This window comes from Trachypithecus francoisi, unplaced genomic scaffold, assembly GCF_009764315.1.
Source record: "Trachypithecus francoisi isolate TF-2019V2 unplaced genomic scaffold, Tfra_2.0 Lachesis_group3, whole genome shotgun sequence".
Classification (NCBI taxonomy): domain Eukaryota; kingdom Metazoa; phylum Chordata; class Mammalia; order Primates; family Cercopithecidae; genus Trachypithecus; species Trachypithecus francoisi.
This window is the reverse complement of record NW_022681468.1, coordinates 142,282,447-142,570,804: the sequence shown is the minus strand read 5'-3', so window position 1 is coordinate 142,570,804 and position 288,358 is coordinate 142,282,447. Positions and strand designations below refer to the sequence as shown.

At 40.2% G+C, this 288,358-nt stretch overlaps 1 protein-coding gene and 1 long non-coding RNA gene across 2 annotated transcripts; one reads left to right on the top strand and one right to left on the bottom strand.

The window, feature by feature from the left end:
- The first annotated feature begins 121,321 nt into the window (after positions 1-121,321).
- On the top strand, positions 121,322-178,083 carry SEMA6D (semaphorin 6D). Its single transcript, XM_033190220.1, is given in 20 exon segments — positions 121,322-121,819; positions 163,424-163,586; positions 163,986-164,097; positions 164,672-164,732; positions 164,855-164,917; positions 165,027-165,128; positions 165,358-165,448; positions 165,898-166,017; positions 166,717-166,805; positions 167,559-167,776; positions 167,883-168,014; positions 168,358-168,513; positions 168,603-168,634; positions 168,637-168,775; positions 169,580-169,720; positions 169,816-169,893; positions 170,442-170,542; positions 170,904-170,960; positions 172,448-172,615; positions 174,372-178,083. Coding segments are annotated over 19 exon segments (3,258 nt in total). The 5' UTR covers positions 121,322-121,819; positions 163,424-163,477; the 3' UTR covers positions 175,661-178,083.
- A 64-nt stretch (positions 178,084-178,147) lies between these two features.
- Positions 178,148-248,488, bottom strand: LOC117070703. The gene is made up of 4 exons (XR_004432010.1): positions 248,369-248,488; positions 195,645-195,827; positions 192,986-193,142; positions 178,148-178,248 (listed from the first exon to the last, which is right to left on the bottom strand). It is a non-coding gene; the product is annotated as an uncharacterized LOC117070703 (long non-coding RNA).
- Positions 248,489-288,358: the final 39,870 nt, after the last annotated feature.

The window sequence follows — 288,358 nt, the reverse complement described above, 5'->3', positions numbered from 1 at the left end:
TAATTAAGCAAGAGAAAGACATAAAAGGCATCTAAGTAAGAAAGAAAGTGATGAAATTGTTTCTGTTTGCTGACAACATGATCCTATGTATAGGAAACCCTAAACACCCTATCAAAAAAAAACTGTTGGAAATGAAAAACAAATACAGTAAAGTTGCAGGATACAAAATCAACAAACAAAAAGCAGTAGTATTTCTATACACTAACAACAAATTATCCACAACAGAATTTTAAAAATTTTATTCACAATAGCTGCAAAAACTAAAATACCTAGGAATACACTTAACCAAAGAGGTGAAAGATCTCTGCAATGAAAACTATAAAACATTGATAAAAGAAATTGGAGAAGACACAAATACATGGAAATATATTCTGTCTGCATGCCTTGGAAAAATTAATATTGCCAAAATGTGCATACTACTCAAAGCAGTATACAGATTTGAAACAATTCCTATAAATATTGCAGTGCCATTTTTTCACGGAAATAGAAAATAAAATCTTAACATTTATATGGTATTGCAAAGACACCAAATAACCAAAGCAATCTTGAGCAGGAAAAACAAAGCTGGAGGCATCACACTATTTGACTTTAAACTATATTACAAAGCTATAGTACACAGAATAACATCATACTGGCATAAAAATAGACACAACCAATAGAACAGAATAGTGAACCCAGAAATGAACTCACACATCAATGGTCTATTAATTTTTAACAAAAGTGCCAAGAACACAATCAGTAAGGGACAGTGGCTTTAACAAAGAGTGTTGGGAAAACTGGATATCCACATGCAGAATAATGAAATTAGACCCATATCTCTCTCCACATACAAAAATAAAATCAAAATGGGTTAAGGGCTCAAATGTAAGTTCTGAAACTGTAAAACTAACTAGAAGAAAACATCGGAGAAAAAAACTATGCAACAATGGTTTGGGCAAATATTTTTTTAATTTGACCCAAAAAGCTGAAGAAACAAAACAAAAAATAGACAAAAGGCATTACATCAGACTAAAAATCTTCTCCATAGCAAGCAAACAACAGAGTGAAGAGAAAACCGACAGGTTGAGAGAAAATATTTGCAAGCAATACCTCTGAGAAGGGGTTAATATCCAAACTATGTAAGAACTAAAAAACTCAATAGCAAAAAAATAAATAACTCAATTTAAAAATGGGCAACAGATATATGAAAATATGCTCAACATCAGTAATCATTAGGGAAATGATGAGATTATTACTTCCCACCTGTCAGAATGGCTGTTATTAAAAAAACGATGCAGGATAACAAATATTGGTAAGGATGGGAGAAAAGAAAATCTTTGTACACTGCTGGTGAAAATGTACATGAGTACAGCCATTATGGAAAACTGTGTGGAGATTCCTCAAAAAACTAAAAACAGAACAACAATATGGTCCAGCAATTCCACTACTGGGTAGGTAGTCTAGGACCTAAAATTAGTATTTTGAAGAGATAGCTACACTCTTGTGTTCATTACAGCATTATTTACAGTGTCCAAGATGTGAAAATTACTTAAGTATCAACCCAGGGATGAATGGATAAAGAAAAGGGGAAATATATACACGATGGAATTCTATACAGCCTTAATAATGAAGAAAATCTGTTTTGTGAGGCAACATGAGTGAACCTAGAGGATATTATGTTAAGTGAAATAGACCAAGGACGTAAGGAGAACAATTACATGTTCTCACTTATATATGGAGTCTAAAATAATAAAACACATAGAAGCAGAGAGTAGATTAGTGATTACTGGAGGCTGGGGGTGGGGAGTTTGGAGAACGAGAAAGATGTCCGTCGAAGGGCAGAAAGTTGCAGTTAGACAGCAGGAATAAATGATAACTATTTAAGTTGATGGATATGAAATTAGCTTGTTTCAATCATTCCACATCATTCGTGTGTGTGTGTGTGTGTGTGTGTGTGTGTGTGTATAATACATATAAACTAACATCACTGTGTACCCCCATAATTGTATGCAATTATAATGTGTCAAAAAATAAAATTTAATTTAAAAAACTAAGTTTAAAAAAATCACTCTGTTCAGTGTTTCCTAGGGTAAATAACTTTTTTAAATGATGGATGAAATAAAGGTAACATTTTTCTTTATTTCAGAAGAATTCTGAATTTATAATGTTGTGCACTAAGATTCTCTAAGAGGAGATTATACTGTAAAGCATCCAGCATCACCACCTCTTTGTTCCAAAACCAGGAAATCTCAAGGGGTGATAATATTGCGTTCACTTCCATTTATGCAAGCTGTGTGCCTATTGGAAAAGGCCATTCCACACTCAAGGACTTCATGTCACATATTTGGGCACTTCAGTGCCTTCAAAATATTAATATAATTGGAGGTTGAAAGGTTGATGCTGTCCCAAGCAAAGCATGAAGTGTTTCATGAATTGGTGGAAAATTAGGACCAGCAGGATGTCATGTGTCCATTTCAGTGTTTTGGTTCTAGGGAAATCCAAGACAGTACATAATTGATTAGGATTAATTGTATTTACTTACATAGTTCTCTTTGTGGATATTTTCATCTGAGCTGGGAAAGCACAAAAATTAAGCAGACACCTTTGAATTATTCAAACTGATGGTTAAAATAGCCCATTAATATTTCAGATCACCCCCCTGTACAAAATAATTCCTACATTAGTTCATCTCTCTGCATTAAAGTGTCTGCACCTGAAAAAATTAAAAAGCTTGGGCTACATTTTTAAAAAGTCTTTCCAGCTGTAAGTGGTAAGGATTCTATTACTTACTTAAACAATATATGAGGGCCACATTAATTAGAGTGTATATCACCTAAGCTTTCTCCCTTTTTCAGTAATTGACAGACCACCAAGGCAAATAATGCTTAAGGCAGATCAGATATCTGTTTGGAAATGATAAAGAAAAACAATAGCAAATAATAAACAGGTTTTACTTATATATTAAATACTGGTTTTCTCAAATTTAAATATTTATTGAGTATGTACTCTGAGATAAGGTAGCGACTTAAAACACCTTTCCACTCAAGGCTTGGCACTTAGCACACAGCCTAACGTCACTTTTCATGTCATCCTAAGTCCGTGTTTCCCAAAATGTGGTCGTGAGACCACCTATCAAATCATACTCGCTGGAAAAGCTTATTGATGAACATTCCTGGCAGATAATCCTCTAGGGACACAGATTTCATAGAGCAGGCTAGAGCTCAGGAATCTGCATTGTTAACAAACTCCCCAACAGAATCTCATGCACACACATTTAAATACCACTTCCTCCAAGATGTAAATCACTGTGCTGAGAGTATAGCCAAATAAATAGTAGACGAGGGTCTGAGGTAACATCAGAGTAACAGGAGATTAATACCTCTGCGTTCTGGTATCTCCGCTTACTTCATTCTAACCAATGGCAAGGAGGTCGCTGCTCCTCTGTTTCACCCCTTGTCTTGTCTGAAAGGTAAACAAACTTCGCCTAAGAAAAGCCTCTTCCAGAAAGTAGTTTCACCAACAAGTGGGCGAAGGGAGCAACAGAGAGGTTGGAGATCTAACGGGGAAATATCTGCCTTAAGTTTTTTTTTTCTCAAAAAGTAGATGGAGTTTGGAGAAACAAAGGTGATTCCAGGGTTCACTGTATAAACTATCCAAATGGATTTAGAGATGATAATACGAGTACATTTGGAACTAAGGCAAAGAACCAGTACACATATGATAATACAACTGAAAACACAGTCATTTGATTTTTAATGAATACAATAATTTTAATATGCTTCCAGACCTTGTTTTTCTTTTTTCTGTTTTCTTCTATTTTTGAAGTTCTCTGTATACTTGAATGTGGATTTTTTTCTTTTATAAATCGAGTCCACTAATGCATACAAAACTCTTTTTCTGCCCTAAGGCTAAGAACATTCCAGGTGAACTAATCAATCAATTTTTGCCCATTAAAAAAGAGCACTAAAATAAAAAGAATCGTAACCTTTTGATGGATCTGCTAGTTGTTTGCTAAATATTTTCATTTTTTAATGGCAACACACCAAGAGGAGAAGCAGACTTTCACCGTAAGGAGAGGAAAAGCTTCCAGTTCCCAGGGAATTTGTAGCATTTGGGGAATTTGTACCATTTGGGGAATTTTTTTTTCAAATCCAGGAGTATTGGTCAATGATAGCATCACTTGGTGATAGTGGTGTTATTTTTAGTTAAGTCTTTCTAGCCCAAGTTGGAACATGTGCATATTTAAAATGTAGAATAAATGCTTTTGCAAAACAAACTGAGAACCAGGCGTGGTGTTTGGCTTAACTGAATACCTAACTCAGCACTAGCTTTTGCACGGTGTTGTTCAAAGTATCTTCCTTAAATTTTCAGATTCTTTGCCTTATATTATAGAATTGATGGAGTAACTGATTTATTTTGTAGGATCTGAAACTCCCAACTTACTATTTCCAGGTTCTGAGTGTTATACGACTGAACCTATTGGTAATATGTGTTGTTCCAACCTAGTTGTTAAATGAGAGAAGTTCATGAAGAAAAATGAGATATGATGTTACATTTCATTAAACAGCTGTCTCAGCCCAAAGAAATGTTTCTCTTATCTGTAGAAGATAAAATAAGACATAGCTGACCAGAGATCTTCAAATTTTAAAAGTTTAACAACAACAACAGCAACAACAACAAAAAAAACCAGATGTTTCACAAGCACAGTGTCTAGCCTGCCATGGTGTTTTACTCTGGTCTTCTGGTGGATGCTTTTCCTCAGCTGAACGTATTCCTAACTAGTAGTGGAAATCAATAGAGAAAATTGGATTCAGGTTAGAATCCAACTTAGCTTAAGCCATTATTACTTCAAGCAAGAGCTACATAAAATTAGAGAATGACAATCTGATTTACTAAATTAATAAGCACACCACAACTATGTTTAACTCAGTATTGTGGTTTTAAAGGTCAGAAGTAATAGAAAATCAATCCATTTCTCTTTTCTTTTCTTTTTTCAGGTTTTTGACCAGACAAGCCAACCTTTTTCAAGGTAAACAACATTATACTATTCTCCAATTTGTTGGCAAAATCCAGCAAATTGTTATTGGTTTTAGATAAGTTTTTGCTGGATGTCATGAGTGAGACATTCAAATGGTGCTCAGAATTAGAGTTTACTGGTAATGTTAGTGATGCGAGCATGCTATGAATATTGCTTAAGTACTGGACTTAACAGAAATTGAGAGAGAGAATGAGAGAGAGAGAGACAGTGTGTGTATGTGTATCTTTTTCTTGCCCAATCAGCCCTTTTATGATACAGCAGACTCTTTGTCTCTGATGTTCAAAGACAGAAGAAGGTTTCTTTGTGAGCAGCTGTGGCAGGGCCTTGCACCTCTCCAAAGCCTATTTTGGAAGAATTAGAAAGCCAAGTGCCCCCAGCACAGCCCTAACCTTTCAGCTTTGGTGAGGCCTTCCTGTCCAACTCCAGCAGGAGAGTATTAGCCAAGTTGTTTAACTTTCCAGGAGTATCTGTAAAAATTAGCAATTGAAGATGTGCTAATCATATTAAATAACATAATAGGGATCCTTTTTTATTTCATTAGAAAATCAGAATGCATCTGATGTGCACCATCTGGTTTGTGAATACAGGAATAAGTTTTCAACAGGGCACATTTCCAAGTTCTATGTTTCGTATGCTTCAGAAGGAAAAACCTGTAAGCAGCTTTATTTTTAATGAGAGCAATGCTAAAGCAAATAAGGTTGGGGTGGATTTCTAGTATGTGCCTTTTCTCCTAAACTACATGTGTTTGCAATACGTTTGGCAGACATGTCCTGTTAAGGGGCTGGGCTTCCAATTGAAGATTTTAAAGTTCTCCATGTGTTAATTGGAAAATAGAGAAAGCTATTATTGTAGTAGAGCATCTGGCTTCCTAGATATTAATTATGGACCCATCTACTCATAAAGACTAGTATTTTAACGTTATCTCCTGTTATGTCCTATGTTAATTCCAGAGATTATAAGTTTTCAGGTCACGGAAAAAGTCAAGTTAAACTTCATTATGTATTGTATGCTTTTTAAAAATGTCTTTTAGATGCAGTCATCGTACATAATAAGCAGAAACAAAATAATAATAAAATGTCAGATTTACTATTGCTACCCCCATACTGAGTTCTTAAAATATATTTTTTATTTAAACAAAAATATAATTCTGGAATGTAGTCATCTTACTCTATGAAACAGAAACATATTTGGATCACAAACCTGCTTTAGACGAGTAATTCCTTCAGTTTCTTCCATAATTTTTACAAGTCTATACAGTAACAAACAGGATTTGTGAGACAATATAATGTTCTTCTTAACCTCTCAGTAATTGGAGGCATCATCTGTATGTATTCCACAAGTCCAGCTCATGCTGATGAAGGAAGTATAATTATATTACAGGCAATCTCATCTAAGGTAATTACAATTGTCACCGTCAATCCAATTAAACAGGATAACTAACTCTACTGAGTCAGAAGCACCATAAAGCTTTTTGAGTAAATCCAGGCTTTGGGATAAGGATGTGATTAGAATTTTGAGAATTTTCATTTGCTAAAATACTGTTGCGTATACAAATAGATAACAATGTTGGGAGAGGGGGTTGGTGGGGAGAGATTGGAAATAGATAGGCTTTGGTTTTTTTTTCATTGACTGGTCAATTGCTTATTTCTAAGCCAGAAATCACTGTAGATTCTCAGCATCAAACTTCAGGCCACATAACATCATTATGGAAAGGTTACCCCAGCATCACAACATCCTAATGCTCTGCTGTTCCCATCTGGCCTCTCGTCCTGAATCAAGCCTGTATCTCATTATTCCTTCAGAGACCTTTCATCTTGTTCCAGTTGTAATGATGCAAAACACCATCTCCTGAGCTCCAGCCCTGCCTTTGCAGGATGGAGGAAGTCGGCTCAAATAACAGTTCCCCACCCCTGAAACTCTTGCACTGGTTTGCACAGGGTCAGTGTGGGAGGTAACGTGCAACACCACTAAGAATTACAGCGGTATAATGACAAGTGGATAGGATGCACTTCTCAGAGATTTCACTTCTCTCTCTATAGTCCAGGCAAGAGGATAAGCTTTGGATAACAGAACTCAGAGAATGAGAAGTGGGAACGCTACTGGGCACTGTGACTAAGACTGATAAAGGGCCCAAGTGAGATGGCATATGCTTTCATTACATGATACACTATGTGAAGATACTGGTGTTTTCTTTATGGTTTTTCATATGTAAAGAGATATAGGAGATAAACTTCTTCCTCAGGGGGCAGGAGGGGAGAGTTTACAATCTGATGTCAATGGCTCCCTTAGTTACCACTCACCACTCAGCATCATCTCTCAGAAGCCCACACCCTGGCTTTTCTGTCCTGTAGCTGAGACCTTCTGCCTGTCTCCATTTCTTCTTATGTGTTTTTCATGCCTCTCACACTCCTTGCCACTAGTGGTTGCCTTTTGTATTTGTCCATATAGGAACTTCCGATCCTGCTTTAGAACTTACCTCCTTCAGGAAAGCAAATGTCACTGAAGTGTGGGAGTGGAGTGGAGAAAAGACTAGGTAGGAAGAGGGCCGAGCTCAATTTTATATTCCACGACTAACTGGTTCTGACTTTCTCAACAAGTCACCAAAGCTAGCTGAGTCCGAGTTCCTCATCTGTAATATGAAGATGTTACCATCTGTCCCGCCAATCCCATTTAATTTCATTGTGAATGTCTCAAGTGAAGTTATGAATGTGCAAAAAGTCCCTCGTAATTTATAAATTCCTTACAAATTTCAGGGAATATATATAATTGTTATTATTATGAAGTCCCCTCCCCCTCACCCCAATTACTTCCTTCTATTGACTCCTGCAGCCCTTACAATTTAAATGGTACTTCTTACAATGCCCTCTTTTATTTCCTGGTATATTGCTTCTGTTCTTTCTGTTTCCTTTTGAGCGTCTAAGAACCCAAAGGCTGGTACTATGTTGCTTACTTCTTTTCTGTTTTTCCTAACATTTAATTTATTTTCTGACCCCCTGAGATAGAGTGATTTGTCGAGGCATTGTATTGTGTTTATACCCTCTTTTGTTTTCCTCCCACGATTGCAAGCATACAGCCCAACTTAGTCTTGAAGAAGTCAGGCTGCAGCATCAGATAACGAGCATAGAAAGGCCCAGGTAGGAACCAGAGGCAGAGGCCCACTGTGATGCTCTTGGCAATGACTAAGACCATGGCCTGACCCTGGGAGATGGAGAGGAGGGAGTCTCATAGTGCCTGAGATTGAGTTTCTTATCTTTCTGATAGGATAGAGATCAAAACCACATTAATTTGACTTTAAAAAATAAAGAAAAGAGACATTCCTTGCACATTCAAGTTTGTGGACTAAAACTTTACTTAAAGAAAGTGCTTAACACATAATTGTTATTACAGGATGCAATTCCTAAAAAGATTGTAGAATCCACCGGGTCAGATAAACTTAAGAGAAAAATAGAGCCTAGAAAGTCTTGAACTATTTCTTTTCTTAGGGGTAGAAGTGGGTATCCTTCCACTACTTATTTAAAGATAACTAAACAGGGATATGCTAATAGCTTCAATTAAAATTATGGAAGAAATAGTCCAGGAGACATCTTGAAACTTGAAACCTAGTGAGATTGAATTAACTATTTTAAATATTCAGAATTTTCATTAACATACAATATATGTTACACTTACAATATTTGTTATGTTTGAAATTCAGAGAGTAATTTGTTAGATTCTTTGTCTTTTAAAACTCCAGGATCCATCCTTGGTGGATTTTATGACAAGGCCTGTAAAATGGAGTATAAAGAATTATTCACTGTAATAGTTTGCTGGAGTGCAGTGGCACGATCTCGGCTCACTGCAAGCTCCGCCACCCGGTTCATGCCATCCTCCTGCCTCAGCCTCCCGAGTAACTGGGACTGCAGGTGCCCACCACCACCATGCCTGGCTAATTTTTTGTTTGTTTGTTTGTTTGTATTTTTAGTAGAGACAAGGTTTCACTGTGTTAGCCAGGATGGTCTCGATCTCCTGACCTCGCGATCTGCCTGCTTCAGCCTCCCAAAGAGCTGGGATTACAGGCATGAGCCACTGGGCCTGGCCTCACTGTAATAGTTATCTACTGCTGTGTAACCAATATCGCTGAAATTTCACAGCTTAAAACAAACATATGCTGTCTCACATAATTTCTGAGGGTCAGGAATCTGAGAGCGGTTTTGTGCAAGGTCTCTCAGGAGGCAAATCTAAGATGTTGATACCTCAGCCATCTGAATGCTGGGCTGGGAGTGGAGGGTCCACTTCCCCAAGAGCTCATTAACATGGCTGTTAGCAGAGCCCTCTGCTTCTCATTAACTGTTACTAGGAGGTTCAATTCCTTACATGTTCACCTCTCCATAGGCCACTTGAGTGTCCTCAAGACATGGCATCAGATTTCTTCCACAGTGAGTGATCTGAGACAGAGAGAAAGGATCAGATAGGAAAAGAGAACAAGCAATAAATCCAAAAGGCTTTTACTCACACCAGCCAGCTCGGACACCAACTGGGTGTCCAATAATTCTGTTCAATTCTGATACCAATTCCCAGAGTTAGTGCAGACACCCCGGATCAAGGGCTTAATCCCATAAGACTGCTTCTACTTCAGATGCCAACTGCCAATGGAATGTCTAGGCTACGTTTCAGGGAACAACACCTCCCCGACTCAGACATTTCCCTGACCACATCCCCAATCCCCACCAGGCAGCCCAGGATCAGTGATTTGCTAGAATTACTCACAGAACTCAGGAAAGCACTCTACTTGCTATTACAGGTTTATTATAAAGGATACAATTCAGGAACACCCAAATGGAAGAGATTCATAGAAGGTATGGGAGTTGGGGGCTTCTATGCACTCTCCATGTACACCTCCACGTGTTTACCAACCCGGAAGCTCTTCCAACCCGCCATTGTTTAGGGGCTTTTATGGAGATTTTTTAAATAAGCACAATTAATTACATCACTGACCATTCATGATTAACTCAGTTTCTAACCCCTTTTCCCTCCCTGGAGGTTAGGGGTTGGGGCTGAAAGTTTCAAGCTTCTAATCAAGGCTTGGTCTTTCTGATGACCTGCCTCCATCCTGAAGCTATCCAGAGGCCTACTAAGAGTTACCTCATTAGAACACATATGCTCCTATCACCCTACTACTTTTTTTATAGAGAGAGGGATGGTGCAGGGTAGATTTAATTTATGTAGTAGCGACTCAGGGCCCAGTTAGAGCTGGCAGAGTTGGGGAATCTATAACCCTAAATGGCATCCCTCCTCCCCTTCCCCCTTGGAGACCAGTCCTCAAAACACTTGGACGGGGCTCTCTGGGTTGTACAGAAGATAGTCCAGTTTAAAACAGAGAGAGATCTGAGAATAAGGCTGTCCCCAAGTCAGGGGAAGTCCAGGCCTGGAGATAGTTCTCTGTGTGGTGGTCCAGGGGTTTGAGGGAACAGAGGTTCCCAGGGCTTTAGGAGTTCTGTGTCAGGCACTATGGACAAAGATAGAATGTCTTTCTTATTATATCACAAAGCCACAGTACCTTTTATGACCCAGCTTCAGAAGTGACATGCCATCACTTCTGCTGTATTCTCTTGGTCACAAAGACCAATTATGATACAGTGTAGGAGGGAACTGCACAAGGACTTGAATACCAAGAGACAGGAATCATTGGAGCCCATGTTGGAGGCTGGCTGCACATCCACCATGATTTTTCTTCCTTTATCTACAGATGTTTCAAGGAAATTTGGTGTCCCCTTGAATGTGGTTTGAATATGCTCATAATGTGATTCCTTGGCTAAATGATGATATGTTATCTATTTACATTACTAAACTCTTGGTGGCCCTTGCACATGTGAGCTGTTGAAAGAAAAACTTGCTTGAAATTCTCACAGGAATTCTCAAGGCCTGAAAATGGTATATGTGTCCCATTCAGACTGGCAATGGAGAGATGCCTGGCCCAAACCACAGAACCTGGGCTGCACTAATATTCCTGCTGCTGAATTGTGCCATGACCTCCGATTTCCCATCCTTAAAATCCAAGAATCAAGGGAGATGATCTACATTGAACCTTCTTGTGCCAAATTAGAAACTAGCCTAAGAAGGCTCAGATAAAATTGTTTGATAATTATGATAAGGACCTCATCAGATACCTTTTGGTGAAGGTGAGATCAAGGGTCTAGGAATATGTTTAGTTGATTTGTAGAACTTACATTTCTTTTTAAAAAGGAGTTTATTAAAATCATATATGACTTCCCCAGTCAGTCACCACATACTCTAATTGACCCATAAAATGTTATCTCCGGCATGACACTTTGTAATTGACCAATATGGTTAGATCACAGATCATATAACTAACAAGCAACCTTAGAAATTTCCTACTTTCTCAATTTATGGATAGACAAATGGAGGTTCATCAAGATTAATGACTGTCTGCAGGTAACAAAGCAAGCTAGTGGTGGCAGCAGTGTGTAACTCAGAACGTCTGGATCCTTGTCCCTTTCCACTTGCCTACTATACCAAGTAGTTGGTGTGTATTTCCTCTATCATGCTAGGTAAATATCTACTTATCTTTTATTTAAAACAAAGAAACACACAGTTTGAGAAGGAGAGCATTATTGGCTTGAAGGGAAAAGTGCCCGTGTGTCTAAGAAAATATTTTCATTTAACAGTGCAGGCCTAATTAAGATGCAGTCCTCTGTTTTATAAATCTTGCAAATGTGTAACCTTGTTCTTACGAGAAGAAGCTGCTTTGGAGAGCCATGAAATATGGGCTTGTAGCCCATTTACATTGTACTCTGTGACATGTGAGGTATTGATGAAGCATTGGAAGGAGTACACTGGCCTTTCTTTAAAGAGAGAGAAGCTGGTGGAAGATAAGTGATAATTCTGCAGACAGGCAAAAGGCCTAGGGAGAGGATGCCAGGAGTATGCTGGGCTTCTGCCAAACATTTATCTGGCCACTTTGTTTTCCTGTCATTTCTCTTTGTCTTATCTTATCCCTTTCAAAGGTTTTTGCACTGTCTGTTATAACTGTGGTCATAATTTGACCTAAGAGAGTACTGTATATTCTCCACCCTCAAGATTATTATTTAAAAGTTTTCCAGCTTACATGTAAACAAAGACCATTCTTTTTGCAGTCAAGATAATATTATTATGGAATGGTTCATTTGTGTGCCGAGTGGGAGTAGACTTGGATTTTCTGCCATTTCCTTAAAGGAACATGATGATAATTTACTTACTTAGATGATTTAAAAGATATAAAAATATTTAATCCATAGATTACTGATTCATAAACTTCTCTACCTCCTCCTCTGTCACTGGCAATTATATTTTCTAGATTAACCTCAATGAACTATTAATGACCAAAAACTAGACTAATTACATGTACTGGGGATGATTTTACTTTCAGAGGAATTGTCATCTGTGGACTTCAACAATAGAAAATGAGCTTCCTCCTTACCTCTTTTGGTGAGGAGAAAACAGTTATACAATACTTGATTTGCTAGATTTTCATTAAAATTGCAAAGTTACCAACTATTATCCAGTGGAGGAAAGCTACTTTTCTTGCTTTTCCTCATTATTCCCTTCATAGTTGATCTTCCCGGTTAAATAGCAGTTTCAAGAACTCATAAGCATCAAATCGCCTCCTATATTTGGGTATGAACATACATATGTCATTACTTACAAAAGTATATTATGTGTAAATCATATATTTATATATAATCCTTATATAATATTTTCTCTAGATCCAAATTCCATAATAATTCAATCTCCTTCTGCCCAAAATCCGTATTTTATTTATCTGAAGTATATATATTTAAATCATACTTTCAGCACCTTGTTTCTGGTACAATTAAATGAACATTTGTAATGCTGAATCCTTTTACCTTTGCGTGTCATTGTAACCTCCAATAATTTCCTACAGGACCAAACTATAAATTATATAAAAATAAGCATTAACACATTTTTCTCCTGGAATTATTACAGAACACTCTGCTTTTGTCTAGCCTGTATTCATATATTTGATTCTGGTTCATACATTTATAGAAAACATTATAAGTGAGAATTTGATGCGTTCTTCCTGTATTCATTGAACTTACATAAACACTCGATGCAATGGTTTAATGTTGTATCATGAATTTTCACTGACTCTCAGACTTGGGACGTTTAAGCGGCCACATTAGTTGTGCCATAACACAGATTGTGTCACAAATAGAAGAACGGAGTAGCCATAGGGTTTCTGGCTGTAACTTTTGCATGTATGGTTACCATTATAGCCCATTACGTAGATTTTAATAAATAAAACATTTGTAAATGAAATAAGAAGATATAGAGGGAAGGAGATGTGTATATACCATTCTACAGTGGAAAAACCATGTTGAGATATATATTTGGGGCAGTATTCACTAGTTTATTGTGACCAGCATGTTCCTACATGTTTGGAGCTTGATGTAATGTACAAATATGAGTCTACAAGTTTAAAAACAGAAAACAAAAGATGTTTCAGAGGCCGGTTTTTTCTTCCTATTTAGGTATGTATTTGCTTCACTTGCCCCTCAATTGAGGAGCAACTCCCTTAAACTTTTGAAGGTACATATATGCAGGTCTTAATTGACCCCAAAGGAGGCCTTTGAACTTCACTGCTTCTAAAACATATTTAAAATTTAAGTCTTTCTGCAGTAAAATAACATATATATGTGACATGTAAATCAAAAGGCTTACTAAATCTTTATCCCCGTAACCCAATTAACCTGGATTTATCCCCTACTTGCTCATGCAGGAAGTCCATGACTGTAAATGTGCCCCTCTCCAAGTCCTCCTAGGCGTTCCCAGGTGATATTGCATGTGTACTCAGAGGCAATTGTCTCAGCACGTGCATTTACTTTACTTGAGGCTCCACCAGGAAGGACACCCTCTCCCACTGCCTGCCACTGCCCCTGCAGTTTCAGCAGCCCTGCTGCCTTCTGCAGCATCCATTAGGCACTGCACGTGTGCTCTGTTCTGCCTAATGACCCTGTCTTTCTTCCTGCTCCATCCAGCCTGGTCATTATCTCCTGGTGGCTGCTTTGAGGATATCCAGACTGTCCAGCAGCCTGCAATAGAGTAAGGAGAATTGATTTCTTCTGTGTTTAAAGAGGGGTCCTAAGGAAGTATTTCTTGACTCTCAGTGAGTTAGACAGTTTAACACAAAAGTTCTGTTTTTGCTTCTAGCCCTTTCTTCCTCCAGGACCTAGCCACGTTTCACGATATAGGCCATAGGCTGACTTCCTACTCTTCACCAGTGCCTAGGAAACGTATGTAAGCAAGATTATCTCCCCTGGCTCTCTCTTCCATCAGGGTGGGTTCTTCCCAGAAAGATAATTAGTGCCACAGCCTAACCCTATTAGACTTCTACTGAGCCACCACATAAGATCAACACACATGCCCAGCTTTATTTGAATTCCAACAGTGGATTCACCTTTAACCACATGTCCTCATCCTCAAGAAAAACTCTGGGCTCTATTTGAATACATTGTGTGATGATACCTTAATACCTGTGTGATGAAAAGTTGCAGACGTGTCTAAACCTTAATGATGAAGAATAACAGGCTGAAGCTCAGGCAAACGCCCCCGCCACCATGTGTACATGTATCATTTTTCACTCTTTTGAAGAAATCACTTTCATCATCTGCTTCCTTCCTAGATATATCTCACTCATACAGAGTATAATAATTTATTCTTGGTACCATTTTTCTTCCAAACTCTTAATATAAGTAGCAATACTCTATGCTGGAATATTAAAAAAAGAAATTTTCCCGGCACTTACGTGTTTTTCCACTGCTGAAAATATAGTTAATAAGCTACAGAAATGCCCAACATGGTTGTTTCCAAAGTAGAGAGCAGAATGAAAGAAAGCAGGACAGGAAAGGAAACAGATACTCCTATAGCTCATTTCGAAGTGGATTAAGTTATTTAAGGAATGACTATATGTTATATGGCAGTTAAAAAGATTTTAAAATATCTAGATATGCTCAGAGCATATGTCTTTATATGGCAAATGGCACACAGATGACGGAGACTTTATCGTCATCCCTAATGTAGATAGTACCTAGTAGTGAGAACATATGAAATCCCAGCCTAAGGAGGCAACACAAAGGCACCTGAGTCAAGGTTGCACATAATTGATTAGCCTACCCACTGCCACCTTCCTACACACACACACTCTCTCACATACACGAACACACACACGCATGCACACAAGCACACACAAACATGTAGGAGTCTAGGACTTAGTTGCAGAATCTGTGCTACAGATACCAGTTTTTACATTTGTCTACATTTCAGCTGCAAGATGCCTTGCCTTTTTTATACCCTAGATGTCTAATAATGATTGAGTGATGACAACATGCTATCATATGTATTAAAAGATTTTCCAATACAATTTTTAAAAAATGGGAAAATAGTCAAAATTTTGTAAGATTTGGGAAAATACTCAAGCCAAAACATTAAGGGAAAAACCAGATTATAGCACTTTGCAAACAATATAATGAATGTATGTGTGTGTTTATAGGTACAAAGTACACAAAATATACTTATCAGTAGGCTGATGTAATTACAGGGAATGTTTTTTGTAGATTTTTCTAGAAGGTCCATATTTTCTATAATGAACATATATTAATTTGGTAAAGAAAAAATGGTGCTTTGTATAGAAACGTAAATCTTAGAACAATGTTTACAGATAGTTACGACATAAAGGATTAGTGCAAATGTCACAGTCCTGGAGCACTAGAAAAAGCATTAAATAGTTTCTAAGGAAGGAAAGCTCATCCCATAAGAGCCACTAAAGTGAAAGTGAATAAATCAACGTCAAAAGTTATGTTTTCAGAGAGACTGTGGTTTTGATTAAGCTGAAGCAAAGTGGCCACATTGAAGTGGAGCCAGTGCACGATGGAAAATACATGTAAGAACTGCTTAACAGTGGCATTGAGGAAAAGGTGCAGAAATAAAGATGCCAGGTGAAAATAGAGTGTGAGGGAATGAAGGGGAAATGAATAAGAACAGAAAGGAGAAATGTGAGTTTCTGCTCCTTGGCTTTATCCTGAGTTTAGATAATCATGTCTATGAAGTGGAATTAGTTGGCTAGGAGTCGTAGCTGATTGGTAGGCACTGGAATGGTGGTTCTGGAGAGAATGATATAGTCTCCAGAGTATAAATTTCATAACAAAAACAATGCCCTTTATGCTACCCCTGAGGCCATACTGTTGTCCGTTTGCATGTTTGGATTTGTAATTGGCTCCTTAAAAGAATTGAACCTGCAGTTTGGTGACCAACCTAGGGGCTTGTGGTGACTAAGAACTTTCTACTGAGAAGATAAGCAATTTTGAGAACGAAATGCAAATACAATGCAGTCACCAGTCCCTTGCCTACCTAAACAAGAAGTTCAATGTATTTCTTCCTTTGGGACAAAGTTAATACAGTAAATTATTACATTAGAGAGTAATGCCGTTAAAAATTGGTGAGGTATAAGAAGCTCTTATCCAAAATGATGCCATGAGGGTAAGCTTGTAGATCCCGCATGCTCCTTTTCATAGTTATTACTTGTTTTCTCTAATCTCCTGGATTTCTACTGTGGTTTCTCACTGTTTCTAGTGGTCTCCAAACCCTTCTCATTTGTCCCTTGCATTGTGTCTGGGCTTAGAAAATGTTTGTGTCAGAGAGCAAGGGCTCAAGGAACTTTCTTGTGAATGCAGGGTGTGGGCTTTAGCACTCAGACTTTTATGAAGATGATTTTGACAACTCAAAGGCTTTGTTTATTTTTTATTTTTATTTTTTTTTGGTGTCTGGAATGTTGAGATTGACAAATAGGTGAGTTCTTATAAATTAAGTGATATCAAACCATTGTTCTCTTGGCAACTTGCTATAAATCTGCAAATTTTACAACTTATTTTCTAGATCTTGTAGTTACAAACACATTAACAATGCTAATGTAGAATTTAAAGTGTAGAACACATTTCCGAATGTTGTCAGTGTTTTTATGAAAAATATAATGTCGGTGAATTTTAAACTCTATGGAGCCTACCACTACACTTTATTTTTCCTTTTTTTTTTTTGAGATAAAGAATACCTCTGATTATTCTAAAATCTAAGGAAGTTCAAATATGTACATCTCCATAATTTGGAGCTAAATAACTGTTTGCAATCACAGCATTGAAAAAGCCTCTAGCCCCACACATACACCCTCACACAATAATATGTTTCATCTGAACTCACTCTATCCTACATCTTCAGTTGGTGGGAGGGTAGGTTTGAGACTCATTTATTCATTCATTAGGTTACATTTTAAGTTTCCCCTGCATTTTCAGCACTGTATTAATGAATATTTCGTGCATTTCTCATCAAATATTTATTGAGGCCCTGTATGCATCAGTCTCCTCCCAGGTTTTAGGGATATAATAGTGAACAAGACAGACAAAGCCTCCTCAGTCAGAAAGCTTAAAATTCTCTTGGGGGAAGATAGCAAACAAATGCATTCATAATAAAAAATAAATAAATAAATACCAGGTAGCACTCACTTTTAGAGTAAGATACTAAGATGAGTAACATTTAACATTTTTCCTTTGCCATCATGGTGCTTACAGGACAAATTGTAAGTAAAGGAAATATTTATAAGTACAGTAGTATATCTGGACCATTAAGAGACCCCCAAAACTTTATTTTTAAATGAATCTTATTCTTTCAAGGAATGTTTAAATTTAGTACCATTTGTACAGCTTAATGCCATTAATACTAAGTGACAGTTAAGAAACACACACACAAACAACCTGCCTCAAAACATAGTTACAAAGCACGTGCCCAAACCACTTCCCTGGCATCTCTCTGGATGATCAAGAATCGCAGTGTCCATTGCAAACACCTCATGCAGCACACTTAGGAGTTTTGTCAGCTCCCTCCAGTCATGGCAGGCGATACATAACCATTCAGATGGTTCAAATGGGTCAGCATTGCTACTGTTTGTTGTATGCAGTGCCAAACTCCTTCTTTAAGTTGACAACCCTCATTTAATTCTTTGCAGTTCAAATCCCTCTTTCTCTCCAGCCTCTTGTTCCCCTCTGAAAGAGCTGAGCTTCCTGCCTAGAGTCATTTGGATCCTGGCTGGAGACATGAGACCTTATGCAGTCAGCCAGTCAGTCCCTCCTCCCAGCTGCAGTGTCTTTTACACATCTATCCTCATAGCCCTTCTGATCTCACTAAGTACTTTGGTGCACATATCAACTCCCCAGTATAATTTGCGTTCCCTAATAGTTCCCACCCTCCAATCTGTGTAGATCCAGGACCTAGCACGGTTTAGGATCCACAGTCATTGAAATACAAGGCTTAGGAGTCAGACCCTTCTGGGCTTGAATATAGACTCTGTCACTTAGCATGTGTGACATTGATGATTTACTTCTTCCTTGGAGCCTCAGTGTCCTCATCTGGAAAATGGGGTTAATAACAATATCCATCCTACAGGTTTAATCTAATGATTAGATGAGGTAACATTTCTCTTAATGTCTGGCCAATTTTTGTCAATATTTGGCCATTATTTTTATTATTATTTCCTCCATACATTCAACAGATACATTTTTCAAGGCCCTAGTATGTGCCAACCACAACCTATTAGGGAATGAGCCTGAAATGTTTGGAACTCAGGGTGAATCCCAGGGGCATTCTAAAAATGTTTTCTTCAACCAAGTAAAGTTGACCTTCCATATACATAAATTATGTATGATTCGTCCAACCACAGGTCAAAAATATTTGGAAAATAGCAATAAAAAATTATACAATAATAAAAAATACAAATAAAAAATGCAGTGTCACTATTTACGTAACATTTACATTGTGTTCGGTATTGTAAGTAGTCTACAGTGATTTAAAGTACATGGCAGGATGTATATCAGTTGTATGCAAATACTCTGCCATATTATACAAGCAACTTGCACATGTGGATTTTGGTATCCACAGGGGTCCTTTAACCAATGGCACAGATACCAAGGATGACTATACATGACAACTTCCATGACTCTAGTTTTCTCACAGTTACTTTCTCTTTTTGTAACTGTAAAAATTAAGTCTTCATTTATACACACAAAAATGAGTGTTTTTTAAAAAACTGTCTTCTTGTGTTTATTTTGCAAAGATGAGAAAGTTTTAGGGTTTTTTCATCTACTGAAAAAAAAAAAATCCTTGTCAAAGACAACAAATAAGGAGTATCCAAGGGTCGTGAATTCTAATGTATTTGAATACTTGGCTTTGGAACCTTTTATTACCACATCAGTCCAAATGAGTATAATAAAAGGAGAGAAAAGTGTGCCACACATAAGAAGGAAATTCTATTTTATTTGACAGTCATGGAAGCCCTGTACAGAAATTGTCTCTTTGTGAAAGCATTTACATTAATGAAGCAAAAATATGAAAACCATTTCAGATGGATTGTTAAAAATCTGAAGTGGACATGAACTTTGCATTTTAAATCAAAATGTATACAGTGTCGTGAATTATCCAGTTACTGAAGAGCACATTTTCCCTCTAAATGTCTGGGAAACTCCTAACACATGTTGAGGCCCAATTCAAATACTTAAATAATACCTCATCTGTGAAGTCTTCCTGTAAGTTAGCTACATCCTCTTTGGGTCACCTTTAATCCTTTGTGCATATTTGAGTATGATTACATCTTATTTGAATTAATATTTACTTATCTCTCGCCCTCTTTCAACTGTCATATACCCAAGTGTCTAGACCTTGACTTAAAAATCTTTTTTTTTTTACAGAGTCTCTCTTGCTCTGTCACCCAGGCTGGAGTGCAGTGGTGCAATCTCAGCTCAGTGCAAACCCAGCCTCCCAAGTTCAAGTGATTCTACCGCCTCAGCCTGCCGAGTAGCTGGGAATATAGGTGCACGCCACGACGCCTGGCTAATTTTTTTGTATTTTCAGTACAGATGGGGTTTCACCATGTTAGCCAGGGTGGTCTTGATCTCCTGATCTCATGATCCACCTGCCTCAGCCTCCCAAAGTGTTGGGATTACAAGTGTGAGCCATCATGCCCAGCCTAAAAATCTCCATTTTCAATGCTCTACTGGGCTATGACACAATGATAGGTGTTTAAAGAGAGAGAGAGAGTATAAGCATTATTGACTGTATGTGATTGCTCTCCAAAGAGGGGAAAAAAAAAAAAAGAAAACTAGATGATCCTAGACAAGGTATTGTTTAAGTATGTAGATAATTATATGGGTAAATGATACGTCTGTGAAAGGCTTGGCTAAGACAGAATTTGTGTGTACTTTCTGCCTACTGGGACTCCGAGTGTCTATGATGAAAAAGTAGATGTTGAAAATAAAAGACTGTACACCCAGTGTTGCATAGACTGTACACATTTCTTTCTTAACATCTCGCTCCCTTTCTCCTTTATGGAATTCAAACCCCAGCCCTCTTACCTTCTCCCAACAGCTCTATGACTTTTAGACAGCACTGCACATATGTTGAGAAGTATTTTAGATCTCCTTAACAGCTTCAGCTGAACTGCTAAGAAACAGCTGGTTTGGGTGTACATGCTTTTTTACACCAGAATTTCTAGTCACATATTAGCCCAGGGCCAAGACTTGCAGCAGCAAACTTAGCTCCCAGGCATGATCGTTAGCCAGAGTGAGCTGTTGCCTTCTATGAGCTCAATAGTGAGTTGCTTGCCAAAGTCATCACTCCACCTTGATCTCCTGGTTAGTCGAGTTCAGTCAAGATTTCCCTCAGAAGCTGGAGTTTGTTACTGTTTCTCCAAAGTCTCTTCCAAGGTTACCTACCTTCTCTGGCAGAGGATAAGGAATTCATCATCTTTCAGACTGCAGTCTGTTGCTTGGAGGATTGGAGGAAACTGGCTGAGAAAATCATAGTTAGTAGTTGATAACGGGCCAATGAAAATTAGCTAGACTAAGGGGACTATGAAAAGTAGCTGCTAATGGGACAAAGTTTTACTATGTATTGTGTGATGAAATTCAACCTCTTTGTGGCCTCTTTAGGAAGGGGTCAGTTAAAACTTCTACTATTTTTAAAAGTTGCCACGAACAAAGTTTGATTTGCTTTGAATGTGACACCATAATAGAAGTAGGCTTTCAGGAAAGAGGAAAATGGCCACTTTTGTATGTTTGGTTTGGTACTGTTTCTTTGTATTTTTTTCCCACTTTAGAACATACAGGAATATTGTAGAACATTCTTTCTTTCTTTGAGAAACATTTAGCACGGTTCCCAAATATACCCTGCAGAGTTAAATTTCTGTGTTTAGTTTAGACTGAGATCTGTTGACCTAAGGCAAGACTTCGACAGATTCAGTTTTTCACCTGCAAAATGGGATGGTACCTGCCTCTTAGGGCTGCGCTAGAGATTAATTGAGTTAATCTATATAAACACTTAGAACACTGCCTGGCACAAAGCAAGAGCTAGATGCTGTATAACTATTAGTTACTCTTAACATCTCCCTCTCATTTGAGTTCATTTCCTCCCACTGACATTTCACTGGGCATCCATTTGGTATGGTCCTGATAAGATGTATGTTCTAATTCCTTGTCTATTCTCCCTTAATTGAGTTGATTCTCCAGGTTAATGCATTTTTATTGATTTATTCTTGGGAACACAGAAGACAGTTCAGAGAATATTCAAACTGGGAGAAACAATTTTGGCCCCAGTGTAGCCTGCTGGGTGACCTAACCCTTGCTGGGCTTTAATCCCCTGTCTCTAAGATGGGGATAATACTTACTGGCACTCTTTCAGTGCTTAGATGGCTAACAACAACAATAACAAAAAGCTGAGTGATTTGTAAATATATAGAGTTAATAGGTACTTCATAACTGAAATAAGACTGTCCTAAAAGAGCAGCTCATTTATTTGAAAAACCATGCAATCCAAGGAGGGGTGCTCAGATCCTGACCTAGGCAAGCCACCCTCTGACCGAGGCTGTAAAAGGACTGCCCTGGAAAGCAAAGGAGGCTGGACCAGCAAAGCAATTGGCTGGTGCCATGGCAACACTTTCAGAAGAGACTTGCCTGTGGCTCTGTCTACACAAGCCTCTGAAAAGTAAAACATTCAATCAATGAGTTGCATTGTCCACTGAACACTTCAGCCGATCAATGCGGCTGATCTCGTCACTGAATTAATTGGGGCACTTTTCTGTGATGTAGCTTTAGGGATTTTTGTGTGTTTTTCCCATTATAGAAGTAGTAGAGTTAATCTCCAGTCTGTATTTAGCTTCACGTTTGACCTTTGCCACTTCTCTGTGTTGGAAAGGACAAAAAGAGGAACATAACTGAGCAAGAATAATCTCGGAAATAAGTGTATGGTGCAGCCAGAGTTGAATGACTGCTATAATACAGAATAACTTCCTAGGTAACATTGAACATGTTAACTGAGTGTAAATATCAGATTCTTCATCTATACAATAGGGCTATAATAGTAACTTCTTAGGGAGGTTTTGAAGATTCAGAGAGATGATATGTGTGATTAGGCTTTGTGAAATATATCGTAGTTCAGATACTATAGAAGGAGTCGCTCTGTCCATCTGGGTCACTTTCCAGAGGGAGGTAAAGCTGGCATTTCTGGAGTTGAACCTATGGGCCAGAAGGGCTGTGAACTGGTGCACTTTTGGGTAAAGGAAAATTGAGGGGGAACTCAGCCGACGTTGCAGGACTCAAGCACAGGCGTTTGTGCAGGCCAGGTAGTTTCCAAGGCAGTAGCACCTTGGCAGAAAGAGCCAAACCACTAAGGGAAGACATATGTTAGTCATCATTTAGACTAGACAAAAACGACTTCCTTGCCTCCTGGTTGTTTCCTTTTATCTCCTTTGGAGGGAATTAGGCTCCTCACTTGTGTGTGTTGGGTGAGTGGTGGAGGAGAGCATCATATCCATCTTCAAACCTTTAGTTAAAGCAACGCAAGAGGGTAGGGTGCTCCACACCCATAGCTGATATCTGCTTTGACAAGCAGTGGAATGGATGGTGGCATTAGATGACAAGTCACACTTGGCCAGTGGGCCTGCAGGCCAGAGCCCAGGTATGAGGACGTGTTCCTTGGTCCTAGATAAAATAAGTGGAGTAAGTACAAAGTAGTGAGCTTTAGCCAAGCTAATATTCTTTTCTTTTTAGTAGTGCTCCTTAAAGTGTGGCCTGCAGACCAGCAGCATCAGTATCACTAAGGAACTTGTTAGAAAGATGGAATTCAGGCCCACTAGACCATATGAATCAGCATCTTGGGGAGACGCCCAGAAATCTGTTTTTAACAAGCCATCCCGGTGATTTGGTTTGCTCACTAAAGTCTGAGAATCACTGACTTAATGGAGTACTCTTTAGTGTGAATTTGAGGCACCAAAATGACTTTTTGAAATGAAATGATGATGAAAATGAATGGAATTTTTGTCCACATTGTAACATCCTTACTTGGAAAAATGTAAGATTAGCAACCCTATGTCATGTTTATTGTCCTGGGAAATCCAAAAGAAAAATTTCCTTGAAAGACCTTCCAAAGCTTAGATTTTATTATTTTAATTGATTTTTGTCTCCCTATTCACATTACACCTGCTATTCACTACAGGATGTGACTGAGAGGATGTGTCTTAGAAAAGGGGTGGCAATGGAACCAGGGATTATAATATGACACCCCAGCCTGAACTCACTACTTGAGACATGGTTCTAGCAGGTCGTAGCACAGTGATCCTCACCTCCTTTACCCAGACAGCAAGCTTCTGTTAATGTCATCTAAGACTTTACTCCCTTCCTAAAGGGCAGTCACGCAAGATCAGTGCCTCCTGCATGCCCACCCTGTGCACATGCAGTGAATGTTTTTGAATTCTTTAAATGGGTATGTCCATTTGCAAATAATCTCACCCCTGGGAGCGCCAAGGAGGGAGGGTCCCTGAGGGGAGGGCATGTGCCTAGGCTACTCACATCCTCTGGAGGCAGGGGAATGAGAGTATCTGCTTCAGCATGTCTGCACTTGGTTCACTTTATTCTCAATATCAAGACAATGGGGACTTCTTGTAATTTCAGGGCACAGGGGAAAGTATAACTAATATTTAAAGTTTAAAAATTAAGATGAACATGCAGCCTCTGGTTACTTATTGATCTGGTCCTGGGTTATTTTTATAAAAGCAAATCAGCCAGCTGTGCTGACTCTCCATGTATTCATCTTCCTTACTTCATCATCCTGTCAGCGTGTCATGATCTAGTGGGTACTAAAGGCAGTAAATTAGGAAGTGGTGGTTGTGGCTGAGGGGTTTCACTTGCCTTTAAGAATATATATATGTGTGTGTGTGTGTGTATATATATATTCTTTATTTGTGCAAATATTATTTTATTGTGAGTGTGGGTTTTTTTAACCTTTGGATTAGTGGGGTTCAGAGGAATATGTCTTAGCTACTCATCTCTCCAGTGTGGCAGAGGCAAGCTGAGGCAGGTGAGACTCTAATCTGTCTCCAGGCTGGGGTCTAGTGACCCAGGTTAAGTGCCCTGGTGCATACCACCTGTGACCCGGCTCTTGACAGCATGGAATCCTGCCTTTGTATAATAGGAGATCCCCAACAGAAGAACACACAGGGTGATATGAAAAAACCCCTGTGTTGCATACGCAACGGACATATAAACTCATAGAGATGGGCTCTTACACCCTTGTTAGTTCACAGTCAGTGGTGAGAAAATAGCCTAGAATTAACCTAACGTGTTAAAGTTCTAGATGGTAACATTTTCTCAAACTTCCCCTAGGTGAACACATGTGCATGCATGCTTAAGCACCCACTACAACAGCAGGTGAGAACCCCACCAGCTAAAATCTGCAGTGCTCACTTGCATCATAGATGCTCGTCTCTGACTTTTTGCTAAGTAGAACAAAAGGATTGCCAAATGTCATAAACCGCAGTCATGATCAGAAATAGAAACGTAGGAGTTATAAGCACTGTATGTCCAAACTCTTCCCCCAGGACAGATTTTTTTTTTTTTTTAATTTTAGTTGAATTAGCTAAATACATAAGCCCGGTGAATCAACAGTGATGACTCACTTTAGATCTTCCTTGGCAAGGAAGTCTAAACCTGTGCGAAGAGAGCAGCTGTGTCTGGTAGAGCCAGTTTGGGGCTATGGGCAATGTCCGGGGTCCCCAGAGTGCCTGAGTTCACAGCCACACTTTACGTCACTTTCACCTACAAGTCTTGCAAGCTTCTGAATCCCTTTGTGCCCTAGAGCATGAAAAGTGGTAAAGGTCTTCCTCCACACCCACAACCCCACCCTCTCTGCACAGGAGATCCTGATTTGGCTCTCAGCTCTCCATCTTCGCTTGATGTGGCTCTAAGGGCTTCACTTAATCTTTTTGCCTCAGCTTTCTCACCTGTCAAATAGACATAATTTAATCAACTCCACCTTCTTCACAATGTTGTTATAAAGAGCTACCAAGGTAGTACATATAGAAGACATATAGAAGCACTTTGTAAGCATGAAGTGTCTTGTGAAAGCTAAGATATTATTAGCCTTCAAGCACAACACTTTAACCCCACCCCTAATTTTGAGAAACTATGAAAGCTGGTGGTTGCTGTCTCCTTAAAGTGTGGGGTAGTAACCTGGAGGGTTCCGTTTATGAGGAGGGAGTCCCTGGTGGCACTACTGAGAGAGGTGGTTGAACAGGACCAAAAACTCACCTAGGACTCATCAGGGTAGATTGCTGGTGGTTGAGGTTGTAAATAACTTCCTCACCAAAACTTTTTGAGGTAGCTTTAAATCAGTGAGTCTTTCAAATCTCTGCAGATGCAGGTCAAACCCAGCAAAAAAGAAAAAGAAAAAGAAATGAAAATATGGGAGGGATTGCTGACTCAGCTATCTTCATTCACAGAGTCTCAAAACATGGGAATAAGAGTAACCAAAGTTCAACTTCCTCAATTGCAAATAAAGCTGAAATTCTGCCTGATTTCCGTGAGGTTTCCTCTCATGTTACCTCTCTCCTCAGCATGGAACCGGAGTATGCTAAAGCCAGGAAATTCAGCCTATCCAAAGGAAGCAGCCCAGAAGCCACTGTAGAATCAGCCAAATCTGCAGGAGTTCAATTTGTCTTTAGCATCCTTGGCCTTTTAATGCATCTCTTCAACTTTGCTTCTCCTTGCTCCTGATATCCTCTTAGGAATTCTGCAGAAGCAGACCCCGAAACCACCATTTGGGTATGAATAAGTTACTAAGAAAATACTCCTAGGGCACACCAGTAAGGGAGAGGGGGTTGCAGGACAGGAAAGGAGAAGTCAATCAAGTGTGTGATTTCAGCCAAAGTCCTAGCTCAAGCATGATCCCCCAAGGGAGCTCTGGAGCATAAATTACACCTTAGCATTTGTTCCACTGAAGGCTTAGGAGCTCAGCTTTCAAAGGCATGCAGGGGTTAGTATTGATAAGTCCTCCTGGGGGGTTTGTAAGCTCTCAGAAACTTCTGGCGTTCTGCAAAAGCAGCTCCACAAGTCCTTGGAAAGTCCTCTGAAGAGAGTTGCGGGCATGACCCTTAGAAGTAAAAAAACACAAGCTGGGGAAAGAGTGCATGGAATCAGTAGAAAGGATCCCAGGGCATCTAGAGAGAGCTCAACCAGTCCACTACCCACTGTAGTGACAACCCTCTTTCTCCAAAACTGCCCTTCTCTTCCCTCCTCCGTCTCCGACAGCCCTGTCTTCAAAATTGTGATGTCAAGTCAAGTTTCTATCTGTGTGAAAGGCATAAGTAGCTTTATTTGCAGAGTTTCGTCCAAGCTTCATATCACGGTCCGTGAGCCCCCTCATCTTGCTGGGCCTGCCTTCCAGGGCCCATCTATTGCCCTGCCCAGTCTCAGCCTCATGTGTTAGTTGGGTCTTCTGTTATTTGTAGCTAAAATAACGATACTGATCACCACACAATAGCGAACATTCCTTGAGTGCTTATTTCCGTGCTAGTTTATGGACTTTACCTAAATTAACTCGTTTATTCCTCCCAGTAACCTCCTTTATATAGGTAAAATTATCATCCTTATTTTACAGATGAGGCAACTGATGTAAAATAATGTTTGTTGTCAGTAGTAAAATTTATCTTGATTTGTAAGTCAATAGAATAATTATTTTTAGAAACATACTAGGATGCATCATCAAGCAAATAATTAGCAACTGATTGGAAAATGAGAGTGGTGTTGATACTGCCAGCAGTAGTTTGTGAAGAGCAGGTACATCAGATCAGTTGCATTTCCTCCCATAATAGAATGGTAGTCATGACAGACATGGGAAAAGGTACGGGTGTGATGTATCTTCTTTCATGTACTCAATAAAATGTTTTCAAGGGCTTCTTGAGGTAATGGAAGGGAAACAAGAAACAGACGTAGTCCTGTTTCAGAGTATTTTGTAGCCCAGAAGGAAAAATAAGACATCCATATAGATCATTGTGATATACCTGTGCTTCAAATCTTGCCCTCTCTATAATCCATTCTTCACAATGAAGGGAAAATAGTTTTTAATTTTCCCATGAAGCAAACTGAGAATGTCAGAATCCTGCTTTAAAAATCCTTCAGTGTCTCCCCACTGGAATCAAAGTCTAGGCTCCTGACCCTGGCTGACAAAACTCCTCGTGAGCTGGCCCTGCCAGTCTCTCCAATCTCATGTCCCACCAGTTCTCCTGATCCCCCTCTGTCATTCAGAACTGCTGTCAGTACCCAGGAGAAATGATCTATCCTTCCCACCTTCAGACCTCTGCACCTATTGTCTGGAATGTTCTTCGTGCCCTTTTTGACCTGGTTCACTTGTACTTGTCCTTCATATCTCACTCAGCGTAGACGTTGCATGTTCTTGGAAGACTTCTTTATCCCCCAAGGCTGTGTTAGGAGCCGTACTTGCATGCTTCCCTAGCTTCAGGTATTTGCCCATATATTCACACTTATTCCACTGCCTTGCACATTTCTTTTAGCCTAGGGGAATAAGATAAAAAGGGTTATTAATGGTGTTGACCTGAGAAGCTCTCTCAAACCTTTTCTAATAGGGACTGTGTTGTTTTTTATCACCTCTGTGAAAAACTTACAAATACAGTCATCCAATTTGTACATAATATTAAATTAGATGGGGTTACCAGAATTCTAGATATGGGGAAAAATAGAAAGTGTTCTTGAAAGATTAGAAAATGATTTCATCAACAAAGCTGAAATGTAATATGGCAAATGCCAGGTCATCCTCCAAAGAACACAAATCTTGTAACACAAATATAGAATGGCTAAGCAGAAATGTAGTGGAAAAACACTTAGGACACATAACTAACCATGAGATAAATGTGAGTCAGCAATGAAGTGCCATTACAGGAAGAAAATGCAGGACAAATTCCTATTTCCCAGATGCATTAAATGAGGCTTGATATATTTGGCTGGGAAGGGAATTTTACCTCCACCGTGGCTTTAGCAGAGTAAGGCATCTACTTTCAGTCACCAAGTGATAAAGGAATGAAATATACTTTGGCAAAATAGTGAAGAAAATGAGATAATTTCATATAGACCGGAGAAGGGAATTATTGCTTCTGAGACTCAAACAATGCTGCTACATCACACTTTTGAACTGTTTTCCAATTAACAACATGCTGCATTAATGAGCATCCTCTCCTTCCATTTTTACAACACTTTACAGGTTAAACATGATTATCACTATTTTAGATATTTTTTAATGAAAAAGCTGAATTTTTTTTTATGTTCAGAAAAAACCAAATGAAGTTAAGATTCTGGTTGACAAATCACTTTTCTCCCAAAGATTTTTTTGGGGGGAGAAAATCTTGCTCATGGAGAGAAATAAAAATTCTGAGCCAAAACCCAGTACCTAGCTTATGGCCTAATTGTTGTATGCTATGATAATTTTTAAGTGGTTGAAGTGAATGAATGCATAAATACTGGAGTGATAAAATATTTAGACAAGTTATTACTGAATGTTGAAAAATATCTTAAGAAGAAAATAGGCAATCATCTGCCATGCATGGTTTAGATGGGTGGGCTTCACATTTTTTATTTTCCATCTTTATCAGTAAAATGCCTATTGAAAATATGCACAACAGGACCGGGTGTGATGGCTCACGCCTATAATCCCAGCACTTTTTAAGGCTGAGGCAGGCAAATTGCTTGAGCTCAGGAGCTGGGCAACGTGATGAAACCCCTCTCTACAAAAACAAAAATTAAAAAAAAAAATTAGCCAGACGTGGTGGCGTGTACCCATAGTCCCAGCTACTTGGGAGGCTGAGGTGAGGGGATCGCTATACCCCAGCCTGGGTGACAGAGCCAGACCTTGTCTCAAAAATATTAATAATAATAATAAATTATGAAAAAATATGTACAACAAATAGGAATGTTTATCTATTTATGAATTACATGCATGATTATGTACTGTTAAACTTTATACAACATTTACAAAAACTTAATTTAAAAGGGTGTGATGAAATATAGATAAATATGACTTCACTATTTTCTTCCTGTATTCCAATACAATCACTTTCATAGTCCTAAAGTAACCATATCTTATTTTGAAGGCCACTACTTAAAACATTTTCTAGCTGAAGATTTCTCAGGGCTTGAAGAGACTAGGGATTATGAAAAGCCAGGAAGGGGGCCTAGGGCAGGTGGGTAAGATTGAGCATTAATAGACTTCTAAAATATATAGCTTGTGCCCAATTTATAGGCTTTCTAGGCAGATAGAGTTGGAAGACTTCTTTGGTCAGGAATGACTGATAAGACTTGGGGTCCTAGGAAGGCATATGCATTGCTCACCTGGGAGCTGTGAGATGTGCACCACAACCGTGTGGGCTCTACATGAAATCAGGGTTCTGTCTAAGGAAATTTCCCCAAATATCCAAGGACAGAAGAGCAGACACAGAGTTCCCTGCATGTGCTTACAGACACTATGGCTTGTGGTTTATTCTTTTATGAGAATATGAGTTCCTTGAGTGTGTGGCTGCCCTTCCATGGGCATGTTACTGCTACTTCCACTCAGAAGTGCTCTTCTTAATCAAAGTGGCCAGTAACCTACAGTCTTAAATCCCTGTTGTCATCAGCTTCCCAAAGACTTGGAGAAACTGAGGACATTCCATGAAACCCTACATTTGTCATCCTAAAAAAACAAAAAGAGTTTTTAATGTCTTTATTTGACCAAGAAAACAAGAAAGATGGATTAAAGAAGGACTCTGAAAAACAGTGGGTTTGTTATTGTTGCTGCTGCTGTTCTTATTTTTATGTTTTTCTGTTGCCCTTCTACACAACACCTTTGTTTCTGAGCTTTTCCTTGTCCATTCTGTACTCTTTTAATTTTGAAAGTGAATAACAAGTCCCCGTGTTTGATAGAGTGTTAAGCAAGTAAAATGAAGTCAGCCTTGAATTATCTACCAAAAAAAAAAAAAAATCAATGCTTTGGCTAATGGGGATGTTCCAAAATGCATGCAATTTTGTGTGTAAGGAATGTTCTGAATTTAATTTAATTTCCTAATAGTTACAATCGTTTGACCGAGAACAGGAGGCACAAAAGAACACTAACAATAGGGATGTCATATGAAACAAGAAAGAGAGAGAGTATCATACCAAAGAAGTTTAATTTACAAAAGCAAGTTGGTGAGCGAGAGAGAATGTGACCCATCACCAGAGCCAAGCCTTCCTTGTTTGGTACAAGAATGGTAATTAGTGGGACAGCCTTCTCAGATGGCGGCCCTGACTGTCTGTAAAGAAACTAAACATACAACTCACATATAACCCTGTTTATTTACTACCCATCTTCTCCCAACCTGGAGATATGGTTGAAGTAGGAGGAGTGGGAGGAAGGGTAAGAAAACAAAAGCCAATTGATCTTTGCCTTTCACATGATTATTCCCAGATCCATTCCCAGTTCTCCATCTCAAATGCTGCTTTGAAATCAGTCTAGATCTTAAAGGAACACCAGAGAGAGTATTTAAATGTGCCAAATAAGCAAGAAGTATGGTGATGCGGCAGTAAGTAAACAAATCAATTAATTGATTTTTTAGTTTGGCCGAGGTTAAAATTCTAACCCTGCCTCTATCAATCAAGTTTCCTAAATCAATTCAATTCTCATCTCTGAGCCATCACTGTTTCTCATCTGTAAAATGGGATAATAGTCACAGAGATATGGTGAGAATTTATGCTATAATACATGAAAAGCATTTAGCTAAGTGTTAAATGTATAGTAAGTACTCAATAAATGCTCTCACTTGCCTTTGATTATTTTTAATTAAACTTTTCATTTCAAGACAATTGTAGATTCACATACTCTTGTAAGAAATAGTATAGAGAGATCCCCTGTACACTTTACCCAGTTTCCTTTAATAATATCTTACAAAAATATAATGCAGTATCTAAATCAGTGTCAACATTGGTGCTGTCAAGATAAGAGTATAGCTCTATCACTGCAGGGACTCCTCCTGTTACCCTTCTATAGACATATCCAACCCTCCCTCCCTGACCACTAACCCCTGACCCTCACTCACGTGTTACTTTTGTCATTTCAAGAATGTTGTATAAATAAAATCCTAAAGTAAGTGACTTTTTGAAACCAGCATTTTTCACCCACAAATATTGCCTGAAGATTCCTCGTTATCATTGCATGTAGCAATTATTTGTTTCTGTTTCACTGCTAGGTACTATTACATGCTATTAGTCTACCCCTCTGCTAATACCACACACTAGATCACATGCCATGGATATGATATACCATGGATTGTTTAACCATTCACCCACTGAAAGACATCTGGTTGTTTCCAATTTGGGGCTATATAAATAAAACTATTATAATACTATTATTATAAGATAATACTATTATGAGCATTCAAACATGGATTTTATATGAACATATTTTTTCATTACTCTGAGATTAAGGCACTTGCAGGGTTATATGTGAGTTGTATGTTTAGTTTTCTTTATAGAAACTGCCAAGTTGTTTTACAAAAAAATAGCTATACCATTTTGTGTTCCCACCAGCAAGGTATGTGATCCAGTTTCTCTGCATCCTCACTAGCATTTGGTGCTGTCACTACTTTTTATTTTAGTTATTCTGATGGGTGCGAAATGATAGCTCAGCGTAATTTTTATTAGTATTTCCCTAATGGTTAATGATGTTAACCATCTTTTCATGGGCTTTTTTTCTAGCTATATATCCTCTTCAGTAAATTTTTCGTTTTCTAATGAGGTTGTTTGCTTCTGACGGGTTTTAATTGTTTTGACATTTTTTAATATGTTCTAAATGCTAGTCCTTTGTCAGCTATATGTATTGTAAATATTTTCTCCCAGTCTATAACTTGTCTTTTCATCCTCTGTACAAGGTCTTTCGCAGAGCAAAGCCTTTTAATTTTGAAGAGATCTTTTCTTTTCTTTCATGGCTTGTACTGTTAGTGTCAAGTCCATGAATTCTTTGCAGAATTAATTCAAGATTTGGAAAACTTTTTCTTATTTTTTTATAAGGGTTCTAGTTTCACATTAAGTCTGAAATTCATTTTGAGATCTTTTTTTTTTTTTTTTTTGAGACGGAGTCTTGCTCTGTCGCCCAGGCTGGAGTGCAGTGGCCGGATCTCAGCTCACTGCAAGCTCCGCCTCCCGGGTTTACGCCATTCTCCTGCCTCAGCCTCCCGAGTAGCTGGGACTACAGGCGCCCGCCACCTCGCCCGGCTAGTTTTTTGTATTTTAGTAGAGACGGGGTTTCACCGTGTTCGCCAGGATGGTCTCGATCTCCTGACCTCGTAATCCGCCCGTCTCGGCCTCCCAAAGTGCTGGGATTACAGGCTTGAGCCACCGCGCCCGGCCCATTTTGAGATCATTTTTATAGAAGTTTGTGAGTTTTAGATCAAGATTCTATTTCTTTACTTAGCCTGTGGATGCCTGCTTGCTCCAGCACATTTGATGAAAAGCCTATCCTTCCTCCACTGAGAAAGACCTTTACCAAGAATCCACTGAGCATATTCATGTGGGTCTATTTTTGAGTTCTGTATTCATTGTCATTGATCTGTATGTCTGTCCCTCCTCTAATACCACACACTCTTGATTACTGCAGCTATGTAATAAGTCATAAAATTGAATAAATCGATTCCTCCCAATGTATAGTAGATCCTAATATTGGAGATAGTGACTCTTTCCACCTTATTATGCTTTTTCAATATTATTTTAGCTAGGCTAAGGCTTGTGTATTTTCATGCATGTTTTAGAATAAGTTTATCTATGACTATAGGAAAACATTGCTAGAGCTTGTGCATTTTCATGCATATTTTAGAATAAGCTTATCTATGACTATAGAAAAATATTGCTAGGAGCTAAATGGGAATTGCATGAAACCAATAGGTCAATTTAGAGAGAATTGATATTATTACTATGCTGAGTCTCCCAATTCATGAACATGGTATGTCTCTTAAGGTTTTTTCTCCTTTTACTGATATATAATAATTTACACATTTATCAGTACATGTGAGTGTTTGCTACAATGCATAGAATGAGTAATGATCAACTCAAGGCATTTGTAGTATCCAGCATCCTGAATGTTTATCATTTTTACATGTCAGTATAATTTCAAGTCCTCTCCTCAGGTTACTTTGAAATATACATAATATTGTCGCTAAGTATAGTCACTCTAGTCTGCTGTCAAACATTACAACTCACTTCTTTTATCTAACTGTGTGTTTGTACCCATAACCCACCCTTTCCAGTCTCTGGTATCTATTATTCTGTTCTTTATGTTCATGAGATCAAGTTTTTGGCTCCCGTTTATAAATGAAAACATGTAGTATTTTTCTTTCTGTGCCTGGCTTATTTTACTTAATATAGTGACCACCAATTCCATTCACATTTTGGCAAATGACATGATTTCATTTTTTTAATGGATGAATAGTATTTCTTTGTGTATGTATACCACATTTTCTTTATCCATTTATTCATTAATGGACACTTAGGTTAATTCCATATCTTTGCTATTGGAAATAGTGCTGTGATAAGCATGTGAGTACACCTATCATTTTGATATACTGATTTCTTTTCCTCTGGATAGATATTCAGCAGTGGGATTGTGGGACCATATGGCAATTCTATTTTCAGGTTTTTGAGAAAACTCCATACTGTTTTCCCTAGTGGCTGCACTAACTTACATTCCCACCAACAGTGGTATATAAGAGTTCCTTTTTCTCTGTATCCTTGCCAGCATCTGTTATCTTTTTGTCTTTTTAGCAATAGTCGTTCTAACTGTGGTGAAATGATATCTCATTGTTGTGATTTGTTTCCTTTAATGTTTTCTTTCTAATTTTTGGCATACATATTCTATACATATTTTGTTGAATGTACCTAAGTATTTTATTTTCTTAGGAGCGATTATAATATTGTGTTTTTATTTTTAGTATCTACATTGTTCATTGTTATATAGAAATGAGATTGATTTTTGTATCCTGTGACCTTGCCGAACTTCACTTATTAGTTCTAGGACTTTTTATAGATTTTTTGAGATTTTCTATGAAGACAGTTACATCATCTATAAATAGGGACAGTGTTATTTCTTCCTTTCCAGTTGGTATACCTTTTATTTCTTCTTCTTGCATTATTGAAGTGACTAAGACTCCCAATACTGTGTTGAATAAGAGTAGTAAGAGCAGATATCCTTGCTTTGTTCTGACCCCTAGAAGAATAGTGGTCAGTCTTTCATTATTATGTATGGTATTAGCTGTTGAGTTTTTGTGGATGCTTATTATCAAGCTAAGGAAATGTTCCTCTATTCCTACTTTGCTGAGATTTTAAAAATCATACATTGGTATTAGACTTATTAAATGTTTCTTCTCTATCAATTGATATGATCATATGATTTTTTTCTTTTTTAGTCTGTTGGTTTAGAGTATTACATTGATTTATTTCTGAATGTTTAACCAATCTTGTGTACCTAGAATAAATGCTACTTGCTCATGGTGCATAATTCTTTTTATGCATTGCTGGATTTGATTTGTTAAAATTTTTTGTAGATTTTTTATCAAAGTCCATGAGAGATACTTGTCTGTAGTTTGCTTTGTTTGTGGTGTCTTTGTCTGGTTTTGGTAGCGGGGCATTAATACTCTCATAAACAAGTAGTGATGTGTTCCTTCTTCATCTATACATAAAAGAGGTTGTATAAAATTAGTGTTAATTCTTCTGTAAATCTTTGGTATAATTCTTCAGTGATAACTTTGGGGCCTGAAAATTTCTTTAGGGAGCTTTTAAATTATTCCATTTCTGTAATGGTTTTAAGATTATTTAGGTTGTCTATGTTATTTTGGTTTGAGTTTTAGCAGTTTGTGGTTTTTGAAATCCTTTTATTCTAAATTGTAGAATTTATGAGTATAAAGGTATCTGCTGCACTCCGTGGTAAGCTGAATAATGGCCCCCAAAGATATCCCTGGAAGTCTGTATATGTTACCTTATACACACACACATAAAAAAAAAAGAAAAGAAAAGAAAAAGAAAACAAGGCTCTGCCTGTGCAATTAAGTTAAATATCTTGAAATAGGGAGATTTTCCTGGACTATAGAGGTGGGCCATAAATGCAAACACAAGCGTCATTATAATAGGAAGGAGGGGGGGAATTTGGCCAAATAAGGGGGAAAAAGGCAATGTGAAACTGAAGCAAGACACTAAACTGCTGAAGCTCTATAAGCTGGAATATCAAGGAAATAAGACTTTCCCTAGAACCTATTCTGTAGAACCAGAGAGAGGCCCAGTGAAACTCATTTCAGACTTTAGATCGCCAGAACTATAAGAGAATAAATGTGTGTTGTTTGAAACCACCAAGTTTCTGGTAATTTGTTACAGCACCCATAGGAAACCAATATATTCTTCTTTATTATAATGTGTCTTGGCATGGATTTCTTTTAATGGTAAGCATTTCTAATGTAAGCATTTAGTGCTATATAATTTCCTCTCACCACTGGCTTTAGCTGCATCCCACATAATTTAATATGTTGTATTCTCATTTTATTGAGCCCTGTATTTTTTAAAATTTCTTTTTGAGACCTTCTCTTTGACCATGGATTGTTTAGAAGTATGTTGTTTAATTTTCAAGTATTTGGAGATTTCCCTGTTGTATTTCTGTTTTGTTTTGTTTGTTTTTTTCATTCCTAGTTTGATTCCATTTTGGTCAGAGAACACACTCTGTATGATTTAATTTATTTTAAAATTGTTGAGGTTTATTTTATGGCACAGGTTATGGTCTATGTTGAAGAGTGTTTCATGGGTACTTTTATTAATAAAGTCTATTCTGCTGTTGTGGGATAGGGTGTTCTCTCTGTGTTGATTAAGTCCTAGTTGGTTGATTGTATTGTTCAGATCTTGTATAGCCTTGTTGATTTTCTGTCTATTAGTCCTGTCAGTTGCTGAGAAAGGAGTGTTGAAGTCTCCAGCTATAATTGTGCATTTGTTTATTTCTCCTTTTAGCTTTCAGTGGTTGGCTCATGTGGTGTTTTATAGGTACACATTTATAATCATTATGTCTTCCTGAAGAATTACTCTCTCCTTGTCTCTAATAACTTTTGTTGTGAATTCTACTTTACCTAATATTAATATAGCTATGCCTGATTTTTTATTTTTTGGTTACTATTTTCATAGAGTACCTTGTTTATATTTTTATTTTCAACCTTCCTATATTATTGAATTTGGAGTGAGTTTGTTATAAGCAGAATATAGTTAAGTCATTTTTTTCCTTTATCCACTGCCAGTCTTTATCTTCTGATTGGCATAGTTAGGCCATTTATATTTAAGGTAATTGTTGATATGTTAATGCGTAGCATTTTATTATTTCATTTTATTATTTGTTTTCTGCTTCCTTTGTTTCGTAGTCCTCTATTTTTTTTATCTTATTTTGCTGTTATTTGTTACCTGAATCTTTTCAGAATTCTATCTTGATATATTTATGGTGTGTGAGTATATCACTGTGGATAGTACTCTTAAAGGTGACCTTAAGTATTATATTACACATACATAACTTATCGTAGTCTACTGGTATCAATGTTTTACCACTTCAAGTGATAGGTAGAAATCTTATTTTCACTTAGATTCCTTTACCCTCTCCACTTCTAAAACATAATTACCTTAAATATGTTCTCTACATATATGGAGCACCACATCAGATGATGTTATAAGTTTTGCTTCAGCCACCCTGTAAGTTTTAAGAAGTTCATGAGAAGTAGATGTTTGATTATGTTTACTCTTATGCTGTATTTACTCCCATTACAGTATTCTATCATTTTTGAGTTTCCAAACTTCCTTCCATTATTATTTCCTTTCTTTAGTCATTATTTCCTATTTAGTCATTGCCATTTTTAAGGGTAGATTTTCTAGCAGCAAATTATCTCAGTTTTCCTTTGTCTGAGAATGTCTTTATTTTCTCTTCATTGATAAAGGATTGTTTCACTGGATATAGAAATCACAGCTGACAATTCTTTTAATATTTTTAAATAATGTGCAATTTCTCCTGGCTTCCGTGATTTCAGATAAGAAATCCTCTGTCATTCAAATTAGTATTCCCTGTGAGTTATGTATCATTTATCTGTGGTTACTTTCACAGTTTTTGTTTCTTTGTCTTCGGTTTTCAGAAGTCGAATTGTAATGTGTCTTGTCATGGATTCCATTAGGTTTATTCTCTCTGGGGTACACTCACCTTCTTGAATCTGTAAGTTCATGTTATCTGTAAACTTTGGGAAATGTTCTACTTCATTTAATTGAGCAGTTTTTCAGTACAATGCTCTCTTTCTTTTTCTTCTGACATCTGAAGATACAAACAATAGCTCTTTTGTTGTTGTACCATAGATTCTAAAGGTCCCCATTTATTTTTTCAGTGTATTTTCTCTCTGTTGTTCGAATTAGATAAACTCTATTGAGTTGTCCTCAAGTTTATTTGTTCTGTCCTCTGTCATCTCCACTCTACTGCTGAGCCAATCCAGGAAGTTTTTCTTTTGCTTATTACATTTTTCAGTTCTATAATTTCCATTCAGTCTTTTTAAAAGAACTTCTATTCCTTTGCTGAGATTTTTTCCTTTTTGTATCTATATCAAGAGAATTTTTAATTACTTGTTGAAGCATTTTCACTGCTGCTTTAACATCAGTGTCAGATAAACCCGACATATGATTTATCTTGACTGTGGTATCTTTTGAGTGTCAGTTTTTATGAAGGCCAGGCCGGTGTGCATGTTTAACTTTCTGTTGGGCACCACCAATAAAACACCAATAAAAATGGGTCACTCACTCATAGTGCCTCATTGCAAATAAGTAGGGTGAACATTCAGCTCTCCCCTTGGTGCTACTGACTCTTCCTCGCAAAAGCAGGGCACCAACTTACTTTCATTGTCTTGATTGTCTTGAGTTGAAGTAGAAGATCACCTTCCCTATGGTCTTCACTGCCATCTGGGAGAAGTAGGAGGAGGACTGACTCACACAACTTTGTTACTGCACGATGGTGGTAGAAGTTCAGCTCCCTTCTGGGCCCCGATGACACCATGACAGTGGAAAAGAAGAAGCTGAGTGTCACCAGCATGTTTTCAAAGCACCTCATTCCACCTCATTGATATTAAGTGGGAGTGGAGACTTAGCTTCCCACTGTAGTCTGTTGATGCAGCAGAGGCAGGGAGACAGGGGAACAGAAATATCAACTAGCCTTATTCAGTCTCATTGTTGCAGGGTCGTTAAGGAGATTCAGCCTACCACTAGACCTTGCTGACACTACCCTGGTGGGGGAAATTGTAGCACTGCCTCTGTCTGTCAGGCAGGGAACAGAAGATCAATTTCGTGTCCATGGACAGCACCATAGTGAAGAATGGGAGCACTGTCTGCTTCTTCGGGAGTAGGGCCAGGGTGGATTCTCGCTTGCCCCACTGAAACCTCCTAGGGGATGATGGTGCAGGTTTTTCCTGCATGTTTGACTGGAATATGGAAGGGATTGCCAAAAAAGGTTTTCTGCTTTTATGACAGCACTTTCCTGGTGTTTTGGCTAGAAGAACAGACCTTTTTTGGAGCTTTTCAGTCACTAACAGATAGTACATCCAAGATGGAGTCTTTTTCAGCTGCCTGTGAAGAATATGCGGGAAATAATCAGGAAACCAGAGAATTCCCCACCTTGTCACTCCTCAAGTCCTGACCTCCCTGTAAAGTCTGCCTTCTCCTTCCACATTTCAGGGACACGTGGGAAAGACACTATGATGATCAGAAGGCAGAAGACAGGAACTAGGGAAATGTTTAGGCCACTGACTTTACTGGGGTGTCTGAGAAAAAGGCAAGATAGGACAAGATAGACCATTTGAGATTGGCTATAGGGGTGATCTCCAGTTGCCTAGTACCTGACCTTGGGGTGATCAACACAGAAGAATGTTGTCTCTTAGAGTGTACTGACAGATAAGGGAGACATGACCCTAGAATGGTTAGTTTCATATTAAAACAGCTCCCAATAGGGTCCTTTATCATCTCTAAGTTTGGGCTAGGCCAAGAAGAGATGTCTTTCCCCAGCCAGACAGGTGTCTTAAGATGCCAAAACATTATAATACATAGAAAATTTTAAAATATTTACAATACATGGTCAGTCAGAAGTATGGGAGGCCCTGGACTTGCAACTGGCATCTAAAGGTGAGGGCAGTCTAATGGGATTGAGACTTTAACCTGTGTTGTCTGCAGTAAGTCCAGGTGTTTAGTAAGTATCAGAATTGAATAGACTCGTTGAACACACAGTTGGTATCTGGAGTATCAGTTGACTGTCAGTATTAGGAACCCCTCCCCCAGCCCATACCAAGGCACCCAAATGTGTGATCACAGTTGGGTACCTGAGCTTTGGCAGGCAGGCAGTCATGTCAGCAGGTGCACATGACAAATGTCATGCACGTTTTAACTAAATACAGGGTGAGAGTCAGAAATTGTCTTCTGGTGTTTATCAATGAAGACTGCACCTGACCAAAAAATAAAAATTCATGAAACTTAAATGCTAAAAAAAATAAGAAAATCTTTTAACCAAAAGAATCATTGCATTTAAGAGCCTCAAGCATACAACTGTTTTCACAGAAGCCATCTTGAATATTCAGCATACATAGATTGCTTTTGCTCTCAAAATTGACACAGATGGGGAGCAGGATTGACTAAAACGGTAACAAAAAATATTTTAGGGATGATAGAAATGTTCACACACTGGATTGTGGTGATGGTTGCACGACTTTATGCATACATTTACTAAAAATAATTGAACTATGAAAATACAAAATAAGAGTAATAAAATGAAGTTTAAAAGTACCACAAAGAGAATCTGCTCATTTCTGAATTGAGAGCAGGTTTTCAAACTTGAATTATGGTCTTGAGAAACAATATTCATCACGGCTGAACCAGCATACACTGCAGAGGACAATAATGCAACCCTTTGTCCCTAGTGAAACTCTTGTTAAAACCAAGCATGAGCTGAATTGTGGTAGAGGTGCAGTCTGTTTGCAGGGCTCTACTTTCCAACATGGATGATGGCTATCTCCTGAATTTCCTACCCCAAGCTTCTCATCAGGGTGAACCTGTTCTCTTTGGCTAAAATCCACTCTCAAGACGCCCCACCCCAGCAATTACCCACACCCTAGACATTATCTTCTAGCCAATCCTCTTCTATCATTTCCTCTTAAGATTCCACATCTCCCAACATCACAGCAAAGACAAGATATTCTCCTTTACCCCATGGCAGCTATACTGTCCCCTCGGTCAGCATTGTCCTAGCGTCCAAGGGAAGAAGGCAGTATATTGGCTTCTGTTCTGTGTGACATTACTGTAGAACCAGGGCCTGCAATACGGAACCAGGGCCTGCAATACTGTAGAACCAGGGCCTGCAATACGGAAGGGCCCTAGAACCCTACCCGATGCATGTAAATATTAATCTCATATCAGCATTTCTTGCTGTTCTCTCCTTGTTAGAGGATCCCTAAAGATTTTTTCTCCAGGCCAAAGTGTACTCATGGCTGCCCTAGGCTGGGCTATGTGAACACAGTTAGTAGGTTAATAATTTGATACCTGATGAAATTGGTGTTTTTGAAATAGTGCTTAAGTACTTTTGTAGACATAAGTGTGATGCTGGTGAAAGAAAGGCAGAGAAGGGGCCCAGGAGTGGCAGGCTCAGACCACATATTTGGCTCTGAACAACTCAGCTTTGGACACAATTTTTGCACATCTTCTCAGCAAAATAAAATGTCTGCTTTGATCTGAACACATTCTCTTCAAAGCCCGTGTAGCTATCACTTATTGTTACTGGAACACGTTCCAAGAGACCTCAACTTATACTCCAAGAAGCTAATAAAATATTTCTTTCCACCCCAAACAGTGCTGTCCCTGAGATAGCTTCTGGTAAATGTGGGTTTTGAATTGTATTACTTTTCTACCCATGTTTCATTCATCACCCGTTCTGGGTTGGAAGTCAGGGAAACTGCTTGACTGGTCCATCTACTAATCTGACTATGTCCTTAGAGCAAGATGAGGGCTCCAAGGTAAGGCACTTGGCTGATAGAGGATACGCTTTTTTTCTAGCATATCCATCAATGGCAGAGAGCCCATGGACTTTCCTCAATGCTCAGGAAATCGGGAAATATTTCACACTAACCTTCTGTTCTCAGCATCTTGTTAGTTTTTCAGTGGGAATGATTTTCATGCTGGGAATCACAGACCAGGTAGTAAATAGATGTGATGCTATATTAAGCTTTTGGAAGTAGTTATTTTCAGGAAGGCTTTTAGACTCTTTCAAATCATGTAAATAAAGTAGTGGCCCAATACAAGTACAAGTAGTAGCCTAATAAAAGTGTCCTCTCTGCTAAGGGTCTCCCACTCCATTACCAAGTCTTCATGGGGAATACCCAGTGCTTCCATGCCACCCTTGGCAGTCCTCATTGGTGCCACATGTTCCAACAAAGTTGAGGAGCCACTTGACTAAGGAAAGCCCCAACAACACATAAATCACAAGCCTTTTGTACCATCTGACGTAGTCAGCAAACCATAACTAGAATAATATCTGAGTAGAAAGGTTATGTTGCTGGCACAGATTATCTGCAGCATGTATATTGTATAAGCAGATTTGACCAAAAATATGAAGGGAAAAAAACTTATTTAAAATTTGATACAGTGACTAGCTATCTTTGCTGCTTGTTGTATAATTTTATTTTGTATGTCTTAGAGGAAAAAAAAAACCCAATTTCTTAGTTCCCTGGATTCCACAATAGCAATTTCATAACAATTTCTCTCTGGGATCTTCTTGCAAAATGGCTGTATGATGTGTAATGATGCTGTCCAATTTGTTCCACAATATTCCCTGAGAAACTGATCATCCTCTCTGTGGACCTTGGTAAAGAAGATGGGAGGGTGGGTAAGATGAGGCAGGATGTGAAAGTCATTGAGACCTCCCAATGACAAGCACAGTAAAACTCAGGAATATTGTAGCATTTTGTGTACGACTCAATAGTCTTCATTAAACTTGAGATTTTTAGAATGATATCAGACTACTCAAGTCACTGCATTAATAAAACAGATACTAGCACCCCTTAACAATATAACAAACGTGTATGAATCATTTATATGATTTTTTTCTCTTGAACGATGTTTGACAATAATCAGATGATAATGCAATGTATAATTAATAACAAAAATGCCAACATCTGTTCTTGTTATTACAGACTGATTTTTCAATGTACTATTTCAAATGTGTCAGCATTAACCTAATTTATATTAAAATCTGCTAAATACAATCTGCTTTCATTAGCTGTTAATTTGGGTTGGCACATGACACCAAGGAGACGCTTCCTCTCTGCTCTCCCTCCCCATTTCTCGCTTTTGTCTAAACCAAAGATTACCCCAAATGTCTTTTAAAAACCGGCTGCCTCAACTTGAATGTTCTGCCAGCAGATGGATCAGGTTGGCTGGCTGTTGGCTTTCAGCTGTGAATGATCAGTTCATTGATTCTTAAAAAGTGGCACTTGGTCTCAGGAAAAAGGCTGGTCCCCAGCTGCAAGCGCTTTTGATATTCTTCTGTCCAGTTGCCTGCTTGTCTGTGGCTTCCTCTCACATCCATGCACTTTGTCTGTCTCTTGGAGCCTAGGCCACTAGCGGGGAGGACACAGACTCTGCTCATTGTCTGTGAGGTACCCCTTCTGCCTGGGGTTTTAAACTACATGCCCTCTAAGTCTCATTCAGAGGTTGAGGGCAGATCTCTTTAAAGGGATGATCATCAGTGACTGGATGTTTTCTGCAAATGAAAAGCACGTGTACAGCATGAGCCTGGTGCATCTTGTAGTGTCAGAAAGTAAGGAAATGGTCTAAAGAAATACAGTGGTGGGATGTGCCAAAGGAGCACAGCATGTAACTGAAAAAGCTCTCAATGGACCAAGCTGGAACAATTTAAGGAATAAAATAAAGTAGTATTGAGTTAAAACCCAAAATATAAAATGAATATCCATGAATCCATTCACTTATATATAAAATGATTGAATACATTAATAAACTGGAAATAAAAGTCAAGTCTCCCATGCAGATTAATGGAGGTTCTCCACCCTCAAGGAGGGAAAGAATAACTCCCAGTCCTCAAGTGTGGGCTGCACATAGTGACTTCCTTTTGAGGAGTACAGTATGGAAAGGAGAAAAAAGAGAAGCATTACAGTGGAGAAACCTGACAAACACTACCTCAGGCACGTGATCTAGGCCAATGTCAACAGTCAGAAGTCATGCTGATGGCGTGTAACTTTGATATGATGTGATGAAAATGGCACTTTACTTCTCCAGTCTTCCTCTCAATAACCCATAACCCTAGTCTTATCATGAGAAAAACATCATACAAATTCCACTGGTAGAGCACTCTAAAAAATACCTAATGAGCGGCCAGGCGCAGTGGCTCACACCTGTAATCCCAGCACTTTAGGAGGCCGAGATGGGCGGATCACGAGTTCAGGAGATCGAGACCATCCTGGTTAACACGGTGAAACCCCGTCTCTACTAAAAATACAAAAAAATTAGCCAGGCGTGGTGGTGGGCACCTGTAGTCCCAGTTACTTGGGAGGCTGAGGCAGGAGAATGGTGTGACCCTGGGAGGCGGAGCTTGCAGTGAGCCGAGATCATGCCACTGCACTCCGGCCTGGGTGACAGAGCACCTAATGAGCACTCCTTAAAAACTGCCAAGGTCACCAAAAACAAAGAAAGTCTGAGAAACTGTCACAGCCAACAGGAGCCGAAAGAGGCATGATTTATACATTTAATATGATTTTCTGATGGGATCCTGGAACTGCAAAAAGACATTAGGTAAAAACTCTGGATCTCGAAATAAACTATGATGTTAGTTAACAATAATGGATCAATATCAGTTCATTAATAGTAACAAATGTATCATAGTAATGTAGGATGTTAATAATAGGAGACAGTGGATGCAGGGGTATTTGGGAAGGCTCTATAATGATCTAAGTTTTTTGCATATCTAAAACTGCTCTATAAAATAAAGTCTATATTTTTAAAAAGCACATATAATTTTTTGAAGAAATATTGGACACCAGGGATAATTCACAGTGTGGGGAACCAACAGGCTTGAGCGGAGGAAAGATTCCCATGTACGAGTCCTCACACCATCTGCAGGGAAAGCCCTGCAGATGGGACTAACCAAGGTGTCTCAGGAAGAAAATATATAAAGAATTGGCTTGTCTTTTAAGGCACAAATATATCGGTCTGTAATCTTCAAAAGCTTGCTTGCTGTGTTTCCTAGAGCAGCTCTTGAGATCCTGCTTATCTTCACCTTAGAGTGAACTTGTGAAATTATCTGAGCCTGAATGGAGCTCAAAGGAACGCCCCATGCGCTAGGGAAATTGGTGATTCTCTTACAAGTAGGAGGTCAGTACTCTTGAAAGAGCTTCCAGTGCACTTAAGGGGTCACCAAAAAGAAAGGTGCTTATTAATTGATTAGAATGAATTTTGTACATCTATGAGCCTTAGTTGATGTGTTGGAGGTATTTTTTTCTCTCTTACGAACTGAGGGTCGTCAGGGTGGCTGACTCCTCACTAGTGTTGAAAGGTAAGTATTGTTATATAACACGTTTCTTAAGTCAGCATTAACTAGTCACCAAAAAACATCCTAATCATGTGCACCCAAAGGAAATATGATATTAACGTTAAATATGGCCACAGGCCAGTCTGGAAGGAAAGCTAAAAATTGCATACCTTTTTTAATTTTAAATCGCTTCTGGAGCAGAAAGTGGTAATAATAATATTACACACCTACACAGCCTATTATATTCAAGAAACCTCAAAGTACTTCACCAATTATTCTTTATATCCACAGGGCTCACATTTTTTGGGAAAGGAAGTAACTAGTGATGAAAACCTGGTCCCCAATGGTCATCCTTTTCAAAGCCAAGTTAAATGGAGTGGAGTGGGAGGGGGAGGAGTTGCTCCACTTCCCCACTGCTGCTTCCGCCCGAGGTCTGCTGCAGCATCCATTTCTCTCGCATCCCCTTCCCACCTGCATGTGCAGCTTGGGGATCAGGGTGAACTAATGAGTGGCTATGGCCAACAGCAGGACAGCAGGAAACAAGAACCACTTCTAGAAATACCATGGCTTTAAGCAGAGTTTTAAAAACCAGCTACTATTCAAGATGCAGGGCTGAGAAAGTGCGAGAACTGGGTGTGTTGGCAAAGGATCTAACTGTGACTCGGGGTCTGTTATTTGCTGTTCTTGTCTGCATGGCCTTAGGAATTTCTGTCTCCCTCTTTCTCTCACTCTTACTCTCACTGTCTCTCTCCCTACAGTTTCTAAAATCCCTGATTTCTAATTCCTGCTTTGTGCTTAGGGAAGTACCTGGGATGAAGGTTAGAGGAATCTGCATTTTAGTGAGGCTTGGATCCAGGCTAACTGGGCTCTTCCAAAGTAGCCAGAAGTTTGGGGAAATGTGGCTCCTTTTATGACGAAGAAGGAATTTCCCTGGCTTGTACCAGCTTAATTCCTATTGTGTGTTGCAGGACATCACAGGCCCTTCCACATTGCTGCTTCTTCCTCTACAGCCGTATCTGCCTTTACACCTCTTGCCATTTCGCCTCATTGAACTGTTTTTAGTTCCTCCAAATCACAGGTCTTGAATCTACCACTCCCTCTGCCATAAAATGTCATGCTCCCCACACTGCCCACTGGTATTCCTCACTCTAAAACACTTACCCAAAATATCACTTTTTGATAATCCCCAACCTGGCATTGGGCACTCCTATGTGGAGAGCTCTCTGGATGTACCCTGTTGTAGCACAGTGTGTGTACTATGCTTCACTTGTTTGCCTTGTCGGCCTCCCCTACTAGCCTTGAAGTTTATATCTCTACTGGATCAGCACAGGGTCTGCCACAAGGTAGCGACTTAGTAAATGTTTGCTAAATGAATTATGATCTGTTTCCTCAGCCTTCTTAATGGAGGAAGCCCACCTAACTTAGTGATAATGACAAGATCAAATCTTTCTGTAATTTAGAGACAAATTGATGACCATTACTTTTTGGTACACAGATATGTCATATGCCTGTTAAAGTGGATTCTGAGTCAGCCAGTGCTGGTAGAGGTATTAACCATGGACAAGAACAGAAATAGAGCAAGTCTGGGCTGGAAAGAAACATAGAGATCATTAGTTCAACCCTTTGTTTTACAGATGAGTAAACTGGGGTGCAGAAATTAAACATCTTGGTGAAGATCATTCGGACTCTACCATGATTTTTTTTTACTCAAAACCCAGTACTTTTTCCACTCTTTTGTACCGTGTGACAGAAACAGATGCACACACACACACACACACACACACACACCCTAGCTGCTGAGCATACACTATGAGTACAGCAGAGGGTATGGCTACTTGGACACCTGAAGTCACATTCCTTGCCCTCAAAGGCTTCACTGTCTAGTTGGAGAGGCAAGGTTTGCACACGTCTAGATAGGAGCAATGCAGCAACCTGAGAGGAGACACAAGAGGTCAGAAGACCTGGAGTGGCCCAGACAGGAGTCTGTGAGAGAGAGCACAAAGGGAATGAGGTTGTGGAGAAGCAAGAGAGGGAACCATCACTTCTGGAGGTACAGGACTGAGTATATGATGGCTGAGAAAAGAAGGCCATTTCAGAAAGGGCAGGAAGGCAGGAGGAGTTGGGACGATGTGTGATTTTATCCTGTGATTTTACTGTGATCCACTTCAAATAATGTTTTGGAAAATGGTGGAGTAGCTAGATACATTGAGAGAGACAGAGTTAGTTAGAGATAAAAGTGGAGAAGCAAATGGAAGAAGGGATGGGGATTGCAATGGAGAGTGAGATAGAGACGAAGATGGAGATGGAGATAGATATACAGAGATGGAAATAGGGCGAGAGAGAGAGAGACAGAAATAGGAACCAAAGAGAGAGAAATAGGAACAAGGATAGGGATTATTTCACAATTCAGCTACAGCGAGGATTCTTCAAGTGCATGAGGAAAGGAGATGTAAGTCTCTACTATGTCTTATATGTGAGATGTCTTTTTCTGTAGTAGCCGCACTTGTACTGACAAGAAGACCTCCACATGTGGTAAGTGCAGAGGACTCTTTAAGACTAATTACTGTGAATGAACTTGTCTTTCTCCACTACATAAAGTATCCAGGGCCTGCATTTCCACTGGTTTGGAAGATCTGATGAATGGAAGAAAATGTATCTTGTTGCACAGTGTAGACTCTCGGTGTCTGCAGCATAGCTTCTGATGGCAGGTTTGAAAGAGGAAAGGGTGAGGCTTAGCTACAGGCTTCAAATATGTAACCTACCTGTAGCATGCAACATGATAGAGCAGGTCTTCCCAAACTTTTATGTACTTGCTAAGCACCTGGGGATTTTATTAAAATGCAAATTCTGATGATTCAGTTGGTCTAGCATAGGGCCTGAGATTCTGCATTTCTTACAAACTTCCAAGGGATGTTGACACTAGACATAAAAGGAAGATCCTAAAGCCTGTCTTTTTTATTGACAGGCCATAATTGTACATATCTTGGAGTACACAGTAGTATTTTGATACAAGTATACAATTTGTAATGATCAAACCAGGTAATTAGCATATCTGTCACCTCCAACATTTATCATTTCTGTGTGTTGGGAACGCTCAAAATCCTCTTCTCTAGCTATTTACAGATACACAATAAATTATTGTTAGTTATACTCACTGTACAATGCTATAGAATGCTAGAATGTATTCCTTCTATCTAGCTGTAATTTTGTATCCATTCACCAACCGCTTCTTATTCTCCTTTCCCACCTTTCTCAGGCTCTAGTAACCACAGTTCTACTCTCTACTTCTATGGGTTCCAAGTTTTTAGCTCCCACATATGAGTGAGAACAGCCAATTAATTCTGCATTGTCTAGACTAGTGAGCTGCATCCCTGGCTATACCTGGGGAGTTTTTTTAAAAATCTATGCCAGGTCTCATCTTAGTCTTTCTGTCTTATTTGCTGTGAAATGGTTAAAAAAAAATCACAGATCAAAGTGTGTGCACCATTCTTTATTCTCCCACTTAATATTTACTCCTTCAAATATCATATCATTAAAAAGAATCATCAGTGTCTTGCATATTGTGGACTTGCAATGCACAGTTGAAAAATGAGTGAAAATGGCATACAGATGTTAAGTGCATACACAATTGCACAGCTGGCATTCAAAGTCATTGTGTCATGGATAATGCCATATTCATTTAAGTAAAATTGTTTAATTATGATAAAATCCAATTGCCTCAGCTATGCATTTTGAAGCAATTAATTCTAGCTTTCTGCTCACTTACAAGAAGGTGGTTGCTATGGTTTGAATGTATCCCTTCAAAATGTAGGTGCTGCCAGTGTGATAGTATTAAGATGCAGGGCCTTCAAAGAGGTGATTAGACCATGAGGGCTCCTCCCTGGTAATTGGGGGTAGGTGCCCTTACAAAGGGGCTTGATGGAGGGAGTAGCTTGCTCTCTTGCCCTTCTGCCTTCTGCCCTTTGAGAGTGTAGCAAGAAGGCCCTCACCAGACACCAAATGCCAGCACCTTGATCTCAGACTTCCCCTCCAGAACTATGAACCATGCATGTCTATTCTTTATAAATTACCCAGTCTCAGATATTCCATTATAGCAGCAGCAAACAAACTAAGACAGGGGCTTTCCCACATCAAATAGTTTATACTGGCAGGTCTTAGAGATAACTGAAGTAGTTTGTTCCTGTTCCCACCAACTATCAGTGTTTCTTTTGGGGGCCTGATTTAGTCTCTGAGGACCAAGTGAAGCTTCATAACATTAGGACAGGGACTAAAATTAGCATAGTGGAGATTTTTCAGGGACACAGGATGCTGATCCCTGTGTCTAAAAGGGCACACACATCTATTTCCAAGACAACAAAAGAACATTCACTCTGGTAAAGACACTGACATCAGCCTGTCCAGGAAAGAGAGCATGTGCGTGTCGGGGCATCATCGGAGAGTTGATTGGGCTCCAAATCTGTTTCATTGCTGGCAGCCTTGATGATCCAAAGAGGCATAAAGGAAGTTTGGCCTAATTATGTGATGCTTTAGTCCCTTATTGGAAACATCTTTAAGAAACAGTCAAGTTGTGGAAAATGAGCATCACTTCTCCCTCTCTGAAGGCACCAGGGTGAGCACAGGCCACCATGAGTATTTTATAAAAGATTTAGGGAACAATAAAATGTTCCACAATTTCTCCTTGTCCAGCCCACTCCCTAGCCTTCTCTCCTACCTTCTCTTTATATAGACTAACTTACTTGGAGATTGGCACCAAGGTGCTGGCAGAATGGGTGTGGGATGTTCTTTTAGATAGGAAAAAATAAGCCCAAAAACAAAGTTGGAGGTGTTTTTTTTTACTTCTTCTTCTTCTTCTTCTTCTCACTTACACAACTCAACACACTTCTGACACCAAACGTGTGGGGGTTTTTCCCCACACACCAAGCAGTACCTCAGCAGACACCAGCTGGTTGTACAATAATTCATTCCAACTCTGACACTGTCTACCTGGAAATAGCAGCAGGTCACACAGGTTGAGGGCTCAGTCCCACAGGACTGCCCCACTTCACATGCCAGTCATAAGCCCCGGGTGGTGGCCTGTGCTTCTGACCAACCAGCTATACATTGGGATTCCCACAACCCCCTCGTCAGGTTCCATTAATTTGCTAGAGCAGTTCACAGAACCCCGGGGAAACATTCTACTTACTGTTTACCCACTCTACTGTTTACCCACGTATTGTAAAGGAGATTACAGAGGACACAGGTGAACAGCCAGATGAAGAGATGCATAGGCTGAGGTATGTGGGGTGAGGCCCCGAGCTTCCGTGTCCTCTCAGGGAGCCCCACTCCAGGAACCTCCGCATGCTCAGCTATCCAGAAGCTCTCCTCCCTGTCTTTCTGGGTTTTTATGGTGGCTTCATTATGTAAGCAGGATTGATTACATCATTGGCCATTGAGGATCAAGGCAAACTTCAGTCTTCTATTCTCCCCAGAGGTTGGGGGGTGGGGCCAAAAGTCCCAACCCGCTCATCTTGCCTCAGGCTTTCTGGTGACCAGCCCCCCCATCCTGAAGCTATCTAGGGACTCCCAGCCACCAGTCTTTCATTAGCATACAAAAGATATTCTTATTACTCTGCTGATTTCAACGGTTTTAAAAGCCGTATGCCAGGAAACTTACCAAATAAATATATAGATTTCGCTATATCACAAATATGTGCCAGGCAGCCTGAAGGATGTTTGAAATCATACTGCCTACCTAGACATGAGAACGGACTGAACACATTTAGAAATATCTCCATTTTTAAATAAGAAAAAGACACTTAAGAAGAAGGAAGCATTAGTGGAATCATTTTGGTGACAGAGAAAATCTCCTGATGGCATTTTCAGGATTTTTAGAGTGGAAAGAAGAAAATCAAATTGCTGCGGCTAGGCCGGAAATGTTCTGGGAACAGTGTGATTCGGAATCACTGTACTTCTCCCTAAGCCCCAAGGGCCGATTATAAACGAAGCCATATTCATACCTGAGACCAGGCCTCACTTTCTCAGGATATGATGTCAAAAGCAGCCAAGGAGTTCAACTTTAGGAAAAAAGTGGAAGGAAATGACTGCTTGTGTGCATAGGACTGGATTTATGTATTCACTAGGTAAATGTGTCCCCTTTAGCAAAATATGCCACCAGCTGAAAAATGTATCACTAGCCACCATCTTCTCTGAGAGAAAGCTGTGGTAAACAAATTTCATGAAAGAACAAGATTTTCAGAGACTAAAAAAGGTTGGCATTTAAGTTTCATCCAAACTGCAGCTGTGACCAAAAATAATCAAGCAGAACTGTGGTTAATTGTGCAGCAACCTACACCCTCCATACTCTGCTAAATCCCTGGGCAATCGTTTTAGGGTTTTTTTTCCTTCTTTCTTTCTCATCACTGCTGATTCAATGACAGGTAAAATTTTAGCTTAGTACGAGTTTTCCAAAGACAAGGCAAAGCAACATAGTTTGGCTGTGTCATCTAAGCGTTGTAATCACAATTTTCCTATGAGAGCAACATTTTGGATATAAAGTATACTTTACAATGTAATAGGCTTTAACTACCAAGATATACACCTTTCTAAGTAAGTCCTATTAAAACAATTTAATAGCGTGTCAACAATGACAAACAGAATTGTGCGGTTTGTTTTCATGCAGTGAGCTAGTTTTGCCGGGGTCTGTCAAGTGCTATTGAAGCTCACTTTGAACTAACAGGATTACATGATTGGAATTGTATTCATGGAAGGCCTTTATTCTTAGTGCTGACAGATGAAATGCATGATAAGTTATGGGGGTTACACTAACGAAGTATTGAGTATTTTTGTGCATGTGCAAAATGTGTAGGTTCACATACATTTCCATACTTAACAGACGTATTGATATTTTAGTGGCAAAGCACATACATTTTAAAAAGAGGAGAAAATAGAAACATGTTCTTTCTTAAATCAGCCTGGTTAATTGCAGATGAAACTAAATTCGCATATTTTGACTCTTTTAACGTTCTATTGAATGGAGTTTTGCTAAATCGGAATTTACAACAGGCATGCCCAATTCAATTGTGGGCAAAAAAAAATTTTTTTTTAATCAGCACTGACAGCCTTCTTGGAGGCAAATTATTCAATGAATCCAAATAGCGTGAAATCTTCTACAGATTGTAAGCTAGGGCTAGCTTCCTAGATGTATTTGCTCAGAAGCAGGGCTGTGGAATGCTCCCTCACAGTGGAGGGGAGACTTAACATTCCATCCCTAAGCAGGGACAGAGTGACAGTGGGGTGCTGAATCATCCTTTCCGCACATTCACATATTCTGGGTGATTTGGAGCATATGAAACCCAACAGAAACGAAAAAGAAAAATGTAAACTTACTTGAGGATACAAAACCCAATATTTATATGTAATATACACCCACCTGTGTATTTATGTGTAAGTAGATACTGTATGTCTTTTTATGGGCTTGTTTTAATATGTCAGTATAATATTGATGATACAAAATATATACAGCAGGTCCTCAGATAACATCATTTTGCTATGATGTTGAGAAAAAACATCTATGCCAGCCAGGGCCACTGTCTGTGTGGAGTTTGTGCATTCTCTCCTTGTCTGCATGGGCTTCCTCCTGGTGCTCCGATTTCCTCTCACACCCTAAAGATGTGCATGTTAGGTGAAATGGCATGTTTAAAGTGTCCCAGTCTGAATGAGCATGAGTGTGTGCGAGTGTGCCCTGAGTTGGGATGGCATCCTCTCCGGGGCTGGTTCCCACCTTGTACCCTGACCTGCCAGGGTAGACTCTGGCCACCTGCAACCCTGACCTGGAATAATTGGGTTGGAGAATGAATGAATGAATGGATGAAAATGTGTAAAGTCGACAGTAATCACACAAATGCACTTAGGGAGCCTGTCCTATTTGTAGTTGCTTCTTCTTGAACCGGTGGTGGTAGGAGGTGCTCCTAACAACTTTCGCTTCACAAACATTTATTCCTTAATGTAACCCAGCACCTCTACAGCAGCCGGCACTCACTGATTGACCAAAAACTGAGTAAATAATCTTTAACCCGATGTTTTTATGACTTGTTTTTATTAATCTTTCTTAAATGTGTATATAGCTCACATTTATTTCCGTACTTAATATTAGAAGGTTTTGAGTCTTTAATTAGAAGTTCGGTGATGTTTTTGTGACCAGAAATATCCCACAGGAACTTCACTCTTGTTTATATCAATTAGCTTATGGCAAAACTACTTTTTTAATATGTGGTTTTGCTTAAAGTTGCAGTTTCCAAGAATCTGTTGACAACAGCAAGTGAGGACCAACTGTATATGTAATACATCTATATTTGTATTTATATGTGAAAACATATGTATGTCTATGTGCATAGGGCTGGATTTACATATTAGGCCACTTTCAGTGGGCCTATTTTAATATGTAATATTGAAGTCATGACCATAAAGAATCCATTTAAGGTCATTCCTGCAGCTCTGTGTCTGTTTATAATGGCATAAGGAAGAGAACAGCTATGGGAGAGTTTAGGTATAAAGCAGTGCATACAGGGCTTTACGTGTCACTTAAACAGGAGCATTGAGCCAGATAGACAGATGGAAGTGACACATCTGAGATACGCATCTGTGGGAAAAACGTACTAAAAATAAATGCCTGACACAAATGTCACCGAGTCATTCAAAACTGAACTACACAAGCCACTGGGACATTATCAGCTAACAGAACAGACATCTAACACCAATCAAAGTGGCCTGCACAGGAAGGGGCTTCCCTCAGAGACCTTCACAAAAATAAAAGAAGGGAAAAAGAAGTACGAGCCACAAGTCATCAAAAGACAGTGCTACATAGCCAGGTGTTGTGGCGTGTGCCTGTAGTCACAGCTACTTGGCAGGCTGAATCCAGAGGATCGCTTGAGCCCAGGAGTTCAAGGCTGAAGTGCACTATGATCACACCTGGGATTAGTCACTGTACTCCATCCTGGACTACAGAGCAAGACCCTGTCTAGAAAGAGAGCGAGGGAGAGAGAGACAGAGAGGGAGAGAGAAAGAGAAAGAAAGAAAAGGATACAAGTTTTGTGCAAATGGTTGCGGGACCAACAGATGGCGGTTCACCTTCATAATAGAAGCCAGATGCCTACAACTTTTCAAAGATATTGCTATACAATAGTTCCAGAGGCAGTTTCCAAAATGAAGAGTGAGGGCTAATAGTGTACTCTTAAAACTTCTCAACCAGCTTAGAGTCTGCACTGAAGAAATGTTGTATCAAGAAGTATGAGCTACACTGAAAGTATTTCTTGTTAACATAGCTGCTTGCTATCCCAAGGGAATAAAACAGAATTTGGAAGCTGGGTCATTGGCCCCACATGCCCTCTTCTCAGCTACCACCACCTCAGCATAGACAACATTTACTGAGTGCCTGGATGTGCCAGTGATGTGCTGAGTGCTCACAGACATCATCAGATCTTATCCTCCCAGCAGTCCTGGGAAGAAGGTTCTACTATTGAGGTAACTGACTTGTTTTTTTTGTTTTGTTTTTTTAAAATACTTTAAGTTCTAGGGCACATGTGCACAACATGCAGGTTTGTTACATATGTATACATGTGCCATGTTGGTGTGTTGCGCCCATTAACTCGTCATTTACATTAGTATATCTCCTAATGCTATCCCTCCCCCCTTCCCCCACCCCACGACAGGCCCTGGTGTGTGATGTTCCCCTTCCTGTGTCCAAGTGATCTCATTGTTCAATTCCCACCTATGAGTGAGAACATGTGGTGTTTGGTTTTCTGTCCTTGCGATAGTTTGCTGAGAATGATGGTTTCCAGCTTCATTCATGTCCCTGAAGAGGACATGAACTCATCCTTTTTTACGGCTGCATAGTATTCCATGGTATATATATGCCACATTTCTTAATCCAGTCTGTCATTGATGGACATTTGGGTTGATTCCAAGTCTTTGCTATTGTGAATAGTGCCACAATAAACATACATGCGCATGTGTTTTTATAGCAGCATGATTTATAATCCTTTGAGTATATACCCAGTAATGGGATGGCTGGGTCAAATGGTATTTCTAGTTCTAGATCCTTGAGGAATCGCCACACTGTCTTCCGCAATGGTTGAACTAGTTTATAGTCTCACCAACAGTGTAAAAGTGTTCCTGTTTCTCCACATCCTCTCCAGCACCTGTTGTTTCCTGACTTTTTAATGATTGCCCTTCTAACTGGCGTGAGATGGTATCTCATTGTGGTGCAAGGTTACATTGCTAGTTCAGTGCAGGATTCAGTAGACCCATGTTTGATTCATTAGACCAGTCAGTGTTTGCACCTGTTCTCCCTTTACCGATTGCCAATGAGTGTGCTTGTGATTGTCTATGTGCTATTTCTTTTTTCTGGGCTTATTCCTAATTTTCAGACAGAGCTTTACCTTAATGACATGAGTGGCAAAGGTCTATTTTCCTTTTCTTTTACTAAATCCTATGAGCTACCAAAAAATTCCTAAATTTGGCCTGGGCATGATTCATACCTGTAATCCCAGCACTTTGGGAGGCTGAGGTATGGGGATCGCTTGAGGCCAGGAATTTGAGACCAGCCTGAGCAACAGAGCAAGACCCCACCTTTAAAAAATAAATTAACCAGGCATAGTGACATGTGTCTGTCATCCCTGCTACTTAAGAGGCTGAAGTGGGAGGATCACTTGAGCCCAGGAATTGGAGGCTGCAGTGAGCTATGATCATACTGCTGCACCCTCAGCCTGGGCAACAGAGCAAGACCCTGCCTCTAAAAAAAAAAAAAAAAGATTAGTAAACTTCTTTTAGTACAGGCAACATAAATCCTGTCCTCAAAGAACTCCTGTCAGTGGTTGCAGGAGCAACAGATGGCGGTTCACCTTCGTAATAGAAGCCAAATGCCTACAACTTTTCAAAGATCTTGCTATACAATAGTTCCTGGAGGCCTGATTCCTAATCCATTCATAGTTGATCTTATTGAGACCTTAAAACCAGAGTTAACCCATCCTTGCTTGTGAATCTTAATGCATAAGGAGTGTTCTAGAATGAGGCAACCACCAGGTTCTTCACATACCCTGCCCCTATTTTCAGTCCTGGTTTATTATCAGGGGATGTTCAAGGTCAGACCTGATTCAGCTGCATCTGATATTCGAGTCATGTCCCATTCTAGATTTGACAAACTTTGTGATGTTCATCTCAGCAATTTTGCACCTTTTGTGCCCTGCACATTTTCTGATATGCTGTTGAGAGTAACATTTCCAGTTGTTTCCGTTTAAGACCCTTTGCCTTGGTATGTGGTCTCCAGGACACCTGTGTGATCCTTCCTTCAGCCCACATGTACCAGTCACTCCCTTATGCTTTGCAACAACCACATCTTTCCCCTGCCTGGATATATCTTGGATGATCAGAAGTCTGTGTGTCCTTCAAAAATGGCCTACTTAAAAAAGGAATGTTTCTCTAATTTCCCAAGTCAGTGGTGATCTCATCCTACTCTTAATATTCATAAACTTATTTTCTGAATCATTTTTTGCCATATATAATATACTGTTCTACCTTCACTGGGAAATTATAACTCCTGGTGGTCAGGAAATATTTCTTACACTTGGAATTCCCTGCTCTCTTTGAAAAGTATTTTGCACGTAGAAGCTTTATTCAAGTAATGTGGAGTGAATGAGTGCTTCTGCTATATAGAAATATGAGAGAGAAAGAGGAGAAAAAACCCAAAATCTATTATTTTCAAGAGATATTCCCACCTGGTCTTTGTGTGGTTTTCTGTTTATAGGGAACTGTACCTTAAGGGTTAAGATCAGTTTTAGCAACAACAGCAGCTGTTCCTGGAGGAGCTCAAGGACATTATGAGATTAGCAGGAATAGGACTTTGAAGTCTGTGCTAGTCTCTGGAATTCCCCAGACCCCCTCCTCACCCCGCCTGCCTGCTCTGCTACCCTTCTTCAAAACCCCACCCGTCTCCAATTTCCCGAGAGTGTTAAAAATGTAACTGTGGAATGATGTAGCTAGATAATGTTGAGCGTTTTTGCATCATATATAAACAGAAATCCTTTGGGGGCATTCTTTGGTCCACTTCAAGTGTAGACTGCTTTCCCTTGGCACTCGCCATTGCCCAGTGGGATGTGCAGACTTTACATGTGGCTCATGCCCAGCCTGTCTCTAAAGAAAGCAAGGTCCAAAGGAAGATTCAAGGACTGGCCTGGTGCTATAATTGGCTCATTGGTGTTTCTCTTATTTAAGGAAATGATCCTTTTTGTCTCTGCTTTGCTTCAGAGTTAGATATACACTCATAAAGCTGTTCCCTTTATGGAAGTATATTTGAGGCACTCTCAATCCAGCTACAATAAAGCTAGGGTTAAATCAAATCATTTTTCAGTGACAGCAACCAAGATGATATAAATGTTGAAACATACAAGAGCCTAGCACTCTTCATACATGAGCTTATGGTGCCAAGAACTTAAGAACATTGATGGATTTACTCTCCATGTGTACTTATCACTCCCAGTTCTCCTTCTCTAGGAAAGGGTATGATAAAAATAGTTCTGTCTTCTTAGCAGATAAACATGCCCATACACCTGGCAAGGTATAATTGAGGGAAGATCAGTTTACAAGGAAAATGCAAGATAATGAGAAATTTTCTTAAGTCAAGGCTGAATCACTCTTTACATAGAAAAACTTCAAATAGAACTGTAACCTGAAGCTGTTCGCATGTAAGCATGCTTAATGTGTGATGGAATCTGCACATAAAAAGAAACTTGACTCTGCAGGAAATAATAGAGACTCTTCAAATATGCAATGAAAATAAAAATCACAAAAAGCAGAGAAAATCGACTGCTGGTGCTCGTTCCCTAATACCCACACATTCTTCTCAAACCCAGAGAAAATGCCAACTCTTTCATAGCAAGGCCTGTAGAGAACAGAGCTGATGCCACTAGTGTTTCCTTCGTCTGTTGAATGTTCTTTTGATTGACTTGCTCCTTTCTGCTTAGGCAGAGCTTAATGGTTCTCTAGGAGCCACTTAGAGACACAGAGCCATTGCAAAGCTTTGCCTAAACAATTGCCCAATACTTACTATCTTTGTGATTCAGTGAGGTGCTTTTAGAACAATTATTTAACATGGATTACTAATATTCCATATGCCTTGCCCATGCAACAATAATATACTTCTTAGTAGTAAAAACATATCTTATATTTCTCTTGTATGCTGCATAATAAACAGCTACCCAGAGGGCATATATGTACACAGAAGGCATGCTGTCATATCCATGAATAAACAAATGGAAAATTAATCAAGGATTAAAGGCCCTTGCCATCATTCATTTCAGAATCAATGCAATGCCTCATTAGTATATTCAGCACAAATCTAATGAGACTTACATTGTTCCTAGCACTGTACTGGGCTCTGGGAATTCAGTGGTAAGCAAAATAGCGATAATCCCTGGCCTTGGGGATTTATAGTGACATAAAATCTTATCTTCCATGTTGGTGTGATTATAAATCTTCTACCAGGGTCCCACAAAATTATTGTTGTCTTTACCTAAACTGAAGAAGAAAGAATGAGTGATTATCATTTTTCCACCCCGAACTGCAGGACTCTTCCTCTTTTAGTTTAATTCAATGCTGCTAGATCACCATTTATATCCCTTTTTAACCAGTTTTGTAATTATAGTTGATCCTTGGAAAATCAATATGGGGCTTAGGTCTGCCAACTCCCTGGTGCAGTCAAAAATCCATGTATAACTTGACTTTCCCAAAACTCAATTACCAAGATCCTATTGTGACCAGAAGCCTTAGTGATAACATAAATAGTTGATTAGCACATGTTTTGTATGTTATCTGTATTCTATAGTGTATTCTTATAATAAAGTAAGCTGGAGAAAAGAAAATGTTATTTGAAAAATTATAGGGAAGAGACTGTATACCAGTCAATAAGTGGAAGTGGATCTTCATTGATATAGTTTGGATATTTGTCCCCACCCAAATCTCATGTTGAATTGTAATTCCCAATGTTGGCAGTTGGGCCTGGTGGAATGCGATTGGATCATGAGGCCAGATTTCTCAGGAATGGCTTGGGGCATCTCATTGGTGATAAGTGAGCTCGCACTCTGAATTCCCAGGAGACCTGGTCATTTGAAAGTGTGTGGCTCCTCCCCCCACTGCCTTTCTCTCTTGTTCCTGCTTTTGTCACATGAACATGCCTGCTCCTGCTACATCTTCTGTCATAATGGTTAAGCATACTGAGGTTTCTTCAGAAGCTGAGCAGATGTTAGCACTATGCTTCCTGTAAAACCTGCAGAACCATATGCCAGTTATACCTGTTTTCTTTATCAATTACTCAGTCTCACATATTCCTTTATAGCAATGCAAGAATGGCCTAACACAATCATAAAAGTCTTCATCCTCATCATCTTCTCACTGGGTAGGCTGAGGAGGAGGAGGAAGAAGACGAGAGGCTTGTCTAACTGTCTCATGGTGGCAGGAGCAGAACAATAAGTGGACCCATTCAGTTCAAACCCATGTTGTTCAAAGGCCAACCATATATGATAGATCTTTACTCTTTCCCTCCATACCTTTCTTGATCTCTTATTGAAGAAGATAAAGTGAATTTTCTTGAATGATTTCTACATCCTGCGATTCAATGGATCCGAACCTAGCTGCACATCCAAATAAACTGGGATGCTTTTACCTACATTACAGATGTCTTGGTCTTCCCCACAGGGATTCTGATTAAGTGGCCAGGGCCAGCTTTGGACATGTATATGTAGTTTTTAACTTCCCAGGGATGTTGATGTGAAACCAGGTTGAGGACTATTGTCGTAATCTCTCTCCGTAATATATTCTTAAATCTCTCTGAAGAGCAAGTCAGTAACAATGAGAAAATAATATGAAAATGTGCATTCTTGCTATAAACACTTATAAATGTCTTAAATAAGACCACAAGAAGTCCAAGAAAATCAATATCTTGTTTTAAGTGAGCATTGCACCTTATTTTAAATATTGCAATTACATTCACTTCCTTCAAAGAAGATGAATTATAAGTTCATTATTAATATTTAGAAAACATGTGGGAAGAGCAAAGGTCTCAGAATTACACAAACAAAACCTTACAAATTATTAATGTGTTCTTGAAGCTCTCTATTAAAAAGCATCTCTACACCTTAGCTTTTTCATCTGTAAGCTGGGGATGCTAAAATGAAAACTCAAATACAGTTCATCCGCATTATTCACGGATTCAGTAGTTGCGAATTCACCTACTTGCCAAAATGTATTTATAATTTGAAAATCAATGTTTGTAGCACTTGTGCAGTCATTTCTGGATATGCACAAAGTGGTGAAAAATGTGAGTTGCCTCGTGCATTCATTACCAGCTGAGGTTGAGCAAGGTGATGCTCTGCCTTTTTATTTCAGCTCTAATACTGTAAACACATGTCCTTTTCACAGTCTATTTAGTGCCGCCTTTTCACTTTTTTTGCTCTTTTAAACGGCTCTCAATCATAGTGCTGACATACTGTCTAATGTTCCTAAACACAAGAAGGCTGTGATGTGCATTATGGAGAAAATATGTGTGTTAGATAAGCTTTGTTCAGGTTTGAGTTATAGTGCTGTTGGCTGTGTATTTAACACTAATGAACCAACCGTATATACTAAATAAGGTGCCTTTAAATAGAAACACATATCAAACAAGGTTATATATTGATCTGTTGACAAAAATGTGACCAGAGGCTCACAGGAATCTAACCCTGTAGTTCCCCTAGGAGCAATGGTTCAGTATTTGCTAATGCAGTGTTTGTGGTGACTTTATAGACCGTAGCTACCATGAAGAATGAATATTGACTGTGTAAAGTGTCCAGCATGGTACCTGGCATATAATTCTTGCTAGAAAATTTGGTTTCTGTGCCCTTCTAATACAATCTTAGGATTTTCACCTTAAAATTATTTCAAAAATAAGTTCAAATAACAATGAACACACTTATTCTATTTGTATTTAACAATGTATTGTTTCTTTGTCTGTAAAGATAACTCCATGATTGAGCTTTTGCTATCCAGAGTTGACCTTCTGGAATGGCCAGGCTTCCAGGAAGCCTTCAAACTCATAAATAGTTCTGTTAGGTTTTTGTTGTTGTTGTTGTTGTTGTTTGTTTGTTTTTAAAGCTAGAAACTCTTTAGTGGTAAAGCATTATCTCAGCATCAAATGCAGTTTGATATAAGCTGCATACACATGTGATTCCTTTGCCCTGTGGATGGGAAGAGCCCCTTGATGAGAAATACTAAGCTTGCCTTTTGCAAACAGCTACAAAACGTGCACAAGAGAGGACAGTGATCAGCATGGTGGCATCAGTTAGAAGCAGAGACAGGAGAGGGGAAAATAATGAGTGACAAAAGTGACAGAAAGATAACAGCTACATACTATTAAGAGGCAGAGAATGCCCTGTGTAAGGTCTATAATCCTAGAAAGCATCAGGCTGTGTTGTTGAAATTGTATTGAAATTGTATGGAATGCCAGATTCACCTGAAATACGCTACTCTGTATATTGGGATGTATGCAACCTCTGCAGTGGATCAGAGCATTGAAGAAATTGTACAATTTGATTTGTTTTCCTTTAGTGAAAAGCAAAAAGCAGAAATTAAAAAGTTATGCCGACATTTAAAGAAAAAAGTGATTGAGCACAGACAGATGATAATGAGTGAACTGAGTAGTACGTTTTTAAGCCCTACTATCAAAATTAAGAAAGGAAAACTGTTAAACATTTGTAGGTTCTGAGTGCCTTAATACTTAAGAGTTCTGTATAAAGAAACAATATGATTCTCCGTGTGTATATGCTTTATGTATTTTAGCAGAATTTCATGATTTTCTTCAATTCATTTCTACTCATTTTTAGCTTTTTCCTAGGATTTTAATATTATTAATTTTGTCATGAACAGATTTTTCTTCCATATTAACTTTGAAGTAGGGATTACAGGTATATAAGGAAGTTACTGATTTTTGCATTTCCTAGTTTTCTTATTAAATGTACTTCACAATTTAATTCAGAAAGAAAGAGAATATATCTAAAAATTATAATACATGTTCTCCTTCTCAGCATGTATACCTTTTTAAATTATAGGATCAAAACTTTTTTTATCTAAATGTAGGCTAGGATTCATAGAAAAATTTAATCCATTTAGTGACAAAGGGCTTCATTTCTTTACCCTTACTTTAATGTGATATTTGTAATATCTTGTGATAAGAATGATAGTGGCAGTAGGTTTGAGGTATTTTTATGATGCAAATGAAGTTTTATTCTTTATATAATATGTTATTGACTTATAAAATGTTATATTTTATCCAACATTTTCAATACCTCTTAATAATTTCTTACATTTTATCCTTTGAACAACAGATGTACTTGACCATATTAATAAATATACTAAACTATTCTTGCTTTCCTGGGATTAGAGACAGAAACCTATATGGTTATAGTATAACATTTTTCTCAATTCTTACTTGCCATTAAGTATTATGGTGAGGAATTTTTCAGCAGGAAAAAGAAACATTACTACAAAAGGTATATAGATGGACTATAAGATGCTTCTCAATTTCAAAAATATTAAAGTGTAAAAAAATATGTAGCTTAGACTTAAAGAAGTGATACTAGATGCCTGAATTTAAGTTTCAAGCATTTATTTTGAATTTTAGCAAAAATATTCATAAACAATACTGGACAAAGCTACTTGTGTCCAATTTTGGTGTTGGACTGTGCAATCGTTCCCCGCTCAACTAACATCTAAAGATTCAGTCTGTAATTTTTTTGATGCCTGTTTTGATATCTTACATAGCAATCGTTTATCACATTAGTTAGTCACAATAATCCACTTAAGAGTAGCAATTTGTATTAAAAGAAGAGCTTAAATTATATTAGGCAAATTGTATTTAAGAAGGCATAGGAGACTGTCATTTAACTTTCCTAGATCCACACACACACACATATATGCACACAAACACACATAACCACACACACAACAGTTTAGAAAATATAAAAGAAGAAAAGATATCCTTTTAAATAACAATAAAAATAGTAAAGAATATGCTTCACAAGGAAGCTTCATGATTTTTATGAAGAAAACTTTAATATGCTATTGAGAACTAAAAAGGGCATAGTTTATCAGTATTGTAAATAGGTCTGTTTTCAGATTAATGAAGTTATGGAATCCAAATTAAAATACCAATGTAATATCTTAAATTAGAGAAACAAATTCTAAAGTTGTCATAAAAAAATTAACACATATGAATAGTCAGAGCATTTCCAAAAAATACAAATAATTTGATATATCACTCAATTAGTATAAAAATATATTTCTACATTAAACAATTTGATTTTAGCACAATATATACAAATGGGTCAATAAAATAGGATAGAGTCTGGTAATAGATCCAAGTCTATTGATAATATTTAGTACATGATAAATATTATATTAAAATCAATGAAGAAACAGGAATTGATCAATACAATTGTATTAGGAAAACTAGGAAAAAAGTAAAAAATAAAAATAAAATACCTATGTCTGTGACTAAATACAGACAGATATATGAATCAAATGTTAAAAAAATTAAAGTATTACAAGAATAGATAGGATCATAATTTTTACAATGTTTTTATTTTTGTTATTTACAGACTTGGAGTGGAGGTCTTTGTAAACAAGAAAATGACGACTGATACATTTGTTTATAAAAATCAAAAGTTTTCATGTGTCAAAAATATTTCTAAAAGAACAAATGACAGATTTATGTTTGCAGCCCATGACAAAGGGCTGATTTTCCTTTACATATACGAAGTTCTTAAACTTCACGAAAGGAAACCACAAAGGTCATGAATACACAGGTTACTGAAAAAATAGGAATGGCTTCTAAATACATGAACGATGTCTAACCTCACAATTTAACATGTGCAAGTTAAAATAAATTTTATTACCCACAATTGAGAAAGGTTTGATTATACATATTGGTAAGAGTATTTGAAAACAGCTAACCTCATTGTAATTTGATGTCCCTTCTTGAAGAGCAACTTAAGTGATACGTATTAGGTTTGATCATTACCAAAAGGGATTGTCATTGTCAATCTTGCTATAACCAATCATTGTTTAATCTCATAGGACTCCATTTTTTAAAATATATTATAGATTCCACTTACCTGAGCATGTTGTGTGGCCACCAAGACAAAGTAAGAATATTAACACTTAAAAAGGAGGAAATAGTTGCTGGGTAGGCAATCAAAAGTGTCTGCCTTAGATATGTACTACTGTTATCCCCAGTCAACAAATTAAAAAAATAAAACCTGAGAAATCGGTAAAGTCACTTTGTATGTGGTCATACTTCTTAGAAGGAACCATGAGGTATTTCTTGAAAAGTTATAGTAAATGCCTGGGAATAATCTAAATGTGTTATGAATAGAGGAGGCCTAATTGAATAAATTACAGACATTGGCACAATGTGATACCTTGCAGTTACTTTTTTAAACATGGCAGATCTATATAGAACTATACACAAAAACCTATAGTATGTATCTAAGGTTAAAAAATAAGTAGCAAGGTACAGGAAAGCATATATGGTCGTGGACAAACAGACCTAGGCGGATGCAAAGGCTTGTATGGGATCTATTTCCCTATTTCTGGATAGATAAAGAAGTAACTATTAGCAGAATTTGCTCCAGGAAATGACTAGGGTCTTGGAAAATCTTACTTTCTGATGGACAGTCTTTTCTAATATTTGATTTTTTACTATATGCATTACTTTATCAATTAAAACATCTAGTTAATTCTAAAACTATTTTGATATTAGAAGTGATATTTTTCTGAATCTAGAGTGATTCATAAATTTGCTGAAGATCTTGAAAAGTTGATTTTTTCATTTTAATTCTTTTTTTTTTTTTTTTTTGAGGCGGGGTCTCGCTCTGCCGCCCAGGCTGGAGTGCAGTGGCCGGATCTCAGCTCACTGCAAGCTCCGCCTCCCGGGTTCACGCCATTCTCCTGCCTCAGCCTCCCAAGTAGCTGGGACTACAGGCGCCCGCCATCTCGCCCGGCTAGTTTTTTGTATATTTTAGTAGAGACGGGGTTTCACCATGTTAGCCAGGATGGTCTCGATCTGCTGACCTCGTGATCCACCCGCCTCGGCCTCCCAAAGTGCTGGGATTACAGGCTTGAGCCACCGCGCCCGGCCCATTTTAATTCTTTACACTTGTTTGGAAAGCATAAGGGAGCACATGTTTTCAAATGAAAATTTGAAATGAAATGAAAATCATTTGAAAAGTAAGCAAAGTCTGCTGCTTTCATTTCTTAATAAAGTTAGGTTTTGGATAAAGAAACACAGTAGCATTTGTCTAATGTCTTCTTGCAGCAAAATGGAGCAGGTCAGTTTTGAATTCTCAGTCACAGTTATCAGTTTGTTTCCGTATTCACTTAATTTTCTAAGAAAAGCAACTAAAGGAAAAGTGGACCTTCTTTCTCGGTCAACTTTAGATACCACTTTTTTTCTTGCATGTTTGTTTAAGGAAGATTTACCTGACAGGCCTCTTCTTCCCTTCCTGCTCAGTGACATCTCCAATATGCAATTCCCTGGGGAAACTGTTTCCTAAGAAATGTATACAAAGATTGCACTTGACTGTATTTAGTTCGGGGTAGCCTGTTGCAAATGCTTCCTTTTATATACTTTTACGTCCTTCTGTTGTACTACTTGAACAAAAACAAAACAAAATTTGATGATGATGCAAATAACTGATGATATAATCTCTGCCTACGTCAGAGTTAAGATTTCTAAAATATATTTTAGAATTAAGATTTCTAAAATACATTTTGGCTTTGACATCTTGGCACTGCCCTGCTAAATCTACAGTCCTTAAGATTTTCTGGGTGAGGGGTGAAGCTATGGAAACTGCATGAAGAGCTGGCTTCTCCCATTCTCTCCTGAAGGGAGGAACTTAGAGAGAAACACAGTATTAGTGAAAAGCTTGTTCCAGGAAGCGAACAGAGGAACTGAAGCTTTGGATCTGTGGGAAAATGGAGACTTTGAAGGTGAGAATGTTTGTGCGTCCAAGAAGAATAATGACCAGCTTGTGTCCTGAGAAGGTGATGCTAGAGTCCTTTTGTGCAAAGCAAAACCACGTTGCCTAGTTACAGAGAGATTTTTGCTCTAAATGTCAAAAGTGCAGGCAGAAGTAGAATTAGAACCCATGTCTCTAAAAGGAAGCAGATGTTTTAAAAAGCGATGCTAATACAGATCTTTGAGTTATTCAAACACTCTTACTGTCCCAATTGGAGAATCAGCCTAGATATCTTGCACAGATCACTGTTGAAACTGCTCAGTTGTTTCTTCATTTGTGGCATTCCTAACAGCAGCAATTAATGGAGGCTCCTTCCCAGCCAGTTGTCACAGTCTTCAGATGTGGTCTGCACATCCCAACTATACATCTGACTTGCCTCACTGGAAGCAAAAATGGGGTGAGTGGAGCTGTATGTTAGAGAGTATCAGTGGGTGTCTGCGGTGTCTGGGAAAGCAAACAAGGAAGGTAGTAGGTTGCAGTAGTTCTGCATACGGAGACGGAATGTCGGAGCAGGGTTACTGCTACCATCACTGCCCCATCCCCTCACCCTCCACCCCAACAAACACACACATGGGCAGTCAGAATACTGTGCATGTGGCTGTGTTGTTTCCTCATAGTCTTTGAGTGACATCTCCAAGGGCAGGACTAGAAGCAGCAGAATGACAATGGCAAATCCATTTCTGTGATTTCTGCCATCTTCTTTGAGTGCACCACTGAGACTTCAAAATAACCAAGTCTCTATGCTATGCCATACGCGTTCATCTCAGTTTTATCTTCTAGTGACAGTGTTGTACAATCAGGAAGGCCAGAAAATTCTGTTATTAGTTCACAAATTTTTGTGCATCTTTCTTAGAATTTATCTTCCTCTGTCTCTGAAGGGAGCCCTAAATGTGTCCAAATACACTCCAGCAATAACCTGCCCCATTAGGCATTCTCCACATATACATATTTACATCGTTTCTTAGGAGTTTCTTTCTTCTAAACTTACACTTTAAAGAATACATGACTTCAGTTCAGCTCAATGCATATATTTTGGATACCACTCTTTGCCAACTTTGAGTTGAGTAGAGCACAAAAGACTGTTTTAAGCAGATGGTATTTCACCTAGATCGAGGGGGTAGGATGTGGGAGAGAAAAAGGAGATAGAAGTAAGCAGTCATTATTCATGCATGTACGAGCGTGCGCACATACACACACACACCATGAATCATATGGAATAATAAAAGTTATAGAAATGGCAAATCAAGGATGTGTATTTTGGGCATAACAAGTAGTTTAGCCAGGATGAAATAGGCTATACTACATGCTGGCAAGAAGTAGGCTCAAAAGGTAAGTTGAAACCATACACCAGAAGGCATTGAAGATCAGAGTAAAGTACTCATAATTAAATTTCAAAGCAATTTTAATGATCCACATGAGATAATGTATTTTAAAACACTCATAAGGCATATAACAGTGTATGTTACGGTGCAGGTACCCAGTAAACATCAACTCCCTTAATTCAGTGGGAGTGGGAGTCCTTAAAGATTACACAGATGCTAACAAATTCCAGGAGGAATGTTCTGAGAACATTGCTCACTGTGAAAAAGGCTAAGTGTGTTCAGTAATGGAAAATTACTTTGTTCCAGCTAGTAAGATGCTTGAAATCTGTAATTCCTTTTGGCCAGTAAACTGTTTATCCTGACTCAATTCAGTGTCACTAGAACCAAATTACCTTATTTCCTGATCCTGAATTAATCTTGGATTGATCTCTGAAGTAACAAAATTAGGATTTTGCTTTGTTTTGTTTCTGCAGTAGTCATAGGGTTGGGAGCTTTGAAAAGAGGCATTTACTTGTAAACTATTGCTAGTCCTAATGGTGCCCAGAAATAAAAAAAATATACAACTTAGCATCATAGAATATTAGAACTAGAGGGGAGTGTAGGGAATACAGTGATCACAGTTCTTCACCAGAATTCTGGAAACAACACCCCTCGAAAGATCCCAGTGCTTTGTTGAATTTGAGGCAGCCTGCGAATGTAATTCAAAAACTGAGTTGCTAGAAATTCCAAGATACTCTAAAAGTTTGGATAGGAGAAGAGAAAAAAAGCTAGAAAGTGTCACTCTCTTTCAGAAAATACAGGCACATGGATGTGGTAATTAAATTCATCTAACCCAGCTCTTTTGTTTGGAGATGCGGAAGTGCAGTCCTAGAAATATAAAGTGGTTGCCTGTGGACACTCAGACTATTAGGAGTGCTTGTGGGGTCAGAACCTGAGTCTTCTGACTTTTGGATCTATTCTTGTTTTACTACCAGACTTCATCCAACTTTTTCATTTTGATGAAGTAGATATTCTTCTTATGAATAAAAAATCCAGAAATCAGTATTAGAACAAATCTGAAGATAAACGGCATTGAATATATTAACAGAGCCTCAAAGCAAAACAATTTTCATCCCATGGTATTATATCTACTGCAGATACCATTTTTTTTATAGCTATTTCTGCTCAACTATCATACATTTATATATACACATACACATCAAATGATGACACTTTTCTTACTGTTCTAAGGCGCCTATCTGATGCTTTACAAATACAGGCACAACAGAGGAATTTGCTTTGATTGGATTATTTTGGAAGATTCCTCACCTATATAATAACTGAGCTCCGTTTATAGAAAATGAGCTCCTACCACCTGTGCCAAATTCATTCTAGGTAATGATGATTCCACTTAAGAAATCTTCTTAACTTAAAAAGACAATAAAATAATTATTTAGACTGGAAACCACACTGCATGTGAAGTGAACAATTTGTCATGTATCACAGCTACACAGTATTCAAAAAGCATGCAAATGTCACTATAATGTGTATCACAGAACTGACCCTCCCTCCTCACTGGGGTGTGACGTAGGTGGATCACTGAGCATCCCTGTGAAGGGAACCTCTCCAGAAGGAATGAGACCCTCTCTTGGTCCTACTTTCTGCCTCCCCTTTCCTTTCTGCCCCATGTGTACCTCTCCTGTCCTCTTCACTTGAAACATGCCAATCTGTGGTGATTAGCCACTTCCCAGGATTAGGACTGACTGAGCATCTGATTGCAGAGCTTTCAGGCTTTCTCTTTGCAGTTGTTCAAAGCTCATCTTGAGAATTGAGTTCCCCCAATCAACTCTGCATGCAGTTCATAGTCTCTGCATTAACGAGGCAGGTAGGCAAATGCTGGGCAGGCCCAGCGAATAACCTCAGCAAGCATGGCTGCTACAAAACTCCCACTATGATTTCCGTAGGAGGACTGTATTTACCTGCCCCGCTTTAATGGAGTGTGGCGGGGGGGCATGGGTAACAATTCCAAGGCTGAGTATTACCGAGAAGGTCCTCTCTTATCTTTCAGAAGCTCGTTATTCTTCCTATTTTAATGTCTTCCTCTGTCAAACATACCTATAGTGGTAGCATGTACCTGTTGAGTTGGTGGGGTTTCTTATTTGACTTCTTTCTTTAAGTCATAGTAGGAATGATTCTTGCTTGATGTTATCAGCACTTGAGTAGGAAGAAAGCAGGGACAAAGAAAATCTATTCTCTTTTTTTTTTTCTTTGCAGCTTTAGATCATTTCCTCTACATTTAATTGTTCTAAACTATTGTTATCCATCTTCCTTTTCATTCTTCTTGCCTTTTCTTCCCTTTCCTATCTTTATTTATGCTTTTGTCTTTTGTTTTCTGCATTTCCCTTCCAGTCTTTCTTTATCCTGTAAGCTTTTCAGGAAGCCGGAACTTCAACTAATCAAATAATAAGGTAATGGTTAGAGACAGGGCATGGGCAGACTTGGGCTAGAGAAAATACATTCAGTCACTATTTAAGAAATGTTTGGCCAGGCACAGTGGCTCACACCTGTAATCCCAGCACTTTGGGAGGCTGAAGTGGGCAGATCACCTGAGGTCACGAGTGTGAGACCATCCTGGCCAAACACATAGTGAAATCCCGTCTCTACTAAAAATACGAAAACTAGCCGGGCGTGGTGACATGTGCCTGTAATCCTAGCTACTCAGGAGGCTGAGGCAGGAGAATCGCTTGAACCCGGGAGGTGAAGGTTGCAATGAACCAAGATCGTACCACTGCACTCCAGCCTGGGTGACAGAGCGAGACCCTGTTTCCAAAAAAAAAAAAAATAGTTTACTCATAGTGACTCGCCTAAAATAACTAGTCAGCATTAGATCACCAATAACACTCCCATTTTTGCAGATGAAGAAACAACCTCAGGAGGCTGCATTTGGCAATAATACAGAAAAGAGTATTGAGAATAAACTCAGAGTTCCAGGTTTTTTCTGTTGTTAAACATGTGTCCCAATTTTTCGACTGCAAAACATTGCTGTCCTAAAGTTAGATGCTTGCCAATAATATATGGATATCCCCAGCAGCATGAGAGTTCAGATTTCCCGAACGTTTCTGGTGAAATTTTTAGCCAGCTGTTAAAGGAAATTTTGTATGACATCTCAACCTACAAAACTGTTTTGCGTACAAACTTCTATTCAGATATCCTGCTCAGATAGTGTTTACATCTTCACTGTGCCGTAAGAGGCTGTGAAAAGAAACAAGAAATTAATCTCTTTCCTGTTTCAGGAAGCTGGGCCCAGACACGTCTCTATATGTAATGGCAAGGCTAGTGCCCTAAGAAAAATCCCTATTTTGCCCCTGTTGAGTCATTGTGCTAGGAATTATATATATGACCAGCCTGGCTAAGGGCAAAATTGTGACATTGAAGGGATAATCTCCTGCTTAGTCACCAACTCCTTGATTTTTATTTCGGAGGAGAATTGAGGAGACTGCAACTAACAGAATGCTTTCAAACAAAGCAAGCCTTACTGGTTTGCTGGCATCTTTCTGAAACCAGAGCCATGTAGGGGGAACAAGACAGACAATAACCACGAGTATATATACCACTAAGTGGGTACACTACAGTGCCGAATTTCTGTGTTCTTACAGAATTTTTTTCTTAGAGTTATCAAAATACAACTAAATTGCTCTCGCTGTGATCCACACATGAGAACTCCTTCCTTGTTTTGTTCTTTCTCCCTATTTTTTACATCTAGGGAATGTATGTTCCTCACATGAACAGCAAATGAAGCTACTCAAAATGCAATTAAAATGTATTTTAAGTGTTTGAAAGAAAAGTGCTTTCCAAATTATCATCCCATGGCCTTCACATGGCTCTTACACGACCCCAAATAAGTTACCATGTAGGATGTCCAACTACCCTGAGGCCACCATGCTGGGAGAGTGCCCAAGTCACATGGAGAGGCCACTCGTAGGTAATCCAATCAATAGTCCTGACTGGACTCAGTCTTGGAGTCACATGAGCCCACTCATCCAACATAAGAGTCCAGAAGCGTCCAGAAGATTCCAGCACTGAGCCATCCCATCACCTTCAGCCTCCACGTCTTCTCTACTGAAGCACCAGAAACCACAGAGCACAACCAAGCCCCTTCTGCCATGGCCTTTCCCAATTCCTGACCTACAGACTCCATGGGCATAAGAAAATGGTTATTTTACACCATTAAATTCTGGAATGGTTTATTATAAAGCAAGAATAACTGGAACCATCACCATCATCAACAGGTTTTGATTTTCTGAAACACTAAATAATTGTACATAACACTAGGGGTAAGTACAGACACCATTCAAACACAAAGTCACATAGATTTGTGTAGAGCTACACATATTCTCAAGCATGTCAGGTCTCAGGCTTCCTAGAGGGCTGCCTGAAGAGGGCAGCCGACTTGGGCTGGAGAAAATACACTCTGATAAGAGGTACTGAGAACACACTATCCCCTCTGCGGTATTCCCATCAAATAATCCTTCAGACAGTGTTTTAGTCTGATCGGGCTGCTCTAACAAAGTACCATGAACTGAGTAGCTTATAAACAATAGAAATTTATTTCTCATAGTTGCGGAGGCTGGGAAGTCCAGGACCAAGGAAGACTTGATGTCCAGTGAGAGCGCAATTCCTGACCATCTTCTTGCTGTGTCATTACGTGGCAGGAGGGGTGAGGGAGCTCGCCAGTGTCTCTTTTATAACAGCATTCACCTCCCAAAGCCCCACCTCCAAATGCCAACCCATTGAGGATCAGATTTTGACATATGAACTTGGGGGGATGTAAACATTCAGTCTATAACATTTAGGGTGAATCCTGTGAGAACCCAGAGAGCTTCGTAAACTGTAGCACTGACGCAGGTTCCCAGGATCCTAGAGCTGCACTTGGGCAGGCACTGAGAACAGGAACGTTTTTCCTTCTCTATTTATTCCTATATATTTATTCTCTGTTCATTCTCTGAATGAATATATACTATTTATACTATTATTACATGAAAATATTTGAATTCTTTAAAGTTTTCTGAAACAATTAAAATTTTCTTGAAAATTGCTTTGGAAAAATGAATGCCTTCAAGTACAGCTGTGGGGTATGTCTTCATCTCTAAGATTACTTAAAAGTATTACTTAGACTGAACTTCACTGGCTTTATTTCCCCTTTCATGTACCTGGTGGCCTGGAATTAACTCTGTTAAAATAATAATCTAAAATAATGCACACTATTAATGGCTTTCAAATAACTTGGATCAGCTTGTTCTTTCTTGTACTATAAACAGCCAGTAGATCTAACACTGGAAAACATTAAGACAAAAAACAGTCTGACCTATTCCAGCCTGGTCATGGTCATCTAATTTCCACTCCACTGTTTATAATGTATACACTATTCCAACATCTCGGGTATAAAGAGCTGCGTAATATATGGGCTCTATTCTGCTCCTAGCTGCTTACCCTGGTTTCATACATCTCAGAAATTACAAAATCAATGAGATAAATGCCACTCTAGCTTCCATTCCCCTTTCTCTGCCTTGTGCTTCACTTCAAGAAGCCGAAGGCATGCCTGAACCTGCAGAGTGAGACCTTCTGAAGACTGGAAAGGAAGAATCTCTTCCAACACCTTGATGTCATAATTCCCTGACCTAGCAAATGGTCCTCTTCCTACCCATGTCTGGACCCTCTCTGCCTCTTCGGTCTCCTCTCTCCCCATCCTCCCCCTTGTACCTGGGGTTCTAACCATTCGGAATGTGGGTTCCTGCAGTTCCCACCCAGGTTGAGTGTTGCCTCCAGGCTGTCGTCACTGCTCTTGCGGCAGTACCCATCTTCCAGCCCCGCCTCAACCCTCAGACCTTGTGTATGAGGAGGAAATAAATTACAGCAGTGCAGTTCTCACGTTAAGGTACAATCTTTTTGTTGCCTCCTTTTTTAGTTTAAAAAAAATCAAACTTATAGAAAAGTTGAAAAATATTATAATACACACCCATATAGATTCACTAATGGTTATTTTGCTACGTTTGGCCTTATCTCTATTTTTCTATCTCTCTTTTTTTTCCCTTTGGCTAATGATTTGAAGGGAAGTTGGGCAGAGCCATCAGGCCATTTCATCCCTATATGGGCAAGTAGGTCCTCAGAACAAGGGCGTTTTTATAGTACCACCTCTTGAAGACCTTCCTGGCATCCTTTTCCTCCACATGAATGAATTCCTTACCACTTATTTTGAAATTCCCGCTCCACATCTTTTGCATATACATCTTTATCTCGGCACCCGTAACCCTTGCACAGAGTTGTTGATAAGTCTGTAACTTCTTCATCAGCTGTAAACTCTTATGGGCAGGGCTTCTTTTATTTTTCTCTGGCTCATCAGTGTTTGGCATAGCACCTGGCATATGGTGTGTGTTTAACTGTTAGTTAAATTAATGGCTGAGTGATGATAGTCCTTCCTTGCTTTCCCATCCCAAAACTCCAAAGCCCCTGGTCCCCTTGACCATCTGCTATACCTGCCTTGACAATCCATAGAGGCTTCCTTTATTATTCTGCATGATTACTACTCAAAACTCTTATCCTTCTCTTACCCCAGCCTTTTCCATTTCACTTTCAACAGATGACCCCACCAATCTCCTTACGCATAAATATAAATTCCTCTGTCAACCTCCTTCTCCTCCATACCTGCATCTGCCCTTTCCTTCTCAACACTTTCAGAGAAAGAAATGTTCTTCTTCCTCTGATGAGCCATACTTCCATTTGTGCTCGATCACATCCCTTCTCATGTGGTCTACAACAAACCGCCTTGAAGTCTGACCTGAACTTGAAGCTGAAGTCTAACGCTTAGCAGCTGTTACCAACCCCTCTTCTTCCAGACGAAGGGAGTTGTATTGTTCTAGGAAATTGTGAGGTTTTGATCACTTTTGTAAAGCAACCCCTGACATCCAGTCCCTGTCCTTGTTCAGTTCCCCAGAGCACATCAAGTTCTTTCTGTCATTTCTCGCCTGTGGACACATTGTCCACTGCCTTTGTTCTTCTCCAACTGGAGAAATTCTGTGCATCCTTCAAGACCTTGTTCAAATGGCATACTGGCTGTGAAGCATTTCTGGAGCATCACTCCCTCCTCTTGGCCACCCTGGAGCAAAATAGAATTAGTCAATCCCTTCTCTGTGCTCCCTTAACTTCTCATAAATATTCTTAGGAGATATTCATTGTGTTCCATTGTGAACACCTGTTGAGGGTCTGTCCCACACACCAAACTATGAATAGTAATGTGTTCTTCATGAGTGTCTTACACACACAGATGCTAACTTCATCACAGAGAACATGACACCTTATCTGAGAAGTAATCAGTCCTTAAGAAATTTCTTAAGAGGGCATGATTTCATGATTTCAGTGTGTCCATCCTTGCCTTCTTAGTGCTTAGAACCGAGGTCAGGAGTCTTGGCTAATGCATAACAGGAAGCAAGCAAGACATGGGAGAGAATGCACATGGGGAAGGCATTGCCTTAATGATTTCTTCCTAGCAGTGTAGACTCTCAGTGAGGCTTAGTAGGTTTTCTGTTCCCGTGATGAGCACAAGAAAAATCTTCAAGGGATTAAAGTAGTTAAGGGATTGAGTTTGAGGAACAAAAGGAATTTCCAGTGCCTTTTTCCCATACAAACACTTCCACACTTTATAAACCCTCTCACCTTCCTCTTTCCTGACTCCTCATTTTTAAAGGGCTGCTATTAAATTCCCAAGTCCAGTGAGAATTTTACTGGTGGATATCTGGTCTTTTCTAGTACTCTGTCAGTTTCTAAGCATTAGGCAATCTTTTTGTTGCAAGAAATATTATGCAGTAATGTTTTGTAGGGATTTTGGTTTCCATTTAATTACTTTCTATAAGTACATTTCCTAAACCAAGTTTATGTTCTTAAGAAAAAAAATGTGATATTGTTGAGATGATAGCTTTGGATTTAGATATTTTGGTAATAGAATATAGAAAAAAATTGTTTTTATTCCATTTTCAAAGAAATTGGTGGTGGGTTTTTTCCTTCTAATTTAAACATTTCCCTGCAGTGTTGATAACTCAAAGCAAATCTCATTACACACAGCACATAAGAATGAGAAAATGATGCTGAATTGAGTTGGAAAAGGAAACTGAGTAGTTTCAGCTAGATATGATAGTTGTTCTAAGAATTTTTTTAAATACCTACCATTTTGTTTGTCACTATGCTGGGCAACATAGGGTTTCCAAGAGAGCTGTCAAAAGTGATCCAGATCCTTAAAGGCATATACAAAATGTGGACATAATGTAAATTATAAAGTGATGCAATATAGTGTTTGTTCCTATTGGCAAGTATATAAAAGGTGTGGGAAAGACCTACAGGAATCAACAAAATGAGAAAAGCCTAGGGGCTAGGAGGAGAAACTGAAGTAGGAAAGCAGGTAGGATTCAAATAGTTAGACAAACATCAGACAAAGGAAAAGTGATCATGATCACTGGGAATAAATTAGCCTGGCTGGAGCACTGGATAATGGAACATATTCAGGGACTACCAATGGAAAGCTTCAGTTGATAAGGAATCTGGACAATGGATTCAAGTAGTCAGTGAGCAGGAAAAAAAAATCATGTTTTTTTATACGACAAAGGATGGATTGAAATGGGAAAAGTTTGAAGGCAGGAATAGCAGTTTGAAGGCTATCATGATATTTTAAGTTTGAAAACCTGGTGGTGGTAGCAATAAAATGGAATCGAAGAGATGTGAAAGAAGCAGCAATAAGACTTGGAAACAAGATCAATATAAGGGCAAGCAAGAGAGAAATAACATGAATGGCAGAGAGTAGAATAGGAAGTAAGGGCATTCTGCTTTGTGGACGTGTGTGGGTGAGGATGTTTGTAAAAATAACAAATACTACTATTTATTGAGCATTTACAGCATGCCAAATAGTCTGCTAATAATATTATAAACATTTCATATTGTGAGCATTGTGTACCAAACATTGTTGTAAAACCATTACCTCTATGGAAGTATGGAAGTACCTCTATGGAAGAATTCATGGAAGACTTTCCACATCCCTCTATGATATTATTATCACATATAATTCTTAGAATATTCCTTTGTGATATATTTATCTCCATTTTACACATGGGGAATCCAAGACACAGAGATGTTAAGCGACTTGCCAAAGGTCTCATGCAGAGCTGGGATTCAAAACCAGGAAGCCTGGCGTCAGAGCCTCAACTCATACCACCATGCTTTCCTGCTAAGGATTTTGGGTCTGACATTGTCATACCACTGCAAAACCCAACCACAGTGAGAAATGGCTTTCCTGATCATCCCTATTTTACATATCAGAAACGGATTCATAGAAAGTGAGGTATTTGCCAGAATATCCAATATTCTTTTGACTATAGACCAGAAAAGCTTATAAGAGAAGAAAAAGCCAAAGTTATACGTAAAAGTTAATCACATGGTAATTTAAACTCTAAATAGTGTAAATAGGAAAGTAGGGTTACATCCTCAATTTTAAGAAAAATATATGCCAATAGTATTTTAATTAACTTGAAATAATTGTATTACTGGTATAATTTATTCTATCATCAGGTTGTATTAAAATTTTTATCAGCAATCTTGAGTACATGTATTAATGATATCAATAAAAACATTTGGACTAGGCTTTCTTTTCCTAATTGTGTTCGGCTTCTCTTTCTGGTTCAATAATGGTAATTATATAGCATCAATATGAAAATTTCACTCAACTTGAGGTGCTTTTTTTTATTTTCTAGCCCAGGCAGTGTATTAATAGTTAGCATAATAATTCAGTGTAACATAATAAACATAACCTAATAATATTTAATCATATTAATAATGTAAGTGGCAAAACTTAAATGATATTTGGAAATGTTCCTAAAATTTTAACAAATTGGTTTACCCAAAAGGCAAGGAATTTTTTCAAATGGGATTTTTATTGCAAGCCACCCCTTTAGCTTCTGGTGCCTACGGCAGAAAGATCCTTCATTTCCCTGGTTGCTGTCTAAAACACAGGAGGACCACTTTTGTGGTTTACTTCAGGTCACGAATGACATATGCCCCTAGCTTGGTGACTCTTTTCTCACCCCGAGAAAATCTCCCAAAGGCCAGCCATCCACTTGAGCCACGTCCCTACAATTACTCCTTGCAAAGGGGGAAAAAAAAAAAACTAAATTATTTGCAAGAGGAAAATCTGTACCCAATCATCAGAAGCCTGAGGCTAAAAATCTGTTGTATACTTTTCTTCTTTCTGAAATAATATTAAGCTCAGGCATATATAATTATACAGGAACCACCAGGCTGTGAAGGAGGAGAAAATATCACAATTATCTCTTCACAAACCTCAGCTGAAATCTGACAGAATCAACATGAGCTGAAATACTGCTCCCCCTCCCCCTTTCCCTCTCCAACTTAACCCCTGCCTTCAAATGGCTGTCTCCCAGAATCCACGTCTGGGAGTGCTGCCTACACGCCGCCTGTCACAGAATGACCAGGCAGGTCCAGAAAACATTCAGTGGAAGATGTCACGTTTCATCCAGGGATAAGGTTTGCAGGGGAAGCTTGTTGTTTTGATGCAGTGGGAACACTGTAAGCTTCATAATCAGCTGAAAAAACAACCCGGTCTATGGGGCAAGACCAGCCCTGCTCAGGAACTTGCAACAGGAAGGAAAAGGAGGGAGCTGTCACGGGTGGGGGGGGGGTGGGGAGCGGGGGTCGGGGGGGGGAAGAATTAGTACCAGACTAACTGGAAGAAAGATTATGGAGAGAGACCAGGGAATTAAGTTTGCAAACTAGCCTGATGCCTGCAGAAGTGCCCTCCTACCCCCAGGAAAGCTTGCAGGCCTATCACTTGTAGAAAGGCCTCTGCGGGAGGAGTAATGCTACGCTTCCATTCCTTAGGCTATGTCCTCAGGCTGTGCCCTCTGTGCAGTGCTTTCTCAAGCTAGTATTTCTGTCTTGACACCTCTGCTTCATATGTCATTGTCTCCTATCTGATTCAGTCTTTGCATCCAGTCCTTTTGGCGGGTTTGTCTCATGTTGTCCCCGGACACTCTCTGTCGATCTCTCTTCACACTCTGCAGCCCGTGGGACAGCCCTGTCCCAACACAAAACCAGCACTGGCTCCCGGGACCCCACCTCAGATCAACTGCCCCACTTAAAATGGAACAGGGAGAATACGGTGTTGACAACAGAATTATTTCCAAATAAGAACTGAGTATCCGCTTCAGAAATCAGTTTTAGGGTAATTTTCACATCTGAAATGTCAAGCCTGGCTTTCTTTCACAGAAAGGTGAGTGTCAAGGCAGGTTGGAAGGAAAGATGTAGCTTGTGGGACAAGTGACTGGACTCCTCAGACACCATTATTGTCATCAGAAGTCACTGGGCCATTTTAAACCCTTGTAATTCAACCTGACTAACGCATGGTCTTTGAGAAGGCTTGATCCACGTCAAAAACATTGTCAGAGGCCGGGCGCGGTGGCTCAAGCCTGTAATCCCAGCACTTTGGGAGGCCGAGACGGGCGGATCACGAGGTCAGGAGATCGAGACCATCCTGGCTAATACGGTGAAACCCCGTCTCTACTAAAAATACAAAAACTAGCCGGGCGAGGTGGCGGGCGCCTGTAGTCCCAGCTACTCGGGAGGCTGAGGCAGGAGAATGGCGGAAACCCGGGAGGCGGAGCTTGCAGTGAGCTGAGATCTGGCCACTGCACTCCAGTCTGGGCGGCAGAGCGAGACTCCGCCTCAAAAAAAAAAAAAAAAAAAAAAAACATCGTCAGTAAACTATTGCTTGATTAAGGAGATAACTTGAAATTTCCACGCACAGGGTCACGTTTGCCTCATTTAGTGACATTCTGACTGCCTCTGCTTTCTCTTATTCTATGTGCAGCCGTTGTGCTTGGAAGGGTGAGGGTTCTGCGTATCACCACTCGATCACTCATTAGACCTTGCCTTTTAAACTGAAAGGCTAAATTACATCTTCAGAAGCAGTGCTGTGTAGCCAAAAGCAAGCTTAGGGGAAAGGGCTGGCAGCTGGAGGAGGATGGCGCTTTTGTAGTCCCAGAAAGAATTGTGTACATGAGGATTAAGGTGCAGCTAATTATAGGAGCTGACTATGGAACCCACACCATTTTGCAGCTGCCCCTTTATTGAGGATTCACTGTGCATCCGAATCCCTTCCCCAGCAGAAGTGGGAATTCCTGTTAGTTGAGGGGTTAGCCAATAATTAGCACCTGCCAAATTCTCGGTCTCTTAGGAGACCTCCTGGCTCAGTGATCTAAGTGAAAACAAATGGTGAGCCTCCACATGCGCGAATAAAACAGGCTGACTTACGTAACAGCAGATCAGCAATGTAAGACACAGAGGTGTTTGATCCAGGAGTGACCGTGGTGTCATAAAGCCACATAAAAATGTTTCTGAGGTTATTGGCTGTTTGGCATTATCAATACTATTATTTTCTAGTTGGCATACATAATTTAGGATGATTTAACTCTCCAACTTTCTGATTCTTTTCCTTGGCCCTTGTGTTGGGTGAAATTGTGTCTCTGTTGAATTTGTTATGTTGAAGCCCTAATCCCTAGGACCTCAGAATGTGACCATATTTGGAGAAAGAGCCTTTAAAGAGATAATTAAGTTAAAATGAGGCAATTAGGGTGGGCCCTAATTCAATCAGACTGGAGTCCTTGCGAGAAGAGGAAACTTGAACACGCAGAGAGACCAGAAGGGCACACACAGAGAAAAGGCCATGTGAGAGGCACGGCAGGAAAGGAGTCATCTGCAAGACAAGGAGAAGGACCTCAGGGAAAACTAGCCTGCTGACACCTTGATCTGGGACTTCCAGCCTCCAGAACTGTGAGAAAATACATTTCTGTTGTTTAAACTGCCCAGTCTGTGGTATTTTGATATGGTGGACTTGGCACACTAATATACTCCCCTCCCTAAGAGGCATTGATATCAATTAGTATTGTATTTTTCTGTATATAAGAAAAAAATCAGAATAAATGACAGCTTGCAGAAAACCAGCATTTATTTTGTACGGCAATTCCATGATCATCAGCGCTCAGCTTCCTTCTGTCTTTCTGTTTCACCATCCCAGCTCTGGCTTCTGTGGTGGTTCTAGGCTTATTTGCCCTCAGAGGCATCACTACCCCTTTCCCTGATGTGCCCCGTACTGCAGGGAAGCTGGCCTCTGTAGCTTGTATTGCCCTGGTTCTTGAGATTATTGGCTGCCTGCTGAGTTTAGCCAGTGGGAGGCATTGGCCAGAGTTTGGCAGACGGGGAAAGGGAGAAGCCTTTCTACCTTGCGCTGCCCCTGGCAGTAGCTGTGTCTATTTAGGGCTCTGCCTCCTACAGACTAGGCCCACTGTGTTTCAGCTTCTGTTGGGTGACTCTGCAGTTGGCTCCAGCAACACTGTCTCTCTCCTTTGCCTCCCCCCTGGCATTGGTAGTGGCTAATCTCTTGCTAATCTCTAGGTTTTCTCACCATTTTGTTTGGCTTCTCAGCTCTTCCAGGATCTGTGTAACCAATTCCCCCCTTTAAATTCAATCAACGTTAAATGTGAAGTATGATTTTGCTTTCCTGGTTAGACCCTGCCTGATGCAGCTTCTATGCTGGAGATCACCTCATTATCCAAGCTAGCTGCTAAAACTGCACCCATCATGTCTAGTTCTAGGACAGAAGGAGAGAGAAAGTAAAGTAGAATGAAAAGGACTTGCTTCTCGGCTAACTCAGCTCCTTTAAGCAATCTTTTGGAAAAATCATACACATCTCTGCTTATACCTCATTGGTCAACAGTTAGTGCCATGACTATCCCTAGAAGCAAAGGAGGCAAGTTTTCCCTATAAGCAAAAGATGGGAAGTTAAAATTTCTGCAATTTTAGGAATTCTGACATTAAATTGTTCCTCCAGTCAGACTCAAATTAATGGCGCTCAGTTGCAACAATTGAGATACCTTGCTAATCCCAATTAGTTTACTCAGCAAGAAATGGTGTGAACCTGAAAGCCAATGCAGGCTAGGGTACTGTTCAAGTTACCTATTGCTGCAAAACAAACCACCCCAACACATAGATCTTGAAACAGATATTCATTATCTCTCATGGTTCTGTGGGTAGGCTGGACTCAGAGAGTTCTCTCCTGAATGTTTCATGGGGTCCTAGATGGTGGTTGGGGTTTTGGTCTCCTAAAGCAGCAGTCCCCAACCTTTTTGGCACCAGGAACCAGTTTTGAGGAAGACAGTTTTTTCATGTGGGTGAGGCGGGGGTGGTTCCAGGATGAAACTGTTCCACCTCAGATCAGCAGGCATTAGATTCTCATAAGGAGAGCACAGCCTAGATCCCTTGGAGGCACAGTTCACAATAGGGTTTGCACTCCTCTGAGAATCTAATGCTGCTGATCTGACAGGAGGCGGAGCTCAGGTGGTAATGCTCCCTCACCCACCGCTCACTTTCTGCTGTGTGGCCAGTTTCCTAACAGACCATAGACTGGTACCAGTCTGCGACCCAGGGGTTGGGGACCCCTGTTGTAAATGCTGAGCTGAGATGGATGTCCAAGAAAGCTTCACTTCTTGACTAAAAGCAGGTGCTGGTTATAGGCTGGGAGCTCAGCTGGGGCTGTTGATTGTATTGCCTGTATATGGCCTCTCCATGTGGCTAGAGTCTCCCACAGCATTGGGGCTGGGTTCCAAGAGACAGCATCCCAAGAGACCCAGGGAGAAGCTGCTAAGATCCCTCATGACCTAGCCTTTCAATTTTCCAATGTCACTTTTGCCACATTCTATTACTCAAGCAGATTCAAGGAAAGAAGAATTAGCCTCCATCTCTTAATGGAAGAGTGGCAAAAAGCACATTACAGAGAAGCATGTGGAATGGGAGACAGTGTTACAAATATCTTTGAAAAAGGCAATTTGCCATAGTTACTGCTTATCAAGAGATCTGAAGTCCATTCCTGTTTGATCTTGGTTTAGATGCTTTCCCTCTCTGAACCCCAGGATCTCCTGTTGTTAAATGATGGAATTGAATGAGATACTTTTTACAGTCATTCACATTTAAAAATTCGTGTTTGGCTCATTGTGAACACCAGTATCTGTATCTACCTAGCCATAGGTCTTGAAAACCAAAAAGTCATGTGAAAGGAAAAGCTTAAATTGCTAGCAATTCTCATGATGTCGCTTTTAGACAGAGAATGTAAGAAATTAGATGATTAAAGACTTTTCACAAAAGCACACCCATGTTTGAAAGCTGTAGAGCAGCAAAAAAGCATTATAATTCAACTAAATTAAAAACCTCAATAGAAAAAAAAGGAGTGTGAAAATGGGAAGTATCCTTTCTCAACAAGAACCACCCTGTGAACATTAATTTTCTCCTGCAAATCTCAGAGCATTTGACACATTCACTAGCCTAAGGTTTTACTATTTTCTTTTTATTGGAGAGGCACCACTGGCAGAGAGAACATAATTTTATCATAGAAAATTAGACTTGAAGGGGACCTCAAGGTCATCTCATCCAATGCGGTGACTCTGGGCAGAAGAGTACAAATTATATACACCCACTGAGATAGTCATCTAGAGATTAAATTATTTCCCCAGCATCAAACAATGAGTCAGCAGCTGAGCTGTAGCAAAAAGGTGAAGTTCTCGACTTCTCAGCCACAGACCAGCAGAAGTCCCCAGTCACTGACAATCAAAAAATGCTTTATGGTTTTCGAGTGTTTTCATAGCCTCCCTCCCGTGCTTCCTTTTTTCCTCAATATTTTAGTATGGATATATTATATATCAGAAAATGCTGTCCAGGTTATTTTGTTTGATCCTTACATCAACACTATACTTCTAAATACTATTGTTTGCATTTCACAGCTGAGGAAAATGGAGCGCATTCGAGTTGAGAGACTTCCCAAAGGGCACATAGCTAGTAAGCAGCAAAGTGCCATGGACGGGAGTGGCAAAGTACTGATTTCTTATCCTAACCTTTTTGGGTTTTTTAGCACACTTTCGATTTCTCTTTAGCCATAATATTTTTTCTAATGGTGAAGATTTATTTAGTCCTTTCTATGTGTTGGGCTCTGTGTGAGGTACTTTATTTATAATATTTTATATGTATGTATTTATGTTATTTAATATTTATGTATTTGTATCATATTTTATTTGATCTTCACACAGTGTTATTGTGGGGTGTTTGCTGTTGTTAGCCCCATTTCCAGATGGATAAACTGAGGTAGAGAGAGGCTAAATTAAGGTGTTAAAATGGGAATAAAAGCCAGGATGTCTGACTCCAAATGTCAGCTATTCATAAGATATTTTCTGTCCTTACGAATGCTGGTCATCTGAGAAGGTGACATTTCATACTAACATTTAGACTCTTCAAAATTATTAAAATATGTCCGATGTTATACACTGTGTATTCATGCACATAGAATTGACTAATACTTGCTTCTGCTGCAAATAAGTGCCTAGACTAACTTTTATACTACAGATACTTATTTTGTTTTACTATAAATTCAATTGACATGAGATTAAAACATTGGATTGAGAATCAGAAGACCCAGACCTGGGACTGAGCTCTGCCGCTTAGGGCTGTTTGACGGTGAAGGAGTTAATCACCCTCTTTAGTCAATTAGGCAATTGCCTTTATTTATAAAATAAAAGGATTGGACTAAGTAGTGATGATTACTTAAACTATACATATTTTCTGGCTGAGAAGTAAAAAAAGTACTTCTTTGGCCTTGCTTCTTTTATTCTTCCAAGTGGGTCTCCTCCATTTTCACCAGGAGAAAAGAAAATTTTGCCTGGTTTTCCAGGAGTTTCACTCTGGCCTCTCAGCAGCCCTGGGTCCCCTGTCCTGCTGATTTTTAGCCTTGCAGAGAGGCAACACTCGTTTGTTTGTTTGTTTGCTTTACAATTTCACTGTTCCCCAAAGTGCTTCACAGGGTATATTTTATTTTTTAACTTGATAAAAATTGAAAGAAATTTCTCCGTTGGAAATTTTGCAATGTTGAGACATCTGAAGGAAAAATAAGCACCATGCCCACCAGTCATGTGGCTGTAACATTCTGCAGATATGAAAGCATTTTTGCAATCTGTGGCTGTTTGGTGCCCATGCCAATCCTGGTTTCCAGGGAATACTGGAGCTCCAGTTGCTTTAGGTGATTGGCCTGAGTGGCCACCCAGATTGTCTCATGTCTCCGAGCTATTAAATGACAAAAGTGGGCCTCAAAGCATCACAGAATTTGGATTTCCATGCTAAGGGTTAAGGGTCTGAGAATCACCAAATATTCTCTGTCATAGAATTGCCCCACTTACCTGCATGAGGACCCTGAGAAGCCCCATCACAAAACGGCTCCCACATAAATCTGACTAGAGTATAAATAGGCCCCTGTGCTGTCTGGGGTAAGATTAGGGAAACCAGTTCACTCTTATCAGGACAAAATGACAAAAATTTGGATTTGTTGCCCTTTTCATCGCCTGCCCATAGCAGTTCCTAGCGTATCACATGTTCATAATCTTCATATTATTCTTCCTACTGTTTTTTATAATTCAGAGGCCCTCACTGAAATCCATCCCCATATCCCACAGCCTGTCTTCCTAGGTACACTTTATGCTCAACTGGCTTGATGCACTTCACTCAACAGATTTCTCATATTTGGGGTCACTTCGTCTGTGAATCCTGCTCTGAGCCAAATAACAGAATGGAAACTTGATTAATGAATTTATTATTATATAAGAACATAGGTACTAACTGGTTAGCATATTGCCCTTTCCTGGTAGCATACATGCATTGAAAAGACGTTTTGCCCTTACGCCTCAAAAAATGAGGTTGATGACACAAATGTGGAGACATGGACACATCAGAAAGTCAGATAGTTACTGACAACGTAGAACTTTGCTTACTGCTCATATGACTCAATCTAAGGAATTACTAGATGGTGTAATAAAAAAAATGTGTAAACCATATATCTGAAAAGGAGTTAGTATCCAAAATACATAAGGAACTTATACAACTCAATAGCAAAAAATAAATACCCTGTTTTTAAAATGGGCAAAGGACTTGAATAGACATTTCACCAAAGAAGACATACAAATGACCAGCAGGTCTATAGAAAGATTCTCAACATCACTAATAATTGGGGAAATCCTAACCAAAATCACAATGAGGTATCACTTCACATGTTAGGACAGCCATTATCAAAACAACAGAAAATAACAAGTATTTTAGAGGATTTAGGAAAATTGAAACTCTTCTGAACTGTTGGGAATGTAAAATGTTGTTGCCACTATGGAAAATAGTATAGAGATTCCTCAGCAAACTGAAAATAGAACTACTATATGATCCAACAATCCCACTTCTGGGTATTTATGCAAAGGAATTGAAATCGGTATGTCAAGGAGATATTTGCACTCCAATGTCCACTGCAGCATTAGTCACAATAGCCAAGACATAGAAACACTCTAAATGCCTATGAAAATATGAATAGATGGATTTATGAATGGGTAGAGAAAATAGTATATACATATATTGAGATATTATTCAGCCTACAAGGAAGGAAATCCTGTCATATCCTGCAATATGGATGAACCTTGAGGAGATTAAGCTACGTGAAAAAAGCGAGTCACAGAAGGACAAATACTCTATGATTCCATTTAGCTGAGGTATCTAAAGTAGCCAAACACATAGAAGCAGAAAGTAGAATGGTGGTTTCCGGGGACTGGGAGGAGGAGAAAATGGAGAGTTGCTGTTTAATGAGTAAAGAGTCTCAGTGATGCAAGATGAAAAATTTCTAGAGCTCTACTTTACAACATTGTATTTAGAGATAGCAATACTGTACTATACACTTTAACATGTTAAGAGGATAGATCTCATGGGCTAATTAGCACAATAAGAAAAAGAAAAAAATAGAATGTATGAATAAGTGGATAAGCAAATGTCTGCTTCAGACCAACCTTTAATAGTCAATCACTATATGACATTAGACGTAATAATTAACCTCTCCAGTCCTCAAATAGTCATATGTTCTTTACAGTGGTGATATGAGGTTGAATTGAAATGACTATTAATTGTAAAGCACTGTGAAATAAAAGGTGTATTGTTGTTATCATAAATTGTATAACCGTTTCTCCACCTGAAGAAGAAATCATCATGGGGATGTAGTCGATGTTGGCAAAATTTTCAAGTGTGATCAGTAGTAACAATATTTGATCATAAAAATTACTCTCTAAGAAAAAGCTTTTAGGTTCAATGGTCTAGTTGTTTCAAATAGTATTCAATTTTTATAAAAGCCAAGTTTTAGCTCCATAACAGTAATCTTACTAAATATCACTGAGTAAGGCATGATTTAGGGGATGTATGTAAACCCCTGAAGGGTGAATTTAGCTCTGAGATCTTTTCTCAACCAGTTACTATGTGAGGAGACAGTGGTGCACAGCCTGATCCAAACAGTGCCACTTTTGTGTCAGATATCTTTGCAATGCTCATATCATTCTGACGCATATCTTCAAATCACAAATGAAAATATGTAAAGAATTGGTAACCTCAGTGACCAGCTTCCCTCTTTATTGCCCCATTTACAGGGCTTGGTTTACCCACCCTGCATACCAAATCTTGGATGCTTCTTTACCAGGATGGCTTTGCCATCCTATCCCATATACGTAAAAGACCAATTAAACTACTGCAAATCATTCGGTACCATTGCTCTAAGAATAGCACAGCTCTGCCAAGTAGTAATATTCTAGTTAAACTGACTACTCATTTTTTTTTAAATGAGTTCATTTGCCCACAGTACATAAAACTCTCCTCACAAATGTCCACTGGTAGAGATGAAGATGGAAACCCTGGATACCACACAAACACCATTTGAGAGAAGAGGGACAGATTTCCCCAGCAAAAGTGCATGCTCGTCACTGATGCTAAGCATATAAGTGCTGTTGATTGGTTTCCTGAATACAGTGAGCACGTTCAGGTTTAATTGTCATGGCTACATTGAGACTCTAAAGAGCAGACCATGAGTAGAAATGATTAGTCTGTGCACATATTTTTTATATTTTTATAGAATTGGGGGGTACATTTGAAGGTTTGCTACATAGATAAATTGCATAATTGTGAGATTTGGGCTTAGAGTATACCCATCACCTGAAGAGTGAACATTATACCGAAATGGTAATTTTTGAGTCCTCGCCTCTCACCCACCCTTCCCCTCTTGGGGCCCCCAGTGTCCATTATTTCCCTTGGTATGTCCATGTGTACCCATTGCTTAGCTCCCACTTCCATTTGAGAACATGCAGTATTTGATTTTCTGTTTCTGAGTTATTTCACTTCGAATAATGGCCTCCAGCTCCATCAGTGTTGCTGCAAAGGACAGGATTTCATTCTTTTTTATGTCTGCACATATTTTTATGTCAGGATTTCCACTGAAAAGTGCTAATATCCAAGTTCTGGAGATGGAAAAGCTAGTCATTTATGAAAAATCTCAACATCCTTAAATTTGCATCATATTATAAACTCTGTACAGGGAAAACTCAGCACTTTTGTGTTTGTGTCTACTGTTTTAACTGTATGTGATATATATGGTTATATATCTTGTCTGCATTTTTTTTTTGGAAAAAAAATCAACCTTGCACATTTTACTTAATTTGTATTGATATGTACTCTGTTTTCACAAGCAGCGATCATATATAACACACACAAAAGAGTTATTTAAGTATTACTAGTATTGGTATGGCTTTACCAGCACACGAGCGATTCATATTCCCTGGGAGTCCAGGCATTGAGGCCATGGCTGAGTGAAATACTGACTGCACAATGGGAATGCATTGTGTCTTCATTGAGTTCCGACCTTATAATGTATAACTAGTGTTACTGTTTTTCTATGAACATGCATTTAGTGACCCTCCTCAAGTTTAATACCTAGTGATAGCAAAATCCAAGAGCTGCTGAAGATAGATAATAAAGAGGCAGGATTCTTTAAAGGGACGGATTATGTTGTGTAACAATTGATATGGAGTCATCTTCAGGATGGCCGACTCAATGGTCTTCACGTCTAAGCAGATTTGGCAGAAAGAAAAGCATTATAAGCCCCATTCACCTCTCCCTGAAAGATGCTGATGCCTTCCTAAGGCTACATCAAACACTGCCTACGCTAAAATGGGTGTTCATGCTCGTGTTAGCTTCATGTGGATTGTGCAGTTTTATGGAATATGCCCCAGTCTGCTTAATGATGACAATAATAAAAAAATAATAATAACACCTACGAACATTCATTAAGTATTCACTACATGCTTGATACTGTCTTTAAAACTGCAAAATTATACCTATATATTAATTATATATAATCAAGATATGTATATTCTTCAAGGTTATATTTAGTTATCGCTGTACCAGGTATCCTCATTTTATCTTTTAAAAAGGTTGAGATAGGAACTATACTCATCTTACAATTCATATTAAAGCACAGAGACATGATATAGAATGTAAGCTCCATGATAGCAGGAAGATTTGAGTATTTAGTTCACTGTTGTGTTTCCTGGAATTTATAATAATGCCCAGTACATACCAGGAGCTCAATGACATTTGCTGAATAAATGAATGAATGAACATAGCTTGTCTAAAGTTACTATGCCAGCAGTTGCCCAATAATTGAAAGTTAAATACTTAGCAAATTGTAAGAACTTTTAAAATGTAATTCCCTTTTCTAAAAATGTGTGTGAATTGGAAGATTTATCACAGCTAACATCAGTTTCAATTATACAATCTTTATTAATTTTGACAGAAAAAATGAAAGGTACTCCGTTCATTCATTCATGAATTGATTTGGAAATATTCTATACACCAAGCTCAATGCCAAATACCAGAGACATGGAGAAACTTACCATGGAAACCAGGGCGGGGAACATAAATGATAAAGTGAAGTAATGATTATATCACAAAAGAGGAAGGAAAAGAAGGAAGAGGAGGAAAGAGTGGACTAAAATTCAATGTTAAATATAGTATTGAAAAACCCAGAACATATTCTAGTCCTCTTCAAAGGTTTCCACTGAAGAATCCCTAAGAGCAGATGAGATCAAACCTGTCCTTCCAATGAGTCTGTTTCTCTTAAAGAGCCCATGGTAAGCATTAAGTATCTTTTTAAGAGTCATATTTTATCCTAAAATTCATGAAACTTTTGTGCAATACCATCCAATAGGTTTTCCCAGAATCCCTAGAAAACAGTGCCTGAGGCAAATACTTTCACACTGACACTTTGCTGGGTAGTGCAGTCCCAGAGAGGCAGGAGGGAGAGAGAAGGGGGATGAGGCAGATTAGGTGGAATGCAGATATGAGGGACATCACCAAGTTAGCCTTCCCTTTGTAGCAAGCAGAGTTGATTGCCTGGTCTGCTGGATGTCTTTTCAAAGGCCATATGGGGACTCTGTCATTGAAGGGGTGAGGAAGGAGATGGGAGGGAATTTGTGCACTGGGTCCATTTCATATTTATCAAAAGTTGCCCAGTGGGGAGTTAGCACTTCTGCATTCTGGATTAGGGTCTTATGACCCCTTCAAGACACCATAGAGCAAGCCACATCACCCATAGGGAAGGTACTTCTTTGAGTCCAGAGTGGTAAGAGCATGCTGAGACCGCTAGTGGGAGCCTCAAACCAACACAACTATGGTAGAACATGTGAACAAGGATCCTGGAGACAGGTTGAATCCCCGGGTATCTAGAGCTGACCATATGAGGAATCTAAAACAACTGAGCAAGACTGACCCCAGAAAGATGTGCCATGTTCCTGTTATGGTTTTGTATTGCCGCTAGACTCAATACCCCTGGGAGAACTCAAAACCAGAGGTTAACATTGCCTGATTAAAAGATGCATATCTGAGATTTAAAATAGGGAATGGATGTGATTTCTGACACAGAGAGCCCACTGGAGAGCAGGTGGGTGTGGATTTGCAGGGAGGAATAGAAATTAAAACATTGCAGACATTCAGGTACTATCAGGTGGGAAAAAAATGAGTAGTACTCTCAGCTGCTATTCAGGTGGAAAAAAAATGGATGATGCATTCCTGTGCAGTGGCAACCTATATTAAGAGGACTTCAAGTCATTTATTTACTTATGCTCTACCTGTTCCCAGTAAGATGTCATATTATAGAATCATTTGCAATGGTTCACAAGTAAAATTAAAACTAAGTCATGAATTAAGACAAAAAGAAAAACATCTTTAAATATTTAGATGTCTTAGAATAATTATTTAACTAACTTCCAACCCTCTGAAACTTTCTTAAAGTGCTTCAATGACAGTTTCAGTCCTACACGTGAAGAGTTACCTATCTAAGCAACTTCAGTTTTGACCAACTTCAAAAAATGTTCAGAGGAAAAATACATATGACTACATGGTATGAGATTCTGCAGGAAAAGCCATCTCAAAGAGATTTAGGAAATGCTCAGTAATTGTGCAAATACACGATACCTAAGTTGCTAACATTATGGATAAACAAAAGATAGCACATAATAAATTTACTCTTACCAAACCTGGAGAGACCCGCAGGAGAGTTCCAGTGTCATTTCCTCCTTCTTCGTGGTCACCCACCCTCCAAGGCCCTCCAACACTCCAATCACACATATGTCTCAGCACGTGATCTCTTCAGCACCTCAACGTGTGTGTCAGATTCCTTGAATGAACACACAAAAGATATAATTATCAAAATTGTAAATTACTTAACATTGTAGATAAGCTAAGCATGGTGGCTCGCACCTGTAATCCCAGCACTCTGGGGGACTGAGGAGGAAGGATCACTTGAGGATAGGAGTTCAAGACCAGTCTGGACAACATAGCAAGACCCCATCTCTACAAAAAATGAAAAAATTAGCTAAGAGTGGTGGTTTGTACCTGTAGTCCTAGCTACCCAGGAGACTGAGGCAGGAAGATCACTTGAGCCCAGGATTTTGAGGCTGTAGGGAGCTATGACTGTACCACTGTATTTCAGCCTGGGTGACAGAGCAAGACCCTGTATCCAAGAAATGTACTATTAATTATGACATACAGAATTCCCAAAAGAACTTGAAAAACTTCGACTAGATCTAGAAATATGAAGGTTTTGTAGAGATAAAATGAAAGCTTCTGGACTTTCTTCTTTCCATGAGTAATTTTGAGCCTCTATGATATGCCTGCCACTGTACCAGGCACTGTGGATACAGTGGTGGGCAAGACAGAGGCTTCCCTGCCCTTGAAGCACTTAGAGTGCGACAGGGAAGGTAGATTTTTAAGCCATCAAAATTAAAATGTGTGGCCAAGTGTTATGATAGTAGAAATAGTGTTGAGGTACCTAACTTATCTGGGTGATGTCTTCCATGCCCCAAGAAGCAACATTTAGGTTGGAATCTAAAAAAAGAAAGAGAAAAGATTTGGGATTAGCTAAGTGAAGCAGAGAAGATATTCAAGGAGTTGGAAAAAGTAGCAAAATCATGATCATGAAAGGCCCTTTAAGCCATATTAAACGATTAGATCTTATAAAAGCAACGGAAGCCCACTGAGCAGTTCAAGCGGGAAAGTAATATGATCAAATATGAGCTATAAAAGTATCAATCTGGAAGCATGTGGAGAATAAGCATGTTCAGGAGGGGTCCCGGCAACAGAGGCTGACAGCCAGTAACAGAGAGAAAAGTAGCAGAGAGAGATTTGTGGGTAGAAGCAACCAGATATGGTAAGTTTTTGGATTTGAGATGTGAAGGATGGGGAAGACATTGATGATACTGATACTGAGATTTCTGACTTGAGTATCTCATTATAGGATGGTACTGTTTAGTGAGATGAAAATATTGGAGAAACAGCAGTTTAAAAAGAGAAAATAATGGCTAAAATTTAAGACATGTAGCATTTAGATAGCTCATGTTCCTGTGAACTATCTAACTACAGATGACCAAGATACAGTTGAACATAAGAACCTGGAGCTCACAAATGAGGTCCAAACTAACTTTATGAGGTACATATTTGAGAATCAACATATATGTAATAACTAAAACCATGGAAATAAATGAGACAAGAGAATTGGAGATACAGTATTAGAAATGAGTTTGAATTTACACTAAGTTAATGGAGTCCACAGTGTGACAGTGTGATGATAGTATGTGTTAACCCAGAATGTATTTGGCTCTAAAATAAAGTAGGGACAGTCGTATTCTCCTTGAAGCTGATCAGGTCATGCTGAGCATCATACTGACTATCGGGTACCATACTAGAAGCAGCTTCAGAAGAGATTCCTGGTGATGGCGAAGCTGAAAAACCGAGATAAAACCTAAAAACTATTGAATCAAGCATGAATGTTCGGTCTAAATATAAGAAAATTCTTCAAATATTAAAAGGACAATCATAATAGAAGCTGGAATAAAATTATTATGTCTTCTTTCATTCAACAATTATTATTGAAGGCATTGTCATGGGAGTATTGAAGCATAGGCTAGGGGAGGAGCTATTAAGGGTTTTGTAGAGTATGAAAAGATCAGATAAATGGGTAGGTTAACAAACTTTTAAGGTACTTTCCAACCTTGAGACCCTGATTCGCATTGACTAGAGATGGGAGGGACATCGACGAGGCAACATAATTTCAGCAGAGTACTTGGAAGAGGACTTATTTTCAAGTTTTGAGTCTGCCATTTCATGGTGTAACCTGGCAGCTTCACCAAACTGTACTTCAGTTCCTTCACTGAAAGACGAGGGATTGACAAAATCTTTGGTCAGGTCCCTAATGAGAGTTTCTACACACATTACCAATATACCTCAATTATGTAAATTTTTCACATGCATATTTTGGTTGGATGCAAGGACTGTTTAAAAAATGAGGACTTCCAGGGAGGCAAAGGAAATGACTCATGGGCCATTGTGCAAGTTGGCAAAGACAGTGTAAACCAATTTTGAATCACAGATAAACCATTTTGAATCATTACAAATATAATGGATTTAATATTCCTCAAAGATACACCCAGGAAAAGGAGGGTCTGGGAGGCAGTGGCAGAAATATGGATCATACAGTAATGCCCTACCCGTATCTGAAAACAGATATGAGCTTAGACTTTACATGGCATAATTTATAAGTAATATCTGTTCACATTCACCATGCTCAACAATACACCCATATTCAGATTCTTAAAATATATCCTTCTTGTTTCAGTCACCCCTTTGAATTTCATTTTTATATGGATAACTGGAATAGCTCTAGGTTTGATAACCTGTTCAGAAAAGGCTGAAATCCTAGAAGATGCTATAAGAAGGCAGTCTTGAACAGCATGTAACTGAATTCAGTAGCAAAAGCTGATTGGCTCTTTCATAAATAAACACATATAAAATTACACCAATGAGATGGCAATATCCAGATAACTTTGTCATGCTTAGCCAATTGGCTATCTCTTAGAATAGGAATCCTGGGCTTATAAATCAGCTTCTAGCTCAGTGAGATGATAGGAAAAAAGAAAATAAGCAGACCTCTGCATTGCTTTCTTCAGGTCTTGCCCTAGACATTGGGTAAAATGAGGAACGGCCTCTACTCCCCTCAGAGCTTTTAACAAAGAGCCCCAGACAACCTAAAGGCTCTAGCAAGGAGAGAGACTGGTCTTTAAGAATCCTAATTTTCAAAAAAAGAAAAAAAAAAAAAAGAATCCTAATTTTCTCTGGCCTTGCCACTACCTTCAGATGCACTGCCAACACGGAGAGATGAGGACTTCCTGTTTCAGAGTAAAGTTCTTAACTCCATTCCTGCCCCTTCTCCTGAGCATGTCTCTCCGCAGAGCATTGACTTCCATGACAGTCTGATGAAATGAGCTTGCCGGGGCTCACAGCTTTTTGGTATGCATGAATTTGCTCATCATCATCTCTTTCCTATTCACAGCTCCTCAGGGGTTTCCTGGACAGCAAGAGATTTGCTACAGGTGGGGAAAGCAGGGATTCAGAGCAAAATGTTTCCCGGACAGGCCAGTTCTGCTGTTAAAAACCCCCTCCATGGCCATCCACCTCCCTTCCTCTATGCAGGGAAGTGTTCCTGTCACAGGGACAGAGGCTCTGGCTGCTCCAGCAATTACACCTTGTGCTGCCCATCTGCAGACGTGGTGTTTAGCCCATTGATGAAGTTATAGGCAATAGGAACAAGTTGCATCTACTGAAAAAGTCAAAAGCCTCAAAACATAAGTGATTCCCTCTTAAGGCCTTGAGAGGTCTTTGTACCCAGAGGCTAGCTCCTAATTAAATTATTCTGAAATTTTTCCTGCTCTATTTCAGGTAAAGGAATAAAGACAGGAAAGGAATAGTATTTGACTTAGTCTTTAATGATAGATGGGAAAAAAAGAAACCAGAAATATTAAGAGACATTATAGTTGTAAAATAGACGATTAGCATCCACTTCCTTTCTTCATTTCAGACTTTGTCCACTGTTCTCCACAAGGAACGCCTCATTTTCCTAAGAATGCAATTAGAAATGAGGGGTCCAAAAATTGTCTGTTTCCCTTCAAATGTGCACAGATGGCCTGTAGACTTCCACAATTTTTCTCCATTTTCTCTAAGAGACCAAATAATAACAAAGCATTACCACCTTGTGTCTTCAGAATCCTCTAAACAACTTCTGGCACTACAAGGTGGTTCCCAATGTCAAAAATTTATACAACGTTCCCAACTTACATACAGGCTTATGCTAAACTCCCTTTAGTAAGTTATTGTTTTAGTTTTTAGGTTTTAGAAATTGGAATAGTCTTTTGTGGAAACCATACTATTTTGTAACATTTCATTTGTAGTAATTTTAAACTTTAAAAAGTTATAAAAATATATACAGAGTCCCAAGATACCATTTGCCCAACTCCCCCTCATGTTAAGATTGTATATAACCACAGAATAATTTAGTTTCAGGTCACCTTAGTCTCCTCTCATCTGGGACGGTTCCTCATGACCATTATACTTTTGAAGAGTACTGGCTAGTTATTTTTTAGACTATGCCTCAGTTTGGGGTTGTCTTTGTTGTTTCATGATTAAAATGTGGTTATGCATTTTTGCCGAGGGTACCAAAGAAGCAATATTGAGCCCATCTCAGGGCATCCCATCAAGAGGTACTTGATATCAATATGTTTTAATATTGATGATGGTAGCTTTGATCACTTGGTTAAAGCAGAGTCTTCCACGTTGCTCCTGTGAAGTTACTATTTTTCCCTTTGAAACCATGATTTTTCAAAGCTAGAGTTTCAGGATGATACCTGAAGGCCTGTGTAACCCATCATAGTAATCACTTTGCCCCTCTGGACTTGAAAAGAAGGGAGGGCAGGAAGCCAAATGATGCTGTTTCTCCTTTGGAGCTACCATTAACTGGAGGTGGTAGGCAGTATAAATACTTTCTCCATCTTTGTCACTGTAGTCAAAGAGGAGTACAGAGATCCAAGGAACAATTTTTACTCTCATGATGAAATGAGAATAATATGGGTTAGATTGTCCAAGGTTTGAATCATAGATCTGCAGTGTTGGACAAGTCTTTAACCTTCTCTTTAACAAAATAGTGATAATAGTTTCTATCTCGCATGATTGATTTGAATATTAGAGATTATAAACATAAAGTTCCCATGTAGGGCCAGACCCATAGTAGGTACTTAATAAAAAGTATTAGCCATGTCTGTTGGGAGATGGGATAGATGTCTCTGTTCTGGTGTAACACAGGTCACATTCATGAACTCTTTGTTAGCCTAGTTCATTCTTTTATTCCAAAAAAAACCTATATTGAGTGCCCACTTATATGCCAGGTGCTGGTTTTATATTCCCAGCCCTCATGGAAAATACACCTTCATGGAAGAAAAGCCAGTAAAAAAAAAAAAAAGGAAAACGTATTGCTTTATAAAAGAAAAATGGGAGAGGGAACATACTTAGATGGAGTCGTAGAAGAAAACTTCATTCAAGAGGCAACATTTACAATGAAACACAAAGGATGGCAAAAACTACTCTATGCAAAGAGCAAGAGGAAAAGCATTTCTAGCAGGAAGAATAGTGAAAACAAAGACCCTGACATGGGAAAAGAGCCCGGGATGTTTGAGAAAATGGAAGAGAGCCAGAGTGGCCAGAGCACAATGAATAATTTAAGAGCTACGTGTACTTAATAGCCAAAACTATTTAAGAGGCTTATATGCATATTTTTTCCTTAGCTAATGACCATCTAGACTTCTGCCCAGTTTTAGACATTCCTGTAAGTCATTCGTGGTAGAAATGTACTTTTCTCCTGACTCCAGCCCATACCTTAATTCCGCTTGTAGTTGAAAGTGTTATTTATTCCACAGAGGTTTCCTTCCTCTACTGTGAACATATCAGAATATTAAATGTGCACCCACTTACTTCCTTTGCTTTCCCACATCTCCCATACCAGTTCTATTCTGCCAGCCTGGTAACAGTCTTGCTAAGGTCCACTTGCTGATTGCACAATTTGCTCTGCTTAAAAAATCCCTAAGCATGCTGCACACATAGCATGCCTTCAGCCCAGAGAGTGAAGCTGTAAAAACAAGGTTGTCTAGTACCTTAAATTTTGTCACGTTACATTAAAAACACATTATACCTGATTCTCCAATGCTCAAAGCAAAGCAGACTCATGTAAACCTGCTGGAGAATTCTTGGCTGGCTAAACTGGCTGAAGTTTTCTTGGGGTCTGTTTGCAGACATGACCGATGGTGTCTCCTGGATGGGCTTATCACAACAGGTGCCAGTGACCTTCTATTTTCTTGTTGTGTTGCAATGACCCTGGCGCCTCATTGTAGATCTAGTAGCTCTGCCTCAAAAGCATCATATGAAAAGTTCAGAATCTGTAATGATAGGCTGAAAAAACAATGTTTACAAAAGATTGACTTTCTGTTAATATGATTAGGAAAGGCTCTGGTTTGAATGGGAAATCTTGCAAAAAGGAGTAGAGAGTATCCCTCTCCCAGCCTCAGATATTTTCAGCTTTAGAGCAGAATTAGTGTTATGAGTTGCATTGTACCCCTATTCCTCCAACACTTATATGCCGTAGTTCTAACTCTTGGTACTTCAGAGTGTGACCCTACTTGGAGATAAGGTCCCTACAGAGGTAATCAAGTTAAAATGAGGTCGTTACAGTGGTCCCTAATCCAGTATGACTGTGGTCCATATAAAAGAAGGAAATGTATACACAGAGAGACACAGGGGAAAGCAATGGGAAGGGACATAGAGAGGCGACCACCATCTACAAGCCAAAGGAGAGCGCTGGGACAGACTCTTCCCTCAAAGCTCTCAGAAGGAACCAAGCTTGCCAACACCGTGATTTTGGACTTCTGGCCCCTAAAACTGTGAGACAATTAGTTTCTGTAGTTTAAACCACCCAGTCGGTGGCACTTTGTTACACCAGCCCTAGCAAACTAATATAATTGTTTATAACCAGAGGTGGAAGGAACAATTAGATGGCTAAATATGTGAAAGTGAAAGGGATTGCCTATCCCGCTCCATTCCCCTATCATACTATCACTGTGACAGCCCCCGAGCCCTAAGACAGTGATTCTCAGTCCTGCCTGCATGTTATTAGAATCACCTGGAAAGTTTTGAAAAATTTCAAATGCTTGGGGACCCCAGATCAATTAAACTAAAATTTCTGTGGGCCAGATGCCGTGGTTCACACCTGTAATCCCAACACTTTGGGAGGGCAAGATGGGAGAATCACTTGAGGTCAGGAGTTGGAGACCAACCTGGGCAACATAGTGAGAGCCTATCTACAAAATCATCAAAAATTTAGCTGGGTATGGTGGCTCATTCATACTTGTTGTCCCAGCTCCTTGGGAGGCTGAGTTAGGAGGATCAATCACTTGAGCCCAAGAGTTCGATGTTACAGTGAGCCGTGATCACACCACGACACTCCATCCTGGCAACAGAGCAAGACCCTTACTCTAGAAAAAAAAAATCTGAGAGCAGAGACTAGCATTTGATTTTTTCAGAGCTCTCCAAGAGATTCTGACGTACAGATAGGTTTGGAAACCCTTGCATTAGTTTAAAGGAGTGGTCCTCAAAGTGTGGCTCCCAAACTAGCTGCATTAGAGTCAACTGGGAACTTGTTAGAAATGCAAAATCTTGGGCCCCACAAACAGAGCTACTGAAACAGAAACTCTTGGGGCAGAGTCTAAGAATCGGTGTTTTAACAAAATCTCAAAAATGATGCTGAGACATGCTCACATTTGAAAAACATTAATGCATTGATGCTTTACATGTTAGAAGGTCAAGAGAATCTGAAAAATTATGGGACCTTCCCACACACATACACAAAGTATATGTGCAAAAATCTATATTTAATATAGAAATTCACTGGTCTACCTCATTCTGGTCCATGACATCTCAATGTCCTTTTAAGGACCCCAATTTGAGAACTTAAGACTCCTTGCCTTCACCTCCAACCCACCAAACCATACATTTAGAAAAAAAGCTCCTTCTTTCTTATTACAAAATAAGCCTCCAAAGGAAAAGTCTTTCTTCCTGTGCCCCTCATATGCCCCTCATCAACTAATTCAGGGCCTGCTAGGGTGAAACCTATGCCTCGTGCTTGTGGCCATCAATCTGCATGCTGAGGTTTACAGGCCTGTGGCTGAGCTGTGTATTCATTCACCTGATACAAATAGCAATATTTTTCCGAGGCTCACATGAATACAAACAACCCAGCTGTGAAAAGATCAAGGCATGTGTCTGTTGTGGCCAGTCAACTGCAAGTTATTTTTTGCAGCAGGGCACGGGAAGAATACAGCACCTTTTCTCAAATCAGATCATTTTTCTATGAAAGTGACAAAGATGAAAAGTCATGGCAGGGAAGGTTGGTAATTAAAATACATCTGTGTCCAATTAGAGTATGTGTTACAATTATTGAGATGGTAGTGATATATGCTGGTACCAGGGAGAGGATCCGAAGCCCTGAACACCATAGGCTGGTGAGCAGGGCATTGCCTTAGGCAAAAATTGAAGTCAATATGGATGGAGATTATTTCTTTATTGAATGGCAACACTGTGCCTGGCATATGCCCCCAGGGCTTAAGACCTAAGTTATATAGACAGGCAGATTGCCTGGCCACTAGGTGGTCCATGCTTGTTGGTGGGCACACTTAATGAAGTTCCTCATCTGTGCCCAAATGTAAATCAAACTTCTGTGGACTCCAGCTGATTTATAATATCAATGCCAGACCTGAATTCTCATTTTTCAAAGGCAGAAAAGAAAAAAGATAATATGTCCCTGTTCACCTTTAAGAATCTTGCTAGAATAGCCATGCAAATTAATATTCTTTTCAATTAAGCTCTGTATTGTTTCCTAATAGGTTACAGGGACAGTTTGAGCATCTTCCTTCCTTTGCAAGGTGCCAGTAATCATCTCAGCCAACACCAGCTGGAAGAGATTTGGTGCTTCTGGCTTAGTTTTGTTCATCTGAATTCTGGAAGCCCTGATAACTTCTACATAGGAAAGAGGGAGATGTTACACACACACACAGAGACACACACACGAACACATGCACACACACAGAAATTGATAGGCTAGGCCTTGTTAAGTGAAGTGTTAATTCATATTATCATCTGATGTCTGCCCTTCAACTATCAAAATTTCCAAAGAAACAGAAGCATAATATTTGTTATTTTTTATCTAACAAAATACAAAATGTATTTTAGTCCCCAAAACTAGTATAGGAAGGGAAAATGAAGAGTCACATGACTGAAAGTACAATTGGTGTGATATTTGAATGCCTGGATGTGACAGCAAGTTGATTTATATTGGATTTTATATATTCTGGAGCATGTAATGAGTTATTGATTTGTGATAAACCAAGCTGACGTTTTTGTAATCAGTAAACCATCAGTATATCCATTAAGCATGGGTTTCACTAATGTATCATTATAACCTGGTCATTGGTAGTTTTAGTACATATTTAAAACAGTTTTTGCATGAAGGAACATAAACACATTTACAGATATGCATGTATGTTTATGCTGTTTAATTCTCTCCTTTATCCACTAGGAAATCTGTTTTTTCGTTAGCATAAACAGAGGTCTTCTGTTCACTCACCCTTAATGCGCTTCCTTGACCTAACTTGATGATGGATTCCCAGGGTGATCTGAACTCCACTTTTCCAAGATTTTGTTAGGGACTGAAAAACTTGTTTTCAATTCAAAATTTCATTAGATGACTCAGTCTTCAAATCCACCCATTTATAGTATCTACTCCAAGTGTAGTTGGACATTCAGCACTCTACCTCTCCCCACAGCCAAAGCTGTCTCACACTGCAATTCTGTAAGTCTCCTGAGCAATGGGGTTTCTTGCTAAATTCAAGCAGCACAAGGGACTTCCAGGGGTTTCTTTCAGTCTGAACAACACACTTTAGACATTGTTCTCAGGGACTGCAAGTCTCAGCAATTATTTTTAGAAGTAAGGGCTGTGGGGAAGGGGAGAGAGGGTCTCTCCGTGGTGGTATCTCCACTAGGCAAAAGCCCCTAGTGACTTGTCTTGCTGCCAAAGATGAAAAGAAAAGATGCAGGGAGTGGGAAGGACCTGACATCTGCTGTGCAGCTTCTTGGCAGCCAAGTACTGTGACAGGCCCTTCACCCAAATCCTGCCATGGGGACGGGGGCATGGGGATTGTTACTTCCATTTTGTAGGTGAGAAACTGAGGCTCCAAGAATTCAGTCCTTTCCCCTTAAATCACACAGGCAGTGACAGAGCTGAGCATTTGGAATTCTGCTTTAGGGACTGGCTACACAGTTCATAGATGTAGGTATAATACTGGTGATAGTAATATCTGTCTCATAGATTTCAAGTTATGTCTCATAGTTATGAGGATTAACATTTATACATATCTCACTGAATACTTGACACAATAAGGACTCAATACATGGGAACTGCTATTATTATCATCATTCTTGAGGTTGTTGTCATCTTCATTATAATCATCATCGTCTTTTAAGTCCTACCTAAGTCTCCACTGCAATGTGATCAGATGGTTGGCATTTCATAGGTGTCCAATAAATTTTTATGAAATTGTTGAATAAGGGAAAGAATGTATTTACTGCTTTTCTCACCTTCCTTCTTGGCAGCAGATTTTAAAGAACTTACTAGAACAAGTCAGCTGCATTTCCCTTGAGTAGGAAGGGCAAGGGCAATGCACATCTGTCAACTTGCAGGAAACAAGGGTGCAGGATGGAGGGCCCTGAATATCTCTCCTCACTGCCAGAGCAGAGAACCGCAGGAAGGACATGTCTGTTCACAGGTGTTCATATCTTGATAAGAATTCTGGTGTTTAATAGTTATCCTCCTCTCCCAAACAGCAAACCCTGCCTTGATTTCCTCTCTGAACTCCCACAAGAACTTCTCAGGACACTGGAAGTATCCATAATAATGGTTTGTTGTCCTAATTTACCTCTTGCCTCCTCTCCTTTCCCACTAAGAAAGGCTGTAGCAATTTTGCCTATTGGTTGAATATTGACTAATACTTACTGAATTCGAAGGTTCATCCTATTTTTACATCTAAATTCTAATGATTTTTAGGTAATAATTTAATAAACTGGATTTGTTAGAAATCAAATGCCAAAACCCTTTTAGCCTATTGTTTGATATTTTTAATTGTCCTTTAGTCTCTTTCAAGATCTCTTTTTCTATATAGGGATGGTCTGATGAATTTGAAATTAATTCTAATTAATCTAATTCCATCACTGATTAAAGCTTTCTGATGCTTCCATCTCAACCTGTCCCCCTCCTTTGGAGAAAGCCTTATAGCATCCTCAGCACGTACACCACCATCTATCTCATGTCTGATACAGCTCTTTTGAAGATCAGTAACATTTGTTGGAAAATACTGAGAGCCGTGAAACTTAGATTCCATTCCAACCCAATGCTTCCCTAACTTGCTAAGGCCAAAAGATTGCCAACTGCTCTGGGTCGCAGTTTTCCCATTAGTAAAATAGAAGACTTGGCCATAAGTGATCTTTAGAATCCATTCAATTCTTTTATTCTATCAGAAGTCACGTAATCTTTAACATATGCTTGTAGGATAATTCACTTTTTCATTTCTCCTCAAAATGGTTATATCCCCTTATTAAAATATGAGTTTAGGGAGATCCCTTTGAGATTACATATTTTTTCATAATCCAAAAAAAATTTAAATATTTCTCATGGTGAAGTAGGGAATGGTCAATAAACAATGAAATGCAAGCTATTTTAGATGTTCTGCCACTCTATGGAAGTAAGCAACCAATAGAGGAAATGAGAAAAAAAGGCCAGTATAAGCTTACATATTATTTAACAGACAAAATGATCACATTTTCCAATGGCAAGAGCAAAATTTTATAAATGCTTTTTGCTGCTGCTGCAAAACCTCTGGCAATAAAAATAAAACTCTCTTAAGACTTCTTCAAGGCATGGCTTCCAGGCTACTAAAATCTTCCTACCAGGGAAAACTTCTCAAGAGGGAAATGAAAAATGTGTTGATATAGATGGGACCTAAAAATGTGAATCTACTAAATGAGACACATTTATAAACTTGACTATTCCCTTCCTGCCTGGAAATCACCTGTTACTTTTTCCCTTCTTCCATCTTTTCCTCTGTTGTAACTAATTCACATATATGAAGTAGAAATACATGGCAAGTACCTAGTCTGTCTTGCTAAACCCAAGGCAGGCATAACTAATTAATGATAATACTCTTTTCCCATGAGTTCTGCTGCAGCCACAGCATCTTTGTCAATGCAACATCCCATGCAGTCACTATCAGAGTTGCCACAGTATACTATACTTTCTATTTACTTGCCTCCCATGAACTGGAGACAAACTAGATCCCTAGACAGTATGATTTTCCAGGCACTGTCATAACCTACCACCACCACCCCAAGGAGTAGCTATAACATTCTCCATTGTATGATTCAATAAACTGAAATTTTCAATAGCTGTGAGAGCAGAGGCTGGCAAAGGGGAGTGACTGATTTTAAAAGAAGGGGGATATGAAAGAAGAATAATCCCTAAGTTGTGTTTTTATCTTAATTATCTATACAGTTTATTGAGCACCTACTCTATACCCAGTCTAGTAAAGACAAGAAGGGTGAGCCTATGCCAGCTTTTTAAAGGCCTTTATTTTACTTCTCCTTTTATTCAATACTATTCAATGGGAACCTATATTTTACCTCAAATTAACCTTCACACAATCATAGGATTTAGGTCAAAGAGCAAGACAACTAATTTATTACAAGCCTACTGTGTGCCAAGCACTGTGCAAAGTACTTTGCCCTTGCTATTTTGTTTGCCTTTTACAATCCTATGAAAATTGATATTAACCCTATTTTATACATTAGGAAATTAAAACTCATCAAATTAAAGTGACTTTTCTGTGGTCAAACAGCTATTAAGGAGTGAAGTTTGGCTTTATTTGTCTCTGTGCAGTGCGTTTTCACCACAGCAAATCACCTCTAAGAAAGACCTTAGACATCTGTTGTTCTGTTTAATTAACAGATCAGCAAAGCAAATCTTGAAAACATAAGCTACCAGCAACAGACAGAGGATAGTGGCTGTCCCTCCAAGTCATGCCTAGGCATATACCTAAACTGCCTTCCTGCATTTCACATCAATTACATTGCAAAGGAAGGGGAATATTTGTGGGAGAAAAGAAAACAAAAGAAGAGCAAGCAAATTCAAGACATTTCACTTTCCCCATGAAGACCAAGACAAGACAAGGATGTCGCTTCTCGCTATGCTTTTTGACACATACTGGAAATATTAGCTAATGCAATAAAAACAATAATATGAAATAAAACTGCCTTTGCAGATGACATGATCATTTATGCAGAAAATCTGAAAGAATTGATAAAAAAAAAAAAAACACCTCCTGGAACTAATAAGCAATTATAACAAGGTTGCAGGATGCAAGATTAATATGCAAAAGTCAATTGCCTTCCTATATATCAGCAATAAGCAAGTGGAATTTGAAATTTAAAACACAATACAATTTACATTAGCATCCCACAAAATGAAATACTTAGATATAAATACGTACAACATAGGTACAAGATTTATTTGAGGAAAACTACACAACTTTAATGAAATAAATCAAAAAGGAACTAAATAAATGAAAGGATATTCAATGTTCATGGATAGGAAGACAATATTGTTAGCATGTCAGTTCTTGCCAAATTGATCTATAGTTTCAATGCAATCTCAATCAAAATCCTACCAAGCTATTTTGTAAACATCAACAAACTGATTCTTAGGAGGCTAAGGTGGGAGGATCACTTGAGGCCAGGAGTTTGAGACCAGCCTAGACAATGCAGGGAGACCTTGTCTCTACAAAATATTTTTTAAAAAACAAAAATTAGCCAGGCATGATGGCACACACCTGTAGTCCTAGTTACTCAGGAGGTTGAAGTGGGAAGATTGCTTGAGCCTAGGAGTTCAAGCAATCAGTTACAGTGACCTATGATGAAACTACTGCACTCCAGCCTGGGTGACAAAGCAAGATCTTTTCTCTAGTAAGTAAATAAATAAGGAAATAAATAATTTTTAAAAATTGATTCCAAAGTTTATATTGAATGGCAAAAGACTCAGAATAGCCTATTGAAGGAGAAAGTATAGGCTAGGTGCAGTGGCATGCACCTGTATTCCCTGTTATTTGAGAGGCTGAGACAGGAGAATCACTTGAGCCTAGGGGTTCGAGGCCAGCCTGGGCAACATAGAAAGCTCATATATCATTTTTTAAAGTATAATTTTGGTAAAAGAACAGACAAATAGGTCAATGTAATGGAATGGAGACCCCAGATGTTTGACAAAGAAGCAAATGTAATACAATGGAGAAAAGACAACTATTTTAACAAATTTTACTGGAACAACTGGATACCCACATGGGAAAAACATTAATCTAGACAGAGACTTTATCCCCTTCACAAAAAGTCACAGACCTAATTGTAAAACTATAAAATTTCTGTAAGATAATACAGGAAAAATTCTAGATGACCTTGGGTGTGGCAGTGACATTTTAGATACAACACCAAAGGCAGAATTTATGAAAGAAGGAAGTGATAAGCTGGAATTCATTAAAATCAAAATTTTTTGCTCTGTGAACAGCACAGTCAAGGGAATGAAAAGATAAACAAAGGATTGGGAAAATGTATTTCCAAATGACATATCTGATGAAGTACTGTTGTCCAAAATATATAAAGAACTCTTAAAACTCAATAATAAGAAAACAAAAAACCCAATTAAAACATAGGCCAGGCCAGGCACGGTGGCTCATGCCTGTAATCCCAGCACTTTGGGAGGCCAAGGTGGGTGAATCACAAGGTCAGGAGATCAAGACCATCCTGGCTAACATGGTGAAACCCCGTCTCTACTAAAAATACAAAAATATTAGCTGGGCGTGGTGGCGGGTGCCTGTAGTCCCAGCTACTCGGGACGCTGAGGCAGGAGAATGGCGTGAACCCGGGAGACGGAGCTTGCAGTGAGCCGAGATCGCGCCACTGCGCTCCAGCCTGGGCAACAGAGCGAGACTCTGTCTCAAAAAAAAAAAAAAAAGACCAAATATTTCATCTGTATGTGAAATCTAAAAATGAGAAACTCATAGAAGTAGAAAGTAGAATGGTGGTTACCAGGGGCTGAGAGGAGAGGGGTTGGGGAGATGTTGACCAAAGGATACAAAATTTCAGTTAGATAGGAGGAATAAGTTCAAGATATTTATTGTAGAACATGGTGACTATAGTTAATAACAATGCATTCTATTCTTGCAAATTGCTAAATAAGTAGATTTTAAGTTTTCTCACCACCAAAAAACGGTAATTACATGAGATGACCCACATATTAATTAGCTGAATTTAGCCATCTGCAATGTATACAGACTTTAAAACATGTTGTACAGAATAAATATTCACGATTTGTATTCATCCACTTAAATAAATAAATAAAGTTAAAATTAAAAAGACTTTTGGTCCAGAAAGAAGGTGAAAGTAGAAATATGTAATGTAGCATAGCAAAAATTTCCTCCTATGGTATTAGAGAAGCTGCTTTAGTGATGACATATTCCCTTCCGTGGGTAATGGTATGAAATGCAGGAAGCCTTGTTCTGGCATCCACTCACCTGGTTCTTCAGGCACAGTACTGCTTTTAACAGTGAAGTTCAGACACACCTCCCTGAGGAATGAGGGAAACCAGGGAAAGCTGTACCCTTTCACCCATCCTTATTGTGAGTACATCTTCTGTGCTGCTAGTTTGCTGGTTTGACAGCAGACAGAAAAAGTGTCCCACTGGGGTCAAACCTAGTCAAAAGTATTTCCTATACTCAACATTTTTCTTCTTCTTTGTAGCCAAAGTTTTATTCATGGAGCAAGATGAACTTTCATGCATTGCTGATGGGAATGCAAAATGGTACAGTCACTTTGGAAAAGTTTGGTGTTTTCCTACAAAACTAAACATACACTTACCATACAATCCAACAATCGCACATCTTAGTATTTACGCAGAGAAGCAGAAAACTTACAGCCACGCAAAAACTTGCACATGGATATTTATACAGCTTTGTTCATAACGGCCAAAACCTGGAAGCAACCAGAATGTCCTTCAGTAGGTGAAGGGATAAACTATAATGCATTCAGACCATGGAATATTATTCAATATTAGACTGAAACGAGCTATCAGTCTATGAAAAGACATGGGGGGAATTTAAATGTATATTATTAAGTGAAAGAAGACAATATAAACAAGCTATGTACTGTATGATTCCAACTATGACATTCTGGAAAAGGCAAAACTAGGGACACAGTGAAAAGATCAGGGGTTGAGAGGGAAAAAAGGAGGGATGAGTAATCAGAACATAGAAGATATTTTTAGGGCAGTGAAACTGCTCTGTATAATACTGTAACAGTCGATACATATCATTATGCATTCATCCAAACTCCTAGAATGTACAGCACAAATAATGAACTGTAATGTAGATGCAGTGTGTAAGTGTTTATACAAAAAGATAGATGGAAAGATTTTGTATGTAGCTCTATGTGAAAATGAATTTATTTATTAAGAGCAAAAATATGCTTATTTCAAATTTCCATGTACACCTTTTTCAAAAAGACACGGTCCATTGAAATAACCCTCCAAAAGAATTTCTGTAATCTATAGCAGGTGCACATGTTGTTCATCAAGTGCTTAATGTTTACTCGAGCTAGCCCATTAATTTTAGACCACTGCAATATATGGCATGGGTGAAATTATGTTTTTATAGGCTATACATTCATTTTATTGTACTTTGGGGCCTTTTGTAAAATCAATAAAAACATTTTCATGCTTTTTTCTAAGACATGAATTACAAGTTTGCTATTTAAATATAAAGGTGCACATTTGCATAGTGAAATGTATGACATAGGCTGTAACTGTGATTTATGCCACAGTATCAATAACAATGTATTTTGGTCCAATATGCAAACTTTCATGTGCATCACTATTCCTGTGGAAAAAAAAAATGAAAGGAACACACTACACAGCAACCCAGTTTGTGACAATTTCCAGAAACTCCTGCAGAGAAAAATGATGACTGTGAAAAACAGTTCCGGTTCTTTGAATTTGCATTTACATAAAGGAAAGTAGAAAATTAATATGATTATATAGATAATTCTGGCAAAGGAAACCACAAAAAAACCCTGCAATATCCAAATCAATAATGGAGATAAAAAGTATGGTTAGGTCCAATACTAAACAATGGCCCAGTTCTCTCTCTTTTACAGGGCGAGGGGAGATGGGGAGGCTTAGCTGTGTGTGTATTTACCATCTGATGTTGAAATATTTTGAAAAGTTTTGCAAGGTTTCAGATTTTCTTAATAAAGATTAAATTGTCTGCTAATAAAATTAATTACTCTTAATGAAAGAAAAACCTTTTCACAGTACGTGGGGGGGTGTAAAAGAAAGAAAATTGCCTGTTGCAAAAACCCAGGGATTTTTAATGTTTTGATATATAGCTTTACATAGACATACATACCTATGCACTTGTATACACAGTCCTCATTTTGCTTTTGTTTTTCAAAAATGGAAGTACATGAAATAAGCCCTTCTGTAGCATATTTTTATCTCTCAGTATATAGTGGATGTCTTTCTTTCTTTCTTTTTTAAACTTTTTGTAGAGACAAGGCCTTAGTAAGTTGTCCAGGCTAGTCTCAAACTCTTGAACTCAAGCAATCCTCCTTCCTCAGCCTCCCAAAGTACTGAGATTACAGTCATGAGCCACCATGCCCAGCCTACAGTGGATGTCTTTCTATCCATTAAATGTTAATATATACCATCACTTTATATTTTTAAAATATTTTGTATAGTTTTAATGTATACCATCACTTTAAATAGTGCGTTTTTGCTGCCAATCTCAGAATATACATGATAATTCATATTTTGGGGCCAGGAACAGCAGCTCACACCTGTAATCCCAGCACTTTGGGAGACCCAAATGGGCAGATCACTTGAGCCCAGGAGTTTGAGACCAGCCTGGGCAACATGACCAAACCCCATCTCTACAAAAAATTAGCTGGATGTGGTGGCATGTGCCTGTTGTCCCAGCTATCCAGGAGGCTCATATGGGAGGACCGGTTGAGTCCAGGAGCTCAGTGCTGCATTAAGCCATGAAGCCATGATCATGCCACTGCACTCCAACCTGAGCAACAGAGCCAGACCCTGTCTCAAAAAAAAAAAAAAAAAAAAAAAAAAAAAATCTTGTCTTCCTGCATTGGTTAACACCTTCAAAATAATGGTAAATAACAGTAGCAATTGATGATTTATATCCATGGCTCTTATTTTATTTTATAAAAAAGGATTCTTGTATTTTACCAGTAAGAACTGTTGGATTTTGAAATGAGAGGTTTACATTTTGAACATGGCAAAAAATTATCCTATTCTAGTTTTGTATAAGAGCTATAATCAAGATGTACTTAAAGTTTTTTTAGAAAGGTTCTATAATAGTAAAAATATGTTCACTTTTCTGGTAAGCATCTTCATGTTACCACTCAAGCCATCCATTCAATAAATGCATATTTAGCTAAGCATTGTCCTAAGCACTCGGGATAAATATAAGGCACACGCTTTCTAGCACAGGTGAAGGCAATTACTTTTACTCTGAAGCACCTATGGGAGACAGCACAACAGTGGGTCAGGAGAGCAATGGTACCAAACGGAGAGAGGAGGACACTAGAGGGGCTTATTGTAATGGAGAAGGAAGGATGGCAGATATGGCAGACATCGTTTAACAAAGCACTCCCAAGTGATTCTGATAAGGCCACCAAATTGGACACTGGACTTTGGTAATATGTAACTTTAATTTAGGGTTTTACAGTTTTACTTTATAAAACTTACATGATGTTTTTACCAACATCATTTACTTTACCCTTAACAATAAACTTCACGTTAAACATTATCTCAACATTACTGAAGAGGAAACTGAAAGTTGGAATTGTTCAGAGCTCAAAGCTAAGCCAAAAATCAAAACTTGTGCTCTTTGTACTTACCCTTGTAAAATAATTAAATAAATGTAATACATGGTTTAATAATATTCATAATTTTTGGCAGTGGGATCTAGAATTCATTTTTCCCTGATTTTTCACCCATTCTCTCTCATTTCCTCCTTCAACCAGAGAATCACCTCTTAATCACAACAGGCCTTTCCAACCAGTGTTTTTCCCAATTCTTCTGAAGTACAGGGGTATCTAAGACCAGTCCTCCAGGAAATTCCCCGGGTTCTTGACGCACACTGACTTGTGCTATCAAGAGGTAAGAGAGGAAGTGCTCAAGTCAAGGCCAAACTCTGTGCTGCAGTATGAAGAATTTTGGCTTTCTATCAAGCCCTCAAGGCAGGCTTAAGGTCATTACCAAGAAGCCAACACCTCCAGTGGATAGCCACACTCCTATGGCTTCCAAACAAGGGCAGCCTGCTCCTTCTCCAGAATGAAGACTGCTTCAGTCCCAGAGCCCTTGTCCTAATCTGCCTCAGTTACAGAGCACACACGAGAGACTGTTTGGGTAAAGGATGTTATATTTTTCTGCCTCTTTGCAACCTAAGGAATATGAGAGGAAGAAAAGTGGTAGAGGGAACTCAGGAGGCCAGATCAGAAATTCAGCCTCTGCTGAAAACTGCCCCAGATCTCACTGCTAAAGTGGGATCTTGAGAGCTCGCTGGCATATTAAATATTCATCAAAAGCCAAACACTATTTTTTCAACATTTGACTGAATAAAAGTATAAATTTGTCCCATCTCTACTCTTGGATTGCTCAGTTATACATAGCACTAAATTGCAGTTTTAATGAAGTTAGTTTAAAAGATGAGGAAAAAACCCTTTGTAGTTTACTCCTGCCTTTCATTTTCTCTTAATTTAATCATAAACTAAAGAGATTCATAAAATGTTTATGGAGAGTAATAAAGTGATATTTTTAATACAAAGGTTGCTTATGTAATTAAGCATACATTCTATGACATTCTTTGTAAGTTGAAATGGTCTGCATGAAATTAACAAATACTTATATCTATTTTACTTCTCTCTACATTAATGACAAATCATAAAACAAAAAGAAAAGAAAAGTAAGTTCCTGGCAATGTAAGTACCTACAGTTCACAAATTGAAACTGCAGATGCTGCTAAAGACTTTATCTTTTTCTTGGAAATGTTCCATTACATTTAATTAGATTTCTCATTTGCTTTCCTTTTCACTCTGTCTCTCTCTCTCTCTCTCTCTCTTTCTCTATCTTTTCTCTCTCTCCACTAGATATTAGGAGAACACTATATAAGTTGTTTTAAAATGACCCACATAATATGAATGAAGAAACAAGTCACCATAAGAAAAAAAAGTGCCCATTTTGTAATCCTATAACTATTACATGATAAATTGGCTTGAACATTCTGCTACCTCAAAGCACCCTAACCATTAAATAATATCGTGATGCTTACGATATCCATAGTCACTTTTCATAAGTTTTCCTTTTCTAAATAAAATGGAAAACTCTGCTTAAATAATTAAATTATATCCTATATATTTCAGGTTTTTTTTTTTTGTGAAGAGAATTGAAAGTGATCTAATCTTTTATTGTTATAGTATTTTATCATCTGGCTGTCAAGATGTGATTCTTTTTCCTCTGAAATGGTCCACTCTCTTTTATGTTTCATGTTAGCATTTCAAATCAAGTAAAATGACATGTTCATGTTGTCCAAGAAAATTGAGAGAAATTACTGAATTGTATTTCCCCAAGTTCATTTACACTTTAGCAGCAAATCTTGATGATCAGAGCCTAAGGATGCCTAAGTTTACATGGAGTGGTAATGGTTAAGTAAATTGATTTGGGTAATTTTTCAACCTCATCTACACCACACTAAGACTAAAGTTCTCTTAAAATTTCTGAAATAATGATTTTTATATAGTTTCATTAAAAGTTTTAAAAGTATCAGCATTTTCTGTAAAAGTGTCAGGCTGAAAAGATATCACTAAACAGTCAGCTCAAAAAAGATAGTAGATAAAATATGATGAATTGCCACGTCTGCATTTCCTATGTTTGCAAGCCACCAGTAAGACTGCATGATTTCCAAGTTGGAGGACAGAGTCTAGGAATGTGAAGGATGAAGGGTTTCTTGCACAGTTTCTTCTGAGCACGTGCACCTTCAGAAGGTAGATAGGCTAACCCGCATCGCTGGATAAAAACTAGATTTCCTCTCACTTTTTCATATGTTTGTGGCTCAGGTAGATTTTGGTATTTTTCTGAAAAATATGTTCCCCTTGTCTACTGAAATAACTGTGTAATAATTTCCAGTTTTCTGCTGGGCATCACTTCATGGACACCATGCCAGCCCTTTAAACTCCATTTACCCAAAACCATACTCAATTACCCCCCATTAACATTTTCCCCCTCATGTTTCTTTTATCAAAATTCAACTGTTCTTAAATTTGGCCAGACTAAGAAACTTGGAAAAATCTCCCACATCCCCTTCCCTGACACTCAAACATCTACCAACTCTGTTGTGTCTTCTGGTGTATGTTCCCACTTTTCTATTGATTTTACTTCCATTAAAGTTATCTTCTCTCCTGACCCCTACACTAGCATTCTTACATCTGAAACCTCTTGCTTCTCCAAGCTGTACCTCCTCTGGCTTGAGACAGCTTGAGAGCTGTCTCTCACTCAACAGCATTACAATCATCTTTTCCTAAAAAATCTGTCTTCTAAACACATGAGGAAAACATTCAAACTCTAACACATGCCAATTAAGGAACTCGGTACAATGATCTCCTCCTGTCTTTTCCATCACATCTCCTGTTACTTGCCTCCAAGAACACCAATCATGGCCCCAGTATACCATGCCCTATCACCCTCCCCTGATTCTGTTGCCCTCTCTGCCCAAAGTACCTCTGTTAGAGTTTCTACCTGTAGACATTTATCTTCCCATGTGACTCAGCTTATAGGGCCCCAGGTCATGAAGCTTTTACAACTTGCAGTATTACGCATTTCCCCTTGTCCTATACATCCAAAGTACATTTTCTCTACCTCTGGGTTTGGTATTTACAATATTCTGCTACATGTGATGTTAACTCTTTGCACATCTGTCTCTTCAGTCAGGTTGCATGTTCTCTCACTTATTATTCCATCCATCAGAAGTCTCCTGGGTTACTATCTCAGCCTCTAATTCTAGACAGTAATGATACAAAGACCTAGTTCCCTCTCTTAGGGAGCTCTGTCTAGTAAGTAATAAAACATGTTAATAAAGTTACATGGTGAGATAAGTGTAATAAGGAAGTCCAAAGGGCAAAGAATAGGGAGACAGTGTGATAAGCACCAGACTTAGATTCAGAAGACCCAGGTTCAAGGTCTGGCTCTGCTATATAACTGGGTTATCTTTATAATAAGCACATTTCCAGTTTCAGCTTTCTCATTTGCAAAAGGAGCACTCCTACCACATAGTGCTCTATAAGGACCAAAATTAAATAGTAAATTTCCATTTGTGCCACCAGATCTACTCTTAATCCTTTTTTCCCTACTCCCTAGAGGTTGACCATTAAGGGCTACATCAATGGGCCTCCTTGCCCTTTGTCTTCAAGTGAGGTTGAACGAATGAAGAGCACCTGCAGGGGATCAGAAAGAGGGAAGAGAATGGGTGGTGATATTTATTTCCCCATCCCCTTCCTACATGTCACCCCAGGATGAGAGAGTCCCTTGACTGAAGGACACAGCTGCTGCAAGTGGGTCCTCTGTACAGTCTTCATATCTCCAGGTTCTGCTGGAGCAATTACCTCCCTCATCTGGCTCCTTAGGACCTAGAGGTAGTAAAGGCCCCAGAGTAACTGGCCCTTATGGTCTCCCTGTACTCTACCCACACCTTAATAAACAGTCCCTTTATTAAAGCCTTCTTAAATTACCAAAGTCAAGTGCCATCTGTTCCCTGCCACAACTCTAAATGATAAAACTGCTTTTGAAATTTTAAGTTGCTGTCTAAATGCAAGGTATTTCTCATTTATCTCTGTGTAGCACTTTACACAAAGCAGATTTGCTGCTATTAATAACAAATGGTGAAATGAATATATGCAAGAATGAATGAGTGAAGGATCCTGCCCCCTTCCACTTTAGTTACAGTCTTATGCTGGGGATATATCCTTGTCACCTTGATTAGATTTTGTAATGCCCTGATTTGATTTGGGAGGTCCCCTTTTCCCTTGGAACTCACTGTCTCTTAGATGATCTGCAGAAATGTCAGCCCTTGTATATTTCTACTGGTTTAACTTGAAAGGGCCAACTTTCTTCCCAATTTCTAGAAATATCCTCCTTCTATAAGCTGCACATTTACTTGATATCAAAAATAGGTTACTTATTTGTTTATTCATATTTTTTCTTCTTCAGCATAAAAACTGGCCAAAAAAAGTCAAAAGCAAGTAAATTGATTGTTCGTTTACTACATGGGAACCAAGATCATATTTAAGGAGTCAGTAGTCCAGACTTGGGTAGTTTTCTCAAAGCACAATAAATAAACATCAGGCAAATAACTTCCTCTACTGCCCCTTTTACAAGCAAAAGCCTAGCCAATGACTGGGCAATTGGATAGCCTAACGAAAAGATCTAAACAAAATAAATCACAGAATCCAGTAGCTTGATATTTATGAGGAACTGAAATAGTGACTAGTAGATTAGCTTTTTATATTAAATTAATTTATTTCCATCAACTATAAATTATCCTTGTCTCCTGAATGTTCACCTATGTCAATGATATAGGAGACAAGTGTTTCTTCTTATTTTAATATGACAGTTACTGAGGTTGATGGCTTACAAATGAGAAACCGACCCCTGGAAATTGTCTTCAGAAAACAAATTTTTGAGTAAACATATTTAATCGTATGCCTTGGAACTGAGTAGGTATTATTCATTAGCAAATAATTGCATAACTGGAATTCTTAATTAAAATTTGTGACAAGAAATGAATCTGTTTATTTTATAATTATGACCCAGAAATTCAGAACATATTGTGCTAGTTTATGAACATAATTCCAAAGATTTTATTATAGCAAAAGAATTCATAAAGCCTTAAACAGAAACTCTTGGAGGAAAAATACACGCACACACACACACACACACACACAATGTGTGCAATGATATAGTGGCAATAAGATTTGAAAAGCCAGCCATCCAATACAACTGTAACCAAAATATTCAAATTTAATGGATGCGTGATATTGTTAAAAACCTCTAACCAGTCCTTCTAGACCTTTTCGGATTTTCCAGAAAAGCTCTCAGCCAAACAGGTTTTCATTTTAGCTGTACTGCAAGTGAAACACAAAGGCAGACGATGGCAAATTCTGCGAGGCTCCTGTTTTAAGCTTTCCTTAAAAATATAAATTTGAAGTGATCTTTTCACCATATATCACAATTCAAACTTCTAGAAGACAGCCACCAAGGAACATACACCCTAGCAATTGTCAAATGAATCAGATAATGTTTAAATCTAACTTGGTTGCCGGGGCCAACCTACTAAGAAAGTTTGTTGTAAAAATGTATAGGCCTGAATTATTTTTACTCGCTGGCTGGCGATTGATTAGGTTCGAAGGCCAGAAGGGTTTAGGAACCAGAACTTGGGCAGTACACTTTGTGGAAACAAACAAAAGTTAAACACACTAAGTTTCTCTTAAGCCTCCTTCTAGGACATAAATGAACCACCCCCCCCCCCCCCCCGCCCACCCCGTAACTGGGACTGGTGGAGGGAGCACTTCTTGCCACTTCACCACAGCTTAAGAGGGCATTTTGGACTTTAGACAACCCCAATTATTAAAGCTGAACTCTAACAGTGTTTGCTTTGGTTTTTATCCCAGAACATCAGCTTCTTCCTGTCCCCAAATCACACACCACCCTTTACTCCCTTGCATATTAGCAGTGTAATTTTAATAACTTCAATATATTAAATGTTAATAAAATGTCCATAATGGTAAACGTCCTATCTGAGAAGGCAAACAGGAAAGAAAAGATTGTTTTCATTTAGTGCCTTTTACTTGGAAAGATGGAAATTACCCAGAATTCTGTTCTCTTTTCCTTAACCAGTAGGTGGCACTAGTGGTTTCTGGCAATGAATCAGCTCTCTGTACCTGTAATGTAGGGGTTTTTGTGTGTAAAACATTCAATGATTAAGATTTTGGGGGAAGATGAGGAGGGTGTGAACATATGGCCCTAAACATTAATTGAAACATTTATAGCTTAACCAAAGAGGTTTATTTTAATATAAATTTGCATGGTGTGAAATAGGTCTTATTATTATTTACAGGTGATTAAGGACAGTTATATGAATAATAGAATGTATATAATATACAGAGGATTAAACTATGCTATGAATCCTATCGCGGATATCCTTACACTGGATTTTATGTGACAAACAAAAATTATTTAAAATTTTGACATTGAAGCACACATTTACTTGTAGTCTAGCTTGGAATATCTGTAGGTTTTTACATTTATTTCCTGTGTTATCCAATATATAGTTTTTAAAACTTGTGCTTATACCATTTTTCATAGACTGGTATACTAGAAAAAAAATAAGGATTGAGGGGCAAAGAAACCTGGATTAGAATCTAGGTTACCACCTACTAGGGCAGAAAACCCTAATAAGATAGTTATTTTAACAAAGCCTAGGTTTCTTTGTTCATAAAATGATGTCTGGATCAAAGAGCTGTGGTGAGAATTAATACTATTGTATCTAGCCAGGATCTGGGATGAAACAGGTCAGTTCCTTCTCCCTTTGTCGGTTTGAATTTTAAGGTTGGCAGAATCAAATATAATAATAATAATAATAATAGGTGGGGAGGTTTGTTTTTAAAAACCAAGTTTTAAGTATATAATTTTAAAAGTAAATACACTATTTTAATTCTCTACCACTTTTAATTAGTTTCATTATCTTTCTCCTTGGTTAAGACATTCTAATATTTAACAGGTATTATTCAGCTCCAATCCTTCAAGGTCAGACGCTTGGTTACTGTAAATTTGTAGAGAGAAGTCTATCAGGAATTTGGAGTCTCAGTTCCTTTTTGTTGGGATGTAAGCTGGCATTCCAGTATCCTAAGTATTCCTTTTCAAAGTACAGATAAGCACAATGAAGTGACTGACTGACTTGCCAGATTTTTGTATGACCCACCCTTCAAAAAGTTGGTTTTGCTTCTGTTTGTTCAAAAGATCTTTGATAAAATGATGATAGTCTTCATATCACTTGTCTGTTTGCAAAAGAGCTAGTGTTATTAAAGGCTGTTTGCTGTTCATCTTTCTTATGGAAATAACAATACTTTTTTAAAGCCTGATTCTTATTTGACTTGGGCACTCAGTGTCCTTCCACACAGTGACACCTACAGAGCCATTAGCAAAATTAGGTAAGTAACTGATTTATTAGTTCCATAAATGCACAGTGTATTCCCTTTACTCAGAGTGTAGAGCAAAAATTATTCATGCTGAGGTAGAATAATCAAAATGACTTTAAAAAGCACATTTTTATCATTCTAAACATAAGCATTGCTATGGTGGTATACTATCGTAGTACATAATAATAGAAATGAATTATGTCAGTAAAATCTTGAGGCTTAAGATTTACTGTGATAAATATTTTTCATTAAAGTGAAATATCTTGGCAGAGTCACTTTCATATGCAGACTATTGACACAAGGAGGCCAGCTGTGCCTATGCAGATGCCGAGATTTGGGTCTATATTATTAATGATTTATCATGTCATGGAGAGCTTAGATTAGTTTTGAAAGCAATCCCTTGCCACAAAAGCACTTTCTATAATGTGCAAACACAAGGAAAACTATATGTGCATTCCAAATTAAAGTAATCACAGAAGCTGCAACAAGCTTTGAAATTTCAATACCTCTTTTTATTTTGAAACATGAAATTCTACATCCTAAATTTTATTATTCATTAAAATTCATACAAAATGTTATTTCATATCAACTGGATAGTGAGTGGTGTATCAGAATTAATAGACATATACACATAGATAAGAAAATGAAGGAGATGAAATGCAACAAAAATTTATTGCAAACCTATTGTGTAGCACAGACTTTTGCCCTTAATCTCACATTTAATGTGAGGTTGGATTAAGTTTCAAATTCAATTCTGCAGGATTCCAAGATGCTGCTGCCTTCAGAGAATCTATAAAAGCATTGTTTAATATTTATTCAGTGCTTGCTTTGTTCCATGTCAGATGCTAAACACTTTACATGCATTGCCACATTCCGTTTTTATAAAATCCATTTGAATATTATTATCATCATCCCTGTTTTCCAGATGAGAAGACCGAAGCATGCGTGGCTAAAGAAATTATCCTAAGTCACAAGTCTAGTGAGAGGAGGAGCCCGGATTTCAATCCAGACTAATAATATTCCAAAGACTTCATTATCATCTATTGTTATTAACTATGACTTCACTATTAACTACTATTACAACTAAGTAAGGGGTAGAATTCAACTCCTACTTGCTTACTACCTCTGTGATATTAGGCAATTCGTTTAAACTCTCTAAGCTTCAGTTTTCTCATCTGTAAAACTGATAATGATAATAATAATAATAGTACTTACCTTGTGGCATTGTTGCAAGTTAATATTTGTAAAATGCTTAGAACAGAGTTTGGGTGCATATTAAGTACTGATGTTTTGTTTAATAACTAACAGTTAAGAAGTTGTACTTTCTGATGACTGATGAACTTTTATTAACAATTACACACAGATTTTCTGTAATTTTGAGATGACTGTTATGCTTCAAACTAGACTGTAAACAAAATGACTACTTTCCACTGATGGGAAATGTATGTAGATAATGTTTAAGCATAATCACTAACCATGTAAAGTGTTGAGCCCTTTACAATTTCTTCTGGTGAAAACGGTCAATTATCTCCATTCATCCATACCTTCCTTCTTTTACTCATTTAACAAACCTTCTCATGCCAGTACTTTGCTGAGTCCTGGGGACACAAGGTGAATAAACGGAGAAGCATCCAATCTAGAGCTGACGATATTCTCTGGTTTAGCACATAAGGGAGTGTGAGAAAGTCATAGGTTCCATTATTAGATCTGTTTAACAAGTATTTATTGGGCGTCCATTAAATGCCAGGCACTGTGGTAGGCACTGGGACTGTCTAGGTAAATAAAGATTTCTGTTGTTAAGGAGCGCCGAGTGGGGAAGACATGCTAAATCGATAATTCCCCTTCAATTTACTTAATTACATAAGTGAACTGGTTAGGGGAACATGGAGGAGAAGCACTTATGCCCATTGCAGGGGCTAGTGGGATGAGGCAAGTTTTGACATTTAAACAAATTGTTCGCTAGAAGTCAAGAAAAGCAGAAATTAAACTACATACCAATATGGAGATGGAGTACCCAGAAAGCAGAGACACCATGAACCAGTGTGGCACAGTGGTCAACTGCAACTTTCTGGGTAATGCTAGCATCTAAAGCGTAAGGTAGGGAGAGGGGGGAGTCAGGCTGGAGAAGTAGGCAAAGCTAAATGGTTAAAAGTGTGTAAAATCAACTGATGAGCCCAAATGCTAATAAACCACAACAATGGTAGCTGCATAAAGAGACTTCTTAGACTTCTTTTCACTGAAATACAAATGAAAGGAGCGCTGTTTTCCTATCAAGATTCTTGGAACCAGGGAAATGATAAATGCTTAAAAGTAATATTTTGGTCTTGACCAAAAGGTAAAGGGTACCATTCTTACCATGCCACAGTGAAGAGCCTACTTCCCTACCTCTCATCCCCAGCAGGCCAAATATAGGGATTGACTCTGAGGTCTTCACTGATATGTAGACTGAAAACATGTCTAATCCATGGCTTGAAATGACCTACCAGCATATCCTTCTGCAATCTAACAGTTTCTTTTTCCTGGATTTAGGAACTCAGTCTAGGGCAAATTGCACTCTTCGGGTGGCACCCTGGAAAGCTGGTCATTGTGGAATTTTAGCAAGGAATTTAGGAATCTCCAGAATTGATTTTTTTTTTTTTTCATCTTTGCTGCTACTGCAGACGCAGGACAACTCAAGAGCTTTCTGTCTCCAGGTGGGTGGCGATTTGATTCCTCATCAAGCCAACAATGACCACCCCCTTGCAATCTTTATGCAATGCACAGTATCCTCTGCCTGCAGAGAGGCTTGCTCCCTTGATGGAGAAAATACAGAATAACTGGACGCCAGGAAACAGGCACAGCTTTCTGGGTCAGAAGTTGGCTGGGGAAGGGCCCTGACTGCCAAGTAACTTGCAATGATGTCAGAGCCCAGCACAACCAGAAAACACCAACTAGCCAGCCAACAAAAGACCTAATAACAGGAAAAAAAATCACAGAGCTGTGTTGCCAAAGCTGTTCTTTCCGCCCCCTACTCTTTTCTTCTAATTGGAAGAACAGCAGGAAAGAGTCTATATTTTAAAAGACTCCTCATCCTTCTCTCCCCTTCTTTCCTTGGGTTACACAGTGTTAACTAGGGAGGAAACAGTTCTCCGGATGAATCCCGCAGCAGTTGCTGGGGGTGTCTTTTTTGAGTTCCTTTTCAAGGCTGTCCTTGGAAGTTTCAGAAACAACGAGGACCAGGGTATTTTTCCTAAATGTAAACATGTAACTGTGTTTGGGAGAAAGCAGGAACCATTGAGGAAAGGAAGTCCTTTCTGGGCCCCTCTCTTCTCTGTTTCACGGTAATTAACCATACTCAAATGAAAATTAAAAGTTTGGCGGAAAAAGCTCTCTTTCTTTTTCTTTAAACGGGCATCATGGTTCATTCTAGCCATTTAGAGCCCTCAGTGATCCATAATTCAACTGGAAATTAATAAAACACAGCCCGTTCTTGGAAATGAAGTTTGAATTAAAATCCTCTTGTTTTGGAATATGTGACTTTTTTTCCCCTTTCATTTGTGACAGTCAATTTTAAATGATGCCACTTCAAGGACATTTTCATTTCTCCCACAACATATTACATGAAACACTTGCCTGTAAAACCGGCTCATTAGCCTGCAAAATTATACTGTACAGAATGGCTTTCATTCAAAGTAGAAATGGGATTTTTAGTAGGCAATTTCTGTATTTTATAAAGATAAAGCAATGTTTGATTGCTTCTTCCCAGCTGTTTTGCTTAGTGGTTATAAAGAGAAGTGGAGTGGGGGGAGGTAATGTGGGGGCGGGTTTGTAAAGATGGGCTTAAAAAATAAATCTTACACTAGAAAACTAAGGCAGAACTTCACGGAACAACTGCGTCCGCAGCTCTCCTGGGCTGCAGTGATTTGTCCTCTGGGTGTCTGGAGGCAAGCTCTGAAAGAAGTGAGCGAGAGGGAAAAAGAGGGAAAGAGGGAGGGAATCGAAAAGGTTGCTTTGCAGGCTGCAGCACCCACCGCGAGCTGGATGACTGAGACACTGGGAGTTGCTGGAAGGAGCAGCTCCTCCGAGGTCGGGAGAGGGAGGGTGCGCAGCAGAGCGCCGGAGAGGAGGGACGCGGAGGCCACCGAGGGGTCAGCAGAGCCGCGGCGCCAGGGTGGGGGCCTCCAGGCGGCGCTGGCCACGGCTCACCCGCGAGGGCGAGCGCACCCGGCCGGCCGCGCCTCCTGCCGTCCGTACCCGGGGGTGGGACCCGCGCCGGGAGCTGCCTAGTGCGTGGAGGGAGCCAGGCTCCGGCTCGCCCGATGGATTGACTTGGAGATGGATCGAATTACACCATTTGCCGTGCATCGGTTTGTTTTGCTACTGCTCTGTCCGGCGGCGGCGGCGGCGGCGGCGGCTGCTGCTGCTGCTGCTGCTGTAAGAGGTGGTGGAGAGTTTCAGGATTCTATCAAGAAAGAAAAGACCTAAGGAGACAGAGGGATATCTATTTTTACAATATTTTTCTTTATTTTCTTTCTTCCTTGCGCGTGGCAAGCTTTTTTTTTTTTTTTTTTTCCTTTCTTTTTTCTTACCAGCCTCCCCCCAATGAGGTAAGAAGGTTTTCAACAATTTGCTAATGCTCTTGTGGCGCCCGGTGGGGGTCGGAACCTGAGATCCCGTATCGGGTGGGTGGGGGTGGGTGGGTGGGTGTGTGTGTGTGTGTGTGTGTGTGTGTGTGTATGTGGCCAGTGGACGGTTGATTTCTTTTCCAAGCTGCTCTCTGCCTGCCGTGTAAGGGACGCGCGAAGGGCTACAGAGGTTTGGCGGACGCGTCAAAACTGGCAAAGCTGGCGGCTTAGGGGGAGGGGCAAGTGGACTTGGAGGCCCTCCTCCACTGTGCACCCCCTTGGAAAAAAACGCGGAGGGGGCACCAAGTAAAAGTTTCTTGCCAGGCAGAGCCAGCTCGGCGTCCCCCACACATAGTTGGGGGGAGCAGGGGTTGCTTCGGTGCCGGGCACGGCGTCTCGAGCCAGCCGGAGAGAGCTGAGCCAAGGCCGAAGGAGCCGCCTGCGGGCTTAGCCGCCCCCTCCCGCCGGTTGGCCCCGGAGCGGACGCTGGGACGGCCGGGGTCTGGCAGCTCCGGCCCCGGCTAGGAGCGGGCGGGCGGGCGAGCATTATTCGCCTGCGTCCTGGAGAAGGGGCGCAGCGCTGCAGCTGAGGCCGGAGCAGCCCCTCGCGGGCGCAGGATACCTGTCAGTGAGCCCCGGGATTGCACGGCCCCCGGGTAGTGCTTGCCGGCAAGGGGCAGGGACTCGGGTGACTTGGCCACCCCCGTCCCCGGCCCCCCAGGCACCGGCTCCGGCCCGGAGGGCGGCCACTTCCCACCGTCCCTCTCCCCCTGCTGGCAGAGCGCGCTGCGGGCGGACTCCCGGGCCCGGAGCTGCCCACCGCCCACCCCACCTCCCACCCGGCGCCCGGTGTCTCCTCCCGGCCGCTCTCCCCAGCAACTTTCCGTGCTTTGTTCCCCGGCTGGAAATGCTTTACGGAAGCGTCTTGGACAGGGTCTCCGCCAGGCGGCAAGAGCTCGGTTCTGAGATGTGTTACGTTCTCATCTCCCCATCAATTATGGATGGAAACAAATAAGGAAGAGTCAATTTTGCATGAGCCCCTTCTCCGGCTGCAAGAGGCGTCCTGCAGCCGGGAGGGAGCCGCCGCTCGCGCCGGCAGCCGCTGGCGGGGGCTTGGTGAGGAGGAAGGTAGGGAAACTTTTATTTCCCGTCTTGACAGCTGCGGTGTTTTTCCCTGGTCTGCAGAAACTGACACAGCAGCCGCCTTTCTTGGGTAATTTAGGAAGGCTTGAAGCTTCCTCTGTCATGTGTAGTTCTTGAATTCAAATGAAAGGTCATAAAGGACTTGAAAGTGTGGACGAGAATTGGGTTTGAAAAATTTGTGTTGCATCCACTCTTGGGACCACTGCTGTCAGATGATTGTTTAAATCCTGAACTTGTTAAAAGGCGAAATGTCAGGGAGCTGGCGGGTCTGGGGGTGTGGAGGGGGATTGAAGTCCCGGTATGAATCGCAGCGTTTGAGGAACTTAGGGCAGTACTCCCTGTTCTGGGGTGACCAGTCGGTAACTGATGTTCCAGCATCCTGAGCCCTCAGCGCCGTCAGCTGGGTGATCTTACACGGAAGGCACAGCACATCGTTACTATAGATATATAGACTTCGTCAACAGTCATTGGACCTTCTGTCTGCCACTACAGCGGAGGCTTTCCTTTAAAAATAACTGTGGTGTTTCCTGTTACTTGGGGTGAAAGGACAATGAGTAGGACGATTTTCCCCCAAAACTTCTGGCCATTAAGAATTTTAAGTCTGTAGTAAAAATTATGGGTGCCTTTTAAGGTTGCTCTTCCCCCTACTTGATATTTGGAACCATTAAGTGAATTCTTTTGTTTATTCCAAAGCTGAAGTCCCAGGGAAAGGTCTAACATTTTTCTAAGCTGGTTTGATCTCTGTCCCTTAGAATCGGAAAAATACTTGTTTGAAGAACATTTTCAAGGTTTCTTCCTTGTAGTATTAAGAAATCTCATCTCAGACCACTGGAGGGAAGGATTTTACTATCCTTTGGTGGCTTAAAACAATAGGTTTTGATACTGGTTTACTCATGCTGTTAAAAAAATAAATCCCCTTACTCTCTTAGGTGTCTAACTCAGGAAATTAAGTTGTGTGTAGTCATGTTTAATGTAGTGAGTGACAGGCATATTCTGTCAAGCTGGCAGATATTACACAAACATTTACTCTGGCTTAGATAAATAGAAATTGCCAGATAAGCCCTGAGATTTGGGTCTATATTACCATGAACCTAAACATCTAGAGATAAATAAACCATAGCTCAGTCATAGCTGAGTTTTTGTTTTTTATAGTTACTGTCTGTGCTTTGTTTGGTTTAGGTCTCTAGAATGTACTTCCAGAAAGACAGTTAAATAGGTAACCTTAAGGCTTCCAAAATGTGTTGTTGAGCAGACTATTTTCTTCCACTGGCACATTTTGTTAGATTAACAACCAGCAACTGTTTCTTACTGCATTCTACAGAATATTCCTACCTGGCCTTATTTCTAGTAGGGATGCTATATCGATAACCTTTTTTTTTTTTTTTTTTTTTTTTTGAACATTTCTGTGATTCAGGAGAGTATGCCAGAACTATTGTGACTTCTTCATCCCCGACAGCTGGTTAGCTTGAGTTTGATTAGATTTGTGGGCATTCTGCCCTCTTCCTCGTCTTTCTCCCTTTTTTCTTTTGGTGCCCTTTAATAGCACCATCTGGTCGTGTCTCCCCTGGTTTGATGGGTTGATGGATTTGAAAGATGGCTGTGATGTAAATCCGTTAGTCCTTAGAGTGAGGGCAACTTAGAAATCCAGAAGACTTCAGTTCTCTTGCTTGCTGCATGCACAGAAAGGCTCTGTCCAGTAACTGTGATTGGGGTAAGCAGGCCCCTACATCCACGTCGGGGTTTCTATTGCTTGAAAGGCCGCAAGCAAGTAAACAGGAATCAGAACCTTGATTCACAAAGATGGCCATAATTGCTAAAGACTTACCGAAACTGGAGAAGTTCTTCACTTCTTGCTGCTCCATCATAATAAACCTTGGTAATTAGCTTAGTCATTGTTCTTGCATGTGAGTTTCACTAAGATACAAAGAGTGAAAAATGCATCTGAAATAGGGTCATTTTTCACCCTTTTGATGCATTTTATGCAGAGTGAAGAGCCTGGCTGAATGCCGAACTATTCGTAGTGTAACCATAGGAGGTGAACTCTTTCCTTGGCATATTGCAAGATAAAATACTGTCTTTTATTTTAATTAATAGACTTCAAGCCTGCATATTCTAGATGCCTTTCTAGAGGAAGCAAGAAGTAGTTGGGGTGTGCCAGCCAGGCAGTATTTATTGAATATTTATCATTTGCAAGGAGCTGTACTAGCCAGTGTTCCAACACCAGGTGAGCTAGATATGTTTCTCTTGTATTTTCAATTGAGCAAAAATAAAAGGAAATAAAGGATGGGAAAACAGACCTTTTGAGAAGAAATGTAGATATGCTCCTTTCTTTAGAAGTGTAGTATTTTATCATAGAGATTTTAAAGCAAGATTACCCATATCAGATACTTGCAGTGGTGCAGCCTACCTGCCTTTAACACTAGTGAATGATTCAATGTACTGTTAGTGTAATTCATGCATTGAATCTGCCCTTAGAGTGAGAGATCTCACTTTCTGTGGCTCATGTGAGTGGAGACTTAGTGTTAATATCTGTCAAAGCTAGTGTCTTAGGTTGCCGCTGCTTCTGTGAACAGCTGCCAACTTCCAATTGGAAAAAAAAAAAAGTGTTCTGATTTATTCCCATGACACACGGAGAGAATAAAAATCACGTAACTATTTTAAACATACCATAACACTTTCTAGTTGAGGTGGCTATTGTCGGGCGGAGTTTTCCTCCTCACACCCTGACAACACTGGCAGTGCCACTGACAATTGAAGCTGCTTGCATTTCTCCCAACAGGAAAACTACTAGACGTTCTTACTTTGAAAAACAACCATTTATGTAACCAAGGGCGATCAAATCAGTGGTCCACACAGATACCACATGAAGTGTACTTATTTCTCAAACTTTCCTTTTCTATTAAGCTTTTGTTAACTCACCCAGATTAGCATTTTAACAACCCTGAAGTGAACTTCTGCCATTCTCTCTACTTGGACACAGTATGTAGATCATCCATCATCCTGTCCTTGGCTACAACAGGCTGCTGGCTCCATCACCATTTGGAGCTACATGGAATCCATCCGACTGTGAACAGCACAGCTGGCTACAGCAATTTTTTCTTCCACACCACTGGCAGTATTGTCTGGCTGTGGTAACTAAAGTTAACACCCAGAACGGGAAGTTTCCATTGTTTAGCAACCTGTCCCAGGCCCCTCATCCAGTTCTGGGGTCGCACCTGCTGAAAGGCCCTGCCACCTTGCAATCGCGTGTTCCATTTAAAAGGAGGCTTGCCCCAACCTTGTACCACCGCAGAAAGATTCTTGAGGCTTGTAAGATCAAACCACCAGAATCACAGAATTAGAAGGAGCCATTCAGCCACCACTCATCTTACACCTTCAGAACTTAAGTCTACTTGAAAAGGGGAAGAAAGGAATGAAGTAGTCTTCAGCCTGTGATCCCAAATGACTGAAGACAGAAAAAGACCTACCGAGTTTCTTGGTGAACTGAACATGTTATTGCTATATCCCTTTTCACAAAGAACATGCGATGTACCTAAATATGGGGCCCGTGTCTACTAGTGCCCAATACTTTCTGTCGCCTTTTTTTTGTTTTGTTTTCTTCTTTTTACTCAATAAGATATCTGTTATAGTGGCCATTGCTTGTTAAAGCAAGAATAACATGAATTAGCTGGCTACATCTGTAGGTTCTGTTGCCAAACTTTTTTGTTTGGATGTTTAAACTTTCATAATTAGGAATCTAGTTTTTGGAGACTGATGTGTCAAGGGGAGACTGCCTCATGTTGGGTGTGAGTTAGCATGTAGTCTTCTCTCCATAACATTTACTAGTGAAATCAGCCACAAAACATCTGAAGGATGATGGTGATGATGATGGAGGCTGAGGAAGAAGAGGAGAAAGCAGCAACAATACTAAACACTTGATGTTAGCTTACTAAATTCTAGGCACCATCCTAAGATCTTTATATTGATTATATCATATAACCCTCAGACAGCTCTGTGAGGTGAATTATGTTATTATCGCTGCTTTATTGGGAAACAAAGTGAGGTACTGAGAAGCTGTCATTTTCCTGAGGTTACACAATGGAAAGGTAGTAGGGCAGGATTTGAACTCAGGCTTCTCAACATCTCAGCCCCCTTTTTCACCACTGCGCCGGATTGCTTCCAAGAACACAGACCATCCTGCAATTTTCTGACTTCCTAATATTTCTGACATTTGTTTTTCAATGAAAAAGTCATGATTTGGGGGAAGATTGCATACTGAGTGAAATGATACGTACACTGTGGATATGCTCTTGAAGCACCATCTTTTTTCTAATCTAAATCATATTGTTATACTTTTAAATTTTTTATTCTGATTGGCGATATAATTATTACACACCCTTCTTTTCAAGCATCCTAGAATGGTATCTTCTCCCACCATTTTTCTCCATGTTAGGTTTTCCTGTCCAAGATTACAGTGGCATAGGACAAATGGCAATATTCATCACTCTCCACCAAAAAGTGCTTCTGCGTCCGGGTGCGATTGACATTCATTTCCCTGATCTTGGCAGGTGAAGATCCATGATGTATCTTTGTCCCATTTCCCGGGAGTATTTATGGGCCCCATCAGCAAAGACAGTGAGAGCTGCAGCTGTTCAAGCATTAGTGACACCAGTATGGAAAGTGTATTACTGAAGTTAAAGTCTCTATTAGATTGTACTATACATTTTTCTTAGTTATGATGGAGGGAAAATCTTTCAATCTATGTGAGTAATCACATACATTGTTGAGAAATTCTCTCTCATGCATCAGCATTATTTTTTGTTCTTTTTAATTCAGGATCTCTATGAGAGGAAACAAAGGGAAATACGCATGACCACTACACATAATACTGAAATGTAAGGTTCTCAACATATATTTACAGGAAGGAATATGGGTTTTTAAAGCCCAATATGTTGGTACATATATAATAAGGCCTCAGGAAGATCTGCAATTACTTAGCCTATTATTGGAGTCTGTACTTAAAAATAACGTCAGGAGATTCTACTCAGCTGAGGAACTGGCACATAAGAACCAGAGCAGACGAAGCTCTTTGAGAAAATAACACTTCCACTCCCCAGGAGCAGGCTGTCAGGAAAGCAGGGACTGAGATTCCCTCTCCATTGGCCTACGCCTCACTTGTTATTATAAGGGTCTTTGCAAGCTTTGTTTTGGTCTACAGAGTTGTCTTTATTTATCAGTAAGTCCTCAAGCCTCCTCTGGGTAATTGGTGGATCAAATAAAGATGTTTTTAAAAGCTACAGAGGGAGAAGAGGAGGCAGAAGAAGGAATAAAGAATGTTGCAGTTGTTCTTGCCATTGCTGGCACTAGCATTTGTTCATTCGGCTAACTTTTACCCTGGGTCTACTCTGTACAAGTGGGTACAGAGCAGGAGAGGGCTCAAAGAGGAGCATCACACAATTCCCGAGGTCAGGGATCTCACTGAGTGCTGTAGGAGAAACAAGGTGTACAAATAGCTGAAATGCTGTGCGTTTTAAGTGCCAGAAAAGATATACACAGACTTAGGGAAATTGAGAAGAGTGAGAGGTTATTTCTGGTGAGGGTGGTCAGGGGAGGCTCTGTGGAGTCACTGATATTTGAGCTGGTTCTTGAACTAGGTAGGATTTGGACAGGTGGACAGTGAAGGGTGGTGGGGGAGGTGTTGAGAGGGAGGGAATTCCAGGCATACAGAACAGCTTAGGCAAAAGCTCAGGGGTGGGGGGGAGCGGTGAGGGTCTAGATCAGTTGTCCGTATTTACACCCTTACCTACGACAGACTTACAATTCAGGTGTGAAGAGGCAGTTTGCCATACAATCCACAAATATTTATTGAGCATCTCTGGTCTACTATACTTAGCCATTCAGCAGATGGCCCTAAGGCTTAAGCCATCAGAATGAATAGGATCAATTCACTAGATTGCTCCGTGATCAGGACTAAAACCCGCACATCAGCTGCCAACTGGTTCAGTGATACACATGAAAGTTGCAAGGAATAAGATGATTTGCCTCAAATTACCCAGCATCGAGTTCCTCTCATAGAGTTGTTTAGCAGAACCAAACTGGAAGGCTGTGGCTTCATTGGCTTCATCTTTTTTCTTAAACTTGAAAAGGTTCTAGACATAGATTCTATAATAAAGAATATGTTGCATATGTATATGAGGATTTTTGGAGGGGAGATAAGGGAATGTGAAGATAGGAAGTGGAAGAGAGGACAGACACATACTGAAACCATACTCATATGAGTTGGACTCTAGTTGCTGCTTAGACTGCAGGTTCTTTGAGGCTATATTGCGCGCTCATCACTGTAAGTTAGCAGAGGGAGTGACATGTAGTAGATATGCAGCAAGTATTTTAATAAATGCACTAATTGAGTTTAACTTTTCATTACATTGCAGATATAGCTTATCATGGCTGGTAAACTGAAAGGAATGAGGTTGGAGCTATGACAGCCTTTTCCTAATAGAGAAAGGGGAAATGACTTGAAACGTTTTTAATACTTTCTTTTGGAAAATTTCATTTTAGGGTTCCCAGGGGGAAATCATACCTCTTTCAGGGCCTGAGTCTTCCAGATAAACTCGTCTGCCACTAATGGTCCCCAATCCCCCACTTTCCCACCTCCCTCACCTCCCTTTGTCCTTCCATACTCAACCCCCTCACCCAAGGTAACCTGTTTGGACATTAGAGTTTCCAAGCCATCATTAACCCTTTGATTAACATAAAGTATAATCAATCCATGGTTAAGTTTAATAGTGGAGGTAATAAGCTTCATGAGAGGAAAAACCAGAAGTTCTGTGTAGTATAAGTATGCTTATTAAAACACATAATAAAGGAAAAATAGAATGAAAACAGTTACATTAGGGAATGATCAAGTCAATTGCTTTGCCAAGAATTGCTCCAGTGGTTCAGTTTTCCATGGTATATTTAAGTCTGTTACAAGTTAATCGTTATGTGACAGACAGTCTTAGAGACGAATCTTAAGTCTGAAGAATCACTGCCAATTAAAGATCAATCAGAAATTATAAAATAGGTCAGTAGGGAAAAAGGATTAAGCATATACAAATTCAGTATTGAGAACTTTTCAGGAATATTCAAGTGACATAAAGCAGAGAACCTGTTTAGTTTAGTAATTGGTCTGGCTCCTACCCAGTTGCTTGTCGAAGTGAAGGGCAGCCTGCCTCCCCCTGCGCAGAGCACACTTGCCTACAGACAGGATCTAAAATAAACTGGCCTGGTTCAACTAGACTAATAATAACAGCTAGCACTTACTGTGTGCTTACCATGTGCCGTGGCACAGTGCCTAGCACTTCAAATATGTTATCTAATTTAATCCTCTCTCTACCTCTGGGAGTATAGGACTAATGGCTAACCAAGAGCCAACATATATTGAGTGCTTGTTATGTGCCTGATACACTTTTAAGAACATGTAATAAATTGTTTGATCAGCATTCTTTGACATGAGTAATATTATTATGAATATTCTCATTTTGTAGAGGAGGAAACTGAGTCATGGGTGATGAAGTCATTTTCCTAGGGTCAAACAGCTAGTGACTAGTGGAACCAGGGAACTTGGACTCATGATAAGCAGTGTGAGTAAGAACATTAGAGTCTGCTTGTTGTGGGGTGTGAGTCTTGGAGTGTGACTCGTAAGCTGTGTGATCTTGAACAAATTACATCACCTCTCTGAGACTCATTTTCACCTTATAAAAGGTGGATGATGATGGTAGTACCCACCTCCTAGGGGTATTGTGAGACACAGATGAATTAATATTTGAACAGCACTTATAATAGTGCTTGGCATGTAGTGAGTGCTATAAATATATCAGTGTCTGTTAAATAAAAATAAATGCAGGCTGGCTTCAGAGCCTATGCTTTTAGCCCTTGTACTGTGCTATCTTTTCACATGTGATTTTATCCTGTCTCTTTAACTAATATATGTACCTTGAGGCCAGTTCCACAACAGCTACCCTGCACTCCCTACTCAGTATACTTGCCACATATTCAGCCAAACTGGAAAGGGGAATTTGGAAGGAGAGGTTCAGTGGACTGGCACCTTTTTGAAGATCCCTGACCCCGAGGTCAGCTGTTTCAGAATTGTGGTGACAAAAGCCTGGCTTCCGCTATCGGTTCTGTTGAAGGACAAAACATGGATAATTAGCACATGTTCTATGCTGGTGGCCCCAGGGCTGTTAAAAATGTGAATAATGTCATAAAAATTTAAGCACACTCCTGACCATCTCTGTCATCACCCACATCTTCGATCTCTACCAGTGGTCTTCAAACTTTAAATTTCATCACAATCATATAGGGTTAAAATGCAGATTCCCAGAGCCCCAACACCAGTGGGTCTGTTTTGCTGCATCTGGAATGAAGCCCAGTAGTCTGCATTTTTAAGGAACACTTCAGGTAACTTGTGCCCATTGTCTCTTCACCACATTTTGAGAAATGGTGCTTTAGTTTAGTCAGAGCTCCTCAAACATCAGTGTGTCTACAGATTGCCTGGCATCTTGCTAAAATGCAGATTCCCATCCAAGCAAAGTGCTAGACCTCAGGGTTACTGTTGGCAGGCCACTCAGTAGTAGATCTAAGACCTCTTGCCTACGGTGTGAGGAGAATAATTATGAGCCAAAGACATCCCAGCTAGCTCATGAAAGACTAAAGAAAGTAATAAAATCTACTCAGAGCTAAAGTGGCTTCCCCCCCTCCCACCCTCCCAGTTTGCAAAAGATCTTTATAGCGAACAGAAATTATGAAAGAAAAAGGGCACTCACTTATTTCTGCTGACTGGCCTATATCATTTCATAAATGAAGTCCTGGGCCAGTATTCATAGCAACAGTTTTTGATTTAATGATAAACTGAGATAAGGGTAATCAAACTTCATGCTTCAGGGCATAAGGTGATTGCCTGCTGCGGTCAGGATGGAATTTTTCCCCTTGTGCTTTGCACAATTGACTAGATGCATTAGAGAGAGTGCTCAAGCCGTGCTTGGAAGAGCTAGAGGCCCAGCAGAAAGCTCCGCTGGCTGAGATCATATGGGAAATAGTTTGGGTTGCGATGAACAACCCCCATCATCATTTGGCTTTAGCATTTTTGTGTCATATTAAGATTCTGTGTACTGTATGTGTGTATTTCTCTAAGCCACACAGTGAAGCTGGGAGCATACTGTATTTGGAAGCAGATGCCCTGTACTCCAGCCCTGGCCTACAGAATGAGCTTCTGAGTTACCTAGGGAAAGCACTCCCCACATGGAGACTCAGTTTCCTCACCTGCGGATGCCTTATTGACCCTGCAAAATTATAATGAGCATTAAATAAGACAATATGGATAAAAGTGCTTCATAAAAACCAGATAGTTGTTGCTCTAGTGAAAAGTATTATTATGATATAATGAAATATACTTTATGGAATCGCTTTATTATAATCAGCCATATATAAATTCATACTCTGTGTGGTGACATCATAAACATAATGACAGCAAACATTTATTGAGTTCTTAATCTGTGCCAAGCACTGAAGTTTTATTTACATTCTCTCATCTAATGCTCATGTCAGCCTTTTGGAGCACATACTTTTACCTCCCATATTATAGATGAGGACACAGATGCTCAAGGAGCATCTCTTAGCCTCCGATCGCTGTTGTAACGAATTTCCACAAACGCACTGGCCTAAAGCCACACAGATGTAGAATTTTAGTTCTGGAGGTCAGAAGTCTGAAACGGGTTTCTCTGAGCTAAAATCCAGATAGTGGCTCCAGGAGAGAATGTGTCCTTGCCTTTTCCAGCTTCTCAAGCTGTCTTCATTTCTTCACACGTGACCCCTTTCCTCCATCTTCAAAGCCAGCAATCCTATGACTGAGACTTCTTCCGTAGTCACTTTTCCCTCTCTGACCCTTCTGCCTCTGTCTTCCATCTTCAAAGGACTCTTGTGGTTAGCTTGGGACCTTTCAGATAATCCAGGAATCTCCCTATTTTAATATCCATTACTTAATTATAGATGCAGAGTCCCTCTGGCCATGTAAGGCAGCATATTCACCCATTCCAGGGATTAGGACATGGACATCTTTGAGGGATGTGGACGTTATTCTTCCTCCCACAGTGAAATACCTTGCTAGGAGCGTGCTGCCAGAGTCAGAATTCACACCCAAGGCTGTCAGTTCAAAGTCCACCATCTCAACTACTCACTATAAACCCTTCAATTTAATCAGTGAAGGAAAATATAAATTTTCCTGTTGCTTTGAGAATAATCCATTCGGGACTTTTAAATATAATCATCATAGTATTAACAACACAAACATTGACCTGATGTTCAAGTCCTGCTTTGTACTAAGCATACTACGTGGAGTCATTCATTTATTTCTTCTCAGCGTGTATATTGTTTATCCAGTTAACCAGATTTACACGGATCCCTGAATCCATTTGTCTTTCACTGGATAACTGAAGGAACAAGGAGCATTTGGGGGGCCAAGGGACCACTTTGGAGGTCTATAGGAATGTGTTTTGATGGAACTACTACTTCAGCAAAGGGTAGTTGAAGAAGGATGGCAGGGGCAGTTGGGCCATCATTTTCTGGCTCTGGCACTGCCCCTTGGCAGATTGGATGGGGTTTGTCAGGTAAGACCAGCCCACTCCATCCGCTGATAGCCAAGACCATTTCCATCCTGTGAGGACTGGTACCCACAGAGACCAATCAGACAATCAGGAGCCTGTATTCTGCTAGGTTTCCGAAGAACTGTAGAAAGTTATCAGAGATCCCTCCCTCACTCTCTTACCCATCTCTCCTGCTCTTCTCTTCACCACACACTTAGCTAATCTCTGAGGTTTAATGTAATTTTAAAGTTCAAAATGTGTGCTCATTACTGAAAAGGCTGTCAGAGCAATTTGAAAAAGGAGTAGGAACACAGAGCTGAGAGTCTGGAAAAACACAGCCTAGCTGAACTGTTAGACAACCAGATTACCTGTGGACAAGGACTGGCCTTGCTAGCCTTAGTTTTCTCCTTAGAACAAAGAGAGGTGGTGATGGGCAGGCGAGAGTCTATATGACCTCCAGAGTTCTTTCTAGTAGTAGGATCCCTTCATGCTATGTTAATCTTCCTATTTTAATCCCCTAGGCAGTACAATCAAATACCATGCTGATTTTAGAAAGTATGAATCTACTTCATGAACCTGCATGTAGCTACCTGCAAAAAGAGACAGACACACAGATAGTCCAACTTCTCAAATTTATTATTGCCATTTACATTTTATAACACTTTGCCCTTTTCTTTTGGGATCACTTAAACTTCATTGCTGCTAATATAGTTTTTAGACTCAATTTTCAGAAATACATAGATAATATTTTCAGTTAGCAGTAATTGCACCTCATTCAGCTCTCAGGGGTTGATGCGTTACCATTGCACAATTTCCCAGTAATTTTCAGTTATATCCCCAAAGAGCCACCCTGCCCCTCCCTGCCATTGAACACTTAGAACTGAGAGGGCAAATGAGTTTCAAAGTAGAGAGCCAAACCTGACTTACTGGTAGTGACTGTTGCAGCTTGTGCTACAGAAATTTGTAGGCCTGCATCCAAGGTCAAAGAGAAAGAGAATGCCTTCATAGATTGGCAAAGTGTTCTGTGAAAAAGGGAGAGTGTATGGTAGCCCTCAGTGAGCATGGTCTTTGTACAGGTTGATAAGTGTTTAATGCAGATGTCATCTGAAGTGATGTCCCAGCTAGCTGCAAGAACAGAGCTTCAATTATTTGATCCATGGGAAGGCAGATAAGTAGCTTCCAATGCATAAAAAAAATTGGCAATTATTACTTTACCCAGTTCTTGCCATTTGATTTATTTTGTTGCCTTTTTCCTGAATTATTCCTGCTATCTTTAACCATCAAAGATTCAAAATATATGGTAAATGATTGTGCTACCATAGATATCGCCTTCACTACACATATATGTATATGTAAGTATGTACATTTGTCCATGCTATACATAGGTGTATGTAAATATAGACATATATAAAAATATAATACACCACACATAGTGCCCCTGCAGAGATTTTAAATGATAGCCTTCAACGTCAGACAGACGTAGGTTGGAAACCCATCCTGTTTGCTTAACAGATTTGAGAAATTGGGTATATCACTAGACCTCTGAGTCTAGTTTCCTTTTCTGTAAAATGGAGAAAATATTCTTAAAGAGATGTGATGTCGGTTAAAGATAATGCATGGAAATTGACCATCACAGTTCCTAGAACACAATAAGGTGCTCAGTCGTGTAGGGTTTTCCATTGTTAGTATGCTTTGGACTACAAGTAAGAGGAAACCTAATTTAAAATCGCTTAAACAATTAGGATCTTATTAAGTCACATAATAAGAAGTCCTGAAATGTGGTTGCTCCAAAGTTGGTTAATTCTTTGGCTAAGCAAAGTCATCAAAGACTCAGGTGTTTTCCATGTTTCTTCTCTGCCATTCTCAGCCTGTTAATCTTCTCCTTTGCTAGCTCCTTTCATGTTCTAGTAAGACTGGTACACTCCAGGTGAGAATCCAACAGATCAAGAGACAAACTCTCCCAGGAAACCTTTCCTAGTAACAGATTTCCCCGAGCTCTCACTGGATAACGTCATGTCACTTGCTCATGTATGAAGCCTAAAGCAGTCTTGGGCAGGGGAATGGGACCACCTCAGTTGACCCAAACGGGAGAGATTGGCTTACCAGTGGATACATAAACAAAATCACCATTTTGTTATAGAGAATTATACATTGTTATTTATACCATTGTTATTTATACATATTACCTACACGCAGTGTACATTAAACACATTTGTGAATGTGCTCAAACTATTCAAAGTTTGGTGTTTGGCCAGCAATATTTTTTTGAAAATTTTGCATACTTGGAACAGAATTTGCATTTGATTAGGCAATTTAAAAAATAAAAAATACGACATTGTAAGAAAATGCTACAAAAATGTAGGCAGCATTCATAAAATGATTTTGCTTTCACTATACTTCCACTTTTTTTTGCTGTAGCTTCTTTTAAATGAGAAATAAGATACCCCTGCCAGATTAACACTTTGAAACATCATAGTAAACACGAGCCGTAATTATGAAGGCACTTTTATCTCTTGAGAGGTGGAGACATAAACGCTAACTCGATTCTCTTCAACTCTGTAAGACATTTCATGATTATAAATTCACATTTTCTCATGGTTCCTACTTCAAAAAGCTCATTAACCCTTAAAGCTCTAAAGTTAAAGTTTTGTAGTATTTCTGTTACATGTGATGAATTCTGTATCTACTGAGGACAGGTACCCACTCACTTTTTTTTAATCCTTCTTATCACTTAATGAAATGTACCGCAGACTACCTGAGTGGAACTCCTAGCCTGGCTCCGAGTCCTCCCTCACCCTGTCCTGTTTAACGTCTTTTCCTGGTACAATAATACAATAAATCAGTCCTAAGACATCATAAAATACGGGTGAGGAGGCTCCTCCTTTACCTCTCTTTGTACAGCTGATATTTCTTTGCAAGAAGCTGTAAAAATTAATCACCTAGATTTTCAATATTTGAAATTTCTACTTTCAGTGTTTTATAGTTGCATTTTTGTTCACCAAGGTAAAACTTCACTCAGGCTTTATTGAATACAAGTCTTGTTCCTTAAGGGAAAGCAATAACCCTTGCTTCGCTACTCTCTCTATATTCAGCCTGCACAATTTTCCTTCCCAACTGTGCATCCTTGTGAGTCCAGAGAGTCCGGAGTTCAAATTCTGAGTCTGCCACTTAACCTCACAGAGGTTAATTTTCCTCACTGGAAAATTAGGATAGTATTTCTACCAAATAGGGATGTTATTAGGTCTTCAGGAGGACATATATGCAAGGCACTTAGCATGGTATCTGACATAAACTCAGTAAGTTATAGTAGTTTTGGTTTTTATATTTACTATTTTCAAATCAAGGATGTTTGGCAATATATGAAATATTCTTTATGAAAGGCTTATGGATTTTATACATGGATTGGTTCCTCCCCCAGAAAATGTATTTGCATGGCTACTTCTAAAAGCATAAAGAGACAAAGAAAATGTAAGAAAAATTCTGCATGTGGCATTTCTTGAGCCCATCAGAGCACAGAAGCAGCACCACATGTACACACGGCCACTCATTATTGAAGATGATTCTGGAGACTTTTTTGTGGTGGGGTGGGAAGGTTTATCATGTTGTGAAGTGTTTTCAGATGATGAATTTTGGAACTTAAAGGATGGACTAAGTACTCATAGTAACTTTCTGGATTAGCTCAACCTGACCCTCAGTCTTAGTAGTAATTTTTAAGATGCTTCTAGGTATAGAATCATCTTACTCACTTATACATTCATTCATTTATCCATGCAACAGATAATTTTAGAGCATCTTCAGTGTTCACAGAGCTTTTCTTCCCCTTTGCCTTGAAAGCATCAAAGGCCAGTAAATCATGGAACAACTACATGCAGCATCAGTTTCCTGGGTATGTGACCTGCAGCTGCACTTGGTCCCATGCTTGGAATGTTCCGCTGTCGCCATCTTGAAATCCTTAATTTTTTTCAAACAAGGAGAATTCCATTTTTATTTACACCAGGCCCCGCGAATCACGTAGCTGGTCCTGACTTCTCCTTTTCACCAATGACATTTACTCTGTATTGAGCTGAGTAAGCAGACATGAGTTGAAAAGAACCACAGACTTTGGGTCTTGAGTTTCCACTGTGTCTCATACTCAGGAAGCTACCTAATTTCTGGCCCTTGGTTTTCTCAGCTGTAAACGAAGGCAGACTACACATGGTCTCCAAGAATGTGGTTGGTAATCTTGATACCTCAGGAGAATAAGACACAGGTAAAATAATCCCAGGCCTGGGTTTGAATTGTAAGTGTGGTGACTCTACTTTCAAAACTAGAAATTATGGGGATTATGGGAATTATGGGGCCAAGATAAAAATGGAAATTAGCACTCTTCTTGAGAAAATTGAGCTGTGTAGTTGAAATCTTTGACTTCTAGCCTAGGCCTACATGCAGTTTGGTGGCTTCTAAACTGTAAAATCAAATTGATTGGGCACTGGTATTATTCTGCTCATTTCATTTAGATCTGTCCTTTCTTTTCTATAGATTTTATGCTAATTTCCCAGGGGAGACTTAACTCACTCCTGTACTTTTGCCACACTTAAAAAAAATCTATAGCCAAGACCTTAAAACTCTAATATACAAATATTGACATCCCTGAGGATCTTCTGATTTTCAGCCCAAGAAGTTTTGTGTGTTGGGAGATTATAACAAAAAATATGTTGCCAGCCCTCTGGCATGGGTGCTAACCAATCAAAACAGACCCCACAATGTGGTACCAAGTGATTGGAAGCCCTACAGTCTTACATGTCAACGATAACTTTTAGAGAAGGCACTACAGTATAGTCATCATGGCCCAAATATCTGTTCTCCAGTGACCCAGACTCTCCAAGATACAAGGAAGAGGTACCACTAAACACAGTGAGTCTGTATTTATTCAGTGTGGGAACCAAGATCTCTCCTAGTTCAGTCAGCTTGCATCTCTGCAAGCATTGCTGCAAAGTGCGTGTTAAAAGTTATAGCTCTTCAGTGGCAGACACAGACTTCAGATACACTCGTTTTTCATCAACTTAAGGTCATTGACAAATGGAAATGATAAAAGACATTTCAAAGAAAACAAACAACTTCAAATTAACTGAGATTCCGCAATCATTTTTAGATATACCTTCAGTTCTGCTTGAAGCCATCATTTCCTTGAGCAAATTTGAGATCACAAGAGAATGCAATGTTCAGAGTGTCTCTAATCACCCGCCTAAACATTTGCATCATTAAGTTAGTCTCTCCACTTTATAAGCCTGCTGTCGGCCTGAAGAGATGGGGAGCTTTTCCATAATGGTAAAAGTCCACAAACAACTCCAGTGTAAGTCACAGTATCAAGCCAATTAAGATCAAACCTGTGACGCTTAGTTCTACACATTTCATCACTTAAGTATTAAGCAATTTTTACTTTGACACTAATCAAGAGGTGTTAATGCAAATTCTTTTAAACAACTCAAGTGATTTAGGGTATGTGTAAGAGACAGAAGGAGAGAGAGGGAATGATTGTCTTTTCTACTTTCCAGAGCTATCTTTGGGCCTCTTAAAATTCGTTATCCAGTTTGTGGGGTTTATTTATTGACTTAGTTTAATTTAATTGTATTTAATTTATTTTTATTTTATTTTGGTGGAGAACATTCTGACTTGAGTCTGTTGGTCTGTTTTATTGTGTAGCAGTAGGCTGTTTAGCTTAGAAGCCTGCTAAGAAAGGAGGGAGTTTACATTTTAGCTCCCAAGCCCCTAATGGTTGGCTAACTCATGTGTTTACGTTTGTATTAGCATTGAGTGGGCTGATGTGAAAAGAGCCACAGAGATAAAAGAAGTCTGACTCCTTGTTGCCCTAGCAGAGGCAGAATTGCAGAATCACCCTTATCTGCTATGATTATCTTATGACTGAGAAAAATGCTCAATGTGACCAAATTTTGAAATAGATTCAGTGTTCCAAGCAGCTATTTATCTTCAAAGTAAAATATAAACAAGTCATATGTAGAAATTTGTTTGTGAAAACACAGATTTACTGTTTTGCTACATATTCAGATAGGAATTTACTTAATGCTTAGTTTGTCGCTTATTTGGATGGTGGTAATGTAGGGTGATGACTCCAGCAAAGAGCAAGAAGGCTGGCACAGAAAATGTCCTTCCTTCCTGCTATCATACACACAGGACTTTAAGCGGGATTTTGGAATTTAAATAAGCCAGGTCTTCATTCTCCATTTCCCTGTGCATGTTTTAGAGTTGAGGAAGATCTTAAATGCCAGTATTTGAACAACTGGGATACAAATGTTTTTGGCTTTAAATATTCAAGTACACAATTGCAATCAGTTTTTTGTTTGCTTTTACTGGTGTAGACTTGACCACGGAGAAGTTTAAGCCAGGTTTTCTTTCTCCTGTGTGACTGTAATTTTAACTTTTAATGCAAAAGACAATCCCTGTAATACCAGCACCAAGAGAACAGCAGTGATTTTGAATTGGCATGGATCTTTGTGAAAATTAGATTAAAGTTCACTCTAAAAATAGCAATTGCTGTTGCTAATTTTACTTTAGCACTTTATATTTCGGAAGCTTAGGAAGGAAAAAGTAGGAGGTAGAAAGGAAAAAGTAGGAGGTCAGAAGGAAAGAGGGAGCAGAAATTATAATATGCTAATTTAGCTGAAATCTCTTAATTACCTTCGTGTTTTCTTAGCGTACACCCACAGTACAAATTAAACAAAACATAATCAAGGACTTGTTCTCTAGGAAGTTATCCTCTAGAATAAATTGCGTATTCCAAAAATCATATCCCATAGAACCCCAGTACTAGTTCTTGATTTTATTCAACAAACAGACAATAACTGTCTTCACCAAGAAAAGGAGCTGTTTATTTGGATGGAAGGTAACTTAATGTTTTTTACTGGAGCATCTTCCCATGCTCCCTTTTTTAAATGTTAAAAAAATTATAAAGTATTACTTTTGAAGGCGAAAAAATCTAAAATAACTTAAATTTTTAAAAATCTATTTCCTTCTAGTGTTTGTCTATATGCATCTCTGGTTTTATAAAGTTGTGACTAGTGAACATACAACCTTATATTTTGATTTTTTTTCGTTCCTAGTATTGCATCGTAAGCTGAAGATTACTGGTTTTCATTATTATTATCTGAATGATTGCATCATATTTCATGAGGCTAGTGTAATATACTTTTAACTACTGTGTGTTTACAATTTTAAGCTGTTTCCAGTTTGTTCACCATTATAAAATAAGTTTCATTTATTTCCTTCCTACTTTAGATTATTTGCTAAGGGTAAATAACCAGAAGTAAAATTACTAAGTCAAAGGTTAGTTTTGTAAGTGTGTGTTGTGTGTATGGGAGCATGTGTGTTACACGTTGCCAAATTATTTTCTAAAATGATTGTACTAATTTACCCTGCCATGTGCAATATATTGATTTCATCCCAACTTTACCTGTATTAAGTATTATCTTTAAAAAAACAGAAGCTAATTTCAACAGTGCAAAATTGTACCTCCTTTGTGACAATTTGAATTTCTGGTATTACTATCAAGAAGGCTGATTTTTTTTATTATTATTATTTCTTCAAAAAAAAGGGGGGATACATGTGCAGAACATGCAGGTTTGTTACATAGGTATTTGTGTGCCATGGTGGTTTGCTACACCTATTGACCCATCCTCTAAGTTCCCTCCCCTCAGCCCCCACCCCACAAGAGGCCCTGGTATGTGATGTTCCCCTGTCTGTGTCCATGTGTTCTCAGTGTTCAACTCCCACTAATGAGTGAGAACATGCAGTGTTTGGTTTTCTGTTCCTGTGTTAGTTTGCTGAGGATGATGGCTCCAGCTTCATCCATGTCCCTGCAAAGGACATGATCTCATTCCTTTTTATGGCTGCATAGTATTCCATGGTGTATATGTACCACATTTTCTTTATCCTCTCTATCATTGATGGGTATTTGGGTTCGTTCCATGTCTTTGCTATTGCAAATAGTGCTAAGAAGCCTGATTTTTTAAGACTGGGACAAGACATTTTAGGGACAAGTTTCTACTGTTTGACACATAGAAAAGCAATCTGAAGGCTATTACTAGGGAATTGTCATAACATCTGTATTCTGACCAAAGAATCTCTGTTTCCCTGCAATATTTCCAGCTCTGACAGCTAATTTCAATCTTCAGCTGGACTGAGAGGAAAGAGCAAAGGACGCAGGATTTCAGGATTAAGAGAGTGCTGAGGGGATCCAGGGAAGGATTCATTTACCCAGCCACCTAAGAAACCATCCCACAACCTAGTGCTTAAAACTACCACGATCATTTGTTTAGCCCTGAATCTACAATGTGGGCAGAGCTCAGCGAGACTCGTCACTACTCTGTGTAGTATCAACTGGGGTGGCTCCAGTAGGTGAGGGGGGGTTCAGTTCTAAGGTGGTCATTCTCATGGAAGGCCAGTGGGTGCTGCCTGTCAGCTCAGGGCTCAGCTAGGGCTGAGAGCTATAGCCTTAGTTCCTCTCCCTGTGGGCCACTTCATGAGGACATCTTCACAAGCACTTTGACTTTTTCATACTTCAGTAGCTGGGTTCCAACAAGTGTCCAAAGAAATAGAAAGTGGAAGCTGCCCATGTGTTAAGTCCTGGGCCCCAAACTGGCATAGCATCACACCACCACATTCTATTATTCAAACAGGTGTAGCCCAGAATCACAAGGAGGATATATACATCCACTTCGGAATGCAAACAATATAAAAAACACTTAGAGACTGTGTTGTGTTTATAAACTGCCATACAGAATTTTCAGCCCTTTGAGAAGCTGAAAAACTAGACAGTTGGAGCACAGTGGACTAGTAGATATTATAGCACCAACCTCCACCTCTGCTTTCCAGAGTCCAGGGATGGGCTCTCCATTAACCTAGTCTACCTTTTCCACAACAAAGAATTCCGCCAACTGTCTCTTGGACTGTCTCTTCCACTTTTGCACTATGGGGAATCTGCAGTATTCCACCACGCCGCCCACACAAGCAATCAGGTCCCAGGGCTTTTAATCATCTGTGTAGTTGCTCTTTCCTATTAAGATAGATTTTAGAGGGGGATCTGAGCGTGTGATACATCTCAAGAAGAATAATGACATTAGGCATATTTGGTCCATGTACACTGGCAAGATGCTTGACTTCTAATGTGTTGACAGCCATATGTATGAGAATCCCGCCTGATTGCTGAGTGGTTGATTTAGGTGTCTCTATGACTAGGAAAAGGGAAACTATTTGAACTGCAGTTTCTTGGTCCAGTCTTCCAAAGAATATTCCAAGAGACAATTTGGAACATAGAAGAAAATATTGAGGCTGGGCGCGGTGGCTCAAGCCTGTAGTCCCAGTACTTTGGGAGGCGAGACGGGCGGATCACGAGGTCAGGAGATGGAGACCATCCTGGCTAACACGGTGAAACCCCGTCTCTACTAAAAAATATAAAAAACTAGCCAGGCGAGGTGGCGGGCACCTGTAGTCCCAGCTACTCGGGAGGCTGAGGCAGGAGAACGGCGTGAACCCGGGAGGCGGAGCTTGCAGTGAGCCGAGATCGCGCCACTCCAGCCTGGGTGACAGAGCGAGAGTCGGTCTCAAAAAAAAAAAAAAGAAGAAAATATTGAAATCATCAGAGTGGTCTTCAGAAAGGGTTAGAATATGACAGGGCAGGGGACACAGCAGAGAGGAAGCATAATGAGGCTAATAATGATGTCAACACAATAACCATAATAATAGCAAATAATTGTACTTATTTGCATAAGTTTAAGTTTTCCATATATTAAGTCTGCAACCCTGGAAATAACCATTTTAGATAGGTTCAGTTACTATCTACTTTTAATAGATGTGAAGTGAAGTAGCTTTTCCAAGATCAAACAGCTAGCGGGTGGTGAAGCCAAAATATTCATAAAGTAGGGCCTGCTTTCCCATTGGTTTATATGAGGGTGCTTATCCTCCAGTGTGGTGAAAGGATGACCGTCATCCAGGAACTCCCAAGGGTTTCGTGCATTGCCACTCCTTTTTCAGCCATTTTGTGGGGTTGGGTTATAGTATTTTTGTTGATAGTCGAAAACAGAAAGTAAAAAACATGGCCAGGCATGGTGGCTCATGCCTGTAATCCCAGCACTTTGGGAAGCCGAGGCAGGCGAATCACCAGGTCAAGAGATCGAGACCATCCTGACCAACACGGTGAAACCCTGTCTCTACTAAAAATACAAAAAGTTTACTGGGCGTGGTGGCATGCACCTGTAGTCCCAGCTACTCGGGAGGCTGAGGCAGGAGGATCACTTGAACCCGGGAGGTGAAGGTTGCAGTGAGCCAAGATTGCACCACTGCACTCCAGCCTGGTGACACAGCAAGACTCTGTCTCAAAAAACAAAACAAACAAAGAAATGTAGACAAGCCTTCTAGAGATAGAGACTTGTCTTCTGATGTACTTCTCCCTCATATCCACTCTCCCTGGTCAGCCAGATACTTAAAAGAAGGGTTTCAAAGGGAGCCTCTCTTTAACTTGGAAGGGTCCAGGAGCCAGAGGAGCGAGCCGTCGGCCCTCGGTTTATTTCCAATCTAGAGCACCTGAGCAGGGAGGTACCCAATATACTCTTTTCCCTGACGTTGGGGTAGGTCCCTGCTGCACCACTGCCCTGTCATGCCTGGAAACAAAGGCTTGATGTTAGGTCTAGGATGATAAGGAAGAGGCCTCTGACCACTGAGGAACCTTAACTTCAGAGATAGAAAGGTAGGAGGAAGAGGTGGAAACCAATACCGAAGACGTAGGGAGACAGGATCCTCGCTAGCCCCCTGCATGAATCTTCTCTTGTATTTGACTTTTTCATAGAAACTTTTACTTATTTATTTTTCTGACACAGTTACCTGCTAGACTATTAGTCTAGAAGGGGGAAATAGTGCTGTTCATGTCTTAAAATAACAATCATAAAATCAAGCTAAAAAACTATGACAGTATTCTTATCTTAATAAATTCTTAAGTTCTCTTTCTCCTCTCTGTTCCTTTTAGTCTGTGTTACCTTTTTCTGCTGCAGGGATTAAGACTACAGACAGTGGAGTCAAACTGATTTAAGCCCCATTATTTAGTTTTGTGACCAAAGGCAAATTACTTCATTTCCTCATCTGCAAAATAGCACCAACCTCCTAGGGGGTGCTTAGCATAATGCCTGGTGCTTTGTTAGCATGCAGCCCTGGCTTGTTACAATCAGCTCTAATTTTCCAGTCTGTGACATCTAGGTATGACACCTAATTCCAGGTGTGTCCCATGAAAACAAAATAAGAAGGCCGGGCATGGTGGCTCATGCCTGTAATCCCAATACTTTGGGAGGCCGAGGCGGGTAGATCACCTGAGGTCGGCAGTTCGAGACCAGCCTGACCAACATGGAGAAACCCCATCTCTACTAAAAATACAAAATTAGCCAGGCGTGGTGGCACATGCCTGTAATCCCAGCTACTCAAGGCTGAGGCAGGAGAATTGCTTGAACCTGGGAAGTGAATGTTGCAGTGAGCCGAGATCGTGCCGTTGCACTCCAGCCTGGGCAACAAGAGCGAAACTCTGTCTAACAAACAAACAAACAAACAAAAACAAAATAAGAAGGTTAGCAAGCAAACTCTCTTCTCTTAGTAGAGCAAGCATGTGAAATATTTTCTGTTTGGGCCTGGGAAGTTATTCCTACTAACAAACCATAGATCCTGCCTTCTAGGAGCTCACAGTCTAAAGAGGAAGACAGGAGGTAGATGAGCAATTCTACCCACTGTGGCAAATCCACAGTAGAAATGGATAGAGGGTCCTGCGAGGAGAGCAGAGAGAGGGATGGAGACGGTCTCAGAGTGGCCCTGGGTCCTAAGGATGACTAGGATTTTGCCAGTCAGAGGAGCTGTTCCAGGCGCAGAGAACAACAGGAGCTAAGGGCAGGAGGCCTCAGCTGAGCTGGCCACTCACAGAGGAACTGCAGCAGTAGAAATAAGCTTGTGAATACTGATTTGAGCAAAAGTGTAAGCGATGTCAGTATAGCAGGGTGATGCAAACTGCGACTAAATAAAGCAGTGATAATAATACAACTTCTTCACACTTGTATAGCACCTTTACAATTTATAAAGTATTTTTACTCACATTTTCTCACTTATCCCTTTAAAAAAAAAACCATGGTGAAAGAGGGAGTCAGCAGATGCATCCTTACCTCATCTCAGAAGAGGTGAGGTAAGGAGGGAGGTGGGAGCAGCCAGCAGTGCCTTGCTGCACTGGAGGGATCCCTCCTGTCCTTCACACTGGCCTCCATTCCCTCTTCTCCCTTGGGCAGCTTGGATGCTGCTGAAAGACAGTAAGCAGAAGGTATAACCGACCCACTTGAGATAAAGCCTAGGGCCTGGGGATTGGTGATTAGAGCACCTCATAAACCAGGCCAGGCCTGTTGGCCTGGGGTTGTGTTTGTGTTAATGGCTGCTTCTACTTGTTGAATGTCCACTGATCTGAAGGCTGTCTGGGACTGTCAGCACACATGACATGAAAGAGGCGGTTCTGCCTCTCTACCCAGCTTGGAGTAGATGCAGCCCCTTGGGAAGAAACCCACAGGTCCCTCCAGTTCTTTCCCCCAGTCCTGCTAGAGCGCCTTTCTTACTCTGGTTGTAATCCTACCTTGTCCCTGTATCCTTCATACAAAGGACCCCACACCCTTTGTGTTTCCTGGTTTTATAATCCTTTCTTTTTTATCAAAGAGCTGCAAGTCTCTATAGTGAGAGTAGGTGGGGAAAAGGAAAACCAGTCACACTTTTCCCTCCAAAGATAATTAGGCTAATTTCTCTCAATCTTTTCACCAATGTTTAGTCTGTTTGCATGTCTAAAGAAAGCAACATTCTTTTTTCTCTATACCTCCCCAGGATGCCTCCTGTGATTAGAATAGAATTTGGGTCTCTAGGTCCAAGGCATTGGTCAATTTAGGAAATGGGCCAGACAATATCCCTGGCTCACTGCTAAGTCCTATATGTCCTTCCCAACAATTTCAAAATCAAGGGAAGCCCAAATCTCACTATAGTCACATCTGCAGCTGCAAGGGCAAATGCCTACCAGAAATACTGCTGCATAATTTAATGCTTAATTTAATAATTTAATGCATAATTTAATATGTTGGTGTGTGTGTCTGTTCATTACTGGTGATCGTGGATGACCTGTCATTAACAGTTCACCATCAGTGGGTAAAGGGCTCTGTGGAGATTTTTCAACTTTTTTTTTCCTTAAGAAGACACAGGGTCTCACATAGAAATTCATTCAACAAGAACTATTAAAACCCTGTGGACTAACCACTTTTTTGGGAGTTTATTTATGGACATAAAAGACAGTTCCTGAACTCAAAGAAACCTACAGTGTGGGGGAGTAAGTTATGAAAAGAAGGAAACATACTATCATGTGATATGTGCTCTGATGAAAGTGAGCCCAGATTTTCATGGCCAAAGAAGGAAAAGAAGGAAAATCCTGGTGGGAAGTGATTTCTCATGAGGAATCAGTCATGAAGAGGAAGGGACAAGAAGAGCACTCCAGGTAGTGATGGGGACAGCACATCCAAAGGCAGAAAGGTAGGAGAAGCTGAGTTTGCACTGGAATGAGGGGGTGCTTTACCATGCCCAAAATATAAGGGTGTTCAGAGAAGTGGCATCCAAACGCTGTCCTCTGGTCCCTCTTGGCCTCATAGTTGTAAGACCAATGCTGAATGTCACTGTGGAACCTAGTTTTGATTTTTGTCAATGCAAATCCATTTTGAGCCTCTCTGAGATTAGCCGTGGAGGTCATAGAGCAATGGACCTGGAGACACATAACCCAGAAGCCTCTTATCAGCAGTATGACCTCCAGGAGTTCTTTAACTCCTTGTCTGAAAAGCATCTATTTACCAATTCAGCAAATATTTGCCAAGTAGATAGTGAGTTCCAGATGCTATGGTGGGTAATAAAGATAAAGTATAGAACAGACAGACACGACTTCTGTTCTCCTGAAGCTGACACGAAGTTCAGTGGAGAAAATAACTTCTGCCCTAAGCCTCTTAAGGGCAGCTTTAAGGACTAGAATAGATCAAACATATTTGCTTTGAAGAGCATAAAACACTGTAAGTGAAAAGCTCTTCCTCCAAACCCTGGTCTAGGCTGAATATCGATGAGAGCTAGGCACCCCAGTCCCCACCCACACACAGAAGTTTATTAAATCTCAGCTGCAAAGTACTCTGGGAATGCAGAGAGGGGCTAAGAAACCATTCAGAGGTCCTGAGTGTATGTGAACTGAGCTTCCCACAGCACGTTGTACAATTTAAGAAAGAAACTGGACATGATCTGCTGACCTGTGGGAGCACCTCACCCCTCGGTCCAAGAAAGCTCGAGGAGACACTTAAAGGCCGTATTTCCCCAGGCCACATGGTTGTGGGGGAAAAGTGCACCCTCTGCCATTTCATCTGGGACGCCATCAGAATGCCAAGTCCACATTTGTAAGTGCCAGCGGAGGCTCGGTCGCTGTTCAAGGCATCAGTCAGTTTGTAGTACAAAGCCCATTTGTGGTTCGGCGTCACAGATCAGAGGCAGCGATCGCAGCGCTCTCCTGTCTCAGGGTACAGAGGGAGCACATGCACTTTGTATCCTAGGCAACGGCAATGCTACAGCAAAAAACTTAGACATGTGAATTGGGAGGAATTTTACTTTGAGTAAAGAACCGTTTCCAACCCAGGCACCAAACTCAGAATCATAAAATGTCACAACTTGGAAGGGGCCTTGGAGAGCACCTGTGTTCTCATTGTCTAGATTGGGAAACCGAGGCTGGAAGAGGCAAGTTGGATTTCTCATGGTCTGTCGGATCCTTAGAGGCTGAGTTAAGAGTAGAACCCAGATTTTTTACCTCCCTATTATCTCCAGGTGTGTTTAGTGTCTGGGCTAAGACTAACATCCTCCAAGGTGATTCATAAGGAAGGTGAGAATAAATGTAGATAAGGGTAATATAATAGTGTTTGAAGCGTAATTATCTCTGGCATTAGAACCACACACCCTTCCTCAAGGTTGTACCTTTTGCCTTGAACAGGCTTCCTGGTACTCACCTCATCTAATAGTGATTTTTATGGTGCTTACCATGTGCCAGGATCTCTAGTGAACTCTTTCAAGAACTCCTTCAGTCCTCAGCAACTCTATGAGGCAGCTGCTAGTATGATCCCGTCCCCAGTGTACAGGATAATAGAGATACCAAGTGGTGAACTCGCTCACCCAAGGTCAGATCACTGGTTGCGCAGCAAAACTGGGGCACCTACCTAGGTAGCCTGGCTCCAGAGCCACGTTCTCTGCCCCGTACTCCACTGCCCAGTGCTTGTCAGGCTCCATCCCTGGCAGCCGCAAGGGCTGAGTTTGCTTAATACCCTCTTGGTCTTGCATCAGTTTAGTAAAAATTAGGAACTGAGATTTTAAGAACTTGCATGGATTGACCTAAACTCCCATTTTGCCTCTGTGGACCCAGAGGTTTCAGAAGTTCGTAGTTCATCAGATACGGAGCCTAGACCAAAGGCTGCAGGTGGGCACAGGTGCACTGACTCAAGCTTAGCCTGGGCCTTTCCTGAGCTTCGCAGGACATAAAATTCACCTGGGCTGTTTATTATTCTTATTCTTGGTCACAGCTCCGTTTTTAGTCCAGAACTATCAAATGGAACCTAAATGATCATGGGCCACATTTCCATCAGTAGGACAAAATATATTAAAAAATAATTATTTTGTAATAATTATGAACTCACAGGAAGTTGTAATAATAGTACAGAGAGTTCCGTGTCCCCTTCACCCGAGAAGTACATTTTGAAAAACGAGTTAGGATTGACTTACAGAATCCTGATAAGGTTAATGCTCTAGATCCTTCTGAGCAATCAGTAATCTTTCTCTGCATTTGTTAGAGACGGGCAACTGTTACTGTACTTTCAAATACAGAAGGCAAATATTAATACAAAGGCCTTATTTTTGGTGACCGAAAACCAAAGGACTTGGGACTAAAAATTCTTGCCTTTTAAAATTTCACTTCTCTTCCTCTGGGTCGTTAGAGTTTTAACCTTTCTGAAAACTCATCACCAACTGTTTTAAAGCATGATATCACCTGAGAACCTCTGATGAGGTACTTTGCAGAATATCAAGCCTGAAGACATGAGCCTTTTAAAATAGAATGAAATCTCGTTGTTGGCAGTGAGGCTAACATAGATCATTGAACTCTGTTGTGACATCTGGGTTCTGCACTGGCTTCACCACTCCTGGATCATGAGTCCCTTAATTTACCTGCTTGTCCTTTGTCAGACAGGAATAGGAGCAGCAGCCCATCCTCAGTTCTTCTTTGCCAGGGTATTCATTTCTTTGAAAGCCTGAAAAGGCTCCATAGAGTACATTGAAAGTTATGGCTACACGGTAGTTGCATCAGACAAGTCACTAGCCTCAGAACAAATATATTCTACTTCTGTCATCCCAGCCCAAAGGGCAGAACCAGGCATAGACCCAGGCCCTGTTATCCTGAGCAGAATGTCACATTCAGGCCATATGGCAGCCTCAGCAGGTCATCTGGTAGAATAAGCCAATGTTCCACAGCCAGGCTGAGTCCTTTGGCATCTGGGTCATCCTTTGGAACCTTGAGCCCTTCCTTTGTCTAGAATGGCTCCTTTTCCTGGAGGCTGAAGGGGAGGAGCCTGGTCTGGCTGGGATGTGCGTATGGAGGAGATAACCAAAAAAGAAGGCTTTTAATTTCTCTTGTCATTAGTTAGCCTTGAAAACCCTGCGGTTCCCCTGAAAAAAGGAGACACCATTGTTCATTTCTGTCACAACAGTCTCCTGCTGCGTGTGTGTGTGTGTGTGTATACATATATACACACACACACACATTACAAATGGTGTAAACGACATACCATACACAAATACAAAATATTTTTGTATTTTTAGTAGAGATGTGGTTTCACCATGTTGGCTGGGCTGGTCTCGAACTCCTGACCTCAAGTGATCTGCCCACCTCAGCCTCCCAGATTGCTGGGATTACAGACGTGAGCCACCGCACCCGACCTAATTATTGGATTCTTATCAGGCACAAGGGGTTTGGCTACATGCTTTACATAGGTTATCACATTCACTATATATATATGTGTATATATATATATATTAGAAGGTTCCTTATGCATTATACTTTCACAAAACAAGTTATTATCTTGATGTCTTAAGAGGCTGATATATTTTGTCATCTTCCTGGATAGCAGATTTTCTGCTTATGTATCAGGCTCATTTTCTCATTAGTTTCTTGTATTATTTTCACTTTTAATGAGGATTGTTTCTAGGACAATTTTGCTTTAAAATGAATGTTATTCAATTTGGGTTAGGGCAGACAGGCAAAAACTTGTAGGCAAATTGTCGCTAGAATTGTGGTCCCCAGAGCAATGGTTCTGATCAGAGGTCAGATCTTGGGATTCTTGTCCATGCTTAGAATTGGCAAAGACAGGTTAGATCCTGTTTTCTGTCCCTTCCTGCCCAACTCTTTTTAAGTTCAGTTCCTTTTTGAATTATTAATATGTGACCAAAGTATTACTGATTCAGATATTCGTGTGCTTTGCTTTAAGAAAATCCAGACTTAAAGTGAAAACCTTGCATAAGAGGTTTTTAATTTTCAGAAAACTTAAGTCGACAGCTTTATCATGTACATAAAATATAAGTCAAATAAAATTGACCCAACTTTGAGTAAGACACTGATTTTAAGAGCAAGGCATTAATAAGGATCACCCAGACTTCCATAGCCTCAGCCTCCCCTTTCTTCTCTCCCATGGTATCTACTGCCACCTGCGCTTTTTTCTCTTCTGTCAGAATCCAGCATGTTCTGATTCACTGGGTAAGATCAGATCTTATAAACGTCTTCATACTGGTTTCTGGCTTGTGGTATGTTCTATCATTACTTAATTTATAACTGGAAAAAAAGGCCATCGGCCAAAGAAAAGAATTTCCCATTGCAGAATTTCAGGCATAATCCAGCCATTAGGCAAGCTGATTTTCATTTTATATTTGTTAGGTAGTGAAGAGTCACATAGGATTCTTCTCTGCCAGTCCCATATACCCACTCTCTAATCTCAGGAATAGCCCTGCTTTCCTTCCCTTTGCTCTGGGAAAGCTGCAAAGTAAGCAGGAATTCCAGTAGTGGAGGTGGGGAGGTTGACAGAAATCATTTAGTTATTTGGCCTGTGTTGCCCATTTCTGGTGGGCAATTTGTTCATGATGGGTAGGTGTGAAAAGAGGCATCTGTTGCCTTTTATAGAGAACCTCTTGGTTTTGCAGCACCTGAAGCTCATGGACTGGAGGCTAATGAGGATGCTGTGCCAGTGCTGCAGGAGAATGATGGTAGACTCAAGATTCGCTGTTGGGTTGATGGTGAAGAGCTGTTCATTTTGATGTGGCCTGTGTGCCACAGCGGAGTCCTGTCAGTGTTCTGCTTTCTTTCTTTATTCCTCCATTCATTATTTACTGAGGACCTGCCAGGTGCCAGGCCCTGTGCCTGATCCTGGCAGTAAAGAGGAAAATGATCCCTTGAGTAGCACAGCCCAATAGAGAAAATGTGAAAATCAGTAACATTGCTGTGGAGTGATAAGTTCTGCAGTAGAAGTATTTATGCAATATCATAGTATGACTAGCTGTCCTGAACGGAGCAGTGTGGCTGAAGAGGGAAGAATGAGAAAGGGGAGGGGGCCAGGTAAGTTTTGAGCTGGCGAATAGACAGTTTTCAAGAAGGACATTTTAGAAAGAATAGCGTGTGCAGAAGACACTGCTTTGGGATCCAGGTGGGGACGTATCAGTAGGTGAAATGGAGAAGCTGGCAAGAATAGAATTGTGATGGATCTTGTAAATCTTGGAAATGAATTTAGACTTTACACATAGGCCTTCGGGAACCATTAAAGTGCTTTTAGACAGGGATGTAACATGGTAGCATTTGTGTTTTAGAAAGATCATTCTGGTGGCATTGTGGAGAGTGCACTAGAAGTCTAGGAGAACAGAAACCAATGAAGAGTCAATTCTAGACCAATGAAGAGATAGAAGCAATGGGACATACTGACAGGTTCAAAGGAGAGGATGATGGAGAGGGGGCCGTCTAGGAAGACTGCCAGGCTTAAAACACAAGTGCCTGAGAAGGATATGAAAAATAGCAATAACAATAATAATAGTTGTAAATCTTTTTTCTTTTCTTTTTCTTTTTTTGGAGATAGAGTTTCATTCTTGTTGCCTAGTCTGGAGTGCAGTGGCACAATCTCAGCTCACTGCAACCTCCGCCTCCCGGGTTCAAGCAATTCTCCTGCCTCAGCCTCCCGAGTAGCCGGGATTACAGGCACACACCACCATGCCTGGATAATTTTTGTATTTTTAGTAGAGATGTGGTTTCACCATGTTGGCTGGGCTAGTCTCGAACTCCTGACCTCAAGTGATCTGCCCACCTCGGCCTTCCAGATTGCTGGGATTACAGAGGTGCGCCACCATGCCCAACCTAATTATTGGATTCTTATCAGGCACAAGGAGTTTGACTACATGCTTTATACAGATTATCTCACTCAATCATCGTAATGATATTAGTGCTATTATCCTCATTGCAGGCAGGAAAACAAGAAAGTTTGAAAGTGAAGTAACAGGCCCCAAGTCACATGGCTGGTAAATAGTAGTGCTTACATTTGAAGCCAGGTACTCCGAGCTCTAAACCTATGCTCTACAGGAAATTCAGCAGGAGGAGACATCAAGGCAAAGTATCTTAAGTTCAGTTTTAGACTACTGAATTTAAATTGCCTATGTTTTACCAAGGTCAAAATATCTAGTGGGGAGTTGGACAGCTGGATTGGAAGTGAGGAGTGTGGTGTGTGCTGGACGTGTGATCTGAGATTAGGTAGTGAAGAAGGTAGGTGTCATGTGAGCACATCTCTAGAGACCCGGGATGGAACTGGGAAGAACGACCTCCAGCGGGCAAGCATGTTAAGACAAATTTGGGAAGATGATGAAAAGGAGCAGCTAGAGAGATGGGGACAACTAGGGGAGTCAGAGGCGGAGTTTGAAGATCAGATGGAATGACCAGTGAGATTAAATGCCTCAAGGAGATGAAGGAAGATTTAAAATGAGGATCGCCTTGGATTTGGCAATTAGGTGGTTGATGCATAGGCATTAAAGTTAGGCTAGAGTAGGCTACAAATATAATGAAAAGTGAGAAAATGGAGAATATGGACTCAGGCTTCTCTTCAAAGAAGCCTGGCTGAGAAAGGAAGTGGGAGAGAGAGAAAGCAGAGGCAGCCTCAAGGTCAGGGGAATGGCTGTTTGTTTATGATGATAGTGACTCGAAATGCTTGGATGTTGAGGAGAAAGAACCCTGGAGCAGTGCGAATTACACCAGGATGTGTATCCCACTAGATAGGGGAAGTAGGAATCCCTCTAGCTGTCAGGAGAACATGGATTCTTAGAGAAAAAACAGGTTTCTACAGTTGTAATTTAGCAGCCCCCTTGTATTGCATAAAATCAGTCCAGATTGGTGAAGTGACTTGTCTCTGGCCACCTAGCCAGTCTGTGACCCCAGATCTCCTAGTTCCTGGCCTCTTTCCTCTCTCGCTGCCAGTGTCGGTGGGAGAAGAATCATCCCTGATTTGTTCCTCATGGTGTGAGTCTCCACTGCTCCCATCAGAATGCACATCTTCACAGACTCTGATGTGTCAGCAGGGCTTCAGCTGTGTGGAAGGTGAGTCACAGAGCTGCTTCGTCATTTCCTCCACATGCCACGGGGCAGGTGGTTAATTATAAAGTGTCAGTAACATAACAGTGCTAGAAGCCTCTTCCTCTAACCTGGGAACTCACATTCCTAGAAGGAGGAAGGGTCTCAGAGTCACGGGCCTTTCAGCAATCTCCTTATGGCCCACAGTGAGAGAGGATGTATGTATTTGTTCAGACGTGGCACCGGCACACACAACCTGTGTGCATGAGGTAGGGGTGGGAGTGGGGGAGTAGCAGTAGTGATTCCTTAAATGGAAAAGCCTCTGCTCCTTTAAGACACCACATCAGCCAAGAGTTACTTGGTGAGCCTGGAGGCAAGGAGCACCCATGCTTTTCAGAAGGGCCCAGGGTAGCCTGCCCCAGCTCTACTTAGGGGTCTCCTGGAATCTGTTTATATATAGTGATGATTAATAACCTAGTCTTCTTACCACGCATGGAAGGTGAAAGAAGGCCTGCAATTCAGTGGATATTGCCTTCTTATATTCCAAAGCTTGTGGTGTCAGCCAAGCTGTTGTACCATTCTGATTAAATACTGACAGTGATCATTAAGATCTAAAGCTCTGCCCAGAACACACTGCTTAGAATCTAGGCAGACAAATGCTATATAAACCTAAACCTCCCTTTTATAGTTGATCTTCAGTTACAACCCTCCTTGTCTTGGTAGGCTCCAAGGTATAGCAATCAACTTGCTTCTCTTTGCTCTCTCTCAACTTACGTAAACCCACTGCTCCTTTTTTGTTTAGTCTCAGGAGGCTCTCATGATCCATAGTTGGTAAATGGATAATTCCTGTAATGCCAGGTGCCATCATTCTCATTGACTACAGTGTGAGCAGTGCCCCTTGAAATGTCCTAGACTACAGAGTGAATGGTGCTCTTTGTGCCACAGATCTAGTTCCACCCCCTCTTCTTCCTTTAGTTACAGCATTCTCAGCTAAAAGAGTCCACGCTCTTGGGAAGTGGAAGCGCCAGGGGCCCATCCCCCCCTGGGTCTACTGCCCTCTGTTGTTTGTTTAGTGGTATTAAATCAATCTAAATTAGACTGGAGTCCAAAATGCTAACCTTGCGCTAAGAGATTCAGGGGGAATGTGGTGATTCAGGACATGTGGTTCATTCTTCTGTTTATTCCTTTATTCACAGTTGATTCACAGTTGTCTTGGGAATTGACAACTGTGAGATATACTTGACCCAAGGGACTGAAAAAAATCTTCCCTAGTTTCCGAAAAGTTAGAGGGACTTAACTAGGCCAAGGACGGGAGGCAGTAAGGGCCATCTAGAGGGAAAGCGGGAGCAAGGCTTGGTAGATGGCATGACATATTCCAGGGCTCAGAACAGAGGCAGGGTGGTAGAAGCACAGGAAAAAGAGGGATAGAGGCCCAAGGTGAGACAGGACTCCTTGTGAGAGGGGGCAGGACTCAGAACCTGAAAAGCCTTGAAGACCACATTTAAAAGATTTGGGCTCCATCCTAGGAGTAATAGAAGGTTACTAGAGGATTATGAGATGCCGTGATTAGGTTTATATTCTGAAAAGATCATTCTTGTTGTATCTAGAAAATGAATGGAAGATAAACAGGCAGACAGAGAGGTGGGTAAACCATCAGAAGAATGTGGTATGAGGAAAAGCAAGGAAAGGCGGTGTCTGGAAAAGCTGTGAACTGTCAACTGCATCTAAAGCTACTGAGCAGTCAAATGAAATAGGACTGGAAAATGTCCATTGCCTTTAGGTACCTGTAGATCATCAGTCTCCACTGAGAGAGGAGCTAGAACACAGAAAGTAGAAGAATGAGCCGGAGGTGAGGAAATTATAGCAGAAGAGCAAAATTTGTTTCAGTGCCAATAAAGAGCAGTGAAGACCCCGGTGATAGCTTGAGTGGGCTCAGGGCTACAGAAGGTATTTTCCTTTTGTGTGTGTGTGATGAGGGAGACATGGACAAATTTCAGTGCTGATGGACAGTATTTAATTGGTTAAGAGTTACAGAAAATACCAAAAAGAGAGAAATATAATCAGCATCTTTTTATTCCAGAAAAGAGTGAAGGGATTAGATTTAAAGTGTATGGGGAGCTGGGCATGGTGGCTCATGCCTGTAATCCCAGCATTTAGGGAGGCCGAGGTGGGCAGATCACTTGAGATCAGGAGTTTGAGACCAGCCTGGCCAACATGATGAAACCACACCTCTACTAAAAATATAAAAATTAGCTGAACGTGGTGGTGCACACCTGTAATCCCAGCTACTTGGGAGGCTGAGGCAGGAAAATTGCTTGAACCCAGGAGGTGGAGGTTGCTGTGATCCAAGGTTGCACCACTGCACTCTAGCCCTGGACGACAGAGCAAGACACTGTCAAAAAAAAAAAAAAAAAAAAGCACATGAAAAAGAGTTGATGTATTTGGCAATGGGAAAGGAGAAAACGGAGGAAGCTCCCATGTTACGGCTTTCATATTCTATGTGAAGTAAGCTGTGGGTCAGGAGGAAGGAATGTAAGTAGCAGAGTATGGAGACAGCAGATCAGGGCCTTAAAGAAAGTGGGAAGTTTACATTTATGGATTTGGGGAGTGGCCTAATATAATTGAGAAACATAGGATCTCCATGGAGTTTTTGATGCTATTTGTAGTTGATGACAAAGAATTCTGTTACATTACTAGCGAGTTGTCCCAGAGTGTGGTTGTCTCAACTAGTGCTCAGCTGCTCTGTGGAAGATGCAGAAGGTGAGTGGCAGAGTTCATTCGAGGTTAAGACATTGCAAGAAAAGCTGACAAGAACACAGAGGATGGAGAAGTCAGCAGCACAGGCAGAATAAGGGACATGATCGACTATTGACTATTATACCTAAGATGGATAAAGAGGTATGTCAAGATCAGAGAAGACTAATGATCACTAGAGAAGCAGTTAGTGGGCTGAAGGATCTGATGAGAAGAAAGTAGAGCAGTATGAGCAAGCTGGAAGAACAAGAGGTTAGCATCAGAGCACACAATGCTTTACTTTATGATTCTGAGGCGGAAATCCCCATATGGAACCATGGGCTGAGGCTAGTAAAGTCTTTGTAAAGCTAGAGAACATGACTGGGAAACTATCAGGTAAAAGAGAGGAGGAGGGGCAGGACTTATACCAAAGACTTTTTGTAAGATCATGAAGGCCCAAGGTCTGGAAGACTCATCAGGAAACTAAAAGGAAGCAACTCCACATTCAGATCCTGAGGCAGGAGGAGTAGGAGAGTCTAAGCAGATACTCTTTGCATAGTGACATCTTGGGACGAGAGCTAGGGGATAGCTTTCAAATCAACATGGTTTCTCTCTGGGTTCTTTGGGCTAGTGATAAAGTAGGTCTACCCCATTTCTACATTCTCATTTCCTTTGAGCTATCTAGTTTTCAGGGAGACAAAGACTGTATACCACTTTCTCTGTGTGGGATTTGTCAATTTCAAATTTGGCTACTATGCTGTAAACATAAAAAGAACTTGTGGACAGATATGGTGGCTCACGCCTGTAATCCCAGCATTTTGGGAGGCCCAGGTGGGAGAAGCACTTGAGGCCAGAAGTTCAAGACCAGCCTAGGCAACGTAGTGAGACCTCATCTCTACAAAAATACAAAATAACTTTTTTTTAAGTTTAAAAATTTGCATTAACCTTCCCTATAAATTCCCCTGCCCAAATAACTCACCTTCAATATTTCTTTTAGTTTGTATCTGGTAACAACAAATCTTTGAGTTTTTATTTGTATAAAACATCTTTATTTTGCTTTCATTTTAGAAGACTATTTTTACAGGTTGTAGAATTCTAGGCTGGAAATTTATTTTCTTTCAACAACTTAAAAATGTCATTCTATGGCCTGCTGGCTTCCATTGTTTCTACTGATAAGTCAGCTGTCTGTATTATTCTTGCTTTTTGGAAGGTAATATATCTTGGTGTTTAATATTTTAAAATTTTTTCCTTGTTTCAACATTTTGACTATGATGTGTCTTAACTGTTATTTCCTTATATTTAGAACTTCTTAGAATTTCTTGAATGTGTGGCTTATAATCTTATATCAGTTTTGAAAATGTGCACAACCATTATCTTGTCAAATATTGCTTCTGTCCATTTCTCTCTCTGCAGTCTCAGGGACTCCCGTATATTAATTCTTTCACAAAATCCTATGTCTTTTACTCTCTTGTCTGTTTTTTTCAAACTTTTTTCTCTCCATATTTCTGTCTGATAATATCTATTTGTTTGTCTTCTTACTCACTAATCTTCTCTTCACCTCTGGCAAATATGTTGCTAAACACATCTATTAAGAAGATGTGTTATTTATTGTGCCTTTCTTTTTTTTTTTTTTTTTTTTGAGACAGAGTCTCTCTTTGTCACCTAGGCTGGAGTTCAGTGGTGCAATCTCGGCTCACTGCAACCTCTGCCTCCCCGGTTCAAGTGATTCTCCTGCCTCAGCCTCCTGAGTAGCTAGGATTACAGGCGTGTACCACCATGCCTGGCTAATTTTTGTATTTTTAGTAGAGACAGGGTTTCACCATGTTGGTCAGGCTGGTCTCGAACTCCTGACCTCGTGATCCACCCACCTCGGCCTCCCAAAGTGCTGGGATTATAGGCATGAGCCACCGCGCCCAGCCTTGTTGTTGAATTTTTATTTAATTCTTTTTTATAGATTCCAGTTCTCTGGTGAAATTCTCCATCTTGTCATCTTTTTTTCTTGGACAATAAAAGCACAGTTATTTTCAAAACATACATTTGGTAACTCTAATATCGGGGTTACTTGTGGGCCTGTTTCTATTGTGTTTTTTTTCTCTCTCTCTTAGTTGCAGTTTTTGGAATTTCTGATAATTTCTACTTGAATGTTGAGCAATGTATATAAATAATTGTAGTCTCTGGATGATGTTATCTTTTTCTATAGAAGTGTCATCTTACCTTTTCTGGCAGGCAGCTAGAGTGGGAGATTATATCCATTCAGTCTGGGACTTAGCTTATTGGATTGGATTGGAATTTTTGTAAATCATGGTTTACCTCACATTTTTCTCCTCTTCTAGAGTGTAGCTTGTCAGGGGGCAAGATGATAGCCTTTGGTTATTTACTGGTACTCCCTTCTTGGTGGGTCCAAAACTTGTGACTGCCAGAAATTTGACTTTTCTTTATAGCTATACTCTCATTTTTATAGAGTCTTAAGCTCTATGAAATTAGCAAATATAAAATTATAAAAATATAACAATATAATATAAATGTAACAATATATTATGTATAATAATATAAACAAATATTATACAAAATCATCAAATCTCCATAAGGTAAAATCAAATGCTGAGTTTGGGGCTAAGCTCCATGTACCTCCTTTTCCCAAGTATCCTGTCACTCACGCCCTGGTTGTTCTGGCAGCTCTGAACTCCCATTAAGAGCTTTCCTCATCATATTTAGTATTTAACATTAACAATGTATGGGAGAAGTTCATATAAAATACCAAAAACTGAATAAACATACCTAGTCAGGCATCCTCGCTCTCTGACTGTGTCACAAACAGGAATGACTTCATGTAGGAATGTTCTTTACCCTAAGCTTGCATGTGAGGAAGATGGTTTCCTCTTTTTAGGAGGCCTGTCCATCTGTGAAGCTGTGCCTTATCCTCTAAGAATGCGCCTGTCATTGTTAGGACGGTATACATAAACAGTTTGGCAAATATTTGTACAAGATGAAGGAATGAACGTTGCTTTTGTTTTCCACCTTTTTGTGAGACAGGACGTAACCAGAATAGACATGATGATATTCACTAAAATTTACTAAAGCCTTACTGTGGAACAGGCTCTGTGTTAGATGCTTCATACTGATTATCTCATTTAATCCTAAACAGAGCCTATGAGGTAATAAAGATAGTTATTCCCATTTCACATTTGATGAAACTGAGGCTTAAAGAGATGAAGTTAATTTAAACAGGGCCCAAGAGCCAGAAGTAAATGGCACAAGCAAGTTTGAACTCAGATTTTTCTAATCCTCAAGATCTATGTTTTTTTCCAACATTTCATTCTGCTACTTGGCCTGCCCTTTTCAGCATGACTAGTATCATGATTTCACTGACCCCTGGACTCCTGATATGTCTTCATATATAAAGTCAGAGCTAAGTAGTCTGAGGGATTTACATGCAAAGACATCCCCTTTCTGGTACATTGCTTTCAGGTATTTCCAGATTCTTCCCTCCCTGACCCAGCTTTTGAAATATGTATCACATTAAATGCCTCCACTTATAACTACTATGGCAAGTCTGAATGTTTTTTTTTTTTTTTTTTTTTCAAAAATACAGCTTTATGCAGAGACAGGAAGCAGTTAGTGGTAGGGCTTTATTTTGGGAGGATTAGAGTGGTAGGGGGTGGGGCATGGGGAGAAATTGCTTTCTGCAGTGTCAGATGAATGAGTTATAGGAAATGATAGCTCAGCCAGCAGCTTGGTGCTTGCTAGTGAGTCAGCAGTGATTCCATCCTCAGCCCCAGTGCTGGGATCACAGCTGAGAGACACTCTTCCTGTTGAGGGCTCCTCCCCGCCCACTGTCTGGGACATGGAGGCTCTGCTTACCTGATGTGAGCCATTCAGTTACCTGTCACGGAGGAGAAGGAGACACAGAACAGTCTTTTTGTTTCAATGCAGATGTTTCTACACGTCTTTGGGATTAATTGGTATTTCTAATTATTTTTCCTGATATCCAGCAGAAAGATTCGGTGACTTTCTATCTAGAGGATGATGATGTTTAGGACTGGTGTCAAAGCAGAAGCTAGTTCTTAGGGCAACATTTTATACTTTTATACTACTACAACCTTAGAAGGGATTTATAAATGATCAAAACAGTATGGAAAAGCAAGACAGGAAGACACTGCTTCAGAAAAAGGGGTAAACAAGGAAAAACCATCTTGTCAGGACAATGGAAACCATGTAGAGGTAGTAAAAAACTAGAACCAAATCATTGTGGTTATTGGGGTAGGATAGTAGGATTATCTATCGGTGATTGCTTTTTTGTTTTGTTTCATTACTTTATTTTCCAGGTCCAATACATAGGCAAATGTTATAAAATTTATTCTATAAGTAGTCCTTTAGTGTTTTAAAGTAACTAGTTGTGAAAAATAACTGGCCAAATAACCTTAATATTTTAGGATATCTTTTCCCCAGGCCCTGATGAGACTCTTAAAGTCAATCTAGTCATACCCAGGATTTTCTAGTAGGAAATGGGTAGAGAGGTCTAACTTTTCTCAGAATTTCCTATGTGCTAGGCATTAGCTTTCTTTTCACTCTAAGAAGGTGCTATTATCCATATTTTACAGATCAGGAAACTAATGCTCAAAGAGATTGAAGGAACGTTCCCAGGCCAATTTTTAGTATGTGGTATAATTTCATCCATGCCCAAGTCATACTGACTCCAAAGTCCACACTCTTTTAACTTCAGTACAAAATGATGCACCACAGTTTCCATTCCACCTGCTTTTTGTAAGGCAGTTTAAATGTGTTAACTTACTGCTGGATTGATCATCCACGGAAAAAACTGTTGCAATATGTTATTCTCTTTTTGAAAAACTGGGACTCTAAAACTCACATATACTTGACTTGTACTTTAGTTAGAGAAATATTTAGAGCATTGGATAGCATGCATATCTGTGTGCTTCACTTGAAGTCCATAAAAAAGGCACAGTAAGTACCTGGTTTAGTGGTTGGACTCCCCTGGAATTTGCAGTGACTCTCATGATCTCTCCTAAAGTTCTTAGATACGTAAGACTGATGATAAAGTAAATGTTTTGTTGTTCAGAACAGTAGCTGGAAGTGACAGTTTTGGTTGAGGGAGGGGTGTTATTGTTGCAAAGTAAAACACTTACAGCTTCACAAAAATATCCATCTCATTGGCCCAACAGGGCCCTAATTTATCCTTTTAATAAGCTAATAACATTTAAAGATCTTTTAAATTTTTTACTGTTAGTATAATGCAATTAATGCTGTGTTTTGATGGCTTTATTGAGGTATTGATATATAACAAACTGCACGTATTTAATGTACAATTTGATTAAATTTAACACCTATGAAACATCACTTCAATAAAAATGATGAATATATCCATTTTCCCAAAAAGGTTTTTGTAATGCTGTATTTTTGAAGGAAAAAAAAATTCAGTCATTTATGTTCTGCTTTCCATTTGGTGAAAAGGAGCCTGGACAGGGACCCAGATTATGTAAGTCTGGACTCCAATCTTGCCTTAACTAGCTCCACACAATTCAGTGAGCCCTTTAATTTTTTTTGGCCCTTGGATTTTCATCTGAAAAATGAGGGGGTTGGACTAGATGGTCCCTACGGACCCCTACAGCTCTGAAGTTCAATGAAGCTAAAAGGACTGGTGTACTTAGGGTATTGGTTTGTGTCCAAATGGTTTTATGTAAAAACGTGGACTTCCCTAGTGGCCCGGTGTCAGCTGTGCCACTTCATCCCTGCCTTGCTTTGCTTGATTGATTATCATGGAATCATTGTATTTCTTTTAATTCCTTTTCACCCTGATTCAGGGTCATTCATGTCATTGTCTCCATGTTGGTCTTACTAAGCATAGGGAAATACTCGACTTAAGAATTTAGGGCTAATGCTTGGGTAATGCTGGGAATTTGGCAACACCATAAGCAAAGAGCTGAGGAGAGATTATGACGGGGTCATCAGCCCTCTGGCTATTTTTGAGGCAGCTTGAGCATGTTATGGGGGGCAGAGACAAGCTGTATTAGATAGATTTCAGGACTGGGGGAAGGGAAGAGGATTGGAATTTAATTAAAATTCTGATCCCAACTTTGCCCATCTTCTTGCCAAGTCAGCAACTAGCATTTCTGTTCATGGTTCTGGTGACTCTGCTGTGATGACATAGGATTACCTCCAAAATTCTTGTGAATTTGCTGAAAACTTCAATATGCTCAACCAGATGCTTTAATCAGGAGTGGCATGCTGCCATCTTTTGCCTGTGTTTTTGGCGATACCTGATCTACCACTGCCAGCATTCCTGGTGGGAGAGGGGATTTGGAGGGAGCTGATGGTGAAAACTGAGCTGATTACAAACAAGAAACCCATTTCATTGCAGCATAGGGATCTTTCCAAATTGCTTCTGTTTTCCAGGTAGCTCAGTGGCATTTCTGAGCAGGGGCTACCCTGGCTTCACCTTGGCCCACCATGAGGGTCTTCCTGCTTTGTGCCTACATACTGCTGCTGATGGTTTCCCAGTTGAGGGCAGTCAGCTTTCCTGAAGATGATGAACCCCTTAACACTGTCGATTATCACTGTAAGTCATCTCAAGAACAGTCTTCTATTCTGAGAAGGAAGCTTTTCTGTTTTTCATTTTCTAAGCATGTTCATTTTCAGAAAGAGGCAGAGATTTTTTGTCTTAAACATGAATTTGCATCTGAATTTATCAGTACTCATGTCCTAGTGTTTGGGGAAAACGGGACAGTTTTGTTGGGTGCTTTTCTACAGCAACCCGTATATGGGTTATATATGTTGAGTTAAAAGAAAAAGACCATTTGCTGACATTCACTGCCTTTTATTCATTTATATTCAAGACCTTAAGAGAGGAATTTAGTTAAAACCCTTCTACAACAAGTATATACGGCTAATCAATGCTGTTTATTGATCCCTCAGCTCCATAATCCTGAATGATGGTTTAGCCCATTTTTACTTGCAGATTCAAGGCAATATCCGGTTTTTAGAGGACGCCCTTCAGGCAATGAATCGCAGCACAGGCTGGACTTTCAGCTGATGTTGAAAATTCGAGACACACTTTACATTGCTGGCAGGTAATTTTCCTCTCATTGGTTTATTAGATTAAAATTCTTTTCTCTAGTGGTGCTTGCATTAATGTGTCTACTTCATGAAAAACTAATATGTGATTGTGATCAAAAATTGCAAGTAGCCAGAAATACTCACTGAGAAGAGTCAGTGTTGTGTACCAGGAACAAAATACAAAGCTCAAGCCTTCAGCGGTGCTATTTTATTACTGCCATCAAGAAATCATACACCATTCTTTTTTCCTAAAGCAGCAGGGGAAAAAAAAAAACAAACAAACAAACCTTTCTTCATGCGTTTTTAACTTAGAATTATTCAAGCAAATATCAGAAATATGTCTGTGCTAATACCAAGTAGCAGTTTGACCCATGCCTGGAGAGAAGAGCTTTCTTTGCTCTCTGACCACAGTGATGTATAAAAGCATCTCACTAATGAAAAAGTACTCTTTGTTGACTTTGTTTGAGACAGAGAAAATCCAGATGATCTCTAAAACACAATAAAGGCATATCTGTAAAAATAAAATAAGAAGCAGCTTAACATTTTTATGTATTCACATGATATGTTTTATTGCCTTATTTCCAATAGGGATCAAGTTTATACAGTAAACTTAAATGAAATGCCCAAAACAGAAGTAATACCAAGCAAGGTGAGCAACTGTAGTTGGCAAATTTATTTACATTCCCTCTGAACCTGATTAATTTTTCCACTCCCTCCCCCAAAAATGTTCCCATTTAAAAACTAAACTTTGGTTTTGCTTGATTAATACAGAAACTGACATGGCGATCAAGACAACAGGATCGAGAAAACTGTGCTATGAAAGGCAAGCATAAAGTGAGTTAAACAGACAAATGTTTGCTAGATTTAGTCTTTCTGTGGGCTTGATACCACAGTGCCAGCACGTTTGAATGTCAGATATTAATGTTACTACTACTTTCTTTAGGATGAATGCCACAACTTTATCAAAGTATTTGTTCCAAGAAACGATGAGATGGTTTTTGTTTGTGGTACCAATGCATTCAATCCCATGTGTAGATACTACAGGGTAAGTATACTTTATGCAGTGTGCTTCTTTTGATCAACTTTTCTCCCTTCACTGGTATGCTGTTAGAGTTGAAACCTTTCTGCTTTCCAGTAATTTGTTTTATCTCTAGTGCTATGAAAGAATAAAGACAGAATTCTTCAAATGGAATTTTAATACAAATAAAACAGTATTGCCTTCAGACAGGCACATTGAATAGATATGACACTGGCTATTTATTTTTCTTTTGTAGTTGAGTACCTTAGAATATGATGGGGAAGAAATTAGTGGCCTGGCAAGATGCCCATTTGATGCCAGACAAACCAATGTTGCCCTCTTTGCTGGTAAGATCCTCTAGCCTAATGAATATAAATGATTAATGACATTGAAGGCAAAAAAGGAATGTAATGGAAGAGTAAAAGTTAATAACTTGGATACCCACCTTGATCTAAGTGTTCGAAAGGCTAAAATCTATGCACAAATTTCCAAAAAAAAGAAGAAATTACGGACAAGGATATTTCAGTGCACACTATAAGTATTATGACACCCTGTTGTTAACTAGGCCAATGACTCCAGATAAGTTGCTTAACTTTTTGATGCCTAGATCCCGCATCTGTAAAATTAGATAATCCCATGGCTGACCTGTCACACGTTGATGTATCAGGTGCAGCCCTATTTGTATAGATAATGGTAATACTGGTGAGAGGACTGCAAAGGGCATAGCACACTACTGAAGCAAACACACTGCAGGATAATTATGGTTATCTTACCAAAATTATAACTTCGGTTTCAGATGGGAAGCTGTATTCTGCCACAGTGGCTGACTTCTTGGCCAGTGATGCCGTTATTTATCGAAGCATGGGTGATGGATCTGCCCTTCGCACAATAAAATATGATTCCAAATGGATAAAAGGTACCTTTGAAGAGCAGTGTCTTGGGGTCACCAGGATAGTGGATGGCCCAAGTGGGGACAGCAGCCACAGCCATCGAGAGGTTCAGCACATGACTTTATATTGTTTATTTAGAACAAGTAAACACTGCTTTGGTTGTGAACGGGAGCATTGACAGGGAATGAGGAGACTAGTAGCCACCTCAGGAGAGTAAGTTCATCCAGGTGTTTATCCCAGGTGACCTCAAAAAACAAGCGGGGGGAGATTTCATCTCTGTGTGTACCAATTTGTCTAACCTTCTAAATGCACATAATACTACTTGCCATTTACCCATCTTGGAAAGTTAACAGAGAGAATCGATTAGTCTGTATGAGAGCCATTTTGTTCTTCAGAGTCTAGAAATCAAGATTTTTTATTTTCAGTGTAAGAGGTTTTCTTCCCTAGTTAAATAGATTAATGAATAAATCTGTTGAAACAAAGACCTTTGCTGTAGTTCAGTTCCCTGTAGGTCTTTTTACAGTCCATTAGCTGACTTAAGAGACGACGGGTTCCCTGAAGCTTGAACACACCCATATTGGGACTCCTCAAAATCATTGGCAGATTGGAGTTCTTATTGGCTTGAATGTAACTGTGCAACATCTGTCAGTCATGCCTTGCAGTCGGGGTCTTATGCTAATTGAATTATTCTTTAGGAACCAGTTTGTTTTTAATTTTTCTTTCAGAGCCACACTTTCTTCATGCCATAGAATACGGAAACTATGTCTATTTCTTCTTTCGAGAAATTGCTGTCGAACATAATAATTTAGGCAAGGCAAGTGTATGCATTTGGCTTGAATCGTGGACTTGTACTGCATGAAATTGAGACCACTGTGACAGAGTTAAGGATGCTCCCTTGGCATGTTTTCCAGCTCTCAATTCAGTGTACATAGGGCCAACTGCAGAGAGGTGGGTTGCTTATCGTGAGAATAATTGCTGGAAAACATCTGAACAATAACCTGAGTGGGAACACCAGCCTTGAGTTTTGAGAAGATTTCCTTTTTTTTCCTGCAGCCACAGAGAGTGTTCTACAGGTACCCTTGAGCTACGGATGCTTTTTTTTACTCTTTAGAAAATCACTGATAGTCTATTCTTTCTCAGTGTCAAAAGGCAGGATAGAAAGTAGGGACCCCATTCAATTTTTAGTGTTTCAGTGAAGGCCCATGTGATTTTAAAGTATTGCAACCCCTATTCTATGCCAGGTTGAAAGACGACACGTTTCATTAACAATACAGGAAGCAGAGTTGGAGACCAAGTGCTGGAATGGTTTTCATTCAGCAAGGCAGATAGACAGCTCACTTCTTGGGGAGCACGTTTAGCAAAACAGTGGCTCTTTTTTTTTTTTTTTTTTCCATAGGTGAATCCAGTTTACCTTCTTACTGGACAGACCCCTAGAGAGAAGACTGCTAGATTCTTTTGAACCAGATGTATCTTTAGCATTTTTTGTCCCTCCCTTAAATAGTATCATTTTGTTTCCATTCCTGTCCATGCTCACAACCCCATTGCTTTGCTTCTGTCTGTTGGCCAGGCTGTATATTCCCGCGTGGCCCGCATCTGTAAAAACGACATGGGTGGCTCCCAGCGGGTCCTGGAGAAACACTGGACTTCATTTCTGAAGGCTCGGCTGAACTGTTCTGTCCCTGGAGATTCGTTTTTCTACTTTGATGTTCTGCAGTCTATTACAGACATAATACAAATCAATGGCCTCCCCACTGTGGTCGGGGTGTTTACCACACAGCTCAACAGGTGAGCGCAGGACCCCAGCACTGCAGAGATGTTCTGTACATGCCTGTCAGAACCAAGACAGGCTCCGTGCCGCCAGCCTCTTCCTGATGGTTTTCTTCCTTTTCAGCATCCCTGGTTCCGCTGTCTGTGCATTTAGCATGGATGACATTGAAAAGGTATTCAAAGGACGGTTTAAGGAACAGAAAACTCCAGATTCTGTTTGGACAGCAGTTCCCGAAGACAAAGTCCCAAAGCCAAGGTAAATAAAAAAGTCGAAAAGGGTTTTGTCTTGAACAAAACCCTCCGGTCACTGCAAGAAGCCCTCCTCAGGGAGCAGCTTGGCCAACCTCCCACACCAGGAAGGGGTCTGTCTCTCTGCAGCATCTCAGACGGAGCCAGCAGACATAGCCTTGTGACCTGCAAGCCCATGAGTGTGAATGGAGAGCCCACTGAGTTCAGGGGCATAGCATTGCTCCTTTAGTTTCACTCACTCTCCTTCCTCCCTTGACCTCTTCTCTGAGAATATGCACTTATTCCTTAGATACAGTACATGGTGTGGCAGGGGCAGCCAAGAGCATAAAAGAACGCTGTTTTCCTTTCAGGCCTGGCTGTTGTGCAAAACACGGTCTCGCGGAAGCTTATAAAACCTCCATCGATTTCCCGGATGAAACCCTGTCATTCATCAAATCTCATCCTCTGATGGACTCTGCTGTTCCACCCATTGCCGATGAGCCCTGGTTCACAAAGACTCGGGTCAGGTGAGATTGTATGGGAAACACTCCTTCCTATCCAACGTTTTCTCTGCCCATTGGCCTCCCCTTCTGATCTGTGCTCCCGCCTCTCGTAGGTACAGACTGACAGCCATCGCAGTGGACCATTCTGCGGACCCTACCAGAACTACACAGTCATCTTTGTTGGCTCTGAAGCTGGCGTGGTACTTAAAGTTCTGGCAAAGACCAGTCCTTTCTCTTTGAACGACAGCATATTACTGGAAGAGATTGAAGCCTACAACCATGCAAAGTAGGTGTATGTTACGAGAATACCCTTCAGTACTGCTCAAAAATTTCCAGCGTGTATTTCATCTAGTCGTGTCCTTTTGGCCCTCTAAATTAGCCGTGGTTTGGCAGAATAGTGTTTTGTGTTTTTTTCCTCATTAAAGTAAATCTTGGGTTTGTTTTTTACCCGAGCCTACTAGGGCAAGGAGGGTGAACAGTTGACGAGTTTAAAAATAATTCAGCGCTTGTTTTTCACCTGTAGACTATGAGAACATTTTAACAGCACCTCTCTTATCTTGCAGATATATTCCAAGATGCTACATGCAGCAGTTGTAAGCTTGTATACACACACACACACAATATACACGCACACACATACACAGAATGTAATACTAGTTAAGCATTTCCTTCAATCGTTAATATGTAAGAGAATATTTAGACCATTTTTTAAAAAAACAAGAAATAAAAGAGAGAAATGGAGCAAAGGGGACTAAGGAGAGAACCAGAACCATCTAATGCAGGAAAATTTAAATGCATTAAAACACGATCCTTTTTATTTCTATAGTCAAATGTAGCCTTCGCAAATGCAATTCATTTCTATCATCATAACAGGAAAGCAATCTTTAAAAACCCTTTGTCCAGCCTGAAATTTAACCAACCGTGCAGAGAAGTAGAAGATGAATCACGTAATTATTATTTCCCAAACTATGTACTTGCCTGGTTTGTTACCAAGAATATTCCTTATGATTTCCCAGCTCTCAGTAATTGCTAAACCAAACCACACTTGACTGACTAAACATATGGCTTCAAAATGTATCCCATCAAATAGGTGCAGTGCTGAGAATGAGGAAGACAAAAAGGTCATCTCATTACAGTTGGATAAAGATCACCACGCTTTATATGTGGCATTCTCTAGCTGCGTTATCCGCATCCCCCTCAGTCGCTGTGAGCGTTATGGATCATGTAAAAAGTAAGCTCGTGTTTCTTTACTTACCCCGGGTCTTGCAGCATCAAAACCTTTGATGATGAGAAAATCCAAGTTACATTCTGTTTGGTGTTATACAGGTCTTGTATTGCATCTCGTGACCCGTATTGTGGCTGGTTAAGCCAGGGATCCTGTGGTAGAGTGACCCCAGGAATGCTGTAAGTATACTTTCTCACATGAGCTAGGATGAACTATCCTTTCCAGGGTCTCTAAAGCTAGAAATTGTGGAAGACTTCCAATTACACTACTCTTTCTCTCTTTCTTTCTTTCTTGCTTTCTTTCTTTCTTTCTTTCTCTCTCTCTCTCTCTCTCTCTCCCCCCTTTCTTTCTTTCTTTCTCTCTCTCTCTCTCCCCCCTTTCTTTCTTTCTTTCTTTCTTTCCTTCTTTCTTTCTTTCTTTCTTTCTGTTTTTTGTTTTTTTGTTATGGAAGAAACAGGAAAATGAAAACCAGGAGATGTGAGAAGGAAGGGCATAATAATACTTAAGGGAAATGGTAGACCTAGTAATACTTAAGGGAAATGGATGGAGAGAAAAAACCACTTCTCTTCTGTTCTCTTAAACATTCTAGTTCACCAGTTTTTAACAGAAATAGCCATTTTAGCAAGTTATGTTAAAATGTTTAAATTTTTTTTTTCTCTCTGCGCATTCTTACTAATCAGTCTGTGTTCTTGGTTCTGCTCTGGTTGTCACTTGTGTTCCTATGAAGGCTGTTAACCGAAGACTTCTTTGCTTTCCATAACCACAGTGCTGAAGGATATGAGCAAGACACAGAATTCGGCAACACAGCTCATCTAGGGGACTGCCATGGTAAGACAGAATCTTCCATTCCCACCTGGAGCTTCTCTTGGACCACCTTTGCACGTGGACATGATTTTACAATCAGTCTTTTTAATGACTCAGGACACGTACCACCTAGCATTTTAACTTAAACTTCGCAAAAGCTGAGCTGTTTGATCATGGGGATCCATTAGAAAAGAGGCTTCCTTTTTTTCTTCACCATTTACAATTTTGTAGGAAATCTAGAGAGAGATAGTCTAACCAGTAGGTTAATCTTTTTAATTTATAGTCTTTTTTTTTTTTTTTTACTTTTTTAGTTAATTGGAATTCATAAATTTTTGCTTTCTTTTGGTTACTTTTCACTGATTACTTGTTCCTTTAATTCTTTTAGAAATTTTGCCTACTTCAACTACACCAGATTACAAAATATTTGGCGGTCCAACATCTGGTTAGTTTTTTTTAATTTTTTTGAATTAACAACCTTTTCTTTCCTTCAGTTCAGCATTTTCAGCCCCTTCTCCCCTCCTTTTGCGCAGTTTGGCAGCCCTTCATTTTTCCGCTTTGACTCATAATCTCACTGATGGTACCAAAAGACTTTTCTTACTGAGCACTTCACCCTTGTATAGCATGTTAACACTTCATCATTGACCAAGCCACATCCTTTAAGAAAATTCAAATGGGCTAACATAGACTGCATTCCAGCTGCACGCACGCCCACCCAAGCTTTCTTCTTTCTCACCTCTTTGCATTGTGAATGTTTCTTCTGGTCATCTGTATTTAATGGATGGCAGAATTTCATTATTTTTTCCCCATCTCTCCTCACCTTTCCTATGACCTAGTAAACAAATACACATTTCCCATAAATGTGTATTTAAAAGTTTTAGAGATCTTTGAATGGTTTGCGCTCATCTTGCGAATCTTTGAATGTTGTGGTCTCGGTCGTGTGAAAAAGGCTTCAGTGGAATGAAGCTGATTTTTGATGTATTAAGATGTTCAGTGGGCTCTCCAAGCCTCTCTGTACCTGTTTTGGAACCTTCTTCTGTAATCGTTGCACCAGTCAGAATTGCAGTCTCTGAGGTTTTAGCCTAAAAGCGTAGCCTTACATTTTGAGGGAAAATCTATTTGGAGGAAATCAGTACTGGACATGCTAAAAGGTTAAGTTACTCCCAGTCCTATTGCTGCTTCTAAAACTCACCAGCAATTCCTTTCCTCAGGGGGAGAAAAAGATGGCAGATCTTATGTATCAGAATATCCTCGTTCAGTTTGTAAATGCCATTGCCTTTGCATTAGGTTCTGCTAACTCTTTGGAAGAAACTCCCCAGCAGTTTTGGAGAGTACAGGCAAAGTCTGTCTCTCCTTCGGTGTTTTACTGTAGGGGGCAGAGCCTCAGTGTAGTGAACAATCTACATATGGACAGGAGGCCACTAGGAACAACCTCTTAGGCAGAGCTGGTTTATCACATCCAAAGTCAAGTCTTTTCATAGACTTAACCAGATATTTTCCGACAAAATTCCATCATAGCTTCTTCCCCAATAAAGACTATAGATTTTCTAACCATCTGTGAAAGTGCTTTTTAGAATGCATAAAAAGAAATGAAATGATGTCTCACAAGAGAAGGAAGAAACAGCAACTAATCTGCCCTGGGAATTATTTACCTTTTCCATGAGTGTCATTAGTAACCACAGGGGCTTTCCTAAGAGCCTTTCGAGTATCTTTAATTTTGAAATCTGCTCAATATGTCTTTACTGTTAATGTTCAGTTTTCATTCCTCCCTTGAAAGGAAAGAACTTGATGTAGCTTCCTCAGGCGTGTTTTTGCAAAATCTTAGAGCAAACGTTCTCATCAAATTTACTCAAACTTTATTTAAAAATGCAACAGACCAATCAAAAAAATCTTGACATTATCCATATTAATAAAATCTGTTTGCCACCACAGACATGGAGGTATCTTCATCTTCTGTTACCACAATGGCAAGTATCCCAGAAATCACACCTAAAGTGATTGATACCTGGAGACCTAAACTGACAAGCTCTCGGAAATTTGTAGTTCAAGATGATCCAAACACTTCTGATTTTACTGATCCTTTATCGGGTATCCCAAAGGGTAAGGCCTCAGCAGGGACCTCATCTCTAACTGCATGGAAACCTGATCCTTAATATCACTGAGGAGTATGTGGTTCTCCAGAGGTGAGCCTCACTGGAGCTTCTGCGGTTGTACCTCCACCGCCCCAGCCACAGTCTCTCTGGCGTTCTGTGGTTATATCTGAGTGCATTCCTTAAAAGATAAAAGAGGTGGAAAGCTGTTGGGGAAAAGGCTGGTGAAGCAGCCACTCAGACAATCTAATCTGTGTTGATTTCTGTCTGAAGAAGCAGAGAGCGTGCTGGATTTCAGGGAATTTCAAGGGTCACCGCAGCAAAAAACAAAACTCATTAATTGCAAATATCCTGATATCAGATGTTTTGTCTAGGAACCTTTCCCAGCCTCTTGTTTAGCTTCAATTCAAAATGCAATCTGAAAAGGATATGTGAGATGCTAAGTTGCTTGAATACCACAAGCAATAAAACATAACAGAGTGCTTGTCCATAACTATCATTTTCAGCCATAATAGGAGCAGTTATAAAATAGCTGCCTGTTGAGTTAGCTTATTAGATATATTACTCTAGGAAAAAAAATCTATTCTTTAGTGCTTACTAAACTATGGATGGTATCAGGTTTCCAATCAGTTTTTATGGCAGCACATTGTCATTTATGATTTATATCGGTTGATTTTCATTTTATATGTTTTCGTTGTAAACAATTTTATAATCATTCTTCATTCTTCTTTCTGCTTTGCTTTCTTTAGTAATACAATTTTTTTCTCCTTTTCTTTTCTTGGTCTTTCACAGTGCCACTGAATTCCATAACATTAATTAAACATTAATTAAAAACAACTAATGTTCAAAGGCCTTAGCACTAACTTAAAGCAACAGAATCTTCAAAATCACTCTGACTTACCTTACTCTGGGATAGCTGTGTTTATAGCATGTAACAGACTTGAATACCTCTTAAACTAACATTTTTTAATTAATTGTTAGATGTCTGTGGTTGCAGTAAAAGGTTAAGTTTAATTTCAATAATTATAAACTAATTTGCTCTTCTTTTTCTAGGTCTAATTTAAATATTTTCAAATATCTTCAGATAATTTGACAATTTACTTAACTAATACATAGTATGTTTCCTTAGACTGTCTGGATTTCTTACATAGTCGGTCATTCAAGAGTGCTTCACCCCAAGATGGAATGAAAAAAAAATTCAAGCAAACATGAAAGTCTCTTTTTATAGCTAACAGTGATCAAGCAGATATTTTTGGTTTGTGAACAAATTATGTGTTCTTATTTAAGTTAGTATAATTTTATTGGGATATTATTTTAGCATAATATATGTTTATGCTAATTATTATATTTTCCTATATCCTAACAGCTACCTTTTAATCCTGAATTCAGAGAAAATTATGCCACAAAACATATAATGAGTTTAAGGTTAGCTATTTAGAAACTATGCACTTCTAACTATTTTTTAGATCGAAACCCTTAAACTTTCTAACATATAACAACTATTTATGAGGGATTAGAGGAAAAGAACAGAAGAATATAGATCAGTGGGAGATTAGAGTTATCCTGGCATTTGCAGCAATCCTGTATGTCTCTGGGGATCCTAATTTGATTAAAGAAAAAATATACAAGGAATTTTGGAGTCTACTTGACCCTCCAAGCTAAGCATACGAACCATGTGAAGGTCGTGTTGGCTCACTGAAAGCCATTTGTTGTTTATTATTGTTTTTAAAAAGCACCTCATTCACACGTCCATGTGTCTATTGCAGGTGTGCGATGGGAAGTCCAGTCTGGAGAGTCCAACCAGATGGTCCACATGAATGTCCTCATCACCTGTGTCTTTGCTGCTTTTGTTTTGGGGGCATTCATTGCAGGTGTGGCAGTATACTGCTATCGAGACATGTTTGTTCGGAAAAACAGAAAGATCCATAAAGATGCAGAGTCCGCCCAGTCATGCACAGACTCCAGTGGAAGTTTTGCCAAACTGAATGGTCTCTTTGACAGCCCTGTCAAGGAATACCAACAGAATATTGATTCTCCTAAACTGTATAGTAACCTGCTGACCAGTCGGAAAGAGCTCCCACCCAATGGAGATACTAAATCCATGGTAATGGATCATCGAGGGCAACCTCCAGAGCTGGCTGCTCTTCCCACTCCTGAGTCTACACCCGTGCTTCACCAGAAGACCCTGCAGGCCATGAAGAGCCACTCAGAAAAGGCCCATGGCCATGGGGCTTCAAGGAAAGAAACCCCTCAGTTTTTTCCCTCTAGTCCGCCGCCTCATTCCCCACTAAGTCATGGACATATCCCCAGCGCCATTGTTCTTCCAAATGCTACCCATGACTACAACACGTCTTTCTCAAACTCCAACGCTCACAAAGCTGAAAAGAAGCTTCAAAACATTGATCACCCTCTTACAAAGTCATCCAGTAAGAGAGATCACCGGCGTTCTGTTGATTCCAGAAATACCCTCAATGACCTCCTGAAGCATCTGAATGACCCAACTAGTAACCCCAAAGCCATCATGGGAGACATCCAAATGGCACACCAGAACTTAATGCTGGATCCCGTGGGATCAATGTCTGAGGTCCCACCTAAAGTCCCTAACCGGGAGGCATCGCTATACTCCCCTCCTTCAACTCTCCCCAGAAATAGCCCAACCAAGCGAGTGGATGTCCCCACCACTCCTGGAGTCCCAATGACTTCTCTGGAAAGACAAAGGGGTTATCACAAAAATTCCTCCCAGAGGCACTCTATATCTGCTATGCCTAAAAACTTAAACTCACCAAATGGCGTTTTGTTATCCAGACAGCCTAGTATGAACCGTGGAGGATATATGCCCACCCCCACTGGGGCGAAGGTGGACTATATTCAGGGGACACCAGTGAGTGTTCATCTGCAGCCTTCCCTCTCCAGACAGAGCAGCTACACCAGTAATGGCACTCTTCCTAGGACGGGACTAAAGAGGACGCCGTCCTTAAAACCTGACGTGCCACCAAAGCCTTCCTTTGTTCCTCAAACCCCATCTGTCAGACCACTGAACAAATACACATACTAGGCCTCATGTGTGCTATTCCTATGTGGCTTTATCCTGTCCATGTTTTTGAGAGGATGATGTTGTAAGGGTACCTTAAAACAAGAGACTTGCTTGTATTTTAAGAGAACCAAGTGGCCAAAGAAACTCTAACTTTGGCAACATCAGAACTTGCCACATGTAGCTACTGCAGCAAGGCTTCTGTGTACTTGCCTGAAAACAAAGGAAGGTGCTGGTCATTCCATTTCTTTTGTTTGAAGCTAAAGAGATGTGTAGCTCCCAGGGGCTACCTTACCAGTATAAAGAGCTGATAACAGTACTCAGAAGAATCTGTGAACAAATACTTGAAAATGGGTTCAATGTAGACTGCCATTATGTGTGGTCTTCCCATTAAATGTGAACGTTTTAATATGTATGCATTCACCTTGCCTCTTGCACAAATGTCAAAAAAAGATGGTAATGTCTCAAAGAAATGAACTTGTAGATTACCAAGCAGTTTGCTAAAAATTCAATCTTTGACCCAAGCTGTAGCATTTTTTTTTTCATGTGTGGCATTTTTTTCATGCCACCAACAGACTTGTTGCGTGTGTGTGTGTGTGTTTGTGTGTGTGTGTGTGTGTTCTGTACCCACTAGGATTTGTTTAGGTGCCCATTGCATCTTTTTGTGCTATGGAGTTGTTTACATTGAGCATGACTGAACGAGAGACAATACTACTTCCCACAGGAGTCCATTGGGTTCAGCTTTGAAAGAGGAATAGAATCGAGGCTCCTTTGACCATCAAAATGATGAACTTTACTTACGTGGTACCCAATGCCAGAATGTAAGAGTTGCAAGTGATTTTGTGCTGCTATTCATTAAAACTTCTATTCCAGTCTTGCCAGCTTAAGGAGATCAAGATATTAAGAGGTATCCTTGATTTATTTTCCAGTATTCAGCAGTAAAATTTTCCTGTCCACTGTGAATCAAAGCCTGAGTCACTCTATTTAACCTTAGACACATTAATAAGGTCTTATTTTTGTTGTGTTTGGTTTATTCCCACACAGTAAAATTTCTCCTCCTTTAACTCCTCCTACCCCCCCAAGGTAAAAAACAACAAACAAACAAACAAAAAATAGAAGACAAAAGAAATACATATGAAAGGAATTGTAATTGGCTTAACAGAAACAGTCTGTGAAAACTTAACAGCGGTGCAATCATGTTGTCTGTGTTGTGTTATGTGAGAATTTTCTCCTAAGTCATGCAGGTAATGACAATATACTGTAAATACCACATGTGAGTTTACCTGAATCTGTGCATTTTGTGCCTTATTCATGAGAATGATAGAAGTACTAAAATCTGTCAAGTGTTTTCAGTATAGCACATTATTTACTGAGTGCCAGTTGTAAATGTTTTTCAACCAGCACCTGAAAAGACTCTTTGCAAAAAATCACAGAAACAACCTAGAACAATTAATTGTTAACATAATCCAACCTCATAGCAGCATTACATTCTTTGCCATGATAAACATTCCGCTCCTGCTTTCCTAAGGATGAAACAGTGATAATGTGAACTCAAATGAGGTTTCCTGGGTAATGTGACACCTGCAGAAACTGTAGAGCGTCATTTATACGTAGTTTGGCAGAAACCACTTACAGTTGATGATGCGCAACCCTGCTGACTGTTTCAGTTAATATGCTGCAGACCACACAGTTGTTTAGTGAACCAAATCTAGAAAGTACCAAGGCAGAGGAATGCTCCTGCTGTAGTCAGGCAAATGAGTTCAACTGGATTTCTTTTGACAATACTGTTGGTACCTATTACTTTGGGGAGGACAGGTTGCAGAAGACCAGATCATTTTTATACAGAATGTGAAATACTGATACAGCTATTCTTTTTTTTTTAAAGAACATTGTTTTATAAAGAACATGATTTCCGGTGATCTCTGGAGGCGCTAAAGCTAAAATTTCTGTTCTTGAAACACTTCAGCTTTGCAACTAAAATATTACAGATTAATAATAAATTAAACCAACCAATGATAAACACTACTCAGTCCACCAACAACAATCGTGTTTGAATTCACCTTACCAATATTAATCCCAGCGTGTGTAAAACGGAACAGTAACTCTATGTGACCCCAGATAACATTTTGTAACATTGTACTTGTAGTTTGTAATGTGAGTTCAATCAGTATTTATGTTGAAATTTCTAACATGAAATCTAGTCTCTATCCTGTTAATTTAATTTTTAAATGCTTTATCCATTTGTGCAAAGGTAAACGCAGATTGTATCTTTTTTAATGGTACGGCATAAAAAGTAACCCTCAAGTGAAGTGGCTCTATACTGTTTTATAGAGTACTTTAACATGTATAGATATCTTGTAAACTTGTATTGTGGATGTGTAAATAATACGTACTTTGGGTTTTTAACACCGCATGTAAAGTCAAAATAAAATATACAAATCATTATATCTTGCCTCTTGATATTGAAGAGGTTTACAGTGTATTATATTTTTTAAATATTTTCAAGTCAATCAACACCAGTAAGAGTTGCTTTTAAAATCTGCCAAAATATTCTTGGAACAGTTGCTCTCCAGTCTCCTTGGAAGGCTGGTACCTTCTGAAGGTCAGAGCCCCTGAGAAAAATGAGAAACTGTTCAGAAAACCAGTTGAACTGTACTGCATCAACAGTCAGATGCTTTAGGCAAACAGTAGTAGCTCACATTATCCATAGATCTATCTAGTTTGACAGACATTTTTAAATTTCATGATTTGTTTTCCTGCATGAAATATTTCACATAATTTCAGTTCAAAATTATAACTGGCAAACAGGGTTCCCGTGAACATTTCTTGCAATTTGGTATAAGGAGTTTCTCAGTTCCCTTGTTGTAAACAAACAGAATAAATTAGGAGCTATCTAAATATCTAAATATTGAAATGGAAGGTAACAACATGATTCTATGGCTCTTTCTTAGCACCTAGTGAGTTGGTGGCTGCTGTCATTGCTTCTCATGGATGTTGACAGTGGCAAGCCACTTCGGAGAAAGACAACAGGGGTGCTTGTAGGAATCCCTGCCCTTTTGGTTCTAGCTGCTACTCCTGGCCAAAGCCCATCTGCAGCTCCCGTGTGGTCATGTTTTCTCAAGGACCTTCAGCAGCATCTTTGCTGAACAGCACAATGGCCATATTCCTGTCTCGCGTCTTACTCTCCCTGATAGTGTCATCTAATTAGGGGTGCTGCATTTCAGTGTAATTTAGTGGTATCGGAAGTCCTTGTTTATTCCTATCATGGCATGCAGTACTCCAGAGACATAAGGAAAAATTTGCAGGAATCCTTTTGTGAGAGAGAAAGACCAGTGGATGACCTATTTGCCCCATTTCACAGCTCCCGGCACCACAGGTGGTGCCACCAGCCAGAGAGCCTGATCTTGGCCTTCCAAATGACCGCATCATTGGAAGGAAGTCTCTGTAAGTCTGCACACCATTATAGTGCTGGAGAAGAGGGTGGAAGGTGTCTCCCATCACACTGACTTGCAGAAGTCAATTTGTAACTCAGAATTTGAACAAATGGATGAAAGAAGACACAAGGGAAATGCATCTTCAACCTTGTCTTGCTCTGTCGCCCAGGCTGGAGTGCAGTGGCAGCATCTCGGCTCACTGCAACCTCCGCCTCCCAGGTTCGAGCGATTCTCCTGCCTCAGCCTCCTGAATAGCTGGGATTACAGGCACCCACCACCATGCCCAGTTAATTTTTGTATTTTTAGTAGAGAAGGGGTTTCACAATGTTGGCCAGGTTGGTCTCGAACTCCTAACCTCAGGTGATCCGCCCACTTCAGCCTTCCAAAGTGCTGGGATTACAGGCATGAGCCACCACATGCAGCCTCCTCCTAGGCTTCTTTAGCATTGCATTATCATTCATTTGCATTGCCTGTTTCCATTAACTTGGTGTTTATTATACCTACTGCCTGTTTACTAGTTTTTCTGAGTTCAGTGATTTTTTTCTCTTCTAAAAAATGCACCTTTCTTTTCTCCCTTATAGAAGTTCTTAGCCTTATTCCATAATAGACATTTTTGATAATTTAATGAATGTTATGGACTGAAAGGCACATTTCCCTTTCCTCTCCAGGACATTTACAGTCCCCTAAAATCACATCTGTGAATCCTCAAGATAAATGCTCAGATCCCATTTGAGAGACATAGGGTAAGGGAACTTGGGATTTTTTTCAAAGGGAACACATAAAACCAGAGAGTAATGGGACAAATACAATAAACTAACCAGGACAAGGCACTGTGTGCTCTGGTTCCAGAAATTCCATCAACTAACCAGTTGGTTACCCTGGGAAGGGGCAACTTTGAAGCCAGATGCAACACTTGAAATGCTGATACAGGCTAAGAAGAAAGGGCATCTCTTCTGCCAGGTAGTGGCATGATGGCCCAGGTGCTGGTCTGGCACCAGGAGGACTCACCGTCCTGCCATGAGAGAGATAACTTTCTCATTTCTCCCAGCTGGTCTCTCTCATCTGCTTGTCAGAGGAGGGAAAAGAACAAAGTGTCCAAAGCAGCCCTAGGTCCAGGTCCAGGGAACTGAGTTCTAATCCTCACTCCATCACTCATCTAGTGATTAAGGGCATTATCCACCTCTCCTGACTCTGGTAAAGAGATGATTTGACATCCATTTCTCTGACAATTCTATGGTCTCTGTCAACTCTGCAATTCTATTATTTTATGAATGCTATGCTTAACTATTACAAGTTCAATAGCTTAGTTGGTAGTATGTTTATGGATGCATGAGGCCTGCTTCCTGTTAGATATAAGATATATGTGAGATTAACAATAAGTTATGACAAACAGTGCACTTTAAGCCATTTACCTTGGATCTATTAATATATTTGATGTTTACACTTTTTGCATATATAACATGTGAAACACTTAAATCTCTGCCAGTGTTGCATTTTTTATCAAATAGATGTGATATCATAAGCAAAGAGGAATGGAAGTATAATAAAATCAATCTTTAATTCTTGAGGGGATGGAGGGTGCAAGGCTGGAGGGGGAGGTAATGTCTCGGTCATTCAAATGGTGAATCTAGTAGAATTCATATATAAAGAAAAATAGCATATTTTTAGCCCCTGTCTTATAATTCTTTTTTAAAATCAGGTACTGATTACTGGTTGATAAATCTCATTTTAACATGCACTTGAGTACACTTAGCGTCATATGCAGGGTTTGGGTAAAGTATGAAAATACAGCATTATATATGCGCTGTTACTTGTGAGCGTTCTTCATTAGTGTGAGATGGACCTACCCAATGCTACTGTAAAGATTGACTTCCGACCAGTTAGAGCAGTGGTAAGAAGGACAGTTTGTCAATGTCAAGCAGCCCTGTGCAGTGGAATGTTCCATGCTGATGGAGGTTCTAAATCTGTGCTGTCCAACCTAGTAGCTTAGCATATGTGTTTACTGAGTACTTGAAACGTGGCCAGTATTTGTGAGGACTTACTACACTGGGCAAAGCCATCTACAAGGCCACCCCTGCTGCTGGCACCACTGTAAGAGGTCAGGCTGTGGCTCTGAATACAGCAATTCCATGAGGTATTTAACTCTGATTAAAAGATAAGACATGCCTTGTACATTTTGTGTATCTACCCTGGGGCTTCACAGAGAGTTGAACTCACAATTGATCACCCAATCAATCACAGATCTAGTTTGAGGTCTGTTTTCTGATTTAGAAACTATAATAAGCACATCCATTGACTGCTAAAAAGCATCAGCGCTTGGCTTATGTGGACAGACTTGTCTTACATTTTCCTGGTGCTTTTGAGCCTTATTCAGTTAATCCCCAATATGCCTTTTTTTCTTTTTGAAAAGGATAAGATTGTCATTCTCATTTTCAAGGTACAGAAATTGAGATGAGTGTGAGTGTGACAACTGTGGACATATACATGACAGTCAGTTCAAAGATCAGGGCTAATTCACATTCTCACACTCATGCCTGATGCACAAGCTAACACCCTCTGCAAGAGGGTTGAAAAGGGAGTATCGGTGTTCAATCAGTGAGGATGGCCTCTCTCCAGCACTTCACGTATAATGAGGAGAAACAAAAAAGGTAGAATAATTACAGTGTCCAGGAATACGTGCCAAACTTCTAATGAAAAACAGAACATTCAGTGACATCAGTCGCATGCTGAGCCATCATAATGAACATGCCAAATCAATTATTTGAAAAAACAATCCATGGGCTGAATTGACAAGGTGTAGGCTGAAAGCAACCAAAAGGATGCATTCAGAGATGCTACAAGGAACTAACCTGATGTGTCCAAATGGTACCCATCTAGGTTTCTGGGCATCTTGCCAGATCTACACCTGCCGACTGGCAGAGAGTCTCTGGGGAGAATTTGTTTATTTCTTACTTTGGAATGTCTTCATATTGAGCTGTGGTTGTATATTGGGAGTTAAACACAGTTACAGTTTTTCCACGGCTCCCTATGGTTGGGAGATCTTTAGGAGTCGGACTATCTTAAAGAATGTTTTCTGATCATTTGAGCTGCCTAGCCTTCTGTGAGGCATTAGAGTAAGCACACAAAAAAAAATCTGTTGAAGAAGCAAATTTGGTGATCGCCCCAGTGTCTTATCCTCAGTCAGGTGGCAGGGCCTTGCCAGACATTTGCAACTGTTAATGCTAATAAGCGTAGTAAAAGCATATATACCTTCTTAGCATTTGCAAATCAGGTTTTCAAATAAGAAGATTATAGCATTCTTTAACCATTCTCAAAGGAGCATTCCATGGGTTTGGGAGACAGCTTTGGAAAGTGTAATAATAGAAATGGAACGCTTGGAGTACTTTTGCAAATGTGAAAGTTTAGAGAGTTTTAGAGAGCATTTGGGATATGAATTAGGCTCCAAAGTTCAATGACATCTCAGGTTCAGAGACAGAGTCAGGCAATTTGGAGTTTTGTTGGTCTGTATGTTACTGGAGTGACTCATAAAATTGAGATCAATTCTTAAGATTCAATCGGATCTGATGATAGCCTCTTCTGGCTGCCCAATTAAGGCTTCACCCTGAAAAATTCCATCAGTGTTTCAGGACTTACTAAACTATTATTTCCAACTACCTATGGAACTTACACTTCATAGAGATAGAAATGATTGACATCATGTGGTTTGCTTAATTTACATGAATATCATAAATGAGAGAAAAGAGCAAAACACTAAAATGGAAGAAAACAATAGAGTTCAAATTATTTTAAATATGTGTACATATATAGGAGTCTAAAAAAACATACAAAAATATTAAAAACTGCTTAGAATCATTAAAACTGACATATTTTGAAACATGCTTCATTCAAACACATTTATGAAAATTCCCTGTACATTTTTATTCTAACTTTGTTTTAAAAAGGAAAAAAAAAAAAATCCTGGAAACAGCCCCTGACTTTGTTCAGTTATCGAGTCTCAAGAAAAGATGAAGTCTTTATTTACCACTGAAAACAAACTCCCAGAAGTTTGATTTTGCTACAAGGAAGGTATCAATGATTATGATCGACCTTGACGTTCTTTGGTTCTTAGAGTGCCTAAATAAAATGTTTCTTTTTTTTTTTTTTTTTTTTTTTGCTGGAGATACTGGGAATAAACCGATAAAATGTGGAAATTATAAAAAACCAAAAGACAGAACTCGGGACAGAACTAGGACCCAGGCAGAACAGCCAGGCAATGGCAGAGCACGGTGTGGGTACATGGCTAGCGTCCAGAGCAGAAACTCAGAATGGAGATGCTATGGCAGCCTGGGCCTTCTCTGTGTCTCAAAGGGCAACCACACAAAAAACTGGAAAACCCCATTTTCTCCTTTGTCTTTTCTTTCCTAGGTTCAAGAATAACAGAAAGCAAGGAAGCAGATGAAAAGAGAGCAGGTAGCTTTGAGGACAATGAGATTATTATGGTAATGACAACTTGGGAAAATATGAAATAATTAGTAGAGCAAACTCCTCTCCTCTGTGACAGCATGCCAGTTAAGGATGTCAGGAAAACCACACCCCTTTGCAAAGTTCCCTGCAATTCCTCCCCTCCCCCTACTTTTTAAAAAGTAAATTTTCTCAATTTAACAAGTTCTCTTTTAGGAGAAGTAACTCTGCTCCTCCTTCTGTTGTAGCTATGGACTGCCTTAAGGAGAGAGATGTTTTGGGGTAATCTCAACCAGTCTAGCCAGCCAAAATGGAATTGGCATTTAATGGCCTGGTTGTATGTCATACCAGTTCATTAGGGTTTCCACAGTTCCAACTTACATCAAGAATGTCAATACCAAGACTACTCAATAGGAAGATCTTGTTTCCTGAAAATGAGCCTAGGAATCAAAAGGCATAAAGCCACCATAAAGAAAATTACCCCCATTGTTGAAAAAAATTAAGTTATTGCATAACTGGACATGTCAGAGGCATTCGAACCAGAGCAACTCCATTTTGAGTGAGGGCTAGGAAAATGAGGCTGGGACTTGCTGAGCTGCATTCCCAGAAAGTTAGGCATTCCTAGCCTCTAGATATTTACAGTTAAGGGAACAGATTGATAATGTTTACTAAACAGACCCAGACTTGGGTTGTCCTAATAGCCTGATATCTTGAGAGCAAAAGCATTCCTAATTTTGCTTGAAAGATAATACCGATTCTTATGAAAATTAAACCTTTATCAAAAACCTTTGTAGCAGAGCACATCTCCCCATAATCTTTTTTCATCATATACATATATGTGTGTAGATATATGTGTGTGTATATATGTGTGTGTATATATGTGTGTGTATATATATGTGTGTGTATATATGTGTGTATATATATACACACAAGCATTGGACCTGGGGTGGACGTGTTCCTCCTACTTTTGGAAGCACCCTACTCTGTCTATGGAGTAGCTGTCCTTTCACAACTTTACCTTCTTAATAAACTTTCCTTTGCTTTGCACTGTGGACTCGCCCTGAATTCTTTCTTGCAAGAGATCCAAGAACCCTCTCTTGGGGTCTGGATCGGGACCTTTTCCTGTAACAGATGTGTGTCTCTTGGTTTTAGATTAGTCACCCACTGCCAGGGAATTAGGAGGTAGCTCTGGAGTTAGAATACTTTTACTGTACATATGAAATCTCCCCAGCTGAACAATTTCTAAATCTCCAGTATCTAAAATGTGTACCCTGGGAACACTGAAAACACATTGGTTACATTTTGAGACCCCTGCTGCACTGGGCCTTATACTCATTTGGTGAGAATCAGGCCAGGCCCTAGCCTAACAAAGTTATTGCCCTGCGCCAGCATTGATGGTGGCCAAGAGCTACAATATTTTGCAGTTTTTCGCTTTGAATCTTTTATGCCTTTGCCAGTGATATTATCTTTTGCTTCTTTTCCTCTCATGTTTATTTGAACACCAGTATATTTAGGCAGTTATTTAGAAGACATACAAGAAAGATTCAGGTTAACTATGTTTGACAGAAATCTATAAGATAATCCCTGTATAAACGTGTCTAACAACTATTTGGTTTTGTTCACATCTGATTAAAACATAACAGGAAAAGTCACAGTTCATAAAAACAACACAACAAAAATTCTTGGCAGAATGGTTGAGTTTTAGAGCTTTGTGAAAAAACTCCCTTCAGTGTTGGAATAAACACTGAAAAAGGAAGGCAGGGAGTCTAGAAAGAATGAATTCCCCTTCAGCCCTATAATTAGGATCCTTCCACCATGTCAGTGGCAAAAAGCATGGGGAATGTGGCATGTTTGGAAATGTAAAATATCACTCTGAGGTCTTATATTTCCCTTAGGAGAGAAGGTAGCTTCCAGAAGCTTAGGAGGGACAGATTAATTACAGGCTTTCATTGGGAAAGCAGAAAGAGAATGAAGGATCTTAGAAACTAAACGGGAATGTCAGAAGACCCTGAAAACTTCTCTAAGAGTAAGCAACTAGTTAAAAGACAGAAGGGCACGTAGAGAACATTCTGCTTCATAACTACGTTACCCTGACATCCCAAACAACAAAGTATGAGGGAGGCTAGGAAGCTCTGTACTCATGCTTAGCTGGACTCTTTGATAAAAGTTGAAGGAGATAGAATGGAAAGTTGAATAGGAAGGAAAACTGGGAGGAGCTGGGGAGCAATGATAACATTTAAACACTAGTAAGCTAGGTACCTAAGTGTTTCTACATACTTAAAAGGATTGTCATAATATACAGCATAATATTATTTTGGTAAATAAATAATGATACACTTCCATTCTATAAGTATATGTATATTTTATGATTTATATAAGCACTGAGGAAATTATTGAAGGATAAATACCAAGTATTAACGTATGTTACTGAGTAAAGTGCGGGAAGTCAAAATGGTAATAACAATAGCAGAATGTGACAGGGAGGACGACCACAGTAAAGAGCGTGTATGATATCATCCCATTCCTGAGTACATATCCATATCTACATCTATATAGACACACAAATACTGTGTCTTTATATCAGGATAAAGAGATGTGTGGAGGATCAGCATATTTGGCTGTCTACCTACTAACCACCCACCCACCTATCCCTACTCTAATTTGCTGAGAGTGGTCAGCTCCACCTACAGAGCCTGAAAAGACAAAATACTTCCTTTTCCAGTCTCTCCTACAGTGAAAGCATAGACACGTGACTCAATTCTGGCCAGTAGAATCTGAGCAAAAGTATGGGAGGGCTTTAAGGAAGGTTGTCTTTTCTAAGAAAAAGGGAATACATGAAGAAAAGTCTGCTTTCTGGTAGTGGAAGCAACAGATGGTGCATGGATCAGCAGCTGCCATCTTGGTACCACGAAAGCAGGCTGGGGGAAAGGTTCACATGCTGAAGATGGCATAGTAAAGAGATTGAGAGCTCTCAAGTCCTTAATGAGTATGTAGAGCTGCTAAACTAACCAACTTTGAAGACTCTCAGGTTTGGATTTCCTGTTACAGAAGACATGAATGCTTTTGTTTTGTTTTGTTTTGTTTTGTTTTGTTTTGAGACGGAGTCTCGCTCTTTTGCCCAGGCTGGAGTGAAGTGGCACAATCTCGGCTCAGTGCAACCGCTGTCCCCCAAGTTCAAGCAATTCTCCTGCCCCAGCCTCCCAAGTAGCTGGGATTACAGGCACAAGCCACCATACTAATGTTTGTATTTTTAGTAGAGATGGGGTTTTGCCATGTTGGTCAGTCTGGTCTCGAATTCCTGACCTCAGGGGATCCATACCCCTCAGCCTCCCAAAGTGCTAGGATTACTGCAGGCGTGAGCCACCGCACCTGGCGAATGTTCTTCTTGTCCCATTGTTGGTCAGGTATTGCTTCTTCTAGTCAAAAGCACCCTAACAGATAGAGTAAACAACATGTTCAAGATGGTCATCTCATAGTGGATGAATCAGGAGGGAAGATGGGGTGAAAATCTCCACCTCTCTCTTATCTATTTATCCGTCCTATATAATATGTTTACATTGGTGCTTTTCAAGCCTGGTTGTACATTAGAATCATCTGGCGAGGTTTTTAAAACCACCAAAGCCTGGACTATATCCCAGAATAATTAATCAATCAAATTAGCATCTCTAGGGTGGGCTCAGGCATTGGTATTTTAAAAGTGGTCTCCAAAAGATTTTGATGTACAGAGTTGAAATCCCTTGTTCCGTGTTATGTCTTCTCTACGTATTATAAAAATGCTCATGCGTGTATTTGTCATCTACTGCTACGAAATAAACTCTTGTATTAGTTTCATATTGCTGCATAACACATTAGCACAAACTTGGAGACTTATAACACTCACTCATTAGTTCACAGTTCTGTAGGTCAGAAATGTGGGCCGACTGGACAGGGTTCCCCACTCAGGGTTGCACAAATCTATAATCAAGGTGTTAACTGAACTGTGCTCTTATCTGGAGGCCCTGGAGAAGAATCTGCTCACAACTGTCTCAGACTGTTGGTAGAATTCAGTTTCCTCTGATTGTAGGACTGAGGTCCCAGTTTTCTTGCTGGCAGTTGGCAAGGGCTGCTCTTACCATCTAGAGGCTGTTTTACTTCTTGTCATGTGGCCCTCTACATCTTTAAGACAGTAAGGCCATATCAAATCCTTCTTTTCTTTTCTTTCTTTCTTTTTTTCTTTTAAAGGAGTCTCGCTCTGTTGCCCAGAGTGTAGTGGCATGATCTCTGCTCACTACAACCTCCATCCCCCAGGTTCAAGCAGTTCTCATGCTTCAACCTTCTGAGTAGCCGGGATTACAGGCACGTGCTATCTCACCCAGCAAATTTTTTGTATTTTAGTAGAGACTGGGTTTCACCATGTTGGCCAGGCTGGTCTTGAACTCCTGACCTCAAGTGATCCACCCATCTTGGCCTCCCAAAGTGCTAGGATTACAGGCGTGAGCCACCATGCCTCAAATCCCTCTTATTCTTCATATCTCTATGAGTTTTTATTCTGCTACCAGCCAAAGAAAACTTGTTGCTCGTAAGTGCTCACTTAAATATTTTATAAGATCACATAAGGATCCTATTAGAAGGTCAATGGACTTGGGGCTTTAATTATATTTGAAAAATCCCTTCACAGCAGTACCTAGATTAGTATTTAATTGAATAACCGGGCAATGGGAATCTTAGAAGGGCAATATTTAGGATTCTGTCTACCACAATACCCTCAAATTTGATGGCTGACAATAATAACCATTTATTTCCTTACAGTTCTATAAGTTAACCATTTGGCAGGGCTCCTTTGGGAGAGCTTACCTCTCCTCCACAGAGTGTCGACTAGGCTTACTTATGCATTTGTAGTCAATCCGTTAGTAGATTTGTCTGTGAGATTAGCTGTCCCAGATGGCCTCATATACCTTGGGTCTTGGCTAGGATATGTGGGACAGACGGATCTCTATTGTCAAATGGTCTCTTTCACTGTCTCCCTGTGATCTCTTAACCTCAAACAGGCTGCCTAGACTTCTTTCAAAATGCAGTGTTCCAAGAGAATGAGAGAGGATGCTCCCAGGCCTCATTAACAAGAGGCTTGGAAATCGCACAAAATCACATCTGCCACCTCTTTTTGGTCAAAGCAAGTCACAAAGCCAGTCCAGATCAGAAAGTAGGGGAAATGGACTCCACTACTTGATAGAGGAGCTGTAAAAAGTGTTTAGCTGTATATATCACAGTGAGTAACCAATATTTATGATGATATATTAACAAAGAGGTGTCTGAATGGTTTCAGCGGTGCAAAAAATCATGGGTAGATGGATTTGAGTTATTCCCAGCGACAACCCAACATAGTTCAGTTGGCTCTGACTGAGAAAATCCCAAGTGGTTAACTAAAATGGCATGTTAAGTTGTGACCATTAGATGCCAGTCATTCAGATGGCCAAAAACAAACAAAACAATCTGCTTCTACAAGTTTAACTTTTCAAACCTTAGAGTGGCTGCAAAAAGCTTACAATTTTAGGTCCAGCACTTTAAAGAGCATTGTTTCTGTCTCAGAGGGATGTTTAATAAATGAGAATGGGAACATTTCTCTTTCCTAGTTTGAAGATAGTCTTGTTTGCAATTAAGAACATGGAAGATGTTTGAGACTTTGCACTTTACAGAAATGACAAATAATTGAGCACATTTAGCTTATACTAATCTCATGAGGACACATTGTCTTCTAAAACTATACAACACCTTTAGACCATGTAAGCTGGGTAAAGTATATTTGTTTCCATCAGTAAGCAATAGATTTAAGGCAACCATACCTATGTTTGAACTTAAAGCCCCTTGTTCATTGAAGTTTTCATTGTTACTTTTTGAAAACAACAAAAGCTTAGACATACATCAGATTTATCACCAGAGCAATCCATCTTCTATTTAACCATCAGAATAATCTTTCTAAAACAGCCTTGACCACTAAATCACTCACTACTTAAAATGCTTCAGTTATCCCCTACAGCAAAAAGAAAAAATAATAAAATGCAACATCCTTAGTCTCATATACAAGGCCCTTCCCAACATGGCTTCCATGTTGGGAAGGGGCTTACTATCTCCCATCCTTTCCCTAAATTGGCTTAGAACACAGGATTGTTTATTCGGTGATTTAGTTATTCATTCCTTCAAACAAATATGCATTGAGGGCCTGTTATGGACCATATATAGTATTCTAGTAGCTGGAAATTTAAAAAATGATCAAAGTATTATTTCTCTCCACAGTGGGGTCAAGGCTTATTGGAAAGACAAAGATAAAATAATGAATGGCAACTCGAGTACATTTTGTATGATGATTATTCTTTAACCCAGATACCCTTTTGCAACTATTCATTTATTTAAATGTACATTTATTGAGTGTGTACTGTTGAGCCTCATGAGAGTACCCAGAGAAATCAGTGGAAATGCCTTGAGCTTAAGTTTTCCACTTTAACTGGGCTTTGATGATGAATAAAGAAACAAAAATGGAAAACACAGAATAGGCCAGGACAGTTTATGTATCTTTTCTTAAGCAGGGCCAATCCATGCAGAGGAAGGGTCTCTTGTCTGGGTAATTACATAGCACGCTGGAAAGTACCGCTGCTCTGTCACCAATGAGAAAGCACCTGGCTCAAGAACAAGCCAGGTTGTATACATTGGTGGGGCTGTGAAATGAACCAGTTGTTCCCTGAAACCAGTGGTGGCAGACATGGCCTCTGGTCTTGGAAGGACAAAGGACAAACTCACATTCTCTAAAATCTGTCCCCCTTCTGCTTTCTCATGTTTGCTGCCCCTGGTTCTTGGGAAAGGGAGAGAGAAGCAGTAGAACTGGGTTAAAGGGATAAAGTAAATAAGCATTGCTCTGGGATCACATTGTTTATTTTTTTCCCATCATTTCCCATCACGTCAAGTGATCCCTGGGATAAGACTGAGTGAGAGCTTGGGAAATCTAGGTTGAGCATGCATTTCTGACATTCCACAGAACCCCACTCCACTCCCATTTGCCCTTGCACTGAAATGCTCCACTCATAAAAAAGGACAACGGAAAACAAAAAAGAGAAAGTCAACAAAACAAGGAGAGAGAAGATACAGGTTAAAAGAGGAAAGGAGAAGAGCATGAGGGTGAAGATGGACAGACTCCTAGAAACAGCAAACTCTAAATCCCCTTCATGTGCCAGAGGCTCCAGTGAAACTAAGATTTCTCTTTCCTGCACATGCAATCAGGGTTTTTCAATCACCAGCCATTTGCTTCTCCCGTTTCATTCTCTCCACTTAAAATGTGCTTCTGCCCATCACTGCTACATGTCTGAATATCCTCTCTCTCCTTTGAGGCCCAGGGCACACACAGCCACCTCCTCTATGGCAGTTCCTTTGATCTGTTGGCTGGAAGCAATCTGGCCCCTGAGAACTTTTTAGTCTTTATCTGAACTCCTCCTATGATCCTTAAGACTTCTTACATTTCAGTCAAAGTACGTGCATACGTGTTGTTTCCCATTCTTGACTGCAAGCCTATTGCTGGAAGACTCCCTAACTAACACACTTTTGTGATCCTCGATAGTGCCAAGCCTAATCCTGTACATAACAGACCCTCAAATAGCTCAAGGCCAGCGGACTGAAGGTTTTAGCTCAGTCCGGCCTCCCTGCCTCCCTCTCCACATGGCTTTCTCTGCCCCCAAGTGCCAGTAGCCTCACTCTCCTTTCTCTTTGGGGCCTGGAGTTGGTCATCACTCTCTGCTCTTACTGGATCCCAGAGAAAGCACTTCCCTTCTTGTTTCCCGACACCCCACTGACAGTTTTATAAATTCTCTATTAAACTCACTCAGGCTATCCTCATTTGCATGTGTTGTCAGTTTCTTGCTCAGATCCTAACTGACACAGAATTTCATCAATGGCAACAGTTACAGCTACTAGCTGTTGAACCACTTTATATACATTTTCCTCTTCTTTGTGTTTACAATAAACTAAGAGCTGGGTACTTTTAACCTAATTTTACTCTTGAGAGATTCAGTGAGGCTAAATAATTTATCCAAAATTGCACAGCTTATAAAGTCTCAATTTAAATAGTACCTTCTCACAAAAGACCTTCCCTACTTAAAATAATCACTTCCTCCCTAGCCCTGCAGTCACTCTTTATCCCCTTCATAAAACATTCATCATCATCAGATATTCTCTTATTTGTTGGTGTATTCGCTACTTGTCTTCTCCAACCAGAATGTGTGTTCTGCAGAAACAGGGCTCTGTTTCCTTCATAGCTTTATCCTCGTATTTGACGTTCAGGAAATATGTGGTGCATAAACAAGTGATTCTCCACCTTCAGTCCTGTGCTCTTCCCTCTACACCATGTCATCTGTCACAATAGCCTGGGATTATTTCCTTTCCATTTGCATCAACATCTTCAAACCCAGAGTAGAGATCAGTCAACTCTATCCATATCAAATTCATATCAACTCTTTGTACCAAATTGAGTCCCAAAATTGATTTTGATGCCTTCAAAGGAAAATTAAAGAGCCAAGGAGTAGAGTGTGTGTGTGTGCGCACGCACGTGTGTGTTTGTATGGAGTGGGGGAGAGGCAGGGAAGAGAAGTGGGAGGGGGAGGAGAGAGAGGGAACAGGAGGAGACAGGGAAATTCTCCAGGGCTGCAGCTGTACTGAGAGCTGTTTGTGGGCCTCTGATAAGGAGTAACAGGCCTGAGCACATGCAAAGCCTGGTGAATTGCTGTCTGAATTGCATTATCTTCCAAACAAATTCTAATCATGACCTTGAGATGAACACATTTTATGTCCCAGTTGTGGATCCAAAAAAAAGTTACCAAAGAATGGGGATGCAAAGAGTATTACATAGAACATCGAGCTCAATGAGTTTTTTGTTTGTGTGTTTGTTTGTTTATTGTTTTAATGCGGCATGGTGTAGGTTGATGTGCACAGGACTAGGGCTCAGGAGACTTGGAGCTACTTTCAAATTTGCCATGCAAGTTTACAGTTTCCGTTTCCCAAGAAACAAGAGGTTGCATCAACTAAGATAACATTTATTTCATGTCTTTGCTCTTGTGATAGTTTTTGCCGGCGGGTGAGAGGCTCCAAAGCCAGTGTGCCTGCAGTTGCATCATGAACTCTGCCACTTATTAACTGATATGCTGTATGAATTTGCCCTCTGCCAAAGACTAGACTATACTGTTTCCAAATCTGTTCAATGGAGTCAATAACCATATACATCTCTCTCAGGGAACTTGTGAAGATTAAACTGGTGTTTAGGCAGCATTGGCACTAGTAAGTACCCTACAGATATTAGCTATGATATTTTACTTATTGTTATTTTGTCTTCATTGAGGAAAGCTAAACCAAAGCTTCTCATGGTGAGGGGAAAATTCAGGCAGAATGATTGTAAAAGTGCGCACACAGGCATGGGCTTGACTAGTAAGGTTTTTGAGTAGGGGCTTCCGTTTTCTAATACCTGAATGATGAAAACATGAATGTCCTTGAAATGCTGCACAGGCTTTCACAGATGCAACCTTCTTCCCAGGGAAGTCATTTCTTTCTGGATAAACAAGTCAGGCCCTATCCAGTGGCAGCACTCCAAGTGAAGCCTCTTTTTTTGGTGTGATAGGAGTCTGAAATAAGCATTTCAATTAGATTCATTAGGACAGTTATTACTTGGTAATTGAATAGCAACAGATTGCAAAGGAACACTTATTGAGGTCTAATAAGTATGTAGAAGAGAAATCTTCTCCTTCTGTAATTCCATCAGCTATAAACCAGTGTAATTAGATTCTTACTAACACATTCAAATTGAAGGGAATGTTGAGGCATATAATTGGCACTTAGGGAGATACCTGTATTGTGTTAGGGTGCCTTCCATTTACATACTTATTAAGTGTCAGTTTAAGCTGTTAAATAATTGAGACTACTGGACAGTAGTAGGTCAAGTAGTTAAGCAAGAATTAAATTCTTAAACATATTAATAAATCAGGGTCAGATATAGCTTAAAATACAAAATGCAACTTTGTTGTGTCCATAACTTTGCCTCAATACACATACTCTTTTGATGCCTCTTATGCACAAATTCAGGACTCTACATTGATTTTCTCAAGTATAATAGGTACGTTTACTTATTTACTCATTCATTCATTCAGTTGCAACTATCCTTTGAGGAACTACTATTTGAACAAAAAAAGCAAGTTATTTGCCATCAATTTGATGATGGAGATAATGATTCTATACGGAAAATCTATAATTGGTCTCACAAGCAAAGTGTGCTTGGAGAGCAAAACCACAAGAAACAAACCAATTATTTTCATATTATCTCTTTTAAGTGGGACACTATTCTCTCTAGAATTTCAATTTCCCACCAGTGATACAAAGAGGTATTTGCACCTCCTAAATCAAAGTACAAGCTTCAACAATGGATCCTTATTTCTCATTATTTTCAATGCAAAAAGATTACCTGGTGCTAAGTGTATAGCAAGTTAAATTAAGTACTTATAAAACCTCATATAACATTTTGTAATTAAAATGTATGTAATTGTTGAAGAACTTATCTTTAATTCAGCTACATTAATAAACAACCAAACTGTGGATAATCTAGTTTATCTTTTATTGAAACCAATCATGAGAAAATATAATTTCATTTTAAATACAAGAGTCTACCCAAATCCAATCCCACAGAAAATTTATAGGAAAACACAGGAAAGCAAAAATTGCTGCATATATGTGGTTGTGGTGAATGATTCAGACTGCATTTGTAAGACAGAAGACTCACTCGATAGACGACTGGGGCAAAGTGCCACTTTTGTTACAAAAGCCCCCATAAGGCAAAGAAAAGCCAATCATTACTACCACGCCCGCTGCTACACTCACACCAAAAACTAGGACTGGATTATATCCATTTTTGCTGTGCTTCTAATGAACGACCCTTGCCAGAATGTGTACATGTTGTTAAAAGTTGTCATTGCAACATCTTTTTCCGTCCCCCACTCCTTTTTTTTTTTTTTTTTTAGCTTCCTACTTATCTAGGAGAGGACAGAGAAGCAGAGAAAATGTCTTCTTTACTATTCTGGCACCATTTTGATTTTATTATCAGAGCCCTGGTAATATCACCACCTTATATTTATAAATCCAACTCCTTATCTAGCAGACCAACCTCTCCCATCTCCCTCTTTGTCACAGATACCATTGTCTCCCTCGTCTTTCATGCCCACTATCATGGGCCTGCATCTGACTCTACCCTTTTCTCCCTGTCACTAAGAAATGGATGTCACTAAGCCTTGTCACTTTTCCCCTATAACATCTCTAAAGCTCCATCTCAGCTCTCCGTGTCTCTAAAACCTTTACCTATGTTTTATCCTGTGTGAAGACATAAAACGAGCTTATGTGACAACAAGGGATTTATCTTAAAAATAAAGCAGAATTTCCTGACCATGAAACACTAGAAAAGGCTCCTGAGAGAGTCTGCTGCGATATTTAAAAATGGGCGACTCACTTTGGACGGGAATCATTTTAAATTTCTTCTCTCCCAGATGCCGACCTCACACCCCAGTTCCTTCAGTTCTTATTCTTGCCTTCATTATTTCTCCCTCAACTAAGTACATGAATTTCTTTACTGCTGATACCTTAGAATTTCCTTACAGATTCTCATGAACATCTTGCTAAACAATCACTTCAACGACTATTGTAATAGAGGCTAACATGTATTAAGCTCTCACAATATGACAGGCCCTGTCATAAGTGTCATAAGCACTTTGCATACATTATCTCATTTAATTTCATAACAACCATGTAAGACAGTTATTAGCATTATCCTGATTTTCCAGTTTGAGGAAATGAGACTTAGGTTAAACAACTGGTACAAGGTTACGTGGTTATTAAGGGTAAAACCTGGGTTTACACATAGAAAGTCTGACATCAGAGTCCCTCTCTTTTAACTTTCAGGGCACCAAGAAAGCTACTTTATTAAATTTCAGGTTTGTTTCCAATATAGCAGATGTTTGCTGCTTACCTATCAAGTATTCATTCCCACTCTTTTTTAAAAAGAAACATTACCCAGAATTTTCATGGAAAAAAAAAAATCACTCATCCCCAAACTGTCCTGAGTACTTGTAAGAAACGGAACTTACTCAAAGCTCCAACCAGCCCTTGTTGGTTGAAGCCAAACACGACCTTCCACTTCCTTGTCAGTTATAGCAGTGGGCATTGACGTGTCTGAGCCTTGCAATTCTTGCTTAGAATGCTGGGATTGAGGTGTTCTTTCCGTTGCCGAATGTGAAAAAGGAAACATGCCAATTGCTATTGGCATGCACCTATGACCACAAGAAGAACCAGTCTTGAGATAAAACTACTATATGTTCAGTCTGATTGCTAGGGAAATATTTATTTATATATATAAAAAGGCTACCATCCAGAAGGCAAAATAGAGACATTAAAAGAAACTGGTCGAGTTGTTTCAAAGCCCACCTAACCTTTGCATTTCTTCTAATGCAGGCCAGTGAATCTCCTTTATTGCCTTAAGACAACTTGAGTTGGGCTATTTCAAGGGTGGAAATGCATCCCTGTTTGCCTAGGGCTGTCCAAGCCTACACACCTGCTGTCGTGGTGTAACTGTTAGTAGTGCTTTCTTGCACTCTCAAAGTGTCCTCATCTGTATAATAAATACTACAGCCACCCTAGTTTTTGTGTAACTAGGAACAAGTCCTAATGAATGCATTCAATTCTTCATCCAGTTTGATTTCGTTTTTGGGCTTTTGGAGAATACCCTGCAACTTGATATGAAAAGATAAAAAAAAAAAAATTAACCCCCCACCACTCTGATAAATGAGTCATGGTGAATTTGACACATCAAATTTCTGAACCCTTTTTACTTTTGCCCAGCTGAGAAAAGTTGTCTTCCTGCCCAGATGAAAAGGTCATCTGAGAATCTGAGATTCAGTAAGTTCCTAACTGCTATAAGCCACACCTAAACTTAGCTGATCACTGCTCACAAGCATCTATGCCAGAAATCTAGAAGCATCTTATACACATTCATTTTGTCAGCAGGTGAACACTAGGCTGTTTCTTGCTGCTCTATAAACAGTCAAATGTATCCCTTAGAATAGAAACAACTATGCATCACCGAACATCAGATTGATGTCCTCAGCATAGTACATCAATGCAGGCACCCTGGGAGCCAGACAGAAAAGGTGTTCTTGGCGTCTGACTCAGAGCTGGAACGGTGTACTAAGTTAACTACAGAGTCCTGGTAGGAATGCTAATTTTAGCAGGGAAAGAGAAAGAGAAAATGAGGAGAAGATAGTTCTAACAGAGACTAATAATTGAGAACCTTGGGATTTATTCTGAAATGCAGCACAGGGTTTAGGAGGTGAGCTTTGGGGAAGAGAAAACATAATGATTACAAAGAAAAAATAAGGAAGACTAAAGTAACTTAATTACTCATGCACTTCACATCCTTGAATGATTCCTTCCTCTCAAATTCTAAGAAAAGCTTTGAAAAGATGTACTTTTTTCCCCTGATCAAACCTCATCTCCTAACCTTTTATAAAACTTTAAAATAGCAATCGTGGCAACTAATAAAGTACATGTAACAGGGTGTCCCGGCTGGGCAGAGAATGGAGCTCCATTATTTTGAGTGTACCCCTTTGCATGTAGTAATTGAATCTGGTAGGGGAAAACTTGAAACTCATTCAATGAGGCTAGTTGGTCTCAAGGTCCCCACAGATCTGCACCCAGTGGAAAGAGTCTGGAGTGGAGGATCAGATGCGGAACTGCTCTTAAAAGGGGATGGGAGTTCTGACCACAGCCTGGAGGACCTTACAATATTTGTCCCTAACTAGAGCTCCAGGAATCTATGTTGCATAATAAGGTATTCCAAAACTTGATAAGTTAAAATAAGGATCATTTTATGGGGGTCAAGAATTGACTGATTTCTTTGAACCATGTGGAGTTGACTGGGGTGCCTGGTATCCAAATGGTGACTGGGCTGGGCTGAAGGGTACATGGGCTTCACTCCACATGTCTCAGTCCTCTTCCTCTCCATGGAGGCTCAGAGCCTCTCCACAGATTTTCTCAAGCAGGGTACTAGTCAGGCACGTGCTCAAAGAAGCCAAGGCAGTGGCTACCAGTCTTCTTAAAGGCTAGGCTTACATCTGACATAGATTCACTTGCACTATACTCTACTGATGAAACACTCACAGGCCAGCCCATATTCATGGGGAGAGCAAATAGCCCCCAACTCTCCATAAGAAGCCTGTGAAAGAACTTGCTACCATTTCTAATCTGCTGCATGCAGCTGCAGTGGCAGTGGGTATGCATGTGTGCATGCATGTTTATGTACCTTGAAAGGATTATATATCTCTAAATACTTGAGAGCTATTCATGCAACCTTGCTCTGGGAGCCTAACTTCCTTTCCACACTAAAAATGAAGTCATTTTCCCCTTTTTACTTCAAAAGTATTGCCCTAGGCATGTCTGGTACACCACTTTAAACCTCAGGTAGTGAAGAGATAGTCACTGTTATAGTGATGTGAGCAGATATCTGCCCTTAGAACTCTGAGGAACTGCTTGTCTATGGATTACTGATCCAGGCTTAGATCTACCACCTAGAGAGAAAGAAAGAACTGGATTGCTAATTGCTGTGATATTTTGAGGCTCAAGCTGAGTTTCTGCAGGAAATCCGGCCTTCCACCCTCTTCTTCTGACTTTGCAAGAGTGGTGATTAGGATCTCTGGCATCAGGGCTTGAGGTAGGCTTCAGTTTCATTGACATGGAGAACAGCTAATGTTCAATTCCTGCAGGATTCGAGGAACAGTAGTAGAGACTGGAGCCATATTCTAGAATCCTAATAGTCTCTCTCTAGAAACATCAGGGCAAGGCTTCAGGGTCTCCAGGAAATACTGAGTACAAAATTGAAAAGCAGGCCAGTCACAGTGGCTCTTGCCTGTTATCCCAGAGCTTTGGAAGGCCAAAGTGGGAAGATCACTTGAGCCAGGAGCTGAGGCTGCAGTGAGCTATTATTGTACCACTGCACTCATGTCTGGGCAACAAAGCAAGAGCCTGCCTCTTAAATAGAAAATAATAAGGCATAACAAGTCCAATTACCCTGGAGTGGGATGGGGCATGCAGTTAAATATTATTATATTTATTAGCTAATAATTTATTATTATATATCATTAGCTAATGCTATTTGGGTGTTAAAAATTTGTGCTTACTGGCTGGTAAAGCCTGAGATAGGCATGATACACACACACACACATACACACACACACACACACACATACATAGTGAAAAAAACATTAAAGTAAAACATCAGCTAGCTATTGATACCTGACTTACCAAAAGGAAAGATGAGCACTATGGGAGAGTGATGCAAAATAATCCCTTTTATTCTGTTCCATCTACCTTACTTCACTTAAACAGTTTGTGTTTCAGCCCCAGTAGGGAGTGGTAGTAAGTATTTGTGAGCTCCAGTTACGAGGCTTTTGTAGAGGTCCCTGGGGCATCCACACAACAGTCCTGCTTCATGCTGTAAGCTAGGGCTGAGCAACCCTAGAATTCCTTTTTCCCCTGGGTTGTAAGTGCTTAAATTGTAGATCTGAAACTTGAAAGGAATGGAAATGCTTAATGGAAACATCATGTGTAATCATTTCTTGCTAGTGGCCTTTTCTGGTTTATTTCTCAGAAATATGAATACCGTATTTCACTATAAATGGTACTTTCATGAAGGGGAGAAATTATTAAAGAAAGAAAAGCTATTTGATCATCTTATTTTAAACTTCACTTCGAATTGTGGTATAACTCACTGTCTCTTAATAAAGTGAAAACTTTTAATAACAGTTGTGAATTATAATGTACTTGAGGCAATGCTGTTTAATTTTTGCTTTTCTTCCCCATTTTTAAGATAAATTTTTCATACAAGAAATTCTGTAATATTTAGAGGTATTATCTAAAGACAACAACCGTAGCACTGAGAAAAGAATAAATTGAGTTAAAATGGTCTTATTAAATTAGACAGGTGTGGTGGTGTGTGTCTGTAGTCCTAGCTACTTGAGGTGGGTGGGAAGAGGTTGAGGTGGGAAGAGGTTGAGGTGGGAGGATTGCTTGAGCCCAGGAGGTCAAGGCTGCAGTGAGCCCCAATTGTGCCACTGCACTCGACTCTCAGTGACAGAGCGAGACCCTGTCTCTTTAGTAAAAGAAATAAAAGATCTTACTGACTGTCTTATTGACTAAATGTTCCAGTGTACAGGAGGGCACATTGAAAAACGGTAAGTGTGTGTGGTGTATGTGTGTATGTATTTGTGTGTATGCACGTATACACACATATATACATATATATAAGAAAATATTAATCACCAATTTAGCCACCCCTTTTATGAAAGTAAATTTCTCAGATAATATGATGAAGAGTTAATTCATCTTTTGAAAAGAAAATGAAAACAGGAAAAGATGGTTATTCATTGTGTAGGTAAAATTGGACACAGAGCATATCCTCAAATCATTAAATTTGTTTTTGAAGAGTCTTGTAGTGATTAGAAATACGAAGTTCACCGTAAATGGAAACTTGGGGGTTTCTTTCACTCCATCCTTCAGAAACAATAGATACTTTTTATGTGTCAGGCTCTGTGCTGAGTGTCAAAAGAATTGGGCATGAAAAGTTGAATAAAACCTAGCCCTTGACCTCAAGCTAACAATCTACGGTAGGAAAGAGGCAGAAAACCCTTGCAGTGCAGTGAGATAGGTAAACTGATAAGTACGGGAATAGGAGCACCTCCAAGGTATGTCTGTTATGGCATATGGATGTAGTGCTGAAGAGTGAGTGGCAAATTCTGTGGAAGGTGATAGTTTTTTGGGTGGCAAGAAATGTGGAAAGATATCACACACCTGAGTAGGATCTTAAAGTATAGCATACAGACAAGGTACGGAAGAGGGCAGAGGGCAAGAGGCTGTAATGATTCAGGGAAGATGTCATGATGCCCTGAATTAAGGAAGTACGCCTACTAGAATGGCTAAAAATAAGAAAACTGGCCTAACCAAGTTTTGGAAAGGATGTGGAAGCAACTGGAACTCTTAGATGCTACTGGTGGAAATGTAATTTAGGTGCAACCATTTTGAAAGGCAATTTCAGAGTTTCTTTAAAAGTTAAATATTTCACACATAGGTATTTATCTAAGAGGAATAAAATCATACAAATAGTTGTACACAAATCTTCATAGCAGCTTTGCTTGTAAAACCCATAAACTGGGCCGGGCGCGGTGGCTCAAGCCTGTAATCCCAGCACTTTGGGAGGCCGAGACGGGCGGATCACGAGGTCAGGAGATCGAGACCATCCTGGCTAACACGGTGAAACCCCGTCTCTACTAAAAATACAAAAACTAGCCGGGCGAGGTGGCGGGCGCCTGTAGTCCCAGCTACTCGGAGGCTGAGGCAGGAGAATGGCGTAAACCCGGGAGGCGGAGCTTGCAGTGAGCTGAGATCTGGCCACTGCACTCCAGTCCGGGCGACAGAGCGAGACTCCGCCTCAAAAAAAAAAAAAAAAAAAAAAAAAAAAAAAAAAACCCATAAACTGGAAATGACTTAAATGTCCATCATCAAGTGATTGGATAAATCAAGTGTGGTATATCCACAAAATGGAATGCTACTAAGAAATTAAACAAAATGAATTACTGATACCCACACATGAATGAATCTCAAAATAGTGAAGCTGAATGGAAGAAGCCAGACAACAAACAGTACATACTGAATCATCTCCTTTACAGAATTTGAGAATATGTAAAATAATCTATAGTGAAAGCAGATCAGTGTTTCCCTGGGGATGTGAAGCAGGTGTAGAAGGAATGACAAATAGGCACAAGGAAACTCGGAGGTAATGATTATGTTCATTAGCTCAATTATGGTCATTCCTTTCCAGCTGTAAATATATATCACATGTATCCAACAGTACCCTTCAAATATATGATATTAATTGTAGGTCAATGTTGCCTCAATAAGGCTGTTAATTTAAAAAAAAAAACTACCTGGCAAGTGGAGATAAAAGTTTGCAGAATAGGAAAACAATCTTAATTGAAGGCAGCAATCGATATGTGAATAGTCCTTAAAAACCTTGGATGTAGATGACTGCAGATGAGGGAAAGGAAAACAGAATCCTGTGGGAATGCCGACAGGGGACTGGTAGAGCATGAGGACTCACGGTGAAGGCAGGGAAGGCACTGTCAGAAACATCTCTTTATTTCTTAGGTTGTTATCTTGTTTTTGTCATCCTTTCGTACTTGGACAACCCAAAGTATAGTTTTGAAATCTGTTCTCCAATGCTTTTGCTCTCAAGTTAGGAACGTAGACTTCCCAGATGGGTCACTCTGTCTACGTGGGACACTGGCTGTGATCCTGAGTGAACTATCTTCAAATAAAAAATGAAACCAGGAGAAAAATTTTTCCTTTTCTTGGGCAAATCAGTGATTTTATTGGTTAAACCTCATTTCTTCCTGTTTCACGTGACACCACAGACTCATTCATTACCTGTAAGGTGTGCAGTTTGAGTTCTGCACCTTGAACTACTATGGCAAGAGTAGAAGCAGATAGCCCTGATTCCTCCCCACAGCATCACCTGCTGCCCCAGCATGCTGGAGTTATGGGTGACCCAAGCACGGCCTAAGCATGAGTCCACTTAATATGGCATTTTCCAACCAGCATAGTTAGGTGTTCGTTGTTGTTGTTGTTGTTTGAGATGGAGTCTCACTCTGTCACCCAGGCTGGAGTGCGGTGGTGCAATCTTGGCTCACTGCAACCTCTGCCTCCCGGGTTTAAGTGATTCTCCAGCCTCAGCCTCCCAAGTAGCTGGGATTACAGGCATGTGCCACCATGCCCAACTAATTTTTGTATTTTTTTAGTAGAGACAGGGTTTCGCCATGTTAACCAGGCTGGTCTCAAGCTCTTAACCTCAGGTGATCCACCCGCCTCGACCTCCCATAGTGCTAGGATTACAGGCATGAGCCACCATGCCTGCCTCATAGTTTTTAATATTCTCTTTGGCATTCTGAATATTATAAAAATAAAGGAATTGGCTGGGCATGGTGGCTCACACCTGTGATCCCAACATTTTGGGAGGCTGAAGCAGGTGGATCACCTGAGGTCAGGAGTTTCAGATCAGCCTGGCCAACATGGTGAAGCCCCATCTCTACTAAAAATACAAGAATTAGCCAGGTGTGGTGGTGCATGCCTGTAGTCCCAGCTACTCAGGAGGATGAGGCAGGAGAATTGTTTGAACCCAGGAGGTGGAGGTTGCAGCATGCAGAGATTGTGCCAATGCACTCCAGCCTGGACGACAGAGCAAGACTCTTTCTCAAAAATAAATAAATAATTAAATAAAAATAAAAATAAAGGAATTAACACAGATATGAAGATGGCACTCATCCTATCTCCTGCCATCATTTTCTTCCATTTGTAGAGGATCTATAATGTATGAACAAAACAGGTAAGGTAATTGCTCCCTAAAGCTCATGTTCCAGTGGTGATAGGAACAAAGAAAAAGAAACAGTAACAACGTGATTGCAGTAGCAATAGGCCTAGAGAACATCCTAATATAAGGTTGACATGACAACTTGCTTCAGATTGTGTGGTCAGAGGAGGGCCTCTCTTTGCACAAAATCTTTGAGGTCTGTTCAAAGATTAGGCTTCAGTAGAGAAAGTTAGCCACCTTATCCTCTGGGGGAAGAGAGTTTCAGATGGAGAGAAGAGGCCACGATGAGGCCCATTGATGGGAGGAGCCCATGGGGCTGGAGTAGAGTGAGTTGAGAAGTTTTCATTCATTTAATGAATGAATAGGAAGATATAGAGGTAGAGAAGGAGACAAAGGTCAAAGTTCATGATGTTCTGTTTGGATTTTGAGTGTTTTGAAATTGGGAAGGGGAGAGATTACAGTGATAATCTGAGAAGTGATTTTGAGAAGATCACCCTGGCTTCTTTGTGAAGTGCAAGACAGGTAGTAGGGAGGCCAGTCGGGGACAGCTGTAACCTAGAGTTGGTGGATCAGAGCAATGTTGATAAACAGGAAGCACAGTGTGCACACCTAAGACGTATTCTGGACAAAGAGTTGACAGGCCTTGCTGATGGACTGGATGTGGGTGTGATGGAAAGCGGCATTCGGGAATGACTTCTGCCTGGGATTTCAACATGAGCAACTACATGAGTAATGATGCTTTATCCTGAATTGGGAAAGTTCCATGAGGGAGAAAAAGATTCTGGCCCGGTGGAATGATTAACAGTTCTGGTTTAAATGAGTTAAATCCTTCTCAGGACACAAGACCTTCAACTGCCTCTAACTGCGTTACCTTTTTTGTTTCCAGGATCAAGGAAGCAACAAGAAAAAGCATGTTAGCCACTTAGATTGACACCTAGGTGACAGAGGATCAGGAGAGCAAAACTCAGACACAGGGCATTGGATCCCGTGCCAGGAACCCAGGAACCCAGAAACCAGGGGACACAACAGAGCTGCAGGGGAAAGCTGACACAGATCAGGTAAGCGCTGGCAGATCCTTGGGAAACAGGCCACCCTTCTGAAGGAAGGACATAAGATCTACTGGAGACATAGCTTATCCCAGTTATCCCCTGCCCTGACATCTTTACAGAGAGACACCTAGAACCAGCTTCACAGATATCTTTTCCCACTGCCACACGCAGGCACGCTGAGAGACTTCCACTGTGAAGCTTAGTGCACCCCTTTTGAAGCCATAAATCCCAGGTACGTCTTCAGGGCAGGTGCCTAGAGGGATTCAAAGAGCCTCTCCTGCTTTCCCACCTTCCCTCAGGTGGAAGGTGCTGGCAGAAAAAGTCAGCATAGACTATAGGATATGATCAGCTTAATGGGCTCTGCCACAGCACTGAGACCTGAGGCCTAGTGTGCTGACAGAGGAGTGGAAGATCTGTCCATTCTAGAACCCTGCTGCTAAAGCAGAATCCACAGACCAACAGTGTTGGGCTCAGCTGGGAGCTGGTTAGGAACTGCAGACTGTGTGGACCAGTCACTGGGGGGCTTGTTCAATGCTGGACTCTGATCCAGGAAGTCTGGGGCAAGTCCTGAGAGTCTGCATCTCTCCCTGGTGACTCTGCTGCCACTCATTCTACAACAGGCATGGCACTAGGACACCTGGTCATTTCACCGCAGGTTACTCTCTCCATTTTTAAGGAAATGTTTTTAAAATTGGAAAACATGGTTAGGTATTCTTGAGAAATCCATCTCATTATTCTAGGGACGAACAATGCTGAAGTCAGTGAGGGCAGGGGAGTAATAGTAGAGGGAGCAGTGGGTGGAAAGGAGAGAATTGTTAATAATAATAGTTGGTCTGAATCCAGCTGTTTATGCATGAATCAGACTTTGTGCACGTCTTCCAGTAGTCAATTCTTTCCATCTCTCAGGTGCTCTGTGTTTTTATATTGTTACTATTGTTCATTATCATTATTGTGGCAGTTAGGATATAAGACAGCTCCCCTAGTTACTAATTGTGTGACCTTGGGCAAGTCATTTAACCTCTCTGAGCTCCAGCCTTCTCATCTGTAAAATGGGGATAGTAATTACGTCTCCCTCCTTGAGTGGCTGTGAGACTGAAATGGAGTTAAACAGAGTATGGGTGTAAGCAGTAATGATCCAGTGAGATGTCAATTGTTGGTACTGCTGTTAGGTATTATACTACACTGACACACTTGTCCCGGAGAGGATTTGGATGCCTTTTCCTTAAGCAGAAGAGAGAAATTGAATCCTTGATGTTAAAATACAAAGTCTATAAACGTGTCAGAATAGGGGAATTATTGGAATAAAGTAAGCAATTTGTCTGAATGAAGTAGGTAACTACTTCTAAAAGTTTGACATGCCTCTGAGAATACATCCACTCAGTGGACTCTGGAGAAGGATTTGCCAGGTTTGAGTATCCTGACCTTACTTTTTGTCCTTGTCAAGTGATGAGACCAAAACTGGACTCTCTTTCAGTGGCCCAGTAGCCAGAGCCTGGTCCTGTGCCTGGCTCATGGAAGTCACCTGATGCCAAAGTCCTATGTCACGCTGCTGATTCAAGTGCAAAGAAATGATGCTATCAGAAGAGGACAGAAAAGAATATTTAGGAACTGACAAGAAAGTGAATATGCCCAACTCATGTCAATATTCCGTTACTTCTTTCTATTGCTTGTTAAAATTTGGAATAGAAGGGAGGAAGGACAGGGAACTAAGATCTGATTTATAGCACTCTATGAGTCCATTTTAGATGCTATTATCCCACTTAATTTTCACAACAACATTATGGGTTAGATAAAATTTCCACTGTTTCAGAATTGAGGAGACTGAAGCTCATACAGGTAAAATTACATGTTTGTCTAAGCTCACACAGCTCATAAATGATGGGGCTAGGATTCAAACTCAGGTCTGGCCTGACTCCAAAGCCCATAGTCTGTCCATCACATCTTGCTGCTTCCTGAGAAAGACACCAATTTGAGACATGAACAGCAGCTACACAAACAGTGTCGATACACTGTGGGTTCTCAAAGCTTTATGTAAGGCAATTGCTCTCAAATACTAGCATGCATCAGAATCACCTGGAGGGCTTGTTACAACACAGATTTCTGGGCTTATCCCCAGGGTTTCTGAATCAGTCTGATTGGGGTGGGGCCATAAAGTCTGCCTGTCTAACAAGCTCCCAGTTGACGCTGATGCTGTAGTCCGAGGACCACGCTTTAAGAACCAGTGGCTTATAGAAGTGGTTTCAAACTTGGCTGCACGTGAGAATCACTTTGGGAATTTAAAAATGTTACTGTCTAGGATGCACCCCACATCAATTATGTCAGAATTTTTTTGGGTGGGACCAAGACATCAGTGATTTCTAAAACTCTTCAGGTGAGCCAGGAGTGGTGGCTCATGCCTGCAAAAATAATCCCAGAACTTTGGGAGGCCCAGGTAGGAGGACCACTTGAGGCCAGGAATTCAAAACCAGCTTGGGCATCATAGTGAGGCCACATATCTACAAAAAAAAAAAAAAATTTAATTGGGCATGATGGTGCATGCCTGCAGTCCTAGCTACTTGGGAGGTTGAGGCAGGAGAATTGCTTAAGTCCAGGAGTTCAAGGTTACAGTGAGCTGTGACTGCACTGCTGTACTCCAGTGTGGGTGACAGAGTGAGACTCCTCTAAAAAGAAACAAAAAACTCCCCAGGTGATTCAAATGCACAGACAAGTTTGAGAACCTGTGACTGATGTACGGCCATGACGATCCAATCAGTGGATTTAGCTGAACATCTGTGAAATATTGATAGATTGTCGTTCTTAAAGTTATGGTATAGGGAGGAGGAGCAAGACTTTTCTTTCTGGGGAGGCTTCTTGGGTGGAGAAACCCACTCAAAATCTATGAATGGGAAGTTCAGTAAGAAAAAGCTCTACTTTGCCACGTTTTCTGTTTCCTATTCCATTTTGAAGGAAACCAGTAGCCTGCTGACTCTCTCTAGCCTCTGGGAGCAACTTCTTTAGAAACTCTCCTACGTTCAGGGCTGGAGCCTGTGGTTTAGAAGAAACATAGTGCAAATCAAGCTTCATTGCAGCCTTCAGCTCATAAACTAAAAGTAAGCAAATTTGATTATGCTAATGCCATGCAGTGCAGCATGACAACAGCCAAACTTTGTGGTAGATTTAAAATCAGAAATGTATGTTGTGTTTTTTCCCCCAATCTTGCAATCCTTCCCTGACACACTATTTCCCTGCTTTTTTGGTCATGTATCAGAAGTTTATGGGTTCTTAATTTTTAATAAATGAGATATTGATTTGTTTTGCAAAATGCTCCAGCAGGTAAACTTTAATTGACTGTTCCTAAAGACCCAGGCTATAAAAAAGCCATCAGACTCCACAATTACACTTTAAGCGTTTTTACTTTGGAACTTCAGGAGATGGTAAAAAGCATTCCTGCCTCAGTGGCATCCTTTGGAATCGTTTGACCTCCTTAAGAACAAAGCTGTGTTCATTCCCAGAGGAGCTGTCCAATAGAACTCTGCCCTCTCACATCCCGTTATTTCCAGAGTGACTTTTTCATCTCAGACATTTCAGCTTGACTTGGGGGGGGGTGGGGGGGGGGTGTCTTTGCTCTGTTCAGGATCACACATTAGGGAGGAGAAAAAAAGCAGCAATTTTCTAGGGCATCTAGAAGTCAACTCCTTCATGCCGATCAAGGAAAGGGTGAGGTTTCAGAACGTAAAGGGGTTCCTAGTGCCTTGTGACCAGCTCACTTCAGGAGATCTCTCTGTGAGATACTTTGTAAAATCACATCCTTGCTTTGCAACTTATTGAAGTGGGTTGTTCATTGACGGCGAGGAAGGGAGACAGAGGAGATGGCAGGTCAGAGGGTAGGGAGAATCCTCTGAGCACTACATTCCAGACTCTGCAGCTGTATTCTCTGTCAGATAATTAAACATTAACTTTTGACACTAAAATTTAAAAACATGGCTATTAAACTAATGCACGAGGCCATCAGGCTAAATAGGAAAGTCTATTTGTAGTTGCATTCTTGGTCCTGGGGCTATACCTTTGGGTTTTGAGGCATGGACTGAAATGTGCGTTTTTCAAAATATGGCAAAACTCAGGACTGAAAGCCATCAGTAAGTCCTAAAGAGTTTATGAATCAGTTCATTCAGGAGGTCCCACATTCACACTGCAGTAACATTCTAAGTGGCCCTCAAGCCGTTCCCAGCCGAATGCTCTGCAGACATCCTGAACAGATTAGTGCCAGCATTTGGTGGTGGGTACACATAATTGCCTACTTACTGTTTCCTTAATTTGATTACTATCTTCCCTCAGTTTGGCCTACCTGCTGTAATAGTGGTTATCCTGTCAAAAGGAATTATTTCATACTGTGCAAAGATTCCGTCAGGGCAGCATATGGTGCTATGCAAATGAGTAAGGATGCTGCAAATCACCTCAAGTGGAACCTGAACGGGATGACATTGGCTGATACCATCAAGCCGGGAAACCTCAATTAAACAAACTGCCAAATAATCACTAGCCCCTGGTAAGTGAAGCTGATATGATTTTCTTTGTTTTCCCACATAGACACATTCACTTTTATATATTTGTAAAAACGATAGCGGATTATGGGGAAAAAATCATGCAATAAGGAGTACAAAGAGCAAAGAAAGGAAATCATGGGGAGGCATCCCAGCTAAGGAGCCTGTCACAGAGGCTTTAGGAAACTTTAGGGACCACGATTCTGGCTAGCTATACACAGACGTAAGGAAGGAGGTCAGGAAGCAAATTTCACAAAAAAATGAAGTTACTGTGCAAACTATTTTTGTGAAAATATATTAAGCTTCATTTATCTAAATGTTAATAATGTATAAGCAAATAAAGTAAGATAAAGTACAATGGTCTTCACATAAAAGTGTTTTAAGTTTCTAAAAGATGCCTACAGTTTGAAAGAGAAGGTTATGGACAACATTAAGAGACTGAGAATAATTTTTTTGTAAGTTCCCTATTCTGGCCGGGTGCTGTGGCTCATGCCTGTCATCCCAGCACTTTGGGAGGCGGAGGTGGGTAGATCGCTTGAGGTCAGGAGTTCGAGAACAGCCTGACCAACATGATGAAACCTGTCTCTACTAAAAATACAAAAATTAGCTGTGCATGATGGCACACGCCTGTAATCCCAGCTACCTACAAGGCTGAGGCAGAAGAATCACTTCATCTCAGATGACAGAGAAAGACTGTCTTGCAAAAAAAAAAAAAAAAAATCCCTATTTTGACTTAGGCAGTGATTATTGATCCTTGCAATAAATTATAAGGCAATTAACACACAGCTCTCTCCATCTGATGATTATTATTGGTTCTATGCTCTACGGTCTGGCTTTAACATTTGTGAGGTTGTAGCAACGGTAAAATGAAAACTTACTTTCCCTATGCCTTAACATTTAAATGTTATAAATGGTAACTGTTAAATGAAATAAATACACTTTATCCTCCTACTTTGACAAATATACCTTTATAATTACAAAATTGAAAAACACGTGTATGCGTAAAATGATAGTTTTTTTATATGGTTAAAATTGGGAAATATTGTAGAGAAGCAAATATAATTATTTTTAATCCTACTGATGTATTTCAATGTTTAAGTAATAAAATGAAGATATACATAATTTACCAAGTATTATGTATTTTTTTTATACTTTAGAAAAATCACATATTATGTCTTTATAATTGAGATTTTAACATAATTTATTTTCTACTGGCAGTAATAAACCAAAGCATTCAAAATAAAATGTAATTTTCGTATAATACATGAATATGTTTAAAGCCAAAGTGTAAATTAAAGTAGACATAGAAATTAAAAATCAAAATTATTTTTCATATGGATTTTCCCCTGAGTTGTCAGTTGTGGTTGATCATTGAATGCTGTCACTTAGATATTTTTTTCATGTAATTCTGATTTGCTTAAATGCCACAAGATTCTTGCCTTATAGTGTGAGTTACTTGGATATAGAAAATTTCGTATCTGTTTTTGGCTGACACAGTGTTTTGCATAGCCAGACAATAAGTGCCACATAATATCTTATTATTACTACTAAACTACTAATATCTCCATAAGCATTTCTTTGATTATATATTTGAACTTTTTTTTTTTTTTTTGAGACAGAGTCTCTCTCTGTCGCCCAGGTTGGAGTGCAGTGGCATGATCTCGGCTCACTGCAACCTCCGCCGCCTGGGTTCACACCATTCTCCTGCCTCAGCCTCCCGAGTAGCTGGGATTACAGATGCCCACCACCACGCCAGGCTAATTTTTGTATTTTTAGTAAAGATGGGGTTTCACCATGTTGGCCAGGATGGTCTCAATCTCCCGACTTTGTGATCTGCCCGCTTTGGCCTTCCAAAGTGCTGGGATTACAGGCATGAGCCACTGTGCCCAGCTCTCTATTTGAATATTTTAAGACTCCTTTTGTTTTGTATCGCATAGGAGAGGCAGTATAACACAGAAGTTTAGAATATGGACCCTGAAAGCCAGACCATTGGTTTCAAATCTCAGCTCTGCCACTTATCTCGATGTGATCTTGGATAAGTTACAGAACCTCCTTGTGCCTTGTTTTCCTCACCTATGAAATGGAGACCTACTTTCATAGGGTTCTTATAAGGAGTAGGATACATAAGATACGTCATATGTATATGTGTCTGCCTTCCATATTTATCATTTTGTTGCTATTACTTTATTTTTTAAATTCAACATTAAAATTAAATTTTTGTTGTTATTTAAGATAATTTCATCAAATGTGTAAACAATGGCTCTGACAATGCTTATATCCAATTTTTTTTCTACTTTTTGTTTATGTGGCCTTCCTCTTTGCAATAGTTCTATTCTCTCTTCCATCTCTTTTCTATGCTCTTCCAGCTCAGTTTGCAACTTTTTAAGCAGTCTTACCTCATCTTTTCTTTGATATTCCCATTTCTTTTCTTTTTGAACTTTTTTAACTTCAGAAAGTCCATGCCATCTTTCATTTTTCTAAGACTCTAGGGCACTAGTTGGTGAACTCTTCTGCTTTCTGTGATAATAAATTGATTTGTACTTATGTTAGATACTCTACTAAAACTAACTAAGTGTAAAGGCACTTGCATTTGCTCATTGCACTGAAAAGTCCTAAGGCAATGTAGCTTTGGAAACATCTGAGATCTCCACTGTTTCTTAAGCTCTTTACAAGTGGTAGCCATGATGGTTGCTCTCAACCCAAGACTCACATTCTACTGCTTAGCAATCCAGTTAAGAAAAAAGCATCTTTTCTCAGAGAACTGATAGAGAAATTCCAGGGAAGACTCTGCTTGGCCCAGATTTTGTCACATGCCCACTCTTGAAGGTATCGTCTGACTAGGCAAATGATTGTTTTGATTGGTCAGATTTGGGTTACATACTTCTGGCTGGAAAAGTAGGGGAAAGGGATTGGAGCCACATGAAATGAGAGTGGATTAGTTCCCAGCTCAAAAAGTGGATACTACCAGTAAATTTAGGAGAAGGAACATGTTGACTGTGTACCTTTGCTTATGTTTCTTCCCTGGTTTTCCACCACAAGAATCAATGCCTAAGTTCTACATGGGTTCTATTCTGTTTAATGACAATCTTTGAATGACGCTGTCTCCACTGAGGTCAGCGGGAATATCACCTAGAAGGGGAGGACGAGTGAATTGGCCAAGTTCATGGTTTTAGTCGGAATGTGCTATCTTGATGATTCTCTCACTGAATTTGCTACACCTCCCCAGAGGTAAGTCATCCTTCTGTTTTCAGTAATGCCACCTTCTGAGAACGCAAGAAGTCAGTGAAGTTCACGGTAATGCCACCCAAATCTCAAAGACCCAGTGTGTGATTATTGCTTCCCTTTCTCTGTCATCTGAGCATATTTCTTGCAGTCTGCCTTTCATAATAGACCCTTGCATGGGCCTGAGCGCTTTTTCCTTTATATCTACCTATCACGTTGATGAGGAATTAATCCATATTGATACATTTCCTCAGTATTCTGATGGCCCATCCAGGCCCCTAGATTATTGAACAAACCTTTTAGGATTGTGACATTGCTTAGAGAAATGCATATCCAGCCAGGCATGATGGTTCACACCTGTAATCCCAGCATTTGGGAGGCCGAGGCAGGCAGATCACTTGAGGTCAGGAATTCAAGACCAGCCTAGCCAACATGATGAAACCCTGTCTCCACAAAAAAACACAAAAATTCGCCGAATATGGTGGTGCACACCTGTAATCCCAGCTACTCACAAGGCTGAGGCATGAGAATCGCTTGAACCCAGGAGCCAGAGGTTGCAGTGAGCTGAGACTACACCACTGCACTCCAGCCTGGACAATCGAGTGAGACTCTGTCTCAAAAAACAAACAGAAATGCATATCCTTCCTATAGTTTAGAGTACCATATATTGGTTTTTAGTGCTCTCTCACATTTTATCCCAAACTTCATTGTATAGTGTACTAGGTGTCTGTCCCTTGTAAAAAATTGCCCCAAAACTTAGAGGCAAAAAACAATAAATATTTATTATGCATAGTTTTGGGGAGTCAGAAGTTTGGGAGTGGCAAAGGGTCTTTATCTTGTGTCTAGGTACCTGCTGGGAGGGCTGTCATTTGAAGGCCTGACGGAGCTGAAGCATCCACTTCCAATATGAATCACTCCCAAGGCTGTTGGCAGGAGATCTTAGACCTTCAACACCCTGGCCTACCCACAGGCTACCTCAGTCCTCATGCCATGGCAACTGGCTGTCCCCAGTGCCAGTGATCCAAGCACACAAGCTAGAAACCACACTCTTTTATGGCTTTGCTTCAGAAATTGCACTCCATCCTTTCTGCAGTATCCTTTTGGTTACAGAAGTCAGCCCTATTCCATGTGGGAGAGGATGCTAACAAGGGTATGAATCCTGGGCCAGCTCGGAGGCCGCCCACCACAGGCAGATAGTCCTCATGGTTTAATAACAGGAACAGCTTCAAGGCTTTTCTCTGTCACTTAGTAGCTCTTTTTGTTATTATAGAATGGGCAGACAATATATCAAAATTTGGAGATAAATGCAGTGCATATCCTGGAGATGACTAAAACAAGTTTCATGTAAAACCTGCACCAGTCCGTAGGCATGCCACACGCGGAAGCACGTCCCTAGCAGAGACTAAGAGTATCCAAGTTTGGAGTCACATCCATCATATTTCCCCATAAGCAGAAGAGAAACTAGAGTCTCGCTTGAGCCAGCATTCCCTCTTTCTCCTTTCTAACCAAGTTCAAATGTGTGATCCTACCTACTGGAGGCTGCTGGCTGAAGGGATAATTCCCTGTCTAAACAATGTTGTGTTTCCCTTCAAAACTGGGGGCCTGAACACCACCCATCAGCTTCCAGATCAAGTTCCTTTTGACCCTATATCTGGCCTGCACATACCATCCACAGGCAGGGCCAACCACAAACACCCTGTGGAAGCCTCCCCTCTCAGCACCTTCCCTCCCTCGGCACCCAACTCCCTGCCCTCCCAGGTGCCTTTTCTGTTTTCTTTTTTCACAGATCTTGTTTTCAGTTAGCTGTCATTTAACTGTCAACAAATTTCCTGGAGGCATTACCTGATGGATTATACACACTTAACTCACTCAGAGGCATTACATTTTAATAGGGCATATTTAAGGCAAAGACGTATTCAATACCCAAAGGAATACATCCTAAACAGTGAATTTTAAGCATCAAGGCTGAAAAGGGTACTAGATAGGACAAGAGAGAGATTTCGTAGTTAAGAGGCCCTAATCATTGCTTCTCCAGTCACTGGCCACTGATATAATTTGCTCTGGGAGCTTAATCTTCATCCCTTTGTCTCCTATGTCCTTATTCACAGCTTGATTTCCAAACCCAGAGCTCACATACAATTTCTCCTCCAGAGTCTCTTCCAGCTCTCCTGCACAGCTACTCACATCCATTTGTGCCTTGCCCTGAGAAATGCCTCTGCTTCCTCTCTCTCTACCTTTATTCCAGCGGTGCCTTTCTCATCTTTCTTCCTCCCTTCCCTGAATTTCAAAATTTGATCCATCTTCTAACTTCCAACATAAACATCCTCATCTATAAAGACTTCCTCAAATTCTCCCAGGCCAATCTCATGACATCTGCCTCCCAGTATCTCCTCCCAGCACCCCCTTCCCCCACACCATACCCTTTGAAGACTTCAATGGAGCACATGCTTCCAGGAGGGGGAGGTCACCATGCATTGTTGCTCCTGCTCACCTTGGTATACTTGGCTCCCAGTATCGGCTTTAACACTGTCCCCAGTGCCAGTGATCTAAGCACACAAGCTCGAAACCACACCGTCTTTTATGACTCTGCTTCAGAAATTGCACTCCTAATAGAAGTCTCATAGGTGTTTTTGTTGGTTTTTATTTTTTTAAATCAATACTTACAGTTTCTGCCATTAATTAGCTGTGTGCTCTTAGTCAAATCATTCCCATTTCTCTGGGCCTCAGGGTCCTCCATTTTAACATGAGGAAATTGGACAAGGGTATTCATAAGGTCTTTCCAAACGATGAAACGCAATGCAAGAGTTTGGGCTTCATGTCCCAATCTCTCTAAAGTGAAGAATTCATATTTTCTTCACAGTACGATAAGAAGAGTGAGTTTGTTTTTAAGAGTACTATTTACACATGTTTGTACAAATCAATGAACATTCCCATCTCTACTGACTCATATGGCCTGGAACGCAAGTTCACATACCAAAGAGAACTGAGAAGGGGGATGAGAAGGGTAATTTATCAAGGTAGGAGCACCATACCTATTTTTACTCCATGAGTCTTAGGCAAGGTCAGCCTCCCCCTCTGCAGAATGGGAAAATTCTGGATGATTCTCTGAACAGCATGGGGTCAAGGATGACTGCGAGTCATCAGGTGTCATCACACCTGCCTTTCTCCTGGATGTCTTTGCTTATCATTACAATTGAAATGCAAGAGAAACCCTAAAGGAAATGTGAAGCTGAGAAGGACACAGCTCTCTGACCATGACCACAGAAAGTGATAAGCACAAACATGTTCCTCTGGTGGTTTCACATCGTTGCCTCTTCTGTCCAGCCCTGCTGGGCCTGAGCAAACACCCATTTTTAAGACAATAAGAGGCCTGACATTTGCTGTCTCTACTGCTAAACCTTTTTCTTCTTTTGCACCCATACACTGTGCCTGGGGTAGACTCTGTAGATGCCAGACCCAAATCCCTTTAACTGGCTGGTGACTTGACTTTACCTGCTGTGAGGGGTAAGTGCTAATGGCTCACAGCTTCCCCCTTCTCCAGATAACTGCCCTCAGAGGACAGGAGCCATCTTGCCAGCATCATTCCCCTGATGCCCACAGCCAATGCCTAAGGGACATGGGCTATAAAGGTCAACCTCCTATAAGGGGATAGTTGTTCTGTGTGGTGTGGGCTCCAAAACTTTCCTCTCATGGATCAGATTAAGACTAGGCCTCACCCAAGACCAGATCCTTGCTATGCTTCTCCCATTGCCCTCTGCTGTGTCAGGCTCTGTTTCTAAGGATCCCAACCTAATTTAGCTCATCTCTCTTCAGTCTGTGATTCCATAGAACCCCCTTGTAGACAAACTATTTTCACTGGCAGGCAGACTGCTTTGCTGCACAGCTGCCCTTTGGAGGTTTTGTGTAATCGTATTAATATTTGTCTGTGGTTAATTTATATTTAAAGGGCTAGTGGGTTTCTGGTAGTAACATCTGTAGATCACTGGGGAGGAGGAACCTGAGGCAGCATAGACTAGTAGAAAGAGTGTGCCTTGGCGTTGAAGGGAACTGAGTCCAGCTCTACTCTCAAGGGTCATTTTGACCAGGGGTCAGTTGATGTATCTCTTGGGTCACAGTTGACTTCTCTGTCAGGTGGAGAGAGGGCAGAGATGAAGCCTAAAGTCTTTTTATGTTCTGCTGGGTATTCTAGGACTTTAAGATTCATATTCTTCTCTCCATTTTCATCCAGAAGGAACATGCAGAAAGACATGCCCTTATGCAGGAAGGATACATGTGGACAGAGTGGACCCTAAACTTAATTATCTGTTTCCTATCTCCAAAGCAGAAAAGCCACACACATATTTTAGTGATATTTATTCAGCACATAGTGCATTCAAAGAGCTGGTTTTAAATAAAATGGTCTAAGCACCTGCTTTTTGGTAGGAAGCTGGCAGCAGGGCTTCCTCATTTCACTTTGGCAACCACTCAACATCTGCTCTCCTTGGCTGTTTGCATTCATAAAACTATGTCAGCGTCTGTTGCAAAAGACAAAACCTGCTCAGATCAGTGCAGGACTGATTTGTAAAATCGAAAGTGCTCACTGAATCAATCATAGACCACATTGTTCATTTGAAGAGTGGAGACTTCACTTGCTCTTCCTTTCCTTCTAACTTTTCGAAATGCTTTCACGTTTCCTTCTTCATCTGGTCCTTCTGGCAGCATCATAACATACTATCATTTGTACTTGGAAGGAAACTGAGGCAAAGTGTGGTTGAATGACTTGATTTTTAAGTGACCGAGAGTTAACATCAAAGCAGGCCCAGAGCACCCTGTTTAGGCTCTCAGCTGCCTGAATTCCTACCACATCACAGTCTTTCAAAATGGTCTAGAGTTTTCCTCAATGTTTCTTAAGAATTGTGCACAGGAAGTTTTCAAGGAAGGGGGATAATTGCTACAGAAAAATGAATGGTTTCCCATGGCCTAAGTTTGGGAAATGCTGCAGTAAGCAGGCTTCTTTACAATGAGACATCTTGGAGCCTTGGATGCTGCTGAAGTGTTCCAAGATTAGGCATTGCATTTAGGATTTCCAAACATACTGGACCACACCTCCCTTTATTCCCAGATCACCTTGCATCTTGGAAAGCATTCCAGTAAGGCAGGCAGACTCACTGGTGTATATGATACCCACAGTTTGGATATGTGGATGATTTCTGGAACCAAGTAGGTTATTAGTCTGCTATTGCAACTATTTCAGTGATCAGTAACCTAATAGCTTGGTTTTGTTTGCATGTTTGTGTATGCATGAATGCTGACAACCCTACTTGTTGCAGTGTGAGGAGTGTCATCTCTAGCCCTTTGGCTTTGAAAAGGTTGCCATAAAGAACATACTGATCACTCTCCTGTAGAACTAATTCAAATCTCAAACCCTCTCAAAGTTTTCAGCTGGCTAACGGGGCCTCGTGACTTCCAACAATCTAGATATTCAAGGTATAGCAGTTCTGACACAGCCTGTAATCTCTTGGTCTTAAACTTAAGACTTATTCAAGCTCTTTTTTTTTCTGAAAAGCTCTACAGCTCTCCAAAACAGATTGACATCCATCTATAATTACAAGCACTTAATTGCCCATATATAATAAAATTTCAAAGACTGCAATTATCTCCTCCACATAGACATATACCTCTCACAATTCGAAACCAAGTACCTTTGTTGGATTCAGATTATGTATTAATACTTCCCCAGATCACTCTGCCCTACTTGCCCCTAGGTCTTGGATTTTGCTCAGTGGAGATCCCTGGCTACGGTCTCCCCATTTCCTATCACCACTGGCAGCAGCTCAGGCATCCTATACAGACCTTACCGGATCCATGAAAGCCTGGAACCTCCTTATTTTGGGGAAGTGAATGAAACCAGCCATGGAGCTGGAGATTAGCCTTCTCCCAAACAGGTTGAGTAACACAGGCTGCCAATAGAGGGGATGAGGGGGTAATTACCTCAGTGAGAGTCCTGACCAGTAAGAGGTAGGAGGCAGAAAGAAGCCAAGAGAAAAACTCTGCTCCTATCCTCCTGCTGACAGGTCGTTCTGAGGTGCAGTGGTTCCTCATGCTACCTCCAGAGCCCTCCAAGCAAGTGGCTGTGTGTGTATGTGTGTGTGTGTGTGTGTGTGTGTGTGTAGCTATGGCTGGCTCAGAAACCACCACCTTTGACTTATTGTGTCAACTTCCCTTGACTAACTCTTTATGCCCTGGACTTGTATCTCCGAAGGAAGCATTAACATTCAAACTCTTCCTTAAGCTCTGTTCTGGGGAACTCAGGCTAACAATTCCATACATTTCCAAGAGTTTTCTCTGTTTGTAAAGTTATCATAATCATAGCTCATGTATACCGAACCTTACTACACAAACTGTTCACAGACAATACCTCCCACTGCCCACTGGATGAAAATAAAATTGTGATAAGCCACTGTCTGTAACACATTGTTTATTCTTATTGGTGCTAAAGTAGATCTATTTCAAAGTCTTTTCTGTGGATGATAGATGTAAGTGCTCATTAAGAAAATAATTATGCTCTAGACAAGAATGCTGCCAGATTTCTTACTGTTTAAGTAGGACTAGCTCACGATTTTCTACCCCAATCCTATTCAAGGGATAAAATGTATTCAGATAAAGAAGGGGAATAGTATATGTGCTATATTATAGAGGTTATAGATTGCACACAAACCTAGGAAGAAAGACAGATTCATCTAATCATATATTTTAATAAAGCAATTGAAAAAAGTGGTTAATTCTCTATCCTTTTCTGGCACAATCATATAAAACTAAATTTGTATAAAACTTGATTCTTTCCTAGGGCCTAGATAATCCATAGTTCCCTGGACTGGAGATGAGACCTTTTCAAACCCTCATCTGGACAGATATTCCTATAAACATAGATTATTTCCATGAAATGCACTTCCATTAGCAAGGAAAAGTCCCTATCTTCCCAGAGGGGATTGTGAGAATCAGGAAAAACAGAACAAGCTGTGCTGCAGTAACAAACAAGCCAATTATGTTAGTGGCTTATAACAGTAGGAGCTTATTTCTCACTCTCCCTACATGTCCATCAAGGGTTGGCAGAGCCTGTAATCCAAGTCATCCTCCCTTTGTCAGCAGCAATCGCCGAAACCATCGGCAGTCACTTTGGCAGGTACAAGAAGTGTGAATTATGTAACAACTCTTAAAGCTTCAACACAGAAGTGACATAATCATTTCTTCCCACATTTTAGTGAACAAAGCAAGTCAGATAGTCAGATGGCCACACCTTATTTCAAAGGAGGTGGGGAAAAAGATAGTTCTACCAAAAGTCCTAAAGAAGGAGGATCAGAATATTTGCTTATAGCTCTAATGACTGGGGCTCTATGCACTGTCACTAAAGGAAGAATCTATCCTGGGAAAGGACGGTCAGTAGAGCAGTCTTGCCAAGTATAGCTTGCCCTCTCTGAGGTCGCTGTAGCTATCCAGATGTTCTCTAATATTGGAAGGTGGTGTGCCACAGGTGCATGACACACTACCACCTTGCTCTGCCCCTGACTCAGGCCACCTAGTGTAAATGTGTAAACACTTGTCTGAAATCCCCATCTAAGAAAGAGGCAAACGGAGCTCTTCCTCTCTGGGCTAAGCAGCTTGGATAGGGGAGAAGTAGAAGCCTGCCAGCCCCCTTGTGGGGCAGGATGGTATTCAGAAGTCATACCCTGACATATCATCCACTGTGCTGAAGGTTTACATCTCCTGTTTCTGAAACTGAACCCTGCCAGTAGAGGTGAACTCCCTAATGATTTGGCATCCAGAATACATCATCTCCAGATTCATCAGCCTGCTCTGGAAGGCTTTGCAAATGCAATCCCCAAATCCTCTGCAGAGAGCATCCTGTCAACCTGGGAGTTAGCTTGTTTTCTGTGGTGCTTTCTTAGCAAAAACCAAAAAGCTATTTTCCAGAGAGTTCCTCTGAATAGTTTCTATAAATCAAAGATGAAAGACATTGTGGCCAGAGGCCTTTTAAATAAATTTTTGGTCTTTCTTCTCCAAGCTTTTAAAAGACCACATCTTCAGAAGCCATTTAAAAAAAATCTATCTAGGGCTAAGTAAAGAATAATATAGAGCAGAGATAGAGGAGAATTTTCCAGAAAAAAATAAAGAAAGAATAGAACAAATCATAAAGAGTTTTTAGATACAGGAACCTAGAAGCATCTATACTGGACACATTTTTATAACTATAAAAATGCCATTGTTTCTTCTTTAACCCCATTAAATGGGGCAAAGGAGAAAAGCACATTTCCCATTTTCTCCCCTGAAGCAATTCCCCCATTATGCTGTCCGTGTGCCCAGAGGTTAGTGCATTAGCATGACCAAGCACCCAAAGGTCACATCTGCCAGCTCAGAGCCTCTCTGGCTGCTTGGAAAGCAGGCCGCAGTTTAATGAGACAAGTTCCCCTCGGAGACTCTTCTCCCCTCGAGGAATTCTGTAAGTGCTTTATATAAAACAGTAATAGGATGGTTCAGCCAGACTCTCTGGCTCAGATACACGAACTGGTGTTCCCTTTGGGAAGAAGGAGCAGGTAGCCAAGTGATAAGACCATTTAGGACTGACTGCGGCCTGTGAGCTAGTAGTCCCCGAAGCCACTTTTCTTGCCCTTTGTAAGCATGAAAGGAAGTCGGTGAAAGGCTGATCAGAACAGACTTCCTGGTGGGAGATAAAGCTGTCCGTGGCAGACTCTGGATGGTAATGGGCAGAGAGTGATTTAGTATCATGATTACTTCTGAACAAAGGCTACACGCATTGGGCCCAGGAAGCCCAGTGGAGCTGCAGGGGAGTGACCAGTGAGAAATCCACTAGGCTGGACACACATAGGACAGCTGAGCTGCCTACCTTGGCATTAGGAGGAGCCAAAAGAAACCTCTGGGAGGCCTTAGCAACACCTCCCAGAGCTCTGGGAGGCATCCGATAAAAGATTTCCATCTGTGGAGAATTTCCCTCCTCTTTCCATACACACTTTACCCCTGTCCTCTGAACTTACAGATTTTTAGTTGACTTATGACTCCAGGCTTCAGGGGTACCCAAGCCTCTGCCTTATTTTTATTTATTTATTTTTTCCTGACAGGCTGGGAATGTTCTTGAGATTTACTAATGACAAATCAACAACTGGAGTTAGGGAGAAGTTAGTGAACGCCATGAGCAGTGTCAGAATGAAATCAGATCTGTGGATGAGACTTAAGATGGAACTTCGTGAGGCAGGATAAGGAGTGGCCTGAAAAAAGCTGTGCTTTTCTTTTACTTTCTTTTCTTCTTCTTCCTTTTCTTCAATGTATGGTATTGATTGAGATCTCACTGTCAACTGCACCAAATAAAAATTCTATTCAACCCGTGGAATAATTTTAAGATATGTCCACAAATTATTTGATATTCTTCCCTTTATAAGAGTTGGAGACTAATTCTCCTCTGCTTGAATATGGGCTGGACTTCATGACTTGTTTCTAACAAATAAAATAAAGCAGACATGACAATGTGTGACTTTAAAGACTAGGTAACAAAGCTTATTGTGGATTCCTGCTAGTTTTCTTTCACTCTATCACTTGGAGCACTCATTTTGGGAGAAGCCAGCTGCCATGGCATGAGGACTCTTGGGCAGCCTATGGACAGATCCGCTCTGTAAGGAATTGAGGCCTCCTGCCAACAGCCATGTTAGTGCACCGTCTTGGAATCAGATCCTCCAGCCTGTCAAGCATCATTTGTTGTGGCCCTTGTCAGCATCCGACTGCAGACTCACAAGAGATCCTGAGCCAGACCTCCCAGTTATGCTGCTTCCAAATTCCTAACCCACAGAAAGTAAGTGTGAGATAATATGTATTTCTTGTTTTGGGATGATTTGTTATGCAACAACAGATAACTAAGACAACTGGGATTGTAGTTCCTGTCACACAGACAGTGGCCCGAAGTAAGTAAGAGATGACCAGAGTAAAGTTTGCACCAGTGTTCTCTAGTTAATGCCACAGTTTATTAGCACTTGCTTTTATAAAACACTTTGAAAATCTGAAGGCAGCGGTGCGGGGGGTGTGGAAGAAAAATGAGGCAAAAGCTTTCCGGTCTGTGCATGGTATTGGCCAAATGAATTTGTTACTTTAGAGCATCACATTCTTTGTGCCTTTCCCTGGCTCATGCGAAAAAGTCTTCCAGTTGAAGCTGTACTCAAAGCAGTGGTTACATGTTCATCCAGTCATCATTTAAAGTAAATTAGAAGACATATTTTTCTATTCTGTATTTAGACGTTAGACTGGCTACATTGGAGCAGAAAGGAAGAGAAGGAAAGCGGGGAGAAACAAGTAAAAATGAGAACTATAGTTTATATTAGCTTGTCTATGAAGCACCAAAAAAGTCACGAAATTTCATATTTTAGCAGCTGGAGAAAAGGTGTCCTCCCGCAGTTCACGTGTTTATGAATTTTATCGCTAAGCTTTTCATACCCACCTTGATTTATTAGCCTTTCTCAGCATTATATCTTATGGACCTGACAGAAGAACACAGTGCGATGAAACATCTGGTACATTTTCCCAGATCCTATTATGAAATATCTTCAATTTTCAATTCAGTGAAAAGTAAACAAGTCATTGTCTTCCCCAGAAGTGATTCACTTTGCTGTCAGAACCCACAGGCTGTAGGCAATAGAGGTTTCAGAGTCCTTCCTCGGGCCGATGGGCACATGGGGCCCCATCTTTTGCAGTGCGGGTGAGCGGGAGGGGTCAGGAAACTCTTGGATGCTTCACCTAAACAAAGACATCTGCTTGCTCAGTGAAGGAGTCATTTTTTGATTTTCAAGTAATGTGCTTTGTTGTTGTTCAGAGGTCACTTATGAATTGACATTACATCAGCAAATAGTTATTGCTTAATTTCTGCAAAAATACCTCATTTCATTTCCATTCCAACTTTTCAACCCAAACACACACACACACACATACACACACACCCCATGGCTAGGCTTGAAAAAGACAATGCAGATAATGTGGCCACCTACAGCTGCTTGTTGTATTACATTGCCAGCTTCTTTCTCAAAGGAAAGCATTCCAGCAGATCTTTCTGACAGCAGTCTGTCCTGGACTTAAACTAAAATGCACATTTCTGAAAACTTTTTATTCATTAAACAGAAAACGATGCCCAATAGCTGGAAAAGCTTGGTATTTCAGGAGATTCTTTTTTCAACAGGCATGTTTATAGACATAACATATAGAGATACTAAGCAGATACACTTGACTGACAGACAGGGAGGCCTGAACCATAAGGACTTCAAACAAGCACGTACTAGCTTCAAGTGCACTGAGCATCTGCCAAGAGACTGAATGACTCAGAACCAGATGATTTTATAACAACACATATGGAGAAACTGAGGTCGAATGTGGGAAAGAGATTTGGTTAGCGTTTCACATAAGTGATATCAGTGTGGTGCAAACAATTCAGATGTTAGAAAGTGGGGGAAAAAAAGGCAAAGATAAATGCTTCCAAAATTAGAGTGGGTTGGCTTGATTCTGAAATCACTGCAGCAACTCCATTACAGAGGCTCAGAAATGGTCCACAACAGGACATCTGAACTGTGGCTAGCATCTGATCCATTCGAATCGTCAGAGGCTGTCTCTGCAGTTCACAAAGATAAGCTCAATGATTGAATCTTATTAATATCATCCATATCAATCACAGTGCTGGCCACGTAATACGCATTCAAGAAATGTTTATGCAAGAAAGGGTGGAATTGTTTTCATCATTTTGGATCATACCTTCTACATCAGCTGTGTACTTCCTGCTTTTCTTCTTCCATTTGAAGCTGAATGAAGACAGAGGGGGATCCACCCCTCCCTAAATCTTTTTCCTTGAAACAAATGAGCCTGCTGGAAACGCTGAGTCTCTGGCACCATTGTTCATACAGTTTCTCTGTCTTTCTCTCCTTTTGATTTCACCTTAATAAGCCCTAAGCCTATTAATGCTTCTACCTGGGGAAGCCAGCAAGGGGAGAAGAAGGAACACCACCTGCATTTTGACCTTCCTTTTCTCCAGGAGCCAAATTATGTTATTTTTGTAAAAGCATCTCTCCTTTTTTTCCTAGTTATCTCTCGGAGATGATGGTGGATCTCCTCCGTGTGGGGGCTGCTTATCTTGGTGGGGGTCTGGTGGTGGACTTTTAAAGTTGGTCCAAGCTGAGCTGGCTGTCTGCAATTCTTTGTGCTATTTATTTACTTTTTTTAAAAAAGGAAGAATCATCTATTGCTGTCTCCTCTGGTGTGCTGGTGTAGCAAATGTGAGTGAACGTTTTCATTTTCAGCTCCAGTTTCTTAATCCCTTGCAGTGGAAGAAAGACAGTAGGCCAGCAAACTTAGAACTTCCCAGGCCCCACACTCATGCTCAGCTTTATGGTAAATATTGTAATACTGCCCCAGGAAAGTGGGACACAGGCATGGGAGAATGTCTAAAGGCAGTCTGAATGTGCTCCAGTCAGTAGTATTTTCTTCTATGACAAATAGTTATCCTTTTGGTGAAATCTGTTTAAAAATGCTAATCCAGGTTTGTTATAGTTGGCCTCAGCCAGCAAGTCTGCAGGCCTGCCAGGCCGAGCAGCCATGTGTGACCCTGTTCCTTGAAAACAGCTTCACCCAGGGCTCAGGCATCTTGTGGAAGAAGGGTTTGCTACATTATAAAACCAAGGCAGTAGAGGCCAGAGCTAAGAGCAAGTGGCCTTGGAGTTTTCTTAATTGATATGAAAAAATTGGCAAAGCCTATTTCGGGGGGAGATCAGGGTTCAAAAAACAGTGGTCAGGAAACACTGGATAAGGCTAAATTTAGTGGTACAGAGAACTTTGATTCCTCCACCAGCCTCTTCATGTGGGATCAGATAGGAGAGCTGGTGTAAAAGCAAGCAGCCAGCAGTAAAGTGTTGAATATGAATGTGCGGGCTCATCATGGGCTGGCTGCTGAGTGGGGTTATCTTTGTGGCCAGAACTGCTGTCTGTTAGCTCAGTTCGATTGCATGGGCCTTGCTGGCCTGGAGGAAGCAGTGACAGAGGCAGACCCATGCTTATCCAACCTCAGTGCCCATAATAGAGAAAAATTAAAGTAACACCTGAAAAATAAAAAAAGAAAAACAAAAAATGGCTACACAGCCAGGCAAGAAGGAAATGAACACAGGATGGCTCTGAGCTGTGTACTCTCCTTTTTTTCTTAGTGTAGGTTAAACTATGTTCTATAGAATGCTGAACTTCCACAAACATCTAACCTAAATATCCCCTGTATTAGGAAAACAGTCAAATTTCATTAAAAAAATGAATTACAAGGGAGCCCAAAATACTATTTTATGAAACTGAAGGCAGCTTTTTGAGTATAATGAGTAGGGTGTCTATGTGTGCAAAGATTAAGAGTGAGGGCAGGTAGTACACTTTTATTTAAAGGATTCCTGGTTAGGGAGGTAAGGGTATGGCCAAGAATGGGATTATCAAGACAAGAGAACCTAAATTACTGCGCACAGTAAGGCAATAATAACAACAAGAACTTGCTGTCATGTGAAATGAGGTTTTCATTTCCTCTGTTCCAGTCTCAGTAACAGGGTAGGGAAGAGAAGAGTGGACAGGAGATTCAATGAGGAAAGCATAGGTCCCAGCAATAAGATGAGGAAGCCAGGGTCCAAGGAAGGAGCTCTCAGGACAGGATGATGGGGATGTGCCAATAGTGAGAGCTCAGCAACTATGACGTTGCATAACTGCTGTGGTTTGAATGTGTGTTCCCCCAAATTCATGTGTTGAAATCCTAACCCCGCTGGGATGGTATTGGGAGGTGGTACCTTGGGGAGGTGATTAAATCATGGGGCAGAGCCCTGATGAATACAGTTAGTGCCCTTAGAAAAGAGACCCCAGAAAGCTCCCTTACCCCTTCCACCATATGTGGTCTCAGCAAGAAGATAGCCGTCTACGAACTAGGAAGTGGGTCCTCCCTATACACCAAATCTGCCTTGATTTTGAATGCCCCGACCTCCAGGATTGTGAGAGGTAAATATCTGTTGCGTATAAGCCCCTGAGTTTATGGTATTTTTGTTACAGCATCCTGAACAGACTAAGACAACAAATGCTACAATCGCTCTCCGGCTTTCCTCTCACCTTTTTAAAAAGAGCTTGAAGAGCCATTAAGTTTAGGATCCACCTGGTGATGAGGCTGCTTTGGGTACACTGTGCTCACACCGCAGGTCACAGGGACCCAGAGGCCAGAGAGGACTGAGAAAGTGAGCCAGGTTGGGAGAATGCTGTCAGGTGGCACCAGGACACATGGGGACCATCTAGGAATTCTCAGAAATGTCCCCCAAAACAGTCAAAACCATGGTCATCAAAATGAGGAATGAGCTGAAGCTATCTCACTTTAATAGTTAAGCCAAAGTTAACCCAGAAGTCTGGGAATTGGGAAGACTGTGTCACATGGCCACAGACACTGCTCATATTGATGAAAAACATAGATACCATGTTGTTCTGTGAGCACAATGGTGCCCACGTGCACACCAGGATAGACAAACACCTAGTTTCAGAAATGCTGATTCGGCTATCCCTACCGTCTTCCATAATTCCTGGCACACTTCCTCATCTCCCTGCCTCCTCTCCTATAATCTTCTCCTCACATCTCCCTGGCTGTGTAGCAATTAGCAAGCCAGGCGGTGCAGGTCCTGCAGCGCCTGGCAGCTACACTGTCAGTCAGCAGCTTTATGCCAGCCAAGGAGTGTGGGAGGCTGTGATGATTTATTGAATTTATTGTTTCTACTAATATGAGTAAACAGGCCAAACTACTTTTAAAAAACCAGAAGTGAAACTACTTCTCCTGGGGAATCATTAATATAAAATAAAATGATTGGTGGAGAGCTTTAATGTAATATCATGCTAAATGTATAATAGTACAAGGTTAAATTGCTTTCTGCTATCTGTTCTTTTTGTCTTACAATCTAACACTCTGTATGATATTATCATTAAACCACATAAAATGTTACTTCCTCATTCTCCTGAGACTTGAGTAAATACTTTATTTTGGTTCTTTAAATTGCTTTTTTTTTGAGGGGGAGCGGGGGTGGGCGCTTATTTCTATTTTTAAAATTTATTATTACTGAATTGAATTTACATATAAATAATGAGCTTAGAAAAATATATTCACCCGTGAAACCACTACCCTAATCAAGACATCGAGTATCTCCATCATCCCAGAAAGTGGCCTTATGTTCCTTTCCAGTTACTCCTAACCAAAGCCATCCCCTGCAAGGTCACCACTGTTTCCATTTCAAAGGTTAGTTCAGTCTGTTGCCGAACTTCATATAAACAGGGGCATGCTGTATGTAGTCTTTGGTGTCTGATTCCTTTGCCTCACTGGTTTTTAATATTCGTTCATATTGGTGTATGCCCCAATGATTTGTTCATCTTTATTGCTGAGTCCTATTCCATTATATACATGTAACACAATGTGTATATTCATCCTACTGTTGATGGACATTTGGGGAGTTTCCAGTTTGGAACTATTGTGATTAAAAGCTGCTATAAAGGTTCTTATGCAAGTGTTTTTGTAGGTATGTTTTCATTTGTCTTGGGTAGGAGTAGAATTGCAAGATCAAAGAGTAGACGTATGTTTAACATTAAAAGGAACTGCTAAACAGTTTTCCAAAGTACTCACAACGTTTTTCATTTCTACCAGCACAATAGGAGAGCTCTGGTTGTTCCACATCCTTGATGCCTTCTTTGATGTTAGCCATTCTAGTAGATGTGGAATGACATTTCATTGTTGATGTAGTTTGGATGTTTGTCCCCTCCAAATTTCATGTTGAAACATGATCCCTGCTGTTGGAGGTGAGGCTTAGTGGAGGTGTCTTGGTCATGGCGGCAGATCCCTCATGAATGGCTTGGTGCCCTACTTGCAGTAAAGAATGAGTTCTAACTCTATTGTGAGAGTTAATGTGAGAGCTAATGTGAGAGCTAGCTGGTTAAAAGAGTTTGGCATCTCCTCCTCCCTCTCTTGCTCTCTCCCTCACCATGTGATACGCCTGCCCCGCCTTCACCATCCACCATGATTGTAAGCTTCCTGAGACCTCACTAGAAGCAGATGCCAGCACCATGCTTTTTGTACAGTCTGCAGAACTGTGAGCCGAAATAAACCCCTTTTCTTTATAAATTACCTGGCTAGCCTCAGATGTTCTTTTACAGCAACAGAAAATGGACTAACACAATTACAGACTTAATTTTTATTTCTCTTATGATGATGGTGATCCTATTTCCATGTGATTATTGGCCATTTGCATATTTTGTTTTGAGAAATCTCTATGCAAATATTTTTTCCATTTCATTATTGAGCTATTATCTTTTTATGTTATGGTTACTTATAGATGTATTTACACATTCTAGATAAAGTCCTACTATGTTCTCCAGTCTGTGGCTTACCTATTTATTTTCTTAACAGTACTTTTTAATGAGTTTTTTTAGTTTTAACAAAGCCTAGTTTATCAACTTTTTTCTTTTATATGTAGCATTTCTTCATTTCCTCTAGGCAATCTTCACTTACCTGTTTGAGTGGTTTTTCTGCTGAATCTTAAAAAAAAAATTTAGAAAGTGTTCTCAATAATAAAAATGCCAGATTACCTATGATTTTAAAAATATCTCTTTATTTTTATTATTTTAATTTTAGTTGCCCAAATGCACTAGTGTGCTGGTAAACTGATTTCAGCTTGGGCAGGGGAAGCCCTGATTTATAGTATTTGTCAATTTCCATGGTGTGCATACTCCCACCATGGCTGATTTTAAACTGTGATTTAAAAACTGGCTTACAAAATTCCTGAATATTTGACAGTGGGCTCTTATTAGCTATTATGAGCCCCTCCAGCACACCACTGCAAATGTCACATGAAAACATGTGGCCAAAGATAAACCCTTAGGGAAACATTGTTTCCAGGAACACTAGAAAGATGCCATGTTTTGAGAGACACTTTGGAGCAACAGTGACCATGACTGACCTCAGAGTCAGACCTGACTTCCAACTATGGTTCATATACACAGAAGTGCAGATCAGAGTGATGTGAAAGCCAAAAATTCAACACTGAAAATGATGAACCCACTGTCCTGGTAAATTAGTTTAAGAGTAGAGGGTCTGCTGATATTCCAATTACTGATAAGATGAAGAGGCAACTATCACCTGGAAATGCTAAAAGGAAACTGTATGGGAAACTGGAGGACCTCATAGGCTGGGGCAAGAGGATAGACACTGACACTATAGACAAAGTAGAGAAAGGGAGCAGAGTAGAGACCGACAGGGAATGACTCAGGAAGCCTCGGGACCCATGGATGTATCTTCTACTAGTAAGTTCACCTGGAGTAGGAACTGAACGTTAAACCACAAACGCCAGTGAGAAGGTAAGTGGATATGTATCATCCACCCCTGCTGTGGTGAGGGACATGCTGACGTTACACAAGAAAGGACCATGGGCTCAAAACACCTTTGAGTAATAAGGAAGAGTCTCATACATTACTTTCTTTTCATCAAAAAGATAAGAAAATTCATAGTAATCTCCTACCATGGTAGTAAAGAAAAAGAGGCATTTCACAGCAATCATTCTGCAACGAATTTTCATATTAGAGTGGGGAAAGCCTAGAGATTTACAGCTGCATATGGTTCTCTGTAGCAGCAATAACAGAAACAGGGAGCAGGGAATATATTTTGAAAAACCTGTATTCTTTCAAAACTAAGCTTTGACCAATTATAGACAGATTTGGAAGCATTTCCAGTTTAAATATATTAAAGTTATTTTATGAAATATACTATATGTGCATATATATACATATATTTATATTTAACTTAGTTTAAATCATAACAAAATGAATCCACTCATACTCACTAACGAGCTTACATAGTTGTCCCTCTGTATTCGTGGGTTCAGCATCTGCCTGCAGATACTGCAATCCACAGACTACAAATATTTTTAAAAAAACAATTAAAAATAACAATACAAAATTCAAAATAACGCAAATTTAAAAATAGTACAAGAACTATTTTCATAGCATTTACATTGTATTAGGTATTATAGGTAATCTAGAGATGATTTAAAGTATATGGGAGGATGCGCATAGGTTATGCAAGTTCTGTTCCATTTTATATAAGGGACTTGAGTATGGGGGATTTTGGTATCCACAAGGAATGAATCCTTCATGGAATACCAAGGAACAACTGTATAATAAAAATTCCCCAGTGCCAGTACTTGATATTCATCCCTTGATCCAGTTTCCCCACTTCCCTCCATTCATAGAGGAAACTTTTCTTCATTTCAGGCCCCAGTGGTTTTCCTAACTCTACTATCTGCTCAGTCATGAACTAACAAGATGTTGTTTTATAATTTATCCCACAGTTTTATGTGTCCTATATTAAGAGATATTTCTTTCACACTAGTGTGGCAAATTTTTAGAAACAGGAAGTCCATATATTTTTAGGATCACTAAATAATAGGCTTGTAGGGGACCTGCTCATCAAGGTGCCCCCACCCACGTGCTCTTTCTCAGAGAAGCTGCCCCACCCTCTCCAGCACAGCAAGCTGCAGAGCCTCAACCTCATCCACACCCCACTCCTGTTTACAGCTGATTACATGAAGCTTAGACACCTGAAACAAGCAGGGCTTGAAAACGGGAAAATGATCTAGGGAGCTCATCTTGGCTACTGGGTTTGAGAAGTTATGTAGAACTGGGACTGAGGGTACTGCTTTCTCTCCTATTTTCTGTCTTCTGCAGAAAGGAAGGATGAAGGGGAGGGACTTTCTAGTCTAACTCCCTCATGATTCCTAGTTGTACTTCTTGCTTATTGGTAATGTGTGCTGCTTTTTAATCTTTTCAATGACTGTATCTTTTTTACATTTTTGTTTGAAAAGTTTTAATGAGGTTCTGTTTCTTAGGAACTAAGTTTCTCTGATAAAGACAAGCTCATGTTGGCTTGAGGAGACAGAAAATGCTGATAGAAGCTACAGTGGCCCAATGTGAGAATAAATGAGAGTCTAGCCAGAAAAACATCAACATCTTCAAGCATTTCCAACAGATAGAATTTAATGCAGGGAGCTGGTAACCCACGTGATAAGGGAGCTGAGCACCAGTCAGAAGATGATGAGAAACCTAGAGTTTAGCAACAGCAGGAAGCCACTATCACACCTAGTCTAGAGGGACAAAGAGAGCAGGGGGTGTTACTGGAATCAAAGGTTTGGATTTTGTTGGGGGTTGGGGTTCTGGAACCACGAAGGGCCTGTCTGGTGAGAGATGGAACCAAGACAGAGGCATAGCTACTGCCAAAGAAACCATCCATGGCACAGTGTGAGGGGAGAAATACTTCTGGACTTCTTCCTTTCCCCATTCTGCAATTTTCCTGTTAGTGTCTTCCACTAGGTAAATTCAGCCAGACGCCAATTGACCCTGAGTACGATAATGTGGAGAAGAGCCGAGGAAGGAAAGAAATGAATCTGAGGTCCAGGACTGGTACAGTGTAGATGCAAGGCATTCTTCTCTCTTTGTCAGCAGAGTGAAATAATCATGAATATCATGTATATGGAAACAACTTAAGTGGCCAACGATAGGTAAATGGTTAATTGGTTATAAAATATTATGTGGCCTTTAAAAATAATATTTAAAAGAATCTGCAATTATATGAGAAAATGTTAAAAGTTGAAGGTTATGTAAAAATTTAGAAAAATATTACATATAATTTCAGCTACTTAAATTATATGTAGAAAACAACTGCCAAGTATGTATATCAAAAGTTAAATATTGTTCTATTTTAAGATAATGGATCTTTGTATTTTCTTATTTATAAATTTTTTTGTATTGGGAAAATTATCAACATTGAGCATCTATTACTATTATAACTGGAAAAGATTATCTTTATCACCACTTGGAATACAGAATCCACCGGGGAAATGAACACAGCTCCCAGGAAGTTTATCTGCCATTTGGTGACGTGACTATTAGAAATGATAGTCATGATGCTCTCATCTTCCTTTAGTATTTTGCATTTTATGAAACACTTGAACTATTTTTTCTTTATAATCTCATGAACTAGCTTTTCCTGTCTTGCAGAGAAAGAAATAGAAATGTTACAAGATAAGACTAGTACTAAAAGTGAGAGCCAAATTCGGAGCCTTGGTGTCCCTTGCCAAAGCACTCTGGGAGTCAGTACTCTTCTCCAACTACTTCAGAGTTTCCTCTTTCAAGACACATGGTAGGAATATACTTTTCTACTTCCTGGGAAGTGTGGTCATGTGATGTGCCTTGGGCAATGAAATAGCAGCATAAATAATATGTTTTACTTTCTGGTAGAAACTTTAAAAGCTGGCGTACAATTAGTGACAGTCTCTTTCTACAATCATGGTCATTGTGGGAACACATCTAGAATGAAGCCTCCATAAGCCTAGGCCTTTGAGAATCCCATCTATTCACCTGCTTTGGGCAATAATATAGCACAAACAAAAAATAAGCTCCATTGGGCTAAGACACTGAGATTTCAGGGATGTTTGTAAAGCCTAACCTAACCCATTTTGATCAAAACAGAATTTATTTTCTTCACAGCACTAAAATGTGTATCTGATGTTTCTATTCATATCCAAAGATAATTGAGTAGTGACTACTTGTATAAACAGTCCACATACTGTACAAAAAATAAAAATATCAGAGCAGAATAGTCAAAGATAGATGTTTTATTTGTCTGGAATAACTTTATAAGTGATACAGAAGTAATTGTGTAAACTCAAAAAGAGATGGAAATAACAAATGTGGTTTGGAAAAAATCTCCCAGGCACTACTTTTTTGCTTTCTCTTCCTCTTCTCTTCTTTAAAAAATGTAAATTGGTTTCCTTCCTTCCTGTATCAAAAAGCCATTAAGGCAGACCCAAATATGTAAGTGATCTGAAGTAAGCAGGCTCAAGCAGGGGTTGGGCTTGCAAGCAAGGAGGGGGCAGCCAGGTGGGGTCAAGAGATTGATTACATACCAGGAGACTTAGGTAGTGGGAACACTGGGTGACAGCTTTCTCACTGTCAAGCAAGAGAAGTACAAATATGAAAAGGAGAAAATTTAAAATAGACCCTGAGGTATTGGATTGGAATTGGAAGTAGCAATGATTTTCACTGCAGTTGAAAAGTAAAGAATGAAAGAATGAATACTATCTACATAGACACACACACACACACACACACACACACACACACGACTGATCCTCAGGTGTCAGGAGAAGAACAGGATATGTCTCAAAGTGAGTCTGGAAAACTTTTTGGGACAGAAAATAAGGAAATGGTCAAAGAACGATGAGGAAATGCCCAGAGTTCACATACATAGGGTCTTTTATTGACCAAACTTGGGCAACTTGAGCATCAAAATAAATAACAAGAATTGTTTATAATCCATTGAATTAACTAGAAAGCCAAGAGTCTAGACTGATATGAATAAATGAATAAATTCATCAGTGAAAAGGGAAAATCCTTCCTTATGACAGGAAGCCAGCTAATAAATGTAGAATGAATGACAGTATTGGAAAATAACCATTTAGCAACCATCACAATAATCATTAATTTGGACAAGAAACATATTGATGAGTGCAAAAACATGTGGTTATTGACTTCAAACTATACTACAAGGCTACAGTAACCAAAACAGCATGGTATTAGTACAGAAACAGACATATAGACAAATGGAACAGAACAGAGAACACAGAAATAAGCCCTCACATCTACAACCATCTAATATTTGACAAACCTGACAAAAACAAGCAACGAGGAAAGCATTCCCTATTTAATAAATGGTACTGGGAGAACTGTCTAGCAATATGTAGAGAATTGAAACTGGATCCATTCCTTACACCTTATACAAACATTAACTCAAGATGGATTAAAGACTTAAATGTAAAACCCAGAGCTATAAAAACCTTAGAGAATATCTAGGCAATACCTTTCAGGACATAGGCACAGGCAAAGATTTCATGACAACAACATCAAAAACAATGGCAACAAAATCAAAAATTGACAAATGGGATCAAATTAAACTAAACAGCTTCTGCAGAGCAAAGGAAACTATCAGAGCAAACAGACAACCTACAGAATGGGAGAAAATTTTTGCAACCTATCCATCTGACAAAGGTCTAGTATTTAGAGTTTACGAAGAACTTAAACAAATTTACAAGAAAAAAACAAACAACCCCATGAAAAAGTGGACAAAGGACATGAACAGACACTTCTCAAAAGAAGACATTTGTACAGCCAACAAACATATGAAAAAAGCTCAACATCAGTGATCATTAGAACAATGCCATCTCACACCAATCAGAATGATGATTATGAAAAAGTCAAGAAATCACAAATGGTGAGGCTGTAGAGAGATAGGAATGCTTTTACACTATTGGTGGGAACATAAATTAGTTCAACCATTGTGGAAGACAGTCTGGTGATCCCTCAAAGACGTAGGAGCAGAAATACCATTTGACCCAGCAATCACATTCCTAGGCGTATACCCAAAGGAATATAAATCATTCTACTGTAAAGATTGACAAGCATGTATGTTCATTGCAGCACTCTTCACAATAGCAAAGACATAAAATCAACCTAAATGCCTATCAATGATAGACTGGATAAAGAAAATATGGTACATACACATCATGGAATACTATGCAGCCATAAAAAGAAACAATATCATGTCCTTTGCAGGGACATGGATGGAGTTGGAAGCCATTATCCTCAGTAAACTAATGCAAGAAAGGAAACCAAACACTTCACGTTCTCACACATAAGTGGGGCCTGAACAATGAGAACACATGGACACAGGAAGGGGAATAACACACACTGAGGCCTGTTGGGAAGGGGCGGGGAAAGGGAGAACATCAGGAAAAATAGCTAATGCATGCTGGGCTTAATACTTAGGTGATGGGTTGATAGGTACAAGAAACCACCATGGCAAACGTTTACCCATGTAACAAACCTGCACATCCTGCACACATACCTCAGAACTTAAAATAAAAATAAAATAAAATAAACCTTGGCTGGGAACTAAAAAAAAAAAAAAAAACAAAGAAACATGGGTAAAAGCTAAATGAGGAATGGGATTTTACATTGTGTCAAAGTACAACCCATATTATATTTATTAATAACAAAGAAAGAGTAATTTTACAGTGAAGAAATCTGGCAGGCACCATTTCAATCGAGTGATCAACCTTAACACCACCAGTAACATGACAGATATTGTGTGCCACTTGAGAGAATGCATTGCAAAGATCACAGCATTTGTGGTATTTCCTCCATAAAACATGTCATTGATGTCTAATCATGAGGAAAATTCGGAAAATTCAAATTGAAGAACATTCAACAAAATGACTAGTCTACAATCTTCAAAAATGTCAGGGTCATGGAGGTCAGGGAAGACTAAGGAACAAGAGCATATGGGAGGTTTTTCTACTCTTCTTGCAAGTTTTCTCTAATTTAGAACTGTCAAAATAAAGTATTAAACAAATCTCAGCACGGCACAACAGGTTCACAGCAGCCACTAGAGGAGGGAGGGTCCAGGGGAGCAGAGGGGGGCCCTGTGCCGGAAGAGAGGCCTTGAGGCATCGTCAGCATTTCTCACAGTATCACCCAACAAAATCAACCCTCTTGTGAACTTCCACTGTTCCATTGCAGTAAGTGGGTGATGGGCACCAACAGTCTTGCTGGCTGGGTAAAGATGCTTTCCAATTTCTGCAAGTTCCCCATTGAGGAAGAGTCAGATAAGATAAGGGAATTCAGTGAGTACAGGCCAGGAAAGCAAGAGAAGGGCACAGCAGGCGAATGAACCAGGGTCCAAGAGAAGCTGCAACCCAAACCGCTAAGCAGACAGCAGCCCTAGTGAGAAAAGCAGGAACACAGAAGACACGTCAGTGGGTAGTGTAAGAGTTTGCAGCTGGGGATCCCTGCAAAGGAAAAGAAGGACAAGGTAGGGGCTGGGAGGCCACCACCAGATAGCCAGGGTACAAAACTGGGGGAAAGGAGGCCAGATCAGAGAACCAAAGCGAAAATATGTAAAAACAAAAGACAGAAAGTAAAAATATATCAAGCTGATAAGAAGCAAAAGGTCAGCAGGGCCTCAGAGATAGGTGGATTATTTATTGGTGTTAGAAAGTGAGATTACAGAAAACTGAAATAAATTCTGTGCCTGAGAGTTTATGGGAAAGGCTGGCAGATGGGAGACAGAAATATAAATTCCAGGAAGAAAAAAAAAAAAAGCACAGCTAGAAAAAGCAAGGGAGTGCACATGTTGATAATATAAAGATTATACTACCTGGAATGTGATAAAGCATCAAATTTGGAGAAATCATAGCCTAGTGTTCAAAATTGGCAGGGAAAAAATAGCGACACTTCTCTTTAAAATTGCATCCTAAAGACAAGAAGCTGTTCTTACTCTGTAAAGAGATGAACATGCTGTGCTCAAAACATCATTCTGGAATCAGAGGAAGTAAGAAGAAAGAGGGAAAGCCTCATCTGACATTTCTAGTTGGGAACCTCAAGTCTTCTGATCTGACTGGTGGGAAGACGCATAGAATTTACCTCCACAGCCTGAGGGCATTCATCTTAGCATCCCTAGTACCTGATACAAGAGCCAGTCACACAGCAGTTGCTCAATACGTTTTTTGTCACTGTCTGAAGATTGAAAGTTTTCCCCAAAGGATAAAAGCAAATAAAGAAAAAAGGGAAGAGTCTATTATTAGTTGAGATCTCTGGGAGAGTACCAGGAATAAATAATTATGGAGTAAACAGTTACATTAAGGCTACCTTTTAGGATTTCATTTTAAAACATTTTGAAACAAACTTGCAAAGATTTTAATCAGCAATTTACCACCATAAATGGTTCCTGTAAAACTCCTAGAAGAAACCGATGAACGTACCCAGAACAACTCCTATACCTTCTTCTGTGAAATGCATTTCCCTGGTCTCTTTCCCCCTCCACTCACTCGAGTCAGGTGGGCCTAGCTAAGGCTGGAAGTCATACCACCGGGATATCCAGATGTAGCATCGCTAGTGGTAGCCCACCTGCAACTGCTCAGCCTACTCCAAAGACTCCTGCAGACAGTTGCCCTTCACACTGACTGCCCGCTGTAGTCCCTGCCTAAGCAAGAGTCTGGCTGCAGAACAGGTCCAGCCACAGTGCCCAGGCAGTGGAATGCTTGAGCGGTAGTGTCCCTAGAGAGAAACATTCAACCAGTGAGAATGGAAGATGATGGCTTAATAGCCCAGTGTCCACATCCTCCGCTGGGGGCAATTCTGAGATGTACTTCTCACAGACTCAGAGGGTCCTCAGCATGGTTAAGCTGTGGATGCCAAAGTCATTACCAAATTCTGTACTGATCCTCTTCCTGCCTCACCGCTCCACTGCTTCACAGTGCTCTCTGGGACAATGCTCCCAAATTAACAACTTGCATTCAAACCCTTATATCATAATCTGCTTTGGGGGAGAACCAGACTAAGACATCAAGGATGAGAATGTAACCTAAACAAGGGCAATCACAGTCCTGCCTTGAATGTTTTCAGATTAGAGCTAAGGGAATAAAGCCTCTTCTTGTTGGGGAATCCGGGAAAATGACAATAGTTGCTGGTGATAATCAGGGTTCCAGTTTGGCAGAGAAATCTGGTGTATTAGTCCATTTTCATACTGCTGTAAAAAACTACCTGAGACTGGGTAATTTATAAAGGAAAGAGGTTTAATTGGCTCAGAGTTCCACATGGCTGGGGAGGTCCCAGGAAGCTTACAATCATGACAGAAGGGGAAGCAGGCATGTCTTACATGGCAGCAAGCAAGAGAAAGAGAGCATGTAAAGGAGGAACTGTCAAACACATAAAACCATCAGACTTTGTGAGAACTCACTATCACAAGAACAGCATGGGGGAAACCACCCCCATAGTCCAGTTACCTCCCACCAGGTCCCTCCCTCGACACAAGGGAATTATGGGGATTACAATTCAAGATGAGGTTTGGGTGGGGACACAGAGCCAAACCATATCAGCTGGTAGGGGTGAATGAATTCGTATGCCCACCCAGGTGTATTACATTGTACATTCTCAGCAAGGTCAGTAGGATGTGAGGGGTTACTTCCCCTATTTCTCTAAGTTTCACTAGAGACCCCAAGGATCAATTTTAATAAAACAGATGTCAGAGACCCTCCTGCAACCCCATTTTATTGAGTTCCTCAGCTCAGGAGATTTAAAACACATTTTGCCAAATATAAGTTGTATAGGGAAGAAGGCGAATAATACATTGAGGGTTCCAAAAGTTGTAGTGCCTCAATGAGCCACCACTGCACACCCACTAGAGCAACTCACGTTAAAGTGCTGGTGATGATGTGCAGCATCTGGGACTCCTAAACACTGACGGAAGGGATGTGAAACAGTACGACCACTTTGGAAAACAGTTCAGCAATTTCTTAAGATGTTAACTATATAGACATCATACAACCCAACCATTCCATGTCTAGGTATTTATCCAGAAGAAATGAAAGCATACGTTCACACAAAGACTCGTATGTGAATTCTGACAGCAGCTTTATATGTAATAACCTCAACCTGGAAGCAACCTAAATGTAAGTGTGGCACACCCATCATCCGTACAATGGAATACCACTCAGCAGTAGAAAGGGACAGACTTTCCAAACACAAAATAACCTGGATGAATCTCGAAATAATTATTCTAAATGAAAGAAGACAAGTCAACCCTCCCACCCCCGAAAAACAGAAAAGCAAACCAGACCGATTCCATTTACACAAAAATCTAGGAAACACAAAGTGAGGAAGCAGATCAGTGGTTGCCTGAGGACAGGGGTCAGGGAGGCATGGAGCACAGAGTGGCATGAGAAAACCTTTGGTGTGATGAGGACAGGGGTCAGGGAGGCATGGAGCACAGAGTGGCATGAGAAAACCTTTGGTGTGATGGATATGTCATTATCATGATTGTAGTTTTGGTCATGCATGTTTGTGTATGATAAATCCATCAAATTATACATCTTAAGTATGTGCAGTTGTTTTGTACATCATTATGCTTCAATGAAGCTGTAAAAGTGCTAGTACAGATATTTTGAGAGACAGTTTATGTGCCATATATTCCCTCATAACCTCCCCTCTGAGGACAGAGGTACATCCCCCTCTTTTTCAGCCAAGTGAGAAGGGCTTGAAAGGACCCACTCAGAAAGTCTGATATAGGTCCTCTGGAATTTGAGAGATGAAGAAGATGGCACCTAATCTACACCTAAAAAAATTCTTAGGCTCCATCAGCTTAAGGGGGCAGAAGAAAGAGAGAAGAGGCCTGCATAGGAGATGGATGTGTCTCCACCAAAGGTGGGTAAATGAGTATTTCTTGTGGTCCAGATAAGGACTCTAGAGAAAGGAGCTAGACTAGGTCATCTTGCAGGAACTATACAGATAAATACTGTAGGGCGACATAACCCAATAGGCTCTGTATCCTATCTGCCCCTAACAATTTTGAGGCCTTGAGGCCCACAGTATATAACTCTAAACATTAAAAATCGGGCCTGGCACAGTGGCTCATGCCTGTAATCCCAGCACTTTGGGAGGCCAAGGCAGGAAGATTGCCTGAGCCCAGGAGTTCAAGACCAGCCTGGGCAATATGGTGAGATCCCATCTCTATATAAAAAATAATAATAATAACATTTATACATCAAGCTAATTAACATAAGTAAAATGGGTTCCATCCCCTTATCTTGACAGATATGCCTTCATCAGTATCTTGAAGTCTAGGTTTGTATTTAGACTCTTCAGTCATCACTGTATCCTATACTAGAAAGTGATGTGCAGAGAGCCCAAGCTCTTCATTTTTGGTCTCTTGGCCATGATGAAGAACCATGTAGTTCTTCTCCTCTTCTCCGCCAACTGACTCCATCCCTCATTATGACAGCCTTGTAGGCACACTTGTAGCTACCCCCACTGCATGTCTAAGCTCCATTCCATGCCCACAAACAGCCACCCACTGGATCAGCAGAATGGACACCAGAAGCAGTCTGCCTTCGGGAGGAGGGACACAGGGAGAGGCTTGCTCAAGCCTTAGAAGCAGGTTCAGGGACACTGGGCAGCAGATTGGGTTCCAGGAGCATGGTCTGAAAGTGAGGAGAGTGTTAGACCATGTACCATGTGCCCCCGGCTCCACCAACTCCTTGCCCCAGTTCCTGGCTCTGCTCAGGAGTGGACGGTGCGGCCTGGACTCCTGAAAGCCTTGGGTTGATGGGGTGCTGTCAGTGTCCAGTGGGAAACAGCACTTCAGGGAATTGCAGTCAGAGACCTGATGGGAAAAGTACCTGAGGAAACCACAGACATATCCTACAAGCAAAAGAATCAGAACATTCACATTGGCCACACTCAGAAAATACAAACCCTAGGGACCAAGGGCATGGTGCACTTTTTCCTGTTACACTCTTTACTCCTTGGGCTCAGTCCTTTCAAGGAGGAGGATGGGGAAGAGGAAGACAAAAAGAACTGCATGCCCTCCCTGCCCTTGTACGTGTTTCAGCTCGAGATGGGGAAACATTTTAATTTGGATGAAAGTTTAGAGTTTTGTTATTAGGCTGAGCTGGACGTTTTATTACCTGAAAGGAATTGCAAAAGCTCTGGATCCTGCAGAAGATTTGACTAGAGGGGATAACTGTCAACAGAGCGGTTTTGCAAGAGAGTGATGAAGAAGAATAAAGCTTCTTCCTACTTCATCTGTACTGAGTTCAGCCTATTCTATGTATTTACATTTATCTGGGAGGGGGAGATACCTGATGATGATCAGGTCCCTGCATCCGACTGTCCCTCTCCGTTTTGCCTGAAGTAGAGTTGGGGTTTGATCTCTTTTATTCAAAAGGATTATGTGAAACCCAATCTGTCTGGCTGAAGCAGGCTATAAATCTGCGGGTCTCGTACCCATTTCTAGCCACTCTTAAGAGAGTACTTTATGAATTTTCAAATAGACTCTGCCTACAGAGAAGAAAATAAATGATTTTGTAGAGAAAGATTTTTTTTTTTCCTTTTTGTAAAGGCAAAATAGAAAGCTATGCCCTTCTGATAAAAAAGACTTTCAGGGAAGGCTCAAATTTAGGAAAGACAGAATCTTGACAGTCATGGAGAAGAGTTGACCATCCTGAGAAGCAAGAAGGCTGTCAGGGCTATCAATTAGACTACCTTGTTGATGGGGGAACACTGGAAATTGAGGTTAAATGACTACACGGAACTAGAGATCAGATTGTCCTAAAGTCACAAAGCCATCGTCATAGCATGATAAGCGAATGATTCAAAGAAAATGATTCAGGATGAATCTGAAAGATACATTGTATTATCATCTGAGGTTAAGAACATACTAGACTATAGCTAACAATAAAGGGCACAGGATTATAGGCTACATGTGTCTTTCCTTAAAAACTGTTTTCCAAGTGAAACAAAATCAGCCTCTTCTTTCTCAGTGATTTGACAGGGGAGTTAAACCAAATCTGGAGAACCATGCTGGCATATACTGATTACAAAACTTCTAGAAACGTAGGACTCAAATAAATGGTGACAAGAAAAGCCACTGTGAGAACAAGTTTCATTAAAAACCTAAAATATTAATTGAATTTCATTCAGTAAAGTGGAGAGCTCTCAACATGAATGAATCAATAGAGAACTTGATCTTCCCTTTCTCTTTCAGAGCAGAATTCGCTCCTTAGACTGGACTGGCTTTGTTGTCCTAAAATACAGCTCTGGCCAAAAGACTAGATGGAAGCTCTGAGCAGATGGTGCCTCAGCCTGCTCTGAAGTTCTGAGGTGGACTGACTCCCCGGGGAGCCATGGATGAAAGGGAGATGAGAAAAGACATCAGAGAAGCCAAAATCCTTTGCAGGATCACATGGTGGCCCTCCAGGAAAATCCTTTATTAGACAGGATCACGAGACACTAAGGTGGAAGAAATTCCCTCCTGCATCTCTGTTCTCAACAAGCAGTTACTGAGCAAAGCACTATTCTTGGTGCTCAGGCACTGTTCCAATCTTTGAACGCTAAGCAGATGTCATTGTGACTGATGAAGTGCGTAGCTGAATCACAGTGAGAAGAGGAAGGCAGACAGTGAAGGCTAAGATGAAGACAGAAAAATGGCTTTTCTCTGTCTGCTAAGAAATTTAAAAATTAAAGTTGGAGTGTTGGTGTGCATGAATAGCGTTTGCTTTGCAATCAGCATTGATTAGAGAAGGACCTTCTTTGCATTTTGAGGCAATTTTTTTTGTTGGCCTTTCATTTTGGGTAGCTTACTCACTGCAACACAGGGTAATGCACTAGATAAACTTTTGAAGTTACTCCAGATTTAAAATTCTGTGTGCTTATGTTTTCTATTTTGCCTTATTTTTAGAATGTTTCTAATCTGACATATGCCTGTTTAACTGCATTAAGCAACTTGAGGACCAAACAATAAATGAATCACAGCCTTTGATTTTAAAGGAGTCATAGATGGAGGTAAAACAAGTGCCCAAATGATATCCTATTTATAAATTGCTTTCAAAAAAAAGTAAAAATGAAGCACAACAGAAAACTACTCCAGACAGGTAATCACAAAAGTTGTGGTAGAATGATTGCAAACATTTTTCCAAGTTTTTATTCATTTCTCCCCACCCTTTGTGATGTAACTTTGCAGTTTCTCCCATAGAACAGTTTCTCCCTAAGCCTTGAGTTGGCCTTGTGACTTGCTTTGGGCCACAGAATGCAGCAGAAGTGATGGTGTGCCACCTGTCAGCCTGAGCCTCAAGGAAATGGCAAGGTCATTCCTTCTTTCACAAACCTGTCTCCACCATGAGACCGATCCTAAGTTAACCCGCTACAGGATGAGAGGTCATGTGAAAAAAGCATAGTTGTCCCAGCTAAGGCCATCCTAGGCCACCTCACAGCCAACCAACCCCTTACATGTGAGAGAGCCAAACCAAGATCAAGAGACCTTCCTGCCATCACACAGCTGTCTTCAGATCCATGGGTGAAACCAACTGAGACCATAAGAACCATGCAGTTACCTTGTGAGGCAAAAAATAAATAAATAAATGTTCATTGCTGTATGTTACTAAAACGTGATTATTTGTTATGCAGCTTTATTGTGACAATTGATAACCGATACCCAAGGCTTGATGGGACAAGCGTCTTTCAGTAAAGCCATGAAGAATAAGGAGGATTGTATCAGGGAGTTTAAATAGAGGTCCAGGCCAAAGGAATAACATCAATAATACCATGGAGTGAGAAAGCTGAAGATATTTTCACAGAATGACAACAACCCAGTTTAATGAAGAGTTCAATCCTATCATGGTATCAAGTAGAAGAACTGATCCAGAGAGTGGTCATTCTCTAGATAAGCTGCTCTGTTGAAAGAGGGTTCGTTCTGACACTGGGCCCCCTAAGTGCCGGGGCTATGGAGATACAGATGGCACTCCTCACTGGGCTGGGCCAGCAAGGTGCAAGAAATGGAGAGTCAAATCTTGTAATTGCTCCTGTTTTAACACATGCATCTGAGCAGGGCAAGAAAGGAAATAGTTTCCTGAAATGAAAGTAACATGATTGGATGGTGGAACAGAAAACTGGAACAAGTGAATACAGGTGTTTTAGCTGAGACCAATTTTTTATTTCACTGAAATTCAGAAGCACTCAAATCAGATTTTTGTATCGGCTTGTTGTTCTGCCAAGAAATTAAATCTAGGAACTTGCAGGTGTTACTGAGGTGCTATCAAGTTGGACTGCCTCAAAAATCTTTGGGGAAGTAGGTGGCATATGAATAATCGATACATAGCTAATCCCTTTTTATAGAAACTGGAAGGAAAACAAAAACACAGTGTTGACTTCCTCATATTGATTGTTTGCTTTTACTTTACGTTCCCCCTTCCCATTTCCTGTTATTGCCAGGATGCTGGGTGACCTTTCTGTGTTTAATTACTCAAAAGAAACACACAAGAAATGAATGCCAGGGGGAAAGAGCGTTCTCTATCCCTGAATGTCTTGTCAGAATAACCACCCCCATGCTCTTTCTTCTCTGTGTAGGATAAGCGATGCTTGTTTGAAATAATCAGAAAATAAAATGGAGAAAGCATATGACTGTAAGGCCAGAGAAAGCAGAGTACAGTGGGGGACAGCTAAGCACAAACATGTTTCTCCAAGTAAAAGGCTCTGTTTCATTCTTTGGAATACAGTGGTTCCTAAATGGCACATTCCTGGGAATTCTTAAAACAGAATTCTCTTAAAACAGAACTCAGACACTTCCATCGGGGACTCTGAATAATTAGATCCGGTTATCTTGCCCAACTGTATGGCTATTCCCAACCTGGCTATTGCATTGACAGAACCTCTGATATAAACAATGCTGAAGAGAAAAAGAAAGATGCTTCATAGGTATTGCTACTCAGTCAAGTGTCACACACCACTCTCTCCAACAAGCACAGAGGAAGTAATATTAATGTCTTCCTTCATTATTTTATTTGTACCCAATGCCTTTGGTGCCTAATAAAAGCTACTTTACTGCCCTGGATTGTTTTCTGATTTAGTGACTATTTTATTTCACTCTTATGAGGCTTGATAAGAGGTGCAGGGAGTGACGCAGGAGAACTTCAATTTGAATTATAAGATTTCTCATTTGCAGTTTGGGAACCGAGACAGAACAACTCAACTCAATTTCACAGCCCTCGAACCAGAGTCCGCACTGACAAGGAGGCATTTCAGAGGCCTTGAGGGGGTGCATGCCAGGGGTCACCATCCAAATCTATAGAGAAACAACTTGGAAATTAAAACCTTTTACTGAGAGTTAAGAGAACAAAACAGTGTGGGAGGGGATGAAGTGGCAAAGAAAGGAATTATGTCTGTGTTAAGGACTCTAATACTTGAGATATTCATCCCTATTATGCCATCTTTCTAAGAGCAGAGGGTATGAAAGGGCACACTTAAGTGTGTATGCTTAATTAGCCACCTCAGTGCTGTAAGTTGAATGCTTGCATCTCCCCAAAATTCATGTGTTGAAATCCTAAGCACAAGGTGACAGTAGTAGGAGGTGGGGTCTTTGTAAAGGTGATTAGAGCAAGAAGGCAGGGCCCTCATGATTGGGGTTAGTGCTCTCATAAAAGGGATCCCAGAGAGCTCCCTCACCCCTTCCACCATGTTTGAGCAAGGACTGCGCAAGGAGACTGCCATCTAGGAACTAAGAAGCAGGCCCTCCCTAGACACCAAATCTGCCTTGATCTTGGTCTTAGTCCATTCAGGCTGCTATAATAGAATATCATAAACTATTTATAAGCTCCCCAGTCTATGATATTCTATTATAGCAGCCTGAATGGACTAACACTACTCAGTGACTAACCCAGATTTATGAACTTCACCAAATGGACACCAGTCACAGCGTGGCTCCCCAGGCCACATTCTGTTAAACTCAGACCTAAACACCTAGTTGAACTACTTCACATTACTTTCCCTCTGCCTTAGCAGATTATCAGTCAAGCTAAAGGAAATGAACATCCTCATCTTTCCCGCACTGGATATTTTCTCTGGGGGTACCAGCCACTGGAGGAATGATGACCACAGAGTTTCTTGATTAAACTCATGATCTCAGCTCTTCTGGTCACAAGACCTAAAAGTCGCATCTTTAAGTGCTAGCCTGAGAATGACGCATATGTCAAGATTGCTCAGGAAATGTGACTTTCTTATCTTGCTCACAAAAAAGGCATTGTTGTTAAAGCCAGTCAACAAAATTGATTTCAAGGGCTGAGATAGTGATTTTTCACCTGTGCCAAGAGAGCAAGTACTTTTTTCCCTGTCTTTTTTTGACAGACAATCATTTAACTCTGCCTATAGAAGTCAGTGTCCCAGTAACCTCCTTTGGACATGTTAGAAATGGTGTTGAGAACAGACTTCATAGTTTCTACCTTCTGCTTATCACCTCCCCAACAAACGCCCCCTTGTCTCCAATTTCTGCGTACAAGAGTATCAGTTTTCGTGTCTCAGCTTGAGATCCTTGATTTAAATCTCTGATGTATTTTTACTCCTGTCCCCAGTGCCAATGTGGGAGAGTTCAGACATGTTTTCATATTCACTGAGATGTCAGAGAAATTAAAGAAGAGACAGATTTTTCATATCAGTCAGTTAAAGACTAATTACAACTGTGCTTTCCAGCAAACCAGTGATTGTAGGCTAATTTTCGGTTATGAAACAGAAACTGAGGTTAATGAGGCTAATTGTGTTTACCAGCATTTTTGAATAAAAGAAAAGAAGCCAACTCAATTTTGAAGAGACTTCTTCGTCAGGAACAAATTGGGGAAAATTGCTACAGTTGTATCAGCATTTCCTAAAACTGCTAAGTGCCATGCTTGGGAAACTAACATCCTTGAACACAAGCTAGCAGTCCAGAAAATCAAGTCCTTAGACAGTGAGGCTTTCCTGATCCAAAAGGTATTGCTGCATGACTGTGATAGCTGAAATCTTGAAAGCAGTGCCACACAGAGACATTCAAGTGGTTAGCCCTCAATTCTGTCTTCCTGGGTAAGGGGGAAAGGCAGGAGGAATAAGCATATGTTGATGTCTGATAAACCAATATTTTGTCTTTGCTGAATTCTAAAGCTTGAAGGAGGTGACACAGGAACGGAACCACCTGAGAAGAATGCTGCTTCCAGCAGGAAAGTAATGGGTAACCCTGACACCCCAAATGTGAAGTCACTGCCTCGTGTATTGGGTTGCTCACAAATGGTAATCCCTACTTCCCAGCAATTCCAACCAGCAAGAAGATTGGCTATAAAAACTCCTGGGGAACATCATCAATCAAGAAGCCAGAGTTTCCTAAGGCCATGAACTGCCACCAGGTAACAGTACAAGCATTTTTTAAATACTGAGTTCATGGGGAAAAACAGAAATGAAAGGCCAACATTTCCCATGAGGGCCCTATCGGCTTGGTGTGAAGGCTCCTCCCCTTTGATTATGCTAGGCCATATGGCAGAGTTAGCTGTGCTCTAGGAGAGGCTGATATGTGGCCACCAACATCAGATTACTTTAGTTCTAAATTTAGGTTCCAAGATCTCAATGTTTCTAATGAGGCCTCTGTAGAGGATCCTTTGGAGGCATTAGGCAGACTCTAGTGGTACAGTAGCTTTAAGAAGGACAGCAGTATTTTGAAATGCATCACTATTTGGGTTGCTCGCAAATGGTCATCCTTACTTCCCAGCAATTCCAACAAGCAGGAAGATTGGCTATAAAAACTCCTGGGGAAATCATCAATCAAGAAGCCAAAGTTTCCTGACCTCAGTCATTACCAAGACTATTATAATTCTGTACAACACACCTTGTTTTAAAGGATATCTGGGATCCTTCAACTTCAGATTGTTTGAAGTAATCACAAACTATTGATATTTGTAATGATGGTAATGTGTCCATGATCCAGCTAGGACTAATGAAGCACAGGATGTATGCCTGAAGAATACAAGAGAAAAAGATGACAGGGCTTGCACTAAAGGAGTTTACTCTCTTCCAGGGAGACCAATCCCACCCACAGTTGACAAAATTGGGCATGAAATAAATTGTATGTTTTAAAGGACGGTCACATTAGGTGTAATTACATGCCGTAGTACAAGATACAACATGTGGTAAACACAGTCAGAAATCAACGATAATTCACATTCACCAAGGCTCTGTTCAAATGCAATTTCTTTTGTGGTCTCATCCCTCTAGTCACTGTTAGTCACCTTTTCCTTTGTCTGTCTAACTAGTTTTTTCTTTAAACCATAAGCTCTTGGAGCATAAATATCCTACCTTGCCCTTATATTCTTCGTAGCACATAATAATGACATAAAATATACGTTCAATAAATATTTACTAAAACGCAAATGAAAAAAGGGAAGATACTTCTAGAGGTTACTGGGGAAAGTGTTATGGAGAATATAAAAAGTAAGCCAGAGCTCAAGAGCTGGAGGGAGATAAATTTAGGTAAGAAAAAAGAAGCTGACTGAGCAAATACAGAGAAAGTAACAAACTTGTTTGAGTGGTAGGGGTGGAGTGGGGATCAATAATGAGAAATCTGATGATAGATGAAGAGTTGTCATAGATGAATGCAGAAAGCTGAGACAGAGTTTAGAGAAAATAGTTACAGTATAAGAAGCTTAGGTTTGCCAAAATTCAATTCATTGATCCTTTACATCCTTTTATGAAATGCATGAAGGTGTTTCTGGGATGGGCTTATGTGAGCTCAGAAAAATGTTTATGACTGTGAGCTTGCAAGGCTGGATGTCTGCTGCACTGGTCCTTTAGAGGCTGGAGTAGTAACCTGCTTAGGTCAACAATGGAGGTTCAGAAATAACCCTATGTACAGGGAGTGCTTATCGAAAGTCAGGCCAAGAAACTATTGTGGGGATCCAGGCTGTGTCTGAATGCGCAAAATATCCTGGCCAACTCTGATTAGTCTAACCTGCCTGGCAAACTAACGTGGTCTTGGCTCTTAGCATCTAAGTACTGGCTCTCCAGAATCAACAAGGTTAATTAGTCATTTTCCCCTGTGGTAACTTTTTGGATATCACAACCTGTGCAAGGCACATATTTTCACATTAGATTTTCCTACTCACTCATAGGATCTGCAGGCTTAGTCCAGAAGAAAACAAGCCTATGGCCACTCTGGTGTGCAAAGATTGCAAAATCATCTAGGGATGGTGGGCTGACTACTTTGTCTGTGGTCACAGGCGTGAGTGTGAACATCCCTATTCATACCAAGAGCCATTTGGTCACAATAGGGCTTTGAGGTCACTTGAATTCTGACATTCTACCCAGCAATCTCCAGAGTTCTCCACAGCAGATCCAGGCCATGGGTAGTTCACAGTGGGCACAGAGCCTCAACTCATTAACATTTTATGTGTATGAGATAACTGCATCTTGTTTCTGAATAGAAAACTAGTACAGAGTGGCACCCAAATTTCCCCAGGCATTCTATGCACCATTGTTTGCAAAATTACAACAAAATCATGCATTCCTACTATTTTATAACAGGAGAAGGAGCACAAGGAGGAGGAAGATAATGGAGGAGAAGAAGAAGGAGTAGGGGAAGAAGAAGCAGAGGAAAGAGAAGGAGGAGGAGGAGAAGGAGGAGGAGGAGGAAAAGGAGAAAGAGGAAGAGGAGGAGGAGAAGGAGGAAGAGGAGGAGGAGGAGGAGGAGGAGGAAAAGGAGAAGGAGGAAGAGGAGGAGCAGGAGGTCGTCATTATTGTGGCCACCACCACCAAAACGTAGCCTGATTGTTTATCATATTTTCTAATCCAACATTGCAGAAGACATTCTAATCTCCGTCTTTATACTTAGAATTTAAAAATATCCTGAAGGTCAAGAAAGAAGTAGGCAAATTCCCAGGACAGACCCAGCCCTTATGCTCCTCACAACCTGCCCACTCTTGGCTTTCGCAACCTTGAGTTCAACTCCAGTCACTTCATACCACCTGTCGCTCCCACACATTCTCTGTGCTTTCCTTCTTTGTTCCCTCTCCTAGGCTGCAGCCCCTCACCTTCTGCCAAGTTCTAGAAGTGCACAGCATTCCTGAAGGCCTGGCTCAAATACCATCTCTTCTGGGAGGCAGGCAGAGCTCGTCACTCCCTCTTCAGCACGCCCACCCCTGACACTGAGCACACTTGTCCACTACCTAATTTGTCATGTTGTCATGAAGTTAGTGTTTTGATGAATGTATCCCTTGCTTCTTTGTGAGCTAAGTAAGGACATAGTATGGGGTTTACTCTCCTCATAGGCTGGCATAAAGTAGGTGTGCAGAAATAACATTTACTGGATGAATCAATGCTTGCATGCATGAGTGAGTGTATTAAACAATAAAGCTAAAGATTGAAAGAGCCCTCCATTTTCATCTGAGAGAAATCCTTTCTAAATAAGACAAGGATAGATTCTTCCATGGCTTTAAACTACTCTTTGGGCATAGAGCTAAAGGCTTTGAACTTAGTCTTAGAGGACTCTGGTAACTGATAACCATACAAAGAACTTAGGAAGATATAAAAAGAACAAAGGCGTTCTGTTACCTCACCTGAGAACAGAGAGAGCAAATTTTCTAACTTAACAGAGTAGACTCCTGTTGCTGCATATTTGTGTATATGTGAGTGTGTGTGCACACAGGAAGACACACCTGTGGGGGGGGGGGGGCAGTGTGTGCATATGGGGCAGGAGTCAGGGCATAAGGATTGAGGAACACATGGAGAATATGTCTGAGTTGATAGAGTTAATAACAGACTCTCCACAATTACAGGAAGCACTTGCACACTGAAAATAATATAAAAAATTTGGCCCTGCATGGTGGCTCATACCTGTAATCCCAGCACTTTGGGAGGCCAAGGTGGGCAGATCACAAGGTCAGGAGATCGAGACCATCCTGGCTAACACGGTGAAACGCCGTCTCTACTAAAAAATACAAAAAATTAGCTGGGTGTGGTGGCACACACCTGTAGTCCCAGCTACTCAGGAGGCTGAGGCAGGAGAATGGCGTGAACCCAGGAGGTGAAACTTGCAGTGAGCTGAGATTGCGCCACTGCACTCCAGCCTGGGTGACAGAGCGAGACTCTGTCTCAAAAAAAAAAAAAAGGAAAAAAAAAATTTGCAGATTTCTAGAAACAACTTTAACCCTTAGTCCTTTAAAAAAGCAAATAAAAATATGGACTGCTTATGATTGCAAAATTCACTCTTCTCCATATTATCAACTTCTTTGTATTCTTCTATCTTCAAAAAAAAATGTTAATATTTTGTCTCCTGGGTTAAAAGCAGTAGAATTACTATTTGTCTAGCTGGACTGAGTTCTGTCTTCTCAGAATTAGGAAGGCAAGAGCTTAGCATCCAACAGGCTTAGACCTCACAAAGCCATTCCTGGCAACAAACAGAAAGTAAAATGTACAGATTTAACAATATGAGACATTGCTATAGTAAGTCAGTATTTACCAGGTTGACTGCATTATGCAGTATAGAAAATTGGTCTATTTGTAAATATTATGTAATTTCATATACAATTGTGTAATTATGATTTCATTTTAAAAACAAGCTGCTTAACTGGGTGTGGTGACAAGGGCCTGTAGTCCTAACTACTCAGGAGGCTGAGGTGGGAGGATTGCTTGAGCCGAGGAGTTTGAGGTTGCAGTGTGCTATGTTTGTGCCATTGCACTACAGCCTGGGCAACAGAGCGAGACCTTGTCTCTAAAAATAATAATAGTAACAATAAAATAAAAATTAAAATAAGCTGCCATCTCTAACATACATTATACAGATTGTAAATGAGTCTGATATGCTTTGGAGGGAAAAAACGCATGTAGGCCTAGTTCATACTAACAAAACTGCAGTCTGGAAACAAGTGGTTAAAGGGATATCCCTTGCCTCAAATGTTTTCACTATTTTTTCTCTACAATTATTGGAGTAGTTGCCTACGTTCTCCAATTCTCTATGTATGTGTAGCTATAGATGAAAACTTGTTTGCTCTGAAAATAAAATACTTTCTAAAGCATTTGCTAATACTTTCTAAATGAAGGTCAAGAAAAGAAAGAAAAATAGTATGTTTTGTTGGAGGAATGTTTCAAGTTTAATTCAATTATAGAACCTCATGATTCAAAGGGACTTCAGGGATTGTCTGATAGAAGTCTTCATTGAATTATTGAATCCTGGCCCAAGTGCACATCAGCTGCTACTTGGCCCTTCTAATGACAAAAAGTGCAAGAGAGAGCATCTCATTTGTTTCCTGAAAGTTCTGATTGTTTAAAGTTCTAAGTACAATCAGCCTCCTGAACATTCCATTGTAGTTCTTTGCTCTGGAGCCACACAAAAGCTTCCTCTTTTACATGTGAGCTTTACCCACTATCCTCAGCCTGGAGGAGGATTAAAGTTGCAAGGAATCATGATAATATCCCACTAGGAGAAAATCAGGGCAAGCTCATGGTCAGTGCCAATAAATCTTTTAGGAGTTATGGACCAAATGTCCAAATTCCTATGTTGAAGCCCTAATCCTGAATGTTAAGGTGGTTGGAAATAATTAGCTTTAGATGAGGTCACAAGGATGGGGCCCCCATGATGGGAGTAATGTCCTTATAACAAGAGGAAGGTACCAGAGTTCTCTCTCTCTTTCTGCCATGCCAAGTCACAACTAGACGTGGCAGTCTGCATGCCAGGAAGCGGGTCCCTACCAAGAATTCAGCCGTACTGGTACCCTCATCTTGTGCTACCCAGCCTCCGTAACTGTGAGAAGAATTGTCTGTTGCTTAAGCCACCCAGTCTATGGTATTTTGTCATAGCAACCAAGTAGACTAATGTAAGAAAGAACCTATAAGCCTGCTCTGTCCAATATGGTAGTCGTCAGCCTGCCAATTGTGATTATTGAGTGCTTGACATATGGCTGATCTAAATTGAGATGGGCTGTGGGTGTAAAGTACAGAGCAGATCTCAAAGACTTATATGAAAAAAGAATGTAAACTATCTGGTTAATATTGTAATATTGAATAAATTAAAATAATTTATTAAAATCAATTTCATTAGTTTTTTATTGTATAATGTGGCTGTTAGAAAATATAAAGTCATATACGTGACTCATACCACAGTTATATAGAAGAACACAGCTCTAAAGGCAAGCAGCTGTTCACAGATGTGACAAATGCAAGTCTAGCCTGGCCTCTTCTTTATCCTTTCTTACTTCTGCCTTTCCTCAATCCCATTGGCCCATGTCCCTTCTTTTCTGCACGTTTGCAGCAGGGTTCGCCCTTGTCCTCACTAATGTCAAATCAAACCTCAAATTTTTATGTGGCTTCTCAGTTGAGTACTCAAAACTCAGGACCACATATTTGAGAGCTCTAACGATACAGTAATTGTCCCTCAATAGGCTAAGCTCCATTCACTCAAACACTCAACAATTTTTTCTGCAGTTACCACATGCTAGGTATTCTATCGGGAATAGAAAAATAAATGAGATAAAGTCCCCTTTTGTATGGAACACATGCTTGACTGGGAAGATAGATGTTAGACAAATATACATACATGCACATACAATAACCTGTCAGTTCAAAGTGTGATAAATTCTGTGGCGGAAGTAGTATGACCAGAGGATCTTGTATACCTTGGAAATCACAGGGAACGTTTTTAAGGAAGTGGTAATGAAAGGAAGATTTGAAAGGCAGGAAGGAATCATCTGGGTGAAGACCGAGAGAAAGAACTGTTTAGGTGTGTGGTGGCCTCAAAGTAAAAAAGATCTTGGCCACATTCAACTAAATGGAAGGAGGCTGATATAAGCAAAGGGCTTGGGGTCAGGAGGAGGATGGGCCAAGATGAGGTTGGAGTTGGAGGCAAGGCCTGCATCAAAAACTGCTGCAAACCATGTCAAGAAATTTGTACTTTAAGTATACTGACTGCCAACTGAAAGATTTTAAGCTCAACAGTGACAGGATGACAACTGTGTTTTGTTTTGTTTCCAAAAATGATTACTCTAAAAATCATGTGCAGAATAGACTACAAGGGCCCAAGAAAGAAAGCAAGAAACTAGTGAGGCTATTTTTGGTGTTTGGGAAAGAGATGTAGGTGGCTTAGTCTCGAGGGAATATAGACTTAGATAGTGGATGGACTCAAAATAAAATCTATAGGACTTGGAAGAGATTGTATAGAGTGAGTGATGAAAAAATAGAGATCAAGGAATGTTCCAAGTTCCTGGCATCAGCATTTGGAAAGATGAAGATGTCTTCATGAGCAGAAGACAGATGAAAGAACAGTGAAGACAAAGATCAAGAGTTCAGTTTAGACAGCCCAAGAACTCTGTTCTTGGCAAGTCATGTACACTATAATTAAAAAGGGCCAAATGGGGTGGAGGTCAAGGGTATGGTGAGAAGCAGTAATAGTGATGACCTTTCTCACAAATAAGAATGAGCAAATGTTTTGATCTATCCTGCATTAACAACAGAAACTAAGAGGCATCCTTCGTCAAAGGTTTCAGAAGAAATCTTGAAAAACATAAAGGACAGTCTTTTGATGACTAAAATTATGACCAGGAGTGTATGAAATTAACCTGACTGTTTTTGGGTATGGCTGCCTAACTCATGGCCAAGGGAATGTATGCTCACCTGAATGCAACAAGATTAAAGCTGGAGGCACTGGAACTATGCGTCAAGCTTAGCATTTGTCTTCAGAGATTCTTCTCAAATATTTACAAAAATTGTTAAGAATCCTGAACCTAAGGCCATGCACAGTGGCTCACTCCTGTAACCCCAGCACTTTGGGAAGCCGAAGCAGGCAGATCACTTGAAGCCAGGAGTTTGAGACCAGCCTGGCCAACATGAAGAAACCCCATCTCTACTAAAAATACAAAAATTAGCCAGGCATGGTGGCACACGCCTGTAATCCCAGCTACTCAGGAGACTGAGGCACAACAATCACTTGAACGCAGGAGGCAGAGGTTGCAGTGAGTTGGGGTTGCACCACTGCACTCCAGCCTGGGCAACAGAGCGAGACTCTGTCTCAAATAATAATAATAATAATAATAATTTTTAAAAAGAATTCTGAACCTAACATTGAAGAAAAGAGGACACATTAGGTGAAGGAGCAATAGAAAGCATTTTACTCATAAACATGCATCTCTTGGGAAGCTTATAGAAACTGGATTCTTTTGTGCTTTCTAATTGGCAAGAGGAGTAAATTCCTTACCAGGCAAACCTAGAGTTCTCCCTAAGTCTCTCACCCTGCTGAATATAAAGGAAACCCCAGAAAAGAGGACAAGTATACATACTTCCAAGGAAATAAAATACGCCTATGCTGCTGTATCTTTCTTACAGCCACAAGAAATGATCCATGGAAATGAGGAAGTAACCCAAAAACCTGGTCTGTTGGAAGTCGAGTTTTTGATGATTAAAAATGCAGGTACCACCCTGTCTGCGTAAAGAGGTCCCCTTCTTGGGCCTGTGACATTGCCTGCCAAATCTGAAGTTCCCACTGTGAAGGAACTGTGAAATACTGACTCCAGATCCAGATTTTCTTGTCTTCTGGAAACACAGAGCTGCTCCACTCCCATACTTTAGCAGACTTCTTCTCCTCCCTGCACATTCAACTCCCATATTCTAACCATGGATACTATTCCAAAATCTTACTCTACTTATGCCCTTGTTTCCTGTATTATGTTAAAACCTCTAGTTAACTATACTGTCCATATTCTGCACATTCACATCTCTTAAATACATACATAATTTTTATATTAGAGATTCCAAATTGCCTACAAAACAATTACAAAACATGTCAAACACACAGTAAGGACTGGTCAAGTATGAAATAGTATAGAGTAAAAGTGTTTCAAGGCAAACAAACTGACCTAAATTCACAGCCAATTGTTCTGCATTGTTAGGACTTCACTAATGATTGTATTTGTTCCATCTTGTCAAGGTTGATCTACCTTTATGCAATCCATTGATCTACAGACAAGAATTAATTATGGAACTCAACAACTTCTGTCAAAGTAAGGAGCTTAGTTTGAAAATACAGTTTTCTGTTGCAGATCTTTGCTGATATCTTCTAAAACTGAAATTCAGGCAATACCAATACGAAAATAGAAAACAAATCACAACAAAAATCCAACTCCATGCAAATGTAGGCTTAAATGTAGGATGAATGTATTTGTATCCTACCTTTTCCTGTACCTTTTCTCCTTCCACCCTCTACATGCCTCCCTGTCACCCATCCATTAGCATTGTCAAAGTTGTTTACATTCCGTTCTGCAATCACAAGCAAATGTACTTCGTATAAACTGATGGTAAACATTGAAAACAAAAACCTAAACCTGTTTACATTATCATGATCATGTAAATGCTGTTCATTGCTGTATTGAACAGCATGCCAGGATTACCTCTTCTTTGTAGGTCTCACCTTGGGATCCTTGAGTCATTGGTAGGAAAAGTTTCTAGCATCAAAGCTAAAAGCATGTTTTCCCATTATACTCAATTAATTCTATAAAATCAATTTACATTTGACTTTGCTTCACGGTTGGACCATTACTCTCCTTCTTTTGTTTTCCTTGGAGTTTCTAATTTTTTTTCATTTCAGTTTGTGCTTTTGCCTTGAACATATCACCAAACATGTCCAAGCTATCTTGCAAAGACTTTGTAAATATTTTTATACTCAGAACCCAAACTCTCTTTTTATGTAGGGGAATTTTCCACAGGGTGTGTCTTTTGGAGTCAAAGCCCAAGTTCCTCTATTGAAAGCTCAAAATGCCCCAGTCTACTTCGCTGATATCCTTTGCGTCTAGGCCATGAACAAATTACCTAGAATTTGCCTATCAAATTTTGCTACTCAAGACTTTAAATTAAGAACTAATGACTCAAAGAAGTGGGCACCATGAAGTGTTAAGTCTGGCTGGTAGGGTTGACGGCAGTGGCCAGAGTGATGAAGTTATGTAGACCCCAAGACAGTGGTATTAGGGTGTCCAGTGCCCAAAGCCAGTGGCAACCGTGAGACAAACTGCATGTTCAGCCTTCCATGGAGGTGGGAGTGGTGTCCCACGGGTCTAAAGCTGTGGCCTAATTTTGGCAACTCTCTCTGGCAGCTGCTCAACTGCCCCTTTTCCTCCACTTTTTTCAACCTGATATTTCAAACTAATCAGTAATGAGATGTACATTTTCTAAATACTTACTGTCCAAAAGCCTTTCTATTCTGAACTCCCACTTGAGTGGACATAAACTTTGAGCTTGAATATCATTTTCCATCAAATTTGAAGTTTCTTGTTTCATTGTCTTCTAGCTTCTAACCTTGCTTTTTGGAAAAACTGATGCCAGTTGCATTCTTTTTCCTTTGTGGGGATTTCGGAAAATAATTTCTGAAAGATTTACAGGTCTTCTCTTTATCCCTGATGTTCTGAATTCACAAGACTATGTCTAGAGAAGGTTTCTTTCTATTATTTGGAATCAGCACTTCGTAAGTCTTTTCCATTGGATGGTGCCAGTATTGCAGCTTTGAGGAAATTGCATTTTCTGTTGATTATTTACTTCCCTTTGTTTTCTTAATTCTTTCTTTCTAAGAAGCTTATTAATCCAATATGCACTCCCTGGATGTTTCCTTGCCCTATGTCTCTTACCTTTTTTTGCATTTTTTCCCCATTTCCGTCTTTTTCTTCCATTTTCTCAGAAATACCACAGACTTTAATTCTTTTACTGATTTTTTGGTTACTTTTGGCAATTATATCTTAATCAGTAAAGGCTTTTCATTTTTCTTGTTCTCTCAGTGTCTTTTTATGGCATTTGAATCTTGTTTTGTGAATATATTTTCTAATCTCTCTGAGTTTATTACTTAGGAAGGGTTTAAATGCTTCTCTTTCATTTTATGAATCATTTCTTCTCTCCATAGCCTTTGTTGTATGATTTGGGTTCTAATAGTTCTCCTCATTGGTTTTATGCTTTTTACTTTCCATTACTATTTACACAGAAAACTGGGTACAAAAATGGTGTTCCTCTGATACCGTAAAAGTAAAACTGCACCTTGCCAGAATGCAATACAATTCATATTGGCAAGGCTTTCCTACTTTTTGGCAATAAGAAGCCCATGAAATTATAATTAATGTGTAATGAAGTAAGTAAGGTGCTTCTCTGGACAAGGCGTTTCCATAAAAATCTCTTCACAGAGCGATGGAATGATGTCTATTGTGAAGCCAGAATACAGGCACAAAAGCCAAAATACATTCCATGTGAACCAGGCTCCAGGCCCATGATGACAATACTCACACTTTCTAGGGGTCTGAGAGTCACCTTTTTTTACTGCAGACAGCCCTTCCCTACTTTAATTGACCTTTAATCTCTCCCACTGACCTACCAGCTACCGAAGTTAAGGAAACCTTGTTTAGATTGGTGGTTTTTCATTTATTCTAGGTCACTGACTGCTTTGAGTGTCTGATAAGAACATCAGCTCTTTTACCCCAGAAAAATGTGTATGCCTAAAATTGTTCGGATATAATTATAGAAATTTCAATTCATCCATAAACCTTGTGGCCCAGAAGTGAGAAGCTCTTTTCTATGTTATGAAAAGTCCAAATTTTAACAACTGACATACTATCCAAAAGCCAACGCAAACATCTAACCACCATATCAGAAAATGTCCTGCTATCAGCATTATTCTAAGAGTAAGTAAAGAAGTACGATAATAGTATTTTATCAAAAGATCTTCCAGAGACTGAAAACTAGAGCTTAAAAAGCAACTCAAATATCAAGGGCACAAGAGTTGGAAATTCCAGTCCCCTGATGAGGAGATCTAAGCTATGTGAAAAAGTGCAGGATCGCTTGAGCCCAGGAGACAGAGGTTGCAGTGAGCTGAGATCATGCCACCGCACTTCTAGCCTGGGCTACTGAGCCAGACCCTATATCAATAAATAAATCAATACTTAATTAAAATGAAATTTTAAAAATTAAGAAAAGTTAGTCCCCAGCTTGATTCTGTGCCACTGGCCCAATAAGCCAGTTTTCCTGTCTGGTGACACACAGGACATCTCTGTGGAGTTGATGCTAACATAGAGCTGCATTTGGTGCACAGAAGAAACTGTGCAGGTGGGAAGTCAGTTCCACAGACTCACCATGAGTCTGACCCAGCTCACTGTTCTCTATGAACTCTTCTTCGTCTTGTCCCTGTGAAGAAAATATTCTACCTGGTCTGTCTTCTACTCCTTGGGTCTGGAGTGATGAAGTCTTGCAGTCCACAAAAGTGGAGAGCTTCACAGCAGGGCATTACAATGAGGTCAAGAGTCACTATTATCCTTACAGATTACATCAAAAGATGTAATTTATCTTTTTGGGGTTTGAATCCAGAAGTGTCAAGGCAGCAAGATGAAAAGCAGGAACTTATACAGCATGTTCTTGCCCACTTGCCCTCATACCTGGAGGAATGAGTCCAGGTTACATACTATAGCCTTAACTCACATACCTTAACTTTTGTATGGAGAAGTGCATAATCCTTGAAATTGATTCGTTTAGGAGTAATGATTAGCTATAAAAGCAAATTTTGAATTGCTAATTTAAAAGTCCACAGGCTGACTGACATTAAGATGTAAATACAAATTTCCCAGCACACACCTTGTATCTGACAGCTACATGACCACTACATTCCAAAGAAGTCTAACAGCCACAGGCTATTGCTGGATGGCAGAGGTAAGGGACCTCCATGGGCTTATTTGGCTATATTTTATTACCGAGCTCAGGACTTGCTTGTGCCAGAACCAGGAGATGTTGACCTTTTATAATTGAGGCAATCTCCTTAAAGGTCAACCTTGACAGAAAAGACTGTAATTGTGGTTGGAATTGCCAACTCCCAGGGCTATGTAAACTCAGAGGAGCATTTGCTGTTTCCTTTCACTGCTCTTTCAGCAACTCTACTCAGGCCACATGGGGTTTTCATATCATCAGCTGGGGGGAAAATCAACCAAATACAACAGCTGCCACTCCTTGAGGGCAGGGATTGGGTCTTTTTCCATCATGTTATCTGTAGTATTTAGCCCAGTGCCCAACAAGTTTACTAAGGATTTGTTCTCTCACTGACCAACTAAACAAATGAACAAATGTTCTCACAGTAAATAGTTATGAAATGCCAGCATTTTCCTGGAGTTTTCCCAAAGGGATGTATTCAATTTTACCATTCCTGGAAATACCGAGGGCTCTAAGCTACCTAAACCTAGAAGCAAAACAGAAAAGTAAGGTTTCTCGAGCCGGTATATGTTTCCCACAGTCTTATCTGAGTTCCCCTTCAGGAGGAAGAACCCGTCATGTGTCTTAAAACCTCAAAACTGCACCCTCATATAGGTTATGATGCTAGTTTTACAGGTGAGGAAGCAGAGACTCAGACTATGTAAAGAGCTTTCCAAGAACCTACGGATAAGTACACATGGATCTGGAATTGGAAGAGCAAGTCTATCAGATTCTGACATGTAAAGCTTTCTCCCCCACACAGTCCCAAGGGAGCCTTTGGAGTGGTCCTTCTTGTCCTCAAAGCCTCTCACTTCCTCAGAAGTTCCCACCACCTATAAATGAGAAAGATGACCCCATCAGGCTCCAATTCAGACACAGCATAGCATTTATCTAATGTGGGCTTGAAGCCCTTCACTGCTAGCTCTCTGTTGAGACAAATTTCACTCAGAGTAAACCTGAGTGTGACATGTGTGCAGTAGATTCTGGCCGAGGGTGTAGACGGTGAAATAAATGCCTGAACTCACGGACTGCTTCTTAGGTGTGTGACACTGTATTGAATCTTCCCTTGCTGATGCAACAGGAGAGCCCAATCCAGTGCCTCTTCTACTACCTAACGCTAAATATGTCCAATATCCTTCAGAGGGCAAGGTTTTGTGTAATGGGGAACACTCCTGACTCTACCTGGAGAATTGCATGAACACCCAAGATCAGAAGCCAAGACGTCAGATCAACAAAATGACACGGGGCAGGCACTGACCTGTCTCTCATTCAGAAGGGTGTGCAGTTCCAAGTGGAAGCGGGACCCCCAGACCACCTGTGAATTCAGAAGGCAGCTGAAAAGTCCAGAGACTCATAGCGTACTGTCTCTCCCCGAGGTGTCGGTGCAGGTCACTCATTCAAGGGACATTCTCACCTCCCACTGGTGTACCTCCCCCAGCGTTCAGCAAAGTGCAACAGGAGGTCAGGCGCTCCCAGGAATATGATTCGTTATCTCTCTCCCTACCAAACAGGGATGATTTGATCTGGTTCCAGTCCAACCCAAAGGTACTTCAGTAAACAGTGTTTATTTATTTTTTTTTCTGAAGATTGCCTATTTCTGTCTTTTGCCTCCCTTGCATATGGCAAGGAGAAATAAGATAATATATGTGCAATGCTTTGAGCTCCTTGGGAAAGCAGCACTCTTTAAGTGCATGATATTAATAATAGCAATATTTCTGTTACCACAAAGACAAGCTGAGTCCATCTTTCACATGTCCTTTTAAGTCATTTTCCCTGCGGCTGCCTTTTCTGGTAAAATGGTTCTAAATGAGCCATACAAATCTCTAGTTTTAAAATACTCATTTGGGGAAAATGCCGGTTAGGCTCTATCTTACCTGGAAGGGGAATATTCCTATGTTTGTTTCTTGAAATGATGATGGTTCTGGTAGGTCAGGAATGGGAGGGCAGTCAGCCACCAGGAAACAGACTTGTGAAATATGCAATTGGTGTGGAAAATAGAAATCCCTAGATACCCTGCCCACCATGGCCAGGATTCCAGGCCCATTTCCTGCAGAGCAATGTGAGCAAGTGACAAGAAACTCCTTTTCCGAGAGTCATGAAACACAACTGTCTAGACAGCCAAGCCCCTCATTCTGTTAGAAAGAGACCTGACATTACTATTCCCAATATTAGCAAAAATACTATGATGATGATGACAATAAGCATCATTTATCAAAATCCTGCCTCATTCAGAAATTATGCTAAACTCTATGCTCCTTGTCTCATTTTATTCAATCCTCCCAATAAAACCACATGACAGATATTATTATCTTTAAAACTCAGAGATGATTAGTAGCTAGTCCAATGTCACACAGCAATAATTTAAAATTTGAACTGCAAATTAAAAATAATATGCTCTGGTTTTTTTTTTTTTAAATAAAGAAATAAGTGGAACGTGCTCCTTTACTGTACTCCCCACCACTCCTCTCCATCCATTCAGATGCATTTGGTGCTTGGGGTGTTTAATTTTATGTGTCAACTTGACTGGCTCATGGGATGCCCAGATAACTGGTTCAATACTGTTTCTGGGTGTGTCTCACCTTCAGTGTGAGGGGGTTTTTTGAAAGGGATGAGCATTTGACATGGTGGACTGAGTACAACAGACGGCCGTCCCTAATATGAGTGGGCTTCATCCAATCAGCTGAGTGCCTGAGTAGAACAACAGAAGGAGTGGGGAGGGGGGCGGTGGGGGGAGATTAAATTAACCCTGCCTAGCTGCTTGAGTTAGGACATCGTCTCCTGCCTGTGCTTGGTGTTTCTGCGTCTCAGGCCTTCAGATCTAGACTGGAATCTATCCCATCAGTTCTCTGAACCTCAAGCCTCTGAACTATACTGCTGGTTCTCCTGGGTCTCCAACTTGCAGAAGGTAGATTGTAGATCATGAGACTTCTCAGTCTCCGTAATCTCAAGAGCCAATATCTTATGATAAATATCTTCATATATATATATATATATATATATATATATGGTATGTGTGTGTGCATGTAGACAGACAGAGAGAGAGAGAGAGAGAGATTGAGAGAGAGAGAGAGAGAGAGAGATCTTGTTAATTCTGGAGAACCCTGACTAATACAGTGCTTTTTGTATATTTGCTAGGCACTTTTAGTTTCTGGGAATACAGCAATAAACAAAGAAAGGTCTCCATCCTGGAGAAGCAGAGACCCACCCCAAATGATAATTTGAGGGCCTGGAGCACCCAAGTGAAGTTCATGTTTCCTGGTTTTTCACTAGTACAACCCAAAGGACAGTCCGTGAGCCTGTGGTTTCCAAACCTTTAGCCTCCAATCCTGGGCTCTGCTCTGCCTCCAATGCCTTTCTGCCTTAGGAGGCTGCAAATGTGTTATAAATAAAACCAAATAACAGGGTGAAGCCAAGGGTCCTCTCACCCTTGGGCCTTAAAGAGCACAGTCTTCAGTGTAAATTAAAGCTGTGTTTTACCTGTAGATCTATCATCTACTTGCTGTGTGACCATGAGCAAGTCACAGCCTCTCTGAATTTCAGTTGTTCATGCAGTAAATGGAAATAATATTACCCATGGCAAAGGGTGGCTGAAAGCACTGAATGAGCTGTTGCACTTAAAGGGCCTGACACAGGTCTTGGCAGCTATGTGAACCTCATTTATGGTAAATGCTCTTACTGTTGTAAAATCCAAGAAGAATGTGCAAAAACAACCAGGCCTTAAGGGTAAAACCTACTGGAGACTGGTGAAATGCCAGCCTGACCATTTTGAAGCCTGTGAAATCCTTAATAGAACTCCTTCCAGCATCCACACTTGTCCAAAACTCGTCTGCACGGGAAGATTGCTAATAAAATGGGAACAAAGGAAATCATGAGGAAACCATCCATTCAACAACCAAATAAAGCCAGTGCAAAACCACCCACTGCCCCCTACCACAACAGACTGGCGGGTCACAAGGCAGGGGGCCCAGGGTTGCTGCAGAGCCCCCTTATTAAACAGAGCCCTGAAGAGAGGCCATCCATTCACAGGCTGCAGCCCCTGGGGGGCTCCGGATTGTCCACCCTTTCCTTGCAAGCACTTACATCTTCAATAGGGGATTGACACAGCATTGGGCATAATTAACTGCCTTCTAATTCACCCCAGCACTGGGCCTTGTTCTCAGGAAACTGAGAATGAATTTGGTATTTAGCCTTAATGAAGGAAAACAAGTCTAAGTGTTAAGAAACCCCCAACTTCCCTGTGCGACGGGCAAGTGTATCTCGTTTTATTCTTTCACAACAACCACATACTCCATTTTTTTTCTTTGCTTGCAGAAGAATGTCATCGTGAGGCAGACCAAATATGACAATTTAAATGCGTACCCCCAGGCTTAAGTAGCACAATGCCACATATTTTAGTGATCCTGTTGGATACAGACAGTCTGACCCCCAGCTACAGGTTCAGAAAAGGAGGCTGTGCTGCCCAAACACAAAACAAATAAGATCTCTTTTGTAAAGGATTCTGTCAAGTGTCTTTTTTATTTATGTTGCCTTTTGTCACACTCAATCAGAAGTCAGAATATGGAAACTCTTTCCTGCTGTTTGCCTATTTTCCTTTTCTCACTAAAAATTTTTCCTGCTTCGTGTTAAACAATACATAAACAAATGAAGTTATTTATTTTAAGGTAGGGCTATTAAATGATAGGAAATGAAAAAGAAATTAAGCATCCTAGAATAATTATTGGCATAAATAGTAGCAATCTTAGGAAATTTCACGAATATACCAAAGATGCTGTGGCTGGTCCCTGGGTATCCATGGCCCTTCTTCCTCGCTGATGGGGACCAGATTTGGTTGGGTGTCCTCTCCTTCTTATGAGTCACAGGTACATTCTGAATTGCCCAAGCCAGTGATGCAGACTTCCTTTGGTAGAAATAGGCTTAGAAGTGAGCAGGGATGCCAGTCCTGGCCAATGAAATGTGAGAAGAAGCCCACTGGGAATCTTCAAGGAAAGGTTTTAAAAATAATTAACAAACCTGAGAGCTACTCTACTGTGTAACATTTTGTTTGTAAGATATTTTTTCCTTATTCTTTAAGACTGTTGAGTTGGAGGTTTCCTATTTGTCACCAAAAACATTCAAACTGATAAATGATAACTGCTCAAATCATTTTGTAATCTTCTCTATGAAAAATGCTGTCAAAATCAATTTAACACCATCACAAGGAAATTTCTGTAGCAGTTACCTGTTGCTTCTGCTCAGCATTCGTTCCCCTTTCTTAGTAAGAGTAATCAGTGCTTCTCAAACATGAATGTGCAGATGAGTCACTTGGGGGTCTTGTGAAAACACAGCTTCTGGTTCAGTAGGCATGGAGTAGGACCTGAGACTCTGCATTTCTCTCTGGTGATGCTGACGTTACTGCTCCCTGGAGCACTCTTTGTATAATAGTAGTCTATATTTCCATTGGGACAACCAGTCCTTTTCCATAGCCCAAAATATTTAGGTGAAATTATCTTAGGATAGTAAGAGAAGTCCATTTCCAGGTTACAGTTATTGGTTCAGAGATGGGCAGTTCACTCAATATGAGCCAATAAAATGGGAGATGTTTGTTGGAAGCCCTTAAGAAAGAAGGTTTTTCACTTTCCAAGACAGCTATTGGGAGAGTTTTCTTTGGATGATATGTAAAAGGATGTGGTGGTTGGAAATATGACAGACATTTCTGCAGCAATGAGGGGAGCCAGGTGAGGACAAAGCCCACTCACTGAAGAGGGCAGAGCTGAGAGAAGCATGGAGATATGAAGCTCCTGGGGATAAAGTTGTAAACCTCTGGGGTAAGCTCCACCTGAAATTAAAGATTCTTCCAGATTCTTTATTGACATAAGGCAATAAGCTCCCCTTTCCCCTTTGCTTAAGCAATTTTGGGCTGGGTTTTATATTAATTGCATGAAAACAGTCTTAAATAACACAATTAAAATCAATGCTCTAGATTAGAGCAGGGGCTGCAGACTATTGTCAGAAGCCTCTGTATGGCCCTAGAGCTAAGATTTCTTCTTCCCTTTTTAACGGATTGTAAAAAAAGAGAAAGATGAAGAGAGAGAGAGAGAAAAGATGTCAGCAAGGAAGGAAGGGAGAGAGAAAGGTGAAGAAGAAGGAGAAGGAGAGAAAGATGGAGATGAAGATGGAAAAGAAGAGGAGCAGGAGGGATTGGGAGAACAAGAGGAAAAATAAGGTGGGAAGGAGGAGGAGGAGAGGAGGAGGAGGAGGAGGAGAAGAAGAAGAAGAAGAAAGAAGAAGAAGAAGAAGAAGAAGAAGAAGAAGAAAGAGGTGGAGGAGGAAAGGAGAAGGAGAAGGAGAAAGGGGAGGAGGACAAGGAGAAGGAAGAGAAGAAGACAGAGGAGAAGGAAGAGGGGAGGAAAAGGGGGAGGAACAAGAGGAGAAGGAGAAGGGGGAGAAGGTACAACATAGATAGCATATAGCCCTAAAGCAAGAATCAACTAGCTTTTTCTTAAAGAATCAGACAGTTAATATCTTAGGCTCTGTAGGTCATATGATAACTACCCCAACTACTCAACCTGCTGTTGTAATTGAAAGCCGCCATAGAAGATATGTAAATGAATGTGCATGGCTGTGTATCAGTAAAATTTTATTTAGCAAAAAGTAGAAGGAAAAAAAGAAAATAATAATCTAATCAAATGCCTTATTCAGTAAACTTGTTTGCAAAAACTCAAGGAATGGTGAACATTTATGTTTGATGGAGACACTACAAAAAATGAGCCAAAGATCTTGAAGGAGCTCTAGCAAAGGAGTGACTACACTTGTAAGAAGTGACTGCATCTGTGTAATAAGTGCAATCTTTCAGATATCTACCTTGAGGCTTCTCCATAACCACATGAGCTTTGGCATGTTTGTAGAACCAATGTTTTCCAGGTCCACCAGCCTGCAAATACAAATGGCTAACAGCTAGAAACTCAACACAGGATTTCTCTGGCTTGACCACCTCACCATATTATTCTGTAGGGAAATTTGTCCTTGATATGGTTTGTCTCTGTGCCCCTACCCAAATCACATCTCGAATTGTAATCCCCATGTATAAAGGGAGGGAGCTGGTAGGAGATAGTTGGAGCAGTTTCCCACATCATGTTCTTGTGATAGTGAGTGAGTTCTTATGAGAACTGATGATTTTAAAGTGCCAGGCAGTTCCCTTCCCCATCTCTCGCCTACTGCTATATAAGATGTGCCTTGCTTCTCCTTCGCCTTTGGCCATGATTGTAAGTTTCCTGAGGCCTCGAGCCATGTGAAAATGTGAATCAATTAAACCTCTTTTCTTTGTAAATTACCCAGTCTCGGGTAGTTCTTTATAGCAGTGTGAAAAGGAACCAATACAGTCTGTCTTCAAATCCTCCAATGGCTTGCATAGCTATAATCTCTGCAGGCTCTGAATATCAGTCTTTTTGGCTAAATTTTTAAAAATTTCTTTCTTTTCTATTCCAGATTGCTATAGTAATAACAAAGGTGGAAGCTAAGCACATGATTATACTACTGTCTTCCAAGCTAAGTGCTGAGTCCAAGGCCAAGAGCACTGATATTTGAGACAAAGGTGTTTACATTGTGAATAATGACTTCAACGACTGACATTAAGTTCCCCAATACTGCTGCTGCCTTGTTTTTGCTCCTGGTTGCTTAGCCCAGTCTACCGGTATCTAGACTGTAAAGACATGGCTTTTTTCCCTTGACATTCTTATCATAACTTCCTTGACCCCAAATTTAGCAAAGTTTTGCATTTTGTCCTTGCAGTAGCCAAAAAATGACCCCCCAAAGATATCCAGGCCCTAATCGCCAAATTTTTTGAATGTTAAATTATATGACAAAAGTGACTACTGATTAGATATAATTAAAATGAGGATTTTTGACACAGGTAGATTACCATGAATTATTTGAATGGACCCCAAATGTAATCAGAAGTGTCCTTATGAGTGGGAGGCAGAGAGGTTTGAATACAGAACAGGAAAAAGTGTTGTGACAATAGAAGCAAAAATTGGAATTATGTGACCATAAGTCAAAGAATGCTGGCAGCCACCAAAAGCTGGAAGAGCTAAAGCATAGATTATCCCCTGAAGCTTCCACAATGAACAAACCCTGTCTACATCTTGATTTTACCTCCATAAAACTCACTTTGGACCTCCAGAAATGTAAGAATACATTTCTGTTATATTTCCCCTAAAGTAACAAATAAAATATTTGTGATGATTCGAATAAGAAACTCATACAGGCCTGGAGATAATCCTTGTGTTCAGAATCCTCCATTCCTTCCAAGTTCCCTTAATCAACTAGGTTTCCTTAAGATGCTCTATTGAAGACACTCCTGCCAGGCACACCCCACCAGTCCTTTGAGAACAGCTAGATACACCTAAATACCAACTAAGGCTAAAGCAATAAATTCTAATTCTTATCTCATTATAAATGTGTTAGTCCATTTGTGTTGCTATAAGGAAATGCCTGAGGCTGTATAATTTATAAGGAAAAGAAGTTGATTTGGTTCACAATTCTGCAGGCTGTACAAGAGGCATGGCACCAGCTTCTGCTTCTGGCGAGGGCCTCGGGAAACTTCCACTCATAGCAGAAGGCAAGGGGGAGCCAGTGTGTGCAAATTATGTGGCAAGACAGGAAGCAAGAGCGAGGGAAAGGGTGTCAGGTTCTTTTTAACAACCAGTTCTCAAGGGAACTCTCATAGGCACTAATAGAGCGAGAACCCACTTATTACTGTGAGGACAGATCAAGCCATTAATGAGGGATTCTCCTTCATGACCTAAACCCCTACCATTAGGCCCCACCTCCAGTATTGAAGATCACATTTCAATGTGAGGTTTGGAGGGTCAAATATTCAAACTAGAGCTATAGTAAATCATGTTACCTTTGTAAATGACCCTGAAATGGTATCATCTTAAAATTTTCCTGTTGCTAATTTTCTCCCCACTTTCCCCACTCTCAGGTTAAATTCTACTAGTTAGAATAGAGAGACGGTTCATCTAGCTTCTAGCTTCTGAAGTTCCTTCCAATTCTATGTTGCTATGGTTCTATCTTGTAAAGAGAACTAAAAACAATGAATATTGGTCTTCCCAAGGGTGAACATCTGTACCATGCAATGCAGAGTGGCCTTTTAGGAAGAAGCACTCTGGTGCTATAGAGAAGGAAGCCCAGCCAATTTTTCAGAAAGTTTCAAAAAACTTTAAAAAATGTTTGTACATTTTCACCCAGAAATCCACTCCCAGGAATGTGTCATAATCAAATTAACCCAGATGTGCATGATATATCTGCAAAGGTGTTGGTCACAATTTACTTTATGGTTGAAAAAAGGAAGAAATAGAAGAAATAGATAGAATATCTTATAGCAGGAGAACTGATAAATAAATCATGGTACTGCCTTAGGATTGACTGTTATGAAACCATTAAAATGATGTTATAAAAAATTAATGACGGCCGGGCGCGGTGGCTCAAGCCTGTAATCCCAGCACTTGGGAGGCCGAGACGGCGGATCACGAGGTCAGGAGATCGAGACCATCCTGGCGAACACTGTGAAACCCCGTCTCTACTAAAAATACAAAAACTAGCCGGGCGAGGTGGCGGGCGCCTGTAGTCCAGCTACTCGGGAGGCTGAGGCAGAGAATGGCGTAACCCGGGAGGCGGAGCTTGCAGTGAGCTGAGATCCGGCCACTGCACTCCAGCCTGGGCGACAGAGCGAGACTCCGCCTCAAAAAAAAAAAAAAAAAAATTAATGACATGGGAAATACTCATATGAAATTATGAAGAGAAAAAACCAGGTTGTAGATCAATGTTTGTGTTCGTTCCTATGTGCATATACAAAGATTAAAAGGCTGAAAGGCAAACGCTAAAATGTTAAAAATGGCTATTCCTTCATGATGGGATTAAGAATGATTTTTATTTTCTTGTACATGTCTGTATCTTTAAAATCTTCTAAAATAAAAATGCTACTTATGTAATATATATTAAAAGTATTCATTTAAAATATAGAAATAGCCCTAGTCTGAGAGTTAGAATCCTGAGTTTCATTCCTTTTGTTTAACTTGTATCTCTTAATAATTAATAGCATATCATTAATGTTAGGGAAATAATATAAAGCCTAAGATACACATAATTTCTTATCTAATACCTGACTCTTCTATAGCAGGCTCTTCTCACCCTAAACTTTCTTTTTTTTTTTTTTTTTTTTTTGAGACGGAGTCTCGCTCTGTCGCCCAGGCTGGAGTGCAGTGGCCGGATCTCAGCTCACTGCAAGCTCCGCCTCCCGGGTTTACGCCATTCTCTCGCCTCAGCCTCCCGAGTAGCTGGGACTACAGGCGCCCACCATCTCGCCCGGCTAATTTTTTGTATATTTTAGTAGAGACGGGGTTTCACCGTGTTAGCCAAGATGGTCTCGATCTCCTGACCTCGTGATCCGCCCGTCTCGGCCTCCCAAAGTGCTGGGATTACAGGCTTGAGACTTTCTTTTTTTAAAATACTTTAAGTTCTAGGATACATGTGCAGAATATGCAGGTTTGTATCATAGGTATACATGTGCCATGGTGGTTTGCTGCACCCATCAATCATCATCTACATTAGATTTTTCTCCTAATGTTATCCCTCCCCTAAACCTCCACCTCCCAACAGGTCCTAGTGTGTGATGTTCCCCTCCCTGTGTCCATGTGTTCTCATTGTTCAACTCCCACTTATGGGTGAGAACATGCGGTGTTTGGTTTTCTGTTCTTGTGATAGTTTTCTGAGAATGATGGCTTCCAGCTTCATCCATGTCCCTGCAAAAGACATGAACTCATCCTTTTTTATGACCACATAGTAGTCCACGGTATATATGTGCCACATTTTCTCTATCCAGTCTATCATTGATGGGCATTTGGGTTGGTTCCAAGTCTTTGCTATTGTGAACAGTCCTGCAGTAAACATACGTGTGCATGTGTTTTTATAGTAAATTGATTTATAATCCTTTAAGTGTATACCTATAATGGGATTGCTGGGTCAAATGGTATTTCTGGTGCTAGAACCTTGAGGAATTGCCACACTGTCTTCCACAATGGGTGAACTAATTTACACTCTCACCAACAGTGTAAAAGTGTTCCTATTTCTCCACATCTTCTCCAGCATCTATTGTTTCCTGACTTTTTAATGATCACCATTCTAACTTGTGTGAGATGATATCTCATTGTGGTTTTGATTTGCATTTCTCTAATGACCAGTGATGATGAACTTTTTTTCATGTTTGTTGGTGGCATAAATGTCTTCTTTTGAGAAGTGTTTGTTCATATCATTTTCCTGGTTTTTGATGGAGTAATTGGTTTTTTCTTGTAAATATGTTTAAGTTATTTGTAGATTCTGAATATTAGCCCTTTGTCAGATGGATAGATTGCAAAAATTTTCTCCCATTCTTTAGGTTCCCTGTTCACTCTGATGATAGTTTCTTTTGCTGTGCAAAAGCTCTTTAGTTTACTTAGATCCCATTTGTCAATTTTGCCTTTTGTTGCCATTGGTTTTGGTGTTTTAGTCATGAAGTCTTTGCCCATGTCTATGACCTGAATGATATTTCCTAGGTTTTCTTCTAGGGTTTTTATGGTTTTAGGTCTTATGTTTAAGTCTTTAATCCATCTTGAGTTAACTTTTGTATAATGTATAAGGAAGGGGTCCAGTTTCAGTTTTCTGCATATGGCTAGCCAGTTTTCCCAACACCATTTATTAAATAGGGAATCCTTTCCCCATTTCTTGTTTTTGTCAGGTTTGTGGATCAGATGGTTGTAGATGCGTGGCATTATTTCTGAGGCCTCTGTTCTGTTCCATTGGCCTGTTTATCTGTTTTGGTACCAGTACCATGCTGTTTTTGTTACTGTAGCCTTTAGGATAGTCTGAAGTCAGGTAGCGTGATGCCTCCAGCTTTGTTCTTTTTGCTTAGAATTTTCTTGGCTATATGGGCTCTTTTTTGATTCCATATGAAATTTAAAGTGTTTTTTTTTCTAATTCTTTGAAGAAAGTCAGTGGTAGCTTGATGGGGATAGCATTGAATCTATACATTACTTTGGGAGGTATGGCCACTTTCATCATATTGATTCTTCCTATCCATGAGCATGGGATGTCTTATCTTCATCAAAAATCAGCTGGGTGACCTTGGGTGATTCATTTTGTCTCTCTGGGATTCAATATCCTCATCATGGCATAAAGCCATTAGGGTTCCACACAGGTGTCCAAGGAGCAACTGAGTAGGTGACTGCTGTGGACCTCCATCTCTGCTCTCATCAGATCAGCTGTGTGTTTCTCTGTCTAAATATCTGTCATTGACCTTATGTTTTGTTTGAATAAAAGAGGTTAAGATCATTTATTAATTATCAAACATTACTGAATTAATAGCTGCCAAAATCCCTTCCAGCAATAGCATTCTTTGACCTAGTCATTATAATTTTCACACCCATTTTCATAACTCTTTCCCAAACTATTCAGATCATGTCCTGCTTGAATTGGAGGCTGCTACTAAGTGGACTTGAGAAAAGGTGGGAGCCCCAGAAAGATGATAAATAAGTTTATCTGTCACGTTTTGGCATGTGGCTGCAGCAGACTCAAAGGTGATTTTGAGTCTGAAAACTTTGATTATGCTAATCATAATCTACCCCCAACTTCGTGCCCTCTACAAGTGAGGACTGTAGCTCCATGTTGGCACACTCTGCAACCCTCTATGTGTTCTGCAGATGGCAGATTTTCCTGAGTCTTTCTTGTCCTTTATGACAGCCAACATGGACAACCAAACATGTGAGTGAAGACACCTCTAGATGATTTCAGTCCCAGCCACCAGGTCGCCATTAGCCTTTGAGTCTTGCTGGCTGAGGCCCCAGACATCATAGTGGAGAAGAAAGCTGCCTTTTCTGTCCTCTGAATTCTTGACCTGTGGGAAGTGTAAGTAAAATAAAGTGTCTGTTTTCTGCTACTAAGTCTTAGGATGATGTGTTACTCAGTCATAGTAACTGTTGTGTCTGTAGACCTCTTCAGCTATGGATTAAAACGAAGTCTTAATAACTTTAATACACTAAATGTCATGCATTTACACCCACTTATTCACACAGGACTTCTGCTACAGTCTACATGTTTGTCTCCTCCAAAAATTCGTCCCCAATAGTATTAAGAGGTGGGGCTTTTGGGAGGCAAGTAGGTGATGAGAGCAGAGCCCTCATGAATAGGATTAGTGCCCTTATACAAGGAGCTTGTTTGCTCCTTTCACCATATGAGGATTACAGTGTCATAGTGCCATCTGCAAAGCAGAGAGCAAGTCCTCACTAGAAACTGAATCTGTTGGCACCTTGATCTTAAACTTTCCAGCTTGCAGGACTGTAAACAAAAAATCTCTGTTGTTTATAAGTTACCCTGTCTATTGTTCATAAGTCTTCTTGTTGGTATTATTTTGTTATAACAACCTGAATAAATGAAGACACCATCCAATCCCTGCAAAATCTTGAGGTCTCCAAGGGAATCCCAGGACCTTTTTGCTGGCTTCCTTTCAAACCTCTGTTGATGACCAATCTTGTCCCCTGGGCATTCACTGTGGCCCATGGCCAGCCGCAATAAACTTGAGAACTGGAGCTTCAATTCCGGCAAGTAAAGTTCTGCTTCCCCTTCTTCAGGCCTTTAGTGAATTAAAATTCTGGCCGAGACCCTTATTTGCTGATTGCTACCTGTTCATGGTTTGCCCTAACACTCCTATCATCACTGAAGATCTTTGCTGGACCTCTGTGATAACAATCACCACCTATCTCAGCCGAATACCACATAATACCTGTGTGACTGTACCCTCCTCCTGCTGGGCACAACCTGTCAGTCTAGACCTTCCTCCATACTACCCTGAAAATCTGCCCAAGTTGTCTGAGTCTCCCCAGTGGGTGTATGCTCAGGGTCTTGGCCTCACAATCTGTCCTGTCTGAAACCAGCCAAGTCCTGGTTCTGGCTCCATGCTGAGCCCCTAATAGATAAAATTGTAACTATAGTGCCCATAACCTATGTTTTACTTCAGTAGTCATTAGTGGCCAGTAGTTGTAGATGTATCCCGGACTGGCTCATCAGAAAGGGGGAAGGGAAAACTTTGACCTTCATTCCTTTGTTTATGACTCAGACTCTCCTCTAGCTTATAAAGATCCCTAGCCTCTGCCTAGCAAATACAAAGCCACCATCTGCTAGCTCATGAAGTACCAAAGACACGAAGCTGGCATCTTGGCTTGGATTCAGATTTGCTGTGTAATTTTGAGAAGCCACTCTTCTCTTGTCTGTACTGGGGCTAATACCATCTACCTTACAGAGTTGTTGGGAGACTCAATGTGCTGTTAATCTCTACAATATCTGGAAAGTTACAGCTACCATTGATTATCAGAAGAAAAGCTTATTTTCAACGGCCAATTACAAACATACATGGAATCCAGAGAATTATGTAAAACAGGTTTTATTATCTCCCATCCAGTTGCCCATTTGCCCATACAGACCCAGACCTGGATGGATGTCTGTGATCTCCTGGATCTCCACTCCTTTCCTTTTTATTTCCCTCTGCCCCTCACCCAGAGAACCCTGGCCCCATGTTTACCAGGAGCCACACCATCTAACCATGGTGACAGTTTTCCTGGTACCAGTCTGATAGGACATGTGAATGCAAGTTTTCTCTATCCTGTGATGACTATGACATGCCAGCAAAGCTTAAAAGAAACCTCACACTGTTCTGTCAGTCTTCTTGGCCCCACGAACTACTTCCTGCTGGCATCTCAGCACTCTTCATCTCTGTTGACACTGTCTCTCTCCGTGTGCATCTGTCAATCACATGGGTCTATTTCACCCCAGCACACTGGCATGGGGCCCAGACTGACCAATGAGACCTTATCTTAAAGGATTGCCAAAATGTTAGGTGAGAAAGGAGCTGTGTGTGCAAGGACACCATGTAGATCTGGAACTACTGGTGCCATATTGATGCCATAAGGAGAACTGGTCTGCGGATGAAGCCAATACAGACGGGTGGGAAGAGTGATGGGAAGTATTTGAGTTTTGCTTCCATAGAAGAGCCTGAGATGGGGATTTTTATTCAAGCTATTTATTAAGAAATTAGTCTCAAAAAAAAAAAAAAGTGTGAGTGTGCATTGTGCGGGTAGGTGAGGAAAGTAGGCTAGGACAAGAAATTAAGCTAAGTAAGGATGTGGTCTCCACTGGGGTCCAGCTTTCTCCCGATCTCACAGAGAACTCTGGAGCAAGCATTGCTCTTCAGAGTTGGTCATGCTTGTGGTAAGGGAACCAGCCTTTTGAACCTCAAGCTGATCAATTAGTGACTGTGAGCTACTCCAGAAATAAAGTGGCAATGGGGCAGCGGGGTGAGAAATAACTTCCAAGGTAGGAGAGGAGGCCATGAGCTGTCAAGGGTCAACACTGACAGTACTGAGGGAGTGATGCACTGCTGGCTCACGTGGATCTGGTGGAGTGCCAGGAGTGTCTACTATAGGGAAAAAGAAAGCCCTGGTGAAAAATTCGGGGACTAAGGACCTGAGTTTTGGAGTCAAAAGCTCAAAAGCTTTGGGTTCACATCACATTTCCTACACTTGCTCCCTGTATCATCCTGGGGAAGTTACTTAGTTTTTCCACCACGGTTTCTTTATTTGTCAAGGGGGGATACTAGTAATACATACCTAATGAGAAAATGTATGTAAAGCATGTAGGAGAGTGCTTGCCATGTAGAAAGAACAGTGCTGGGTCCCTGCAGTAGAGAAAGACAGCCCCTAAGAGAGTCAGTTCCCAGGACATCTGATGAACTCACACTACGCCCCAAAGCCTGCTCTGTTTCTACTGTATATTGAATGTGAGAAATGAAGTAAACAACAAAAATATCCAGGACTCATGCATTACTGGGGCTGGGTATTACCAGGAACAAGTGTCTCTAGAGAGGCACTTTTCAGAGACACTTAGCAGAAGAGGGAGTGGGGAAAAGCAGAGTTGTTCACTGGGCATTCCCCGGAGTAATTTCTGAGGGTTCATTTCTAAAGGCAAATACAGTAAACCGCGCCACTAAGGAGTGACCCAGTGTACCAGAGGCTCTGGAAATATGCAGATGGAATTTCTGGGATTCGTGATCTTGCAATGGGTTGTTTTCTCTTTTGTCAAGCGGTAGCCCCAAGGGGACTGGCAGCAAGCTTTTCTCAATACCATAGATAAGCAAAGAGCAGCTGAAAGAGGCTCTCTTGCCAGTCCCTGAGGTATCGGTGGTCAGATGAGAATCCTAGCAAAGCACACAAAGGGACGCAATTGGCATTTACACTAACGATGCAATGGAGCTCTAATCCTCTGCCCTTTGACCCTGTGCTATATTCCGATAGGTCAGAGCATCCTTGCTTGGCTTCCCTAATGCACATTATCTTCTCTGGTCAATAAAATTCCCCTCTGTCTCTGCACTGACAATAGATGTGAAGGTCAGCTCGCCCCCTCCAGCTGCAACAGTGTCTGAGCTGTCAGTGGGAATTTAAATTAAGGATATAGGTAATCATTTCATTGCTTTTAGGCAAAAATGGAAGATTTGTTGTGTCGGCTGCAATCAGGTGCTCAGAAGAAGTGAAAAGATCTCTGGGCTCCCAGGGGAAAATATTTTAAAGTGCCTGAGGTGACTAAAGCACACAGTGGCCTCACACAGCAAATCTCCTAAGAGAAAGAAGCTATCCATTACATATTTCCTGTTGCAAGCCACCTTCTTTCTCAGCTTTCACTGTCAAACACTGTCACATCTAGTGGATGGGTAAAGTCATAATTGGAGTGAAATGAATTTTGAACAAAAAGAAGTGCAAGAAAAGGAAGGCAAGCATAAAAATAGAGTGGCTGAAGATCTGGGAGGAAGAGTAGTTGCATGTAGGTCTGGGGGCCTGAGCCCTAGGCCAACTTTGGAACTTTGCAGCTGACCAGTTCTGGGACCTTGGATAGGTCCTTTAACCTCTCTGGGACTCAGTGTCTTTATCAGCAAAATGATTTGATTGAGGTTAAAAGTCCTCTAAGATCCTTTCTGGTTCCAGTATTTCCTGAGTTTAGAAGTCATTTTGGCTTATAGCTGTTTAGGGTACACTAGTCTCATTTTAGAAAGACAGGGGATAAGAGATGTGGTTTGCCCTCAGAATCCTCAAATCCTATAAAGTTGAGCTGGAATGGAGCTCCACAGATTATCCTGTCCAACCTGCTTATTTTGAAGATGGAAAAACTAAAGTGACTTTTCTACTTGGCTTTTTAAATCAAAAAGTTTCTCCTGATCTTTTTTCTTTCTATCCTCTTTTCCTAGCTCTCTTTTCTTGACCCTTCTTTTAGACTATTGATGGAAGATCTTCAAACTTAGTTCCAATTTTTTCTTTCAAGGCAGTGAGAAATAGAGAAAAGGATTAGAAAGAGAAGGAAGCTAATTCATACTTTGAAAAGCGTCAGAAGGAGATTCCAATTGTGGACTTTATACACAAGGAATTTCCAGGATGATTAGAGATGTAATTGCAAAAATCAAAACAACTTAGTACTAGATGCAAATACACACACACACAGACACAGACACACACACCACACATATATAAAACCTTGTTATGGGTGAGAATACGACGCCTAAGGTAGAAAAAATGAATACACCAATATATTGCAGTCACATAAAAATTAAGAAGAATTATACACTCAAAATACCTACACAAAATTATATGTCAAAAGAAAGTCATGAAAAAAATGTGCAACTTATGGAACAGATAGAGTTAGTCTTCTTAAATATAAAGTTTTCTTACAACTTAATATGAAAAATACGAACACATAGTAAAAAGAACAAAAGATATAAATTGGCAAGTCACAGAAGAAATAAAAATACTCCACCTCAATAAATACAAATAAATACCAACTTAAAAAACTGTCAGTTATGTTTCGCTTATGCAGTTGACAAGTTTATATTACTTTCATTCTTTATAGTGATAACAGCTCACTTTGGAAAATGTGGTAAAAATCTCCTGGTAGAAGTGTAAATGGGTATTGTCGGTAACATGGCAACACATATAACCTAGAAATCCCACCTCTAGGAATTCCAGATACGGGAAACAATCCCAGAAAATAGTCAGAGATGCCTTATTAGATCCCCTTCCAGCAGCTTCTGTAGAGTGAAGTTCCCCCTGAGCCTAGGGTGAATGGGCTCTTGTCTATGCAAATCCACAGGCTGCCCAGAATAGACAAGGCTACGTCTCTACTCTTTACCCGAAGCTTACCAATAACACCATGAGCGACCCTGCATATGAGTTTATTCAGTCTGCCATAACAAAATACCACAGACTGGGTGGTTTAAACAAAAGAAATACATTTTCCCACAGTTCTGGAGGGTCAAAGTCCAAGATTTCTGGTTTCTGGTGAGGCCTCTTTTCCTAAATTGTAGACAGTTGCTTTCCTACTATTTACACACACACACACACACACACACACACACTCTTATGTCTCTTCCTCTTGTTATAAGGACATCATTTCTATCGGATGAGGACCCCACCCTTATAACTTTATTTATTCTTAATTACATCCTTAAAGGTCCTATCTCCAAGTCACTGTGGGAGTTAGGACTTCAACATACGAATTGGCAGCAGGGAGGGCAGTATTCAGTTCACAACACTCCAAGTGAGCCTATTGATTTGCTCATTCAATTGTTCATTTAACATTTATTAAGCAACTATAATTGCAAGGCCATGTGCTATGTCTGGGATGTGTGTTTGTTATACTTATCATTCTTTCCTGATCATGGGTTATATGAATCTGGGCTGAGATTTCTAATATAAATTCTTAAAGTTGTGTACTAAAAAGCTGAGAGGCAGAAAACTTATTCCTTCACTAAAACCTGCACATGAATGTTTGCATCACCTTTATTCATAACTGCCAAAACTTGTAAGCGGCCATGATGTCCTTCAGCAGGTGAGTGGATAAACTGTTACTTCTACACAATGGAATATTATTCAGTGATGAAAAGGAATGAGCTATCAAACCACAAAAAGACCTGAAGTAAATGTAAATGCACATTCCTAAATTTAAAAAAAAATCTGAAAAGTTGGAATCCTATAGTATATATGATTCCTACTACATGATTTTCTGGAAAAGGCAAAACTACAGAAATGGTGAAAAGATCGGTGGTTTCCAGGGATTAGCAGACAGAGAGAGAAATAGGTGGAGCACAGGGAACTTTTAGGGCAGTGACACTATTCTGTGTGAACCATAGTGGTGGATGCTTCTTAATATACATTTGTCAAAACCGATAGAAGGTACAAAACAAAGAGTGAGCCCTAATGTAAACCATAGACTTTAATTCATAAGAACATATCATTACCAGTTTATTGATTACAACAAATAGTCCACACTGATGCAAAATGTTAATCATAGGGAAAATGGGAGGAGGTGGTGAGTGGGTGTAAGGGAACTCTCTAGTTTCTGCTCATTTTTCTGTAAACTTAAAAACTGCTCTAAAAGATAAAGTCTATTAATTTATTTTTTTAAAGGTGAAACATTGAAGGGTAAAAAACAGTGTTCTCTCTGCCCTTCCTCTCCTCCATCTACACATACACACTCATCTGCGGTCACTGAAAGGGCATCCAGAAGCTTCAAATCTGAATATTTCAATATCTGGAACCCTGTCTCAGGCCGCTCCTTGGGAACACGCCTTTCCCATTTACCCTGGCTGGACTTCGACTTGGCATGCTTGCTGCGGTAACACTTCTCAGACATTATTCTGAAGAGAAATGCAGCTCCTTAGCAACATTTATTGCTCTCACAGTTCAGAAGTGGACTGCTAAAATGACTCCGGGATAGTCCCTGGTGTGGTAAGTCAGCCCAGAAAACACCTTGTGAAAAAGATGACCCCCACCTCCTTAAAGCTGCCTTTGTTCTCTCAATCACTTAGAGACAGGAGAGTTACGTCAAGTCACAGTGGAGTTTTGCTTGCAGGTCAGAGGCAGCAGGGAAAAAAGAAAACTGAAGAGAAAATTGTTGAGGGTTTCAAGTGAGCCAATTTTGAGATTTTCTTCTTTAAGTTGTATAATAGAGGTCCATTGTCTTTTAGAATAGAAAAATCTGAGTCTCAACTTTGATGCTTTATGAATGGGTCCAGGAATCTGTTACATAATATGACAATTAAATTTTCAAAGACTTTTCTATTAGATTCCAAGGCCTGCCACTCCGCGTGGTCATCAGACCTTCACGTGGGTATCACAAGGCATGGCTCATTCCTCCACGTCCAGATGGCAGCTGTGGGGGCTGGGCTGACCCCGGCTCATCACCCCATTCCCCAGGCCCCGCAGCCAGCCCTCGGGATACTGTGTGAGGAAACATGTAGTGCAATCTGAAAGGACACAGGACAAGGAGCACTGTCCCTCTTCCACTTCTCTCTTTCTTAGACAGAAAAGAAGCATTCCATAACCAATGCCACTCTAACCTTAAGGGGAGAGAAATAAACCCACTCACAAGCAAAAAGATACTATGTCCAAACTGGTTTTTGGTTATTATAAAGTTGCTCTAGGTATTTTGGCCTTTAAAAAATACTGTAATCATAAGAGTCCAAACTTATATTTTAAGTAAGGCCACACCCCTTTCCCTGTCCCACAATAGACCATAATATATGAAGGCCACTCCCCCCTGAAAATGGCATGATTGAAGATGGTTAGGAGGATGTCAGAGGCCAAGGCAAAGTGGCATTTCTCCACCTCTCATGGAAATGGTTATTCTGCTCCCTTGCAAGTGTAAGAGTGCATTACTGTAGCAATAATGCATGAAATGGTATTCTAAGTGGCGTTAAATAGTTAATAAACCTCTCTAAGCACCTAACTTTCTTCTGGGGAGGGATTCAGACACAGGGGATAATGGGACCTATAGCTTATCATCTGTGCCACACAGACTCCATATAACCAATGGGAGCTCAATATCTAGCCCCTTAATAGTATCACTGCAAATTGGAATGCATTGAGCATCTCCATCTCTAAACTCCTAGTCAAAATTGAAGCTGTGTCTAATCAGCTGGAACAACAAGACCATTGAGCAACAGAATCTGTCACTTTGGATCACCATGGCCTGTCTACTCAATCCAGATGGATGTGCCTCAAGTCCCTGACCGCTCAGAGAGTGATGCGCTGTGAAGATGGTGTGGTGGCTAGCTCAGTGATGTCTCAGGCGGGTCGTTTCATTGCAAAGACGCCTGACCTTGAATCAAGCCATTTATTCTTAATGTCTGACAAACAGTGCTCAAAGATTTAAGTATTTGAATTTTTAACCGATCGCTCTCTTCCCCTCCAAATTATATGCCAGAGAAAAAAGAATTATGTCTGAGAAAGAATGCTCGTCTGTCCCAAGTGCTACCAAGTTAACGCCTTTATGTGAAGGTTTGCGTAGGGGGAAGAGGGAAGTGCTTTTGTCCATTCCACAGACTTATACAGCTGTCCTGGATAAATTGGCCCTAAATGACCTCTGCCAGAGCCATGGCTTTTTATTCCAGTCTCCATTATCTATTGTCTATTTGTCCAGTTGTGCTAATGGGTGACAGACTGGAAGGGGAGTGAGATTCTGCAGAGACTAAAAGTCTTACGTTTCTGCCAAGCGTTCTGGTTCCATGGGTCTGGCTTCTTGTGCCAGTCGATTTTATTGACATTATTGTTTGTCCCAGTTTCAGTATGTAATTGGCTGATTTTTTATCTGTGACGGAGAGTCATTTGTTTCTCTTTGATGTTAATTGTATGGAAAGCAGTTGAAAGGAGAGTTCTCTGTTTCTCCTCTAACAGGAAGCATGCTTGAAAGTCACAATGGAGGAAAATGAGAAAATCTGATTCGTCAAATGTACCTTTGGAAGATAAATGGCAGTCATTGATTGTGTTAGAAGATTCGATTTCCAAATGATTCCCAATGTTCAGAAGTGTAGCACAGCACTAACTCCATTCAACATCTCATGGCAGATCAGCAAATGATCAGCTTTTAAACAAAAACAAACTCTGATAAGAATATCTGTGGAAAAGGTGACTCAAAGTTCATTCTTCTTGACTCAAAAACTCTCTCTTACTTTTTGCTCATGGAAGGTCTATTCTGATTTGGGAAATATCCAGATGAGGCATGCCAAGTGTGTAAAACATACGACAATTTTAAACTTTACCTAGGGATGAAGTGGTGTCACAGAAAATCAATATTTCAGAGACCACAAATGCACAGAAAAACCTGGAGAAACTTGCAACTAGACTGCTTGTCTTTTATTGTTCATTTGTTTGCCTTAAAATTTTTTTACCATCTATAGGATACAACTCTAGAATACAACCCTTTGACTTTTAATATTTGCTAAGATTTCCTGCTTCTTAGTTATGCATGTCTTTTCCTGAAGTCTGCCTATCAATGCCCTAAGAAGTATCCTGTAAAGATAGTTTCTCCATTCCCCAAGCAACCACACTGAGAAATTTTCAATTAGGGAAACAGTGATTGGAAATCGAACTCTGCGAGTCTATGGAATTCTTTTGAAAATATCTAAACCCAGTCATAATACTTTTCATGTCTCAGATGTCGAAACTTATCATGAGTTGAAGAATGCATCAATGCTTTAGGGGAAACTTACAGTAATGGAATAACAGCTGGTGCAGTATATGAGGACCAAGATGGCCATATACAACCACACGACTGAGAGAAGTCCTGTTTTCACTTTCATAAATGATCAGACTTTCACCTAATTATCATATCTAGCCTATTTTTGTTAGTGTTCACATGGTAGATTGAGTGCTTGATTGACTAATGATTTACACTATACAACTGCTAAAGATCATGATAGAAGCAATTCAGAAGCATATCAGTGCAATTTGTTTGTTGTGCTAAATCAGTCAAAATATTGTTCCCAGTTTTCCTTTAATGGTTTGACTGAAACAATTTTACATACTCTGCCATTAGCATCCATCTGACACTTTCCCTTTTGAAGCTACAAAAGAATTTTAGGATTTGGGTAGAGGTATATGGAGTCACACATATAGGAATCCATTCTTTTCTTCAATAAGGCATTTCTATTTGCTTTGTTTTGTAGATGATTTACATGTGATATTACTTTGAAATGGAAAGTAGCTCTATGAGGAATCACAGTGTGTTTGGCTAGATTAGATCTAGGACTCAGGTATTTCTGATCAATAGAATTAGTAAGGAATACCTTTTACCCTATATATATGCATCCTCTGCATTACATAAGAGCTCAAGAGACTCCCAGGGGCATTAAGAGCAAAAACACACTGTGGGAAAGAGGTATCAATCAGAGTCACAGAAATGAGTTTATAATCAAAAACTATAATTAGCACCATTACCAAGTGAACTACAGAGGGTCAAGAAAGACTTTCTGGATAAATGATGTTTAATTTGACAGCTAAAGAAGATACAGGAACAATTGGTTGAAGAGGTACAGTTTGAGGATAGAGGTATGTGAGCAGAAGAAAGAAACTATGTGAGCAAAGGCTTTGTAGTAGGAAGGGAGTACATAGCATTTAAAAATGTGGAGAAGTCTACTGTGCTCTCCAGGACTAGGAGAGGATGACAAATATGGAGACTCACGGGCAGGCTCAAGATATCTGGAGACAGAATATACAGGCTTGGTGAGAGATATCATATGGTAGGGAGGTAGGTGAGGCAGATCATTCCCAGCTTTCTCACTTGCATAACTGGATGGCTGTGATGTTTAATGGGCTATGGAACCCTGAAAGAGGCCTAATTTTGGAGGGAGTTTGAATTTGTTGTGGGATAAGTTAAACTTGAGATGTTCATGAGGCATCCAAGAGAAGATGCTGTATAGGTAATGGCATATGTGGTTTAGAACCCAAAGACAAGATATGGACTATAGATACGTATTTTGATATGACTGGCACATGACTAGTAATTAATGGTTTAGAACCCAAAGACAAGATACGGACTATAGATATATATTTTGATAGGACTGGCACATGACTAGTAATTAAAGTAGAGGACATGAATAAGCCTCTTAGGAAGAATATAGAGAATTAAAAGAAAAGAGCCAGGCACGGTGGCTCACGCCTATAATCCCAGCACTTTAGGAGGCCGAGGTAGGCAGATCACGAGGTCAGGAGATCGAGACCATCCTGGCTAACACGGTGAAACCCCATCTCTACTAAATATACAAAAAATTAGCTGGGCGCAGTGACGGGCACCTGTAGTCGCAGCTACTCCGGAGGCTGAGGCGGAAGAATGGTGTAAACCCTGGAGGCGGAGCTTGCAGTGAGTGGAGATCACACCACTGTACTCCAGCCTGGGTGACAGAGCGAGACGCTGTCTCAAAAAAAAAAAAAAAAAAAAAAAAAAAAAAAAAAAAAGAAAAGAAAAGAAAAAGAAAAGAAAAGAGGTCTAGGGTTCAATCTTGAAGAACTCAAATATTAATGGTCAGTGGAGTGAAATGTTCAAGAAAAGCCTTTAGACAAAGAAACCAGATAGCTAGAAGGAATATAAGAAGGGTGTGCTATCACAAGGACCAAAGAATAAGAGAACTTCAAGAAAAAAGGAGTATGGACAACAGCAGAAGGATTGCCAATAGATGAAATACAAAGGGCATTGAAAAAATATCCATTGTACTTGGTGACTTGGAGGCCATTATCAGAACTGCTCTCCAAGACAATGGGGTCAGAAACCAGCCTGGGACAGGTGGAGGAAAGGGACCGGAAGTAAGGAAATAGAAACCTCAGGCAGAGAAAACCTTGTCAACTTGTAAACCCTTGTGGGGATTCCTAGGAATAATTAAGGAAGGAGACTCTGTAAAAGTGTCAAAAGCTAGTGAAAACTTAGACCAGTGAGAACTAGGTGTGAATGTTGATATTAATTGTATCTGTACTGACTTCTTGTTGAAGCTTGATTAGTATTCCACAAAAGCCAATAAGCCTTAAACGAGGGGCCCCTAATCTCTGGGTCAAGGACTGGTATTAGTAGTCCGTGGCCTATTACAAACGAGGCCACACACCAGGAGGTGAGCAGCAGGCAAGCGGTGGCATTCGATTCTCATAGGAACATGAACCCTATTGTGAACTGCACATGCAAGGGGACTTAAGTTGCATGCTCCTTATGAGAACCTACTGCTTGATGATTTGAGGTGGAACAGTTTCATCTGAAACCACCCCGCACCTCCACTTCCAGAGAAAAATTATCTTCCACGAAACCAGTCCCTGGTCCCCAGAAGGCTGGGGACTGCTGCCTTAAACAATTAACCAAAATATGATCATTTTGTCACCTTAAAAATGAAATTAAGTCACAGAGCACAGCAAACTAATTTATTACTTGGCACTTGGCCTATAAATAATTGATCCAGGCAAACGTATAGTTTTGACTCTGAATTGCCTCCCTTATAAGCACAGACATCCATCCATACACGGAGGCATTTCATCCTGGCTAACATATAAGAAGGGAAAGAAGTGGTGACTTTGTGAGAAGGGTGCCCACAGTGGCTGGCAAGTAAAATAAGTGATTAAAAAGCAAGCAACTGTGGGAAATTAGAGGTAGTGAGGCCCCTCCAGTTGGGGCAGCTGCTATTCTGTTTGAGCTGATTATACTCATGGGAGATGCCAGATAGCCAGAGTTCTATGTGAAATCTGCTGATAGACATAATACCATGTCAATATTTGAAAGGTATTTCTAGCCTATGGCCTGCCAGCTTGTGACTTCTGTTGTAGAACTACAAGCTTAAATTTAGTGGATGTTTTATAAGCACTTGCTATCTGCAAATGGCTATACAGGCTCATGGAGAAGTAGAGATGTCATGGCCCAGATCTCCAAGAGGTCATTACCAAGCAGAGAGGCATTGCTACTTCTCCATGAGCCTGTATAGCCATTTGCAGATAGCAAGTGCTTGTAAAACCTTTAAAATGGAATGAGCTGTTAATTTTGGCTGGAGAGAGGGCCATCACAAGACTTTATGAAGGTGACATTTGTAGTGGGATTTGAAGAATTTCAGTGGGGAGGAAGGGAATCAGAGGAATAAATAATTTCTCAGCAGTACGCCAAATCTTGTTATAGTATGTAGTGTAACCTTCAGAATCAAAACAAATGCCAGCACGAGGCACAACTTTTCTAGGTTCAGAAAGCTTTGTTTTGACATGCTAATGGTGCAGATAGAATCACTCTATTAAAGAGGTGATTACTTAGCAAATGATATCATCTGGTAATTTGCTTGTTGCTCTTAATGGTAAGAGTAGCAACCAATACATGCATTGCTTTATAGTTTACCTACAGCTTTTACCCCATCTCATTCAAGGGTGCGATTTAGCCAAGACGCTCCCAAACCTGGATGGCAACCTGGTGTCATTTTTGATGCCATGCAGGGACTCCTTGTAAACAGTCCCAGGGCTAGTCTAGTTCTGTTGTCTTTGGACACTGTCTGGATCCTTTCCATGGAAGGGGCCAGGCATTTTTGCACTCATTGAAGATAGTCTTTCCATATTTAAGTAAAATATAGTGTGTGGTGGGGAGGGGAGGAACCCACCCAAGTTCAGGTTCACAGGAACAACGTATTCTTATTGGCCCTTAATCTCTGAGCCTCCCTCTCACTCCTGTGACAGAATGTCAGCCTGTGAATTCCCTGAGTCATGCAGAGGACAGTGTTGAGTGGGACAACTCAGGATGACATAGTTCTTGTCCTGCTGTCCTGCCTTCTTCGCCTCTGTGGTAGCTTCTGTCCCACAGGCATAGCTATGCACAGGCCCTTCTTAGGGTTTTCTGAAGAATATTCCAAGAAGCCTTTTCTGGAGGAGAAATGCTTATTTCTTCATTCTAGTGGCTACAAGAACCTATGAGAAAGGAAACAGCAGGAGCACCTTGGGTTCAAAGTGCCTGCTTCTTTGAACTGCTCTCCAAGACAATGGAGACAGCAGAAACAGGCTGGTTTAAAAAAACAAAATTGGGGCCAGTACCAGTGGCTTATGACTATAATTACAGCAGTTTAGGAGGTCAAGGCAGGAGAATTGCTTGAGGCCAAAAGTCTGAGAGCCTGGGCAACATAGCAAGACCCTATCCCTACAAAAATAAAAAATTAGCTGTACACAGTGGTGCACACCTGTAGTCTCAGCTACTGAGGAGGCTAGGTGGGGAGTATTGATTGAGCCTAGGAGTTCAAGGCTGCAGTGAACTATGATCCTGCTGCTGGACTCCAGCCTGGGTGAAGAAGTGAAACCCTGTTTCTAAAAACAAACAATAAAAATATGGACATTGAAAGGTGGTCTTTTCACACAGAATATAAGCAGAATGGTGATTCTGGGCAGCAACTTTAATCACATCTGAAATCAAGCCTCCTTGCCCTCAATCCCCACCCCTTATCTCAATGGTTCTCAAACATTCAAATATTTCTGTGCCCAAAACACCCACCTAAGCATTGTAATAAATGCAAACTCCTGAGACCCAGTCCAAAGAGATTGACTAAGATGGTCTAACATGAGCCTCTAAAATCTGAATTTCTAATGGGAATTTCAGATCATTCTGAATCAGGTGACACTTGACTTTGAGAATAACTGGTGAGAACCACCTATTTTTCCAATCACTTCCCACTGCTAAGATTTATTCAGCACCATGAACCGGTAGAAATGAAGTAAACCTATCAGAAGAGTGACAGGTGTAGAGTCTCTTGTGCTCAGGGGCTCCCATTCAACATGAATTGTATTTTATAATATACCAAGAGCCCCCAAACACAGAAATGACCCAGACCTCTCTCAGCATCTGTAGAGGAAGCATTTTAGAAAAGCAGAAAATAAAAGGTAAACTTTCAAAGATGTTGCTTTGTAGGATTTTAAATATGCACCACTAAACTAGAGTCATTTATTTTGTCTCAGAGTCTCAGGCTTAGCATGGCTGGACTGCTTCTCGATTGTACCATAGTACAATAGGAATTTATCTACATTAAGATGAGGAAAATAACTTTTCACTCTCAAAAGCTGAGCCAGAAGAAAGGCCTTTCTCTAGTGATCACTAAGCTGAGCTGTCTCTGGACAGATTGTAATAAAACATTCATTCAATTGGAAGGTCTGGAACATTTTCTTACACTTGCTGCATGTTTACCATCTATTTATGCTTTCTCCCTCTCTCTTTTCTCTTCCTTCTCTCTCTCTCTCTCTCTCTCTCTCTCTCTCTCTCACACACACACACACACACACACACAAACAACAACAACAACTAATCTTTCAATTGATATAGTTGGTGCATCAATGATATGAGCCATTTCCTGCTGCTGATTCCATGACTTCCAGAATTCTAGAGGGCAAACCATTCCACTATGCTTTCTTAGCAAATTCCACAGGGGGACACCCATGGAGGATATTTAGCACAGCTGCATAGGTAATGGGATGCTGGGCAATTTTGTCAAACTAGTTGTTTTCGGTTGACTTATCTATAATATTGAGGGAGCTACACAATGTTATCTGTTTGTAAATAATTGGAAATACTTCCTGAGCTTGCAGGGGGAAATGCTTTATGGCTAAATGGTGTAGATTCCCCTGGTAGTTTAGTTTTAAATCTCCTTGCTGACCTCAAACTGTTATCTACCTTTTCTCATCCTTTCTTTTCTCCCTGGAGGGGGAAAAGCAAATAAATGAAACCACACTTGTTAGAACACAATAGTTTGTTAAGAATGAGCTAGACTAGTTGGTGATTAGTGTTGTTTTAATCAAATAGGATGCAAAGATGGAACCCATGGGAGGTTATTTACCTGCAAAGGAAAAAAATTTAGAGGAAGAGATTAGTATAAGGGGGAGAGGTTTTTGTACTGTGGGTTCGGTAAGAGCTGTTTTTTAGGATTATACCCAACTTGGAGACCAAGGGTATTTAGACAATTTTTAAAAATTTAATTCCTGGGGTCAATTAAAATAGCAATCCTTTGCATTTGTGTTATGCTTTACAGTTTACAGAATGTCTTAAGATAGCTAAGTTTCAAGTTTTTCTTTCTCGGTATCCTACCTTCAAGCATCCAACTGGGTGGCCTTTATTCCATTAACAGCAATTACGTAAGATAGATGTCACTAGATGAAATCTTACAGTTCTTTCAAATGAGTTTCTACAGAAAACAGTACCTTACAAATATTTGGTAATTTTAATTAAAATACTTTCTTTAAATTGTTGTACATTTTCCACTGTGGAATTTTTAAAAGTCTGCCACTTGAAAACCATATCTGGCTATATTTTGGGACCAAACCAGTGAAGACAGAAATAAAGCCAACCTTTTCAGAATCCCTCTGCTTCCTTGCAACTCTGAGGGACAGGTAATGGAAATTATGAGCACACTGGTAATTTCCAATCTGGAAGAAGGGAATTGGTATTGGAACATGCATCTGTTAACCATGAAATGGACCTGACTCAGTGTTAAGTAACAGCAAATTCCACAGAGGGACACCCATGGTAAGTTCTTAGCAGAGCTG